Here is a 288,358-nt window from a genome sequence, read left to right as displayed (position 1 = left end):
AGAAGAAGGTAAAAAGAACTCTTGAGAACTGTATCTCTGTTGTGGATATACAGAAAGTCCGCAAGGATAATTTGATTTTACTGATAGAATATAAAAAAGGGAAGTAGTAAAGGGAAGGGGATAGTATCAGAAAGAGGGGAAGGAGTGATAAAAAGAGGGAAACTACATCCCAGGAAGAGGCATAGAAAATCTATCACATCTGAGGGAATTTAGAGAGGGGGAGAATCATTGTGTGAATATTACTCTCATCAGAGTAGGCTCAAAGAGTAAATAACTGACAAATTTGTTTTTTCAGAGAATTCTCTCTCACCTCATTAAAAGGGGGGAGAAGAAAAGGGAAAAGAAAAAGGGCAATAAGGATACAAGAACGGGGAGGGGACTTAAAAGGAGGGGAGAGAGATACTAAAAAGGGAGGGCTGTGCTTCACAAGTGGGGTCTATACATTAAATATTGGGAAGAGGTTCAGGGGGCTCAAGGGAAATGAAAGCATAATCTGGGGATAATATGATGGCAGGAAATACAGAATTAGTAATTTTAACTGTAAATGTGAATGGGATGAAATCTCCCATCAAATGGAGACAGATAGTAGACTGGATCAAAGGACAGAACCTACTATATGTTGTTTACAGGAAACACACTTAAAGCAGGGAAATACATACAGTGTAAAGGTAAAAGGTTGGAGCAGAATTTATTATGCTTCAGGTGAAGCCAAAAAAATAGGGGTAGCCATCCTTATCTCAGATCAAGCAAAAGCAGAAATTGATCTAATTAAAAGAGATAATGAAGGAAACTATATTCTGCTAAAAGGTAGCATAAACAATGAAGCCATAACACTACTAAACATATATGCACCAAGTGGTATATCATCTAACTTTCTAAAAGAAAAGTTGAGAGTTGCAAGAAGAAATAGACAATAAAACTATAATAGTGAGAGATCTCAACCTTGCACTCTCAGATTTAGACAAATCAAACTACAAAACAAATAAGAAAGAAATTTAAAAGGTAAATAAAACATTAGAAAAACTAGGTATGATAGACCTTTGGAGAAAACTGAATGGTGATAGAAGTTCATGGAAGCTATACAAAAATTGACCACATATTAGGTCTCAAAATTAAATGCAGGAAGGCAGACATAATAAATGCCTTCTTCTCAGATCACAATACAATAAAAGCTACATTCAATAAGAAGTTAGGGGTAAATAGACCAAAAAGTAATTGGAATCTGAATAATATCATCTTAAAGAATGACTGGGTGAAACAGCAAATTATAGAAACAATTCATAATTTCACCCAAGATAATGCCAACGATGAGACATCATACCAAAATCTGTGGGATGCAACTAAACCGGCAATAAGGAGAAATTTTATATCTTTAGAGGCTTATTTGAACAAAATAGTGAAAGAGAAGATTAATGAATTGGGTCTGCAACTAAAAAAAGCTAGAAAAAGACCAAATTAAACCCCCCAACCAAAAACCAAACTTTAAATACTAAAATTAAAAGGAGAAATCAATAATACTGAAAGTAAAATAAAAAAAAAAAAACTATTGAATTAATAAATAAAACCAAGAGTTGGTTTTATTAAAAAGCCAATAAAATAGATAAACCTTTGGTAAATCTGATCAGAAAAAGCAAAGAGGAAAAGCAAATCATTAGTTTTACAAATGAAAAGGAGGATCTTTCCACCAATGAAGAGGAAATTAGAGAAATAATAAGGAGTTACTTTGCTTAACTTTATGCCAATAAATTTGATAGCTTAAGTGAAATGGATCACTACCTCCAAAAATATAGGCTTCCTAGATTAACAGAGGAGGACATAAATTGCTTAAATAGTCCCATTTCAGAAAAAGAAATAGGACAAACTATTAATCAACTCCCCAGGAAAAAATCCCCAGGACCAGATGGATTTACATGTGAATTCTACCAAACATTTAAAGAACAATTAACCCCAATGTTATACAAACTATTTGAAAAAATAGGGGATGAAGGAATCTTACCAAACTCCTTTTATGACACAGACATGGTACTAATACCTAAACCAGGTAGATCAAAAACTGAGAAAGAAAACTATAGAAAAATTTCCTTTATGAATGTTGATGCTAAAATCTTAAATAAGATATTAGCAAAAAGACTTCAGAAAATCATCCCCAGGATAATACACTATGATCAAATAGGATTTATTCCAGGAATTCAGGGCTGGTTTAATATTAGAAAAACTATTAGTATAATTGACCACATTAACAATCAAATTAATAAAAAAAATATGATTATCTCAATAGTTGCAGAAAAAGCATTTGATAAAATCCAACATCCATTCCTACTAAAAACGCTTGAGAGTATAGGAATAAATGGACTATTCCTTAAAATAATCAGGAGTATATATTTACAACCATCAGTAAGCATAATATGCAATGGAGATAAACTGGAACCTTTCCCAGTAAGATCAGGAGTGAAACAAGGTTGCCTACTATCACCATTACTATTCAATATAGTAAAAGAAACGCTAGCCTCGGCAATAAGAGCCAAGAGATTCAAGGAATTAGAGTAGGAAATGAGGAAATTAAACTATCACTCTTTGCAGATGACATGACTTAGAGAACCCCAAAGACTCTGCTAAAAAGCTATTAGAAATAATTCAGAATTTTAGCAAAGTTGCAGGATACAAAATAAATTCACATAAATCCTCAGCATTCTTATATATCACCAACAAAATGCAACAGCAAGAGATACAAAGAGAAATTCCATTCCAAACAAATGTTGAGAGTATAAAATATTTGGGAATCCATCTACCAAAGAAAAGTCAGGAATTATATGAACAAAATTATGAAACACTTGCCACAAAAATAAAGTCAGATTTAAATAATTGGAAAGACATTCAGTGCTCTTGGATAGCCCGAGCGAATATAACAAAGATGACAATACTCCCCAAACTAATCTATTTATTTAGTGCTATACCAATCAGACTCCCAAGAAAGTATTTTAATGACCTAGAAAAAATAACAACAAAATTCATATGGAAGAATAAAAAGGTCGAGAATTTCAAGGGAATTAATGAAAAAAAAAAAAAGTCAGAAGAAGGTGATCTAGGTGTACCTTATCTAAAGCTATATTATATAGCAGCAATCACCAAAACCATTTGGTATTGGCTAAGAAATAAACCAGTCGATCAGTGGAACAGATTAGGCACAAATGACAAAAAAAGGGTACATCTATAGCAATCTAGTGTTTGACAAATCCAAAGATACTAACATTTGGGATAAAAATTCATTATTTGAAAAAAAACTGTTGAGAAAACTAGAAATTAGTATGGCAGAAATTAGATATGGATCTACACTTAACACCATATACCAAGATAAGATCAAAATGGATCCATGATTTACGCATAAAGAATGAGATCATAAATAGATTAGAGGAACAGAGGATAGTCTACCTCTCAGACCTGTGGAGGGAAGTAATTTATGACCAGAGGAGAACTAAAGATCATTATTGACCACAAAATCGAAGATTTTGATTACATCAAACTAAAAAGTTCAGTACAAACAATACTAATGCAAACAAGATTAGAAGGGAAATAACAAATTGGCTATATATTTTTACAGTTAAAGGTTCTGATAAAGGTCTCATTTCCAAAATATATAGAGAACTGACCCTAATTTATAAGAAATTAAACTATTCTCCAATTGATAAATGGTCAAAGGATATGAACAGACAATTCTCAGATGATGAAATTGAAACTATATCCACTCATATGAAAGTGTTCCAAATCCAAAAAAAAAAGAAAAAAAAGTCTCCTCACTGTTTCTTCTTTTCTGTGGTTGCCCTGCGAAATGAATTATCTTCTACCTTCCATTGCTTTAGCTTTATTCATGTATGAAGAGAAGTGAGTGATTTTAGCTGTGATAACTATTTTTTAAATTTTTTATTGTTTCAGGCAACATTACATTTTAAAAAATTTACTAGCAAAAACACAATTAAAGTTAGTAGTTGTTCTGAGATAATGTTAATTATAACAACAATAGTAAATAATGAAGATTGTAGAGTTTTCAGGAAAACCTTAGAAAGTAGTCTTATCTGTTGAATAAATATATCTGAGCATTTTCTTTAGTATAAAAGTAAAAATAAAATTTCTAATTGAAATAGCATTTTTCTTCCAAGGAATTCAAAATGACTTACACACATTATGATATTTTGTTTCTACAACACCTTTGTGACCTAGCACAATTTTTTTTTTGTTCTTTTTTAACTGCATTTTTTGAACATATAGAAGTATACAAACCAAAATTGGGTATCAGATAGGTCTTGCTATTTTCTATTTTAAAAATCTCCAGAGTTTTTGTAGAAAGTATAAAATTCAGTTTTCTCAGGTTGACTTTTTTATACTATTACTGTAGTCTGCCATTCTAGTCGTATTTCATAGTACTCCCTCATATATACTCCTTTGTTCCTTTCAAACTAGACTACCATATGTTAATTCAAGTTTACATGTCCCATTTCATGGACTTTATTCTGACACTTTCCCTTTCCTGGAATATATTCTTTTCTCATCCCTGCCTCTTAGAATCCTTAGCATCCTTCTAAACCTGTGATTAAATGTCATCTCATGTGGGAAATCTTTTGAAATTATCCCAAGTCTCAGGGTTCTCTATCTTTCTAATCAATTTTCCTTTTTCACTTGTGAGTAAAAATTTTAAGGATGTTTTATCACAATCTTGAGCATTTCAAAATAGAAAGAAGGAAAAAAAATATATGATTTGGCTCTGTACTGATATTACAGCTTTTAAAGCCTCTGTTAAATTTAAAATAATAGTAATAACAATTTCAATATTTCTATCTATTTAAAGTCTGCTCTCTTCTATGTATTTAAAAATGTTTCTTAGAGATTATTCATTTACTTTTGTTGCTGTTGCTATCAAGTTTCAAACTTTGTCCAACACATTGGAAGATTATGTACAAATTGATTGTTACTAATGTAGTTAGTGGAATGGAAATACCCAGGATTCATCACAAGTGGATAAAGTTGGATGACCAAAAAGAAATGTATGGCATCAGGAATGAATTGAATTTTAGTAAAGAACTGAGACAGTTTTATTTTATAGCCACATTTATGTTTTTTGTTTTCATTGTACATTCATAAATTGTGTTTTAACATCACAAATAAATTATATATGTACAGTTATATTCATTTGTGACATCCATATCTGTCATTGTAATTTTAAGCCCTTTTAATTTCATTGACTTCTACAATGTTCTTCTCTATGTTTGACGTAGGTGTGATTACCTATGTGGTATTGCCAATTTATATTTCCTAATATGTAGCTTGATCATTAATTATATTTCATACATTAGGATTATTTTCTATCGGCACATTTTATCATTATCAAGTATATGTTAATTTAAAAAATCATGGAAGGAACATTGTGGAGCTAAAAATACCTGTAAATCTGTACACTTTTTTAAAAAAAAGGATGTGAAAATATCTGTTATTTTCTCCATTATATATGTATGCATGTGTATACACACACATAAATACACTATACACAGGCACCCCCCCCCTCAAATATATATAGACATCGATTGGATTTTTTAAACAGGGAGATGGAACTGTGGCTTGTTCCTATGTAGAGATCTATAATTCTTCCTCCCACTCCAGTCCATCTCTTTACAAATAACCTAATTTTGAGATCTCATCTAAACAAAGCAACTTCTCTCAAATCACTCAAGAAACATTGATTGACCAGCCGGCCATGGTCTGGGCTAAATGCTGGTGATTAAATGAGGGGCAAAACATAGTTGCTGCTCTTGAGGATTTTGATGAAAACTTGCCTGAGATGCTTTCAGCCTTTTCTGTCATTATCTGTGCTTATTGGAAATCTGGTAGGTCATCCAGCCAAAGACTACATGTGAAATGGGTTATTGAAAAGGAGCTGGCGTAGCTTGTTTCTAATGTGTTTTACTTGCCCAGGAATATTTCATCATCAATAAGTAATTGTGTCTGTGACATATGGTTCCCATGAAGGCAATTTGGCTCATTTCCTGCTATGTGGATTTCTCTTTTGGAGGCCCTCAAAGAAGGGAAATTTGAAGTGTGTAAGGAAGGGAAAAGAGCTATGCAATGCTGAGCAAAATGGTAGGTAAGGGATTCTAGGTGGCAGGAAAGTGTTTTGCCCAAGAAAAAAGCTAAAAACTGATAAAGGGCACTAGGCAATGATCTGGTTCAGTAAATGAACTAGATTAGAAATTGTTTTGTGTGGTGAAGGAAGTAGTTGAAGGCAGTTGAGGCTTAGTCAGAGGTTTTATAGGATGTGAATGGAAAGGGGTATTCAAGAAAGGTAGGGAGAGTAGGAGGGATGTTGTTCATCTCTTCTCATTTTTCCAGGGAAGACCAAGTAGAGTGTCTGTTCCTACAATTTTAACATGCCCATGTCCATATGAGGATAACTCAACAAATGACTTTATGAAACTGAAAGGTGGAACAGGAGAGCCTGCTCCATTGACTCTGTGCATTGACTCAGCATTGTAGCTACATTTAGAGTTTGTGAGCTGGGGATGTATTTTCAAATAGAATATAAACTTCTTGATTTTTTCCCCTTTTTTGCTGAATTTACCTCAACACACAAACAATAATTTCCATATTTTAGTTGCTTAATAAAATGCATTTTATTTATATTTTACACACTCTAAGCCAAATTAGTCCTACAATAGAGGATAAGAGTATCCATTTGTATATGTATACCTTCATCCATCTTGTACTTATATGTTGACATTTGCTCTTTCTTTCCCCCTGTAATACTTCTCTGTACATCTCTATTATGCCCAGGATTCTCTTTATCCTGTATGAACATTTCAAGCTTGGAAATAACACCTTATCAGTCCCTGGAACTCCATCCCTCTCATTAAAGAGAACAGAAAGCACTTCTGAACTTCTCATTTGAGGGAACTTTGCTTTAAGGTTTCCATTTAATAATTTCCTTTTAAGGAACAAGATTAGGTCAGCTACCTCTTCATCTCCCAGCTCTAATCCTTTGTCCTTCTCCCTCATGCTCTTCTGATCCACTTTTCAGCTTCCTTTGCAATCTTCAGCAACCACATTAAGAAAAGGAACTGCTTTTTGCCTTACTTTGTAACTTCAGTCTTTAGCACAGTGCCTGGTAATTAGCTTGAAAATATTTATTGACAAAAAAACCCAATATTTAACTCTAATACTCCCTCAGTCATGTTATGTGACTATAAATAATAAAATACCAATTATCTTGGTAAACTAAAACAATCAGGCTTTATCCCTCCCAATGCAATAGTAGGTTTGCTGAAAAGAAAAGCAAAACTGAGGAGTATAGGACTTCTCTTTATTCTACATGTGCTGCTCTACCATGTGTCCTTTTTTATAAATCCCCTCCAAAGTGAAAAACTGGCACAAATAAGGCTACTTTAGTATAACCCTTAAACCCTTACCCCTCAAATACAATAATTATCCATTGCCAGATCATTTAAGAGAATAGATAAGATAGTGAAAACAAAATAAGGTATGGGAAAGAGTATGGGGCTTTTACTTTGGTGTAGTTGTGTTCAAATGCTACACCTGATATTTAAATCCTATATATAAATTCAGAGACATTTATTAACCATTCTGGTTTACTTTTGCATAAAATGAGGAGATTGCATTAGATGATCTCTTAAGTTGGTTGTATCCAAGATTGTAGGAGCTTATTCAGTACAAATTAGGGACTGGTTTGTGTCACTGCACCAAGAATCCTGAACAATGCTCCTTTGCTCTCCAGTAGAAATGAAATCATCAGAGTCCTTCCAAAATGCTTTCCAATGCCAGTGATTTTTGGCTGTAGAATGCAGGAACTGATCTCATAATGAGTAAGTCTATGATTGAAATACAAAGTGAAACTGGACTTACTGCTGTACAATGTTTTGTAGATACTGCTACTTATTTGGGCTAATACAGGGCTGAATTTTTTGAACTGGTTAGGGCTGGTAAACCGAGCCCAGCCTTTCCCAAGGACTGAATTTGGAAATCGCCTTGCCAAAAACTTAATGGCATTTATGGAGGCAGTAATTGTCACTTATTGTAGAACTGTATGAAAAAATGATAACTCATCTTTCTGTAACTTCTAAATGCTAGGAAAATAGGGGCTCCTAATACTACAAAACCTTTCCCTAGCCTCTATGCATCCTTCACCATTTAGAAGAAGATTCTCAAGGTTGGCTGCTCTTGAAGACTATCTTTGGGAACTTCTTTAACCCAGACGCTGACATTTATGATCATATTATGGACTCTTTATGCTTTAAGCATCTTGAAAGCCAGAAATGATTCTACATTTATATCACATAGGCTTAGCATGGTGCTGGGTACACAGTAGTTGCTTTATAAATGATTTTTAACTAAATGACCAACTTTCCAACTGTCAAGGACCCACTCAGGACTTCAGAACCAAACTCCCATCCTAAACTTCCTCTGGGAATACTCTGACAACTTGGCAAAAAGCAAATAAACAGGGCTGAGTATGAGTTCAGTCAAAAAGTACTGTGTCATAGTGGAATGAGTGCTAACCTCAATTTCAAATAGAACTGGATTTAAATCTTGGCTCTGAAACTTTTTGTTTGTAAGACACTTGCCAATTTGAATAACCTTTCAGTGCTTTCAACAGTTAGTGGGAGGCAACCAAAATCTTGTATAGCAAAATTTAAAAAGAACTGGAGGAGGATCAGCAAAACTAACCAATATATCAAAAATCGGATATTTTTATTCAGTGTTTCATACCCATAGTTCAATACTTATGTGAATAAAGGTGAGAGATGCCCTGTCCTATTTCTTCTTTGGGCCCAAGCTTGGTCATTATTATTTCACAACATGTAGTTCTCATTTCCTTGCTTCCATATAAATCATGATTACTATTGTGCATATTGTTTTCTTGTTTATTTTTCTTCACTTTTTATCAACTCATATATCTGATAATGAATATTTGCATTACAATACAGAAATCCTGTATTACATTTGTGGCTTATTTAGCTATTCATTACTCCGTGGGTAGCTATTTAATGTCATATTCTTTACTAGTATATGAATATTCCTTTTTATTTAACTATAGAAAGGCTGAGTGAAAAGTATAAATCATTTACTAATTCTCTTAACATTTTAATTGTTTACAAGAAATGACAGGCTAATTTACAGATTCATTAACAATGTTTTAGTTTGTTTTTCTTTCAAACCTTCCATAGCATTGGCTATTCTTATTTGTTTTTACCAAATTGCTAAATATGAGGTAAAAGATAAGTTGATTTGTTATGTTTATCATTATTACATATTTTTACTAACTTGGAGCATTGTTTCATAAGATTCAACTTTTCTATTCTTTTGAGAATGATTTGTCATTATTCTTTGACCACATTTATAGTAGAGATATAGTTTTTTCTTAGTTTTCCATCGGCTTGGATATCAGACCATAATAATTAATTTTAACACAATATATTATGTTATATAACATAAAATATGTAACCATATATATATTCTTAGATGACTACATATTTTCTTATCCTAGTTGTATTCATATTCAAACATTTTCATTTTCATGTACTCAAAGTTATCCTTTGCAATTATCTCTATACTGTGATTGTTTAAAAATTAACTCCCTAAACATAATAATAAAAGTTAACTGGTCTATTTCTTTTTTGAAATAGTATGAATTTTAGTAGTCTGACCACTTCCATTTTATTGTTATGTACAGTGTAAGCCACTTGTCTAATTCTAATTTCTTTGTTTTCTCAGAAATTTTTGGACATTTAGAAAGTTTTTTCCTACATAATTTATGTTTGAAGTGTTTTGATTTTTCCTTGCCTAGTCTGTTTCATAGACTTTCCTATTTTAAGCATTACTAAGTGGCTTTGGTGATTAATACTTTTAAACTGTTAATTGTATTATCCATTTGCAGCTTAATTTCTTTAAGCTTTATCAATCTTTTAAAATATTGGCCAATGATAAGTGTGAAAGATTGCCATAGAGCTAGCCAAAGAATATCCTGGACAACATAAACACCTTTTTTAAAGCAATGTTCAGAGTAGGAATCATAAGATACTTAAATAGAATTTTACAAATTTGCCAAACACTTGACATACATTACTTCAGTTAATCTTCTGAAGGATTATATGGTGTATGTAATAGAAATATTGTGATCTCCTATCTTCAGCTTCTTCATCTGCAAGATTCAAGGACTGTAGCAGATATACTTGAAGTTTCTTTCAAGTTTAAATCCCTTCACCCTGTGATGCTATAAGGGAAACCATCCAGATCTGTATTCCCCATAATTTCCCTCAAACCATGGCTCAAAAAAAGCCAGTCTATCATTTATCTTTGAATAAATTATGAAAAGAAGGTTGGGAGGGTAGTAGAATAAGCAAGTAGATAAAAACTAAACATTTAATAGGTGACAATTTAGTCTAGTTTTAAGAACAGGCACTTTGGAAGTATACATTCATAATGCATTGATCTCCAAATTATAAAATATTCTTATCTCCTCAAGAAAGCAGCTTATGATGGACTTCAACTTCGCAACAGTTTGCTAATGACCAAATGTACTTGGAAGTAATCAAACCTCATTTATTAAAAAATTATTCAGTAATTCATATTTTTATTAATTCAAGTTAAATTTTCCCCAATTGGTATTCAAGATTTGGTATTTTATAGTACTGGGGAATTATCTGGTGGAATATTTTTTGTTGTTGTTGAAAATCTTCACAATAATAGCCCATTTGCCTAGTAAGGCTTATTTGTCAGTCTTGGCTGATTATGATCTTTTTTGTTTCCTTCCAAAGCCAGCCTTAGACAATGCTGTCTGCGATTATGAAGGTACAAGTTGACATAGAAAAAATGTGCTTTCAACAAAGAATTCAATGAATAAAATGAAACAGGCAGTACATTGAGATAGATAAAGGAGCAGAGAACCTATGAACGCTAATTTCCTTTAATATGTTCAATCATGAAAGAGGTTATTTTTGTACTAGAGGATTCATGTTAAGTAGAGAGACAGTGGAAAGATCACTATTAATTATATTTAAACATATTTTGTTTCAGGATTTTAGATTACTAATTAATGCAATCAAATTCTACTCATATCAGATATATATATATATATATATATATATATATATATATATATATATATATATATATATATATATATATCATAGTGTTTTGTGATTAACAATTTAGACCACCAATATGACAGTAGAAGGATATAATTAAATATGGAAGCTAAGGATTTGTTTGTATGATGGAAAGTTTGAAACACACTGTATTTTATTTTTTTGTGCTAAATTATGCCTTTTATTTTATTTGTGTGAATTAGTTTTCACTAGAAAGAAAACTGTTATGTGGGAATAACTTTCCATTACTCTCCTCCAAAATGCTTAACATAAGAGAAAATTTCATTCTATTTTTTCTCCCACTTTAGGACAATGACATTTGCCACTCCATTCATCTTGGTCCATCCATCTCTCTTGCCTCTGTGACAAAATCCTAATTTTTATTTTCATTTTAAATGTTGCTAAGGCACAATACATTGATCAAGCTATTGATATATTTCTTCTTTTTTTCTTCAATACCATAATCATTCGTTAATATCATAGCATCATTAAAACATTATTTTGCTTACTGATTATCCAATGTGATGCCTTCATTTTTTCAGACAATGAACATGAGTTCAAAGAGATAAAATAATTTGCCAAGGTCAAATTGCAAATTAATGGCAGAATTGAGATCAGAAGTCATGTGTTCTGATTCCTATTCTGGTACTCTTTTCAGAATGCTAAAGTCATTGGTAATTTATACCTACATTCTTGGATTATTATCAGTTACCAAGTGATCTGATTTCTTCTCTCTATTGCACACTTCTTTTTTAATTAAAAAAACAACAACAAAACTTTCTTAACATAAGCACAAAAGAATATATCCTTACACATAGGGATTTTTTTTAAATATTATAATGTATATTCCAAACAGGTGTCTTATTTGAAAAGTGTATAAGTAATTCTACATATTACTTTCAAAACTGTCTTCATGATTCCAGACCTGGTGCCCTTTCTAGTGTACCACCTAGTTTTCCTGAAATAGTGTTAAGAATACTGCAATTAGAGTCAAAAAGACTTAGGCTATTCTCTCAAATATTGGCTATTGAGACCCTGAGCAACTTAATTTTTCTCAGCCTCAGTGTTTTCTGATCATAAAATGGACATAATGCTGGATAGAACACTGGATATGAAATCAGGACCACTCATCTTCATGAGTTCAAATTTGTCCTTGACAATAGTTAGGTAACCCTCAGCCAAAATGAAGCCATTGACTCAGTGTTCTTAATAGTAAAATGAACTGGAGTCCAAAATGGTAAACCACGTTAGTATCTTTGCCAAGAAAAACCCAATGGGTTTACAAAGACACACACGACTGAAATAACTGAAAAATAATGAGTTATTGGTAAGACAATAAGAAAACATATTTTAAACACTTTTCAAACTTAAAAGTGCTGTCTTCTACCATGGGGTTATGTTTCAGGCTGTTTTATGACCATCATTATCGAAACCCCCCCATGCCATAGGATCTTTCTTACCTTCTTCTGTGCCTCTGAATCATGCTTCTCTTTTCCAATTGAGTTTGATAAAGGGAAGAGGAGTTTCTCCTACTCACTGTCTACCCAAGTGTCTTACTTAATCCAAGATATTCAGTATCTACAGTATCCTCCTAATTTGCTCTGTCCTAATAGACCTGTCCAAAATAGAATCATTTGCCTTGATCTGTTTTTATTGAATCCATTCTGGCTACTAGTGACATGACTTCTCTTGAAGAAGAAGATGATGATAAATATATGACTTTAATAAAAATGTACCCTGGTATTTTCCCTCCAGGAATTGCCACAAAGTTCACAATCAAGTTTTCCAATTGCTTCATCTTTTGAAATTCAAAATATTTACTTCTTGTCTCATGTATTCTTCTCTTCCTCTTGATTCCTCAATGGTAATTGATGACGATTTTGTGATCATATAGCCTCTAGAGAGGCTGACCAATAAATTTGAATTTATTTAGAACATTTCAACTATTTCTTAACTTCTCACATTACTTTTTGAATATATCTTAAACTTTTTGGTTTTAAGATCATTGTTTTTAGTAAAAGAAAACAGAATCAAAATAGTGATTAAGTGATTCTTCACTCTCTTTCTTATCTGTTATCCTTCTTTCCTTATTTCATATGTGAATGACTCGTCTCCCAAAATTGTATGTCATTGACAATATACTTCTTTATTCCCCATAACATTTAAAATAGTTCTGTTTAAAGTTAGCACTTATAGAGTACTTTTTAGAGTTGCAAAACATTAAATATATTAACTTATTTCAACAGTATCACAATACTATGAGATAGGTACTATTAATCATCTCAATTCTACAAAGCGGAAACCTGAGACTGAGAAATTTTATGAGTTTCCTAGGGTTACATAGCTAGTGTATAAACTCAGCCCTTCCTGAAGTTACCTTGGGTAGGTAGGAGAGGGCAACTATTAAAGACATATTGCTCCTCAGGTGGCTTATGGTTTGCTTCCCTTTAAGACCAGTCTCACTTTCCCCTCTTAATTAGCATTTTTAATTTGTTTTTGTCATCAAGCAAAGGTCAGGTGAGCCTTTTGTGTGAAGTTTATAATGGTGCAATTGGGCTGAAAATAGGAGTAGAAGCAGCCTGTTTGTCAAGAATAATTCATGCTATTCTCAGTTAGAAATTAACCAAACTGTTCAGGGAAAAAGAAACATATTTTACCCAGTTCTTGGCCCAAATGAGTGGGTTTTATTCACACAGGAAGGAACTTATGATAACACCTAGTTTCTACTTCCTAAAAGGGTTGCAGTGACACTTCATTGACCAGCTATATTGAGCCAAAATTGTGATACATTTTTCTAATGTAGATGTGACCTGGTCCATTGCCAAGCTGAATAATGTGATTCCCAGAAGCAATATGGCAAGAACTATATAATTATCATTATTGTTACTAATAAGGATAGACTTTAAGCAAAGGCAGAGTATAACATTTGATTTGATGGGTTGCAGCAGAGTTCCACTGTCCCCAAGTAATTCAATCCTCTGATGCTACCATTAGGGATTCATTTCTTTAAAACCCAAATATTCCTGTATAGATAATACAGTGCATTAGTTTACCTTGAGGTGCTATTGAAGTTTAAGATCTGAATTATTTTTCTCCTGATAAAATGGATTGGAGAGATGATATAAGAGCATGGGGAATGGTGGAGGTGGGGTGATAATGAGAGGGGCAATGAGTTTAGAAAAGAAAAGAGAAGACAGCCTAAATTAGGATTTAGACCACTCCTACAGCACAATAAAATCTTTGCTCCTTGATTTTGAGGATGTCTAAGCTCACAGATTCTTTTGAGATGACTCAAGACACCATTCTATAACCCCATTATACTTTTGAGGAATTATCCTGTACCCCATCATTTTGGTGGATAATCTCAACATTTTCATGGTCTAATATGGGCAAAATCTGACTGCACCCAGTTCCCTCAGCAATTGCGTTATCTAACTCACAGGTATGGCTATGTGTGTGTTTGTGTGTGTGTGTGTGTGTGTGTGTGTGTGTGTGTGTGTGTGTGTGTGCATGTGCAAAGCACTTTGAAAATCAGAAAGCAGCAAATAAATATAATATATTGACTTGGATTTCAAATGATGCATTTCCTCTGCCTCTTTTCCCAGTGGTAGAAAAAACTGTTCCATTTAAGTTCTATTATAATATTTTATTGTAGCATAGAAGTTGCCCTCACATTTCAAAGTATAAATCAGAATAAGTTCTCAACTGTCTGTCTAATCAGAAAAGGCTTGCATTATGGGTCTGGCATTAATGTGTCTGTCTCTCAATATGAGACCATCTCAATTACTTTCAACAAAGCACCCAACCAAGGAGCAGCCTACCAGGCGATGATCTCTTTTGGATCCTAGTCATATAGGCATATGGAGTTGCAATCTGATTGGCAATGAAAACATCCATACATGAATGAAATCACAGATACTTTGAAGGCTTCAAACACAGAAAAATCTAAAATGAAGAGGGATTTAATGAAATGCCCAAAGTTGAACAGAATAGCAAAGAATATTGCAGACTTAGAAACATTCTTGACTTCTAATTAAGATTTCTAGCTTAACAAAGACAAAGTATGTATTAAGAATACCTAAAATTAGCTGACAGCTTTATGCAATAACAATATAAATACAACTCATTTTGACATAATTAATTCATTAAAACTGTAACAATAGGGTAAAGTTAAATAAATGGCTTCATCTAAATTTCATTGTCAGTGTTATCGTAATAGCAATATTAGAAGAGGCAGTGTTGCACAATGAATTGAGAAGCAGCCTCAGGATCAACAAGCCTTGGTTTCAAGTTCTCCCTTTCATCTATATTGATTATGTGGACATAGCAAGCATCTAATTGTAGAAGAGATGCTAAATTATAATGCTAAAGAGACTTTGTTTGCCTTAACTTCTGCATACCAAGGAAATCACTGATCAAATAGAAATTAGCAGCAACAATAGCAGCTGCATAATAGCTAGATTTATAAAAGCACCATGATATAGTGGGGCTGGAGGAGGGAAAGTAGAAAGCAATGTTAAAGAATCAAAATACTAGAATTCAGGCCCTGATTCAGTCCCCAAATAACCATGTTAATAAGGGAAAGTTATTACAACTTTCTAAACCTCAGTATCCTCATTTGTGTATCAGCTATAAAAATACCCACATATCCTAATAACAGCACCAGCCATTTGTATAGCACTCAAAAGATTACAAATCGCTGTGTATGAGTGATCGAAGCAGTCTATGAGCTATTACAACCATCAGGATCCCCTATATTGTTGATGAATCCAAAGTTCAAAAAGGTTGTGATGTTCTTAGGTACACAAAGTTATTATATATCTCCAAATCAAGTATCCATGAATCCATGCTTTCCTGACCCCAGACCAGCCCTCTCCTCAATATAATTAGGATTCTGTTGTGTGTATCAGTAAGATAAAAATAATGAAATTCCTTTAACTTCCACCACAAGTCTATGCACAGTTCTTTGTTCATTAGATTGTTAAGTCCCTTACCAGGAGCCTCTGATCCATATTTTTGGCTAGACTTGAGCCTGGCAGACTTGTCCCTGCTTGTTCTGAAACACACTGCTCTGGGATGAATCATCCTAATCAATCAACCAAGAAACCGATATTCAATGAGTGAATTGTATGCTCAGCTTTTTGCTGGTTGCATGCCTGGATATAGAAAATATAGGACATGATTTTTGCTATCAAGTAGCTTATAGGATAGTTAGGAGATGGGGTAAAATGAATGTTCAACTGCAGAACAGTATCTTACCTTGCTAGATCAAATATCATTTGGTGCTAAAATGTGTGCAATGGGCAATGATTTTGTGAAAACTAAGAGAAGATCTTGGAATTCTGGAGTATAAGAAAAAAAAAGATTTCTCAGATTTAAATAGGATGTTATCTGGGATTGAAAATGAATGAGAATTATAGAGATAGAGGGAAATAATTTATTCTGGATAAAGAAAGTAATATAAAGAGTAGTATAGAGAATGACCAGGACATATTTGGAGGGAGGGTAAGGTAATTGACTTGTTCAAAATGATTAAAAATTGTGAATCTGTTATTATAATCCAAGAACTTGGCTATAGGCTGGGAACTAACAAAAATACAAGACAATTCTTGCTTTCAAGGAGCTTCTCTTCTAATTAAGGGAAATATCATAGAAGGGCAATACATTGTGGGAAGTGACAAGTAATTATGCTGGCTATTTATTTTGGACTTAAGCTATGGAAGGATTTTAAAATCAGGCAAGACAGGCTCCCATTCTAATGGTAAATGCTTGCCTTTGATTATATCATTGGAAGGAGCAGAGGATTGAAATGATAACAATGGTTTTCCAGGTAGATTAAACCAGCATTCAATTATGGCTACCACCACCATCACTAACCAAGACAGTTCTTGGATCAGAGTCCACAAAATTGGATGGAAAAGTACATACAGATTTTCACTAACTTTGCATTTCCTTTATAATCCTACGTAGTTTATATTATGCATTTAGAAATACTATTTTGGGAAAGGGACATCTGACTTCCCCAAAAGTCCAAAACATTAAGAAGATTAAGAAACCCTATTCTAAAGGGAAAGGGAAAAGTCCCTCCTACCTAGACAAAGAATACAACTTAAAAGTAATAAGTTTTTGATGGTAGGAAAATTAATCCTTACCTTGCTCCAGGGGGAAATTATATGTTGCTTGCTATAGGGATACAATATAAATGTAGTATGTAAGTGCCTTGAGGGCAGGAATTACTTCATTTTTGACTTTGTATCCTCAGTGCCTGGCACATTGTAAAGTCTTAAAGAAACCTTGTTATATTGAATAACATTGAATTTGTGTAGAAACAGTTGCCCTGAGTTTAGATTAAAGATACAGTATAAAGGAATATCTCCCAAGAATAGCTTGGGGAACCAAGGAAGGACTTTAGAAATCCTTATATAACTATGTACTACATTAGTCATTTTCCACTACCTTCAGATTCTAGTACAGGAAGGTTTGGCATCTCTTGATTTATTACGAAGCATCCCATTCTTTTAAAAACAAAAGAAGAAAAGTCAAAACCCATCATTTGATTCCCTTTTCTGTGATCAGGCAAATCCTTCCCAAAGGCAAGACAATAGACAAAGACATGCAATTCTTCCAGGCTTCTCTCCAGATTCCTCTCTTTTCCCTATACACAAAGAGCACCCACTAGGTTTTTGTTAAAATATCCTCACAAAGGAGTAACTGAAGCTGTCTTCATACCGACTTAGTCAACTTAGAGTTGATCTCCTTCTGCTCCTAAGAACCAGCTTCCTAATGAGGTATTGAGACACACAGCTGGCCTTTTCATCATCCCCATCCAACATTTAGGGCATTACAATTAGCTTTAAAATTCAACATTAGTGAGGCTGGAAAGGCATAAATTATTCCCTGTCCTGATGAGTCACACATTTTAATAAAGCTCAACATGTTATCCTTTGCTCTAGTATCATAAAAGCTTTTTGCAATATTATTCTAATTCTTGCTTTAACTATTAGACATAATATAGGATATAATTAGAAAATAACATTTCTACTTTTACTCTTTCCTAAAATTGATGTATCTTTTTAAACAGGATGTTGTTATTTACTTCAGTCAATACTATAAAATCAACAAGAGATATAGGGAATGTAGTCAAAACAGAATAAATTTTTATTAGGTTCAAATGTTGTGAAAACATGGCTCATAGTTGCTCAGAGTTTCTTTCCGTATCATCTAGTAAACTTTCAAATCTGTTAGGTCCAGCAACTCATGTACTTCAGATTTGGGAAGATGGCCAGAAAAGATTCTTTTAACCTGTTTAGTTAAGAAAGAGATGATTTTTACGAAAGGAGCAAAAAAAAAAAAAATCCAATAAGGATTTACATAAATGAAGTGAATTAGCTCTTTCACTAAGGGTTAGCTGTATAGTTATCAAAAAAGGGTAAATTTATTGTTATTGTTATTACTTTCACACATATTTATACATGTTTGTATTTATATACATAGACATACTCATATTTATATAGTCATCTGTAATCGTAAACATATATACATTAATATACATCTACTAAGACCATATTACACTTGTTTATACTCAGTTTCTCTTAAGGTAGATAATATCATCTTTTTTAGGATCGATTCTTTTCCTATTTTTTCTAATTCTATCAATTCATCATTTCCTATGCCACAGCAATATCCAAACTTATACTGGCTAGTTATTTTAAATAGTCTAAAAATATTGATGAATATGGCTGATATGTAGTGAACCTTTTCCTGCTTTTCTCTTTTGAAAACTATTTTAGCTTTAACTTTGTCTGAGATCAATGATTACTACCAATGCTTTTTTAAAACTAATATATTCTACTTTTTTAATAATTATATTTGTGTTTCTTATTTTCTATCCCTTCTGATTCCACTGCTTTCTTTCTACCTACTACCTTGCTTCCTATTACTTAACTTATCCTTCCGCTAACGATCCCTTCCTCATCTTCTGTCCCATCCTTTGTTCCTGTATCACATTGGCATTAATCTACATACTCTTCTATATCTATATCCCCCTTTTCCTATTCTCTCCCACTTTTATTTCTTTACAAATTTATAAATTGTTCCCTTTTTAACCTATGCATGTAATGTGCATAGAGTTCCCTCTCCAGTCAATAATGATTTACTGAATTTTTTCATATAACTATGGATGGCTTTAATTTTGTCATCTAAAATTGTCTATTCATATCCTTTGACCATTTATCAATTGGGGAATGACTTGTATTCTTATAAATTGGACACAGTTCTTTATATGTTTTAGAAAAGAGATTTTAATCAGAAATGCTCTCTGTAAGGATTTTTTCCAGCTTTGTACTTTCCTTTTAATCTTGTTTTTGTTATCTTTGTTTATGGAATTTTTTTTAATTTAATGTAATCAAATTTGTCCATTTTTGTCTTTCATAATGTTCTATTGTTCTTCATTGGTCATAAATTCCTTCCTTTTTCAAAGGTCTGATAGGCAATTATCCCTTGCTGTCCTAATTTGTTTATGGTATTATAGTTTATGCCCAAATCATGTAGCCATTTTGACCTTATCATGAAATGTAGGTCTATGCCAACTTTCAGACATATTATTTTCCAGTTTTCCCAGCAAACATATATATACATATAAAATTATCCCTTTTGGTTTTTATAGGTTTTTCTTGAGTTCTATGTTTATAGATTAAGTTTTTTTTTTTTTAATAGAAATGATGGAAAATCTCTTACTTCATTGAAGCTCCATCACCCCCCAAAAGAAGATGCTGAGTTTAACTAAATAGTTAATTCTTGATTGCAATCCTAGGTCCTTTGCCTTCTGGGATATGATATTCCAGGCCCTCTGATCCTTCATCATAGAAGCTGTCAGATCCTGGATAATCCTGATTTTTGCTTCTTGATATTTGAATTGCTTTTTGTTTGGCAGCTTGCAATTTTTTTTTTTCCTCAAATAGTAGTTCAGAGTTTCACAACAGTGTTCCTTTTGTGTTTTCCTTGTGGTATCTCTTTATGAAGGTAAATGATGCATTCTTTCAATGCATATTTCCTCTTTTATTTCTAGAATATTGGGACAGTTTTCTTTATCTCTTGAATATTCGGGCTGTTTTATTTAATTATCTCTTAAAGAATGTTACCTAAGGTCTTTTTTTTTTTTTTTTTTTTTTTTTTTTTTTTTTTTTTTTGCCTTCAGGTAGCCCAATAATTTTTTAAATTGTCTCTTCTGGATCTCTTTTCCAAGGTAGCTGTTTTTCCAATGAGATAGTTCACATTTTCTTCCATTTTTTCATTCTTTTTAGTTGTTTGACTGATTCTTGTTGTCTCACAGAGTCATTAGCTTCCATTTTCCCTGTTCTAGTTTTTAATGTATAATTTTCTTCATTAGCTTTTGCATCTCCTTTTCTAATTAGTTAGTTCTACTTTTTTAAGGTATTGTTTTCTTCAGACAAGTTTTTCCTTTCTTTTCCAAGTTAATGACTCTCTTATGAATAAATCTCATTTCTTTTTTCATTATTTTCTTCTCCTTCTCTTATTTGCCTTTTAAAGTCTTTTATGAGCACTTCTAAAAACCCTCTTTGGGCTTGAGACCAATTCATATCATTCTTTGAGGTTTCTTCTGAGGGCATTCTGTCCTCATCTGAGTTTTTGTTTTGGTCTACCCTATCACTATAGCAACTTTGTGTCATCAAGTTTTGTTTCATTTTTTGCTCATTTTTTCCCCTTTTCTTTTGAAATTTCCTCTTCTTTTTTTAACTTTTAAGATAAAGCTCTGCTCCTTGGGTATAGGGAATGCTGTCCCAAGCTTCCTGTGCATTTCTGAATCTTGGTTTTGAGCATAAGAGCCCCTTGTGTTTGCAGTGCTAGCTTTGCCTGCTCTGTTCAAGAGATAGCCTACTTTCCCCAAATTTGCCATCTGACCTGAAACTGGAAAGTACCCCACTGATTTGCTCCTCCACTGAGGCAGGACTGAGGGTCTTAGTTGCTGATTTGTTGTGATAAAGACCCTCTCACTGGATTTCCCATATTCTATCTGAACTGGGCTGAACATCTTTTTCATCCTACTGAGACTGTCCTTTCTTGAAGTTTTTTGATTGACACTGTGTGATCCACACTTTTTTTCTTTCTTTTTTCTTTTTTTTTAATTTAATTTTTTTCTTTCTTTTTTTTTTTTTTTTTTTTTGAGGCTGGGGTTATGTGACTTGCCCAGGGTCACACAGCTAGGAAGTGTTAAGTGTCTGAGATCATATTTGAACTTAGATCCTCCTGAATTCAAGGCTGGTGCTCTATCCACTGCACTATCTAGCTGCCCCTCATACTTTTTTTCTTAGTGTTCTCAGGTATGATAATATAATTTACAGAAGAGTCAGATATAAAATTGGAAAAGGGAATTTCCTAATTAGGAATCTCTATTTCTAAATGAAAAAAAAAATGTATTTTTTGCACTTTAAAAAAAAATATTAGTCATTTACAGTGTTTTCCTTTCACACACAAACCTGCATAACTTTTTTTGTCATACGCTGCCCTTCTTAATTAATCAACACACATTTGTTATATCATCTCAATACGTTGGGTACTGTGTTCAGTGCTGGATGTACAAAAAGAATAAATGAAATAATTCCTACTCTTATGAAACTTCCTGCTTAAATGGGAAACCTCCACATCCATATCTATATATTTCTCTTTATGTTTATGCACACACACACACACACACACACACACACACACACACACACATATATATATATATACTCATATTTTATATACATATGCATATGTATGTACAAAAGAAATATCATAAAGAAAAAGATATTTCATTATAAGATAATTAAGGAGTGAGAGCATTGGAAGCTGGGGAATAGATCCTGAAGTTTAAATAGAAGATAATGATACAGTACTTTTTGAAGGAAAATAATTATTATAAGAGACAGAGATGAGGAGGAAATACTTTCTAGGTATAGGGGATGGCCAATGAAAAGGCCCAGTAATGGAAGAGTAGAATATCGTGTGTAAAGAACAAAGACTAAGTCAATTTGTCTGCATTATAAAAAGTGGGAAATGATGAAGTTTTTGTTTTTTCATGTATAGCAACATATATGTCTTATTTTCTACCAAGGGTCTATGATATCTGTCAAAAGGTGGAATATAGGTTTCAATTTCTGTCCTCTAAAGTGCGTTGGTCAATGTTCTGAATTTTTAAATGATGTTTTCCTTGATAGACAATGTGACACAATGAAAAAGACTTTGAAAGTTCTTATATTTATGACCTTGGAAAAATGATTTAATCTCCCTTAACCTCAGTTTCCTTGTGTTTAATGTGAGGACTTTGGAGTAGATGTTTAATGACATTTCATCAGCTTTAAATTTCTAATTCTCTGATCTGTTATATCATCATTATCTCTGAGTAAATTGTAAATCACATAAATTCAACAGGATGAAGTCAATAAGGGAGGCAATGATATTACTCCCAAGTATTGCTATCACAGATGACACTAGCAAAATTTCCCTTTATAATGATACAGTGGCTAAAAGTTGAGCACTTATCTCTACCCTAAAATGCCTGTAAATGTTTAATATTATTATCCTTGACTTTAAATTTTTCTACTCCTTTAATCTTTATAATTCTGAAAGAAGTTACTGTCCATTTTAGAGTATTTTGAATAATTTTGCTCCTGTCATTTTTGGCTTGTTTGTTTCAACAGGAAAAGTCAGGAGAAGGATCAGGTAATCTCTGACAATCCTATTTTACAACTGTCAAAGTAGACTTGCTGCTGGAGTACAATTTTATATGAAGTAAATTCATTCTAACTATATAATGTATATTAGTACTACTAGTCATGTATGTCCTTTGTGTGACTGATAGGTTGCTTCTTAATTTTTAAACACTAGAATGAAAACAACATGTAAAACTCCAAAATATTGATGTAATAAATTACATTAGAAATGATATCTTAGATCCTATCTCACCTTTCTCCAGATATTATTTTTCAAACATAATTAAACTTCCACATTAAATTGAAGATGAAAGCATTAGTTTCAATTTAGAATTAAGTGGGTAGCCACCACTATGAAGTTTTTACAACTCTATCTAGATATACAGTAATAAAAGTTGGCAGTATCAATTGACCTATAAATATCCAATGTTTCTTCTAGTTAGCATTTGTGAAAATTAAGGTTATTTTACTACTTCAATTTTATCATTCTAAAGTTTGCGGAAATTGATAGATTTTTAATTTACATCAATTTAAACTGATGACAGATGTGATTCATCATTTTATAGATTTTTTAAAATTACACGACCAAAATATTTCTTCTTCTGTTATTCAAAATTGCTATTTATGAACTTTTGTCAAAGGGGATTCAAGGGATCCTAATCCTAGAGTGATTAGGATTTACAGCAATAGAAGAGTGAATTGCTTCACCAAGGAACTGTATTTGGATAGATTTTTAAAATTCAATTTAATTTCCTATTTCAAAGATTTTATTATCTTATTTTGATTGTTGAATACATGATGAAACTGTCTTTTGTATTATTCATGAGGAGCAAGTTGATTTCCCAAAGAGTTGTACCAATCTACAATTTCATCAATGCTTATATATGTATGTTTTATCACAACTTTTGCAAAATTTACCATTTTCTATTCTTGTCATTATACAAGACAAACTGCAGTTATAAAAGAAATTCATACCTGCACAATAGGAAATACAATATAGAGGAGATAGTAATGAATGATTTAAAGCGGTAGTAATATTGTTAAAGTAATGGAAAAGGAGGGGTAATTTGGGAGTACAAAAGGTAGATTGAGAAGGAAATGAATTATATAGCCACAGTTTATCCATGGCCACAGTATTGATCAGAGTAGGGTAGTATTTAACCAAAATAATATTTTCCAAGAGTGATATTTTAAGGTGTTAATTGGAAGGGTTTTAGGATCTGATATTTTGAAGGAGAGCTAGAAATAGGTGATGGGTAGGAATAGAAATAAAAAAAGTGGAGAGAGATTCTAGGTATAAAAATTTAAGAGAAATAACATAGAATTGGTAATTAACATGTGGAAAGCCAGTTGTTCCACTTAAATAATGTTCAGCTAAGTAGCAATTATTAATTTCTAAAACAAGGAAAAATCTGAAATATCATGTAACAATCTCCTTGTTTTCTAACACACATCATTAAATATATGTGGCATTATAAATTGAGTTAGTAAAATGATAATTTGTGTTATAGGTGGAGTTCCTCCCTACAAGATACTTAACTCCACAGTGATTAGGTGAAATAATTTGCCACAAAGTATACAATTTTTCTGTCATATAAATTCCCTCTCTATCTCTTTGTCTCTGTGTTTGTCTCTTTGTCTCTGTCTTTCTCTCTAAAGAAAAGGGGATGGGGAGAGAGATCAGAGTTTGGGAAACAAGTTTAAGCTTTTTTTCCATTTTAGAAGAAATTTTGTCTAAAGATTCATTGAGGTTAGCTTTTTGTACATCACAGCAGCATCTAAGAATACTCAAGATGAAAATTGGATTTAACTCAAATAAACATTAAGAACAAAAGTAACCTGGAGAATAAGTGTTTAAGATGATAAAAAGCTCAGCATCTTGGTAACCTTATGTTCTGGGACAGTTAAATAAATATGTACATATATACAGATCTCTATATATATATACTCCAAAAATAGAATAGAACTTCTGACAAGTCTGGTATGAGAGTACAGAAGAGTTCTCTAGAGTCATCAGATGGATGGTAAAGATGATATAGAGAAGCATGAAGGAGCATTGTAAATGGAATGGAGTTTCAGTGTAGTCAACCTATAAGTGCTGCAATATAAGTAGAATCATGGAAATAATTTAATTATTTTTATGTTTTTAGAGTGAGAGGATCTGAGCAAATTTAGCCCTAGTAATATATCCCTATAGAATGAGAAGGAATTCCTTTAGTTTTTTACCTCCCAATAAATTGTCAAATGCATCTGCCAAGTGTAGAGGTGCAAGAAAACAACATTGTTCAGCACAGATATTAGTAATTATCCCTAACATTTTTATGTAGCCTTTTAGTTTTCAAAACGTATTTCACATGTATTATTTTACTTGATCTTGTCAGAGATTTTGGCATTAATTATTATTATGAGGTGTCTGGTGCTACTGCCACTGATGAAAGGGAATTACATATCATACATATTTATAATTCCACTAATAACAAACAAAATAAGCCACATTCACAATGATGTTTATAAGGAATACAATTCCTTATAAACTCAACTCAAATGAATTGTGTTCCTTTTATTTCTTTTTCTCTTCTTAGATTGACTCCTTTGGATACTTTTACATTTTAGTATTCTCAGTCTTTAATCTATAGTTTATTTATACAAGAGATTGTCATTCTTTCTTTTTCCACTTGATGAAACTAAAGAAAGAGTTATCTTAATTATTACCTGAAGCTTCTCTCTCTCTTTTCCCTCCCCCACCCCTTTCATTAGTTTTGTCTCTCTGTCTCCCTCTACCCTCTTTGTCTCTCTGTGTATCTTTCTTTCTTTATTTATTTTGTTTCTTTTTCTCTCTCTTTCGTCCTTCTTTCCTATCTACATTTCTTTCTCTCTTTCTTTCTTTCTTGCTTGCTTTCTTTTTTTCTTTCTCTCCTTCCTTCCCTCCTTTCTTCCCTCCTTTCCTCCCTCCCTCCCTTCCTTCCTTCCTTCCCTTCCCTTCCCTTCCCCTTCCTTCCTTCCTTCCTTCCTTCCTTCCTTCCTTCCTTCCTTCCTTCCTTCCTTCCTTCCTTCCTTCCTTCCTTCCTTCCTTCCTTCCTTCCTTCCTTCCTTCCTTCCTTCCTTTCTTCCAATTATTTTTTACTTCTGCCTTCCTAAATATAAATATAGCAAAAATAAATTACACGATAATTTTCTATTGATTAAACCTATTCTTTTAAGTGGCAGTTACAACGTGTTGCTTTCTGATTCTGCCTTTAACTGTTGTTCAAAAGGTCATAAGAAAATTTGCCAGAGGAAGAACAACAGATCAAGTGAAAATATTTACAACTGATTAATTAGTTCTGTCTTTTTGTCTATTGATTACTTCCATATAATTGCATGATTGGTATCTTCTTTGCTTCCTTTATTTCCCCTTTACTTTTATATTTTCTTCCTTGGCAAATGAAATGTAAACATTTTTACCAACCCAGAAAACATGAGGTATTAGAAAATAAAAGTAACCAGTAAATATGAATTATGAAATATATCTCTGGTAAGAGTGGTGATGAATTTAAAATCCAGGCTTAAAAATACTTCCTTTTTCATAAGCAATACAGAAATTTGTTTTGCTGGACTATGTAGGTTTGTTTTGGGAAATTTGTTCTTTTTTATTAAAAAATGTAAAATTTAGAGATGGGAATGTTTATGAGACATTAAGATAATACAATCATAATAAATGAAGGAAGGAAGGAAGGAAGGATTAATGAAGGAATGAAGGCAGGTAGGAAATAAAAAAAAGAAAGGAAAAAGATAGGGAGAGGGAGGAAAGGAGGAAGGGAGGGAGGAAGAAAGAAAAGGAGAAAAAAGGAAGAAGGAAAGAAAGAAAGAACTTTTTTTTTGAAAATCCAAAATTCTAGTATATATATATATGCATGTATGTCATGGTAAATTCTATCACATATTCTTGTCTTATTTTCTTCTATTGTAAATTTGGGATTAGGGGTTATGATAAAATGACCTTTCATATTACATTAAGTTCTAGACTACCTATCCACAATAGGCTACTCTAATTTTACATCTTCTTCCTCATATATGTATCTTTGTCTCTCATTATCATTTCTTTGCGCTATGTTTTGCTGATTTCCACTTTAGCTTTCCTTTATGTTCTTTATGTATTAAATATTTTATTTATTTCATTTATTGTTGACCATATGCAGAAGCTAAATCTAGACTCAGTATTTTATATTTCACTTTTCTTATATTTGATATTGTTTGCCTTAAGAGAGCATTTATAGATCATAAAGAGTGCAAAGTAAGGAATGGGAATTCTTCTTTCTCTATCCGACTTGTGCTAGATTATGTCTTTATATTTCACTATCATTCTTATCACAAAGTGTTGCCTCCTGCATATTGTAGTCTTCTCTTGATGCATTGCATGTTGCATTTTTCTAGTTTAGATTATTTTCCAATATTCTCAAAATGCTCAAGGACATTTGAGAAGCTTTTGTAATTCCTTGAGAATTATTATTTGAATCATGCAATATTTGTATGAGTGAATTTGGAGAACTTTGTCAATCATATGAGTTCCTTTGTGTGTGTGTGTGTGTGTGTATTCTACAGAAGTCATTTTCCACGGCTATAATTTGGAATGTAAAGCTTCTTGAACATTTATTTAAACACATTTCTTTGTATCAATTCTTGTGGTATTCTTGACCTTTTGTTCTTCCAGATGAATTTTGTTATTACTTTTCTATCTCCGTTAAATAATTTTTGGTGGTTTAATTGATATGGTACTAAATAAATAGATCAACTTATATAAAATTGTCATTTTTATTATATTTGGCTTGGTTTTCTATGAACAATTAATATTTCCTCCTCAAAAGTTCATTTTTCTTCCGCCTACTGCCTTCTTTTATTTGCCCTTTCACTTATCATCCTTTTTTTTTTTTTTTTTTTAATTCCCCTTTCCTTCTTTCCTATTGGGTAAGATAGATTTCTATTATTAATTGATTATATATGTGTCCATGTATATGTTGATGTGTGTCTCTCTATGTTTTTCACTTTTGGAATTTAGATGTTAATGAGGTTCATGCATTATCCTTCACCATTCCCCTCTCTTCTTTTTGTGGGCATCTTTTATGTGAAATAATTTACCGTCTTTATTCTCCTTTTCCCCTTTCTTAGGGCATCACTCTTTCTTACCTCCATTTTTTATGCCATCCCCACATAATAAACTTGCACCCACACTCTCTTTCTATGTAAAAATCATTTTAGTTGATAAAGTTTTTAGAATATATGTGTTTCATCTTCCCATACACAGAAGTGACCAGTTGCACCTTATTCAGTCTTTTTGACTTTTCTTCCATATTTACCTTTTTATATTTGAATCATATTTCAAAGTCAATTTATCTTTTTAGTTCTAGTATTTCCATCAGGATTTCATGAAAACACTGTATTTGATTAGATAATAAATTTTTGTTTTGTTTTGTTTTTTCTTGTTTCAGAGGATAGATTATTCTGGGTCACAATCCCAAGTCTTTTACTCTACAAACTAATGCATTCTAAACTCTTTACTTTTTTGGATCTTTTTCAGGTGGCAGTCATTGGAGTCTTTCAATTTCTATTTTTCTATTTCTATTTTCTATTTCTATTTTATTTTTTATTAAATTAATAATTTAATTTAATATTTAATATTTTAATTTAAAATTTAATGTTTTAATTAATAATTAAATTATTTTATTTTTATATTAATTTCTATTTCTATTTTATCTTTTAGTTCTAGGATAACATGGCAGTTTTCCATGTTGATTTTGTGAAATATGTCTAGGCTCTTCTTTGGTTATCACTTTCAGATGGTTCAATAATTCAGTAATTTTCTCTTTGATCTGTTTTTCATATCAAGTTGATTTTCTAATTAAATATTTCCATTTTTTTTCTATTTTGCTCATTTTTTTTACTGTTTTAGGGCTTCTTGCTGTCTCATGGACTCTAACTTCTACTTGCTCAATTCTAATTTAAGGAATTATTTTCTTCAGCAAACCTTTTGCATTTGACCTGTTCTGGTTTTTAAGGTAATTTACATCAATATTTGTTTTGACCAAAGAGTCAACTAACTTTTCATAATTATTTTCCTTTGCTTTTATTTCTTTATCTAATTTCTCTGTTGCCACTTTTATTTGACTTTGAAAATGATATTTTAGCTCTTCCATGACATCTTGTTTGGTTTTTATCCAATTCACATTTTTCTTTGATAGTTTACTTTTTGCTCTTTTGACTTCATAATATTCCTCTGAGTTGTGTCTTGATCTTCCTAGTAATGATAATTGATTTTTATTGACAGGTTCTTTACTCTTTTTCCTGATCTACTTTTTGATATACAACTTAATAGTAATGTTGTAATCTCTTCCTGGTGTGAGACAACAGGATTCTGTCTCATGTCAGGGTTTTTCACACTTCTGTTTTCAGATCTGATTCTGGGGGCTTTGAATTGTTCAGTTCTTCCAAGGTGGAATGATATGAGAAGTTATTTTTCACTCTAGTCCTTATTGAGGAAGAGTCTTTAATCCCTTGGGATTACAACTGATACTGATACTAATCATTACAGTCCCCCTCCCTGGAGATCAGAAATTGAGGAGCAGAAGTGCTCCTCAGAGTCCTTGATAGTTGGGGAAAGAAGTGATTTTTTTTTTCCTCAGTGTTTCCACTTCTTAACTGAAAGTGCTCCTTTCTATCTTTTAATTGTGGCATGTCTGGTGTGTAGTCAATGAAGCTTCCAAATATTGTCTGATCCTGAATCCAGTGCTAACACAAAATTGTAATCTCTCTGTGCCAGTTTCCAGATTTCCTTACCATCTATGGCTTGAGAACTCCTGAAGCTGCCATAAACCATAATTTAGTCCCACCACTATTGTTTTATCCATATGGGTTTTGGGCCATTTTCCTAGCCAGTGTTGCATTTCTCTTTCTGATCCCATATGTTGTCTTTGACTGAAGAATATTCCATTCTGACCTTTTGTTGGCTCTGCCACACCAGAATTTGATTTGAAGCATTACTTCAAAATTCTTTGAAGGAGAATGTTGAGAGAACTTGGCTGAGTTCTCTACTTTGTCCTCTTGTTTCCCCCACTTTTAAAATAACAACAATAATACTTGTATTTCCTATTTACTTAACAAAGTTGTGAGGATGATAATTTCAGAACGATTAATATTGAAATGGCACCAATAGCTTGACATCTGGTTGTGATAAATTGACTATGTATCACAACAATGATTACATAAAAATTTGCATAAAGAGTTTCATCCATGGAGAGTCAAATATTAGGATAAGAGATGAAAGTCTTGTGTGTGCCATGTAACCATAATGTGAAAAGAATAAAAATCAGAAAACTATTAACGCTTTCTATGATTTTTATGAATTATTTCTTCAATTAAATCATATTTTTTCCTTAAAGAAAAAAAAAAAAGTACTTGCTTTAAGAAAAGGCATAGGCATGAATTAAATAGTTATGGGAAGGCCTAGAGTGGTTTCTGTCTCTACTACTGATAGGAGAATAACTTCATTAATAAGAGGATATTTTGAAGTTAATAGTCCATAAATGTTTATTGTGATTAACTAATTCCAGGTAATGTGCTAAGTGCTGGGTATAAGAATGTTAAAAAAAAAAAAAAAAGAAAGACAGTCCCTCTTGTCAAAGTAGTTTCAATCTCATTGAGGAAAACAAAATAAAACATGAAATTAAAAATAATATGTAAAGGAGAGGAGATAATATTCTACACATTGCAGGGTGGAAAAATACATCAGAGAAGTTCCAAAGTAGTGCACCCAGATGAGAGATAAGATATCTTGTTTGATCTCTCTTCTTAAATGAAGGCTTAGAATTCAGGATCCCACCCTCCAAGTGAGAGAGGCAGAAGGTAGGGCTAAAAAGTATCAAAATTCCAGTAGTATTAAATCTTCACATAAATTACAAATACATATTTTAAGCAATTGTGAACCTTTTTTCTACATCATTTCTTTATTGTACTTCGTGATTTATCAGAATTATACAATTAGTAGGATATCTTCTTTATTTGTAACAAACCATTGAAACTTGTTTATTATAGCATGTTTTTACAAAAATTTGAAGCATAATTTCTACCAAAAAAATCACATTAATTTTAGTAGTGTTGTTTTGTAATCTTGCTCTTCCTAGTCATTTTTCTCTTCCTAGAAATATGGCATACATATGTAAAAGATATTTCATTTTGCCTATAATTAAGATTTAATATGCCTTTATTTTATTATGTGGTATGTGGCTTATCTAGTGGAGGTTCTAAGTTCAACTCAACTATTTTGATCATTTCATGCACTTATATCATATCCTACCTATCAATATATAAAGATGAACTTACCTTTTCATGTTCTGATGTACCATATTTCTTCAGTTAAATAGCTTTTTTTCCCTTTCTGTATAATTGCCTGTTAGTCAATATAGATGATATACTTTAAGAATGAAGATTTTTCAAATTACTAGATTTATCTCAAAGACATGTCAAAAAAAAAACCAGGGGGTTTCTCTGAGATAAATTTTGGTAAGCATGGAATACTCAGAAAATTAACATGTTATTTTAATCTTGTGTATTTGTTATGCTTACCATTAAAAATTCCTACATGTTCAACGATATATATATATATATATATATATATATATATATATATATATATATATATATATATATATATATATATATATATATATATATATATATCCAAACATTAGTAATGCCTAGTTGATGGAAGTCTTCCTCCTTAAAATAAAAAAAAAAAAATAAGTATTTTGTGTTTTACTTCTTTATGTATTACTTCTTAATTCACTGTATTTCATGTATACCACATGTCTTTTAAAACAGCAGCAAAAACACATTAAGAAAATGCTTTAAAATTCACTAGAACTCTGTGGAGAGGCTGACAGTTGAAAAAGAACTGAATCATGATGCTTACTTTGTGAGTTGTAATGTCTATGCTAGTAAATCACTTGCTTATTAGACCATCAGCACAAACCAGCTCCCTTCTCTCTCAAAATTTTTTTTGAACAAAAAATTACTGTCTTGAATTTATTTTTGATTGTTTCATAATCTTCCTTATTATTATTATTATTATTTACTTTTAGTCCTTTAAGTATACTACTTCTCATAAAAATCTCATAGAAGACATTATCTTCTCATCTTCTAGAATGCTAAAAATATCAGTAAGAATTGACTTTATTCCTACTTGTCCTTTTTATTTTCTTGTTATTCTGAAACTTTTCTGAATTGCTCTTTCATTTTTGTTCTTTCTCTTTCAGTTTTTAAATGCTTATATTCCCACCCACATATGTCACCTATACTCTCAGCAAAGTGTTTTGGAAGCTTAGAATTATCTACTTTGTTCTTTAAAGCTGTTGGATTTATTCCTTCTCATGCGAACTTGCTTTATATCATTTCAAAATATGTCCCATCACTTTCTGACATCTTGAAAGGAGTGCAGGGATTCCTTTTCTTCAGTCAATTCCCCTAGAATGCTTTTAAATTTCTTCCTAGTCTGTGGGTATTTATTCACTCTTCAGGTACTTCTGCCAAACTTTTCAGCTTTTGAGAAATTTCAACTATAACTATAGCATGATAACAAATACTATTATCTTTCCTTTGAATTCCTCCCTCTCCCTTATCTCCCTTATTCAGTAATTTTTCCAAGTCTTAATGATCTCTGCTTTCAATTTGTCTCTGACTCTTTCCCTGTCTCTGTCTCCTGTCTCTGTTGTCTATGCTAGCCTGTGTTCTACTTATGTCCTTCCTGTCCTGTTGACTTTCTAAGTTGCCTTAAGCTGAAAAATTGTTTCACTCCATCTTTTTGCCACACTAGAATTTGTTTAGAGTCATTATCTAAAAGTATTTGGAAAAGTTTGGAGCAGTGTTCACCATCTTGGTCCACCATCTTTTCTCCATCATTAATTTTCTTAGTTTTTTTTTTTTTTCCTAATTTCCTAACATAACTAAATCATTATAGTATCAGGACATCAGAATATTTTTTGTTTCCTTGTTTTAACCTATCTTTATACTTTTAATTTATTTATATTGTCTTATGGCTAGAGTTAGTATTTCCAGAACAAAGGCTATAAAACTGGCAAGAGGGAGCATTCTTTCTTTACTCTTGTCTTTATATTGGGACATCTTGTGCTTTTCCATTGGATATGAATATGGATACTTCTGATGATATTAAATAAGGTCCCTTTGTGCCAATGTTTTTTTCCATATCTTTTCAAATAATTGTGGAGTTAGTAATGTTTATACACACACACACTGTTAATACTTTTTTTTTTTAATATAAATTCTTTGTGGTAATGAGAAATTCATTTATTCTTTTCTAGTCCCACTTGGAGATGTCATAAATATTTTAGCTGTATTTTCTCTAGCAATTTGTTCTATTTCAAATTTTGTTATCTTTTAAATAGACTTATCCAAACCTGAGGAAGGGACAATGTAATTTCCTGCCACTGTTATATTAGTCTTTATTTTTCTTGTGCTATATTTTATCTTTCCTGTATAAACTTAGATGTTTGATGTTAATAAAAGTTTGCTCTCCAGGGTTCCTTTTTTGAAAACCACCCCTTAAAAGTTAGAATCAGGCAAGATAACTCTATGAGACATCAAGAATCATTCAAAAAATTAAAAGTGTAAAATATATATGATTGTAATATAATATCATATTCTATAAGAAATGATGTGCATCCTGATTTTAGAAATCATACAGATTACACGAACTGATGCTAAGTGAAATGAGCAGGACTAAAAAACATTTTACATAGTAATGACAAATTTATGTGATAATCAACTGTGATGATTATAACTTGACCCTTTTCTATGATGAAGTGATGCATGACAGTTCCAGTAGACTTATCATGGAAAGTGCCATCCATATTTTCTGAGAGAGAAGTATGAAGGCTGAATGTAGATCAAAGCATAGTGTTTTCACATTTTTGTTGTTGTTGTTTGTTTGCTTGTGTTTTTCCTTTTTTCTCATATATATATATACATATTTTTTTCTTTTTTGTTTTTTTTGTGTACAGCACAGTGGATATGGAAATATGTTTAGAATAATTTTACACACCTAACCTATATCAGATCGCTTGCTGTTTTGGGGAGGGGGAAGGAAGGAGAAGGAGAGAAAAAAATTGGAATACAAGGTTTTGGGAAAGTTAATGTTGAAAATCATCTTTCTGTGTTTTTTGAAAGACAAAATATTGTTTAAATATTATAAATAACTTTTTATTAGAAAAATGCAATGAGAATTATTGTGATATACCACTCCACACATATAAGATTGGCTAAAATGACAAAAAAGGAAAATTATAGATGTTGAAGATGTTGTGGGAAAATTGGAACAGTAATATATTGTTGATAGAGGTGTGAACTGATCTAAATATTCTGGAGAGCAATTTGAAGTATGCCCAAAGATCAATCAAACTGTGTCCTTTGATCCAACAATACCACTACTAGGGCTGTATCACCAAGAGATCACTATATATATATAATATTTATCGCACCTCTTTTCCGTGGTGACAAAGAATTGTAAATTGAGGGAATGCCTATCAGTTGGAAACTAGCTAAAAATCTGTGATATGTAAATGTGATATAATACTCTTGTGCAATAAGAAATGGTGAAAAGACAGATTTCATAAAAAAACCTAGAAAGAATTATATAAACTGATGAAAAGTGAAATGAGTAGAGCCAGAGAAAACATTGTACACAGTTTTAGCAACATTGTTTGACAGTCAACTGTGAATGACTCATCTCTTCTCAGCAACACAATGATCTAAGACAAGTATGATGGACTCAAGAAGGAAAATGCTATCCACATCCAAATAAAGAACTGATATCGTTTGAATGGTGATTAAAGCATATTTGTACCACTTACTTTGCTCTTCTTCATGCTTTTTTTCCCTTTTAATCTGTTCCTTTTTTCACAACTGTGACTAATATGCAAATATGTTTTACATATGTATAATCTATATCAGATTGCTTACCATTTTCAAAATAAGGAATGGATTGAGGGAGAAAAATCTGAAACTAAAAATCTTGTAAAAATGAATGCTAAAAATATTGTGACATAATTGGGGAAAAACAAATTATTATTGAAATAAAAATAACTAAGAAAACAAGAGAGTATTGCACTATGGAAATACATTCTTAATTGTGCAGTTCATTTTTAATTGTTTTACTCTTCTTCATCATTCCCCCCTCCAATTGCCATGAAATTTTATGCTTTCTTTTTATTCAGTGTTACTTGCCTATATGAGCACTTATTCTTTTCATGAAATAGAAAAAGTAATTTCTGCAAGTACCAAGAGACTTGAGAGGTTGTGAAAATTAGGAAAAAATGTCTAACTCTGCATAGATTTGTTGGTTACAATACTTGAATCTGTGTCTTCTCAATTGTTAAATTCAAGAGTCTTTTTCATATTTTCATTTTTCTTGATCTCTGTAGCTATTGATATTGTTGACTATTCTGACCTCCTAAATAAACTTCTTCTAACCTTTTCTCTGACATTACTTTATCCTGTTCCATATCCTACTTAAATAATAATCTTCCTTTGACTCCTTTGCTGTATTCTCATCCATATTCTACTCTTTTTGTATTAATATATTTCAGCACTCTCCTGGATCTTTCTTTTCAGATGTTGAATGATATTCTCTATGCTTATAACTCTTAACCCAATGTATCTGATCTTTTTTTCACTACTTTACTGTTCAATAACATCAGCTGTCTGATGGACTTCTCCACCTATAAACTTCTACTAGAGTCTCAAATTCCTTAATTCTGAAGTATTACTCATTGTCTTTATCCCTAACATCATCTCTCCTCTTGAATTCTCAATTGCCTGTTAAGATCCTCCTGTCTTTCCAGTTCCTCATAAGAAATCAGTTTCTCATTGAGAATTGATTCAACCTTTTAGAATTATGGCCAAAGGACTAAAAACTGGTATCCAATAATAACACTCCCATATCTGTATCCACAGAGATCATAAAAAAAGAGAAAAGGACCCACAGAACACATTTATAGTAGCTCTGTGACGGTGAAGAATTGGAAAATGAGGGCATGCCTATCAAATGGGGAATGATTGAAGAAGTTGCAGTATATGAATGTAATTAAATACTTTTGCACTATAAGAAATAATGAGCACATGAATTTCAGAAAAACCTGGAAAGACTTATATGAATTGATGTTGGATGAAGTGAACAGAACCAGAAAAACAGCAACATTGTGCAATCATCAACTATGATGGACTTACTCTTCTCAGCAATAAAATATTCCAAGACATTTCCAAAAGACTTGAGATAGGAAAGTGCAATCCATATCTATGTAGTCTAAACAGATTGAAGCATACCATTTTCACTTTTTCTCCTTTTTAATGATAATTTCTTTGTTTTGATTTTTCTTTCATAACATGAGTAATGTAGAAATATGTTTAGCATGATTATACATATTTAACCCATATAAAATTGATTTCTAACCTGGAGAGGAGAGAGGAAGGAAGGAGAGAGAAAAATATTTTAACTTAAAACTGTACAAAAATTAATTTTGAAAAATTTCTCTACATGTAATTAGGGTAAAAAAATAATATTAAGTGAAAAAAGAACCAGTTTCTTACTAAATGTATATAAATGTTCTAAATGTATATAAACATTTCTACCATTTGCCCTTTTTTCTCCACTTAGCATAGACCCACCTGTAACCCAGATCTTCACCATCTTCTAGTCTTTGGCAATAACCTCCAAATTAGTCTTCTACTGTGATATGTAATTCTAAGGGATTTTTTTGTTACCAAAATATAATTATTTTGCAAATGGCATAGAATTTTGCATAATATAACTCTTTAATGATTAAATTTCTTATACATTGTTATTTTAATTCATTGTTTCTTTATATGTGTGCTCTTTTATATATGTGTGCTTCATTGTTTCCTTTGAATTTTCCCCCTTTGCATCCCTTATTATATGGCTCCTCCTTAAATAAGGTTGTATTCTACTTTTCCTCTTCTCTATTCCACAAAATGTATCCTTTCTCCTTTTGAGATTCTACTGGGAGCATGTTTTTCTCATAGTTTTGGGTCATTTCTTTCATTAATTTCTCTTTCTGCTTTCCTCCCACTTACTTTTCTTTTCTGTTCAGCTTACTTAGACAAAGCTGTGATTACTGAAGGAAGTGCTCTTTATCTTCCTTACTCTGCAAGAGCTATCCTCTCCCTACTGTTTTCTTGTTGCATCTCTTCTTCAACCCTAGCATCTCCATCTGTTTTCTTTATACTTTATTTCCCCATAACAACCCCATATTCAGCTTTATCTTTCCTTATTTCTCTATGTCTTCTTCCATAGCATCCCCAAAAACCTTTCTTACATTCATGTAGACAGATTCTTTCATCATTTTAATTTTTTATTTCTTCATCCTAACCTCCTTCAATGTGTTCAAGTGTCTCTCCTTCACTTTTATTATGACATCATCTTGAAAAGATAGAAAAGAAATGTTATATACAATTATGCCCTTATAGGTAACCCTGTGTGATTCTTATTCTCTAAACTTTTCCTGAATAGATGTTTATAATAATATAGGAACTCAGGGCATTTCTATAGCAAAACTAATTAGTTTCCTTGACACAAAATGAAGAAAACCAGGTACAGTTTTTTTTATCTGACTATATTTTATTTGATTTACTGGAAAGTATTTTTATTAAAACCTTCAATAACTTTTTTTATCTTTAAACTAAATCCTGATATATCCTACATTCATTGTTTTATTTTTAATAAGCTTTTTGCCTTGTCCTACTCAGTGAAATAATTTCAGAGCTTTCCAAGAAATTATTATTTTTTTCTTCATACATTTTTAAAATTCTAGTTTTTCTGTTGAGTTAAAATTATCATCAAAGTGCTTTTTCTTAGGAACTTGAATTATAGCAAGTATATTTCTTGTTTCTATGCTGTTTGAATGGAAAACCAGGATCTTTGTCTTCTTCCCAAGAAGATATTCACTGAATTTTCCATTGAAATGATTCAAGGGAAATAGCTAGCAAGATGATGACCTAATCATTTTCTCCTGACCCTTTATCAGTAACTCTTAAAATATTAAACAAAAGATATTAAAATTGAATCAATGAGGAAAGAAGGGGGAAGCCTAAGATTATGAGCAAGTTACTTAGTTTCTTTCTCTCTTCCTTTCACTATAAAATGGGAATAATAACTACATTACAGAATTGCTGAAAAGAGGATCAAATGAGACAATATTTGCAAAAATAAAAAAAAAAACATTTAGTACAGTGTATGACACATAGTATGTATTACATAAATACTTATTCCATCCCTTTTTCTCTCCTTGTCTTGCTTCTTCCCTCCCTAAACACTCCTCCAACAATATTTCTGTGCCCACAGAAGAGATGTTAACTAACTCACAAGTTTATGTCTGGAATTTTAAGAAACAAAGATGTATATAGGAGTCTTTTATAGTATTTTAGGTCCTTATGATCAAAACTTATGCAAATTAATCCATGGTCTGTTCTTTTCATCCCTGCTATGAAGACATCATGATCTGAGGTTATGTGTGCTGGGACCAGGCCTATTTATTTGAATAATTATTCCATGTTATCCCTCCTAACAACTATTGTTTTTATAGTCTGCATCTTTAGTTTCTCCAGGTTCATTTAAACCATTTAAACTTTGACTCTGAAAGAGACTAAGTATCACTTGACTCCTGGACATGGGCTGTACATGGTGGCGATTGCATTGGAACCCATGCTCTTGTGGTGACAAATAGTGTTCTATCTGGGACTCCTTGTTCAAATTCTCTCTTATTTACTACCAGATCCATGAGATGTAAAGCTATTGAACCAGCTGTGCTTCTGGATATAGAATTCACATTTCCCTAAGGTGCGTATTACTTAACAATGTCTTTCCAAAGTTATTCTTATCTTCCTGCTGAAGATTTAGCTGCTCAACAATGGGTTAGAACTTTTGACTTCAATCTTTATTCATGTAGTGGTATTTAACTCATAGTGTATTGAAAACTTTTCCTATTTTCTAGTTGTTAGTTAAGTTGAATATAAGATCTTGGACTTCTATAATTCTCTACCTTTAAATTTTAGTCCCTCCACATTTTAAATTTATAATTAATATTCCTAGCCTGCTTTAACTATAACGGAAATAATGCAAATGTAACACAAATTATCATAGGAGACAAATGAGAATTTGAGAGAGGAAATGGCCCAAGTCAAGTCAGAGAGCATTAGTGATCGATTAGTCCTGAATATATCATCTGTGGGCCTATCTTAATGTTCTGTGTAATATGCTTTGCATAAAGAAACTAGTCACATAAAGTACTACTTGGGGTCTACAAAGAAAAATAGATATTACACACCTGGGTCTTTTGGGTTAATGCAAGAATATCTAACTTCTAAATGTATCTAACATCCTCTAAGAAATAAAACATGACTTGATTTATATTTTAGAGTAAGAAGGAAAAGACCATGGCTTCATTTTGATTATTATATCATAATTATAGCATGATTATATCTAATGATACTAGTAGGTTGATCTAACTGGGGAGACTATAAGGTTAATAAGGACTTTGGCTGCTGTCTTGGTAATTTAGATTTGTTTATTCTAAAGCCACAGATTTTTTTCTCCTAGAAGTGGTAAAAATGAATGTTGTTACAAATAAAATGGTCTGATGAGGGATGGTAGAGAGATTCTCCTTCTCCCTTTTCTAGAAACCACCTAGTAATGATGGTTCAGTATCATCTACGTAAGGAAGGAGGGACAACTCATTATATCTAATAGTGGCCTGTATCATACATTAAGATAATACATTGTGTTTTGATCATTGTACACAAATGAGGATTCTACTTACTGATCATGCAGGAGCCCAGTAGAGTTCCAGTTTATTTGCAAAATTTTTTCACCTAAGATTGAAGTTTGATTTCCAAGAAAGCTTGAGTTACTATTTCTATTACTGAATTTTCTTTTATTTGGGATTCTGTAACTACATGTCTAATACTTTTTCACCAGATTAAACTTCCATCAAAAAAGAAATAAATCTTTAGATGATTGAAATTACAGTTGCCTGACTGCTCACTTCATCATTCCACAAGAAGAGCTTTAAGTTTAGCTACCACTTGTGAATTTATGGGAAAGAATGACATTTTCCTTAGAATAGTGAATTAGTTTCCCTTTTCCTTCTTCCTTATCATAGATTTTCCTTTGTTGTAAAGCCTGCTAAAAAGTAAAAAAAATGAATAAAATTGATTTTGATTTCTTTCCATGATCTTTTCTCCATGAACTATAATAGCTCCCATTTTACATTTGTGAATCCCTTCATGTAATTGATGCTTGCATATTACCTATCTTGTTTCTGTCTCAGTGAATATTCCTCTTTTATTTTCTTTATCATTCATTATTACAAGCTCTATCCTCTGTCCATTGAATTCCAATTCATAGTGTATTATTCCACAGATTACCCATTAAAATTAAATGAATATATGATTCATTCCAAAACAATTTATAGGATTTCTCCATTTTCTTCAAAGTCTATTCAAAATCTAATCAAACAGCTAAATTCAACTGTCATTCTGCCCACCAGCCCCCCATTTGGCCTGTATTACTTACACATGAGAAAATATTTAAATATTTCCCCTCCTTTTTTCATGAATGTCAGGAGAAACAAATAAGAAATAAATGCATGTTACACAGGTATAGAATGATTTTCTAACTCTCCTTTCTTAGTGGTCCTTCCGCCACAGTTGCCTTTCCTGGGCATATTCAGTAAGTCACAAATTCTTGATAAATCTTCCTCCTAGAAATGCAGTTTCTGAAGTATAGTATAAATATATTTCTACAATATATCTGGTAAGTCTCAATATATACTTTATTGCATTATCTAGATTTTAAAAAAATAGAATATGCCCCCCTAAAGTGACCCTTTATACTTTGATAGCTTTAATCATTTGGAATTTTTTTTAATGTCGATCCCAAATCACCTTTAAACAAGACCATTGTTTTTATCTCTACCCTATAGGGTCAACTAGAATAAATATTAGCACTTCAGTACTGGAATACATTGATGGATCTATGAACTCATCAGAATGAGTAGTCAATTCATCCCATCTTTTTGATTCTTTCCCATGTTTTCCTTTATGTTTTTCAAAAAATATTGATTCAATATGTTATAATATTCCTATAGATTTGTTGACATTATGTAGATATTTCTGCAGCAAATTGGATATTAAATATTGTTCCATCTTGCCACTTGACTAGGCCAAATTCTTTGCCATTTATGTGTCTTATCCTTAAATTACTTTTGTGCATTTCTTCATAGATGATATCACCACCATGACCTTCTCCATTGTTATTGGGAGATGGAGGGGAAAAATAATTTCAATTCTTCATAATCTGTGCTATTTTTATATATAAAAATATACTAAAGATAAAATAATATTTTCTTCTTGTTTAGTGAATATGGATATTATAAAATGGGTCTATATGAATATTTTTAATGCTTATAGATCTAACTGATGAATTTCTTTAGTATTTCAATGGTTAACTAGCACATCATTAAAAAGCCAATAGAACAGACATTTGTGATATCTATACAATGCAAGGTCATTTTCAAATGAAATTACATAAAATTTATTTTTATACAACCCGGGTCTATCAATCAATTCCAGTAAAAAAAAAAAAAGGCAATGTTGTAGACTGTGTAAAATATCATTGCTGCTTACAAACATTTAGGACATATTGACTATACAGAAAGGCACACTAAAGTGAAAATCAAATCATATTAAAGACAAAGATGTTTTCACAAATACTCTATCTTCATCATCATCACCATAATGCTGCAAAATGATCATAATCTTCTTATCTATGTAAAATGGAGAACCTTAAAAATCCAGAAATCTAATTGAAGGATAAATTACCTATCATCCCCATTATCATCTATTACTGGAGTCATTCCCAAAGAGATCTTAACTTAAACAAGATGAGCTTTCATGCCATGATTTTATTCATTTACGAAAAGCAGTCATTCTGTCCATTTGTCAACAAATAAAATATTATTAGTAAGATTTTAACTTGTCCTAATATTTTTCCTTTTTGTACTCCATTAACTAAGTGGAATAATGAAATAATGATATCATTGTTGCTTTCATGTACCACTTTAAAGTTTGCAAAAAAAAAATTGAGCACCATAATAGTTATGTGAAGTTTATATTAATGATATTAAATTTTTATATGTTAAAACAGACCTGGAAAAGTTAAGTACCTATCCTGTGGTCACAATAATACATATTAAAAGTGGGATTTGAATCAAGCATATCACTTGTCATATAATATATTGTATTTTATTGTGTTATAATGTTATATTGTGATTGACTAAATGTTTGCGACTAGGAATTTATTCCTCTTTTCTCTTTTTTCAGTAGGTTGAGGGATGAAAGGAAGAGAAAATGTATTTCTGCTATTTAAAAATTGAAAAAATAGCAAGTTAGAGATTTATACTTATATGTTGCTCACATTTTAGTTGAAATTATCATATTGTTGATTTTGCTTTTTTTCCAGTTGTATGTAATATTACATAATTTTTTTCTCTATAATTTACATAATTTCACGTCTATCAATCAATATTATGATTCTTGGTAAAATCAATTTTCATAATGATATCCCACAAAGTCCTCAAATTTCTTACAGCTTATATAGTTAAATTCATTTTTTTCTTCATATCTTCATATTTTCAATTCCTGCCATAGTAGGTTCATTCTAGGCACTTCAGATATATTTTAAAATAGATTAATTAGAATTTTCCATTATATGAAACTGTTTTCCACCCAAATCCAGAATTTTGTAAACTTCCTTTTTGAGGTCCAACTCTTAATCTTTAAAATATCCTGCTTTCTATTTCCTCCTGTCCATTCTAGTACCTCAATCAGTCTTTGTTCATTACCTTTTTCTGATGTTATTTTTCTTATTTCATAGTTGTCAATCAATAATCATTTGTTACCCACTATGTTCAAATCATTGTGCTAAGCTCTAGGAATACAAAGAAGGGAAAAAAGACAATCCCTCCTTTCAAGAAACTCAATGTGTTGGAGAAATAAAGATTTTTTCATTGAATTTAATATAATATTTATTATGTGTCTACTTTATTCCAGATACTGTACTAAACCCCAATGCACAAATCCTGCCCTCAAATAAATTACAATCTAGTAGGAAAAGACAACATACAAAAGAAAACTGAAGAACAAGGTTGAAAGTGAGATACCTGTTATGTGAACATAGTGATAGAGTTGATATAAGAAGCATAGCTGGTGGGAAATATCTGAGAATTATCTTTAAATGAAACCTCTGGGAGATATTTTACCCCATTTTCTAGCCTTCCAATCAGACTGCCACTTGCTTCTGATAGTAAAGATGAAGATTAAATATAAAATTGATACTATTTCTGAATGGTGAGTTTTATCCATACAGAATGGATCTGCAGAATGGAGACTGAGAGGCAGTTGCTACTCTCTGACTTCTCTGACTGAGAGGCCATTAAGTTATCTGACCTCTATCCTCTTCCCTCTGCCTCCAATTTATCTCATTCACAGTCCACAACATCTGTGTCTGCAAAGGCTGCCCTGCAGCTCCTTCAGACACTATGATCTACAGCTGTGGAGGCTCTCAGAACATTGACCTGCCCCACAATTATCTGGGATAAGACCAGACAAGAGATACACTTTCTATACTAATGCACAAATTAATATATGCTGCAAAACCATCCCAGAGTGGCAAATTTTATTGGCTACAGCTCCAGATTTTACACATGGGTCTCTATTAAAGATAACCCGGCTATTACATAATTGGCAATGGATTTTTGAAGAAAAAGTTTCTAAGGTTTCTCTTAAAGGAGAAAAGAAGTCAGATAACTCAATAGCCTCTCAGTCAAGTCAGAGAACAGCAACTGCCTCTCAGTCTCCTTGTATCATCCTCTCACATAAGGAGATCCATTCTGCAAGTCTGGGTTGGATATCCAGCAGCCACTGTCAGGTGTCTCCAGTGTATTCCATATTAGGAGGCATTTGAATGATGTGAAAAGAGGAGGGGGAAGGAAAGAGAGAACTCTTAACAAATTGCTTCCACTTTTTTTTTTTTTTTTTTTTTTTTTTTTGAGGCTGGGGTTAAGTGACTGGCCCAGGGTCACACAGCTAGGGAGTGTTAAGTGTCTGAGATCAGATTTGAACTCTGGTCCTCCTGAATTCAGAGCTTGTGCTCTATCCACTGCGCCACCTAGCTGTCCCCACTTCCATTTTTTTCAGTGAAATATAAGGTAAGGTTCTCACAAAGAGGTTGATAGAAGAGGGGTTATGAAAAAGGTGAGAAGGTATAAAAACATTTGGAAAAATCTGTTGTAAATGAGATAGTGAATTGATTAAAGACATGTAAAATGACTGCCTTGCTAGAGTGGAGGCCAGTAAAGATTATGTAAAAGACATCTGCACTGAACCCAATAAGCATGATTTTATAATTTTATTTAACTTTATTCAGCAGCAGGTAAGTAGGTACAGCGATAGTGGGAGTAATCCAAATTTATGATTTTGTAGTGAAAAATTTGAGAGGCTTTAAACAGGCAGAGAGTTGAAGAGAACAGGAGTTTATAGAGCTGAAATGATTTACCTTCAAGATAAGGAAGGGAAGAGTGTAAAAGGGTGATGTCTTGAGAAAGAACTTTAGAATGGAAGGATTAATCTTCTTAACAAGAATGAAGAAATGACTTTGGAGTTGCAAGGCAGAAAGAGTAGTGGAAAAATAACATAATATAATCAGAGAAATCAAATTCAAACCACATGATATAGAATATTTCTGGCAGTCTGGGTTATGACCTACCTCTGTACCTGGATGGATTTTGAAAAAGTATGTCATGGCAAATAAACAAGACATAGTGAAGGAGAAGATTTTAGGTCTTCACCAGATATTTGAAACTGGAAGTAATGGATACTATTATTGACAACAAAATTAATCTAGAGAAGTAACAAATAAATTAAAGTTATCGAATAATTTGAGTAGTTTGACTGAAATATTGAGCCAAGAAAAGTTTTAGTCAGGCTTAGTTAATCACTCAGCTAAGCAGTAGAAGCATCTGTTCAATATAAAAACTGTAGTCACTACAAAACTTTTATGGAAAGTTCCTGACATAACAATAGGACAATACATTTTATTGTTCAAGAGTGGTGAATTAGCCCAGGCACATGGGTTTTGCTCTCTCACGTATTTCTCTTTCATTTTTCTTTAAGTATAGGTCCATTCTTTCTTATAGATGATGAATACATAGATAGAAGACCGTGACCTAGGTTTAAGTGTGGATTGGGATGTACTTACCATTTCTATTTTCAACATATGAATACTTGTGATTATATTATTTTTAAGTATTACAAAATAATTGGATATGTTTAAGATCTAAGCTAGAATTGTGGATGAATTGTTTTTATAAATGGAATTATATTTGTTGGGGCTAAGAAGCTAAACATCTATATTATAAAGGTGTATTCCCTTAAAAGACTCAAGGAAAGAGAAAAAGAAACAGCATACAGGGGGCTGGAGGGGGGGAGGAAAGAGTGAGGGAGGGAGGGAGAGAGGGAGAGAGAAAGGGGGAGAGAGAGAGGGAGAGGGGGAGAGAGAGAGGGAGAGAGGGAGAGGGAGAGAGGGAGAGGGAAAGGGAGGGAGAGAGAGGGAAAGGGAGAGGGGGAGAGGGAGAGAGAATGAATGAATGAATGAATGAATGAATAGATAATGGTAGGGTCCTCATGTGGCAACACCGATCAAGTTTGAAGGGAAGTTTTGGCAAGTTTTATGATGTGAACAGTTTAGCCCATAGATAAGTAGGTGTATGAGAGAGGTATGGAATATTACATTGGATGAAAATATTCCATGCACCTATTTTATCTGTTGTATACTGCTGGAACTCTATCTTTCCAGAAATCAGCAAGAGTCAGGATCACTAAATGTCTTTATTCTAGATCTTTACCATCGCCTCCAACGCCAGGTCACGAGTGCAAGTGAGCGTGAGTTCCACCACCCAAGTTTCTCTTGCTCCTCCCACACAAGTCACTTCCCTCTCTTTGTCTCACCAATCAAGTCAGCACAGAACAGCTGGGGAGGGTCAACCTTAAACAAGTTAATAGGGAACCGTCCAATTGGCAATTAGTCTCACGTGCTTCATCATCCAAGTGCATTGCTCAGTTCTAGCCCTTTACATCTCCCGCTTTCTTTTGTTTTAGACCACAGGAGGTCGCGCCATCCCTGACCTTTCAGGGAGATGAGAACCCCAAAAAGGACGTGATCACGCCCCCCCTGACTTCTCAGGAGGGGAGATGAAAGCACTAAAAAGGAGATAATCACGCCCTCCCTGACATCTCAGGAAGGGAGATGAGAAGCACCAAAGAGAAGTGGGGATTTGCTAGCGGGTTTCTGGATTGAAGGGCCTTATTAGAGACAAGTATGCACAAACCCATCAGCATGGGAGTTATTACACAAGCACATAGCAATAACGCAGAGGCTATTAGTGGTGACTCTCCCCACAATCAGTGCAGACTCGATGTGGTGTAACAAACAGGAATTGTACATGCAAATAGTGATATAACAAACAATATAAATCAACATGGTATTGTAAGAGATTTCCAGAAGTCCTAGAAGGAGGGTATGTAGACACCAGACACACATACCCCTTCTTCAGCAACCAAGAAATAGTCCAAAACCAATCTATTGTCCATTGCTTCACTGTTAGGGAATCCAATGATCCCCACAAGTTTTTGAAGTCCAGCAACAGTCTTATGATGCCTCAGAGAATCCAATGATTCCTGAGGACTTTCAGTCCTACAATAGTCTTATGATGCCTCAGAGAATCCAATGATTCCTGAGGACTTTCAGTCCTACAATAGTCTTATGATGTCTCAGAGAATCCAATGATTCCTGAGGATTTCAGTCCTACAATAGTCTTATGATGTCTCAGAGAATCCAATGATTCCTGAGACTTTCAAGTCCTACAATAGTCTTATGATGTCTCAGAGAATCCAATGATTCCTGAGGACTTTCAAGTCCTACAATAGTCTTATGATGTCTCAGAGAATCCAATGATTTCTGAGGATTTTCAAGTCCAACAGTTTTTGATGTCCATGGGTCAAACGCCATAACTGCCAGGTTCTTTCAGTGGTGGGCACAGTCAGCAACGGAACCACCCGATGTTTCTTGGGCCTTCTCCTTCGTTTCAAGGGTCTGCTCTGTCTCTCTCCGATGGACAAGGCGAATACGGCTCGTTGGCACCCATCTGATTCCTTCTCCATCTGTAGAGATACAAGCAAACCCTCTCCCCCAAGCAGTTAACCTATCTGGTCCCTTCCATTCACCACTTTCTGGGTCTCTCCACATCACTTGGCGATTATCTAAAGACAGTGGAGCTGCTCGCACTGGACACTGCCCTTCCGGTGAGTTATAAAACCTGTCTGCTGGAGCCAGTGCATCTTTGTCAAAAATTAAAAAATTAATGGTATATAGAACTAAATTTAGAAGTTCTCTAGGGTTACCCGTGGCTCCCCCTTTCTTTTGTTTTTGGAGGAGTGTCTTAATATCTCTGTTTCTTCTCTCTACTATTGCCTGCCCTTGAGGATTAAAGGGTATGCCCGTGGTGTGTAAAATCTTATACTGTGCACAAAAGTGTGTAAAATGTTTAGATGTATATGCAGGTCCATTGTCTGTTTTTATTGCTTGTGGCACGCCCATAATTGCAAATGCTTGTATAAGGAATTCAGTGACCACTCGGGCTGTCTCTTTTGCTGCTGGTATTGCAAATGTGAATCCTGAAAAGGTGTCTACCACGACATGGATAAAAGATAGACGACCAAAAGATTTATAATGGGTCACATCCATTTGCCAAATTTCATTAGGTCTCAAACCACGAGGGTTCTTCCCTGGAAGGAGTGTAGGAGCATGGAAAGGAAGGCAAGCTGTACAGGCTTTTACTATGCTCCTAGCTTCTTCTCTTGTTATTCCAAACTGCAAACGTAAAGCTCGGGCAGCCTGATGATATTTAGAATGAGACTCTTGTGCTTCTTGAAATAAAGGAGTACTGGCCAACATGGTTAGAAGGCTATCTGCCTTTGAATTACCATCAAAAATAGGACCTGGAAGTCCACTGTGGGAGTGGACATGCAAAATATAAATCTTACCTGGATGCTTTCTCACTTGCTCTTGAAGCTCTTTAAAGAGCTGATATATATTGGAGGCTACAAATTTTATTTGGGCTGTGGCAATTCTTTGTACCACACCTACTGAATAGGCTGAATCAGATATTATATTTATGTCTCCCGGATAATAAGCAAGAGCTAGAATGATTGCATACAATTCATTCTGCTGAGTGGACTGAAAAGGAGTTCTGATTACTCTCTTTATAGTTAAGTCACGAGAATACACAGCGCAAATATTATGTTTGGATGCATCTGTAAAGATAGTTGGTCCTTTAAGAGGAACTTTAGAAACCTTTTCTTCAAGAATCCATTGCCAATTATGTAGCAGTCTGGTTATCTTTAATGGAGACCCGTGTGCAAAATTTGGAGCCATGGCTAATAAAATTTGCCACTCTAGGATGGTTTCGCAGCACACATTAACTTGTGCATTAGTATAAAAGGTATATATCTTGTCAGGTCTTGTCCCAGATAATTGTACTGCTCGTTTAATGGCCTTTAATAAAATTCTAGCCACAAGCACTGGGTAAGGAATAAGGCTTTGTTCTGGTTGTGCTGGGAGGTTCACCCACTCTATCACACTGTCTCCTTGATGAAGGACTGCTGTGGGGGCCTCTTGTGTAGCAAAAACTGATATTTCCAAGGGTTTTTGAGTGACTCTTTCAACCACATTGGATAAAGCCAGTTCAACTTGTCTCAAAGCCTCTTGAGCTTCTTTTGTAAGCTGGCGTGGTGAATTTAAAGCACTGTCTCCCCTTAAAATGTCATATAATGGTTGCAATTGACAGGTAGTCAAGCCTACCACGGGACGCATCCATTGGATATCTCCTATCAATTTCTGGAAGTCATTTAAGGTGTTTAGCTTCTCTGTTCTTAAGGAGAGTTTTTGTACTGTAAGCACCTTAGGATATACTTCATATCCTAAATATTGAAAAGGAGCATGTCTTTGAATCTTTTCTGGAGCTATGTGCAATTTATAATTCCTTAGTGTTTCTATGGTTTTTTGTAGACATGCTTCTAACATTTGTTCCTCAGGTGCACATCCCAATATATCATCCATGTAATGTAATAACATTACTTTTGGAAATGCTTTTCTTACTGGACTAAGAGCAGCAGCAACATACATTTGACACATAGTAGGGCTGTTTTTCATTCCCTGTGGCAAAACTGTCCATTCATATCTTTTATAAGGCTCAGCTAAGTTAACGCTGGGCACTGAAAAGGCAAATCTTTTCATATCCTCCTTATCTAGAGGGATAGAATAGAAACAATCCTTAATGTCTATAACCCACAGAGGCCATTCTCTAGGCAACTGAGTAGGAGATGGAAGTCCAGGTTGAAGAGTTCCCATAGTTTCCATCTGTTCATTTACCTTTCTTAAATCAGTCAACATCCTCCATTTTCCAGATTTCTTTTTTACAACAAATACTGGGGAATTCCAAGGACTTAGAGAAGGTTGTAAGTGTCCTTGATCAAGTTGTTCCTGTACTATATCTAGTAAGGCCTGAATTTTATTGTTATCTAAGGGCCACTGTTCTATCCACACTGGTGTATCAGTTTTCCACTGGATAGGAACAGGTGAAAGTGTTGGCAGGCCTTCAACAGCAGCCCTGCCTAAAAAACCGAAGTACTCATTTTTAACCCTAATTGTTGTAAAATGTCTCTTCCCCACAGATTGATGGGGATTTTTTCAACTATAAAAGGAGTAAAAACTCCTGTTTCACCTTCAAATACCCATCTTAAAGGGGTAGCACTAACTTCAGCTGCTATTGATCCTCCTACCCCAGACATGTAGGTGTCTGCCTTAGTCTTTGGCCAGTGACTGGGCCAGTTGGCACCTCTAATGACTGTGCGATCTGCACCTGTGTCCACCAGTCCTTCTAATGCTATGCCATTTATATAGATGGTGAGCATAGGTCGGTCAGCTGTCACAGCTGCTGTCCAGTATATTCCTGGGTTTTTCTGCTTGGAGTCCGAACATGGGTGACTGTCACCAGGTTGCTTATTAGGAGTCTGTATCAATAAACCCGATGCTACTACTTCCCCTGGTTGATAAGTCACACATTGTCTCCCTGTGTTAGTGACTGGGATATTATCTACACATTCCCCAGTTTCCCACATCAGTGTATGAATGAACACTGTCTTGTAAGTACTCTCAGGAGGTGAAATGGTCAAGCCTACTGTGCCTGGAGGCAAGGGATCCATAGGTTGGAGAGGAACAGATTTCACCTCTCCAGGGGGTATCTCAATTGTCCCAGCTGCATACAACTCTATCCTCCCTAATTGTAGTCCCTTTCTCCCATCATGTTGCTTCCTGGCTGACTGATTGTGTAATCCCTTTCTCCCCTCAGATGGCTTCCTTGCTGATTGGTCATGTCTGGGTATTGGACTTGGAGGCACTCTCTGGGTGTGGCATCGGCTGCCATCATGCCCCAAGTGTTTTTTGCTTGGGGCCCTGGAGCTGGGCCCCTCATCCCGTTTCCCTGAATCAGTCTACACTCTGAGGCCCAATGGAGTCCTCTGTTGCATTTTGGACATGGGGTTTTGGGTCTTGTTCTCCCAGCCTGTCTTCTCACTCTGTCTCTGTGCCAACATTGAGCTTTCAAATGGCCTACTTTACCGCATTGAAAGCATTGACGAGTCTCTCGGGAAACCCCTTGCCAAAAGGGATCCTGTCTCCCCATGTTGGGATCTTGGGAAGTCTGCACCATAGCCTGGCTATAAAAGGTATTTGTGCCCATTGCGGCACAGCGTCTTATGATCTCCTCTAAAGGAGCATCCTTACGTAGTCCTAGTATAATCCTTCTACAAACCTCATTGGCATTGTCTCTAGCAAGTTGCCTCACCAAAGTGTCTGTTACTTCATTTTCACCATTTGCCTGTATGACAGCTGTCTGCAAACGTGCCACAAAATCAGCAAAAGGTTCATTTGGTCCCTGTACAATTTTTGTGTAGGTCTCACCCTTGTAGTTTTTACTGGGGAGAGAAGCCCATGCTTTGATAGCAGCAGCAGAAATTTGCTCAAATGCTGTTATGGAGTAATTAATCTGTACCAAAGCGTCTGCATAAGAACCTATACCCATTAGTAGGTCATAGGTGATGGAAGTATTAGCTGCATTTTGACTATTTTGTTGGGCTTGAATTCTACAGAGCTCAGTAAATTCAGAAAGCCACAACACATTTTGTCCAGGTTCTAAGCACACTTTTGCAATGACTTTCCAGTCACTAGGGGTTAAGGTTTCATAAGCCAAATTGTGTATTAACATTTTAACATAATCTGATGTAGCCCCAAAGACAGTGCAAGATTTTTTCAGGTTTTTAAGGACATCCATATTAAAAGGAGCATATCTTCTACTCTCTTGACCTGCAGAATTACGCTGTTGAATCACGGGAAAAATTTGAAGTTTGAAATCATTATCTACTTCTTTTCCATTTTCAATTGCTTCAATAAGCCCTCTTTCTAATCTAGTTACAGGAGTGGGCAGTTGTTGGGAGGGGGGGCTCTGTGTGGGAGGAGGGGGGGGCGCTGATGAGGTCACCGCCCCTCCCACTACTCCTCCTCCCTCCGTCCCTGAAGGTGGAGTGGATGTGGGCTGATCAATAATCTGCTCTCTAGGTGGGGTTGAAATTTCTTCAGGACAATCAGAGTCTACACCCTCAGATTCCTCATTCAAATCCCCTTGCCCTCTGGCAATGTCCTGAGTTTGCCTATCTTCTATCTTTTGTTCCTCACGCTTCCTTCTCTGAGCCTTTTTAGAACTCTTCCTTCTTCTAAACTCTTCTTGATAGCTTAAGTCTAATAGAATCAAGTTGTATAGGTAAAATACCTCTGGGAAAATTTGACAATTCCCATTTTTTGAGTAAAATTCTTTCATTTCAAGTCCCACTAGCTTCCATTTATCTATACGTAGTTTTTCTTCATTTAAGAACCAAGGGGACGTGCGAATCAATGAGTGTAAGAGATTATTCATTTGTGGGATGGGAACAAGTAAACTTTTCTCATCAATTATCTTAATTATATCCTCTATAGCATTGCTAGATGAGGCAGGGGCTGGGGTTGGAGCAGGGTCAGCTGAGGCCCAGGATTTACCTAACATCTGCCCCATCTCAGTTACTAGAGATTGCTGATTTAGTCCTTAACAAGGTAAGTTCCTTATTTCTATTAGAATACTCACCTAATCTCCTGGTCACAGGAGGACTTCGGTGGAAGTAGGGTGCCAGCCACACGTTGGACGCCAAATGCTGGAACTCTATCTTTCCAGAAATCAGCAAGAGTCAGGATCACTAAACGTCTTTATTCTAGATCTTTACCATCGCCTCCAACGCCAGGTCACGAGTGCAAGTGAGCGTGAGTTCCACCACCCAAGTTTCTCTTGCTCCTCCCACACAAGTCACTTCCCTCTCTTTGTCTCACCAATCAAGTCAGCACAGAACAGCTGGGGAGGGTCAACCTTAAACAAGTTAATAGGGAACCGTCCAATTGGCAATTAGTCTCACGTGCTTCATCATCCAAGTGCATTGCTCAGTTCTAGCCCTTTACAGTATACCTTTTTGTCTCCAATAGAAACTCTTCTATATCTACTAAAATGCTCTCTAGACAGAAAAAAGACCATCAGCATTGTATAAGAAATACATTTGATTAACAACAGAGGTTTTTTTCTTAAATCAAGGAGCAATTTATCCCTTTGTAACTTCCTTTATGGTCCATATTCTGTCCTTTGGTTCCACGCAGAACAAATACAATACCTTTTCTATTACCTCCCTTCAAATACTCAACAATAGCAATTATATCCTAATTTATTATCATTTTCTCTCTATCTAAACATCCTAATTTGTTCAATATATTCTCATATGAATTACACAGAGGGCCATTCAAAATTCTGTTGTCCTCTTTTGAACAAAGAATTGCTTGCCTGCATCCTTCCCAAAAATGAGGTGCCTCAAATTGAATAAAACATGTCATATGTGGCAGGTATATATGCCTCATAATTTGGGGATGCCATACTTTTGTTAGTTGCCACATCACATTTGACTCATGCACATGTTATATAGTTCCCTAAAATCATAATTTTTTTTTCACATTCTCCTCAGTAACTGCCCTAATTTGTCTGTTCTCTTCATCAGCTCCTAAATATATTTTTATTATACCAACTCTTAGCAAATTATCTTGAATATTTTTTGAGCATCAATTCTCAGCTGAAGCAATATTTAAAGATCACCAAGCCATAGGTGATTTTAATGGGCAAATGAAGAGTACAGACCCATCCATCTAAAGAGCCTCTTGAAGTAAGAAAGATGCAAGTGCAGAGTGACTCGGGGAGTGTGATTTCACTTTTAAGAAAAGAGTATTTTTTTTCTGGTCTACCTCTTCATAAACTTGTACAGTGATCAAATTTCCTCCCAGTTATTTATACCCTCAGTGTTCTTTATCCAAAAAAAGTAACCAATAGTGTAGGACTATTGCTTGGTCTCAATTTCTAAGATACTTTTTTTTTTGGGTCTGAACATTTTAGTAACAACCTTCCCCCCAATTATCTAGTAGTGACTATTTAATTTAAATTATTATTATATTGTAATTATCATATTATATTAAATATTATTATATCATATTATTAATAATATATTGTTTTATTAATTATTATATTTTATTATATAGAAGTATATTATGTTATATACATATATTTGTATATGTATATATGTATATACATATATACATATACAAATATATGTATATAACATAATATACTTCTATATAATAAAATATAATAATTTATATTATAAAATATATATGTATATGTATATATGTATATAAAATATAATATGTATATGCACATACAAGTATGAATATATATGCATGCACAATATACATATGCATCAGTGAGCTAATATGTTTATGGGGAAATAGTATATAAAATATATTCCTCATAAATATAAAGTTAATATATTCATGTGCAATAAATATATAAAATATAAATATATTAAGCATAAATATAAAGTTAGCAATACAAATATATACATAAAAAATGAAACACAAGAGAATTTGGGAATGAGGGCACTAGGAGCATAGGGGATCAGGAAAAGCTTTTTATAGAAAACAGTCTATGAACTAGATCCTAAAGGAAGAAAAGAAATCATTGAAATGACTAGAGATAAGGAGGCAGTACTTTTCAACCATGTTGGACAGCAGACAGTATAAAGACATGGAAATATGGAATGGACATGGAGTATAAAGACATGGAGAAGTGGAATGTAACATCTGAGGAAAGAAAGGAAAGTCTGAATTATTGTAAAATCAGTAGGAGATACAGAGACATGGGAAATGAAGTCATGAAGCAGGAAGAATAGTTTGGATTCAACATGCTTAAACACACACAAAGGTACACACAAACACACATGGCATTTTCTTCTCTCTCTCACTCTCTTTTTCCATACACACATACACACACATACACACACACACACATACACAGTGTACATATGCACATATATGGGAGTGTATATGCATTCATTTGTTTATATGCATATTTCTATACACATATGTGTATACATATATATTTTTTTCTTCTTTTTTTTTTCCCTAAAAGCACATAGTCAATTCTGCACTTAAGGAAATTCACTTTGGCAGCATTATGTAGGATAGATTAGAGAAATGAAAAAGATCTAAGGCAGAGAGACTAATTGGGAAGTTGTAATAATTATGGGGAGAGAGCATGAGAGCATGAAATAAAAATAAAATTGTAAATATAGAGAAGAGTTCAAATATAGGAAACATTGTGAATGGGGAAACTGCATTATTTGGCAATTGATCAAATATGTTGAATCAAGAAGTGAGCAATTGATGAATGATTTAAAGGTTACAAAATTGGAAGAGTAGAAAGACGGTGTTGTCTTTGAGAGAAATGTTGAAAATTTGAAAAGGGGACAGCAGAACCAATGAGTTCAGTTTGAGATATAATAAATTTAAAAAGCCACAAGAAATCCAGTTTTAAATATTTAATAAGTGATTGATAATATGGGGCTGAAGATAAAGGGTGTTCCTGGGCCTGGGTATAATAGATAATAATAATAGAGCATATATAAATAATTTGTCATTTAAACAAATAAAAGTATGTGTTATTCCATGGATACATACATTTTTCTCATACTTAAAAAGAAAGGATCAGTCAAGATAATCTAAAAAGTTCCTTTACTTTTTAAATCCTGTGATTCTAAGAATATTAACTTTGAGAAAGTATTTTCAAAGAATTTTCTGTAAAAACAAACAAACAAACAAAAACATGTGTCTATGTTCTGTATTTATATCTAACAAAATGTATGGTACCTAATTTCAGATATATAACAGTTCACGTGCTGAATTATAAGAAATATATTATCTTTCTTTTTTGTTTTAATTTTGAGAAATGAGTCATTCAGTCACATGGCTCTAGTCTGTCTGGGAATAAATTTATAGCAAGTAAGCAAAAGATTCTTTTAAAGGGTACAGTGCTTAAATAGTTGAATAGTTTATTTTCATGAGTTAAATATTTCCAACTGAACTTATTATTCATATATTCATAATCAGGTCTACTCTTGTTTCTCACCAGGTGGGGACAGATCTAATTAACAGTGGTACATGCTATTTCCATCATTTTCTTTCATTATTATTGTTCCTATTGTTTTCCAAATAGGTGAACAACCCACTCATCTCATTGAGATTCCTGCTCCCCACCCCTTTTACTGGCTGTTTGGTATGATGAAATTCAATCTGCAATTTAGGTGGTCCTCTATAATCATAACTAGATCCCCTCAGCTTTTTTTTTTCCTTCTGATAAAGACATTTGTTTCTCCACTTTCTTGAGAGCTTCTTGTGAGTGACCATATATTTCCACTTATAAAAATTTATTTAGTTCAATTGATTTTGCTGTACATTACATCCAGTTCAGTGAAGTATTTATTGCATACCAACAATTTGTTCCTGAGTTCATCAGGGACTAGCAAGAATACAAAATAGTTTCCATATTTAATTAAACACACACTCTGTCCTCAAAGGGTATGAAACATCATTGTAAAGGTGAGACATAAGATTGTCTTTTCATAATCTAGGATTAAATGTCAAAATGTGTGACTCAAACAATTAATGGTTTATATACACTCATAATTAGGAAAAAAAACGAAGAACTGTGTAGATGGAAATGATCAGGAATGGAAGGAGCTTTTAAATGGCCCATAGAAATTGAATTGTGTTTGGAAACAAGATAAGAGGAAACTGGCCTTTATGGAGTTGAGGTAAAGGGGAGTAGAGGCTATGAGGAAGGGCGAAATATAGAGAAGTAACCATAAGCACAGTATGTGGGCACCAGTCTGTACTGATGAAAATGAAGGTTATGCATATGAAGTGACAGTGAAAAATAGGACTAAAGGGATTATTTTCTTAAAAGAGAGTAATAAACTGTTCAAAAACATTTATTTCATACCTACTATGTCCTGGATCCTAAATGTGTACATATATATATGTACACACACATATATACATATATATGTATACACACACACATATATATATATATACATACATACATATATACATACATATAATTTAATGACAGACTTTTCTAATTGAGCATATTATACATATATATATATAAACACAAAATAGCACATTATATATATATATATATGTATATATATATATATCTTTTAAGGAGGTAACATTCCTAGAAAATGGAACAAAAGTAAAAAATTGCAAATATTGATATATTACACTTATGGGAAAACAGGAGATTAGATTCATGTGCCATCAAAAACTATAATATTTCACTAGAGATTGCTAAAAAATACAATTTTCTTCATTCAATTCCTTATAATAAAACATTAGTTCTGATAATATGTACTTTTCCTAACATACTACCCATTAATTAATCCCCATAATGCAGAACACAAAATAAAATTGATAACATGAAAAACATATTTCACTAGTAACTTCCTAGAATTCTTGACATTTTGTGCTAATATTTCGAAAAGATTTGAGAAAACATTCACTTTTCATGACATATGATAGCTACAATACCAGGAAAACTATGTAGCAAATAAAATATTTTAAAAGTAAAACATTTTCAACCCAAATCTTACCTTCCATTTTGTCAGATGACAGTGCAAGTGCATTATACTTTAAACAATATTATAAACACCTCTAATTTAGCTGCCTTCTGATAACCAAGAAAGACATTTCTAGGAATTTAGTTGCTGTTTGGGGAAGATTCTGAGAATGATGAGATCTCCACATCATTTCTGAAACTGTCTTTCACAGCTAGTTGAAGACATTGGATATTGTGAAGGATGTATTACCTTTAAATAATCTATCAGCTACTCTCTACTTCTTGCACTCTTTGTGATCTTTCTGAGTCTTGGGGTATATGAACATAGCAGAAATAAGTTGATGATTGACCTTGAGGCTGCAATTGGTGATGGGATTGGTAGCTTCCACATATCTATCTGGTTTATTATTTTATTATTATTCAAAGTATCCCCAAAATTCTTTTGTTTGCATAATATATGCAATACATATTATACACATGTATGTACATATAAATATATGCACATATGACTGTGTGTCCAATTAATGTTATCACATGTATATTCTATTAGGTGCTTCATTGGTCACGTTGACTTTACCATTTTAAAGTAAAGAGCTCCCCATGTACTTGTTGTATGTTTTCTTCATTTATCTATAAAACTCAAGCTTGGAGTTGGAACCATGCTGAGAACTTCATCATCTTTGTTGGTCAAAGTCTACTGTGACCTTGAGACATAACATTTAATTCCTTATTCTTTGACTCCTAAGGTTGTTTCTAAAAGAGGTCAGAGAAATCTTCCTTTCCCCTAACCTCAAACTCTTCACCTCTGATTGCAGTAACTAGACACATCATTGCTTCAATACTCTGTTTCGCTGTGGTATCAATATCTTTGAAACCTTCAAAATCCTGAATTCAAGTGGGCCACACTTTTTTTTTTTCAGCAACTGTTCAAGACAGCTTGCAAAACATTTCCCCAGGTTACATAAATGTAGTCAATGACTTAAAATACAGTGACAGATTTCCAGAAATTCTCTATGATGATTTTCAGATTTCCTTTCAAGTAGTTGCATAAATAGGGGTAGACTTCTCTGATATAGTGGGACTTGAAGGATTTTATGATTCCTTAGTCCATAGACTGGCTCAAAGTTACACCATATCTTTGGTGCAAAATGATTTCTGCATTTTCATGGGCATTTTCTAGCTATACTTGAAAATAAGCCGACACATTGTCTAGTTATGAAACAAACTTGAATACAAGGTTTTTTTCCCCTACAGATGTCATTCTTCCTCCATAATGAAACAGTTGTTGTACCAGCTCCAGATCCCTACAGTCATCCATGCACTGATTTTGTAGCCTTGTTTTTTTTTTTCTTTTAAAACTTTGGGATTTGGAGCTTTGTTGATCTTCATTATTGATGTTATTGTTTGTCATTTGAATTGTATCATTATTGTTTTTCCTTCATTCTCAAAGAGGACCATCATATCAGGGAGGTGAAGCCATAATATGAAAGTGCATTGAAGTGAGGGAAGTCTGTGCAAGATCACCTGCCTTACTTTCTCCTCCAGAGATATCTGAGTTCTGTTCCCAGTATAGATCCTCATTAGCTTACACTTAAAGACACTGCTGGCATTGGTGCAGGGTCTTTGACAATGGTTTTTGTAATATATGTGCACTTTCAACTTGTTTCAAAAATGTTTCATTAACTTTAAACACTTTTTCTTGTGGATAACAATTTCAATGTGTTCAACCTGTTCTGAACTCAGCAGCAGCTGTAGCAGCAGCAGAACCAATTTCACCAGAAGGTTTCATTCTTTTAAGCCATATCACAACTTCCATCAGTAAACTCACCCACAGCTAGCTACAAAAGCTTCATTTTTTGGGCCTTTCATTACATACTTAGAAATTTGTTGGGCCTTCAAGGAGATGGTTGCCATATCAACTACACTTTTTCATTCTACCATCCTTGCATTTACACAAAACTTTGCCACTTTTCACTTTTTTTAATTCTCTCATCACACCCTTGAGAGGTTATGTTAACACTTTCTGTGGAGGATTCATGAACATTTATATGAATACGTACTCCTTTTTTACAGTTAGACCAATCATCTATTCATTAACACCAAACTCACAGCTGACGATGGCTGCAGACATTCTAGCATAAAGTTTATCTAACACCTTTATTTTCTCCCTAAGCCCCATCATCGACTGCACACTTGTTTTTAAGACCATTCAACTTATACAGTGTTTTGGGGCATAATTATAACACAAAGCTTGAGTTTTTTAGATAAATGAAGAAAACATACAACAAGTACATAGGGAGCTCTTTACTTTAAAATGGTAGAGTCAACGTGACCAATGAAGCATCTAATAGAATATACATGTGATAACATTAATTGGACACACAGTCATATGTGCATATATGTGCATACATGTGTATAATATGTATTGCATATATTATGCAAACAAAATAATTTTGGGGATACTTTGAATTAGTGTGACTAGAAAAAACCTACCAGAAGAGGTAGCATTTAATTAATGTGAGCTTGAAAGGGAAATAGATATTCTAAGAAGCAAATAGCTCATTTGATTAGGCTATATTTTATGTGGTAGGAGATTAAAGGCTAATAAATATGAAAATGTAAAATAGGGCTAAATCATAATGATATTTCTTGCTAACCAGTGGGATTTCCATTTCATCCAAAGAGAAATGAACTATTTGGGTTTTTAGAGGTGGATAGTGACTTCAGATATATGCTTGAGGAACCACTTAGCTATCTATATGGAGAATAGATTTGAGATGGGAGAAGCACTCACACATAAGAATACACACCTTCAGGAATACTTAAGTTATCTTTATGCTTCATTGCTAATAGAATTTAGTAAGGGCAAAGATATAGACCATATTGCTTCTCCCATCTCAAATCAATTCTCCATATAGATAGCTAAGTGGTTTCTTTTTTTTTTTTCTTTTTTTTTTGTTTGTTTGTATTAGAGTCACATGTATACATTTTGTAATGGGAATATAAAAATGAAAATAATGAGGCATAAGGAATTGAGGGGGAGATCTTGAGCTACAAAGAGTGCCATATTTGTGTGTACAGATACAGTAGTCAGCTAAGTGAATTGACTATTCATGGAATGATGAATTCAGAATGATCTGAATCCTATTTCAATACCTGAGTAAATCAGCATCACAATTTCCTTATTTGATTATTGAGGCTCATAATAGCACCTACTTCATGGGGTAATTGTGAAAATCAAATGAGGCCATATACATACATATACATACATATATATATGTGTACATATATATATATATATATATATATATATATATATATATATATATATATATATATATATGGTGATTTATAAACTTTAAATCTATTCATAATAGTGATTGTTGTCAGTGTTGCTGTTATACAAGGAAACAATCAAATTTTTATTCTTCTATTCAACTATTTATGATATATGATTTTAATGAAATTTATTTTCCATAGATACAAAGAAAATTCTTTTGGAGAACCTTCTTATTTGTGTCTTCTCATTAAATTGGCTCATCTGATTCATTTACAATATTCTAATCTTCTATATAAAATGAATGATGCTAGAAAGTTTTTTTACTCATTTTTCCAAGCTTTGAGTCTATCTAGCTTTGCTGCATCAAGAGCAGGTACAAGACTGGGGTAAGAAAGTCAATATTTTGGAGAAAGATGTCTTCTCACCTTCCCAGTATCCTTACTGTCTCTTATCTTCTTATATGATGGTAACTCTTAGAAACATTATACCTTCTTGTAATTATGTTCCCATTATTACCTTAATTCCTTGGTCTTGAACCCTTTGAATGGGAAAAAAAAAAGCAAAACAAACAAAATAAACTTCAATAACAGTACCTTTTGGGTTTTTATCAAGATCTTACCCCTTTTGTTGTCAGAAATAATGAGATTTTCAGAAATATTCTAATTTGAAGATTTGCAAATACACAAATTACTTGAATAGATTTGAGCAAATCATTGATAACCTCTTTTCTTGTAAAGAGATTGATGGGTGATGTGGGAACTATTCACATCATCATCATCATTATTATTATTGCTGTGCTTTTAGAGAGACACAACTATATTTTACCTGAAGACCATGCCTTAAATAATAAATAAAAATATAATGAGTTCTTCCTGGTATGAAAGTAGATAAGATAATTTTGTTTTCAAAGGAAGAACATGGCTCATAAATATTTGACTTTTGCAATCTCTTTAGAGAAGTTTGGTCCTATGTTTTAGAGTTACTTTTAAATATATATATATATATATATATATATATATATATATATATATATATATATGTATATATATATATATATACATATATATATATATATATATATATATATATATATATATATATATATATTTGTTTAAAAAATTAAAAATAATTCAAGCTTTAGCTGAATAAGATCAACCACTTGTTTATACATTTTCCTGGATTTTTGGCATATGTTTTAAAAGTAAATCTATATATGTAATAAAATTTTGAAGAAATTGCACATGTTCACATAAATCAATAGAGGGAAATTTATAAATTCTAATGCATGCTTAGAAAAATTTCTGATTTTATTATTGGAATCAATAGTGAGTTGTTGTGAATCAGTGATAGACATAAGATGCCTGTTAACTTACGCTGGCAAATGTAGTCAGGTGGGAGGAAGGTAGGAACTCTGCTTTGGGAGGAGGAATTTAAGGAGAAGAAATACCAGGGAATTTGAATTCCCTGTTTAGTTGAAATGTGCTCTTCTAATAATTATTTAAATGCTCTTTAATCCTATATATATGTATAGGTGTGTATACATATGCATATAGGACATGTGTATGCATAGACACAAATATATGTATACACATTATTCCCATTTTTACTTTAAAAAGGAATATATACATGTATACATATGTACATACAGAGACAGACACATTCTAAAAATCAATTGCTAAAGGGATTAGGACAGATGCTAGATATATATGCTGTTATATCTGATTTGACCCTTTGACCAAACTACCAGTCATGAACTGCTGAAAAATCAATTGCAGTGTATCAATCTCTGGAAAAGACCATGGAGATATAAAAGCATAGAACACTACCTTTGCCATCAAGAAGTCTATAATTTAGTTGGGAAGAAAATATTTATGTGAGCAAAATAATTGAAAAGCCAGGTTGCTGCCATATGTGGTACAGATGAATACTTATTAGGCAAGATTTGAAAGGGGAAAGGTCAGTAGGTATAAAAAACTCATGAAAAAGACTTAGGGTTGTCATTTGATTACTGAGCCACAGTGTGACATAGTTATCAAATAACTAATGAACTCTTGTGATGGATGAACCAAAATACGGAGTATAAAAAACGGGATATGAGAGAACAAATATGCTCTACTACCATTCATGATGGCAATAATAATAATAATAATAATAATAATAATAATAATAATAATAATAATAATAATAATAATAATAATAATAATAGTAAATATTATGTTTAGTTCTGTGACTTATAATTTAGGCAAAACATTACAATTTTGTGACATAGGTCTCTGGTAGTCTTCCAGAATCTATGGATTATTATTTCTCATAATAATATTTTAATACATAAAATAAAATAGAATTACAAAGGAAAACAGTTATATTGAATATAGCATCTACAAAAGGGCCTAATTATTAGTATGCTAACTCCTGAGCCATAAAACATTTTGAGATATCTATAATAGCTGCAATATGCTTTGAAAATATCTGAGTTCTATTGTTAACAGTTAGAGTTTATGCATGTTACTATGTTTTCCCTTTGTATTCATAATTAAAAGAGTGCTAAATTACAGTTAAATTTAGGGAAAATAACAATGTGATTTTTACAAGTCTGCTGACAACCTCCACCAGATCCTTTAGGGATTCCCAAGATAAGAAACCTTGATCTTATAGGGACATAGCTAAACTGGAGACCATTCAGAAGAAGGCATCTGAAATGTTGAGATGATTCAAAGCTATTATGTGAGGAACAGTAGAGGGGACTAAGGATGTTTAGACTGAAGAAAAGATTTATAACTATCTTTAAATATTTGAAAAGCTGTCATGAAGACAGATTAGACATGTTCTGTATAACTGGAGAGTGACACTGGGCCCAATGGATAGAAGTTATAGGAAAATAAGTTACAATGCAATATGAGGAAGAATTATTTTAACACTAAGAACAGTCCAAAAATGGAATGAGATGGTTTTGGAGTATTAGATTTCCTGTTTTTATAGAGTAGTCAGATGACCATTTGGCAGGGATTTTTTAAAGCAGTCCTTGAAAGTGAAACATCCCAATAAATGACTTCTCAGGTGCCTTTTATTTAGGACTTTGTGGGAACAAAGTAGGATAGAATTGTTAGTTTCAAACTCTACTCTGATATTCAGATATTGCAACATTTTTTATGGAGCCAAAAAAGCCAGGAAACCTGAAAGTACTCAATAAAAAAGGAATGTTTGTATTCTTTTTTGCCTCTTTCAAACTAGGTTCAGCCAAAAGAAATGGGCAGTAGCATAGCAAACAAAGGACTTTTGGTTCCCAAATGCCATTCTCATAATCGATATAGACAGCTAAGGCTGCAGCAAACTGCATTGATCATTCAGCCCAGCACAAGTGACGTGTCCAGACTGTTTGCCAAGCCATTGTCATCATTTTTCCCTTACAAGTAGATGTGACTGCCTCAACTTTAATTTTCTCATCTATAAAATGAGAGGCATGGCCTAGTTGATCCACAAAGTTCTTTTTAATTCTAAAGTTTTATGGATTCACGAAATTGATTCAGCTGTTTTGATTGGGTTGACAGGTCACTAACCTTAGTTTGATGTTTAGAAAAAGAATTAAAAATCCAATTTCTCTTGAGAAATGTTGTACTTTTGATAAAAATTAGCTCATTTGGAACTTTTATAGCATCAAGCTTCCTACACTCCTTCTGTACTTAACCTTATTTGGGGTACACTTTTCTGTGGAGAAAAAAATAATTTAAGCTGTGCCTATAAACACTAAATAAAGTGAAAAAGAAATTGGATAACCAAAATAAAGAAAATGTTAGACATTTGTTCATATTGTGGATCTTTAGACTTATTTTCAAAAAAACAATTTAGCAGAAGTAATTAAATGCCTGCTAGTAAGTTCCTGCTATGAGTCAGGCTCTGTCCTAGGTGCTGGGGACACAAATACTAACATGATAGTTTCTACCATCAACAAGTTTTTTATGCCTGTTGCTTGCTTATATACCACTATAAGGGCCACATGTTTTACAGATAAATAATTGCAGAATATATGCAAAGTAATTAGGATATTTACAAATATTGAATCTCTCTTCAATTTTTTTTTAATTTATATGTTCATCATCAGGTAAACATAGACCTACTACAATTTCTGTTAACCATATTTTTAATGTTACTGAAGGCCTCAGAAATGTTTAATTCCATTTTAGTTTCCATCATTAAGACCTTAACCTAATTTTACAGATAACAACAGCAAAGGGACATGGGCATTCAAATTATCTTATCTGAATAATATTTGTCTCACAAACAATATATCTAGAAATATAGTCTAAGAGGTAAAAACCTTGAATTGTCTATTAAAACGTCTAAGTTTTCTCCTTTAGCTTACTAAACTGGACGTGGCCTATTTTCATTAAGATGTATACAGAGTGTGTCTTGACGTAACAGCCATCACCTTGTGTTTGAATTTCTCTTTGTTCTTTAGCTTTTGACATGCTTTTAATGCTTTTCTAGTTCAGCATGTTATTAATTGTGATTTCCATTAATCTAAAGTTACTCAGGAAGAATGGAAGGTGCCAAACATGTTTCTTTTCTTTGAAAACTACATTGTGCAGTAATATTCAGAGCAACACCCACTCTCCAGCAATTTTGAGTTGTGTGGAATGAGTCATACAGACATATGCATGTGTATTTTTATCTGAGTAGAAAATGTCATGCACGTCTAATTCTCAGCCTTCCAAATACATGCACTTCTGGGCTTTGTTCCTGTTTCTCACATGCATGGAATGCATAACTTTGAGTTTAATCCAATAATTCAGGTGTTCTAAAACTAAAAAACAAAGTCTGTACATTCACTTATTTTCAAATTTTAATTCATTACTTTTGATAAGTGTCAATTTCACCAATACAGTTTGAAATTTTCCCTATTTCCCCTTCCCCAAAGAAGTAAATTATTTAATCAATTATCTATCATAAAAATAAATATTTAGTGACAAATATCCCTTTCCTCAAGTAGGCAGGCCCTCAAACTATAGTTTTTTTTGTTTTTGTTTTTTTTGCCAGGTATACACATTAAAGACTTTTTTTTTTTTTTGAGAAGGCTTACCAAGTCAGAGCCTGTATACAATTGGAATTGAAGTATTAACCTTCAAGCTTCTCTGACCTACTCTGCTACCTAGATTCCTGAATGATTATAATCCTGGTTCCAAGACTGTCATGGTTCAAACTCTTGATCTGGAGTGTAACCCTGCTGGCACCTAAAAACTGTAAAGAGAATTAATATCCAGGCCTATTTCTTGGAACCAGAGTAAAAATGAGGGAGAAAAGAGGACGGAAGTCCATTCCCATCATTTCAGTTCATGACACCCTTGTTTTGTGTAAACTATGATCTTCATGCTCTAAGGGAAAAAAAAAAAAAAAAAAAAAAAGCAAGAAAAAGTGCAGAAAAAAGGGACTATTTTAGCCTTGATCAATCAAATCTGAGAGTCTATAGTCTGTGCTTCATATTCTACACCCACTTCTGAAAACAAGGGGAGGTAAATTTCTCATCTTTCTTACTGTCATTGCTACTGGAATGTGCATATTGATCTAATACCCTGTAGTTCTGATCACAATTTCTGAAATATTCCAAACCAAAATATCTTTTTTTGGCAACCACTCACTTCTATAGAGTAGAATTTATGGTCCTTGAGGATAGACTTTTTTTTCTCTCTTGTGTCTTTGTGTTTTATTACAATTCATGACACATTATAGTTACTTTTAAGTCATATTTTACCCTTTATGACTCTATTCAGGGTTTTCTTGACAAAGATACTGGAGTGTTTTGCCATTTCTTTTTCCAGCTCACTTTGCAGATCAGGAACCTGAGGCAGAAAAGATTAAGTGACTTGACCAGGGTCACACACTAATGTTTGGAGGCTAGATTTGAACTCAGGTCTTCCTGATTACAGGTCTCCAGCTTTATCCACTCCACTACTTAGATGGATAGATGTTATTATGATAGCTAGGACAACTATCCATCCATCTATCTATTTATCTATCTATCTACTTATCTACAAATACACACACATACACACACACACACACATATATATATGTGTGTGTGTATAAATTTATATATTTAATTCATCTATACAAATTTCAGTCAATTTTGATTAAACAGATGTTACTTTCCTTTTGTTGTTATTCTTATCATTTACATTATATTGTTTCCTGGAATATATTTTCATTAAATGTAAACTTTGGTGAAGGTCCTTTTTGAAAGTGAATAAAAAGTATATAATGTTTAATGAGAGATATTATGACCTCCCACCTTTCGGATTGGCTAAGATGACAGGAAAAGATAATGATAAATGTTGGAAGGAATGTGAGAAAACTGGGACACATGCATTGTTGATGGAATTTTGAACTGATCCAACCATTCTGGAGAGCAATATGAAACTGTGCCCAAAGGGCTATCAGATTGTGCATATCCTTTTATACAGTAATGATACTACTGAGTCTGTATCCCAAAGAAATCATAAAAGATGGAAAAGGACTCACATGTATAAAAATTTTGTGGTATCTCTTTTTGGCAAAGGATCAGATGATAGATGCCCATCAATTGGGGAAGGGCTGAATAAAATATGGAATATGGAAGTAATAGAATATTGTTTTTTTTATAAAAATGGTAAAGAGGTTGATTTGAGAAAGGTCTGAAAAGATTTCTGTGAACTGATGCTGAGTGAAATAAGCAGAACAAGGAAAACATTGTATAAATCAATAGCAAGATTGTGTGGTAATCAACTATGCCAGATTTAATTCTTCTCAGTGATTCAGTGATCCAAGGCAATCCCAATAAACTTTACATGAAAAATGCCATCAGCATCCAGAGAGAGTATACTATGAACACTGCATACAAATCAACACATTCTATATAATCACTTTTGCTCCCTTTTTTCTTGTTTTTTTTTTCTCTTATGGTTTTACTCTTTTGTTCTGATTTTTCTCTTCTAACATAATTCATCAAGAAATATGCAAAAAATTGAATACACATATATAACCCCTCAAAAGTTGTTTTTACATGTAACTGGGGAAAATAAAAATTAAAATAAGGAAGATATTAAGATGGTCTATAGTATAAAGTATTAAAGATTTAAATTCACCCAGTCAAGAGTTCATAACATATGTATTTATAGACTCCTTTTATTTTATATTCCTTGACCTTTGATTTCAGTAATGTGGAAACTCGTCCCATTTATCCAAATCACCAAACTATCTGACAGCTAACTTAGAGAGTGTCTTGGGACCTTGATAATTTAAGTATTTCCTCTATGTCAAATGATGTATCTGAAGAAGAAGTTGAATCCAAGTAAGACAACTCTGATTTGTTAAATACCTAGAATGTGCCAGGCACTTTATTAAATGCTAGAGATATAAAGAAAGGAACATACACATATGAACACCTAAAAACAAACAGCCACAAAGGTCTTTCTTTTCAAGACTTACTGATTCCCATCAAGCCACAATGTCTTTCCTCATATATTTGAATACTTCCAGGAAGGATCATTTTTCTCATATATGTATTCCCTGAATTGATAAATTATAAACCTTACATACTAGATATTTTTGAAGAGTTACTATGATGGGAAAATGCATCACCATGTATTGAATTTGATAAATATCTTTAACCTTTGCTAAGATAGTCCTTAGAAAATGGGCATCACATGTCCAAGATAATGTCTAAACATGAAATCTTGTAAAGCTTGCAAGATATTGCAGTAATTTATGTACATAATTTATCTCCCTTCATAAATATTTGGCTCCTAAAAATAGAAGTCAAATTTTATTGTATTTATATAGCCCAAAGCACTTAGTTTTGCCCTTGGATATTATAGCTATTCAATAACTGCTTGTTGAAGGAGCAAGTGAACTGAATTTAGAGGAAGAAGGGATGACATTTCGCACATCTTTTTGCATAAATTTGAAAACCATTTTGTTTCAAACTTTGTACAAGGTAGCTGAGTAAGGGGATATATATGTGGGCATGGACATAAGATCCAAGAATTTAGAAGTATGCTAAGTTATATTAATACAAGAAATATAAATTCTATCAACATAGTGCTAATAGCTTCTCCCTTTCTTCTTTCTGAGGTAGAAGAGAATAAATATTACAATGAAATTTGATAGAAATTAAAATAAACACTTAACAATCGTAGCTGTTAATGTGAATGGCACAAATTCAGTCACTAACATTGTTAATAAGACTGATGTAAGACTTTAAAACCAGCAGGAATCATTGGATTCCCAAACACATGAATTATGGACAACAGATTGATTTTGGACTATTTCTAGGACTTATGGACATGTACAATTCCTCATGTTGATGCATGTTGTTTGTTACATCCCTACTATCCTGTATTATATTACTATGTGCTTGTGTAATACTTCCCATACTGATGGATTTAGGTATACCTGTTTCAAGTAAGACCCTTCAATTCAGAGGAAACCTGCTAACAATATCTGGTTTGGTGTTTCCACCTCCCTGACAAGTCAGGGAGAGCTTGACCACCTGTTTTCTAAAACAAAAGAAAGCAGGAGATGTAGAAGGCCAACTGGACTTGAAACAAGTAATCTTACAACAAGGTGTTAACTCAGTGAAATTAAGATAATGATTCTATAGTTTACATGTACTTAGTACTTAGTATAGTTCTACAAGTTGACACCTATTCAACAAGATTGACATTTATGATGATGTACTTATAATAGAGTTTATAAGAACTAAAAGATCTGGGAAGGAATACAGAATAAGAGATAGAGAAGACAAAGGCTGGAAGCAGGAGGCTGGAAGCTGGAGGACAGAGGATAGACTCGAAGATAAATACCCTTGTGATGGCTGTCCTGTCTCCACTTCTGCACTAAGACCAAGGCCCATCTGAGGGTCCTCCAGAAAGCTAGCCCTGCCCCAGGCAAAGGAGACAGACTGTGAAGGAGATAATAAAGACTTTGGACTTTATTCCTGACTATTTTTGTGATGATTATTCTGCTGAAACCAAGAGTGATTCCAAGACCTCCAGAAAGCTAGTCAGAGCATTAGTCAGTAAAGTTAAAGAATAACTGGTGCACAACATGCAAATTCAAAAGGTATAGAGAAAACCTCATTAAAGTGTATTTGAAGGATTTAGGAGACAGATGAGAGCCAACATGATGAAATGACAGAGATGGTTGTACTGTGCATTAGGAAGAATACCTACATTTATGAGATCACAGATCTTCCAAAATATCAGAGACAATGATAAACCTTATTTAGTAATGAGATGGTATGATAATCTCACATGGGATTATTTTTAATAGTACTAGGAGATGAACATGATAAAAACCATTTAGTCATCCTTTTTGTAGTCTAATATATTCCATACATTGCTGATCAAGTGATCTTTCTAAATCATTTATTTCATAATGTCACTTCCTTTAATGCCATTCTATAAACCGATATTTAAAGTATATATATATATATATATATATATATATATATATATATATATATATATATACTAACATTCAAATTCAAGCCCTTCCCTCATCTAGTTTAGACTTAGCTCCTCAGTCTTTTTATATAGTACTTCCTCACCTCTAAACTCTACCCATGTCAGTCTGCTTTGTGCTTGAACATCTATATCCATCCTCTTCTTCTCTTTTTGCATAAAATATATCAATCTTTCAAGATAATCTCAATGAAAATTGTATTATAGATAGTGTGGGCTGGGCTTGGAGTAAGAAAGATGTGGATTTAATACTTGTTCTGATATTGGTGACATAAAAAGTCATAGATAAGTCTCTTAAATTCTCTGAAATCATTACCTCACCTATAAAATGCAAGTGATAATTCCTAGACTTGCATTACCTATCTTCCTTTGAAAGAGATTTAAATGAGATAATGTTCATAAAGAGTATTGAAAACTCAAAAGTACTAAAAGAATTTTAGCTAGAATTACCCCTTCATAAACCCTTTTTTTGGAAAATAATTCTTTTTTATTGTGAACTTGATGATCATTAACACAAGCATGTATATAGATAGACATGGTCACATGTAATTTAACTAGGGAAATATGAAACTGCCATATTTATTTGTATTCCTTTTATATTTTTTATTCTTCTGTTCATTTAAATTTTTTTCCTTGATTTCTTTTGTAATGTCTGTCAATGCCCACTAAGCTATTGTCAATTCCTTAATAGAAGTCTCCTTTGTAATAACCTATATTAATATATCTCCTTTCTTGGAACTCATAAAATTGGATATATCATTTATTTGAAATGTTATCATGTTCCAGCTAGTGACACATATTGTTATCTTTGTGTTGGCATTTAAATTTTCATGGGGTTATTTTTAATTTCCTCCTGGGCAGGAAACTGCTTTATGCTTCTGCTATGTCTCCCAGAGCACCTAGTCCAGTGCTGAGCATGTACATAGTAAGTGCTCAATATTTATTTGTTGAACAGATGAAATTGTGGTCCTAGATGGAATGGCAGATGAGTTTTAACCAGAGCAGTACATCCTTGCAGGCAGAAAACTGCCAGACTGACTCATTCAGCAGCTGCAATGTGTTTTCTTATCTATGTGTCAGAATTTGAAATAGGCAGACAGTAAAATGGAAAAGTGTAGGTCTATCCTAGACCTGGGCTTTTTGTGGTTTAATTACTTATCTTTTTGAACTATCAGGCATGTTTTCCCTCTTAGAATCCGGGAAAGTCTTAGTTCTATTTTCAGAACTGGAGAGAATTTCTTATACTTGTTTAGATGTCAGGGGAATGAATAAGTCTTAAATTCACTTGCCCTTTGGATCTCCTGTTCAGATGTATCCATCTGATCAATTGATCTTTCTAAATCATTTCTTTCTAAATCTTTGGAAATCATTCATTTCATAATGTCACTTCCTTTAATGCTTTTCTATAAACCGATATTTAAATTACATATATATATATGTAATGTAATCTATATGTATATATGAATATATGAATGTTTTATATATATATATATATATATATATATATATAAAACATTCAAGCCCTTTCCTCATCTGGTTTAGATTTAGCTTATCCTAATAGATTGGGATAACAAACAAAATATTTATTTCATACTAATGATGATCACAATTTAAATGTACATGTTCCATTGTGAAGTTAGAATTCTACTGAAATCAAAGCAGTTTATTTATTTATTAAATAAATCGACATTTACTAAGTGCATACTTTGTGCCAGATACTGTGCTAAGCATTGAGCATACAAAGAGAGGAGAATGGCAGTCTCCATTTTGAAAGAGTTCACAATCTTATAAGGGAGACCAAAGCTATATATAGGATAAATTGGGGGAAAAATTAAGAGAGGAGACATTAAAATTATGAGGGGTTGGGAAATGCTTCCTGTACAAAGTAGGATTCTCATGGAAAATTAAAGGATGCCAGGGAAACCAATAGGCAAAGATAAAAAGATGAAGTATTTTTGGTTTGGGAGGAGGGCAGCCAAAGAAAATGATTGGAGGTAAGAGATATACTCTCTTCTTCAAAGAACATCAAGGAAGCCCATGTCACTGGACAGAAGTTTATGTAGCAGGGAGTGAGGCTTAAGAAAATTGGAAAAGTATGAGAAGCCTAGGTTATGAAGGACTCTAGTATCAAATACAAAATCTTGTGTTTGATAGTCAGAGGCAATAGGGAGCCATTGGAGTTTATTGAGTAACAATGTGATACGGTTGGATCTGGGCTTTAGGAAAATCACTTTGGTAGCTAATTGGATGATGGATTGGAATAAGGGGAGGTACTTCCATCAGCATCTCTTGTAATAGTCCATGCTTGAGGTTATGCGGTCCTGAACCAAAATGGCGGCAGTGTTAGGGAAAAGAAGAATATATATTCAAGGAATTTACAAAGATAAAATAGACAGATATTGGCAACAGATTATTTGTGGAGCGAGAGACAGTGAGGTTAACATCTAGGTTGTGAGCCTGAGAAACTGGGATGACAACTATGACCTCTATAATGATAGGGAAGATAAGAAGATGGGAAAGGGCAAATCTTGTACACACATATCCACAAACACAATTACATAAAACATACATTGATTTAATGTAAAAATTTTTCAGAAGTTTGGGAAATTTTTTTTCATTTTTACAAACTCATAATATTAATGAAGGACAGGGTCAGTCACTTTAGAGCAGCTATAGAAAGATTTATATTTTGTCAATAAGAATGGGAAGATATTAAGTAGAATTTCCTTTTCTTTCTGTATATCTATTTAACCAGCCAAAATCTTAAAGAAAAAACAATTTGGGTGAGAATTTTGTTGAGTAATAATAAAGGGTGATAATTACACACCAATGGATTTGTCAGATATATACAAACAACAGAGTGTTTGAAACATCTCATGGCCAAGAATGGAATCAAAAGGCCCTTCATGGGCAACATGCACAAAACCTGAACTAACAAGATATTAATAAGTAGATAGCTAATACATTCTTTAAGCACTTATTATTTGTATGTAACTATATTTAGTGCTGAAGATATAAATGAAAATATGCAATATAAACATAGACTAGGAAGAGATTAAATTCTAGGAGAAGAAAAAACAAAAGGGAATTGGTGAGGAGCAGGAATATGCATGGAGTTGCACTTTCTGAAAATAGCTGCAAGTTATCTGAGAATTGATTTGCAGAAAGATAACACCCAAGCTTTCCTATTAGAGTTTGGCTTTTCAGGGTTGGAACTCCAGTATATTAGGGAAAATTGTAGTGTGGTGGGAGATGACAGCTAAAATGTAGGGCCATAGTGTCAAGAAAAATAGATCTATTTGGGTCCCATATTGACTTAGAAAACCACAAATTAACATTATCTATGATGTGTGGTGATTTTATTTGTTGCACTAAAGATATCCCAATTCGGTTCTGATCTGATTAGAACTGCAATTCATGGCTTTGAGCAGGATGACTAGAAAACCACTTGTTAATGGAGAAGCATTGAACAAATTGCTGAGTCATGAAGATTTATTTATATAAATGGAATGATTTATGGTGGTAATTTAATGCTAGGTCAGTGCCCTCAAAATTACAAAAGTATTTTCTTTAAGGAGCTGCAATTCAGTGATAAATTTAGATCAAAAAAGAAATGAAAGAAACTACAAAATACATCAACATGTCACTATAGTGTATAATGATCTAGTTCCTATCAAATACAAATGAAGACATGACCTGTTGGCTAGAATTAGAATCAGAAGTTTGATATCTTTCATGAACATACCGATAATGAATCTGAAAGCCAAAAATATAGATGTCAAAACATTTCAGAAGACTCAACCAATAAACTGTGTTGGGACTGAGTCATTACCACAGACTAAACTGTTACCCACATTTGCCCAGGCAAAACATTTTTGCCTAGAAACTGAAGAACAGTTTTTCATAAATGTTACCATACTGAATATTCATAATCTCTAAGTTACACAGGAAAAAAAAGCCTTCAAAATAAAAGGAGCTAGAAGAGAAAATGAGTATTATGTGGGAATAACATGAGGTCTCAATCCTTCATCTTGTCCTATTTACTGGTAGATTTTTATTCAGGATGTTTCAGTGGACCTGTAAAGTGGGAATTTACATCTTAATTTTTCTGATAAAAATCATCTTTATATACTTCTGCAATATTCAAGATATTAAACAACTTTGACTAATTCCAAGATGGTTTTCTCAGGGACAGTCTTTCATCTGAATATATGTAGGAAACATGATTTCTGATTGTATGAGAACACTGAATTGCAGGTGTGACTTCATAAATGCGAGAGAACACATTCAATGAGGAGTAAATGAATGAATAAAATGTTTATTAAACACTTACTGTGTAACAAACCACATGTTAAGCATTAGGGATACTAATATGTTCATATCTATTTTTGGCATTGAATTATTTGACAATCAAAGATTTTGGTGTCAAGAAGTTTTTGGGGGACAAGAACTTCCTTTTTTTCTTAGCATCTTTGGTTTCATGAATTTCTGTGTCATCCTTGTACAGGGCCCATGATAATCTTCTCTGTATCATTCCAATTTTTGTATATGTGCTGACAAAGTGAGGACTTTTTCAAGAGGTTATTAGAGAACTTTGGGAGAAATGATAATGAAAGATTAAGTGCACACTTTTCAATAGCAGCTCTGTGTTCTTAGAGTTGTAGACACATGAAAAAAACAGCCTCTAGGATATCCCTTGACTTCCAAAAGTTGGATTCTTATAAACTGCCAGAGATTGATTCTCTTTAATGAAATTGCCCTTTTTTTGGACTGAATCAAATGATTATCTGACTTCCAGCTTAAGAATGTATACATTTGTGTAACTTTTAGTTTGTCTCTAATATCCACTTGCTAATTACTTTAATTTTCAGGCATATTAGCTATTCTTGATGATATTTTGTTTAACCAATATTTGCTGTGAGGGAAATAAGCTAACAGGTCTGGAGGAAGTGCTACAACTACTCTTGAGAGTGATTAGGAAAAAAAAATTAAAAGAGTATTGATATTAACTCCTTTCTCCACTCTGAAAACAAACAAAAAGGATTGAACTCTGAATATTCAATATTTAAGGCAGGTAATACAAATATTAATATTAAAAATTTACATATAAAGGAACTGAAAATCAGAGAAGTTGCCTGACTTACCTATGATGGCATTAGAAATCAAATATGAGACTTCCCCATCAACAAATCAAGAATCATTTCTTTATTGCACTTCTTGATAGACAACTCAAGAATAGTTGAATGTGTCCATTCAATAGACATTTCATAAGCTGGACAATGTGATGTTCAGTATGTCTGACTTTGGCAAAAATAAACAAACAAAAATTCCTACAAGGAAATTTTATTCCACTTAGAGGAAGGACAGTAGATATCCAGGTTAAAAAAATGCATATATAACATAAATGCAAAGTGACTTATGGAATAAAAAAGCCTTAACAGAGGGATATAATTTAGAAAACTTGGATAGAACATATCATTTGAGGAGAGACCAGAAATAAAATAGACAACTCAATGCAAACATATCAGGATGCAATTTGGCTAGTTTAAATCAAATATGGAAAAGTATTTCTTATTATGGAATAACTTGTGTAGACCCAATTCAGGAAATTCCAAGCATTAGAGAAGCATAAGAGTCAACTGTATTTTGCTAAAAGACAGCTTTGGGGACTTCAGCAGTGGAGCTAGCTTAGTGAAGCCAGGAAGCTGTTCCAGGACTCCCAGTTTCCCTCAACAACCAAGCCTCTGAATAGGGTCTAATGGAATGAAAGCACTCTCTAACTCAAGATAGATTGGAAGTACTTTAAGAAAGCTCAGTCTCACTGGGAGGAGAGATTCAGCCCAGCTCACAGAGTTTGAGAAAGTCAGTGAGAATGTATTAAACATAGCAGATCAACAGCTAAGTCTCTCAGACCTCACTCACTGGGGTAACCTCAAATCCAGCTCAGAAGGAAAATTCTGGCAAACCAAGCTGTTTCCTGGAAAGAGTAGATAAAGCAACCTCCTTTGAGCAAAACACCAAACCAAAGAGACTTTTGTGTTCAAATTCAAGGCACAAAGCTCCACAGCAAGCACAGCAATGCCTTTTCCCCAGGAGCAGACTTCAACCACAAAAGTCACAAAAGAAGAAATACAAAAAGGAAAGGAAAGAAAATGAGCAAGAAACAGAAAAGATTCAACCATAGAAAGCTACTACGGTGACAGGGAAGAATTAAACACAACAAAGATAAAATGTCCACAGAGGAAATCTCAAAGAGTAATATAAATTGGTCTCAAGCCCAAAAGGATTTTTTTGAAGTGATCATAAAAGATTTTAAAGGACAATAAGAGAGGCAGAAGAAAAAAATGAGAAAATAAATGAGAGGTATGTAAGAGAGAATCAACAGCTTGGAAAAGGAAGGCAATTCCTTAAAAAATACAATTGTCCAAATGAAAAATAAAATAACTGAAGAAATCAACAACTTGAAAAGTAGAATTAATCAAATGGAAAAAAGAGATACAAAAGCTAAATTAAGAAAATCACATTTTAAATCCTAGAATGAGGCAAATGAAAGTTAATGACGCTATAAGATATCAAGAATCAGTCAAACAAACTAAAAAGAATGAAAAAATGAGAGCAAATATAAAATACCTCAATGGAAAAACATCCGACCTAGAAAATAGATCCAGAAGAGACAATTTTAAAATTATGGGTCTACATGAAGGCCTTAACTGAAAAAAAAAAAAAAAAAAAAAAGGCCTGGATAGCATTCTTCAAGAAATCATCTAGGAAAACTGCCTACTATACTAGAATCAGAGAAGAAAATAGTCATTGAAAGAATCCATAGATCACCTCCAGAAAGAGATCCCACAAGAAAAAACCCAAGACACATTGTTGTAAAACTACAGAATATAATCTAAAGGAAAAAAAAATACTGCAAGCTGCCAGATAGAAACAATTCAAGTATTAATGAATTCCATTCATGACTTTCCAGGATCTGGCAGCATTTAAAATAAAGGATTGGAAAGTCTAGAATAGCATATTCCTAAAGAGAAATTATTCAAGAATATGGTATTAGAGATCCTCTAATCCTTTATTGGTGGTGGCGAACTGTAGTTATGATCAAGAATTAATCACCCAGTGAGACTGACCATCATATTTCGGGAGAAGAGATGAATCTCAAAGATGTAAGAGACATCCAATCATTTTTATTGAAAAAAAAAAACAGAACTAAACAAAAAAATTGATTTTCCAATATAGGTTTCGAGAGAAGGATAGAAAGATAAAGAGGGGGAATATATATATATATATATATATATATATATATATATATATATAAAACACTTAAACATTTAAAGGTTTAACTGATTGCAACCCTGGATGGAAATATGATATCTGTAACTCTTGAAATATATATATATATATATATATATATATATATATATATATATATATATATATATATATATATATATATAATTGGGTCAGATAGGCATCCCCTGGATTGAGGGTGGTGGTGAATGATCTCTGATGAAATGGTGTTAAAGGAAAATAAATGAAAGGGTAGAAAAATACTGTACAGGGAGAAGAGCAAAAGAAAAGGTATAATGACACAAATTAGATTATCTAAACAGGAACAAAAGATCTGTTATAATAGAAGGAAAGAAGAGAAGAGAATGAACATTGTCTGAAGCTTAATCTCATCACTTTTGGCATAAAGAAAGAATGAGTTAATTATTCAATTGGTTATATAATTTTATCTTATTCTATAAAAAAGCAGGAGGAGAAAGTGTAAAGAAAAGAGAGGGGCTAAATAGCAAAGAGGACAAAAATACTAGAAAAAAGGGGTAAGAGAAGGGGAAAGGTATGATAGAAGGTCGGTCAGGTAAAGATTGGGATGGGTTAAAATTAAAAATCGACTAATGAGGGACAAGATGGAGAGAGAACAAAAGTGTATACAAGGGAGAAAAAGAGAAAAACATAGTGGTAATCATAACTCTGAATGTGAAGGGGGAAAACTCACATAAAACAAATAACAGTAGATTTAAAAACAGAATCCTACAATATGTTGTTTATAAGAAATGTATTGAAACAGAGAGATGCATATAGAATAAGAATAACAGGCTGGTATAGAATTTATTATGCTTCAGCTGAAGCAAAAAAAAAAGCAAGGGTAGTAATTCTGATCTTAGATAAGCAAAAGTAAAAATAGATCTAATTAAAAAAAAGAAAAAGAAAGAAAAGTACTTCTTGATAAAGGTATCATCAACAATGAAGTAATAAAAATAGTTAATGTATATGCACCAAGTGGTAGAGTATCAAAATTCTTAGAGAAGATATGAAGCCATTTTAGGAAAAAATAAACAGCAAAACTATATTAATGGAGAGCCTCAGCCTTCCCCTGTCAGAATCAGAAAAATCTAACCATTAATTAAACAGGAAAGAAACTAGAGAGCTTAATAGAATCCTAGAAAACTTAGATATGAAAGATATCTGGAGAAAATTTAATAGGGACAGGAAGGAATACCCCCTTTCCTCAGTAGTTCATGGAATCTACATGAAAACTGATCATGTATTAGGACCTAAAAGTCTTATAATCAGATGCAGAAAGGCAGAAATAGTAAATACTTCCTTTTCAGACTACAGAACAATAAAAATTATATTCAATAAAGGGCCAGGGAAAGACATACCAAAATCAAATAAAAATTAAAAAATATTCTAAGTAAAGAGTAGGTCAAAAAATCACAGAAAGAAAGCATAATTTCATACAAGTAAATGACAATAATAAGACAACATATTGAAACTTATGGGATATAGCCAAAGCAGTTCTTAGGGAAAATTTTTATATCTCTAAATAGTTATATGAATAAAATAGAGTTAGAGGAAATCAGTGAATTGGTTATGCAACCTAAAATTGCTAAAAAAAGAACAAATTAAAAACACCCAATTTAATACCAAATTAGAAACAAACCATTTGGTTTTGGCTAAAAAATAGAGTAATGGAGCAGTGGAATACGTTAGATATGCATGACATAATAATCATTGATTATAGTAATCTAGTATTTGATATATCCCCAAACTCCAGCTTCTGGCAGTAGAAGTCACTATTTCAGAAAAATTTTGGGGAAATTGGCAAATTATATGTCCGAAACTTGGCATAGACCTACTTCTCAGACCCTATACCAAAACAAGATCAAAATGCATATATGATTTTGGCCTAAAGGGTGATACTATAAGCAAATAAGGAGATTGTTGGAGAAGGGTAGGATTTACGACCAAAGAAGAATGAGAGGACATTATGAAATGCAAAATGGGTTGATTATATTAAAGTAAAAACTTTTTTGCACAAACAAAAATAATACAAACAATATTAAAAAGGAAGTACAAAGCTTGGGAAAAATTATGTCCAGTCTTCTGATAAAAGCCTCATTTCTAATTTATAGATAAAGAACAATGTCAAATTAATAAGAATATGTCATTCCCCAATTGATAAATGGTCAAAGGATATGGAGAGGTGTGTACTTTGCACTAATTATGTCAAGAAGATCTGTGTATAAGTCCTGTTTCTGATACATATGAATTTTTTGTCATGATCAAGTCAAACTCTTTAAATTTTTAGTGTTCCAAGAAATACGGAGAAAAAACTTTTACCTCTGAAAGGTTTCTATCACAGATTGCATTCTTTCCCAGGATTTACAGTAACTTCATCCATGGACTTATAAATTCCAAATTCATCGCATTCCTTTTTGAATCCTGCTAAAGAATACATTTTTAAAATTATGTTTTCACCTGATGTATTTTGATTAATTGAGTATAATGCAGAAGTCACTATCCAGAAAACTAGTGAAATTCTCTGAATGGTCCAATTAATTTTTTGCTAATTTTCTTCCCATTTTTACTCCATTTGTGGCAGGTTTCTAGTCTATCTGTCATCTGCTTCACTGACTTTGTTACTTATTCATTTTATTCATTTTCATTGGCTAAGAAAATTATTTGCTTCCAATCTGTTCAGGAAAATGAATGTTAATTAAAACAAGGGCCTCAATTGAATCAATTAAGATTGCATCCTTAACTCTATTCTCCAGAAAGGGGTAAAGATGGGTAGAGTAAAACTAGCAAAAAAGAAAACATTTTTTAGGAAATGACTGGCTTGATACCTCACAGTTATAGATAATGAGTTTGATACTATTTGCCCCAGAAGGTTAACAACAGTAAATTCTCTGAGGGCTGTAGAGAGAACAATCCTTCCTTGGCTTCTCACTATATTCATGCTCATCCATTTCACATCTCAGGTTTATCTACTTTTTATGCTTTTTCCTCTTAAGTATAGAAACTCGAGCCCATGGTTTATAATGCATATCCACATTTAATTCTAACTGGGGCAGGGACATTAATGTTAGACATCAGGAAGGTGAAGGAAGAGAGAGGTAGATTTCCCCTAAGGGGACATTATCTCTGTTTCTAAGAACATGGTTATCCTAGCAATACCCAGTACCTCAGTCATAGCCTTCAGAATAGCAGTAATTCCCCTGTATAAGGACAGAGATTCTCCCTGAGCATCCTGTTGTGCACTCAGTTCAATCAGGGCTGAATTCCAAGCTAAGTCTTAGTCTATGTGTTTGTAGCTAATTTTGCACTAAGAATTTCCTAGGAGAACTCAGCCAGCAAGAGTGTTCAAGCTAGAGGGCAGCTTTTTTTTTTTTTTAAGGTCCTACACTTGGTGCCTCTGGTTATTCTACCCCCAATTCCCACTCTCCCCCCCCACACACACACACTCACATTTTCTCTCTTTGCAGAGACTTTCTTTAACGCTGAGCAGCCTCAGAAATTCTGGAAAATGCTTACTTTACATTCAATGAACTTTTTATTGCTTTAATTCACCTTATTCTTGTTCCCTCCTGCAGAAAGGAAATGAGTCCTATGGGAGGCTTGTGGCTCTTTCAGCTCAAGATTAAGCTTTTATAATCATCCTATCCATGGTGTCATTCTATGCTGTGATTGAATATTATCTCACACTACAAGCAATTAGATTCTACCTATATTTCAGTCACTAAAAAACAACTGACCTGTAGCTATCATAAGGATTCTAGAATAGAGGAATAAATTGCATGGTTTTTTTTTTCCCTTGGTCTAGTCTTGTGATTTTGTTGGTGTGATGAATACTTAGTTCTGAAAATCCTTTTAACAATGTAGATTAGTAGGTTTCTAACAAAGTATAGCCTATGAGATTTGTTCTGTGTTATCAAAAAGTTAAGTGACCTGTATATATCAAATATGTGAAAGGCAGAACTGGATCTTCTGCATTTGGACACTGGGCATCCACTTCCTAAGCCACGTTGCCACTCATTCATGGTTCTGTAAATAATAGTGCTTATCTGGTAGCTGGTTTGAAAGCAACCAACAGTTCTCCCCTGAACTTACCAAGCACTCCCACATCCTTATCTCCTCTCTCTTACCCACAAATCACTTCTGTTATATATATTTCTTCAGCTTTAAATGTGCCTCCAATCCTATTTTATTCCTCCTTTTAACTGGTTTTAACTAATTATATAGATTTCCTAACACATTTATTTTATTTAGGGCTCTGAACTATACTAACAATTCACTCCACTAACATTTTTAGGACAGCTAGAATATTGTGAATTAGTGAAACAAGGTAGTCAAACTACCTTGGCTGCTTTTGAACACAGCCTCTGATAAACATTTTATTCTGGATTTCCATACTGGTTGTTCTAGGGTTCCAAAGTTACCATGACATGTATTTGCTTCTGTGTCAAAAAGAATTACTTATATTGTAAGGTGATTTCAACTTAAATCAGTCAATGTAGCTAGAATCAGGCAAAGTCCTTGGGTATTTTGGAATAGTTTTTCCTGATGAGAAGATTCAAAAATGAATCACATATATTTTGAAATCTTTATTTGAATAATTTACTTTTGTTCCAGATATCTTAGAGGAAAAATAATAGGAGCTTAGAAGGACAAACAGGCATATAGGGAAACTGGAGAAAAAAAAAAAAACTGGATAGCAATTGACTTTCTCTTCAACATTTATCATCCTTAATTAAAATTAATTTAAGTATATAATGCTTATTCTAAAATTGTTTTAGTTGTATTAAATGGATAAATAACCATTTTCACAGTTTTATATGTGTTATCTTAGGAACATGTAGCAAAAATGACTCAAATTAAAATAACTTATGAGGTGTTGTATAATTTATTTGAAAATATTTAAAACATAGTTACTAAAAAATAGAGCATCTTAGAATAAAAATTATTCTCACACTTCTCTAGGCCATAAGGATATCTCTGGTCAGAGTGTGAATGGTGCTATTTTCTATTGGAGAAATGTGCAGGTCCCTGATATTGAGGTCAGCTCTAATACCCTTAAATCATAAATCTATTTTAGCTGGGAGATATACAGTATAATAGAAATAAGTTGACAAGAAATTAGGAAACCAGGCCTATTTCTCCTATCTCCTGTATCATAATAATAGGCTAATTTATTCCCTGTCTTCACTTCTTTCAAAAAAGAAAATATCTACCATAATTATTTCAGAAAATTAATATAAGAATGAAATCAAATATTGATTACAAAAATGTATTTTGAAAAGAAGCATTCATGGGAACTATTGGCCTGGAGTTCAACTTTCTATTCTGTTCTTTAGTGACTATTTCACCTTGGAAAGTCACTTAACCTCTTGCATTTTAATTTTCTGCTCTACAAAACAGAGATAATTATATCTATGCCATAGAATGATTGGGAGGATAAAATGAGATATAATGGTGTAACTTCAGAAAATCCCTGATTGATTTGTTGGGATCTCCTATTAGATTTGTTAGATTGGAATATTTCCCATGGAGCTATTCATTTATCTTTGGTCTCCTGCCACGGAATCTATATACCACCTTGGGAAGGCAAAAAAAAAAAAAAAAAAAAAAAAAATAAGCTATTCAGAATGTTCTATAGATTTAAAATATCACACACATGTAAATGCATTCATACAATTACTATTCTGAAACATGCACCCTTCAAGTCGAGTTAGGAAACTTGCATCTGAGCTTCGTCCCCCAACAAGAAGATACACTAGAGATTTCATGCTCATAGGCATTTTTGTGCTACTCTTTCTCCAGCCATGCCAGTTAATGATGCCCTCTACCATATTTAGAACAACCACTATACTCCTGGAAGTAATACACAGAAAGCTTATACAGAAAATTTACTCAGAACTAATTTTGCCATGTAGGTCAACAAAACAGATTTATTGATGATGATGATGATTTTTTACTTGACTTTATACAGAATAAGCTAATGATTGCAAGTCTATGTAACTTTCAGATCTGATTTGAAGTATAATCAGTAATTGGACATTATAGACATTTGCAAAAATGTTCCTATATTCTCTATGCTCTGTTCATCTTTGTGATTCGGGTAATGTTTCCAATAAATCAGACTAATAAAACAGAGGCAACAGAAACACATACTAAAGATAGTTATTGGGCAAAGACCTTATTTGTGAAAAAAATATTTGAGCAAATACTTGCTATTTTTTAAAGTAATGCCTCAAGGATGAGAGAAAGATATCATCACTCAGTAATATCCTGGATTTATTTGGGGAATATTACTCTAATGAAAGAGAAGAGAAGCTTACGATTCTGCATTCAGATTTAAAAACCAAGTTTCTTAAGGTCCTCACTGCACTAGTTGCTATGGGATTAATTGCAGCAATAAGAATTTCAAGGATTAGAAGAGAAAAGTGGCTATCAAATGGATAGCCTTTTCTGCTTTCTAGAGTTAACTTCTAAATATTTTTTAATGGAGAAGTGAAAATGAGGTCCTCGTGACTTTTAGCACTGATAAATGGAACATTAATAACATGTATATTATAGAGAGGGCCCCAGATACTTCCAACAGGAAAAGAAATATCCTTCAGGAAATCCACTAACTGAGGGAATTTATGCAATCATTTTTCATACACAGGATGTTAGTTTTCGAGACCTCAGGGAAGAGGTCGGGAAAGATGGAAGAGAAACAAAGGAAATTAATGGAGGAAAACAAAAAAAGGAAACAAATAGATGTTTTCAAGTACTCAGCCTGGGGTCCTTGATTTCAAGTGATAGCAGATGGTATTTCTGCCTATTTGCAGCAGATGAGCTAGCTCTTTACAAAAGTTAACTGAAAAATTTCTCATGAAGATGGTCAAAATAGAAACAAATCCAAAGCCAGAAGAACAACAAAAAACTCACTCAAGTGACTTAAATTCAAATTACAAAATAGTGTTTGTGATACACATACACACATGATTTACATATATGTGCATATATAAATAGATTAAGAGATGGATATAAGAATAAATGAATGAATGAGCTTGAATTTGGTAGTGATGTTCATATCATGAGACCAGGTGCCTTTTCTTAATCTACCAGAAATTTTCATTGTATAACCTTTGGTATATCAATTCATCTTGATCTCTCCTTTCTCTGCCCCTTTCAGTAATCTAACTACATTGGACTACAAACTCCTTTTGGTCACTTCTAGTTTAGATATTTAAACTCCCTAGCATAGGAAAGACTGAATTGCTAAGGAAAAAATAGAGAGAAGGAGAGCAAGAAGACACATAGATACAGTAATTAAAGTAACAATGTTGACATGATTTTCTTAAGGACTGAACTTGGGCAGAGTTTTTGTAATAGTTCAGAATTCTGTATTTTGTCATGCCATCTTATTTAGAAAGTATGATAATTACATGATTCTGTCCATATTTTTAAATGTGGCTTATTTCTCTTCACTTATCTTAAAAGCGATAAAGATAAAAGTACATCTTTAAAGTGCTTTGTAGATTGATAGCTTTATGGAACTGTTTTATGGTTATGAAATACTTTCTCATTTGTTACTGTCAGGGACAGTATCAAGTAATTATTCCAAGAATCAATAACTGTATTTTCTAGATGAAGAAACAGGTTTAGCTGTGACCTGACTTGCCCAAAATTCTCTACAAAGAAGCAGCAGAGAGAATTGAAAAACAGATTTTTAGACTAAAATTCTGGTGGGTCCGATTGAGTCCAGGTCTTCAAGAATCAAACAGTTTCAAATATTTTGCCTCACTTTTTCATATCTCAATATTCATTATATTGATGATTTTAGATCATTTGTTAAAAATAAGGCAAAGTATGAATTTGACTCAAACTTTCCTTGCTTGAAAATCAGTTAATTTCTGAAACTCATTTCCAAAAACAGAATAAAAATCAATCAAGTTAAATAATTTTTAATGAAAGAAGAAATATCAATTGGGCAATTAAGATTCCCCAAGTCTCATCATTCTTATCCTCTTTTTGAATTTCCCAATGTGTATATATGTATATGTATACATACACACACACATATATATATACACACACAGATACAGACAGACACACACACACACAGAGAGAGAGAGAGAGAGAGAGAGAAAGAGAGAGAGAGAGAGAGAGAGCAGCATCATAAAAACATGACTTAAAGATCAGAAAGGAAAATGATATCCCCTTTAAATAGTCTAACGTTGGAACTCAGAAATGAGAAAATGAGAGTGTAGGCCTAGTTTTTCCAATAATTACTAGGGCACCCATTTGATACCCGGTGTCATCACTTGTAAAATTAGTTTAAAACCTTTATGGTTTGAAAGTTCCTTTTACCTCTAGTGCTCAATGACTTAGAAGATTATAAAAATGTAAGGTGTTATAATTGTGTAACAGATGCTTGATTTTCCTTTGGAAGAATATTATGCAAATTTCCCAATGAAGAAACTGCCATTGACCATGTAGAATTGTACCTGCTTTGTAATTTATAATCCCAGGAAATTCACATAGCCCTGGGAAGTTGTGATTGCTCAGAGCCACATAGGCAGAAGATACATGCAGAATAGAACATGAACTCATCATTCCAACTCACAGGTCAGCACTTAAGTTATCTCAAAACCAAAATGAATAATCAAAACACAAACTAGAAATTACACCTTGTAACTGGATTATATAATGGGGGGAGTGTTAGCCTTCTTTAGATTTAAATCTTGCCTCTGCCATTCATTATGACTATGGTCAAGTCACTTAACTTATCTAAACTTCAGTTTCTTCTTCTAAAAGAAACCCTCTAATAGCTAACTTCTGAAGCTGTAATGAATATCAAATAAGCTAATATGTGTGAAATGATTAGCAAAACATGTAGACATGTATAAAAAGATATACGCAGATATGATCATTCATATACAAGCATTATTATTTTTCAGGGACAATGTGTATGACATAGTGGTTCCTATTATAGAAGATTATTCTGGAAGTGGGCTAGATCATTTTAGTAGAAATGACTATAGAGCTGAAATATATATGATCTAGAGAAAGAGAAAGAAAATTAAATTATCCTAGAATTTCTTTTAAAATCCATCAAGTTATGGAAATTATTTTGTTGAGGTAGAATACCCTATATTAATCAATGTTATCTGTACTTCAGGGAGATAGTAAAAATTGAGAAATATGCACTTAGGAACATTATGTATTAATAATATCTAGCCTATCTTAGCTGAGAGATGAATTAATGTACCCTGTCCTTGAATTGTTTTTATAAATGTGAAACTACACCATTAACACAAGTTAATGTATTTTTTGTTTAATTTGAATATCCACCATTCAGCAATTTTACAAATGTCTTCATAGTATTTTGTTAACAGCTATATCTTTTCACTGTTTTTCCAAGTAGTTGATATCCGGATGCTAGTAAGCACAATAATGTGTTGGTATAAACTAATTATCTGCCATATGAAACTATTTATACCTTCTCACTACATTAGTAAGACATGAAAGCATTTTACAATTCCCTTTAAATAGCCAGATGCACCTGCATGTTGAGTTGGAAATCTATATCTATATCTATATAAACTTTAAAAAGACAAAGTTGAATGGCAATACTATGTGGAAACCAGAGAAACAAAGACACCATTTGATGTCTATATAAAGCCACTTTTGTATTTGAACCTCTCAATATGAATGTGGAAAAAAGAACTGAGATATTCAGAAGATGGGAGTAAAGGAATGAGTCAACCAATCTGTAGAAGATCTAGATTGGAATGTCTAAGAACCTGGAGTACTATTAAAATACACACAAATGTAATATGATATAACAAATATTTGTAAAAAGCCTACTGTGTACAGAACATTGTCAGATTCTAAGGAAAACACAGGTAATATTTTATAAGTTACTGACTTAATAGTGTTTATAATGCAGTAAGGAGATGTCACTATAAGCAATTGTCACACACAATCTTATGTGAGACAGTGATGTAACAAACATAAGTCAGTGCTTTGTGAAGTTTATGCAGGAGGGTCTATAGTGACTTTTTGAATTAAGTCAAGCTCCATGGAGAGAATTCCCTTTGGAGTGGAGCTTTTAAAGGGTTGGTAGAATTTAATGAGGCAAATGTTTAAGTGGGAGGGCATGTTAGATAAGGAAAACTTTTGATAAGACTAAGATGTCTAAAAGTGCATTCATGTTTGGTAGGAAAGAAATGGCAGTTTGGAAATAGAATGTGTGCTAGGAAATGTGAAAACTTTATTAGAAAACCAATAGGGACACTGAAAATTTTTGAGTTGAAAAGTAACATGATTATATTTATTCATAAGATCATTGTCTGCATTTTGTTAACAAAAAAACCCATAAACATAAAGACTTTAAGCAGAAAGAATTATTAGGAAATGTCTGCAATGCTTAAAATAAATGTTAAAGATATGTCTGAACCATGTTGGCAGTGGTAGAAAAAGAAAGAAGAGGAAAATTGGAGAAATATTGCAAAGGTAGAAATATTAACACATAGTAATATGTGTTATACATATAGATAGATAGATAGATAGATAGATAGATAGATAGATAGATAGATAGATAGATAAATAGATAGATAGATATAACTGAAAAAATTCCCTCCAATAGATCTAAATTTGGGATTATTATTCACTTGGCCTCCTGTGTTCTAACTATGACATAGAAATAGAAACAGTATAAATACTATTTGAATTCAATTATTTGGAAGTCCTTCTATGACCATTTCAATTGTTGGCAAATTTTCTTTTTAATCATTCAAAATCTTCTAATTATACTCTCATTTGAACTTCTTTCTGATCCTCACCTATTCATTGAGTTTTGTTTGTTTGTTTGTTTGTTTTTTTGTTCTCCTTCTTCCTATTTCTCCATTTAAAAATTTTCTTCTACTTTTTTTTCCTTTTCACAGTATCATATCATGTAACCAAATCTCTTATTTTATATGTCATCTAGAAATTAGACATTTTCTGTATCAAAATATAAGAGAAAGACTGAATTGATAAATTCTACCTGAAACATCTAGCTTTGGTTTAAAGAACATGGATTATCATATGATAACAGCTCCCAATACATAATTTAATTACAAATATACATTAAAATACAAAAAAGTAGATACAAATATACATGACAATGATGAATTGATTAGTTTCCAAGTCTGTATAATAAAGAAGTTGTTCAAAATTAACTCAGAATAACTATGGTTTGCATTCTTAGCCATAAGTTCTCTATTTTGATATCTACACCCAATTGCCAAAGAACAGTAGGAAAGCTAAAAGCTAGCTGAGCCAAGTTCCTCTGTAATGGAATCAGTAAATTAGAATTTAATTTCGTAGGAAAATCCCCCTACTGAGTTTATTTATTTTTGAGTATGTATTTTAGCAGAGAAAAGATCAAATTGCATGAAGGATTCAACTGTGAATTCTCAGGAGGAGCTCAAGCTAACCTCCTACGTGATATATGACACACCAAGATATCTTGTTTTTAGTGGTCATTTTGTTCTTTAGAGTGGAACATCTAAAAAAAAAAAAAATATATATATATATATATATATATATATATATATATGTAGGAAAACTTGGTCATTTATCTTCGAAGTTGATATTTCCACATTTTGTAGAAAAAAATGGAGTAATCTCTTCGTTTGGAATGTGATTAAACATTTGTTGATCACAGATACATAAAGATTCCTTAAAGTTAAAAGGGGCAATAGAAATAATGTTTGCCGATGATTTTATTTTTTAACAATTGTTTTCTTCTATTAAGCTGTTCTTCCTACTACTATAGTAGAAAAATAGTCCCCATCTCTATACATATATGTGTGTAATGTGTGTATAAGTGTATGAGTGTGTGTGTGTATGTATGTATGTATGTATGTATCTATCTATCTATATGTATATATGCATTTCAACAAAATAAATCCCCAGATAAATTCTCTCTGTGTTTCCCAAGTACACAAGTCATAAGGACTGTGAAGCTATTCTTAAACCAGTTTATATGAACAATTGAATAATGGCAGGTCAGATACTACAGATTATCATTAACTCTTTGAAAGATGACAAGTGTTTTATCTGGAACAAGAAGCACCTCTTTTGTCACTCATTTCTTCAAGTTCTTCTATTATAGCTGCATCATTGGACGGAACCTATTTCTCCTTGGGTAGCAGACTACTTCTTATTCTCAGGGGACATTTTTTATCTTGCCTTATGACTGTCTTGCATAAGAATTTATATTGTTTCCTTTATATCCTATTAGATCCAGTCCCATTCCTCAGGCTTAGAGAATTCAGTGTTACACACAATGATAAAACAAATCAGAACAAAACAACAAAACAAAAACAAAAAACAAAAAACAAAAAACAAAAAAAACCCAAAACAAACAAACAAAAAACCTTATTAATCCCCAGTACAAGTCTTAGAGTTTATAAAAAGCTAGAATGTAAATTCTTGAGAGTAAGGGTTACTTTTGCTTTTGCCTTTTTATCTAGAATATCTAACACAGCACTCTATATATAGTAGGTGCTTAATAAGTATAAAGCTAGGACTGCAGTGAATAAGTAATTGTTCTTATTATCTACCCTTTATTTTTGCAGAGAACCATGACATCCGGGAGGTGACATGCAAGTAAATTGGATTTAAGTGGGGGAATGTTGTTCAAGGTCAACTGCCTCAGTTCCTCTCCAGAGCCATTTGGGTCCAATGGCAAATTATAGATCAGGAGGTCTAGAGATGGCTTTGGATGCAATGGGAGACCTTGGCCTTTTTAAACCAAGGTCATTAACTCCACTGAGGTTGCACCCATTCAGTGATTAAGGTGATAAAGTGATAAAGTGATTAGGTGGCAATTGAGGTAAAGAATCTCCTCTTTCACTTAATCAAAAAAAAAATAATAATAATAAATAAATCTAAATAAATTGGGAGGGAAAGACCCTCAGGGTTTTTGGCCAGAATAGAAATAATTCCTATTAACATTTAATCTGAGTTTATGAGGACCTAAATTATGACCAAATGGGGCTTGGTCTGGTATCTATTGATAGCTAATTAATGGGAATCAGAGTGGTTTGCGTTTAAGGTAGGGTTTGTAAGAAAGAAATCTAGACACTATACCCCAGGATATCTTGAGAGGGTTCGGAGATCCAAAAAAGATTTGAATCTTCCTGGGTCAGGAAGACTAATTCTAAATTTGCCTCATGCACTTACTGGCCCTATGAACCTAGATGGTGATGAGGAGTAAGTTGGAGGCTCTAAGCCAAGATGGATCTCCTCATGGGTCTGATTATATCTCTCTCTTTCCCAAAGTATCCAAGGACAGGTCTGACAGTGAATGAATTCACTACTCCATGCTGTTTCAAAATAAAGTCTTTATTGATTGTATTTGGCCTCCGAGGCAAGGGGACACCAATTGGCAGGTACAAGGCAAGTGTAGACTAAGTGCGAGTCATAAAACAAAGTTTGCACAGAGATATTATCCAAGAAGTTCTGGAGATATTTGTAAATAAGACAGGAATTTCTCTTAATCATTTGTATCTCAAATTATCTCCTTTTAATCTCTCCCAAGACAGGAATTTTCCTGTTAATTATTTTTATCTTGGACTATCTCTTTCTTTGACCTTATCAGAGGGCATGTGTCTATCCTGAGCTCCCTCATTTATAAACTGAGATAATGCTAGCAACCCCCCTTTCAGGATTGTTGTGAGGATCATGTTATATATAAAGGATTTTGCAAACCTTGAAGAAGAATATAGATGTTTGCTCTTATTATTAACAACAATACTAACAATACCATGTATGTTTAATTAAACTGAAAGGAGCTCTGTATAGAGCATTTTTGTTATCTCCTTGCCATTTTATTCTGGTTCCTCTCTTGTAAGTGCCTCCTCTGTTTTCTTGTCCACATCCCACACTTCCAAGAACCAGTTCAAATAGGACTTCTAACATGAAGTATTTTTAGGAGTGCTTCAGACCACATTGACATTTCTCTTTTCACTGCAGTCATGGTATTTATTATCCACACCATATAATTTAATCCTATATTATGCATTTATTGTTGTTCAGTCCTTTCAGTTATATTTGACTCTTTGTGACCCTACTTGGAGTTTTTCTTGGCAAAGAAATGAGTGGTTTGCTGTTTCCTTCTTCAGCTTAGTTTGATGAGATCTATGATGTAGGATTGTCCCCAAATGGCAGCAGGCACCAAAAGTTGGGGTTTAACATGTGAAGAATTCACAATGGCCATTCTCTTTGGCAAAAGATAAATTTATTTAGGGGTGTCGGTTATAGGCAAAATGAAGGGAATGGTAAATATGAAATAGAGTGGGAGAGCATATGAAAGACAAGTTCTCAGTGGAACTCACAATCACCCAGTAGAAAGGGAGCACCCCATGAGGATGGGGCATTTCCTTAGCTGATAGGCTAAATCCTGAAAGGGACTTAGCACCCTAAAATAGTTAGGTATAATAAGGAAAAATGGGGACAGGAAGCATAGAAGAGTTAAAGATGATACCAAGTGATGGAGGAAAGGTAAGGAGAAAGATACCAAGAGACAGAGTACCTTGGTGAAGTGACTAAAAGGAGGAAGCAGCCATGAGGTGGCCCATAAGTAGATTTTATAAGGAAAATTTAACTTCAGGAACATAACTTGCATTTCTACAGAGTAAGGGAGTCTCAGGAGCTTGATAACTTGGATTTTAGAGTGTACCACCTCCCTCAAGGGTGAGATCATGGAGCTTAACTGATCTCTATCTGAGTCTTCTGCCTGCTTGCCCCAGGGATGAATTCTTTAGTTTCTCTGTCTCCAAAACACAACTCAGGACCTCATCATTCCCCACTTTCATCTTATTAAAGAAATCTTTTGAAAAGTGGGTTGTGATAAGAATACAAGTCATTCCCCAACTGATACATGGTCAAAAGATATGAACAGATAATTTTCTGATGAAGAAATTAAAGCCATTTATGGTCATATTAAAAAGAAAATGCTCTAAATCACTATTGATTAGAGAAATACAAATTTAAAAACTCTGAAGTACCATCTCACACTTCTCTGATGGACTAAGATGAAAATAATGATAAATGTTGGAGGGGATGTGGGAAAACAGGAACATTAATGCATGGAGTTGTGAAATGATCCAACCATACTGTAGAGCAATTTGGAACTATGCCCAAAGGGCTATAGAACTGTGAATACTCTTTGACCATTGTGCCATTTCTGGGTCTGTATCCCAAGGAAATCATAAAAGAGGGAAAAGAACCTACTTGTTCAAAAATGTTTTGTAGCATATCTTGTTGTGTTAACAAAGAATTGGAAAATGAGTAGATGCCCATCAATTGGGGAGTGATTGAATAAGTCGTGCTATATGAAGGTAATGACATATTGTTTATTAAAAAATGATGAACAATCTGATTTTTCAAAAGGCCTGGAAAAATTTACATGAACTAATGCTAAGAGAAACAAGCAGAACCAGGTACACATTGTCCACAATAATAGCAAAAATGGGCAATGATCAACTATGAAAGACTTGGTCCATCTCAATGTTTCAGTGATCCAAAGCAAATAGATTTTGGACAGAAAATGACATCCGCATCCAAAAAAGAACAAAGGATATAAGTATGTAAATTAATAATATAAGCTAAGAATATAAATCAACAAGCTATGTATTCACTTCTTTTTTGTTTTTGTAATTTCTCTCATGGTTTTTCCTTTTTGTTCTGATTTTTCTTTCCCAACATAATTCATAAGGCAATGTGTAGTAAAAATAAATAAACTTACTAGAAAAAACAAAAACAAAGTTAGTTGAGGATCTTTAAACAGAAGACAGTCTATCAGACCAACAGTGAAATTTTAGGGGCCAAATTCTGGGTCACTTGTTAAGTAGTATACAGAAACTGGGAGTGAAATACCATGGTCTTTGGTGTTGGAGTGTTAGAGAGGAACTGAAGCCAAAGTTTGGAGACATCAGAGGGTATGAAGTTAGTTACCAGGGCACATTAGCAAAAATTTGTGCAAAGTCAGTTTGCATCTTACTGGGGGTGTACTCAAACACTGAGTAGCATTTTTCTGGGATCCCTTAACTCCAACAATCAGTTTTCCCCCAAAATGGTGCCCAAAGTTCTTTGGGATCTAGGACAATGATCTCATCTTCTGAAACTACTTCCTGCTGGGAATGGAGGTAGAGCTCATTTGGAAGGATGGGCCAGGAGATGATTAAAGTGAATTATCCCGTGAATTCTGAGTCAGATCTCTGAAGCTGGTCAATGCAGCTGTCTAGTGTTGGTCATTTGAAGGTGAATTAGTCAAAGCCTAGAGGAAAACAAACCTGATAGGCAAAACTTAGGGACATTAGCTCTGCAAACAGCCAAGGGGTCACTTGGGTAGCCAAGGACATGTGTGTCAAAGTATACAAAAGGACACAGGCATTGGGTAGTGAAGATAACAGATTGAGATCAGGCTTTGTCCTTCTGACCAAAAGTTCTCCTTCCGGATTGGCAAGAACCCCCAAGATGGGGTGGGGAATAGCTTGAGAGAGAGAGTGCCTTAGCCATGTCATGAATGACATGAACATTAGTCACTCTGTAAAGAGCTAGGCAGGTCAAAACCAAGTATGATTTTTTTTTAGTAGAGAAGTTGCTGTTCTTGTGCTGACCTGGATGTTTCTCCTAAGGAACTTTCTCTGCATCAGGAATAAAAACAGGCTTGTGCCACAGACACACAGGACAACCAGATGTTATTTCCTATTAATTTAAATAGAATTGACTTTTTTGCATGGATGAAACAAAAACTCTAAATTACACTTTTTAAAAATTGTCTGTCACACTGCATGAAAACAGCAGCAGGATTTCACACAGGGTTTTTATCAATAGCTAAATGCCCTTACATTTTCCATGGTTTAGAGACTTTATACGAACATGTTTCTAACAAGTAACAGATGACTACGCCAAATATTCATCTACTCAATGATGGAAAACAGTCATTTCCCTAATGACTACAAACTTTCAGAGAGAAAACAGGACAATTTTATACTTGGATTTTGCTCATGGCTTTTAATAGTCATGGCCAGCTTATAGCTTAAAGTTCTCTGAATATAGAGATGTGCTATAAGAGAAAAAGCAGTAATAGGATAAAGCTGTTTGATTTCAGGTATGAAAACCATGGATGAATTCCACCCTGTTACCAGACTCAGGAACAGGTGAGGATAATTCTTATAGAAAGATACATAATTTTGGAAATCCAGTTAGAAAAGTCTGACCTCAAGTAGAGAGAGCTCAAAGTGGCATCCTTCAAACTCCTTTTATCCAAATGAACAAAACTCCAGTTTCTGAAGTTCTTTGGCATTTCTATGAAATGGTAGATTTTCTGATTAATTGGTCCTCATCCATGATGAAGAGTAAACTGAGGTCTAAACAGAGATGGGTCAGTTCCTTTTCTCTCTCTCCTTCCTTCCCCAAAGTAACCAATGGCGGGTTCGGCAGCAAAGGAATTTGCTACTTAATGCTGTATGGAAACATAGTCTTTATTGATTAGAATGAAAACATCGGAGAGCCGGTGGGCAAGATGGCTGCATGGTACAAGGCCATTTTTGCAAAGAGCAGATCCCCGAGTTCTCTCTTTTATACCAGAGCACAATCATTCAGCCTGAGAGTGATTTAATAAGATAAGGATTCTCTTGTTATCTTTTGAGTAGAGACAGAAGTCTCTTCCCCTGCTGTGACATTTGGTCTGTTTGAGCAGATTAGAATGGGGGCTATAAAACCCTGGCCATCTCAGATAGCCCAAACTAGTTTGACCACATCAAAGTCCAAGTCCCAAAGGAAGTTGGAGATCAAACAAGGAATATCAAGGGGCTACCGCCCTCAACAATCCATACTAGGATTCAAATTTGAGAAATAATATTAGTTATAGTTCCCTCAAATTTGTCTCTCAAATAGTCCAATCCCATATCAGAGGCTTTAGATCTTATGAAAAAAAGAAACTTACAAACCATTGTTTCTAAAACTATCTAAGGGTTGATATGGTGGAAGATAGTAGATCGTGATACTTCAATATTTGCACCTGGGTTTCTAAAATCTTCTTCCAGAATAAATAAGTCCACAATTTTAGCACTCATTACTTAATAGCAAGAGTAATTATTTCATACAATTTCAGAATTAGAATTCCAATTTAAATTCTAGTAGAAGATTTTAGGAACCAGACATGGGAGGGGAACATGCAGAGTTCCCATTTCCACAGCAAGGGCTGTAAGAAGAGCTTTGGACCCAGGTGTCTGGATGGGAATTTTAGTGATCAACTTTCCTTCCCTGCCAGAAATACTGAAGAGTTGTAACAAAGATGCAACTAGCATAAAGTCCAGAAGAATCCAGGAGCCAAGACAGATTCTACAAGCCTGTGTAAGGGAAAGAAGCATAGAAAGTCCCATAGAAATGGGACTTTTTCTTTTTCTGTCTGCAGCTTTTTCTGCAGGCCTTTGAGGACCACAAAAAGCTTTTAGCTACAGTAAGCCAAATTTCAGTTCTATAATTCCAAAAATAACCATTACTTATCAATTGGCATTTACTAAGTTTCATAGCAAATACATTTCCCTTTTGAGTCAATTAAGAAGAAACAAGTCAATTAGGGCCAAACAACTTAATGATTAGTCTCAAAACCATAGAATCTGCTAAAGTGTTTTAGCAGTTTCATAACTTTAATTAATTATTTTTTTAGACCCACAGTAGCAGGGTTTAGGTTTACAGAAATATGTCAGGTTTTTCTTGATGACCTGATAGTAAAAATCCTTCCCTGTTTCAGAACTAGTCCTTTAGGCCTAGAGGCCTTCAGGGATGAGGGAGTGGCTCAAAAAAAGTTTACTCCCAGTCCTTTCTCTCTTTGAGTTGAAAGAGCTAGCTAAAAGCTATTTGTCTAAGTCCCAATATAATTTCAAAAAGAATCCAAGTCCATAAGGGACTTCCAGGGTAAGACTTTTTCTATTAGCTTAAACTTTCTCAGGCAGGATGAGGTGTTCTTCCAGCCAAAAGTACCTTTGAGGTTCCCGGTCTCAGTTCTCATAGCTGACTCCCACAGTCCCAGTGCCTCAGAAAAAATGGGGTCCTCACCAGAAATGGCACATCAAAAGTGGTAAAATTACTTGATTCATGGGTAGATTCATGGATATCCCCTGAATAAGTCTGATCATTAGGCCCCAGTTTCACCAAGTGATCAGTGAGCCTTGGAGAAAAAACAAAAACAAAAAAACCCCAAAACATTGGGTCTCCCCTCCAAAGCTCTGCTATACTGGGACTCAAAATTGTGTGTGGGGGGGCTTCTTATTTTAGGCTCCAGAGAAGACCAGAGGATTTTAGGCTAGACTCTAAGGATCTAACAAATTAGCAATTCTCTTAATTAGCAATTGTAATAGCCATACAAAGTGGTAAAAGAGAGTCAAGGAAGATAAGTTAGAATAACTGGTTTTCTTGGAGACAAATAAAGAACAAAAAGTTTTACTTGCTCCACAATTCTTGGCTAGACAGCAGACCTTGGCCTGTGACCCATCATTTCCTCCTTTTCTATCTTCTTTTGGGGAGCAGGAATTCTGGGGATGAAGCCTGGAGGTCTCTGTCTTCTGTTGGAGCCATGGTTACTTCAAGCTGGAAAGGGTTGTAGCTCATCTGGTGGATAAAATTTACATTTTTACAACTAAAAGGCAACTTACATAAAAGAGAGAGCTGACTTTTAGGTCCCATGGCTAGGACTCATCCTGGAAATTTAGAAGTTAGTAACATCTTTTTTTCATTATCATTATTAATTCAGCTACTAAAATCCCATCAACAATGAATGGTCACTGTGATTTCTTAGGGATGAATTAGTAATGGTAATTTTAGAAAGTCAATATTAAAGCATAAGAAATGGCAACTTTCTAGGGAGAACTCAGCTATAATAAAACCTGGAATTTCAATTGCATCACCATTCTGAATTTGCTATTTTAGTAGAATCCCTAATTTAAATTGTATGACTTTCTATTAAATGTCAGCAAGAGCATATGAGACTATCTAAGCAGGATCTCAGAGTTCCAACACTTGACCAATGTCAGGGCTCTGCTGCTTTATTTATGGGATTATACCCTGAAAATCCTTATGGAAAAAGATCTCAATTTTCAACTGAAAGGGGAGAAATGCCCATTCAAAGATAAAATGATGAATTGATGAATTAGCTAAATTTGCATTTAGGATCCCAAATCCACAACTTAATTAGGGTTATTTCTAAATGAATTTAAATAGAATGAGTGTAAATCAATTTAATATAATTAATCTAACTGAGAATTAGATCTTTTTTCAGAATTAATCTGAAAGGCTAAAATATTTGGGTTTTTTTGACAGACGTATGTCTATCAGTGGCAAAATATTTAAAAATACAAGAGGTGCAGAAGTTTATGCAAGAACAACCAGTTTTTCAGTAAAGGACAAATTATTTGTTGAATACAAGTTTGTCCCATTTTTATCAAGTAACTTAAGGAATCTCATATTCCATTGTCTATTCATTTTGAGGGAAAGTAAAAAGATCTTAAAGTATAAAAGATTTTCCCAAGCCATCCGGATGTAGTCATTTGATATGAATTTGGAGGAGTAAGGAAGATTTTTTTTTTTTTTTTTTACTCTTTAATATCTTCCTCACTGACATTTGAAATTATAATATAAGTGATATATTCCTTGCAGTTCTTTGTTGCCATTGGATAGTGATGACCTTGTGCAAATCTGCCTCACTTAAATCCAATTTACACATGGATCAAAAGACACCACCCATTCTATTCTACTATTAAGGATTCTAACACTGAGATGTTATTTTGGTCTTCTTCAGGAACAAAGGACAACAACTCACCAACTCCTAGTTACCTATGCATTTTGAATGCATTATCTTCAGACAGATAATAAATGAAGACCCTATAATTTAAGTGTGGATGAATTTTACACCTTTCTCATGACATTTATAGGAGAAACTAAGTTAGGATAATAGTTGTTTCTGAACTGAGGGAGTTAAAAATCAGTCCTACTTTAAGTAAATTGTCCAGGGATACAGTCAGTATATTTCAGAGGTAGGGCTTGAACCTAAGAATTCCTGATTCTGAGATCACCTCTCCAGTTATGTAGCACAGTGCCTTACATGTCAATTATATCTCTATGTTCAATTACACACACACACACACACACACACACACACACATTTTTGTATATGTACTCATATGAGTATTATATATACTTACTTGCATGTGTGTATAAAATATGCATATATATAGTTGCCTGAATTCACATTTGCATATACACTTTAAACCATACATGCACACATAAATAAAGGCATGCAAAAATGATAATAGTAAGAAAAAAGGAGAAAAAGGGGAACAAAGAAGTGACAAAAAAGTAAAAAGGGAAATACAGAACACAGAATAAAAAGAAGGCCAGGCCATATGAAAAGGAGGACAGTAAAATAAATAGTAGGGATGGAAAATAGTGAATGAAAAACAAAGTCGGTGAGTAGGGAAAATAAGGACACATGGAGAAGTGTGGATAAAAATGTGTAGGCTGAGAAAAGGTTGATTAGTAGAAAGACAGTTATAACCAATAAGTCATGAAATGTGAAAAAACAATAGAGAAAAAATAGAAGTTTGATATAAAGGAGAGGTCATAACAGAAGGAGAGAATAATAAAAGGAATAAGGGGAGAAATTAATAGATCATAAAATGTAGAAGTCTATGGGACCTTAGAAATCAACTAGCCCAATTCCATAGTTTATAGATGGTAAAACTGAAGTTCAAAGTGATTCAGTGACTTATCCCAACTGAGGCAATGTTAATGGTAATTTTTTTAGATCTCATTTGCCAAAATCCCTAACGCTTTAGCTCTTTCATTTTCTATTACCCCCACATTGAAGAGGCGATTTTTAAGTGATATAGAACAAAACATGTGCGTAATGACCACGAATCTCTTTAACTTTAGGAAAACATTCTGATGATAAAGTATTCCTTTTTATTTCTGTTTAAATATAATAGAAATATGTTGTTGGTCCTGGTGTCATTATTTTGTGGGGAGCACTATTTTAGAGAATTATCAATATCCTTTCCTATGTGACATTTGACTTGATTGAGCATTTGTATTATATGATTCTTTTGTTTATCACTTTCTTTTTCTTAATAGTTAAGTATTTCAATAGATCTATTGTCTAATTACTATCTCATGGTACTCTCTTTTGTAGTTCAGATTGAAACCTATTCATGTTTTTGCATTCTGTGTGTTTTTACAGCTTCCTAGAGATTTCCCGTATTTCTTCATTTGTGGGCAAAATGGAATCTTTTTGTCAACCAACAGTGAACCTTACTAGGGACATCCCTACATTAGGGATGCAAAAGCATATAAAACTTTGCATTTACTTCATAAGGACTTATATTATGATTTTAGGCGAATTTTCAGAGCTGAAAGGAATTGCAGATGTCATTTAGTTCAAATACCTTTATTTTAGAAATGATGAAACTGAAGGTAGAGCAATTAAAGGATGTGTCCTAAGTCATAGGACAAATTAAGTTTCTGATTTTAATATCACACCATGCTAGTTTTCACTATTGTAGCATCTTGTAATTCCATGTTATAAATTAGTCTTAATTTATTATGACATGATTTCTGTTATTTGTTAATAGGGCAAAAATATTCTATTCTCTCTTTCATATCTGGACTATTGTTTATGCAGAGAGAGAGACAGGGAGACAGAGAAAAAGAAAGAGAGAGCGAACGAGAGAGAGAGAGAGAGAGAGAGAGAGAGAGAGAGAGAGAGAGAGAGAGAGAGAGAGAGAGAGAGAAACAGAAACAGAAACAGAGACAGAAAAGGGGGAGAGGGAGGAGAAAGATGAAGGGAGAGAGGGAGAGAAAAGAGGGAGAGAGGCAGAGGTAGAGACAAAGATACATAGAGAGAACTATGCTACAAACTGCTGCAATTTTCAATCCTGTTGAGGGTTAGGAAAAGATTTTTTCAAGAATATTTATTTTACGTAGATTTTTGCTAATGGCAGAGATTAGAACAACTATGATGTGGACATTTCTGCTTCTAGGGCTTTACACTCCCCTCATCTGGTTTACCTTTTTTCTGTACCTAAGTCAATCCTAATCACATTAATTGCTCAAGGTCCTATTTAACTTTCCTCTTTTGGGAAATTTACCTTTGCCTTACTCCTTTCTCTTTTGCTCCCATTTTAATCCTTATTTGTAATGTTGTTACACAAAAGTTAAGTGGTGCAAAGATAGCAAGACTTGCTTTTTAAAAATTATTTTTAATACACATTGCTTTATGAATCATATTGGGAGAGAAAAATCAGAAGAAAAGAGAAAAACCAGGAGAGAAGGGGAAAACACACACACACACACACACACACACACACACACACACACAGAAAAAAGAAGTGAATATGGCATGTGTTGAATTACATTCAATCTCCATAGTTCTCTTTCTGGATGCAGATAGCATTTTCTGTCCAAAGTCTATTGGGATTACTTTGGATCAGTGAATCATGGAGAAGAACCAAGTCTTTCATAGCTGATCACCACACATTCTTGCTGTTATTATGTATGAGATATTACTGGTTCTGCTTGGTTCACTTAGCATCAGTTCATTAAATCTTCCCAGGTTTTCTGAAAATCAGCTTATTCATTATTTTTGTAGACCAATAACATTCCATTACTTTTATATACCCTAACTTATTCAGCAAGTCCCCAATTGATGGGCAACCACTCATTTTCCAATGCTTTGCTACCACAAAAAGAGATGCTACAAACATTTTTGCACATGTGGGTCCTTTTCCCTTCTTTATAATTTGCTTGGGATACTAGTGGGACCACTGGGTCAAAGGATATACACAGTTTTATACCCTTTGTGCATAATTCCATATTGCTTTCCAGAATGATTGGATCATTTCACAACTCTATCAACAATTCATTAATATCTTGGTTTTCCCACAACCCCTCCACTATTTGCCATTATCTTTTCCTATCATCTTAGACTATCTGAGAGGTGTGAGGTGGTACTTCCAAGTTGTTTTAATTTGAATTTCTCTAATCAGTAGTGATTTAGAGCACTTTTATGTGACTATAGACGGCTTTAATTTCATCATCTGAAAATTGTTCATATCCTTTAATTTCATCATCTGAAAATTGCTCATATCCTTTGACCATGTATCAACAGGAAAGATAGCAAGACTTGTAAGATCAAGTTGTTGATTATTATTTCTGAACACTCAACTGATAGAAAGGGAGGAATAGAATAGAGACTAATTGTTCTTTGAATAAACAAATCTAATTTTTTTTCCTTAACAGTGGTAACAGAAGGAACACTGACTTCCACAAATCCAGGCAAACATACCTGACTTTCACTGACTGCTATGAATGTACAGTCTTAGTCACTCAATTTCTCTGTCTCTCTCTCCATTTCTCTTTCCCTCTGTCTTTGTCTGTCTTCCTGTTATCTCTTTCTGTCACTTTCCTGTCTTTTTAGTTTTCTCTTTCTGTCTCAATCATAATTTTTCTGTTTCTCTGTTTCTGTCTCTCCACCTGTCTTTAGCTCTGTTGTTTCTTCTTCTCTTCTCTTTCCTTGATTCTTTTCTCCCTTTCTCTGTCCAACTATCCATCTCTCCCCACTCTTTTTCTTTCACACACACACACACACACGCACACACGAATATAAGATATTCAATGCTTAAAATGGTCTTGAATATCTCATATTTCTCTAATTATTGTGCATTTATCTTTTTTGTGCAATTTTACTTACAAAAAAATTCACCAAATAAGCAACTTTTATTAAGTTCTGCTCAACTTAAATCTTGAAATGTTTTCCTGATTATTATTCTTTCCTCATTAATTATTGCATTTAAAACTACCTTATTTCAAAATTTTTGTTAGGAAATTGACAATTTGACATAGATTTATTTTTATTACAAAGGGTAACATAACCATACTCCAAGTATATTTTTAAATACTTGTATTCATTCATCAAAACATACTTAAATCATGAACATTCTTCATGGGTTGCATTTAAATTTGCTTGTTGTTTTCAATATATAGAAAATAATCATTTTTAAACTTATCTACAAAATGAAAAACAATCTGGTACAGTATCTTCGTAGCTGCATGCTTTTCACTATTAAGGGTAATTTTGCTTTATATCTATTCCAGGGACATCTAGCAAGCATAGAATATTTTATGAAGGACATATCCATATATGTATGTATCCTTAATATATATATTAAGGATATTTAGCTTCTTATAAAGTGTAAAGTATACACACACATGACAATCTATCATAAATATTCTTAGTACTATTTAGGGTCCCAACAGATATAATCAAACTATAATACATTATAATTTTTAGTCAGCTATACTATACATTATAATACAGTATTGTCTTTCTTTTTGTTCTGGTTTAAGTTTGCCTTTCATATATGATATTAAGAAATTGCTACATTTGATGAGCAGTATTGTAAATTTTTATGTTACATTTTTTATTTTATGTATAAATAAGCAAAATAGACTACACATTGAAATAAAAAATGCCACTGGTTTTTGTATCTGTTAATCCAAGAACAATTAAATCAAAGTTTCCCACAAAGTTGCATATATTTACATGATATCTCTGAATATTTGGTTGAACATGTTGATTTGAATGTTGGATTAAAAATGTGTAAATTGGTTTGTAAACAGAAAACCTCAGCACTTTGTTTGAAGAAGGAAATATGCATAGTTGATTCCAACCAGTGTACATGAAATATTTAGTCCTTATGAAATGTGACCTAGATACACTAATTTTACAGAGTAGTGTGTGAATTATTAGTGTGTAAGACTAATGACTTCCACATTTAAACTGTGCCCTCTTTCAGAATCTTGGGGCAAAGAGGACTTATTACTACAATCTATCTAAATCCACCTCACAGAAATGGCAGAACTGAAACATCTTAGATTGTAGCTTACTGCTATACCTCCAAGTAGTTGTTTTGTTCTATTTTTGAAATTAATTATGTATATGTAAGAAAATTATTTTGTCAAAACAGCTTTAATTAGGAATAATTCTAGGTTAACATAGAATATTGTTTAAGTTTTCAAAACATGGTAGGTCTCTTATTTGTTCTAAAGTACTTTTTATCATTTCATGTGGACAGATAAGATGGGAATGCATTTGTCATATATATTAATAAGATAAAATTTATCACATTAAAAATCATGAATACAATCACCAATGATGTATTGTTTTTTTTTTGTCCAATTCTGCTGTGATTTTGATCTTACTCTTCAAAAAAATCTAGAAATAATTTAAAAGGAAAAAGGAAAATATTTTGAGCTTTTTCATAAAAAATTCCCATTAGATATACAATTCTATAATTTAAACATTTTACTTGGGATTATTAATGGAGAAATCAATATTGGCTTACATGCCCTTCTACATTGCCTAATATCATCAAAATATTATTTATCCTATATAGTTTAAAAATTTAGCAAGACCTCTGGTCATGTAAACCTGTTTTCTAGAGCAGTAATGTGAAACTCTGGGGATTGCTGGATCTTGAGAAAAAAATAGTAAAATTTTCCTTTATGAAAATGCTTGTTCTGAAATATAGTGAGGAATCAATCATGTTGGAATTTAAAATAATAAGAAGGGAAATACCAGAAATTTTCATATAGACAAGGGAATTTACCAGTTCTTTAGCTAGTCTTTTTGCCCCCACCTCCTTAGCACTCACCTTCGAAATGCTGATAGAGGAGAGGAGGCAAAAAAAAAAAAAAAAAAAAAAAAAAAAAAAAAAGCATCACATAAAACCAATCAAGAGGAAAGGAACTCAAATAAGGTTCTTCATATATCTTAGCCTGGGATAGTATAGATTTGTTGGCAACCAATTAGCTCTTCATCAGGATTGGCTGCCCTAGGACTCTCTAGGAGCAGAAAGGAAGAGCAGAGAATTACTTGCAGCCCACACAAGCTGGCCTTGAGCCAGGCATCATCATTCCAGGCTGTTAACCTGCATTCTATCCCAGAAAGAGAATCAGGTTGAATCTGTCAGGCCTATGGGAGAGTGATTAACTTGTATCAATACCATAAAAAAAAAAAATTGGCTGGGAGGGTAAGAATAAAATGAGATTTCTTTTTTTGATGTATACTCATAGAGACCCTATGCACACCACATTTTAATTGGCAGCTTCTTTTATTTCCTTTTTACTTAAACCTATTCTTACCTATCATTATCTAACTTGAAAAGGCATTGTTAAATATTTTGAGAAAAACAAAAAACCAATCGTACATTGAATACAAAATGGTTTTTAACGTGCATGATGAGTTTATTTTTAATACTGTGTATATATTGAAACCTATAGGAAATTTTACCATAATTATATTTAGACATTTAGAAAATGTTCAATGGTTCATAATAAAACATCGACTCATGTAAAGGAGGCTCTCCTGTTGTGGGTTGTTATGGGCTGGGCAACATAAGCAAAAATGAAAGAACTAACAGAAACAAGGAAAAAAATTACTTCAAGATGGACATATTGGTAGAGAATACAAATAAAATGAAGATATGGAACCAAAATTAGAATCCAAAAATGTACTCTATATGATGATTTAAGTAAATATATATATATATATATATATATATAAAATAGTAATATTTATGAAATAAAATGAGTATAGTTGAATAAGTAAGTGTGTATTAAATTGTACTATATAATATTAACTACTAAAAAAAAACTAAAAAAAATATTTTAGAGTAGAAACTGTGAATTGGGGCACTTTTTGACAGTAACAATGGATCTCAGGAATAAAGAACCACAACAAATAGGAGAATAGCCAAGCAGAAAGGTGAGTTTGATTTCCCTGCTTCTATGGCTTAAATGGCATACATATTAGCCTTGTGAATTTCAATTAGGCTACCATGGGCAAACAGAGAAGAGAATAATATCAGATAAACTGATTGAGAAAAAGTAATAGTTTTTTCACAGAGCAGACTAAAAATACAATAAAATCTTTGTTTAGGTTGTAGCATTTTGAACATTCTTAGGAAGTGGTGATAAATAGGTTAAAAAGATCTACTTGAAAATATTTGCAGTATAAAATTCTCCCTCTTTTTCATCCCATAATCTTCTCACAAAACCAAAGCAAAAATGGATTGTAGAAGTCCAAAACAACATTATTTTAATATAATATCACAAAAGAATTTGTATTTGAATGCATATCTCTCTTTCCTTCCCTTTCTCCCTCCCTCCCTTCTTCATTCCCTCTCCACTTTCTCCCTCTATTCCTCCCTTCCCTCCTCCCCTCTATTTCTCTCTCTCTCTCTCATCCAAAGAAGAAAGGGAACAATTAAATATGAAAATGCTTCCTCTTTCATTTAAAAATATCATCAGTCTGCTTCTTCTAAGTATATCTAATCTTTCATCATATTTTATGTATTATCTAAGAGAAAGGCTTGTTTATGTATGTGTGTATTTTGTATTTTATTTTATGTGTATTTTATCACCACAGCAGAAAGGAGTAAGATCAAATATACACAACAGCCTGATGTAGGATTGGAATTTTAACACATCCTTTTTTAAAAAAATGTGCATTTGGATAAAGGAGAGCGTGAAAAATCAAATACTGCTCCAATATTATCCAATGGATGTTTGAATCAAATGGCAACAGTAGTAACCCACCATGTCTTCTATAACTCAGTTAATATAAACTTTTTGGAACTGTTGATTCAATGATTCAATTCAACTCCAGTAAAGTAGTAGGAAGGGGAAATAGCCCGAGGGAAGAAATTCGGGAAAAGGGTTCCAGTGATTTTCCCAGGTCCATAGAATAGAAATAGATATAGATCATTGATGATTTTAGTCTGAAAGGACAGGAGTCTGTAATGGGGCTTTAACGAGCTCCCCTGTCCTCTGCAGAGTCTAATGGAAGAATTGGCCGAATACTTAGTCATCAAGAGGACTCAGAGGAGAAAAATGAACTTCCTCATCTTTGGCTTCAAGTAAGGTGCTTTGAACTTTATTTTGCTTGGGTAAGGTGATGGCACAGAAAAGGTAGCCTTTGCTATCCGCCAAAATTCTTAACTCTTTCTAGCCTTCAGCCTCAGCCTTGCTCCCCTGCGAAGGAGCCGGCTGGGTATGTGTGCAATCCCGGGGATCTAGGACCCTGCAGACTGATCTTTCTTCCAATACATCAACTTCCCATACCCACCCACATCCCTCTCCTAGAAGCCTTGTGGCCCCTTTGAAGCTACAGCTGCTGCAACTGGCACACAGCAGTAGGGCCAGGAGTACTGGCTCCTGCTTCTCTCCGGCCAATAAGGGAGCAGGAGGGAGCTGTCCAGCGTACTCATGAGCGCACTAGGATACAGGGCTACAGCCATCCAGCAGGCAGTGGTCCAGAGGAGGGGTCCTTTTCCCGCTAGTGTCACGGGGGGCGGGGGGGAGGGGAAAGGACGGGTTTTTTCGGGTGTACTTAATTAGCCCTCCGCCCAAGGCTCTAGCTCCTCCTCCTACTCCCCCCAGAGCCCGGGCTCGTGTCTGCCACTGCTAGTGCGCACAGCGCCTTCCCCCTCCTCTGGCTGCTATCTCCTCCTCCTCCTCCTCCTTCTCCTCCTATTCCACCTCCTCCTCCTTCTCCCACCGCCACCACTACCACCACCACTGCCACCTCCCGCTGCCGCCGCCGCCGTCGCCGCCTCTGCCGCCGCCACTGTGGCTGCTGCTCCTCTGTCCTCCTTCTTCTACCAACCCACTCTGAATCAGCTCCCTTTGCACGGCTGCTCCTGCTGCAGTCTCTGCCTCTCTCTCTTTCTCTCTCTCTCTCTCTCTCTCCTTAGCGCTCCAAGTTTCCCATCTCCAGCCTCCTTCTTTCAGGATCAGGGCAGAGGGAGGAAACACCAGGTCCTGTTGGCTGCTTCAGGTAGGGTCACAAGCGGTAGTTCCACCAAAGACCATTCCCCTTCGCCTCATGTGCATGTTGGCTCCTGTTCCACTTCATCCCAACCCCACCCTACCTTTCTCTCCTCCACGGGCAAATGGGGGGCTCTAGCTTCGTTTCCCTTCCCAATAGCCATCCCGCTAATTCCCAGAAAACAACAATCACATTCACAACCACCACTCCCCAGCGACACATTGACGGGCTTTCTTTATATTCTGGAACTTTGCACACCGGGATCGCTGCTGCCTCTTTAGCCTTTGAGCCGCTACCCTTTCTCAGATCGTAATCCTCAGTTACTGAACAGCTGTCAAACACGTTCGGCGTTTCGCAGCAGCAGTCAGTCCAGCCGGCTGCCTGGGGAGACCTCGTCTCCAAACAGCGCGAATAGATTATGGAGTTGGGGATGGGGGTGTTACAACTGCAGTGCACTCCGAGGAGGAGACCGGGAATGCCGGAACCCAGCTTGGGGTGGTCTGCTGCCCCTCCGCTTCCTCGTTAGGTTGCGGTGATTGCCTGGGTTGAGGTGGTTGTAGCACGAAACACGCTCTCTCTCCTCCTTTTCCTTCCCTCCTCCCCTTGCCTTCTGCAGCTCACATGTCACTTTGGGTTCCCTGGAATTTACATGTTTCTACAAAACAAGGTGTTCGCAAAAGATCAGAAGAGGCGAAGTTCCTAGTGGAGTAAAGTCAGGTTACTTGTTCATGGTGTTCCAATATGCACCCCCCCCCCCCCAGCACTCCCTAGCCTCTCTTCATTAATTTTGTCACCATCCTCCTTCCACTCGATATTCCACCAAAATCCCAGTCTTGTAGACCAAACGCTCCGTGGAAAGCGAATGTAGTTCTGAGAGGGTTTTGTTGTTTGTTTTCTTTTTCTTTTTCTTTCTTTCTTTCTTTTTTTTTTTTTCATGGCTTTTTAAAGAACAGTTATGAAGAGAAAACTATCAGACTTCACTATGCAGTTGGTCCTTCTTGTTTTCTTGATGTGGGCACCAGCAAGGTGAGAATTTTTTTTTCATCTGATTTTATTATTTGAATTAAGAGGAAAGCTTGCCTTGAATATCAACAATTTAGGGGGTCAAACTATTGAGAAATAGGATTATAGCAATGCAGTTTGAAATTTTCCGATGTAGTGGAAAAAAGTCTATCCTTGTAGAAAATCTACAGTTTTAGAGATCATATAAAGTTGTTAGTTATTCATCTTCAACAGTAAGATACGATACAGAGAGAAACTAGAATTAAGGGGGGAAATGCACTGATAGAAAAAAAAATGCCTGGGGAAGTGTTTCTCTCCCCCCCACCCCATTATATTAGATTGAAAGGTACTGCAATAAGTGTGTTGTATTTGCCACAATTCTGAAATTGTTACTATTGAAGTCAACTAGAAAGCCAGCATTTAAAATAAATTTTAATGGATTTGTATCTTTTGGTTAATATAGCAGCAACAAAAATGATATTTGTTCTTAAACCTCTAGGTGGAGATAGCAGACAACTTCACATTCTTAAACAATAAAACAATAGCTTGATTTATTAATCAAGTTTTTCATCTTGGAAATTTAGCAACCATTTTCAAAATGACAACTTAATAGAAAATACTTATTTTTAAAATGGCTTAAATTTCCCATTGCCTCCATTACTCCAAAATAGGATGATTTATGACTGCTATTTGTAACTTCATTTTAGATTTTATTTAAATAATTTGAAATAAATAACAGAATGGCATATTGAGTTGAATGTGTTTAGATTTTTGTTTTCAAAATAATACAAACTATGTTTCTAGTTTGATGATAATATTCTTATATGCACTTTGAGTATAACCATTCTATTTATTAATTAAAAACAACCAAGATGTCCAATTTGTATTTACAAGAACCTTTGATACTTTAAGTAGATAACTTTATTAAAATATAGTAGGGTAAGTTCAAGATAAAGAAGATATTTCCAATTAAATTTTTAAAAATATATTGAAAGGAGCCTGATCTTTGAATTGAAAAATATCTACTACTTTATTTTAAATATTGGCTATAAAGAAAAAATATTAATTTTAAAATTATGATTTTGGTGTAAATATTTATGTGAAACTTCAATATTATTCTACTTACATATTTTTAAATAAGTTAATGAACTAATGTAGAAACTTTCTAGATTCCCAGAACCTGAAATAATTCACACACACAGTTTTTGGAATGTTTATGAAGTATATATAGTTAAATGTTTTCTTTGTTCCTATAACAGTGTGAGTCTGTTTGTGTGTCTCTGTGTATATGTGTGTGTGTTAGCTAACAATTTTCTGGGTGTTTTTTAGTCTTTAAGGTGGCTGTGAACATTAGTGTGAGTGTGTTTCTCTGGGTAACATTCATGCAATTTATATATGGATAATGTCATTGTTAGTAATTTTTGACATAGTTTAACTTTCTCAAATACAATTAAACTCATCTGTTTCCTTTGAAAATAATAAGTAAATTGTAATCATGATAGAAAAATTTGCTATTCCATCATAGATTTCTTTACTGTTCTTAACTTTATATTTACATAGTAACAACAAAAACTAGATTCCTCCGCCCCCTCTAATTCTTTGGTTAGTATGTAAATCTTAAAATCATGCTTAGGAATAAATAATGTTGGTGAAGCAAATGTTCTTTTTTCATATCTATCTGAGGTTCTCCATTAAAAAGCTGAGCTTTACAGTCATGTCCCTTTGGATCTGTGAACACTCTTGATAGAGATATTGATGGTTAAAATCAAAGACTACCATTTTTGTGAAGAGAATGTAAGCCTATTGCAATTTTATTTATATTATCTATTCAGGAAAAGGCTGGATAATTTAATCTCTGAAAAGGGAGTTATTCCTGTTGTGGTAGACTGATTTAAAGCTATTGCACCTTTAAGACTGTCTGCAGCTCTTTGGAAATGTGTTCAGTGCTAATCTGTTGTAGAGCCCACCCCCACAGTACTGACATCAGAGGACTCCCTGAGCATGATCAGTGGAGTTTCCCTCATATCTATATTGTATTTTCTGTGGCCATTGGGTGGAGGCATATATAAAGGAAGTGATATATGTAATTTGGGGATTCAAATATGTCAGGAATAAAGGAAATATCTTAAACAATAAGATATAGCATTCCTTCTCCTTAGTAGACTGAATTCTATGTCTCAATTCAATATTCAAATTATTGAGTAATTTTTTCTAACACATATGTTTATTATCACTTTCAAACCATGGGGCTATTTTTCACTACCTAATCAAATTATTGTGGACAATTGTCATATTTAAAATATATTTTGAATATTATGTCAAATCTGAACATATGACACTTTGGAAAATGGGAAGTTTATAAAATATGAAACAGCAAAAATGGGAAAACTTTTTGATTTCAAGCTTTTGCAAAACACACTGTCATATCTATTTTCAAACACGATATGCTTCTTCACCATACTGTTGTGCTAAATTACATTTGTATTTATAGTAGTGATAACAAAAAAGGTGGCACTAGCTAGCTTAGGTGGTAGAGCTTAGTAAAACATCAAAAGACAGAGTAAGAACAGAGTGTTCACATTCTATAAAAACAGACATCTATCAGCTTGTGAATTGTAAATGTCTTTATAGGTTGGTGCTGGCTGACCCTCAAGAAGATGAAGCTAAGAATAACATTACCATCTTTACAAGAATTCTAGACAGACTTCTTGATGGTTATGATAATCGACTTAGACCAGGATTGGGAGGTAAAATAGTTTTGTATTTTCTCAATTATGTTTAGTGCCCACAGGAGTTAAATGAGAATATTAATTGATTTTTATATAAGCTCTTATTTTGATAGCTTTATGCCTATTTAAGCACTATAGGTAAAATTAAACAAATGTTTATTTAAAGATAGATATATGTACACACACACACACATATATGATATTTGGAATTTTTGTGTGCTCACATGAATAGGTCAATTAACCAACAGTTATTGTCTGTTATGTGCTAGGTACTGTTCTGTGCACTACTAATACAAATGCAATAAAAGCAATACATATGTAAGGTTAGATTACATTTGAAATATCTGTTATAGATAGTAGGGATATAGATAGAGACACCTAAGATCAATGAATCCATAAAACTTCCTTTGATTTATGAAATGTGACCAATTAAATCAATTTCTTATGTTTGACAGAAATGAGTTTTTGAGAGTATATTGACATTGTGAATTAATTAATATCCATATGTATCTACACAATTCTATAGTTTTATAGCCTTCTCAAGATAACTTTTCCCTTGATGAAGCCCTAGAAAGTAGAATAGAAAATATAAGAAAATTATAATAAAATCATTTTAACATCTTGTGATGATATTGTCTTAAATATGATTTTGTTTTATAATGAATGTCAATATGAATTTCTATACTTTCTAAGCTTTTAAAGCCAGTTAAAAACATAGTAGCTGATGCCTGTGTCAATTTGGCAAAGACAGAGGGTGATTTCAATTTTAAAAAACCCTAATTTTCAACAAAGAAAAATAATCAACTTTAGTCATAAATTTAAAGGAAATTAGTCTTAGTTAATGTGTTTACTTTAATCTTCTCTCTGAGAGTAGCTAGATAATAGTGAGCAGTATGAGGAAAATTGTGGGCTGGTGCAAGTTTCTAAATAGAGATTTGAGTTGAAAAATTATGGCTCTCTATTATGTTCCTTATTTTCTTCCTAGGCATGAAAATGTATTCCAAATCACTTGCATCTATGAAGGCACAGACAGACACACACAGACAGAGACAGATATACAGACACATACACAAACACACACACACACATATATACACTCTCCCTCTCACACATACAGATTGGGGGATTTAAGGTGGGTGACATTCCTATGCATTGAATTATTTAGCTTTCTTAAGAATGGTAATATGAAAACTTTAATTATTTAATAATTATATATATATACATATTACATATATGTAACATATAATTATATATCATATATAACAGTTATACATAATATATTAAATTATATATATGCATATATATGTGTGTATATATATATGTATATATATATGTGTGTGTGTGTATGTATATATATATATATATATATATATATATATATATATATATATATAAAAAGTCTGTTTGGATTACCTGCCAAGTTGTTTACAGAAATTATTACCAATAAAAATTTAGGTTGCTTCAATAAGAACTAGTAAGAGATCCTCTTTTATATAGGAACTTGACACTTAACTAACAAGTTATCTATCTTTTGAATAGGGTTGAGGGGGTGGAAGTCAGCTTTTTTTTTTTTTTTTTTTTTAAGAACACTTGTATGGCTAGCAAGTGATACCTACAAGAAATACAATTTTTTTTTATTGCTCAGTTAGAATTGAATCTCTGGAAGCCAGATTTTTTTTTAATTCATTAAAATCATATCTTTAGTATTAATGCAAATAAGAAATTAACTTTCGTGCTGACATATTGGCAATCCACCACTGTCAAGCACTTGTGAAATGAGACTGTGCCAGGCATAAAAGCCATGTAGGATTCATAATGTATTTTTGGAAGTGGGGTGTTTTCAAGAAGATATTTTCCTCTAATGTTACAGGATCATAGCAGTTTATGAAATTTATTATTTATTTATAATTTTAATAGTAGTATATACAGATTAAATTTACATACACACACATAACAGTGTGGTCCCCAGAAAAGATCATGAGATTCCCTTACCATTAAAAAGGAAGTTCACTATTAGCCTGTCTATTCAAATACAAGTCTTTCTTCCTTTCATTCTACTACCATTTTAGTTCAAGCACTTAACATCTTGTGTTTGGACGACCTCCCAGGATTATTTCTGTGTCTTTCAATGTGTCCTCATATGCAATAAGTAAATTACTTTTTTTCTTAATTTTACTTGGAACATGTTACTTCTTTACTCTTAAAAAAAGTGACTTCAAAATTCATTCAAAATGAACTCTAAAGTTATCCAAAGCTTTTTGTCATTTAAGACCATACAGAATCCAACTACAATCTTACTTCCCATTGCTCTTCTCAACCAAATTGCTCATTCTTCCCTAGAAATATTATGGACATTTCTGCTTCTGAAGCTTTGTTTATGCTATTCTTCCTCTGAAATTACTGTTTTATTGCCTCCTCTTTTTTCTTATCTAAATCTTCATTTGCTTTTCTAAAGTAAAGCATGGTGGTTTCATCTCAATAGCTACAATTCACAAAGCATTATTTATTAATCGTCTAGAAATAGTGATTAACATTTATATAGTACTTGAAGGTGTGTCAAACAGTTTATAAATGTTGTAAACTCATTTAATCTTTATAGCTACACTGAGAAGTAGGTAGTATTATAGTATCCATTTTACAAATCAGGAAATTGAAATAAGAATTTGTCTAGAGACAGAAAGGTAAAGAGTTTCTAAGGCCTAATTTAAAATTGAGTATCCCCAAATAAAGCCAATGGCACTACATCCATTATGCCATGAACTTACATATCAGGCACATTGCCAGATCCTGAGGCTATACAGAAGCAGGACATATTTCATAATCTCAAGGAGTTTATATTCTTAAAGTTTGAGGAGAGGGGACATGGACAGCATGAATGAAGATAAGTAAATGTTCACATATAAACAAAGAAAATATAAAATTATTTACAGAAGGGGGAACACTAACAAGTGAATTCGCATGTAGGAGGTAGCTTTTGATCTGAGCTCTGAAGGCAGTTTGGAATTAGAACAAAAGATGAGGAAGGAAAGATTTCTATAGTTGAGAGACAGCTTTCTGAAGGTTGAAGTGCTGTGTATTAGAGGAAAAAACAATAGAGAGATCAATTTTTAGTTGAATTATGGAGTTCTTGAAGGAAGAATCAGTGAGACTTTTTGTAAAACCTTCCCCAACGGTTTTATCAAAATTCTGTTTCTTTTCTTAGAATACTTTGGTGCTTTTGAGCCTCTCATTTATTAATTATATGTTGTTAATATTGCTATTTAGGTCTTATCCTTTATGATCTTTATGTATAAACATGTATGTAGAAATAGAATATGTCTCTCTATATTTGAATATATGTATATATATTTTTTTTTCAAAAAAAATGTAAATTCCTTATTAGGAAAGAACTAATTTGTATATCCTGTTAGTTGTATATTTTTTTTGTACAGATGTTTATAGTCTTATTTTCTAAGTTTCTTCACCTACAAAATAATGATTCTTTCTTTTTAGAATTATTATAATAATAAATGCAGCCTAACATAGGTTATAATATTTTCAAATCAAAAGCAAAGTGTACTTTTTTGTCCTATAGGAGTCCATAGCCTAAAATAATGCAGATCAAATAAGACTGAAATTATTTCAGCAATTGTTTATATGGTCTAAATTCCAGAAGCTAATATTAAAAGAAATGTAAGACTTTTGACATATTGATTAGCCCAACTATGTTGGTTCAACTATAAAATCAAAGCATTTTAGAGTAAGATAGAACTTTGAAAACTTTTATTCCAACCTTTATGTGTTATAAATCAGAGAACCTCAACTTGGAAATGTAAAATTTTCCTTCATTCATAGAGTCCTAAATTCTATAGTCTACTGAACTCATGTTTCCAGTTATAGAAAGCTGGATATTTAAAGACTAGTAAACATAACAGTATGAAACTACTATGTCAGCATTGTTTCCCTTCTTGTCCACGTGTGTGGACTACTGTGCTTTCTTTCAGATTCATTCACTTGGATCTGGGTCAGATCTATGTGTTTTCAAGGATGTCAGTTACCTCTAACAGGAGATTTGTATGTCTGGACCAATCTGTGAATAAACTGAATTGGGCAGTTGGCTTTAATTGATCAGATTATAAAGGAAATCCACCACTGATAAATTGTTTGCCTCAAAGGAGGCTAATATTCTCTGAGAATAGAGATGAATACAAGACATCCTCTTTCTACTGTTCTATCAATGCTATATTCTCCAGTCCCAAAGAAGTTTTCCCATGAAGATTTATGCATTCTTATATTTCTTTATTTGTTTTTGAATTTGTATAGTGATTATTAGCAAGGATATAATAGTACTAGTTTAAATTTTGACTTGATATATTTTTATCATAATAGCATATAGAAAAATGGGCAGAATTGTGGGGAGAAGAGGAATCTTGTCCCCAACAAAAAGAAAAGAAGTAAATCTGCTACCCTAGATGAGAACTATTATTTTATTATTATTCAATTACTTATATCACAATTTAATATACTAAAATATCTAGTTGCTTCCCCCAAACAAACAAACAAACAACTAGTATGAATATGTTGAATCCTGAAATCCCCTTTTTACTTTTAGGTTGTGAGAATTACCAATTGTCTCAGTCTTTTAGTTAAAAAAGACAAATATTAGTATAGTCAAAATAGTACTGCTTTTTTGGTATAATGGAAAACAGAACAAATTAAGGATTGTTATAACAAGGTAGTTCAACTGGAAATGACAAGTCATATAACAAATTACTGTAATGCAATATATAAATGATAGATCTTAGAGTTAGAGAAGACCTAACTTCATATTCCACATTTGCCACTCATCAACTGTGAATTTATTTATCTTTTCTGGGTCACTTTACAAGTTTTAAAGTGTTATCTCTTTTTTAATTTTCTTTTTTCAAAAAAATTTAGGAAAATATGATTCAATCTTACTTATATAACCCTTGCAGATATTCTGACAATCAAATAAAAAAAATGGAAAACACTTTCCTATGCCTGTAGTTGTATGAAATTGTTAGATTATTAGTTGAGCAAAGGGCTTAAGAAAACTCTTGGAAGTATAAGCTTAGTAACCAAAAAGCTTCTTGGAAACTGCCAAGTCAGGAGATTGTTGGTAGGCTTTTTGTGTTCAAATAGACTGTTTCATTGTGATCTTCTCAAGTCATAGCTACATTTGCCTTGAGTATCTTATCTACCAAGACCAGTAGGTTCAGATTAGCTAAAACTGAGAACCTCAATCAATTTGCTTCCGTTTGCCTTCATCTTGATCTTTTTAGCTAACACTTCTCTGTTCTACCTAGGGATTTTACATTATATGTGAGACTTCCCAGTGATTGTATCCAATAGTTTAAACATTGAAAGAAAATGATTTCTTTGTTTGCTTTCTTTCAGGAGTAATTGGGCATGAATGGAATGATTCCAGGAGAATTAAAGTATATTTTCATAAAGTTTATGTTCAACATTCAAATTGATTCATGTTTTTTGTAAATATTAAATTTTATAAATATTAAAATTTTGGATTAGTTTTAGAATATCCATTCTAAGCAGTTTCACCTGCAAGAATGGAAAAAACTAACATAGTGGGAAAGATCTCATGTTGTTGCTCCCACTCTCACCATGGCTTTCTCCCTACCCCAAATCCATTAAAAATTACATCATGTTAACCGTGAAAGCCAGTATAAAAGGATTAATGAGGAGTAGGAAATGATAAACATGGTTCTGCAAGTCTTCTGATTAGTATAGAGATTTACACAAACCTATATTTTTTTGTTTTTCAATTTATATAGAGGATATTAGCAAGACCATAATTGTAGGAGTTTAAATGTTGACCTGATATACTTTTATCATAATAACATATAGAAGAAATGGACAGATTTGTGGGGAGGAGAGGAATCTTGTACCCACCATAAAGGAAAGAAGTAAATCAATATTTACCTGATTAAATACTACTTCATTAGTTTTTACATATGATAACAATCATTAGAAAATTAACATTATTCATAAGCAGAAAGCTCTAGAGTCTACAATTGTCAGTGTCCAAGAATAAGAGTAATCTCTAAATGATGAGTCTCACTAAGAATGGGTCATGTGAGCAGTCTTATTGCTTTACTGTAGAATTAGCTTGGACATGTAAAACATTTGAATTTAAGTCAAATAAACTGACATTAAAGTTAAATTGAAATATTTTTACATCATCCGTTATCTCAAGTGAGGGACAATATAATTAAACATAGGCATTTTACATAAATGATTTAATGTTATTTTTCTTAGCATATCAAACCAATTTTTAGTATTTCCCCCCAATTTTACTTTTTTAATCCTTGTGCTTATGGACCATCATAATTGGTGTGATGCTGTTCCCTTGTGTCTCTCTCACATTCACTCTGTAAAACTCACACTGATAACAAACACAGGAGTTCTATATTTGATGTCCCATAGGAAGGATGCAGATTGTACTAAATTTGGAGTCAAATAGCATGTGTTCAAATCCTGTTTTTCTAATGTATTTTCTGTGTAGCTATTGGCTACTCAGCATCTATGGACCTTTGTTTCCTCATAACTAAAATGAGGTGGCAGACTACATAATCATCTAAGGCCTCTTCTATTCTATGATTCAGTGATCCTTTGTCACAGTCAACAGAGTTAAACTCTACTCTTTGCTTAATCATGAATTAAGAGATAATCCTATCTCAGCAATCTTTTTTTTTTTTTTAACTCAGCATGGAAAGTTTTCTTAATTGTTTGCTAAATTCATGCTTTAGTGATCTCGTAATAATAATTTAAATGTCGAAAACAAAATCCATAGCATTACAAAAGAAATAAAGACTTCATTTGTTCCCATCCAAGTTTATGGACTTTATGAAATCTAATTATAATGCATGATATTCCTGACCAAACATCTACCTGGCAGCTATCGCTTTGCTTTGGATCCCCAATTCCATATGTCCTGGCTCTTATTAAGTGGTAGGCTATAGAACTATCTAAAGCTTTCCTGGGATAGGGAGTGATATCAATATAGTGATTAACATTGTGACATTGGATTGTGGAATGAGGAAAACCACACCAAAGGCAGTGTCATAAGTTTGAAATCCTAATGGGGATAAAATTAAGTTTGAATGACAAAATTTGCAAATAGAGATGGAGGAATTTTAGAAGCAATTTAATACAACTGCTTCATTTTCTAAACAAAACAAGCAGATAAAAAAGAAATGAATCCAATGAGTTTAAGTAACTTGTCAATGTCACAGCATTTAATTCAGTATTTAAATCCGGTTTCTTTGACTTTAGAGACGTTTTTATTGAACCACGGATGTCTTGCTTCCTATCTTCTAGGAGTCTTGGGACAGAAGAATAAAAGTAGAGGAGAAATGTTTAGGAAAAGCGAAGGAGAAAGAGTTGTGAGTCAAGTAGACCTGTGATTAGGAAAGGTAATTCTAGATTTTGAAGTTGTAGCTTATGAAATCAAGACATGTTCCTCTATACTCAGGAACTACTCAAAAGAGACAATGCATTTAGAGTTTATTTGTTTGCTTTTCTAGGAAATTAGAAGTGAGTCTGCAGAATTATTAGAGAGAATTATTGACACCCATTTTCAGCCACTGAGCATGCCTTTTCTCTTTACCATTTAGAAAGGCCAAATAGATGATATGTTTCATAAAATAAAAGTATAACTAAATTCCTTAATAATTTTGGGTTAAATATAGAAATATATCAATATTAATAATTAAAAGTATTAAGGCTCAACCAATAATCCCAAAGAAGAGAACATTCTCCAAAATATTTGCTGTTGCCAGAAATTCCTTGAACAAATTACTAAAATTTGCAAAGCACAATCAAAGGCTTGAGATGTAAATAGGATCTGGAGAGTAATGTATTAATATAAATGAATTGTTCTCAAATTATAAATGATGTGTTTCTGTTTTGTGTATTTCTCCTTTTGTGTTTAGAAGAAGGTACTCAAAACCAAGGGGAGAAAAGGATATCATTAATGACAATAAGATCAAGAAAACAGTCTTTTTTTTGTTGTTGTTCCAATTACCTGTAAAACCAATTTTTAACATTAAAAAAATTGGGTACTAATTTTTCTTTGTCCCTCTACTCCCTTTCATGGAGAAGGCAAACAATTTGATATAGGTTAGATGTGGGAAGACATGGAAAACACAATCCCATATTAACCATGTTGTGAAGGAAAACATAGACCAAAATATATATATATAAATAAATAAAATAATACAAGAAAAATAAAGAGAGTTTTAAAAACTCCTGTTTCATTCTGAATTCTCGTTCTCTAGTTTCTTCTCTAGGATGGATAGTTTTTCTTCATAAGTCCTTCAAAACTGTCTTAGATCATTGTATTGCTGAGCATAGCTAAATCATTTACAATTGATCAATATTATTGATACTGTGTATATAGTTCTCCTGGTTCTACTAATTTCACTTTGCATCAGTTCAGGTTTTTCTGAGAGTATACTCTTTTTCATTTTTTATAGTGCAAGGGTTTCCCCATTGCAATTGCACATCATAATTAGTCAGCCATTCCCCATTTGATGGCCATCCCCTTAATTTCCAATTATTTACCAATCAGAAAAGATCTGCTCTAAGTATTTTTGTGTATATAGATCTTTTTTTATTTTTTATGCCTTTGGTCTATAAACCTAGTAGTAGCATGATAAATCAAAGGATATGCACGGTTTTGTAGCCCTTTGGACATAATTCTAATTTGCTCTCCCAAATGGCTAGATTAATTCACAAATCTATGAGCAGTATATTAGTGAACCAATTTTCCCAGATCCCCTTCAACATTTATAATTTTCCTCTTCTGTCATATTAACGAATCCTATGAGTATGAGGTGGGATTTCATAATTGTTTTCATTTGCATTTCTCTAATCAATAATGATTTAGAACATTTTCCCCAAATAGCTATGCATAGCTGTTCTTACTTCATTGGAAAACTGCCTCTTCATATCCTTTGATCATTTATCAATTGGAAAAATGTTCTTATTTTGATTTAGTTCTCTATGTATTTGAGAAGTGATGTCTTTATTAGAGATCCTTGCAGTATTTTTTCACAATTATGAATCCTATTCACAATTATGAATACTCCAACATGTTTTTCCTGCTTATTCTACTTTTTCCTTTCACTCTATTTTCAAATGTGTTATGCTTCTGACAGGTTTCCTCTAGTCTTCCTTCTCTTTTGCATTCTTTCCTTTCTTTTATTTTTTTCCCTCCTACTTTTCCAAAGATTAGGCTGATTTCTATACCCAACTGATTGTTTACGCCTTTCCCTCTTTGAGGCAATTCTGTTGAGAGTAAAGTTCAAGAATTTCCCTTGAGGAAAAGGAACTTTTGAGACATGAAAAGCAGAATTCTCCTGATTAACAGTTTTCCTTAGCCCCTCTCCACTTTCCTGAGGTCAGAACAATGTAAATACTGGCTTTGGCACTTAATATTTATGTAACTTTAAATTATTTATTTCCAGGTTTTGGGTCCCAGTTTTGTCACCTGTAAAAGTGGTTGAAAGAGATAATATATAAGGGAACTTCTAAGTCTAATATTTTATGATTCCTCTAAAAAATCATCTGTATTTATATGATGCTTTTAAGGTTTGACAAGTGATTTGATTTCCCCATCTTGTTCCTTCCTCTCCTGATCAAAAAACAAGAGAAGATAATTGCAACTGAGAACTAACATAGATTTCAAATTATGAATATAAAATAAATTTAAATTATTTTCTTCATAGAAAATAGTTCATCATGATAGATTAATCCTTTTGATTACTTAGGTCAATAAATCATGTTGTAGTAAGGGGACCAGGAAAATCACTTAATTTCAGTAATCAAAGATGAATCCAATGATGTCTTGATATCAAGTTCTGACTTGCTAGTGTGTTTCCTGTAAAAAACCCTGTTTTCAACTAAATTGATACTGATAGTTTTCTCTTTATGTAGATGGTTGAAAATTAAAAAAAAATAAAATGAATGTTTAATTCTTGAAATTTTTCCTTTGATGGATACCAATTTTAAAGATGATAGCTACAATGAATTCTATAATCCTATAATTTAATTCAGTTAAATATGAAAAAGAGCCATTTACTAAATGACTTCTATGTACAAGTCATTGAACTGGACATTGAGTAAGCATATAAAATTATGAAATCTATATCATATATCATTTCAAGTTTGTTTATAATCAGTAATTTTTAAGTGATAATCACATCTCTTTCAGCACTGATTTACTTTATTATCCTTCTCCATTTCAAATTATAAAAATAATATTAAGAAACAAAAGAGAAATTATTTTCTATTTTGAAAAATAAACAGTTTTGTTTTGGTAAACATTATGATTCAAGCATACATCTAAGGGAAACCAGATAAACCATCCTTTTTCATCCTTATATGCCATATGTTCTCTATTGTTTTACATTACAATATTGAAACTTTTTCATATATACATACAAAATGAAAGGAGATCTGGCATATTAGGTAGGGAATAAACTTCAGACTTAGATCTGTGCTCAAGTTTTGCCTCTGAAATATATTGTTAATGTGTCCCTGCTTAAATTACATCATCATCGCTGCCTTAGTAAACTTTGAAAGCAATAACTTAGAGATCTGTTGCTGATCTACTCTACTGAAGAGATTTTACTCACATGAACTTTCCTAATCAATGAAATTATAAGACTTGATCAAAAAAAGAAGAAAATAATTGATAGTAAATCAGTTAATAAATATTTATTAAGTTTTTGCTAGGTACCAAACATTTCATTAAACTCTGGAAATACAAAGAAAGGCAAAGGACAATCTCTTTCCTCAAGGAACTCATATTTTCATGAGTAAGACAACATGCAAACAGATATTTGACAACATATATACAAGATAAATTGGTAGCTAATTGATAGAGAGAATGCACTAGAATTACAGAAAATTGGGAAAAAAAAAACTTCAAGCAAATGTGATCTTTTAGTTAGAAATTAAAATAAGCCAAGGAAAGACATGAGATAAAGGTGAAGATGAGTTTATACTTTTGTCGTGTTGATACAGTTCTTGGGTTTGTCTTGGCAGGTAGATAGCCAAATATTTTTATCTTTTCTATTGTTATTTTAAATGGAATTCATTTTTCTATGTCTTGCTGATGGGCTTTGTCAGTAATAGACAGGACTTTACATGGTTTTCTTTTGTATCTTGAAACTTTGTTAAAGGTGTTAATTTTTTCCAGTAGTTTTTTGGATGATTTTATAGGATTCTCTTAAGTATATCATCTGCAAAAAATGATAGTTGCATTTCCTCATTGCCTATTTTAATTCCTTTAATTTCTCTTTCTTTTCTTATCACTAAAGCCAACATTTCTAGTATAGTGTTGAAGAATAGCGGTGATAATGGACATCTTTGTTTCACTACTGTTCTTATTGGAAATCTGTCCAGCTTCTCTTCATTCCAAACGATGTTTGCAATTGGTTTTAAATCCATACCGCTTATTATTTTAAAGAAATTGTTTTTAATAAGACTTGGTTTATACGGTGTCAAAAGCTGCTTTTTTTGCATAAATTTAGATTATCATGATTTATGTTGGTTTTGTTACTGATATGGCTAATTATGGTAATCATTTTCCTGATATTGAACCATCGCTGCTTTCCTCGTATAAATCACACTTGGTCATAATATATTTTACTACTGATAAGTTGTTGTAATCTCTTTCCTAATATTCTATTTGAAAAATTTGCTTCAATATTCATTAGGGAATTGGTCTGTAATTTTTTTTTTTTTTGATTTGTGCTTGTTTATTCTATTCTTTTTTTTTTTTATTTAGAATTTTTCCACAGTATATATGCATGAATATTTTTTTAATAATATTATCCCTTGTATTCATTTTTCCAAATTATCCCCCGTCCCTTCATTCCCTCCCCCCCCCATGACAGGCAATCCCATACATTTTACATATGTTACAATATAATCCAGATACAATATATGTGTGTAAATACCATTTTCTTATTGCACATTAAGTATTAGATTCCAAAGGTATAAGTAACCTGGGTAGATAGACAGTAGTGCTAACAATTTACATTCACTTCCCAGTGTTCCTTCTCTGGGTGTAGTTATTTCTGTCCCTCATTGATCAACTGGAAGTGAGTTGGATCTTCTTTATGTTGAAGATATCCACTTCCATCAGAATACATCTTCATACAACATTGAAGTGTACAGTGATCTTCTGGTTCTATTTATTTCACTCAGCATGTAAGTCTCTCCAGGCCTCTCTGTATTCCTCCTGCTGGTCATTTCTTACAGAGCAATAATATTCCATAACCTTCATATACCATAATTTACCCAACCATTCTCCAATTGATGGACATCTATTCATCTTCCAGTTTCTAGCTACTACCAAAAGAGCTGCCACAAACATTTTGGCACATACAGGTCCCTTTCCGCTCTTTAGTATTTCTTTGGGATATAATCCCAATAACAGCAATGCTGGGTCAAAGGGTATGCACAGTTGGATAACTTTTTGGGCATAGTTCCAAATTGCTTTCCAGAATGGCTGGATTCTTTCACAACTCCACCAACAATGTATCAGTGTCCCAGCTTTCCCACATCCCACATTTGTTCCTGTCATCTTAGCCAATCTGACAGGTGTGTAGTGGTATCTCAGAGTTGTCTTAATTTGCATTTCTCTGATCAGTAGTGATTTGGAACACTCTTTCATATGAGTGGATATAGTTTCAATTTCATCATCTGAGAATTGTCTGTTCACATCCTTTGTTGGTCTGTAATTTTCTTTCTCTGTCTTGGCCCTTCCTGGTTTAGGTATGTGTGTCATATTTATGTAATAGATAGGTAGGACTCCTTGTTTACCTGTTTTTTTTTCCAATTAGTTTGCATAATATTGGAATTGATTGTTCTTTAAATGTTTGGTAGAATTCACTTATGAATTCATCTGGACCTGGAGGTTTTTTCTTAGGAAGTTCATTAATAACTTGTTCAATTTCTTTTTCTAAAATGGGAATTCTTGTTATCCTGACCATTTAGATATATTTTAATTATTCATATATATATTGTGATAGATTCTTGTATTTTTTTGCCACACAGTGGGGCAAAATAGCTCCTAATTATTGCTGTATTCTTCAGGGGACTTTTTATTTATTTATTTATTTATTTTGCATTTAGCCAATTGTATTTTTTAAGAAATTTTAAGAAATTGCCTTTCTTTTTTCCAAACTGTTGACATTCTCTTGCATATATCTCATTTCTTTCCTTATTTTTTATTTCTACTTCTCTTATTTGCCTTTTAAAGTCTTTTATTAGCCTTTCCAAGAAGCTTCTTTGGATTCAAGACTAATTTATATCACTCTATGAGATTTCCTCTGTTAATATTTTGTACTCATCTAAGTGGGTGTTTTGGTCTTCCCTATTGCCTTAGTAGCTTTCTATCATCAATATTATTTTCTGTTTCTTTCTCATTTTTTTCTTTTTCTTTTGGTATTCCCTCTTTTTTTACTTTTATGGTTGAGCTCTGCCTGAAATAAAGAGAGTGCTGTCTCAAGCTTCCTGTGCATCTCTGAGTCCCCTTGTACTTGAAGGAGCAGCTTTGCCTGCTCTTTTCAGGAATGGTCTGGTTTCCCAGAGTTTGCCTTCTACACTGGGATTGGAATCTGTCACACTGATCTGTTCCTTTCCTGAGCCAGCACCAATGGTCATGTTCCACTCCCTTCCATCAGTCTGTATTCAGTGGCTTGGTTTTATGTGTTTTTTGAGGGAAACTTGGAAAGCTCAGGCTGCTTCCTGGCTTTACTTCCCCTTCTTGTTTCCACCTCTTAGAACCAGACGATTTTATATTTGAGGTGACGGGGGATGACATTGTCAGACGAACAGTTTAGGATGACCACTTTGGCAGCTGAGTGGAGGATGGGTGGAGGAAAGTGAATTTTTGACAGGGAGATCAATACATGTGATGGCATTAATCCAGATGTGAAGAGATGAGGACTTACATAAGGATGGTAAATGTCATAGGAGAGAAAGAAAACATATATGTTCCAAAAGTGAAATCATCAGACCTCAGCAATAGTTTGCAAATGGGTAGTAACAGAAAATGAAGTCTAGGGTGGCAGCTAAGTAGTGAGCCCACATTATGGGAAGAGCACTGACATCAGTAACCGTAATTGGGAAGTTAGAGAGATGGGAGAGATGTGGAGGGGTTATGGGAGAGAGTGAGGAAATAATGAGTTCAACTCTGAATATGTTGAATTCAAAATATACGTATTACATTCAGTTTAAGATGTCCAACATATAGTTGGAAGTTGGCCTGGAGAGATTAGAGGTCAGCAGAAAGGTTGGGGCTGGCAAAGTAGCTTTGAGAATTTGGCAGAGAGAGAACTGAATGCAAGGGAGCTGATGAGATCACCAATGGAAATACCATAAGGAAGAAGAAAAGAGGACCCATTATCTAGTCCTATGGGACCCTCACAGGCAGTGGGCATGACTCGAATTAATATTTGGTAATGGGCACTAAAAAGCAGAAGTCATATAGGTTGGAAGTGAACCAGTAGGGAGCAGTAACACAAAAATCTAGAAGTTCTATTAAAAAGAGAATGATAGTGTCAAAAGCTACAGTCCTCAAGAATGAGGCTTGAGAAAAGGCAATAAAGATTTAAAAATCCTTAGTAATATCTGAGAGAAGTTTTACTTGAATGATAATGTAGGAAGTCAGACAATGAGGAAGTAGGAGTATCTCTTGTAGATGACTTTCTCAATGAGTTTATCACCCAAAGTGAAGAAAGATATGGGGCAATAGCTATGAGGGATTAGATAGCCCAAGAAAGAAAAATTTGAGTATGGGGAAGATATAAATTTGTAGTTGGTATAGAAGCAGCCAATAGAAAAGGAAACATAAGAGATAATTGAAAGCTTGGTGTTGAGAAAGGGGTTAATATGCTGGGAAGATAAGATAGAATGATACAACTTCTTCACAAAGAAAAATGTGACTCCACATGGGGAAGATGCCATGTTATATGTGGCAGGGGTGAACAGGCAGACAGTTTCAGAATCCTTTTGGGATATTTGAGTTGAAGAAGAGAAGAAGGAAGAGAAGAGGAAGGTCTTATTGAATGGCATCATTTTTACATGTTTGTGGAAAAAGTATGTGTTAAAAGCTTTCTAAGACACAGAAGAATGGACTATAACATATTTTTAGTGGAAAGAGGGGTAAAGGGGAATTATAAGAGGTTTGAGGCATGATGGGGAGGTAAATAAAAATCATGTGGCAAGTGTGTCAATTTTGAAGTTGTAACAAGATCTTCCTCACTGCAGTGAATCCCAGTGGAAATCAAATAATGCAAATTTATAGTAGATTTTATCAGAAGAGTTTTTGGACTTCCCCGATAGTTTTCTGTGATCAGAGAAAGGGATTTCAAAGTTCATAAACATGATAGCTGAATGTTTGAAGGTAATGACATTATAAAGAATATGACCATTTCTGTGTATAGTTGTCATGGAGTAGAGTACTAGGTAATACAAAATAAGCAAATTGAGGAATTGGAAGGCAAGGGTGTTTTAGAGTGTCAATAAGTATATTGAAGTTCCCTAGTATGAAGGAAGAAACTGAACTGAAAAAAAAAAAAAAACAAAGAAAAAAAGAAGTTTGAGTCATCTCATTAAAGAAAGAAGTAGAGTTCCTAGAGGTCTGTAGATAAGAGCTATCATATTTTTGATTGGATATATGATGTGGTTTTAGTGAACTTTAAAGAAGAGATTGGGGGCAGCTAGGTGGCACAGTGGATAGAGTACCAGCCCTGAATTCAGGAGGACCCGAGTTCAAATGTGATCTCAGACACTTAACACTTCCTAGCTGTGTGACCCTGGACAAGTCACTTAACCCCAGTCTCAGAAAAAGAAAAAAAAAAGATTTATAATGCATAGAGGGAAAAGCATATAGTATATATATATGTATATGTATATATATATATATATATATATATATATGTATATATATATATATATGTATATATATATATATATAGAGAGAGAGAGAGAGCTATGTATATATATATATATATATATATACATATATATATGTGTGTATATATATATATATATATATATATGTATATATATACTCCTTGTTCATGGAGAACAAGGAGTATTTCAACATTCCCTAAAACAAATTCCAAATAGTTAAGAAACATATAGGAAATCACTATTTCACAGTGAGTTGTTTATGGTATGAGCATATTTATTACAGTTCATTGGATCATTTTTTTGAAAAATGGAAATTAATTTAAAAGTAAGTCAATATTTGTTTTTGTGTATGAATGCCATAATTCTCTATTGTAAGACAGGAGGAGGAACAGAGGAAAATACTAATATTTCCTTTTTTGTACCACATTTGAAAAAAAAAAAAAGAAAAATAAGCAAGGACAAAAAGAAGTGTTATTCCCAAATAGAGACAAAAAATAGATAGGAGATCACATACTCAGATTGACTTTATAAATGTTGAGGAATTAATACTATAATGAATTTTTTTTCTGATAATGTTTGCTAGTTTATAGAGTGAAAAGGAGGATAAGACAAAAAGTTAAAAAAAATACTCCTAATAGCATTTTGAAGCTAATTAGTTAGGTTACTTTTGGTAGTAGAACCTAATGCATTTTAGTGGGGATTGAGAAGACATTTAATTTCTATTAGGAATGTAAAAGGGTTAGATGTTTGTAGAAAAGTATGTGTTAAAAGCTTTCCAAGACACACAAGAAGTCCAGATTAAAATTGGATGGCTATCTTAGAGTAGGAAGGTGAATGTCATGGGAGTTTTTGAAATAAGATAAGAGCCTTTCCTCTACACTTACTGAATTTCTCTTGAGAAGATTTTAGATTCCAAAGATATTTATTTGGTTTTCACATGGTCAGGTCAGAGTGGGAAGAAAATCCTTAATTATATGATTTTAGAAAAATACTTTTTTTTTTCCAGCCTCTTCAATAGAATTAAATATGCCAACTATTCTCTGTTGTGAGACTAAGGGCAAATGGAATAAATTCAGACTAGTTAATGATGAGCATATAGAGGAAGGCTTCAATTTCTCAGCAAAAAGGTGTAGATTGAAATGCACCCAGGGTTTTCAAGCAAGATTAAAAACTGGAGAACAGGAAAGAAGAAGTCTTAATTAAAAGAAAGTGGAATTGCAAGCCTGGTGTTCAGGTCAGATAGAGGGGAATATGGGAGGAGAGATCTAATTAGCTATCTAGGGCATGTAAGAGGGTAATCATTGAAGTGAAACAATGTGAGAGACTGATTATGATATTAGGAAGGATAGACTTATTTAAACCAATATTAAAGAAAGAATCTCACAATCACAGGAAATCAATGGATTATGGGTGATAGATTATATGTGGTGGTGAATATATAGAAACATTATGAAAGATTTTAATGTGGATGAACCTGATTGAATTCACATATTCAGTAGAAGGGAAAACATTGTGCTTAGAAAGTGACATTTCAAAAATATTTGATATTATCCTTATAAAAACAAAACATTTTCTATCTATAAGTCATTACACATTTGAGTCATAAATTATGATTATGTAATTGCTGAGTAGAAGGCACTAAACCTGCAGATGATGACATTATTGATGTTGCTGTTGTATGATCTCATAATAATGGAGTCATATCCTAAATTGGTAGATGAAAATATCTAAGTTAAAATTGGATTACTTTTAAAAATTGAATTTCAATAAAAAGAAATAGATTTGTGGACACAATTTTGTGATACCAGAATTGTTTTAATTTTGATTGCATGTAATATTGCAAAAACTATCAACAACTATAGGATTTTTTATTTTTTGTTTTTGTTTTGGCTGTGAGAGAAAGGAGGGAGGAAGAGGAAGAAGAGAGAGAGAGAGAGAGAGAGAGAGAGAGAGAGAGAGAGAGAGAGAGAGAGACAGAGACAGAGACAGAGAGAGACAGAGAGACAGAGAGAGAGCACACACCCAAGCACTGGTCTCATAGAGGCACAACAATATTGTGCCTTACATATCTGTGGCAATATAATGTGACATGAAGGTTGGGTTATTGATATAAAGGCACTGTTATTTGAGTGGACAAGTTACACTATAACATGCCTATTCATTATGACACTTTGTCTCAAACAGCAGGTATCCTACACGGTGAAAATTGAACTGATCTATCTCTTCTTGATGGATAGGTTGCACCAATAAACCTAGATGGGCAGTCACCATGTCTGTAAGCAACAATTTCTATTTCTGCTACCTCTACTATCTACTAACTTGAAGACTTGGGGTATAAGGCATTAAAATATTACTGTTTTTTTAGGAACAAAATAGTTTTGATGTGACTATGAGTTATAATTTAAAGCTGAGTACTTTAGAAAGTAAACAAGAGTTTCAATGAACCATATCAACCCTTCAAATTTCATGTACTCACAACTTTGCCCCGTGACCTGTCTTGGTATTTTCTCAGTTTGCTTTTTAGGAGGCAACTTCAGCTTTAGACTTCACCATTGTAATATCTGAACAGGATAGCAATCTTCATAAGGGAATTTTAAAGATAAAATTTCGTTACCTTTGTTAATGAATGATTTTTTCTCTAACATTGTGGTAAAATTTTCAAATGCAGGAACTAGGAAGATAGCTTTGTTTTATAATCCTCTGGAAAGCTGAACCCTGCCAATTCAAGAATCTCTGAATCTCAGAATTGGAAGAATCCAATTCAATTAAAAAACCTTTTAAGTCCCTCATATAGTGATTCAAATTCTTTCTTATGGGTCCCAGCAGAACTGTTTTTCAGGTGACATTTTTTTCAAATACAAGAAGACAAATATCATGGTATTGGCTTCATTTTCCTTTCCAAGGCAAATGAACCTTGTATCCAACATATGTAGCTGCAAACCTATTTTTTAATTTGGACATATTTTCCAAAATGTGACCATCAACCTCCCATACTTTATTCTCTTTCATTGAAATAAATAGCATTTCATAATTAATACCTGAGTGATTTAGGTTATAGTAAAATTAACAAAAATAGAGGTAAATCAGTGTGGCTATAGGGTGGCTTTAGGAAGGTTAAAACTATTTGAAGAGTCTGGATAGGAAACATTCATTTCTTCATTCAAAAACATTTTTAAATACCCTTTATATTGAGATCATAGAATTATGTGCTAAAGATCAGTAATAGGCAGTAAAATCAATTATATAAAAATTATATTTATATCAGATATATATTTATATGTATAATTTTGAAAGACCAACCACATAGGAAAAACAAATTAAGCAAATAGCTATTGTCCAGATTATAATGTGCATTTTGGTTGAGTAGTTTATTTAATTAGTCTATAAATATTTATATCTCTGTCAGACATTAAAGATGAACAATGAGCTATCCCAACTAAGAAAAAAATAGGTCTAAATTATTTTTGGAATATAGCTCAATGCCGTATGAGAACCTAAAATTGCCAAAGGCTAAAGGGAAAAATGTTATGCTACACTAAAAAGATAGAAATGAAAAAAGGAAATCATATAGTGTATGGAATACAGGCCATATAACATGTTACTAGATATCATGGATAAGTGATAAATGGTATAAACTATTATCAATAACACATATCTCTATAAGAAAGGAAAATCAATTATATAATGAGATACAACAGAAGAAAATACAGATCATATACCGATTTTCAAAAGATACTAGAAAAATGACAGTAAGACTTCCAGTATATTTGGTAGTTCTTTTGAAGAGGACATTTACAAACAAGTGGACAAGAATAATGTTGCATGGGAAGATGTAAAGGATTTATAATGTACATTAGTAGAGGCATCACTCATAGAAACAAAATCATAAATTCACCAAATGATCATGTTAAATTCTGAAAGAGAAATTGTTTGGACGAGAAGTTTTCACATTATTACCCTAGATTTCCTTCCCAATAGTCATATTGAATTACTCTATTCTTTTAAAAGAATTTTTTAGGCTTTCAATTTTGTTTGGCATTTGGACAGAGACTGTTTAAATGAATAAGAGAAGTCCTGCTAGAGAAGCCATCTGGGGCAACTTTACTAGTGCTTTTGGAATTTTCTGGATAGCAAGAGTTTTTCTGACCATATGCTCAGTTGTAGCTTTCTGAGAAGGAACTGAGAAGACTGTGTCCTAGAAAGATGATTCCAGCATGAAATACAGTAAATCCTATAAATATTGTTGACTGGATAACCAAAATGTCTAACATTCTCTCTCTTATGTGGAGGCAGAATAAGATTATCATTAAGGTCACTTCTGGCTCTGATATTCTGTATTTCTGTTTGTTTATTTGTTTGGTTTTGCTTCTGTCATGATAATCGAATATTGTGTGGGAAAGGAAGATGCTTGGAAAAAGGAATAAAATAAATCAATTATGGAATTCAATAGTATTTTTTTTTTCATTTGGAACTAATTAGAAATCAATAGGCATTTCTGGTATGGATAGTTCATCCTTTTTGGCTCATCTGGGACTTACAACAATCCTGCTGATGTGAGAAGAAGAGGAATGTCATTATATAGAGCCAGTGCTAGCCTACAAGAGGGATAAGGTGAGCATTATTGGAACTACATGTAGATAACAGGGATTATTTTGCAGTGGAGATATCAATGATTTTTTAAATAAGCCATTGACCCCAGCACTCCCTGTTTTGATTTTTCCCCTTCTGTGATACTCTTACAAACAAGCCTAGTAGTGGAATTTTGATTGATTCCAGTAAGCTGGAAATCATTCCTGCTTACTCTTTGTGAATTAGCAAGGAATAACTGGCTTGGGAAAATAATATTGGGAAAATGAGAAAGCAGAGAGAAATGGGTAAATCATTTGTAGGGAAAGTAAGAGCGGAAAAAACAAGGCATGGGGTAGCTTTCATTGGATTTATGACATTTTAACTTACTTTTAAAACTTTTTTTCAGGTAGTCATTTTTTTTGCTCATGCATTTGGGGTTAAGTTACTTGCCCAGAGTCACACAGCTAGTAAGTAGTAAGTATCTGAGGTCACATTTGAACTCAGGTCCTCCTGACTTGAGTGCCAGGGCTCTACCCACTGTGCCATCCAGTTGTCTCAGAGGCTATTTTCCAAATCATTCTGGAAGTAAAGAACTATATAAAAGATATAGGACCACCTTCTTCTACCAAGAGAAAGGAGAAAACAGATGTTCAAGCCTGCAATTGCTCTGATTTCTCTCCCAATATCAAGGACTTTTTGAACTGAAATCTGCAGAACAAATGGCTACCAGGGAGTTGTTTTGCTGATTAGTTATTTCGGTCATGTGTCTGCCTCATTATCCACTCATCTTGATTTTCCTTAGCCGAAATCCTGGAGTTGTTTGCCCTTTTCTTCTTCGGTTCATTTTATAGATGAGAAACTGAGTTAAACAGGTTTAAGTGAGTTGCCCAGGTTAATACAGCTAGTAAGTATCTGAGACAGGATTTCAGGGCTGGTGCTTTATCCATTGTGCCACCTAGTTGATATCCAAAATAAATAAGGGGATAGTGAGGGATTATATATCTGTGCTTGGTGAATATAAGTCACCTGGCTTAAGAAACTGAAAGAACAGGAAAGTATGATGATTCAGTCACTATTCATCATCTGTGAAAGATTGTTGAGAACTCAAAAGGAAAAAAAAAAGCACTGCAGAGGAGAAAATATGATAGCAAAAATTTCAAAATGGAATGAAAACTACAAAATAGAACAGCAAGCAGTGCGATGATGGGCCTTAAATACAAGTATGAGGCTTGATAGAAAGAAATGGAGATATTTAGCCTGTAGAGAAGACTGAGATGGGGGAAGTGGGACACCTAGGGGATGTGAGCTATTTTCAAGTATTTAAAGATTTTATAGGGATGACAGAGCAAGAAAACAAAACAAAAAACAAATGAAAAAACCCTCTGACATCTTTGAATATAATGCTACTTTGAGTGGAACTCTACAGTAGAGGGTTTAAGCAAAGGCTATACTGTCACTGATTATTTATAAAGTAGAAGGGATTATTTTCCAGGTATATTTTGAAATAGAGAATCTCTGGGTCTCTGAGGTTCATTCCTAATCTAAGATTTTGTACAGCTTTATCTCAGAGTGATATTTTAATGGAGGAAGATTGCACATGATTGCAATACTTTCAAAGTCTGTGGCTAAGTTTTAAAATCTACTTCATACATAAATGATGCCCTATATTCTAAATAATTTCTACTAATAATACATAATGGACTCTAATCTATCCTGACTCATTTTTATCTTGGTTCGAATATACTATGGCCATCTCATATCTCTCCCAAACATAATACCTTCATATAGAAAAAAAAAAAGATTAATTAGATTTGATTAATCTCTTAAGTGGGGAACTGCTTCAGAATTTCCTTGCAATGAAGAAATTATCAAATTACTAGTTGCATATAGATCTTCCACATTATGATGTGGAAATAAAAATTTAATTATTTATCCTTTTAAATGAAATATTGGATATCTCTGGCAAATTCCCTTTGTCAAACTTGGTTTATTGTCACTATTAATATGGATAAAGGGTCTTATAAAAAGACAAATTACTTCTTTAAAATATTCTATTCTTACTACACTTGTAGAATTTCATTGTACTTTACTTCCTTGCCAATTGTGATACAAAACTACTTTAAAATAATGTTCAAGGTGTGTTAAAAGTCTCCTACTTCTTGCTGTAATCTCAAATTACTTAATAGTTAATATTTAAAATTACAAAAAAAAAGAGATTCAGAAAGGAAAGTTTGTGAATCTGAAATAATTCTTTGAATTACTGTCATTTCATTGTATATTCAAAAGCAATGCTAGGAAAGTTCATTAAATCTTAAGTAGTCTTCCTTAACTTCTATACCACTATCAGATTTGAATTCTATTTCTGCTCATTGTTCAGTTATTTCAGTCATATCCTACTTTTTGCAACTCTATTTGGAGTTTTCTTGGCAAAGATATTGGAGTGATCTGTACTGAAATAATGTGCCATTTTCCTCTCCTGCTAATTTTACAACTGAAAAAACTGGGTTTAGCAGGGTTAAGTGACTTGCCCAGGGTTACACAGCTAGTAAGTTTCTGAGTCAGAATTTGAACCCGGGTTTTCCTACCTCCAGGCTTGGTGCTCTAATTACTATACCACCTAGCTTCTATGATTTTAATTTCTTCCTTTTTTTCTCTCTTTCACTGACTTATCTCCTACCATTTATCCTTTAAATGTAGTAATTTCTGAAATTTTGCCTTAGTTTTCTTTTCTCTTCATTTACAATCTATCAGAAAACTTACCAACTCTTATGACACATACTTCTTCACATACTCCCACACCCCTGCCTCTGGCTTCTATCTTGAGTTTCTTTCCAAATACATGCTGTGTATCTCAGCTTAGATGTCCCACTGGTATGTCAAAATCAACATATGTAAAATTTACCATTTCAGTCTACTTTTCATGAATCCTCAAATTCTGTTAATGGCATCACCATTCTACTCACCCACACTTAAAACATTAGCTTCAGATTTTGATGCTCTTCGCCTTGCTGTTTCATGGGAATTGGTAGCCAGCCCTATTGCTTCTTTTTTCAAAATACCACCACTTTTAAACCCTTCCTTGCATGTCTGTTAACAAATATTTTATTTAGTTTGTACTAACTCAACTTATCTATTTTTATGATGTTACCACTTCTAATATCTCCCCTCTTAATTAATTTTACATATTCTTGGCAGATTAATCTTCTCAAAACAGAAATCTGATGATTTCAATTCAATTCAATATTTAAAACCTTTTCATAAGCAATGTGAAAAGTAGTCTCTGTATATAATTTTTAATTATTATCATTTTTCAATAATGGTATTAAAGGTACTCCACAGTTTTAGTACAATATACTTTTTGATTTCAGTGTTACTCCATCTTTATTTTAGTTCATGCTCGTCCTTCTCAAGTCCTCTAAAGATCAGTTAAATGGAAATATTTGCTATTTCCTAAAGTGTTTACAAAATTATAAACTTATGAAATATATATATATATTAATAAAAAGAATAATATAATACTGAATCATTGCATTTTAGGGCTAATTTTATAAATGAAGAAACTTGGGTCTCAAAAGTTTAAATAATTAGTATATCACACTACTAAAATGAGAGAATGGTCACTGACTTCTAGTCTAGTGATCTTTTCATTGCTCCATAAAATGTAAAGAACAATGAATGGTTTAATTTTATGCAATCAAAAGGATTTGAGTAAAAGAATAGTTGTAGCTTTTCAGCAACATAGTTATAGTTTGAAAGAACCTACAGTTAATCGATCTAAGGTATTTAATTTTAAAGAATTTAGGAATTGATTAAGAAATAATCAGACACAGAAGCTCTTTATTCTTGTGGTCCAAGTTCTTTTTCTTGGTGGTCACACTATTCTCTTAAGTAGTCACAAATGATTTTCTTAATATTGTTGAATACCAACAATTTAAATTAACATGTTTTGGGAGGTGGTTTAGAGGGAATTCTACTAAGTCATACATGATGAATGACATGCTACTGCTCTTAATCTACTTAAAACACACATCTCCAATAAGTTTCCATGAAACATGAACCTCTTCTGCTTCTCTTATACTGACATCATCAATGATTAATGTAATATAGATGCAGCAAGTAACATAAAATTGAAAACAGACAAACAGTGAACAAATAACTACAGAACTTAGTGATTTTATACCTATTGAATCAAAGTATGGATGCTACCTTTACTGAGATATGCTTCATATTCTATATAGAATATAACATAATGTTTTTACCAAATTCTAGGTAAGTGGTAATATTTGATACTAAACTTGGATGTTGATGAAAATAGAGGTTAGCTATTTAGTAGTCCTTAATATTAGCTAAAACATAATAGACTTGGCTCCAGTCTTTTACCTTTTCTCTAAATATATTGCTCTGATTTAAGTGAGTTTCTTGTCAATAACAAATTGTAAGATTCTGGCTTTTAATCCAGTCTGCTATCTGCTTCTGTTTTATGGGAGAGTTCATCCCATTCATATTCATAAATAAACTTACTAATTTTTTATTTCCTACCATCTTGTTTACCTTAGTTATATTTTTCTCTTCCCTTTCTCCCTTTCCCTTTCCCCCAGTATTTTGTCATTGATCACCCCCTTCCTCAAACTTCCTTCTTTTGTAGTCCTCCACTTTCTTTCTTTTTATAGAAGTCTCTTCTTCTACTTCTATTCTCCCTTCTATTAGCCTGCCTTCTTCCTTTCCTCCTTCTCCTCTTACTTCCCTATAGGGTAAATCAAGTTTTTAACTTTTAAAAGAAAGTAATTTTTTTCTTTCTTTTTTTTTCTCCTTTGGATGTTTCTCTTTAATTCTGTATTTGAAGATCACTTTTTCTATTCAGCTCTGGTATTTTCATCAGAAATAGATGAAATTAACCTGCCCATCTTTTCCTTGAAAGATAATGCTCAGTTTTGCTGGATAGTTGATTCTTGGCTGAAATCCAAGTTCCTTTGCCTTCCAGAATATCATGTTCCATGCCTTTTGTTCATTTAAAAAGGAGCTGCTAGATACTGGAAAATCCTGATTGTGACTCCTTGATATTTGAATTGTTTCCTTCTTGCTGCTTGCAATATTTTCTCCTTGATTTGATAATTGTGAAATTTAGCTATGATGTTCCTCAGAGATTTCATTTTGGGGTCTCTTTCAGGAGGTGATTGGTGAATTCTTTCAATGGCTCTTTTACCCTCTGATTCTAGAACTTCTGGGAAGTTTTCCTTGATTTCTTGAAAGATTATACCTAGATTCTTTTTGTGAACAAGTTTTCAATAAGTCCAATAATTCTCCTAGGTCTTTTTTTCCAGGTCACTTGTTTTTCCAGTGAGGCATTTTATGTCGTCTTTGTCTTCTTCGTCTTCTTCTTCTTCTTCTTCTTCTTCTTCTTCTTCTTCTTCTTCTTCTTCTTCTTCTTCTTCTTCTTCTTCTTCTTCTTCTTCTTCTTCTTCTTCTTCTTCTTCTTCTTCTTCTTCTCTTCTTCTTCTTCTTTTTCTTCTTCTTCTTTCTTCTTCTTCTTCTTCTTCTTCTCTTCTTCTTCTTTTTTTCTTCTTCTTTCTTCTTTTTCTTCTTCTTTCTTCTTCTTCTTCTTCTCTTCTTTTTTTTCTTCTTCTTTCTTCTTCTTCTTTCTTCTTCTTCTCTTCTTCTTCTTCTTCTTCTTCTTATCTTCTTCTTCTTCTTCTTCTTTCATCTCTTTTAGTTTTGTTTGACTCATTCTTGGTCTCATCGAATCATTCATTTCCATTTGTTCAACTCTAATTTTTAGTAAATTATTTTCTTCAGTTAGCTTTTTTTAAATCTCCTTTTGCATTTGACCAACCTAGATGTTTTCTTTGCCTGCCCAATTGAAACAGACCTTTTTTGAAGTTCTTCCAAATCATATTCTTCTGGAAATTGGTTGTACTCCAAATATTTTGGGGTTCTTTTACTCCAAAAACTAGTTCAGAGGTTTAATCTGCTGCTAATCTGAGGGAACCTTGGAGGACATCATATTGATATGTGTCTGCTCTCCACCATCTTGGCTCCTTCTGGTCCTCAATCTTAGTTAACAAAAAACTTCATCCATGCATTTTCAAGGAATGCATACTACTGATCAGAACATTCTGGGAGAAATTTGAATATGAAGAATCTTAAGTTACCAAGTAATCTATAGTTACGCATTCATTCTTTTCATGTGAGGAACCTTGAAAACAAAAATAGCATAAACATATTATAGCTCAAAATCTATTACTTACTGATAAAAGTTGGTTCTGTATTTTTGTCCTACTAATGAATTAAAACCAGAGGTACCATCAAATAATTTATATTATATAAGCAGCCTATTTATTTTTTTAATGTTAAAGAGCAGATTCAAGAATGACACAGTTCCATACAATTTTGTTGATGAAATTAGCTATGTCTCACTATATTAGGGCACTGAAATAATACTAACTGCAATTTTTGGAAAAAAAATTGTGATGATAAATGTAAATACTAGCTAAAGACAGAATTCACATTGCTGCCCAGAGAGAAATTATAGTTTTCAGTTAATGAAAAACACTAATTTTATGTAGAATTGCATCATTTTTGAACAAGGTAAGCACTATTTCCATGATATTCAGTATGGCCTCCTGCTCTAATATTGCCTTAGTGTACCACTTGCTCCTTTGTGAAATGTAGTTGACTTGAATAGTTAGTGGGGATGATTATATTGTCTTGTAAAGAGATTTTCTATAGTTTTGCTAATTTTAAATGCACATTCCAGTATCTAAGAACATTAAGATCCTCAAAGCCATATTTTCTCTTTTGTATGTACCCAGTTTCCCAGTGTATTGTTATATACCCTGCAATTATAAATATATACACATATGTTTTATTGCTAATGCATTGGGAAAGAGATAAAATAGACTAAAATGTATAATCAGGAAATTAAAAAGATTGCTGCCTGATAAGAGTCCATTTCACTCATGCAGAATAGCCATCATTTGTAAGCAGGAGAATGGTAAAAGATATGATAGAGAAAATCCTTGAGTGAGAGCTTGGTAAAAAAAAAAAAAATGGATAGCAACTAGTTTGACATAGACAGGATATACTTGGTGGTGTAGGAAATCAAGAGATATAGCCAAAGTTTTCTCAATAAGGCAAATGTTCTTTGATGAAACCAGGTATAAAAGAGAATTTGAAAAAAAATAGTGTGGCCAATTTTGATTACATAAAATTGAATACTTTTATGTGAATAAAATCAAGGCAATTAAAATTATAAAGGAAATAATTGACTAGGAATATTTTGTAGAAAATTTCTCAGAATAAGTTTTGAAATGCTATCCAAATGTGTCTATCTGCACATGCACTTAATTCTGTCTCTGTCTCTGTCTCTCTCTGTCTCTCTGTCTCTGTTTCTCTCTATGTCTCTGTCTATCTTTGTTTTTCTTTCACACATACACACACACACACACACACACACATCCCTACTACACACTGCTTCTATCCAGGAATAGCAGTCCTTGTTGAGGGGGGAAAGGGAACCTATGTACCTAGTTTTAACCCACATAAACAATTATCACTGTTGAGTAGAAAAATACAAAAACAGTGACCCACAAACCATGAGCTTTTATTCTATTCCATATAATCAATTTCACATAATTATTATTATTGTTGTTAACAATAATAATAATTATTATTATTATTACTATTGTGTGAATCACATCAGAAACATCTCAACATTCTCCACAAATGAATGACTATCCATTCCTGTGCAGAGGGATGTGTGTATTGTGTGTGTGTGTGTGTGTGTGTGTTGATGTGTGGTCTCAATCATATTGTGGGGATAGGTCAGCCATAGAATCACCCTTATAATAACTTGAAAGAAAGAACTATAAAAGATAACAGAAACAATTCTGCTTAGAAAACATGAATTTCGAGTTTTGTTGTGAAAGTGAAGGAGAAAAGATAGATGTATAAGCTGATATTTTTGAATGAATGAAAAGGTGTTCTAACAAAATAAATAAGGCCTGTGTTTCTACATTTAATTTATAAGCCACACAGAATTAAAAAAAAATACTTTTTGTATGTATGTTAAATGGTACTGAAGCAATTTTTTAAAATCCTCATTCACAAGAAATGATTAATATTTTTGTGAAATTGGGGGAAATATAACCAAATAGGAAATGATTCCAAAAATTAAAGATTTCTGTTATCCTTCTTGCTATCATCTTCTTAGCCAATTGTACTATAAGAATATATGATTGATAAGGAGAAGACAAATAAACAAACCAACAAAACAAGAATACAGAGGCGTTATATTATTGAGCTGTACACTACCTTTCTACTTATTGCGAAGTGTTAAAAATGAGGTTCTATTTCTTTTTTTTCTTGAACCAAAATATGACAATGGACACTGTTCCCAAATTGTTGCCCAATTAAGTTTAAAGGAATTATAGAATTTTCTTTAAAAAAAATTGTTGTGCTAATTGTTTGGTGTCATTTATTCTGAACACCTCACACAGTCCCCACTAGTGTCAATAAAGAGTCCTTTGAAATAATCACAAGTATTTAACAGTGTACTATTCAAAGTTACAGTTAGGCAAATATGGTAAATGCTGCTAGCCCAAAGAAAATAATGCAGAGGGTATTCAAATGATATTGTACTTAATAAAAATTGTATTCACATTTTAAAAAAAGATTGTTATAATTAGCAGGATGTACTTCCAGTTGATCAATGATGGACAGAAATAACTACACCCAGAGAAGGAACACTGGGAAGTGAATGTAAATTGTTAGCACTACTGTCTATCTACCCAGGTTACTCACACCTTCGGAATCTAATACTTAATGTGCAACAAGAAAATGGTATTTATACACATATATTGTATCTAGGTTATATTGTAACACATGTAAAATGTATGGGATTACCTGTCATCGGGGGGAGGGAGTGGAGGGAGGGGGGGATAATTTGGAAAAATGAATACAAGGGATAATATTATAAAAAATTACTCATGCATATATACTGTGGAAAAAATTCTAAATAAAAAATGATAATTAGCAGGATGTTATCTTTGCAAACAGTTCTTTTTGTATTTTATTTACCCCCCATATATATATCTCAGTCTTCAACTCATGACCTCAAATATCACTGCAATGTGAACTAAGTAAGAAAGAAAATGAGGAAAATGCAACTATCTTTAAAACACTTGAAGGAAATATTTTGATAAGAATAAAATGAAGAGAATATGATATGAAATTCAAAAGATAAGGAGTGAAAAACAAGAAAAAAACCCTTTTTCTCTAGACTTGGCAGTACATAAAAATAAGAGGCAATATTTTATTTTTTAAATGCTGATTTAGTATTTTATTTGATCTCAATTACATGTAAAATTTTTGATTTTCAAATTCTTTCCCCCTGTCCCTCCCCCATTATAGATTAAATAAGTAATTAATACAGCTTATATATATATATATATATATATATATATATATATATATATATGTATATATATATAGGGAATCAAACAAACATATATTTCCAAATTAGTCATGTTGTAAAAGAAAACACAAAAATAAATAAGAAAAAAAATTTTTTAAAAAGAATGCTTTTAATATCCATTAAAACTCTATTAGTTCTTTCTCTGGAAATAGAGGACTTTTTTGTCATTTTGTCATGAATTCCTTCAGAATTTTATTGGATCTTTATTTTGTTTAGAATAATTAAGTTGTTCAGAGTTGATCATCATACAAAATTGGTATTATTGTGTACAATGTCTTGATTCTACTTGTTTCATTTTGCATTAGTTTATGCAAGTATTTCCAGATTTTTCTGAAAGCTCCTGCTTGTTATCTCTCATAAAATAATACTATTCCATCACAATAATTTATTGCGAGTTGATCAATCACTTCCTAATTGATGGACGTCCCCTTATCCTGCAGTTCTTTGCCACCACTGAAAGAGATGCTATGAATATTCTGGTACATATAGATTTTATTTCCCTTTTAAAAATATCTTTGGAATACAGACTTAATAGTGGGATTGCTGAGCCAAACAGTATGCATGGTTATATGGTCTTCCAGGCATAATTCCAAATTGCTCTATAGGATTAAATCAGTTCACAGCTCCACCAACAGAGCTTAATTAATATATCTTTTTTTCCACATCCCTTTTAGCACTTGTTATTTTCTTTTTCTATCATAATAGTCAATTTGATAAATGTGAGATGGTGTTTCAAAGTTATGTTAAATTAAATTTCCCTAAGCTATAATGATTTAAGAATGTTTTTCTAATAATTATTGATGCTTTGATTACTTCATCTGAAAACTACTTGTTCATATTATTTGAGCATTTATCAATTAGGTAATGACTCCTATTTTGGTAAATTTGACGCAGCTCTCTATATATTTGAGAAATGCGGACTTTATAAGAAATGTAATTATTTTTAATAACCATGATAACTAATTTTGGATTTTCCTCCATCTAATTTCACTATTAATCTATCTTCTTTCAACCTCTTTATTCTCAAAAGTTTTTTAATTCCAACTATTCCCCTCCTTAACCTGCCCTCCCTTTTATCAGCATCCTTGGTCTTCTCTTCTTCTCTTCCTATCTTCATTTGATTCTGATAAAAGGAAAGTCCTCATGTCCTTTCAATTCTTCCATATGCCTCTTGGTGTTAAAGTACTTTCACACATTTTTATATGAGATAATTTACCCCCATTATACTTGTACTTTTGTTTTTCTATCAGCACATTTTTCTTTCTCAAGCATTAAATTTTATTTTTAAAATGATTATTCCATCATATTCAACTCACATCAATGTATATGTTGTATACTACTAACTGCTCTAACACTGAGAAAATTCTTGAAATTTACAAGTATCTCTTCCCTTGCAGAAATGTAAACAGTTTAACCTTATTGAATCTGTTATGATTTTTTGACCTGTTTTATCATTCTTTGAAGCTCTTGAATCTTGTATTTGAATGTCAAAATTCCTATTTGACTCTGTTCTTTTCATCACGAAGTTTTGAAATTTCTCTAGTTTAGTAAATTCTTATTCTCCACCCAAACCCACCCCAAGGATGAATATACTAAGCTTTTACTGGACAGTGATTTTTGTTGTAATCCTAAATCCTTTGCCTTCCAGAATATCATATTCCACACTCTGTGATCCTTTAAAGTAGAAGCCAATTAATCTTTTGTGATCCTGATTTTGGCTGCACCATATATGAATCCTTTCTTCCTGACTATTTGAAATATTTCTCCTTAACTTAGGAGCTCTGTAATTTGACTGCTATTTCTGGGAATTTTTATTTTGTTATCTAATTCAGGAGGTGATTGGTAGATTTTAAAAATTCATATTTTATCCTCAGATCCCAGAACATCAGGGCAGTTTTCCTTAATAATTTCCTGAAAGATAGTATATAGGTAGTCTGATAATTCTTAAAATATATACCCTGGCTCTATTTTCCAGGTAAATTGTTTAATGAGTTACTTTGAATTTCCTTTTATTTTTTTTTCCATTTTAAAATTTTGTTTTATTTTCTCTTAATGTTTCATGGAGTCATTAACTTTCACCTTCCCAATTTCCCAATTCTTCAGTGAGGTCTTGTATATTCTTTCCCTTTTGGCCAATACTACTTTTTAAGAAGCTTTTTTTTCTATATTGAAATTTTTTGCATCTTTTCCTCTTTGGCCTCTTTGCTTTTTAATTATTTTTGTTTCCTCAGCAAATTTTGTTTATTTATTTTTTTTCTGTTTGGCCAATCCTGTTTTAAGGTTTATTTTTTCTTCAATAATTTTGTACTCTTCTTTACCAAACCATTGAGTCTTACAATTTCCTTGGATTATTTTCATTTCTTTCCCCAATTATTTCTTCTCTCTCTCATTTGCTTTTTACAATTCTTTCTAAGCTTTTCTATGAGTTCTTATTTGACCTGAGATCAAATGATATTTTTCTTTGAAGTGTTAGATGTGGCAATTTTTATTTTGTCATCTTCTAGATTTGTGTTTTGAGCTTGTCACTTCAGTTGATTCTCTGTGGTCAGGATCTATTTCTGTTATTTGTTCACTTTCCGGTTTATTTCTTGACTTTAATTTTATGTTGAAATTGGGTTCTAGTGCTGAGTTACAGGGGCACTGTCCTCTTTCATGTTTTTTGTGCAGCAGTTTTCAGAGGTAGTTCAGGGGTGTCTATACGTTTTTCAGTTTCTTCAAGATGTTTTGATTTAAGAAGAAGTGTGTATATACTACTTTCCTGACCTAACCCTAAATTTGCACTTTCATTTATAAGCAATCACAAGCAACCTTTGCTTCTTTTGCAACTATGACCAGGGTGCTCCCTTCCCTGTTGCTACAAGTTTTGTTGTGCTAGTGTTCCCCTTCAGCATAAAACTGTGACACATGCCTGCAACTCAGAACCCAGTATAGACAGTGCAAAAAAAAATTCAGTCAAGTGATCCATTTAATTTTCTTCTGACTAGTTATCCAACCTCCTTAAGGTCTATGGAAAAGAGCTTCAGTAGCCACTGTTGTTGCTATTGATTCAATTGCCTCTAAAGCCTGCTATTATTTTACTGAGGCCCTACTCTCACATACATGACAGAACTTTTGGGTAGAACTTTTAGATTGTCTTAGGCTGGAAAAAATGTTTCACCCCATTTTTGTGGGTTCAGTTACCACACACTTTTTTTGAAATCATTATTTAAAGTTTTTTTGGTCGGGATTTAGGGAGATCTTGGGTGAATTCTTAAATTCGGCTTGGCTCTGTCAAAGGGTATTTATTTTGAATGGAACAGGTTACCAGTGTTAGGAATTGCTTCAGATAATCATAGCTCATGTATATTAATCATTTACCAAATTTACCATTCACTATTTATGAAATACTTACCTCACAAATCAATAAAAATATTATTATGCCCATTTTAATGTTTGAAAACCTGAGGATCAGAGAAGTTTAATGTACTTATGTTACACTAATCAAAATACAATATTCAAATAAAGGACACAAAGCTCAGTGATCAACATAACATTTCATTGCATTGAATATGATTATTCACAGTTCAAAATTCTTGATGTTTAAAAAAGTTCTCTATCATTTCTTTTTTTAAGCAGTGCAATAAACAGTAATGGTTCCTTTCTTAGTAAACTGTAGCGAGTGATAATATATCCTTGGGGTTCGGTTTCTGATCCCTTTTCTCTTCCCAATAGGCCATTTTCTGGCAAATAATTTTTCTTAAATGGATTTTGAAATTCTTTTTTAACTTAAAGTTATTATTAAATTATAGGAAATTATGGAAAAGGTTATTACTTATATGAGGCATTCATTTTCTAGCATTCACTGCAGGATTCCTCATTTAAAATGTACTAATCTTGATTTGCCCAGTACCTAAGGAACTCCCTGAGAATTACTTCAGCTGATCCAGTAAAACCCAAATGATCAGATTACAAGACTCAAGAAAAGATAAATTTTAAAACACAGGGTTACTGGGAATAAAAGTAAAAGTTCTATTTTTTTCTACTGTGAATTTTTTCATGTGATATTTAATTTAATGTTATATAATATTAAAATATTACTATGTTCCCTTCTTGAACTGAACATAGTGCTTCAGAGCTCTCACTGCAGTCTCAGATTCTATATTATGTTATCTTAATTATTCATATTTTTATCTTCCTTACTACAAGGAAGATTCATGAGGACAGGAATCAAATAATATGGGCAGAATGCTGAAGCTGAAAAGAATATTAGTTTACAGAATTTAGAGTTGAAAGATATTTAAGCACTCATTCTTTCCAACTTTTTTATTTATACATAAGAAAATGTGTACCCAGGAGATCAGATGATACGCCTAATAGGAAACTGCTATTATCATTGTTCCTAATTGAAACAGAATAAGTACTAGATTTTGGAATATAGTATTAGATTTTGGATTTTGAATATGAAACCTCTGAATCTACAGCATGTGCTTGCTCTATAATAATCTTATATTTTAGAGCTTTTTATGGCAAGCCTCTATTGTTTTATTCTTTTTTTGGGGGGAAACTTATTTTTTAATAAGAGCACAGAAGTCTTGAGTTACACAGACCCTTTCTATTTTACATTATAAATTATTTCTTTAAAAATAATCAGAAGATATTGAGCATACTAAGTCCTGAATAAAAAGGAGATTGATTATATTTTAATAGACAAAAACTTATTATTAATAGGAAACACAATTCTGAATTAATTCTATATGTTTAGTCAGATCAGTCCTTTTAGAACAAGCATAAAATTAATATAAAGTAAGACAAAGAATTAAATTAAAGGGAAAAGCATGCTAAGTGTAATAAAATAACTCCAACCTTAGGCATTTTAATGCTATTATTAATTTTGAAAATGAAAAATACATGGAGTGAAAAACATGAACTTTGATTATATGCAGAATTTTAAATAATCTCAATTAAGTATTGAGTACACCAAATGATGATAAAAATCACCTCAATAAGCAACTATTTGACTTACTTGTTAAGAAGAGATATGTAACAACCAAGTAACACCAGTTCATTTATTTTTATTTTTATTTTTTATTTTTTTTATTCATTTTTCCAAATTTTCCCCTTCCTCCCTCCACTCCCTCCCCCCGATGACAGGTAATCCCATACATTTTACATGTGTTACAATATAACCTAAATACAATATATGTGTGTAAATCCCATTTTCTTGTTGCATATTAAGTATTAGCTTCCGAAGGTATAAGTAACCTGGGTAGAGAGATAGTAGTGCTAACAATTTACATTCCCCTCCCAGTGTTCCTTCTCTGGGTATAGTTATTTCTGTCCATCATTGATTAACTGGAAGTGAGTTGGATCTTCTTTATGTTGAAGATTTCCACTTCCATCAGAATACATCCTCATACAGTATAGTTGTTGAAGTGTATAGTGATCTTCTGGTTCTGCTCATTTCACTCAGCAACAGTTGATGTAAGTCTCTCCAAGCCTCTCTGTATTCCTCCTGCTGGTCGTTTCTTACAGAGCAATAATATTCCATAACCTTCATATACCACAATTTACCCAACCATTCTCCAATTGATGGACATCCATTCATCTTCCAGTTTCTAGCTACAACAAAAAGAGCTGCCACAAACATTTTGGCACATACAGGTCCCTTTCCGCTCTTTAGTATTTCTTTGGGATATAATCCCAATAACAGTAATGCTGGGTCAAAGGGTATGCACAGTTTGATAACTTTTTGGGCATAGTTCCAAATTGCTCTCCAGAATGGCTGGATTCTTTCACAACTCCACCAACAATGTATCAGTGTCCCAGTTTTCCCACATCCCCTCCAACATTCATCATTATTTGTTCCTGTCATCTTAGCCAATCTGACAGGTGTGTAGTGGTATCTCAGAGTTGTCTTAATTTGCATTTCTATGATCAGTAGTGATTTGGAACACTTTCATATGAGTGGAAATAGTTTCAATTTCATCATCTGAGAATTGTCCAAGTAACACCAGTTCAATAAGTAAAATCATTTAAAAAATTCTATAGAGGAGTGGTAGAAAATTGTATATAGTATAACCAATAAAAAAGAAAAATAATGGAAAGACAATTTACAGAAAGCTTTGTTGGAGCCTTGACTAAAAAACATCCTGAAGAAGGTGTTATATAATGAAAGGAAGAGAAGGACTACAAATAGACACAAGATAGAAAAGATAAAACAAGAGTTTCATAGAACTAACTATTTCATCATCAATGAGAGTAGAAGTGTCATATTTTGATTCTTTTTTCTTCTTTTTTATTGTAATAAATATATTTATTTTAATGCACATTTATGAAATATGTTGAGAGAGAAAAATCAGAGTAAAAGGGAAAAATGCATGGGAAATAGAAAAAAAAAAGAAAAAATAAGTGAACATAGCTTGTGTTGATTTATATTCAGTTTCCTAGGTTCTTTTTCTGAATGCAGATGGCATTTTGTATCTAAAGTCCATTGGAATTACTTTGGATCACTGAACCACTGAGAAGAATCAAGGCTTTCATAAATGATCATCACACATTCTTGCTGTTATTTTATACAAGGTATTCCTGGTTCTGCTTGTTTCACTCAGCATCAGTGCATGTAAATCTCTGGGCCTTTCTATAATCAGCTTGTGCATCATTTTTATAAAATAATAATATTCCATTACCTTAGTATATCACAATTGGTTCAGCTGGTCTTCAACTGATGAACATCCATTCCTTTCCAATTCTTTGCTACCACAAAACAGGGCTGCTACAAACATTTTTTGCATATTTGGTCCTTTCCTCTCCTTTATGATTTCATATTCTAATTCCTTAAATTTCTTTTTCTTTTCTTATTGCTAAAGCCAACACTTCTAGTATGTCTGTAGCTATCTATCTGTATGTATGTTTGTGTGTATGTATATATGTATGTATGTTGTAGATTGACTCATCTAAGTCATGCCATCAGTTATCTTTCCCTTATGGTGCTTTGCTGTTTCAGATAATTTTAAACATTACAAAAAAAAAGATTATATATGAAACCAGAAACCAAAAACCAAATGGATAATCATAATATTATGATTGCAAAAACTATTTTCATTTATGAATGTAAATGTTATATTGTTTCACTTTAAAAATTATTGATCAAGAAGAACCTAAAAAGGACTGTATGACTGAATAGAAAAGAATAGAATCACAAAAATTTGTTATATTATGATTAAAATAAGAGGAAAAAAACATTGAAAGATTTCTGAACCTTAATTTAAATTTTCATCTACAGTGGCTATTTCATATTTTACTTTTCTCTGTTTTTCTTTCTGCACCTGTATCTTTCCTTCTCTTATTTTTCTCCAAATCTCTGATATCCTGCCTTTGTCTCCCTCTCCATCTTTGTCTCTTTCTCTATCTTTTTTCTTTCCCAAATGCATGCAAGGATCCTGCAGACACTCACAAAGAAGTATGGACTTCTTGTTAACTTTATTTTGTACTCTGGAATCATTTGTCATTTAATTGCTTTTTCTATTGTAGATGGGTCACATAATCTCTTTTAAGTCAACTATAATTTTCATAGTGAAGGGACTGCAGTTGCCTGGGTTAAGAACATTTAGAACAATATCATTTGTAAATAAAAATGTGGGGAGAAATTTTGCATTGGTTGAAATTTATTTTTTAATCGAATTCTATACTGACAAACTACTAACCACTGGTAAAAAGAAAAAAAATAAGGGAAATATGTTTTATGATTTCATGGATAAAAATTTATAGCATTTTGGAGAACAAAATTCTTTAAAACTGAAAAAAAATATTTTTGCAAAAAAGATATATTGAAAAATTTAAATCCACTATGTGAGGGAGTTTATCATTTAATACCAGAAACAAAAGAAAAATAACTGCCTAGAATAGGGCAAATGGAAGGTTAAAAACTTTCTGAGACAGCAAGAAATAATCAAACTATAAAGAATGGAAAAAATGTGAAAAAATGTGAAATGCCTCATTCAAAAAACAACCAACCTGCAAAACATCCAGAAGAGACAATTTAAAAATTATTGACTTTCCTGAAGGCCAATGACCAAAAAAAGAGCATGGTTAGTATTCTGCAAGAAATCCTTAAGGACATTTCCCCCAATACTGATTGAAACAATTCATCAATCACTTCTGGAAAGAGATCCCATAAGGAAAACCCCAAGGGATATTTTTGTGAAACTCCCCAACTACAATCTCAAGGAAAACAAAAAAATTACAATCTGCCAGACAAAAACAGTTTACATATCAAAGCGCAACAGTAGGATTACACAGGATCTGGCGATTTTATGCTACAATAAAGGATTGGAGGGCCTGGAATACCATTTTCTGGAAGGCAAAAGACCTAGGATTACAATAACAAATTTGCTAACTTGAGATAATCACCTTCATTTTTCAGAGAGAAGAAGGTGATGGAGCTTCAGTGAAGTAAGAGACTTTCAATCTTTCTATTGAAAAAAACAGAACTAAATAGAAAATTTAATCTATAACTCTAGGCCTCAAGATAAATATAGAAAGGCAAACAGGGGAAATATATATATATATATATATATATATATATATATATTATTTAATGGTCAAATTGTTAATGTCCCTAGATGAGGAAACTATATCTTTAACTCTTAAGAACTGTATCTATCACTAGGGCAGACAGGGGGGGGGGGAATCACATGGATTGAGGGTATGATTATGAATAAATTCTGATGTGATGATATCAAATAAAAAGACATTAAGGGGTGGAAAAAGATCTGTACTGGAAAAAGAGGAAAGGAGATAAATAATGGGAAAATTAGTTCACATGAAGAGGTACAAAAGACCTATTACAATCAAGGTAAAGAAGAGATTAAGAAAGCTTGGGAGGGAATGAGATTTGCAAAATTATATCAGATTATATTGAAAGTGGACAAGACATCAATTTTTGGAAAGACTTGTCTAGTGTCAAAAGTGAGAATGAATAAAAAGTTTATGTAAAATAATTTAAGGTATTAAGAATATAATAGATGTTAAATTGGAGTTATTGAAATCAATTTAGAAAGCTTCTATTATTATTATTAATTATTAATCTAATAATCTTACTTCAAATATTCTATTGAATAATTTTCCCAAATAAAGGATATTATTAAATAGTAAGTTTAAATATTTGTCCTCTCTGCTTCTCTCTCCATCTGTCTCTCTGTCTTTCTCTCTCTTTCTGTGTCTTCCTAATTATCCTTTATTTTATAATATATAGGTCAATATGTTTATTAGTTTTACCACAGTAGTATATATCTTGAGTCATCATAAAAGTTTAAGCAGCTTAAAATGATAAGTTAGACTTAATATTTTAGTATAGTAAAAGTCTGTTTCCTTATAAACTTTATCATAATTATGATTTTCAATAATTAGTATTCAGGGAATAATTTATAATTATGTGAAGCAATCCCAATAGAGGCAAAGAGTTCTGAGTAAGAGAGTTATACTTTATTTAAACTAAGAATTATTGACCCTTATTTGAATCCTTTTGACAATTTGATGAATCCTATGGATTCTACTTGGAATGATTACTTTTTTATTTGATTTATGATTGAAGGAACCACTAAATTTCTAGTTATGGTATATACTACTATATCATCAGCAGAGAATGATATTTTTATCCACTTTCTGTTTTTATTCCCTCAATTTTTTCCCTTATTATAGCTAGGTTTTCTAATACAATACTGAATAATACGTGTGATAATGAAGTTCTTTCTTCATTTTTTATCTTATTGGAAAGGTTTTAAATATATCTACATTACAGATAAGGTTTGTTTTTGATTTCAGATACAACTTTGTTAATTTTGAGAAAGACTTTGTTGCTTATTATACTTTCTAATATTTTTAATAGAAATGGGTGTTGAATTTTGTCAAAAAGCTTTTTATCGAATATAATGAGACAGTAATATGATTTTCATTATTTTATTGGCATGGTCAATTATGGTGATAGTCTTCTTAACAGTGAATTAGCCTTGAATTCCTCATATAAATCATAACTTCTCAGGGTATTGTTTTGCCCTATATTGCTGTAATCTCCTTGCCAGTATATGATTTTTTTTGCATCAGTATTCATTAGAAATTGAGCTAAATTTTTATTGTTGTTTTTTGCTTTTCTTGGTTTTTTGAATCAAAACTTTATTTGCATCACAAAAAGAATTTCATAGGACTCCTTCTTTACCATTTCTTCCAAATATTTTCTGTAGTAGGAAGATTGTTTTTTAAATGTTTAGAAGAAGTTACTTGTGAATCCATCTGGTCTTATATATTTGTTTTCACTTAGGGAGTTCATTGAACGCTTAATCAATTTCTTTTTCTGAGACAGTTATTTCACCATTCTATTTCCTGATATTATATATCAGTTTTTACACCTTTGTAAACAATCATCTACACTACTTAGATTGCAGATTTTACTCATATATAATTGGGTAAGATTTCTACTAATAATTGCTTTAATATCATCCTCATTTATGATGAATTCACCATTTTCACTTTAGACATTGGTAATAAAAACCTTTTTAAAATCCAACTAATCAGGTTTACCTATTTTATTGTTTTTCCTGTAAAATGATCATCTTATTTTTGTTTATTAGTTCAATAGTTTTTTTTTATATATTTGAGGCTTTTAAATTGCATTTTTCCAATTTTAGATACATTCCTAATTTTATTGATCTGCTCTTTCTCTTTTTTATTAAAATACACATTTAAAAATATAAAATTTCCCCTAATTTATTCTTGGGTTACACCATTCACATTTTGGAATGTTATGCCATTGTTGCTTTTCTCTTCAATGGAATTATTGATAGTCTTATGATTGATTCTTTGACCCATCCATTCTTTTCCTTACATAATTTAATTTAAAAAATTTAATCTATGTTTCTATAGGGCTTTATTAGAAGTAACTTTTATCGTGTTATGGTCTCAAAAGGGTGCACTTAATATTTCTGTTTTTTTTTTTTTTTTGATTGTAAAGGTTTTATGTTCTTATCCTTAGCCAATTCTTGTGAAGGTGCTATATAAGCTTTATATTTCCATTCAGGTTTTTTTCCCCAGAGATATAACATATCTATTTTTGTGATATTTTAGTCATCTCTGCCATCTTTCTTTTTTATTTTATGATTAAAGTTATCTAACTCTGAGAGGTCAAAGTTAATGTTCTTTACAAATATAGTTTTACTGTTTGTTTCTGAATTTAAATCATTTAACATTTCCTTTAAGAATTTGGATGCATATATAATACATATGTGTGTGTATCCCATTTGGTGCATATGCATTTAGTATTGGTATTATTTCATTGTCTATGCTTTCTTTTAGTCAGATAGTTTCCCTACTTATTCTTTTTTTAAGTAGATCTATTTTTGCTTTTGTTTTAGGATCATGATTGCTATTCTTTGCCTTTTTTTTACCTCTGGAAAATAGATTTTGTGCCTATTTTAATTCTATGTGTGTATCTTCTGTTTCAGGGAGGCTTCTTGTAAATAATATATTCTAGTTTCTAATCAATTCTTCCATATACTTCCATATCCTACTTACATTCACAGTTATGATTCTTAACTGTGCAATTCCTCAATCCCTTCCTCTTTTTCTTTTTCTTTCCCTTTTCAAATCTGTTTTGATTCTGACCTCTGCCTTCTTTTATCTTTCTTCCCTTTCATCATACCTTACTCTTTTTTTATCCCCTTCTCCTCCATGTTTCATGTTAGGTAAAATAAATTTATATTACCAATTGAGTACATGTACTTGCATATACTATATATGTACATATGTATGTAATTATGTATATTTTTGTGTGTGTGTATTCCCTTACTGAAACAATTTGGATGTAAGGGAAATTCATGTATTACTCCCTCTCCCTATCATTTTACTTTTACTGGAAAAGTTCTTCTTTGAATAATTTTTTACATGAGAGAATTTTTTTTTCCATTCTTTGAATCCTTTTTCCCCTTTTCCAAGGCCAAGTCTCTTACTCACCTATGAATTTTTCATATTATTTCAACATATTTGAATGACTCTTTCACCCACTTTCTAGGTAGAATCATCCCAAACCTCCTTAAAACGAAAACTGATATCCTTAGGGGATACATGCCATTTTTTCCTTATGGAAAGGAACACAGTTTAACCTTATTGAGTCCCATATGATTTCTTTTTTCAGAATTTTGTTTTACACTTTTTTTTGAGTCTTTTAATTGAAAGTCATGTTTTCTAGTCAGCTATAGTCTTTTTATGAGGAATGTTTGAAAGTCCACTATTTCAATATATGTATAAATTTCCCTTGAAGGATTATTTATTTTGATGGATAGCTTATTTTTTGGTTATAATTTCAGTTTTTCTTGCCTTCTAGAATATTATATTAGAAACCCTTTGTCCCTTTAATATGTTAGACACTAAATTTTGGATGACCCTGTCTGTGGTTCTATGATATTTGAATGCTTTCTTTCTTTCTGCTTCAAATGTTTTCTCTTTGACCTGGGTGATCTTGAAGTTGGTTATAGGATTCCTTGGAGCATTTCTTTCAGGATCTCTTTCAGATGGAGAAGGGCAAATTCTTTCGATTTCTCTTTTACCTTCTAAGTTTAGAAGTACATTTTCTTTATACTTTCTTGAAATATGATGTCTAGACTCTTTTCAAATATCAGACTTTTAGATACTCCTATTTGTTGCTTTTAGATATGTTTTCTGAATCAGTTGTTTTTTCACAATAATATATATTTACCCTCACACTTTTTTTATTATTTTGACTTTGTTTTTTATTGTTTCTTGGTACTTCATAGAGTCATTAGCTTCCAGTTCTAATTTTCAAGATATTACTTTCTATAGGATGCTTTTGCGTCTCTTTTTCCATTAGGCCAATCCTGTCTTTTAAGATGTTATTTTCTTCAATATGTCTTGTTCCTCTTTTACTAAGCTGTTAATTTTCTTTACAATACTTTCTTTTTTAAACTATTTTTCTTCTATTACTCTAATACGATTCTGGAATTTTTCCTGGGCTTATGTCCAATTATTTTTTTTCTTGGAGGCTTTGCTTATAGTTGTTTTGACTTCCTTGTTTAGTTTGAGTTTGTGTCTTGATCTTCTTTCTTACCACAGTACTTTTTTATAGTTAATGTTTTTGTTGTTTTTCCTTTCTTTTTTTTTAACATTCTGTTTCTTGAATGTTTCTGGCATGAGAGTTATAGGGTTCTGTCTCAAGGTTCAGGATTTTTGCACTTACATTACTAGAGCTCTGGGGTTTTGCCAGTTTTTGGTACTGCCAAGGTGGTAAGTATATGGTATGTGGTCATAGCTGTCTTGATCCCCACTCTCATCCTTTCCCAGGAATGGCCACTGATCACTTGGTACTGAAATGAATATTTCTCCCCAGAGCTATTACTTCCTTAGTACTAGAAATAACACTGTTCCTCAGTTTGGGTCAGAAATGTTACTGCTCCTTGGATTATCCCTTCCTGTTAGGTTCTAAATCAAAAGAAAGGGGGAGATGTTAGGTTCTTATTAAGTGCTAATGAGATAATGAGATATTAGGTTCTTACTAAGTGCTAAGTCGGTACTTGACAATTCTCTAGTTCCGGCCTTTACTGGAAGTTTTTACTTGTGAATTCCTGGGGAAGAGCTTGCATGCTTACGAGGAGCAAGTTCATTGGTTGAAGTAATTTTTCCCAGAAGCCCTTGCATTATCCCACACCCATTCTCTGGGAGGATAAAAGAGGGAAGTCACTACTCTGGACCAGAGTTAAAGCCAACTGTCAGGAGACAACGGTGCTCTACAGGAAGAAGAATATGTCTGAGAGATTTGAGTTGACACAGCAGATCTCCTCCCAGAGAGCAATTGGAAGCTTCTGGAGGCAACAGAATGTTATACCTTCCTCTTGACCAAAACTGCTGTACTCTGCCCTTGAACCATTATCCAGAAGTGGTTATAAGTAATGAAGGTGCTACATAGTTCCTAATTCTACCAAAGTATTTTATAGCCATTGGATTCCAGGCCAGCCCTTCCCAGTGTTACAGAATTCCTCTGTTTTTGGATTAGAAAGATGTTTCAATCTGACTGTTGACTCTGACCCTTCGGAATATGATGCTATATCATTTTAAAGTAGTTCACAGGAGAATGTTGGGAGAGCTAGATTGAGTGCTTCTCTACTCTGCCATTTTTTCACATTGTTTCTACTTTATTTTCTACATTACAGATGTTGGAGTAGTATTAGAAATATCAACCAACTTGAAAGAGATATTTCTAAAAATATCATTAGCAGAACATAAATATAAAACATGCAATATTATTATTATTTTTATTTTATGAATAAATTTTCTCTGAATATATTCAGTGATCTGAAATTTGGACATTTTAAATATATATATATATATACATATATATATATATATATATATATATATACAGATATCTGTGTATATATATATATATATATATACACAGATATATATACACAGATAGATAGATATATATATACACATATATTCAGTTCCCTAATTTTCAATATTTTTTTCAAAGTATTATTGACTATTTACAAAACACCCTTCATAAGAGAAAAATTCTTGTTTATATTGTCTTCTAATTATGTTAGGTTTATATCACTCTAATTTCAAATAGTTTAGGTTTAGTTTTGAAAATATTAATAATGCTTTTAGTTCATTAAGATTGTTTCCTTTTTAAAATTAATGCTTTTTATTTTCAAAAAATATATACATAAATGATTTTCAACATTCATTCTTACAAAACCTTGTATTCTAATTTTTTCCTCCCTTCCTCTCAACCCCTCCTCTAGTAGGCAAGTAATCCAATATATGTTAAACATGTGCAATTCTTCTATAAATATTTCCACATTTATCATGCTGCACAAGAAAAATCAGATGAAAAAGGGAAAACAATGAGAAAATACAGACAAACAACAAAAATTGTGAAAATTGCATACTTGGTTCCCACAGTCTTCTCTCTGCGTATAAAAGACTCTTTTCATCACAAACTCATTGGAACTGGCCTCAGTCATCTCATTGTTGAAGAAAGCTATGTCCATCAGAATTGATCATTATGTAATCTTGCTGTGGCCATGTATAATGATCTCTTACTTTTGTTCATTTTATTTAGCATCACTTCATGTAAGTCTCTCCCCGTCTCTATGAAATCATCCTACTGATCATTTCTTATAGAACATTACGATTCCATAACATTCATATACAATAACTTATTTAGCCATTCTCCAACTGATGGACATCTACTCAATTGCCAGTTTCTTGCCACTACAAAAAGTGCTGCAACAAACATTTTTGCATTTCTTTTTTATGGTCACTGTGGGATACAGACCCAGTAGAAACACTGCTGAATCAAAGTATATGCACAGTTTGATAGCTCTTTGGGCATAGTTAGAAATTGTTCTCCAGAATGGTTGAATCAATTCACAACTCCATTAATAATATATTCCCTAATAATTCCTAGTTTCTTCCATACTAGTTTCCAATTTTCCCAGCAGTTTTTGTCAAATAGTGAGTTCTTATCCCAAAAGTTGTGGTCGTTGGGTTTGTCAAATATAGATTACTATTGCTATTGACTATTGTGTCCTGTGAACCTATTCTATACCACTGAAAACTTCCTATGATCTCTTTGCTAATATTTAATTTAAGATTTTTGCATCGATATTCATTAAGGGAATTGGTCTATAATTTTCTTTCTCTCTTTTGACTCTATCCGGTTTAGGTATCACCATCATATCTATGTCATAAAAGTAATTTGGAAGTATTCCTTCTTTCTCTATTTTCCCAAATAGTTTGTTTAATATTGGAATTAATTGTTCTTTAAATGTTTGGTAGAATTCACATGTAAATCCATCTGGCCCTGGAGATTTTTTGTTTCATAGGGAGTTGATTAATAGCATGTTTAATTCTTTTTTTCCCCCTAAAATGGGATTGTTTAAGTAATTTGTTTCATCTTCTGTTAAACTAGACAATCTATATGTTCATTGGTGGAAAGTTCTCCCTTTTCATTTTTAATACTAACAAATACTAACAAAATATCTATTTTGTTATTTTTTTTCATAATACCAACTCTAATTTTTGTTATTAATTCAATAGTTTTCCTACTTTCGATTGTATTAATCTTCCCTTTTATTTTCAGAAATTCAAATTTGGTATTTGAGGGTTTTTAAGTTTTCTTTTTCTAGTTTTGCTTGTAGTTGCTTGTCCAATTAATTAATTTTTCTCATTTTCTATTTTATGCAAGTAAATAAGCATCTAGACATATAAAACTTTTTCTAAGAAGTATTTGGGCTGCATCCCGTTAATTTTGGTATATTGTATCATTATTGTCATTTTCTTGGATGAAATTATCAATTGTATCTATGATTTTTTATTTTACCCACTCATTTTGTAGGAATAGATTGTTTATTTTCCAATTGTTTTCGTCTATTTTCACCTGACCTTTTATTGCAGATAATTTTTATTGCATCATTATTTGAAAAAATGCATTTACGATTTCTGCTTTTCTGCATTTGATTTTGAGGATTTTACACCTATTACATGGTCAATTTTTGTATAGGTTCCATGTACTGTGGTGAAAAAGTATACCACTCCACATTCATCCAGTTTTCTCCAAAGGTTTATTGTACCTAACTTTTCTAGAATTTTATTTATCTCCTTAACTTCTTTCTTATTTATTTTGTGGTTTTATTTATCCATTTCCAAGAGAGCAAGGCTGAAATCCCACAGTAATAAAGTTTTGCTATCTAATCATTCTTTTAGTTCTCTTAACTGCTCTAGGAATTTAGATGCTATACCACTTAGTGCATAAATGTTTAGTATTGATATTACTTCACAATCTATACTACCCTTTAGCCAGAAGTAGTTTCCGTCTTTATCTCTTTTAATTAGATCTATTTTTTTGCTTTTGCTTGATCTGAGATCAGGATCACTATCCTATTTTTACTTCAGCTGAAGCATAATAGATTCCACTCCAACTTTTTACCTCCACTTTGTATATATCATTCTGCTTTGAATGTGTTTCTTATTAAAAAAAAACATATTGTAAAATTCTGGCTTTTAATCTAGTCTGCTTTCCACTTTTCTTTTATGAAGAGTTTAGCCCATTCACATTCACAGTTAAAATTACTAACTGTATTTTCTGCCATCTTGTTTTCCCCAAGTTATGCTTTTTCTTTTTCCTTTCTCCTTTTTCCTCCTCCCCAGTATTTTGCTACTATTAACTACCTCCCTCAAACAGTCCTCCTCCTTTTCTTCTCCCTTTTTTTTTTTTTTTTTTGTAATTTTCTCCTTTTGCTTCTGTTCTCTTTCTATAAGCCTCCCTCTTTCCTTTCCCTTTCTCCTCATACTTCCTATAGGGTAAGATAAGTTTATTTGCGAAGCTAAATTTGTCTTATATTCTTTTTTTGAGTCAAATACGATGAGAGTAAGATTCACATAATGATCATCACTCTCCTTTTTTTCTCAATTGTAATAAGTATTTTTTTTGCCTCTGCATGAGGTATAATTTACCCCATTTTAACTCCATTTCCCTTCTCTCCCAGTAGAATTTCCTTTCTTTCTCTATTTTCTTTTTTATATCATCACAATAAAATCAAATTATACATGCACCTTTTAAAATTATAGTCATAACAGAGATACAGATCTTAAGAGTTAAACATATAATCTTTTCAGAGTATAGGATTTTTAACTTTTAAAAGAAAATTATTTTTTTTCCTTTTTACCTTCTTATCTTTCTCTTCTTTTCTGTATTTGAAGATCAAATTTTCAGTTCAGCTCCAAGTCTTTTCATCAAAAGTGAATTTCATTCTGTTCACACTGTTTCATTGAGTGTCCATCTTTGCACATGGAAATCTGATTGTCTAATTACATAAACAGTAAATACTTTAGTGCCACAAAATTTGTAAATGAAAAAGTGTCAGTAAACTTTAACTGTTTTTCCTAGTTGCTTTCAGAATGAATACTGATTTCAGTTTGTTAAAAGGATAAGTCAGTACCATTAAGATTTGGTACCCTGTTAATCACAAAGTCACCAAATCTATGACAAAATTTTTTATAAAGTCATAACATTGAAAATATCAAAACCTCTGTATTTGAGATCATGCTTTTTATTTCATATTTTTAAATAAGCTATTAATGAGCATTAAAAATGCACAGTTATTTCCCTTGCTTAGTATTGTTGTCTAACAGTTATTAAGTCAGGTATTGCCAGCACTAAAATTAGTTTCTTTGAGCACTTCAGTAAAGTACATAGACATGGTATAGTTGTAAACTGACTACTGGAAATGATCTATTTAGTACAGAATGTTTAGCCACGCTGAAGTACAAAAGCATCAGATTAAAAAATGAAGTTTCAGATAACACATTTACCAGTTACTATGTATGAAACCACAAATAATCACTTCCCCTTTCAAAGATGGTTTCTTTTTTAAAACCATCTTTTTTATTCATCTAAATTTTAGCATCCTTCCCACTCATTCCTTTATCCATTCACTCATTTATTCCTTCATGAATTCACTGATTCAACAAACATTATTAAATATCCATTGTATATGAAGCATTGTACCATGTGGTAGAAGAAACTTGTTTATATTCATTCAAAATAGCATTCATTCAAAAGTATGCACATATAGATATAAATACATATTTTTTTGAAATATGATAATATATAATACAGTCCTGATTGAAAGATAGCTATAATGTACCACATTACATAATAACTAAAAGCAAAGAAATATGGTATGTTAGGAAAAGTTTTGAATTTAAAATTAGAGATCTTGGTTTAAAGTCTCAATTCTACAAGAGATTGGGTTGAGGATGACAAAGTTGGCACTCAAGTTCATACCTATTAATCCATATTTGATAATCTTTTTACTTTTGTGATTAATAGTAAAGCCAGAGAAGTGGCTGCAAACATAACTGAAATCTTTGATTAAGCCATACAGCACAAATTGTACTCTTTCATTCTGATAATTGCCTCTTGTCTATATTCAGATAGCCAAATGATCTGGTAAAACAAATGCACATTTAGAATAGGTTTTAATAGGAATGCCTCAAGAGATTGTTAACTTCTCCTTTACATTTTTTACAACAAAATCAATATCAATTAACATAGTTTACCTTACTAAACTCACCACAGGAAATTTAATAGGGATAGGATCCTGAGCATAGAGTCAATAAGATCTTGCTTCTGCCACTTACTAGTCTTGTGATTCGGGGCAAATAACTTACTTTCATGTACCTCAGGGAATTCCCTAAGATATATCTCCTAGGTCAAATATAGTTTCAATATAACAATAAAATAAAAAATTTATTCACGTATTTCAAAGAAATTAGCATATGGTATTACCTTCAGATTTCTTCTAATTCATTGAAAAAAATTAACTAAGGTTCTATTATGTAATGAGCACCATCCTAGGACCTGAGAAAAAAATATAAGATAATACAAAAGTAGTTGCTTTGCTAGGACTTACAGCCTTTTAATGAAATAAGTTTCAAATATACATCACTATAGTATATAGTATTATATAAATAGGACATGTGAGAGAGAGAGAGAGAGAGAGAGAGAGAGAGAGAGAGAGAGAGAGAGAGAGAGAGAGAGAGAGAGAGAGAGAGAGAGAGAGAGAGAGAAGAGAAGAGAAGAGGAAGAGGAGAGGAGAGGAGAGGAGAGGAGAGGAGAGGAGAGGAGAGGAGAGGAGAGGAGAGGAGAGGAGAGGAGAGGAGAGGAGAGGAGAGGAGAGGAGAGGAGAGGAGAGGAGAGGAGAGGAGAGGAGAGGAGAGGAGAGGAGAGGAGAGGAGAGGAGAGGAGAGGGGAGGAGAGGAGAGGGGAGAGAGAGAGAGAGAGAGAGAGAGAGAGAGAGAAAGAGAGAGAGAGAGAGAGAGAGAGAGAGAGAGAGAGAGAATTAACTTACAATCTACAAATTGCATGACATTGAACCAGTCAATCTCTGGGCCCCAGTTTCTTCAAACCATCTTGAACTCTGGAGTTGACTGAAGTATTTATGACTATGGTAATCAAAAGTGGCTTACATGATCCTAGAGTTCTGCTTTTTCAGGCTTGAGTCCATTTGAAGATACAGGACGATTACGTTTTCCTGAGACACTGTAAATTTCTATCATTACTTTTCACTTTCTAGAAGTGTTTTCTGGAGCTGGTCTCCAGAACATTGTCCAGCCATATTTGACAAGAGAGAAAAGGAAACAGCTTTTCATATTACCTTGCAAGATATTGGCACTTTTTTGCCACATAATTACTGCAACTCCTAAGCTTTACCTCCGTCTATTCTTACAAAACTTACTGGCTCCTTTTTGTTGCCTGGATATTCCTTAGACTTATTGGTATTTATTACTCAGGAATCAAAGACCTAGTCATTTAACTTTTCTTTTTTACTTTGCTCTTAACTTTCACTTTGAATTTTTTCAACTAGCTAATTCAGCCTCTATCATTACTTCACATATGAGAACCGTTGCAGTGATTCACCACCTCAAACATTTATGAGATGTCTAATATATTTAGAGAACTGCCCTAAACGGCAGACATAAAGGTAAATAATCTCTTCTGGAAATTATAATGGAATATGGATACCAAAGTTTTACTGGATTTTAATCAAACATCTGGTTATTCATTAGATAAAGGAATACTTGTAAAAGTAACAAAAAATTTTTGTAGTCACAGAATAATATATTATATATTATATATAACATATTATATTTTATTGGTGTTATTATTAATATATTATCTGCAGCTAAAAATAGCTCTGGCCTCTAAAGCCATTTTCTATCAATAGACATTTTTCTCAGCTCAGCACAACTTCCTCTGAAAGTTCTCTCTAATCATACTTCCCAGAACTTTCATGCACTTTCACATATCTCCTAGCCCTTTGTATCACTTTTACCTACTTAACAAATTTTATGAGTAAATATATTAAAATCAGGAGGATCTGGAGTCAAATACTGTCTGTGTTACATGACAGCATGACCCTGGGAAGATCACTGTCAATACCTAAGTAGTGCTTAAAGACTCTGGGTTATAGAGCCAGTGTTGAGCTACAGTGAATGAGGGACTTTCCTCAGAGTTCTTTATACCAGTGAAATTTTAGGCCATGCTAAAGACAAATAAAAGCAAGTTTTACTATATTATTTCCCTTTTATTCTCTATGCTTCCAACTAATTCATTTAATCTTTGATGACAAGATAATCTCTACTTAATAACTAATCAATTTATCATTCATTGCTTAATGACATAATGGAAAAAGGCAATTGACAGGGATCCAAATATCAAATCTGACATTTATTGGTTATGCAATGTTAAAATAGATACCTAAACTTTCTGAAACTCAGTTTTCTCTTCTACAAAATGGAGATAGCAATTTTGGTTATTATTTTTAAAGGACCATTAAGGAGATTAAACGGTATAATCACACAGAAGGACATTGTCACCAGCATTGAAATAATTTCACTGGCATGAGTCATTCCTCTTTTAAAAAGTTCTGTTATTGTAGATATGCAACTATCCAGAAAATCTAGATGTTGTTGGGAACAGTATAAAGTTAAGTAACTTCTCAAGGTCATATTATTAGCATGTCAGAGGAACAAGTTAAATCCAGGTCTTTGCAAAGTCAAGAATGGCCCTATAATATATGTGTGTGTATATATATATATGTAATAAACATACACATCTATAGCCTGATTAAGAAATTATATATATATATATATATGTGTGTGTGTGTATTTACACACACACACACACACACACACACACACACACACACACACATATATATATATATATATATATATATATATATATATATAGAGAGAGAGAGAGAGAGAGAGAGAGAGAGAGAGAGAGAGAGTATATTGTACTAGATGCCCAGCAAGATAGAAAGATAATTAATACAAGGGTTCTTTCATCTAAAATTTTGCAATCTTATAAAACTAAAGGCATATAAAAATAAACAAAACACAAATTAGAAAATTATAAATACATATTATAATATCATCAAAATGCACCTGCACCTGCTGAATTAAATGGATTTAAAGAAGAGCACAGTAGGACATTCTTTTTTGGTTTTTATGCTAACAGACTACAACAATGTGCATCATAGACAAAAGTACCAAATATCTATCAACATAAAGATGAACAATAAAATCCATAAAAATAAGCAATGTCCATATGTTCTTTTTAAAAGTATGCTGTATCAACATCTATTTTTTACATCATCATAGTAATTTCAAATATCCCTCTCTCTGTCAAAGTGGCATCCAACATAAAAAATTATACTTTTTAGAGAAGAAAAAAAATGAGCTGATTTGCTCAATCCATTAAAAAATATGTAACATATGTATAATGTGTAGCACCTGAGGACATACCACTGCCACAAAGGGATGAAGTGAAGAAGCTCTGTCACTTTTGTTCATTTGAGTACTTCTAGATATTTATAATTTTGTTATGCCTGCATTTACTTCTGCTACTATACTTACTACTATTACAATTATTACTACTATACTACTACTACTACTACTACTACTACTACTACTACTACTACTACTACTACTACTACTACTACTACTACTACTATTACTATTACTGCCACTACTTCTTTTTTTCTTCTCCCTCTTTTCCTCCTCCTTTTGCTCATTATTTCTCTTTTTTCCGTATATAACTGCCCATTCCATTTATCTTGGTTAATTACCATGTGTTTTGATTTTTTAAACTCTGCTTACTTCATTTTCCATCAGTTCATATAGACCTTTCAGGGCTTCTCTACATTGGTGAAACATCATTTAAAAAACAGGTCAAGATTTCTTTACATTAATATGCCACAATTGTCTGTCATTTATTCCCCAATTGATGTGCATCTACTTCATTTCCAAATCTTAGTTATCACAAAAAAGTGCTGCTATAAATATTTTAGAGTATATGTCACCTTTCTTCTTTTTAATGACTTATTTGGGTCATAAGTTGGTAATGGGATTTCTGGTTCAATAGTCATTTTATATTGAAGAATTCAAAATAGCTTCTCAGAATTATAATGCAACTTCTCAGCTCCACCCACAGTGTATTAGTGTGCCAAGTCTTCTGCATTCTTTCCAATATTGACCATGACTATCTGTTGATCATTTTTGCCAATGTGTAGCATTTTAGATGAAACTTCAGGATTCTTTGCATTTGCTTTTCTCACTATTAGTGATTTAGAATGTTTTTATTTTGGTTGTAAATGCATTGCAAATCTTTTGAAAACTGTTTTTATGTCATTTGGCCAGACATTTATTCATGCATGGCTGTTAGTTTTATATATGCCCATAACACCCATCCACCCATCCACACACACACTTACTAGACATACATACACACACACACACACACACATAGATACACACATATATGTGTGTGTGTATATATATTATATATATATATGTATATATAAACAGCACACACATACATGTATCCAAATAGAAAAGTGTGTTTATATATCTTGAATACTACATTCATATCAGAAAAAAAATTGATACAATATTTTTTTCCCTTTGAACCACTTCCCTTCTTTTTCTAAATACATCAATTTCTTGTCTGTGCAGAAGCTTTTCAGTTTTAAATAATCAAATTCTTCTACTTTATGTTTCATAATTGCTTCTATCTCTTGTTTGGCTAAGAATACATCTCCTATTCCTTTGAGAAGCATATGGTTTTTCTTCTAATAGTTTTATAATATAACCTTTAATATTAAGGTCCCATCCACTGAAAATATATTGTAGAAGTGGCTTAAAGTGTTGAATTAAAACCCAGTTTTTGTCAAAGTGCTTTTCAGTTTTCCCCAAAAGTCTTATCAAGTTATTTAAAATTTCTACTTTATGAAACACTAGGTTATTGTTTGTTATTCTCCCTTGTCTATCTAGATTTTATATAATAATCATTAGAGCTTTACTTTTGCTATCACTATTACAGATTCTTCTGTGATTTAATAACATTACAAATGCATGTATCACAGTCTTTGGAGGCAAATATGGAATACTGCTAAATGTGACAGGATCACAGCCTCATTTGTAAAGTTAGTCATAGAAAATACATTTTATATAACAATTGCACCTTCAATTCTTGCTATTATTAGCATAAATAAATACACCTTTTAAATTTCTATAAACAGGTAGACTTTAAGTTGATATTTATCAATTGATCTATGATGCCATTCCACAACTGATAAAATGAATCATTTCCAAAATCACTTTGCTTGAGACCTGAGATCATAGTAGAATCTTGAAGAATGTTACCAATTCACAACAGTCTGAAGATGGTGCTTTTAAAGTAACACAGGTTAAAAAGAGAATATACTTTCCAACTTTCTGTTACTACATTATTAATTAGAACTGTGATAGCCCAATATGATAGTTTAGGCAATGTTCCTTTTAAAAAAATATGATGACATCTATTTTAAGAACTACAAAGTCTCATTTTATTCTAATATTATATTCTTTGAAAATATCAGCTGATTGTATTTGGTGGGCATCAACCCTGAAGTTAGGAGGACCTGAGTTCAAATATTGCCTCAGAAACTTAACACTTCCTAGCTGGGTGAACCTGGGCAAGTCACTTAACCCTTAATGCCTCAGCAATTTATACATATATATGCATAAAATACACACACACATATCAGTTAATCAATTAATTTTTCTAGTCTAACAAGAAGTAATATGAAATGTTCTATCAATGTTTTGTTTGTCTGCTGATAGTTTCAGAATCTGAGCAACATTAGGGCTGGAATTTCAATCAAGTATTCCAGAGTACAATGGCTCTGTAAAAGGGCACAAAGTCCTTCTGTATCTATTTTATTTTTCTCCTCTTTCAAAAAAAAACTAAGCTGTTTCATTCCAACTGTTTTGTAGCAACCTTCCATATTGTTGTTTACATAGACATGTAATTATGTCTTTACTTTTAATGATTTAATTCAATCACTATCATGGTTCATAGACTTTAAAATGCAGAAAACTAATTTTATGCTAAAAGTTGTCATAACTATCATGAAAAAAAGAATATAATATTTGTATAATTATGATTTACACTTACATTATGATTACATTTGCATTTGTAATGAATTGTCACATCATTAATAGAAATATTTATCTTTATTTATATGTGTGTCTAATATATTTTAACTATACACAGACACAGATAAACATATCTATATATTTGTGAATTATTTTACACTAATAGAATTATTTGGCATTACTCTTTTTTTAGTAAGGGAAAATTCTTTACCAAATATTTCCATTGTTCTTCCATTTTAGAGCCAATCTAAGCTGACAAATTCTCATCTAAGCTCTTTTGATGTCTACTGAGATCCCAAAGGATTGCTTCTTTGTTTATGCCTTTGAATTATCATTATTGTTTCAGTGTGCTATTTTAGTTTGAATTTATCTTAATCTGGGCACTTTTATATAATTTCATATATAATGAATGAGTATGGGGAAACAAATAATCATATAATCAAAATTTCAGGAGATCTCAAGCAATCATTTGGTATAACTCCTCAATTCAAAAAAGTCCAGAATACCTGAATTATATAAAACAGATGGTTACTTATCTCATTTGTTTATCCTAAAAATCTTCTGGAATGGAAATAATTCAGTCTATTGTCATAGCTTTTTCCATTGCTTAAACACCTGCAAGATCATAATTCTTATGAACTCTGAATTTTGTAATGCCTCTATCTCTTTTTCAGTTCTCTATATAGAAGGACAATTTGTCACTGTCTTCCTCACAATTTTTCCATCGCAACTTAAAAACAGTCATTTGCTAGAAAATAATATTGCTAGGAGCTGATGATCATTAAATTAGGGAAAGCTTCCAAGTGCAGAGTAGCCTTTTACCACTTTCTAGTTTATGATATTTCATGTTAGGTTCTGTATCTTTAGCACATATCAGGATCTTAAATATCTTTTGATCAATTAATTTTATAAAATAATAGTTTTTTTTTTATTTTCAAAATATATGCAAAGATAGTTTTCAGCATTTACCCATGCAGCAAAATCTTGTGTTCTAATTTTTTTTGGCCTCCCTTCCCTTCTTCCCTCCCCTAGACAGCAAGTAATCCAATATATGTTAAACATGTGCAATTCTTCTATTAATATTTCTACATTACCATGCAGGACAAGAAATATCATATAAAAAGGGGGAAAATGAAAAACAAACCAAAAAAAGCAAAAATAACAACAAAAAGGTGAAAATACTATGTTGTGTTCCACATTAAGTCCCCATAGTCCCCTTCCGGGATGTAGATGGCTCTCTCCATCACAGTCCCATTGGAACTAGCCTGAATCACCACATTGTTGAAAAAGCAGTGTCCATTTTCATTGCTTTAATAATTGACCAGTGCTCATCTACTGAAGTGTCTGTCCATGACTCCAGTACTCAAGGACAGGACCGGGAGAAACAATGCAATAGTAATCCTGACATAACACTGCAGTAAATTATCAACTTAATCAAAATTTAACTTTTCCTTTTCTACAAGGAACAATCTTTGCTTTCCTAATATCCTTATAACATATTAAACACAAAACCATCTCATTTTACCTTTCCTATTCTGAACAGGTTTCTCATTATACCATGTTATTCTCTTATTTTCATATTTTAATCATCTCTACCTAGAGACTTCATGAGGAAAAGAACTCTCTTTTTAAATTTTTGGTTATAATATCTCTGCTCCATTTGGTTATTCTGGGTCTATTATGTAATCTGTTTGTATTGAGGAGATGAGAGAAACAAACTTGGAACAATTTTTTTTTCCTATCTACTTCCCCATGTTCATCTAAAGGAAGGGAAATATATAACTATTATAGGGAGTAAAAAATGAAAAGGACCCAACACCTATTAAGTGCTCTGTTGTTGTTGTTGAGTTATATGTAACTCTCTGTGATCCCATTTGGAATTTTCTTGGTAAAAAAAGAACTGGAGTACTTTATCATTTCCTTCTATAGCTCATTTTATAGATAAGGAAACTGATAAAGATAAGGGTTAAATCATTTTCTGAATACAACTCATGCTGCATTGTTTGCTTAGAACTTTTTAATTCCATGACTACTGCTCTGTAACTCCTCCACCTACCTGCTCCTGTACCACCTAGCTGCTCTACTTAGCTGCTACCAAACAGAAACTCCATGACCCTAGGAAAAAATTAAAGGAGATACTTTCTGCATGCTTAGTTGAAAAGAGAATAGATTTGACCTGACAAGACTGACCAGATGAATGAATTACAATATCAGACTAGGACTTTCCTAGAGTAAAAAATATCAATAAAAAACCCTAGCTGTTCTTCCAAAAAGGAAATAACACTTAAGTGTTAAGTTAAGTTAAGTTAAATGTTGAGAATATTGGTAGAGATTGACTCAATAAGAGTGAAATTTTGTCTTTTATACATTTGTAACTAATTTATTCTTTTTCATTGTTACTGAATTTCTATATTATCATTCCATTAGAAATTAATACTAAAATGTCTTCATTTCTGAAATGTAAGAGAACAGGAAAGAAAAAAAAAGGGAGAAATGGTGGAAATTAGGTATTGGAAATAAACACCAACATGCTGTGACGACTGCTGAAGTGGGATTGAAGACCAAAGAATTAAGTAAGGCAGATCACTGAATTTAGGGCATCAAACTAGCTCAGGGAACAAGAAGACCTAGGGATAAAATGATTAAGTTGGAATTTAGTGATTAGACTGATACAGTATAGCATTAAAAGTTAAAGTCTAGAACCAAAAGATTCTGGAATGGCTCCCAATGGAAGAGATATTGACCTAAAAAAATGTCTGAGCTCATAGAAGCTTAAGACTCAGGCCTAAAATAATAAGTCCATAGTTAAACTTAGTTCAACAATCCTACCAAATTCTTGAGAACCTATTAAATGTCAAATAGATATTTTGATAATATGTAGAAAAAAATATAGTCACTTTGGGTCTTCAAAGGGCTTATTTTCTATTGCTTTTTGATTAAAATCATTTTTTTGTGATTCAGATATTTACTATTTTAATTCAAATTATGAAATATTTATAGATTTTCTATTTTATATATGCTATTTTCTCTGATGCTTCTATCTTTCAAAACTTAGATCTTCTTTGAGTAAAAGCAATTTGTGAGCAGCTAGAAATTGGGAAAATTATCATCAATTTAAGGTGACTCAACAAAACATTTATTGAATCATTATATGCAAAGCAGCTCAAAAACATCTAAGCATTATATAAAGATTCCTTTACTATTATTGTATGTATGTTTCTGTGAGAGAATGTGCATGTTTTGGTTAAGTTTTTTCACTCCTCTCATAATATTTCCACTCTTCACTATTTTCTTTGCCTCTATGACTCAAGATTTTACAAAAGATGTATTTATCCTAAAATAAGGGTGGAGGGGAACTGTTATCAACTTTGTCAGTATTTTCTAGTGATGGTGTAATAGTAGGAAATCAAACTAACTTCAGAGTTACTTTTTTCAACCTTATTTCTCTTAATGATAGCCTGCTAAAACATTTTAAAAATAATACCTATAGTTATGTTTAAATTTAAGAATGAATTATATTTGAAAATTTTAATGTCAACTGAAATTTGAATTTTTTTAATCTCATTAACACAACATTAGTTGATCAGATTATCAAGCAAGATTACTTATCTATTATTCTACTTGCCTATTTTTGCTGTCCAGCTCTTTGACTTCATCAGGTCAGCTTCCTCTTTTAAGCAGTTTAACAAGTATTTGCAGCTAAAGAATAGGTTGCCCTGAGATGTTAAATTGCACAGGGTCACATAGCCTGTATACCCCAGAAATGAGCCTCGAACCCAGGTTCTCCTGACTCGTAACCCAGTGCTCTATTTACTCTTTTGAAGCTTCCATTCAAAGCATATAATTTACTATTCTAGATCTTAAATGGAATTTCTTTGGGAAAATAAATTCTATATTCCTATTCTGAGATTCCAGGAATACCTTTTTTTTCCCTTCTCTTTATTTAATATTTTATTTTTTCCAATTACATTTTTTGACATTTGATCTTCAAAACTTTGAGTTCCAGATTCTTTTCTTTCCTCCCTTCCCACCAGACCTTGTTATACATGTGTAGCTTTGAAAAAAATTTTATTTTTTCTGTTTACCTAAGTAACATGGAATTAGAGGCATGAGAAGGTGGTACTTCATCATAGCAGAGGGTGGAGGATGAGAGGCTGAAGGATAATGGATTATATTGGGGTTGCAATAGGTGTGTCAGAGTTAAGGATTTGGTTGGCAGACAGTGATCAGGAGGACTTTTAGAAATAGTGGGTAGTGTAGGTGAGGTGAGTTTTACAGTTCAGGTTACATGTAACTCATTTTAGATAGTTGCACCAATGAAATCTTGTGGTATTGTACAAAGGTTTGCCCTCTGAAATATCCCTCATCTGATTTTTCTTTCCATCTACCTATGTACCCATATATATGTGTATATACATGCACATACATGCATATACATATACACATATGTGCATCTTTATGTATATACGCAAAAATGTATGTATGGGTTGAAAGAATCATATTTGGGAAAGTTGTGGATGGAAAATGACAACTCTTAGTGTCTTAGATGCAGGCCTTCAAAAACAAATAACAGCTATTTAATCATTAAAGTAATTCAGATTTACATAACACTTGCCTTTAACCCTCCCTGGTCATCATTCCTAATATGTGTTGTTTCCCCCATTACAATATAATCTTTATTAGAACAGGGAGTCTCCTTTTTCCCCATTTGTTTTGCTTTTTTATTTTTTATTTTTTGTATTTTTAAAACCTTTAGCACTGGATGACAAAGAGTAATTATTTAATAACGATTGTCTTTAATTCATTAGTTCCTGCATATCTTATATTTAAAATGTAGTAGGAAGAGAAATGAATTTAGAATCAGCAACCTAGGTTCTAATCTAAGTATTGCCACTACTGATTGATTTTAGTGTTTCTTCATTTGTGAAAATCACATAAAGTTATTGTCACATAAAAAACTTATGATTCTGGTTGTAATGACCAAGACGATGCTCACTGTATGTCCACCCTTTATAATCTCCATGAATTTGGTAATCGCCTATAGCAGTTTTAATGCTACATTGAATCATACAAATAACTTTTTAAAATCCTACCTTATATGCAAACTGTCATTATCATTTTAATCATTTGCTAAACTTTTCTGAAACTTCAGACAAATGACAAGAGCATAACATGTTCTTGGTATTAATGTATCAAGTTGTTTTATTTTATCTTGTGAAGAATGAAATATTTTTAAATTTATTTCCAGTACTCATGCGGACTTGCAATTTGCTCTTACTATCTGATTATCCTATGATGATGTTTAATATTTTGTTAGCCCCACCCTTCTTTGGCTATTAGTTTTACTGGATTGTGTCCATACTGAGATTTAAAACTGATTCACTCATTTAACACATATTTATTGAGCATAAGACTGTAAAAAGTGCTGTTGGAGATTTGAAGGTATATAAGACCAAAGTTCTGGCCTTAAATTCCCTTTCTGGAATCTCAAAAAACATTAAGTTTTCAAGCAAAAAAGGTGTTTTAAATTAAATGGGATTACATCTCATTTTCATCAGAAAAAAGCATTAGCATTTTAAACCAAAATAATTTTAACTTAAATGCTTTTAGAAGTGATTGTTACAAGCATTGAAATCATATAGCTGATTAAAAACCTTTCTATTTGCATTATCTACTTCCTTCAGTGAAATAAATTAACCTTCACTGCAGACAAATTCAGAATGGATTTATTAAGGTCATTTTTCTGAAAGCTGTATAGTCTCAAAAATATAGGAAGCATGTGAAAATTGGAATAAGTATAGGCAAAATCTAGGAATCCTAAAGACTCATTCTTCTAAAAAACAACCCACATCTTTTTTTTTAAGCCTCTGAAAATTCAGTTCCAAATAGGATCTTAATTTGCCATCATTTATTTTACTCCTAAGAGTGAACACCTTTTCAAAGGCATCTCAGCTATCAGTTAGCCACTTTAAGGATTCAATTTTCAAAATACATTCTTGTTCAAAGGACAATTTATCGTAGAAGAATGTTCTACATTTAGTATAAATTGTTTGCTTTTATGTGTGGCACATAATTAAATAACAAATCTCTTCCTAGTAGAATGAATCATATTTGTTTATTATGATTAATAGTCCATTTTTAAACATCAAGGAGGAAAAATACTTATTTCTAACTTACAAGGCTAGATCCTTATCCTGAAGAAATATTATAATTTGAAATTGTTTTTTTAATCTAAAAATCCAAAAACTACACTTTTGAACAGTAAGTATGCTTTATTTTTAGCATTGTTGGTGATTTTATTATAAGCCTGTTTTCTTAGGGTGGTTTCTGAAGAAGCTATTTATTATGGAGAAACAGACTTGAAACAGACTGAACTTAATAGCTATGATCTGCAAGAGAGTGTAATAGAGCTGCTATAAAAACATTTTATATTTAGAATTGAGATAGCCTCCTATTAAAACACCAACCAGAATAGTTATTTTTATGGATTTGTTGCTTGTGAAAGTAAAGAAGCAATTTGTTAAATGTATATATATATGTATATATATATATATGTATATATACATATATATATATACAAGTGTGTGTGAAAATTTAAATATGACTCTCATGACACAACTTTCTAAACAAATCATATTTAAATGTACCTTTATATTCTGCCTTTGTCATTTTTATTATTTATATTAAACTATCCTTTTTTAATTAGACAGCATTACTGAAGTCTTCACTAATATCTATGTGACCAGTTTTGGCCCTGTCTCCGACACAGATATGGTAAGTTCTTTATTAAAATAATATTTTGATTGAACTATTGTTTATAACTGTCTCAGTATCATTCATTAATTTTAAACCCTTTACTTTTTCAAGAGTTTTGTTTAGATAATAGTATAAGGATCTATTTTATTTTCAGATCAAATGAAAAATGTCATTCAGCACACTGATATTATTTGCTAATTTGGCTTTCTGTAAACACTGTTTACACTATCCCTTTTACCTTTAGCTCAACTTTATTTCTAAATATTTGTTGCAGTTGATTCTAGGAATATTCTCTGATTTTCTTCTTAGCCATCTATTGAGTAATTACTTGTTAGTTTTATAAGTTTTGCCAATCCATTTTAGCTATCTATAGATTTGATTCCTACCTTTTTTTTTTTTTTTACCTTTATCAACTTATTCTTCTTTAAGAAAAATGAATTGGACAAAACAATATTACAACCTGGGCAAACTGTAGATCCAAATTTTAAATTGCTTGTGTAATGGTGAAGATTTTGTCTACCAAGTTTCACATGAAAGATTGACAGGTTCCTTAGTTATTTGTTGTCCTAATTTAAACCCACCCCTTTCTCTTGCAATTTATTGTACTTTGAAAGCTGTTTTGTTGAAGGCTGTTTTCAGAAAGATATCTTATTTATTCAGAATTTACTTCCCAGTCTTATCTGGACTAATTTCCTATTGAAATATCTGCTTATCACTATGTATACATGAACATGATGCTAAATCTTAGTTTAAAAAATGTAGCCTTAGTTCAAACCAACAAAAATTTTCAACAACTGTATTTGTCCTTCTCGTGACTTTTTACTACAGTAATAGCCATGTCTATTTTAATTAATATACATGTCTACAAGTTTCTCAAGGATAGAACTGTGCCTGTGATATTTTTAAATAAAATTTATTTTTTATTAATTTTTATAATTATAACTTTTTTGACAGTATATATGCATAGGTAATTTTTTTTACAACATTATCCCTTGTACTCCCTTCTGTTCCGAATTTTTCCCTTCCTTCCCTCTACCATCTCCCCTAGATGGCAGGCATTCCCATACGTATTAAATATCTTATATCCTAGGTACAATATATATGTGCAGTATCGAATTTTGTTGTTGTTGTTGTTGCAAACGAAGAATTGTATTCGGAAGGTAAAAATAATCTGGGAAGAAAAACAAAAAGAAAAATGCTCACAGTTTATACTCATTTCCCAGTATTCCTTTTCTGGATGTAGCTGATTCTGTCCATCATTGATCAATTGGAACTGGATTAGCTCTTCTCTATGTTGAAGATACCCACTTCCATCAGAATACATCCTCATACAGTATCATTGTTGAAGTGTATAATGATCTCCTAGTTCTGCTCGTTTCACTCAGCATCAGTTCATATAAATCTCTCCAAGCCTCTCTGTATTCCTCCTGTTGGTCATTTCTTACAGAACAATAATATTCGATAACATTCATATACCATAATTTACCCAACCATTCTCCAATTAATGGACATCCATTTACTTTCCAGTTTCTAGTCACTACAAAAAGGGCTGCCACAAACATTTTGGCACATACAGGTCCCTTTCCCTTCTTTAGTATTTCCTTGGGATATAAGCCCAATTGTAGCACTGCTGGGTCAAAGGGTATTCACATTTTGATAACTTTTTGGGCATAATTCCAGATTGCTCTCCAAAATGGTTGGATTCTTTCACAACTCCACCAACAATGCATCAGTGTCCCCGTTTTCCCACAGCCCCTCCAACATTCATCGTTATTTGTTCCTGTCATCTTAGCCAATCTGACAGGTGTGTAATGATACCTCAGAGTTGTCTTAATTTGCATTTCTCTGATCACTAGTGATTTGGAACACTCTTTCATATGAGTAGAAATAGTTTTAATTTCATCATCTAAAAATTGTCTGTTAATATCCTTTGACCATTTATCAATTGGAGAATGGCTTGATTTCTTATAAACTAAAGTCAATTATCTGTATATTTTGGAGATGAGGCCTTTATCAGAACCTTTAACTGTAAAAATGTTTTCCCAATTTGTTACTTCCCTTCTAATCTTGTTTGCATTAGTTTTGTTTGTGCAGTAACTTTTTAATTTGGTGTAATCAAAATGTTCTATTTTGTGATCAATAATGGTCTCTAGTTCTCCCTTGGACACAAACTCCTTCCTCCTCCACAAGTCTCAGAGGTAAACTATCCTCTGTTTCTCTAATTTATTTATGATCTCATTCTTTATGCCTAAATCTTGGACCCATTTTGATCTTATCTTAGTATGTGGTGTTAAATGTGGGTCCATGCCTAGTTTCTGCCATTGTGCCTGTAATATTAACAAGTTGTGTGAAATCAAGGACTGAGAGGTAAGGTTGAGACTTTGGGAGGGGGTGTATTCCACTTTGCTTCTGCTGCTCTGCCAAATTTCAACTCTTAAGGACCAAGATGCTTCCAAATCAGATATCCTTTGAAGGTCCCATCTCCTGCTTTCTGACTCCTTTTGTATGTTGTCTTTATTTTATTTATTTGTTTTCTATTTTTTTTCTTTTTTTCAATTATATTTTTTCTTTTTTTTTCCCCTGAGGCTGGGGTTAAGTGACCTGCCCAGGGTCACACAGCTAAGAAGTGTTAAGTGTCTGAGACCAGATTTGAACTTGGGTCCTCCTGAATCCAAGGCTGGTGCTCTATCCAATGCACCACCTAGCTGCCCCCTCATTTTTCTTTTTTCATTTATTATATTCCCCAGCATATAAGAAAGACAGTGGCTGACACATGATAGATATCTAAATTCTTGTGGAATTGGGTTAGGACAAAGAATATTAAACCTGCTTCCTGAGATACACACAAACACCAAAGCTGAGGGTCTTGAGTGTTTCCAGTGATGTCAGCTATCAAATTTTACAGTTTTTTGATAAGAACTTAAACAGTAATAGAAGATATGATGTTAAATTATTATGTTTTGACACATTTTTTTTTTTTTAAATCTGAATTTAAGATTTCATTAGTCAACAGAATACTCATTATGTAAACTCACTCCAGAGATGTAAAGTGGAAATCTTTTATCAGTTTTAGTATCAAAGAATTATTTATGGTCTTTAAATTATAAATAACTTATCCATAATCATATAGATAGTATAATTTAAGGACAAAACTAAAAAACAGCTCTTATTAAGTCTAAGTTAGCGTTTCACTATGTCATATTTTCTTTTGTTATGCACAGATCTAATCTAACATACTTAGATTAATGTTCATTTAAAGAAATATTGTCAAGTAATCTGAAATATTAAAACAAGTAAATTCAATAAGAATTTATTAAATAAGCTGTTACAGGAACTATCCTAAGAAATAACAAACAAAAAACAAAACAAAACAAAACAAAACAAAACAAAAAAACAAAAAAAAACAAAAAACAAACAAACAAACAAACAAAAAACAGCACCTGCTTTCTTGGAGGTTACATTCTAACTGGAGAAAGCAGTTGTAAGCAACTATTCAACATATATACAGGTTAAAATGAGATTTATCTCAGAGGGAAGGCAAAATAGCATTGTGTTGAAGAGATAGTAAAGCCTTCTTTTAGAAAGCTGGGTTGGAGCTAGGCCTTAAGGAAGTTAGGGAGTCCTGGAGGAGAGGATGAGAAAGGATTGACTCCTAGACATAGGAACAGCTTATGAAAAGGTATCAAGAGAGCAAGAAAAGCAAGAAAATCAGTATAATTGAATTATAGAATTCATGATGTGGAGTAAAGTTTCAGAAGGTTTGAAAGGTAGAAAAGAGATAAGTGGTAAAAGGGTTTAAATGATAAACAATCTATTTTGGACAAAATAGGAACTAAGAAAACTAAGAAAAAGGTCATTTTGTCATCTCAGTGAAGGAAGGACAGGAGTAAGGAAATACTTGAGATAGAGAGAACAACTGAAAAGGGTGAGGTATGCCACAGGAAGTTTTAGGAAGTATAAAAAGGTTTGGAAAAGCCTCTATAGTCAGTGGGATGAATAGACTACAGAACTGTAAAAGCATTGCTTTGGCACAATGACTCAGGTAAGTTTATGTAGCATATTTACCTTCCAAATCCAATTCTTCCTTTGCAACAACAACAACAACAACAAAATTCAGTTCTGCACATATATATTGTACCTAGGATATACTATAACATATTTAATATGCATGGGAATGCCTGCCATCTAGGGGAGGGGGTGGAGGGAAGGAGGGGAAAAATTCAGAACGAAAAGGAATACAAGGGATAATGTTGTAAAAAATTACCTATGCATATGTACTGTCAAAAGTGTTATAATTATAAAATTAATAAAAAATAAATAAATAAAAGAAAAAATGTTTATGTAACATAAATCTATCCTGGTCAACATTGCTTCATGAATTTTCTCCAATAGTTCAGCATCATATGAATAAGAGCAAAGGCAACAAATAGTGGTAATAATTCAAGTTTGAGTTTTGGTAAGGTATAATTGGTGATAGGATAAGATAAGAAGGCAAGAAACTAGCATAGACAACAGAGGATAGAGTTAGGAAAAAAAACTCTAAGAATTGGTTTTGGAGTTATTACAGTATCCTCTACTTGGTAAACAAGATGGAGAGAGAGAGAGAGAGAGAGAGAGAGAGAGAGAGAGAGAGAGAGAGAGAGAGAGAGAGAGAGAGAGAGAGAGAGAGAGAGAGAGAGAGGAGAGAGAGAAAGAAAGAGAGAGAGAGAGAGTACTTATAACTTGGGAAAATTTTGCACAAACAAATAAAAGTTACCTAATTTTTTTTTCCATTATAGAGAGATGAGATGAATTATTTCTGTGCTAAGGAAGTAAACAAATATACTTCTTAGCAGGATTATTTTAGTGCGTTCAGTACTGAAGATACAAGAGACAATAATTCAATAAGATTAGAGAGTCTATTTGAAGGTGTTAGATGGTATTAAAAAAGAAGTGGACTAAATGATAAGCCTAAGGGTTCAATACCCACCACAAATCCCTAGGTGCTATCTCTTCTCATTCCAAAATAGACAATAAAATTAGAACCAGAAAGGAATATAGAAATTTAAATTTAATAATCTAATTTAATATGTATCCCATGTTAGATTTTGCACATTGTTAGGACAGTAAGGGATTGCTAAAATCATCTCAACTATTGATTTAAGGAAAGAGTTTGAGCAAATGGTCTTGGATGAAAAATCCAAGCTTCAAATAACTTCGGTAATATTAGATTATGTGTTCAGTGTAGCTTACCCTTTGGACCAAGGAATTTATTTACCTCTTTCCTCAGGCTACTGAATAGTTCATTCAGTGAACTAGGGACATCTTCCAGACTGCAGAGCAAATGGAGATACATTTAGCTATTGTGTAACAGGGTATTTGAAACATTTCAGGATGTGCACGAACTATCAGAATGTTCTTGGAAGTAGGGGAATTCCTTAATACTCCTTCCATATTATTTCACTGATACCCACTTTTATCTAGTTCTCTCCAGAGGATTCTGGACAAACTTTCAAGTTCTGAACTTGCTTTCTATCATTCAGGAGAAGTAGAATACTCACCATTTTCACTTTCTGATTGTTCTTTTTTTCACCATCACTTTTATTCCTTTAAGACTAACTAAAACCATTTTAAATACCTACTTTAAATTCTTAATGTAAGGGTTAACTCACCTCCAGGTCATTATTGTGTCTTGTTTAAAGAGTTCAGTATCTATGTTATGGTCTTCCTCTCCACTCTAATACTTTCCTTTTCACTAAGCAATATTGAAATACATCATTGTCTCCATAAATGACCTGGTCTAGTAATTATACAACAAACTCAACAGTTGTGAATTGCATGTTCATTTACCCACAAGTTCATTATGCAGGTAAGAGCCTATCATGATCTTAACACAATCAAGTAAGACCAATGCTTAAGTACCCTCGAATTCCTCCTTCTCACCATAACAGTCTAGTGTTCATGTTATATGAAACTTCTCTCCTCCTTTCATAGTCAAACTCCTTTGAAGGAGTTAATTTGTTGTCTTCAACTTCCATCCATTCTCATCTTAATCACTTTCAACTAGTAGCCTGTTTGACACTGTTTTGTTTTTTCAAGCTCACCAGTGATCCCAAATTGTAAATATCCTGGTATTTACTCAGCAATCATTTTTTTTTCACTTCATTTTTACATCCACTATTATATCTTTTTGAGTGCTCTTTCATCACTTTCCTCCCTCAGTTCTGGTGACTCTTTTCTATTTTAGTTATCCTCAGTATTCTTTATTGTATGATAATTAATTTCTTTCCCACTGTCACTCGCTTAGGCTTTGCCCTTGGCTTTCTTCTCAAGGCTCAATTATATTTTATTCCTTGGTGAGCTCACCAACTTCCATGGTTGTGATTATCATCTCTCTGTAGCTTATTCCCAAGCCTATTTATCTACTTCTAATACTCCTCCCTGCTCTCACACACACTGAGTGTCAATCTTGTAATGGCAATTGTGTGTGCTTGATATGTAACTCTGAATAGCCTCCCTAGCATTATTAACATTTCTTCTCACCACTTTCTAATAAATTATTTGCTTCAGTTAGCTTTGTTAAATCTCCTTTTGCATTTGCCCAATTGAGGTGTTTTATCATTGCATTTTTTCCCCCATTTCATAAATCCTGTTTTTCAGTGAATTGATTTCTTTTTCATAGCTATTTTGAAAGGAGTTATATGCTTTTTCCATTTTATCAAATCTATTTTTGTAGGGAGTTATTTGATTTTTGCATTTCATCAAATCTATTTTAAGGAGTTTTATTCAGATACTTTGTGTTTTTTCTTTTCTATACCTTCTTGCAAAGATCTCGTTTCTTTTCCTCATTTTTCTTCTATCTTTTATGATCCTTTTTTAAATTCTTCCAAGAGAGACTTGTGAAATAGTAACCAACTCATATCACTCTTTGGTGCTTCATCTGGTGCTGATTTGCCTTTAGGAAGCTCAGGCTGTGAGGTCTGTTTTTCTCTTTCTCCACTAAAGCTGTCTCTGGTCAGAGTACTTTTTTTTTTTTTACTCATTTTTAAAGGTTGAATTCTGCTCTTAAGGAAAAGGGGTGACAGCCACTTTATTTTGTCCTGTGGCTAATGTTGCTGACTGACTTCTGGTGCTAAGTAAGCTTGACAGGTCCAGAATTCTGAGGTTCAGAGATTCATAAGTTGCCTTTTGTATTTGTTTTGGGTGTCTCACAACAATCTGCTGATCCACTGGTTTGTAACCAGGACAGAGTAGCCTAAGAGTCACACAGCAGATTCCCTAGTGTGTGAATGCTATCAGCCCTGGCACCCCACCCTGGCTACTCACCCCAGCTTCCCATACTAGGATTCATGCTTGGTAGCCTCTCCCCCTGCCTAATTGAAATAGATTTTATTTGAAGTTCCTCCAAAGTATCTTCTTTTGGAAGTTTGTTATACTCCAAATATTTGTGGGTTTTGTTACTCCAGAAAAAACTCTGAGGCTTAATCTCCTGTTGATTGGAGGGCAGCTCAGAGGAGATCAGATAGAGATTTGTCTATTGCTTGACATCTTGGCTCAGCCACCCCATCACTTTCTTAAGTCTTAAGTAGAAAAATCAAGTCCTGATTTTAAAGCATTGTATGTACAAATACAAGTAAGCATGTTGTATATATGATCATTATCTTCCAACATAAATCATTTCACAATCGGACTCGACTACTACGGTAATTTTAATTCAAATTATTCACCTCCACATATTTTCTGTTTAATCCAAAGTGGCCTACTAGCTGTTCCTAATGGAGAAAATTCTATCTCTTGCCTATGTGACCTTACAAAAAGGCAAGCAACAAAAATGTTGAGTTCTACGATAACAATAAAACTAGCATTTATATGGTAATTAAAGGTTTGTAAAATATTTCATATGTATTATATTATTTGAACTTCACAACAATCTCTTTAGGTGGTTACTGCCATCCTCCTTTGTAACCTGAGGATAGTGACATTGAAAGGCTAACTGACTTGCCCATCATCAAATAGCTACTAAGTGTCTGAAACTAGACTAGAATTTGGATCTTTTTAGTAAGACAAGGAGGAGGCTGACTTGCCTATCACTACATAGCTAATAATCAGAAGCAAGATTAGAACTCAGAATCTTTTTTAGTATCTGTACAATTACTTCATCTGTATTATAGATTCTCAGGATTCCTGGAAAATACCAATTATTTGCCCCCTCTGATGCCAGGATTTGCTTGACATTCATAGTTATTTATTAACATATTGTCCCTCTTGAAATGATTTTACATATGCATTCTTTTTACTTACATACATATATATTATATCCCTCAATTATAATATAAATACTTTGAGATTAGAGACTAATTTATTATTTTATTTTGCATGTCTACTGCCTGGAAGTGTCTTGATTATAATTGGTATGTAATATATATTTATTAAATTGAATGATATTAAAAAGTATAATATTTAAGGTTGACTATATAAAAGTCATGACATAGACTTAATAAAAACCATCAAAGTTGAGCTGTTTTACAAACCCAAGGAAACAGTCATTGGATAATTTAATAAAATATTATAAGGATTTCCCTTATTCAGGGAGCTTAATCAAATAATGGGACAAAATGGAAAAAAATCATATTTAAATAACTGCCTCTGAGAATGTCAAGAAACTTATGAAATATTGAAAGTGGTTTAGTTTTTCAAGCTATTTTGAGGCTTTCTAGGTATTCAAATCTGAGATTAACTGATGCCAAAATGAGTGTGGTTTGTGACAAGACCATAGACAAGATAAAACATTTTGTCCCTTGTAGCCCTAGAAACCCTAGAAAATTAATGGTAAGAAAAACTGAATTTTTATCAAATGAAGAAGAGATATCTGATACTGTCTTAGACTTTGAATAAACATAAGTCATTTCAAGTTTGGATGGAAATTTACTTTATAAACTGTTTATTAACAACCAATATGAATACAAACTGTGGATCTTCAATAGCAAGTTACACAGACAGTTGTATTGAAAGAAAAGTTTTGAAACTTATAAAAGAATTTGCATCTTGTTGTGAGTTGAATATTTATTGACAAAACAATTTTTCTATAAGGGAAGGTTGAATATGAATTACCTTATTGCCCTACCCAAATTAAATAGGGACTGCAGCCTGAATTTCTGTTGATAGAGAAATCCACTCCAAGAAATTAAGGGGAGGTATGAGGAAAATCCATTGGATGACTGGATTCTGTTTTGTTATATTCAGGTATCCTTAGAATATTAAGAAGCAGGGCAGGTTTGACTTCTTAATGGCAACAATAGGTAATAGAATACAGACAATATCACAAATCTGTACTCTAATCAAAATGGAACATGGGAGGGTACAAAGCCATTTTTTAGAAACCAAGGATGTATTGGTGTGTATTAATTATTATCATATGTTATTTTTTTTCAGAAGAAGGAAAATTATTCTTTCATTTTCATTTTCAACTTGCTACTTCACATTCAAAGAAATATGCAGATTCTTATTTCCTATAGTATGACTTTTCACTCAATCATCATATTTTTCCGGTTCTGTATTGGAGATCAGTGATGTACATGTGAAAAATAGTTGCCCAAAGTAAAGTGTGTATTTATTAACTATAAAACTGAATGAAGACAGGCAGTTTACATGGGAATGGAAATCACAACTCTGCTTAACAGTATTTTTTGTTAATTTAATGTGTTGATCCATAATTTGTCTTTGCTTTATGTCATTTCTTCCTTTTCATCCTATCCTTATGACTTTTGATATAATACATTTTGTCTGTCAAAATGTTTAGGGACAATGAGTCTGTCTGGAATCCATAAGTTTTCTTCCATAATTTTTTGAGGAGGGATCTCAGTAAACGGTGGAAAGTTGTCTAAAAGTTGATAAGATATAGGCAATTATTGAGGGGAAGAGAAGATATAGCAAGTTCTGAAGGGAGCAAAATGTCATAATGATCATAACATTAATATGGAGCGATGGATATTAGGGGAAAAGATACTTCAGGACTTTTAGGAAGATATAAATATGGTCAAAATAACAGTCCAAGTGAATGATTGTGCATCTTGAACATACAGACAATTAATAATAAAATGAAAATAGGAAAATAAGAAAAATGTTAAAGATTTTCCAAAATGACTACAAAGAAAAATTAAAATTGGTTTTTGGTATATAAACAAAAGGCGATTTTTTTGAAGTGTGAGAATATTTAAGGGGTATTAGTTGAAATCTATCAACTTTTAGAGACTCAAAGGATCGTAGAGATTATCTCCTTCCACTCCCTACTTGACAAGTGAAAAGACAGCTCAAAAGATGTGAAAGAACTTGGCCAAGACAAAACAGCTGACATATGGCACAGCCAAGATTGAGCTCATGTCCTCAAAGTCCAGGCCACAGTTATTTCCAACACATTGTGCTGAGTTTTCAAAAGGAAAATGTTTCCTTATCAGTAAAATACAGAGGTTAGATAGATACTCTCTATAGTCCTTTCTAGCTCTGGGTCAATGACTATATGAGATGCTGTACTAATGTCACTAAAATGCAATTTTGCAGAACAGAGAATTATCATTAAAATAAAGTGCAGAACAAAGCAAATTCTCCTTATATCAGATTCACCCTTGTACTCTCATTTTATGCAGAATATACAGTTAGAATCATGACCTATACTACCAAATGTTCCTGTGCAGGTTAGTGATGAACATTTATAATGACATTAATCTAAGAGAAAAAAAGTAGCACAGCAAAGACAATTAGGAACAATGAAACACACACACACACACACACACACACACACACACACACACACACACACACACACTTACATTGTTATCTCAAAATCATTAGCCACTCTAATTGTCCAAGGAAAGTTGCAGGACTAAATTATAATTAAAGATTCTAATTACAATGTCTGCAATTAACTTAAAATCTTTATTTCAACATTTAAAAATTCATGAGTAAGAAGGTAATTAAACTTTGGAATGTACTTTGCTGACAAGATGACGAAGTTTGTAGTGGGTATGTGCATTTAAACAATTTAAAATGCTTTCTTCTTTTTTTCTATATTTGGAACGTCTATTCCTAAAGTAAGAAACAATTTATTTGCTTTGGTTACATTTATACATGACATGTACACACAATACACATTATATGTGTGTGCATATATATCACTATTCATGCATATCCATATGTATGTGTTTACATTTTTCACTTAAATTAAGCATAACTCTCAGTCATCATACTTAGGATGCTACAGAGCAGCACCCCTAATCTAAAGGCAGGCAGAATATTGGATTATTTATTTGACTTCCAGTAATGAAATACAGGAAGAAATCTGTAATTCCCAATGTGGAACATTTTAACCTGAATTCTGGAAGTTGCTTTCATACTTGTTTAAGTAGCCAAGTAACATTGGAACTAGCATTCATTGTCCCCTCCATCAGTAAGCATTTATTAATCACTGACTTTATTCTAGGCACTGTGGAGTGAAAGAATCAGAGTATATGTGTTGCCTTAATTTAGTTGGTTAAAGTTTTGTCCCTATATTTGCTTTCATGTGCATGTAAGAAAATTCCTCCACTCACGGAATATCATCAATTCATATGCAGTTTAAAATTCTGAATTGCCTATAACCTTGAGAGACTACTTGAATGTGCATATATGTATCTATGGTTATTATAGGAGATGACTTGAATGTGCATATATGTATCTATGGTTATTGTAGTGTAGATACATTGGAATATTCATATACTCTATGCTACAGTGTATATTCATCTGCATCTATCTATCTTCTTTAATGGACATGTGATTTAATTGGTATGGCTTCCCATTCATAAATAAATTGCCTCCTTTTCCCAGCAAGTTCTCATCTTGTACCATTCTTGCCCAAGTTTTCTGATAAAATATTGATGGCTTACCTAATAGGCTATCTGCTTTCACTCCTTTCTATTTTCCACTCTATACTCAGTCATCTCTTTTTCTATTGATATGTATTCTTGCTGTATTCTTTTAAGCCATAAAGATTCCCTTCAAGTGCATCTCCATCAGACAGTAGGGCTAGTAGCGCCAACTACAATGATATCAGGATATTGTTGAACTTTTTGCATGTATATGAATTTATATAAATACCAGAGCTCCCATCATGTCTCCCATAATTTAGCTATTTATTTAAATACTTCCAGGACAGCGATATAATTGATATAGGGCAACTTAACAAGATCCCATTTATTTTACTACAGTTGATATGATTCATCATTATTATCAAAGACCAGCAATCTGCTCTCATGCCCCTTCTCTGTTTATGAGCTCCTTTAAATTTGATTTTCTTGGTCCTGTTACAGATATAAGTTTTGTCTTGTGGCTTATGCTAGAATCCTTTTGAGACACTTATAGAGACTGTATTTGGTTGGCATATATCTGTTGAGAATCAAGATTACTTCTGTACCAAATCAACACAATGGAATAGGATTTTTCTAGAAGAACAAATCCTTGCTCTATAAAAAGGTCTGTTAGGATGAATTTATAGGGAAGTTGTGAGACTTATCCCTCTACATTTGTGTAATAGAATAGTTACACCCTATTTTCATACTACTACTTAATTACTACTAAAATTTTGGTAAGAGAAGTTTAGAAATATGCACTTAAACTAAAATAAAATTAAGGGAAATAAACTATATTTTTCTTTCTTAGCACATGGCCCATAGCTGTCTTTTCACCAGGATGGCAGGACACAATTAACTGTGCTTTACAAAATAACATCCAGTTTTCTTGTCTTTCAGTTTTTAGCTTTTGTGAAACAATCACTACTTACATATTTGCTACTGAAAAAATTGACAAACAAGTTACCTACAAAAGTTGTTTCAAGGAAATTAATTTTAAGGCATATTTTCAGCTTTGTAAAAAACCTCAGAGACCAGAACAATACTGGTGACCTTCAGTGTTCCACTAAAGTAGAAGTGATCTGAAGGCATAGCCTGGTGAGCCCAATACCATTGAAGACATGTAATTCCTTTAGGTTTTTTCTTCTTCTAAATATTAAGATGTTTTCCTTTATATCAAGTCAAATCATTGTATCTAAATGTTTCATCTTTTGGGGTCAAGATGAACAGGTCTAACTCTTCTTTCATTACAAAGTTTTTCAAAAAGTTGAATATAGCTATCATATATGACCTCTCTCCATCTTATATTTTCTTTTCTCTAGGGTAAATTTCCTTATTTTTTTTCAATAATTTCTTATGTTGTATAAGCTTGAAACCTTTTATCATTTTAGATTACACTTGGATTTTCACTTTCTAGTTTTTGAATGAATAGATGAATAAATTAAGAATTATTTATTAAATCCTTACTGTGGGTCAAACACTGTTGAGTGTAGAGACAAAAATAGAAAAGCATAAACTTTGTTATTAAGCAGCTTTTGTTCTGATGGAGTAAGATGAAGTATTTGGGTGGAGTTATGGCAAGAGAAGGTTTTCAACCAGGAAGCAGATTGGCAGGTCCTTTGAAGGAACAGTAACAGAATTAGTTTGCTTATGGATCTGGAAATGGATAAAGGGTGAGATAGGATTGCTGTCTCTCTTTCATAGCACACAAAAGTATTCTGGTGAAAAGATGCCTTGGAAGTAAAAAGAAGTATGGAGAAAACCAAGCCTTGATATAATTGGTATTTACCAGGACAGTAAGGGCCAAGAGCAAGTGTCAAGGGGGTAAATGTGGTAATCAGAAGTGAATAAGATATCCAACTTTTGCTTTGACCAGGCTTATATATATATATATATATATATATATATATATATATATATATATATATATATATATATATATATATATATATGTAGCCCTATTACCAATTCCTTCATCTTATATACTATACCCCCTTTAATTAAACCTAATATTTTATTAGCTTTTTTGGCTTTGATAACATAATTGAATTATATTGAGCTTGTGGTCCACTAAAACCCTCAGGATGATGAATAATTCCTGACTATATAGCATCATTAAAATAATACTCACGTTAAAAATTATGTAAAAAGTCAGGTTTTGTTTTTAGGAAAAATTTTACATCTTTTGAGGCTTATTTCCCTCAGCAAGTTTCCAACCTGCTGGAATTGTCAACACATTAACTAGTTCTTCTTGTTTGCAGTTGAAAATATATTCAATCGAAGTGAATCACTACATAAAATATTTAGAACTTTAACTTATGTCTAAAATAAGCTGGATTTACGTTACATGTATTTCTGAAGTGTATTAGGAAATATTAAAAGAAGGATAATATAGAAAGATGTACCATTTTCTTCAAGCAATTATCACTATGATTACAAAAGCATGGTTTATCTTTTGTTTCTCATACTAAGGAAGAAAAACAACTATGAATAAAGTCTTGTTTACAGAGTACAAAAATATGTATTTAAATAGTTCTCAAAAGCACTGTAACTATATACAATAGAAGAATGAAGTAGATAAAAGATATAGTGTCATATCATAATATAAATATAGAACAGATCTGGAATAGGAACTAGAATGGAAGCATACTATTTTCACATTTTTTGTTTTGCTTTTCTTTTACAACATGACAAATATGGAAATATGTTTAAATGATTATACATGTGTAACCTATTTCAGATTGCTGTCTTGTTGAGCATGGAGGAAAGGGGGAGGGAAACATTAAAACTCAAAATCTTACAAAAATAAATATTAAAAACTACCTTTACATGTAATTTTTAAAAAAACTAAAATACTATTGAGAAAAAAAATAGGGACATAAGTGATTTTTCTTTTTGGGGGGCACTTATAGGTAGGAAAGAATATGATAAGGTTATCATCTAAACTTGTGAAAAATATTTTAATGCTTTGTACTCTAATCATATTATTATTGAATTAATTCACTTACTTGTCTGTAAGGTTCCCTTATAATGCCTTTTGATGTCTGGCTATTAAAAAGTTAACATTAGAGAAAAGAGCCATTGTCAATTGAATATGATCAACTTTTCTGCATCTATAGTGTTAGGGATTTATTTGAGGCATTAAGAGGTTAAGGAATTTGCCCGAGCACATGGAGCCAGATGTGTCAGGAACAAAGCAGCTCATGAAGGTTTTGGTTAGGAGGCAATCACAAGAAGAAGGAGCTTCTGTACAGACTCCAAGATAGCTAACTGCATATATATTGCCTTGAACCATGTACGTTGTTTATTGTCATAATTCAATTAGCATCAATGAGTACTTATTAATATCTGTTAGTAATAGGTACATATAACTATATATATTAAACCTATATTAAGGAATAAATTGAGTAGTATAAAGAGAACTTAAAAATAGAGCCAGCAAGACCTAGGTTCATTAAAACATACTACTTACTTGGTATGACTCTTTTTTTAAAGTCATCTTAGTTCCTTCAAACAGATCTGTAGGCCTCTATCTTTGAAAGCAGATATTGATCTTCATCACCATTGACAGATTCCTCTTCTGGAAGTTCCCTATAAAAATGAAATGTCAATTCTGACTTTCCTACTAAACAGAAATAATAACAGTTTTATATTCTCCTAAGGATTTGAACATTTAAAAAAATTCTCTGTCTCTCTCTCTCTCTCTCTCTCTCTCTCTCTCTCTCTCTCTCTCTCTCTCTCTCTCTCTTTTGCTAAGTAGTGCCCTATTTTGATGTTTGACAATTACTAAGGTGTTAAATAAACAAAAATGCAACTTGGGCCATTTTTGCTGCAAGTGCTATTTCTAAATGATTAAACTCAGGTGTGTATCTTAATATTTTTCAGAACGCATGTTGCAGTACATTATCAAAGGCAATGAAATAGATCAGCTTTATTCACAATTTCAAGTTGGGCATCCTATATTCATCCATCAGAAACTGATTTCTTTCCTTATAGAAAGCTACTTTAAGGGCTTTTCCTTATCAGAGCCTGCAGATATGTTGATTCTAATTGAAATTTCATTCCTTTTATTGCAAAAATTCTTGAAAAGAATCACAGAACAAACATAAACTGATCCTTCCTGAGTGGTGATGACTTTATCTCTTCTTTATGGATATCTTTCAAAAGATTCAATTCCCCAAGATGACCAATTCAATTTTCCCACTTAGGGATAAAATTCTCATTGGTTTCTATATATAGATGGCATACCATTAAATATGGGTTTAAATATGGTTTAGATATGGCATAGGAATGTGATTTCAGAGATACTGACAATCAGTAGAGACCAATATTTTAAATTGTATTTTTAAATGATAAAGTCTTAGTTGTCTGTGTCTCACTGTTATGTAGCTCCCTGTCTTCCAAACAAAACAACTTGCATGAATTCAAAAGTATCTCCTCCAATCAAGATAATGTTACCATATTTAGTCAAAATTCTTCTTTAAAGAAAAAAAAAAAAGAGAATACAAATAAATAGTCTGCCCTGAGTGACATACACACCAGGAAGTAGGTGATGATTCATGGGTACCTAACTGTGTCCTCATTAGTTAGAGCTTTTTGTCTTTTGCTTCTGGGTAAACTGCTACCCACTCTTTATTAGGATTAGCTCAGGGAGAAGAAGAAAGAAAGAAAAAAAGAAGTCAGCCAGTTCTCTTTTCATTCCTGTGCTTCTTTAGACAAGCTCTCCAGGCTCTTCTGTTCCAGAGACTATGGTGAATTTTTATTTATCATAATTTCTGTGAACCCAAGTGAAAGAACCCAGTAATAAATCCATAATTTTTATTCTTCTTGTGAACCCATAGATATAAATATATAAGTATCCAATTCTCCTTTGAAAATGGAGATTTTTTGTGAGAAATGTAAAAGAATAGCCTAGTCTTACATCAACCAAGTTCTTAGAAAATCATCATGATATTCATTCTCCAAAAAATCACCTTATTAGATGATATAATAGGAGAAATTATTTCCATTACAGTCAGATTACTTAAAATACATCACTATGATGAACAGAAATGGTATGTTTATGCCTTAATTATCAAAGGAAGTTAGACCTTGAATTTCTGTCAGTCAGGCATTGATTTTCATGCAAATGTGCCTTATTTTCTTCTCTAGCATCTATTTTCATTGGTTTTATTTATTTATACAGTTCTTCTAATCTTGAAGAGGGGTGAGGAGGGGAAATCTATTTTCCTTCAAAATTATTTTTCCTCTTTACAGGAATACACAATAGACGTTTTCTTCCGTCAAAAATGGAAAGATGAAAGGTTGAAATTTAAAGGTCCCATGAATATCCTCCGACTGAATAACCTAATGGCCAGCAAAATCTGGACTCCAGACACTTTCTTTCACAATGGAAAGAAGTCTGTGGCTCATAATATGACGATGCCAAACAAGCTTCTTCGTATCCAAGATGATGGCACTTTGCTGTACACAATGAGGTAGATTTTCCCTTCTGTTTATCTCGCGTATATTTGTTGAGAAATACACATGATAAATTATCAATCAATATAATCTGTCAGTTTTTTTTAAATAAGATCTCTTTAATTTTATTCATATTGCATAATTAGAATGATCAAGATATTCTGTTCAGTAGAACAAAGTTAGAATATGTGGTATGAAGGATAAGTAAGGCTAAAAAAAATGGAACTCATGATAGAAATGAAGGAAAGAAGCATAAGGTAAGTTAATAGTAATTAAAATAATGGTTATAATATTAATATTGCTATGATATTCTACACTATTTGTTATTAATAACAATTCTAATATCAAAGTCCTTTATGCATGCTATTGAATGTTTTCACATCTCAAATCTTATTAACTTTTGGATTAAATTTTTAATCAATGTAATACAATATTTTATTTTATTAAAATAGAGTTCTGAATTAAAGCATTTGCAATATACTTTTTACTCACTTTCTCATTAAGTAGAAATATTATGATTTTATACTTATAGATATATTCATCTTTCCTTAAAATTACATTGTTTTTTAAATTTTAATTTTGGTAGTGGGGAGGGAGAATAATAAGGAAGTAATTTCATTAGTATAGACAAATTACCTTGAGAGAACTCTATTGTATTACATATAATGAACAATTGTAGATTTCTATGTTTTACCTCTCATATCAATAGATGCTAGTTGATTAGGATCTCAAAACCAGTGTGTAGATCATCTTTTTTATGACTAAATAAGAGGAAAATCACATTCACATAATTCAGTGGGAATTATATAAAATATAATTTAAGAATGAATTGGTTATCAAAATTTTCAAATATAATGAAATCAATAGCAGGCCTGAACACTTTAAACCTGCCCCCCCCCAAATATCTATTCTATTTCTCATAGATTTTATTTTTTGGTGCTCAAGTAACAGGTATTACTTTTAGCTAACTTGGAGAAAATCAAAGCCAACACGAGAAAACTAATGTTTAAGCAAAGAAAAAAGTTTCTGGGAATTTCATTTGTTTTTGGAAACATTGATAGCTATGAGAAAAATATTTTTAAAGACATAGGTAGTACAGCATGTTAAGCGTTGAACATACGATTTTGCAGAGGTAAATATAAATGTTAATATACATCAGATTGTATGCAAAAAGGTTTTAGTTGTGGAAAACTGAATCTCAGAAGCACAAATATATTCCTTTCTTGACTTCTGTGTGTGATGACTAAATCCTTTAGGATTAACTATGCCCAGTTACTATTGTATAATAGTGAGAAGCTGGTTATTCACTATCGATGTCTCATCTTGCTTCCTGTTTCTAGGACCTGATCCAAGGGTAAGAGCTCTCATTGATGCTTCACTTCGATCAGAGTTAGTTCAAGATTAAAACAAGAGCCTTAAATTTAGTGTTTAAGTTAAATGGAGGAAAATAAGATTTCAGAATGTTGGAAACATCATATTTTTGGAGTATGTTAATTAAAATATTGAAGTTAAATATAATCTTAATTCCAAAGTTGAGAGAAACTTCATGGTGGAACTGAAAATTACACTGGATTTTGAATGCACATAACTACATTTTTATATAAGTCCTGTCAATAACTAATTGTGGGATTTTACTTTTTTAAATCTCTGTGTGTTTTTTTAATTAATAGAATGAGGAGATTGGGTTTCATGACTTCTAATGAATTTCCTGAATCTGGGAGATAGATATTCCACTGCCATTTTCATTTAGGATAAATGACTCCTGAGTAGAGTGTCAAATGAAAGCTTGGATAATTTTCTAATTAAGAAAAGTGTCATAATGCTTTGTTGTATTAGAAATTTCTCAGCTCAATAATTGATATTATACCATATATTAAAATACAAAAATCTAATTAAAATGTATTCTCTACTTAAGGTTTCTGTTTATTTTTAGATTTAATTCCCATAGTTTTCATTGTATATTTTAGGGGAATCTGGCCAAGTGTTTCCTTTTTCTTTTTGTTTTTTTTTTTTTTTATAAACATTAGTAACAAAGAAAAATGAAGAGATTTGTATTTTTAATTTTTTAAATCATTCAGAATTATATGAGAAAGCAATACTTGACAAAATTAACATTTCTTTGTTCTTTGAAAAAGATGAATTGTGACATTACTATAGGTAATCCTCAATACACACAGCCATGTCACACACACACACACACACACACACAACACACACACACAACACTATTTTGAGCAACTTGAAATTGTATTATCTTTTTGTCAATTTATATGTATTTTTCCAGCCTGCCTGGCTTTGAGTCAACAAGCTTTTAATGAGTGAAAAGATAAGATTTCATAAACATCATTGAAAAGGAAAGTATCAAGAAAACATTTACCCGTTAATTAGCTTAATACAATATTATAATTTCATCTTCTGTATGGATGAGAAATTTATTAACTGAAGTGGAATTGCTTCATCTTGCTTTTCTGATTAACCAAAGATTGGCTTTTGATTTTTAGGCTTACAGTGCAAGCTGAATGTCCAATGCATTTGGAAGATTTTCCAATGGATGCTCATTCATGTCCTCTGAAATTTGGCAGCTGTAAGTAAATGAGCAAAGGTACAGCTTTTGCTTCATTAGGACTGTGTATAACTCAATAGCATTCATTTCTTTGCAGAGTTATCTACAAGTTATCCAACTCTATCCTTAGTTGTGTTTCTATTATCAGTCCATCAACACAAATATTTATTGAACACTTTATGGATTTATTGCAATTTGCTGATTCATTGTTTTCTAGTGGATCCAATCTAACAAACATTTAAGTGCATGCTCTGTACAGACAAGTCAAAATTAAAGCAAACCTCTCCTCCCAAGTTGCTTATATTCTACCAAAGTGATAAAAGGTGTAAATACACACAGGTTCGATAAATATGGGAAGAGCCTTAACAATTAAGCTCACAAGGAAAAGTTTCCAATAGAAGCCTCTAGCAGTATATTACCTCTCATGGGAGATAGCATTAGAAGTAATTAAAGGAAAAAACAAACTATTATGTAATTATGTAGTGCAAAGAAATTTAGCAAAGTGTCATGGAAGAAAGCTAATGCAAAGAGTATTCTAAAAGGAATTGGGAAACATAATTTTGTGCAAGTTTTTAACACTTTGGTTTTTATTTTTCCTATCTTTCAATAGAAGAGTTGTGCTAGGTCACATATAAATATTTTTTTCAGGTTCAGATACTATAATCTTAGATTTAATCAATATAACAAGTACATATTAAGCATTCTCAATGTTCTAATTACCTTGATAGAAAGAAAAAAAAATGGAAATAGTACCTAGCTTCAGGGGGCTTATAATCTACTTATAGACATCATTTGTCACCTGGCCATTTTCATAAATTTCATGATCTCTAGAACTAATCATTCTTTAAGGTGAACTTAACTCTGAAACTCTCATTTTCAGAAGTTATTTTTCTCCCTCACTGTAAGATTTCATTATCCTCTCACTTCCATCCCACCAAATAATCTCCTCTCTTCTTCAGTTTATTTCTATGTTTTTCCCCATTAGATTGTGATCTCTTTGAGAGTAGGGATTGCCATGTTTTTCTTTGCATCCCCAAAGTTTAATACAGTTCAAGGCACAGTGATTAATAAAAACCCTATTTTCTTAATGAATAAATACACTAAAATACTATCCAAACTTAGACATGTTATGATTTTATTTCAATATTTGATTTATTTCCACCATGGAAATATTTACATAATTCCCTTTGTAGAGGCCCTTCTTTGATATAAAATTATCTTATATTGCAAATTGTACACACATTAGGGAATGATTTTACTAATTCTGAGTATTACGCTATCTGTGCACTAAAAATGATACTAATAGTGCTTTAAAATAGTTTATGGTACTACCTTTGTTACTGTCTTATATGATGAAGTGTAAGAAATTTGGTATTTTGTCATTAATTGAAAGTAAATTATTTAGCTTGTTTTACAGATATAACCACTCCTGAATACACAGTGCATACATATGTCAAGACTCCAGGTCTCTGACCAATTAGCAGTTGTTGGAATACTCTGAGTCAGATCACAGCATGATCCTATCTGAATCACAGGGGAAATGTTAAGTACCTTCTCCCTGATTTAAAGGATTGTCTGGAAGAGTTCCAGATTCACACTTCAGAGGAGACTTCTTTTCTGGATGCTATGTTCTTTTGGGCACCGATGATGTTCCTCTTGCCTCTGTAGCACAAAATTGGGGTCACTATGTGAACTAATACCTTTTCATCCAAAAGAGGCAGTATTTGATCTGGACCCGGGGTTTCCTCATGGAAAGAATCCTACAAGTTGAAATGATGAAATTTGGCAACTATTCTACACTTTAGCATCATAAAAGTTTGCCTGTCAGTACCTTAATATCCTTAGAAAGTTTATGTTTGCCACATTGAGATTTCTTTGACAAGATATCTCTTGAATATCCATTTGTGTGTGTATGTAGTTTTATAGAATAAGAAATTGATCATCATTAAGCTTACATTTTATTCAAAGGGGACCTGACTCCCCACCCCTGTCTTTATCTCTTGCTCTTTCAATCTGTCTCTGTTTGCTATTCCTGACTGATTTTGTCTATCTCTCTCTTTGCCTGTCTGTCTCCCTTTCTCTCCTGCTCTCTCTCCCTCCTCCTCCTCCTCCTCCTCCTCTTCTTCCTCCTCCTCCTTCTTTTCTCTCTCTCTCTCTTTCTATGTCTCTCTCTCTTTCTGTCTGTCTCTGTCTCTCTCTGTCTCTGTCTGTCTCTGTCTCTCTCTCTGTCTCTCTCTGTCTCTCTCTCTGTCTCTCTGTCTCTGTCTCTGTCTCTGTCTCTCTGTCTCTGTCTGTCTCTGTCTCTCTCTCTGTCTCTCTCTGTCTCTCTCTCTGTCTCTCTGTCTCTGTCTCTGTCTCTGTCTCTCTGTCTCTGTCTCTCTCTCTCTCTCTCTCTCTCTCTCTCTCTCTCTTTCTCTCTCTCTCTCTCTCTGTCTCTGCCTTTCTCTCTGTCTCTTACACATGTACACACACACATAATTGTTGTTCAGTTGTTTCAGTTATGTATGCCTCTTTATAACCCTATTTAGAACATGAGTCTTTCAGGTTTTAGGCCCAGCATTCTATTAACTGATCCATCTAACTGTCCCTTCCCCACAATCTCTGTCTGTGTCTATCTCTGTCTGTGTGTCTGTCTCTTTGTTTCTCTGTCTCTGTCTCATACACACACATTCACAGACATTTTTGATTAACTAAAAGGTTCTTTTTATTTAAAAGTTTTCTTTAGATCTGTAATCTCTATTGAATACCTAATAACTATGTTGAGAAAAAGATGATATGTTGACATCAGAAGAGTAAAAAGTAAAGTGTATACAAAATAGAAAGCAGTCATTTGAATTACATAAAGTTGCATTGCAGAGAGAAATTAAAATTTAAAATCAAATAAGAAATTTAAAGTAAATGAGTAATTCAGGACAAAAATACAGCCATTGGGGAATTTTAAAAATTGAACATTTTAAAAATACAAATTATTCAGAACACAAGAATAAAAACAAAAGAGAGCTTATTCAAGTGCTTTAAATGAAACTAATAAAAGATTCATTTAAAATAAATCAGTAACAATGTAGTAGACTATTCATAATGTGGTGATTTGAAACACCTGGGTATGTTTGTCCAATGAGCTATACCAGTAGATCTTAGTAAACTAGAGGACATTTGCCTGTTTTGGGTTAGCATGTTATTATTTATTTACTTTGATCTGCCAATTTCTAGCCTGGGATAGACAGTTACTAGTTCTATAACCCAGGTGAGTCACTTCTCATTTGCTCAATTTCCTCAATGTAAAATCAGGATAATAATAGCACATATCTCACAAGATTGCTCTGAGGATCACGTGGATATAGAATATATAAAGTGTTTAGCATAGTATCTTAGATATAATAGGTGCTATATTAATTCTTATTCCCACCTTCCTCTTCTATATTACCAGGAGATAACTTGCTTTTTCCTATAGCTTTGTTCATTTTTATAGTCATTGTTCTCCTTCCTATTTAAGAGCAATATCGATACTAGAATTAGTTTGGCTTCTACATCACCTTGTAATAGAACAGGTAAGATTTATTACTACATCTCTAACTTTCTAGATCTATATAACTTTATAATTTTATTTTCCATGTCTTGGTTTTCCTTTCGAAAGTTTAGCCTAATTGTTCAGTTTGTTTCAAAATTGACAAAATTAAAATCTGAACTTTTGAATAAATGTATACAGATCATTTTGGTTCATAACTGAACATTCTGCATACAATTTTTAAAAAAGTATGAATTAAATCTTTGATGTAAGGAAAATATTAATTAAATCTGTGTTAGGAGTTTTAAAAAGACAAAGAATACAAAAATCTCTAGGTTTATACTTTCTGAAGTTTTATGCTAGTTAGAAGACAAAATCATTTAACAAAATACTGTAACCTTAATATTTTGATAGCAAGTTTCTTTGATAAAATCCTGAGTTCTCAAATACATAGGGAACTGAGTCAGTTATAAAAATAAGATTCTATTAGAAATGATAAGCTGGATGATCTCAGGAAAAAAATATAAACAACCACCTGGAAAGTTCTCCATGAACTCAAGCAAAGTAAAATGTATTGTGCACAAAGTAATAGCAATCTTCTGAGATAACCAGCTATAAATTACTTTGCTATTCTCAGTAGTACAATCCTTCATGACTATTCTGAAGGATTTAATTTGAAAAGCCCTATCCATATTTAAGAAAATAAACTGATTGTGTCTGAATACAATTCAAAGCATTCTTTCTCTCTCTATCTCTTTCTTTTTAACTTAATTTTTGAGGGGTTTTCATTTTCATTAGAGTGAGAGAATTCTTTTCTTTCACAGCTTGACTTTTTTGAAAATGTTTTACATAACTTGACAGGTGGTTTATTAATGGTGAGTGATGAAAAGGGAAAGAACCTAGAACTCAAAAGTTTTAAAAACTAATATAAAAATTGTTTTAAATGTAATTGTGGGAAATATTAAATAAAATAAAAATAAGAGTTATTCCCCAATTGATAAATGAACAAGTGGTATGAACAAGTAGTTTTCAGAGGAAGAAATCAAAAGTTATTTATAGTTATATGAAATCACTATTAATTACAAAAATACAAATTCAAACAAATCAGATGTACAACCTCATACTTATCAGAAATGACAAATTCTAGGGATATATGTGAAGAAAAATTGGTATGTTAATGAATTGCTGGTGGAGTAGTGAATTTATCCAACAATTCTAGAGAATATTTTAGAGTTATGCCCAAAAATTTATAAAACTGTGCATACCCTTTGATCCAACAATATCACTCCTAACTCTATATAGCAAATAAATCAAGAAGAAGGGGAAAGGACCTATATGTACAAATATATTTATAGCATTTTTTTTTGTTATGGCAAAGTACTGGAAATTGAGGGCATGCTCATTAATTGAAGACTGGATGAACAAGTTGTGGCATTTGATTGTTTAGAGTACCATTGTGCTAAAAACTAATGATTAGAAAAGCCTTTTCAGAAAAAAAATCCATCAACACATGACAATACCTATATGAACTAATGCGATGATGTAAAAAGAACTGGTAAAATATTGTATGCAATAATAGCAATATTGTAAGAATTATCAACTGTGAAAGCTTGGCTATTCTGATCAATTATCTAATGCAGTTACAAAGGACTCAGAATGAAAAAAAATGTGATTTATTTGTAGAAAATGAATTCTGATTATAAATTAGAATGTATTTTTCTCACTTTCTTTTGCTTTCCCCTACCAAATACAGCTAATATGGAAATGTCTTGCATAATTTTACATGTATAAGTGGGTATCTTATTGTTTACCTTAATGGTTGGGAGAAGAGTTGGAGAGAAGACTAGATTCTTGAACTCAAAATTTTAAAATGACATTAAAATAAATAATAAATACTAAGTAAATATCAGCTATCATCATTAGCATTCTCTGTCTCCTTTTGGAGACTTTGCTCCTCACAGTCAGTAAGAATTTCTGTAATGTCTCCAATATAGGGTGTTTTTATGAATGCAATGACTTCAGGAGCATACCCCTTTCATTTTTGAGGTTAGGATGTACTCCATTCAGTCCAATTTAAAAAGGTGTAAAATTGCATGCTGAGTTTTGTCAATTCTTTCTAATGCTGTTATTTATATAATCCAGCATAGCTATCTTTTGAAAATAGATGGCAGTGAGAACCATGAAATTTTCTTCTAGGAAAACTTACATTAGATCAGATTCTAAGAAAAGTAGACATTATTTGGCCTTCATGAAATGAAGTACAAGGAATAAGTGTGCATGTCACAAAACTACTTTTGATATTTCCCCATAGAAGAATCATTAGATTGGTTAATTGAAAACAATTGCTTACTACACCACAGAGTGACTATTATAAAACTGACTATTTTATAACTTAATCAATATGATCCTAAGTGTCGTAGATACATTAAAAATCTTTATTTATAAATAGCTTCTTAAGATACACCATTCCATGGCTATATAAAATGCATTTAAAATCAACTGTTTCATCATCATTCAAAAGTGGAATTTCAAAAAGTAGTGCCCTTAAAACATTAGGAATATGTAGGCCAAGTTAATGAATGAAGAATGAAAAATAGTATTTCTACAATTCTTACTTTGTGCAAAGTAGTAAGCTAAGCATTGAGGGATGCAACTAAATAAGCATAGCAGAACAGTCCCTGCCTTCAAGAAGTTCATAGTCTAATAGAAGGAGACAATGCAAAAATAAGATTTCAGCTGTAACTCAAATGGCCCCATTTTCCTTATGGTATAGTAGTCTAGCAGATGGCAATACATCATCTGCATGTCATTTCCATTAGTAAGATCACATCAGTTTTTGGTGTTGCCATTTGAAAGTGCCCAAGGCTTTGTTGATGAAAAATATTTTGGGGCCACTGTGTAACTTCAGAGGCAAGTTGTTTTTTGACAATAGTTGCTTCCCTATATGATGGCTGCAGCAGCTAACCTGGAAGAAGAGTAGATAGTCTATGGTTCACAGAACAATCTCACTGGCTACACTCATCTTAAAGTGGAATTCTTCAAAATAGTGGGTAATACAACAATTTCAAATTGTTTCTAGCTAAAATTATGCAACAGAAAATGGAAGAAAAATAAAAGAAAATACTATGTACCTACTTACTCTATTCTCATTGATTTAGTCATCCAATGAGCTCTAGAAGCATTAAACCACCAATTATAGAAATGCCATTTGTGACATCGGTGTCATTCTAATTGTGTATTGCAATAAATTCCTCTCCATTCCACTAGTTACAAGAAATATGTCTCTCCTGCCAAATAATTATTCCTAACCAGCTTACGTTTAGTTCAACAAACCAGAATACTTTGGACATAATGATAGTTCTAATGCTGGCTTTGAAAAAGCCACATGTTCTATCTATTTGATATTAGGGACATTTTTCTTGTAAGGTTATTTTTTATAAGTCCTCCAAATTTTATCTACATGTTGAACAGTAAGATAAACTTACTATGTATAAGTATATGGGGATTGTGAAAAGAAAGAAAAAGTACAATCATGTTTGAGTTTTTAATTTCTTTCATACAACCCCTACTGCAGTTGTTTTAATTGTAGTAATACCGTTTTCCTATAAAACAGCAAAAATGATAAATATATTTATTTACTATTCTATCAATGATCCTTGAAATTGCATGCTCAGGATATTCTCTAAAAGCTCACAATCTATATTCTTCTATTTTATTTTTTCTTTTACAGATGCATATACAACCTCAGAAGTCACCTATATTTGGACTTATAATGCGTCTGATTCAGTACAGGTTGCTCCAGATGGATCCAGATTAAATCAGTATGATCTTCTAGGCCAAACAATTGGAAAAGAAACAATTAAATCTAGTACAGGCAAGTTAGACAAATCTGAGTACAAAAATCAATCTACTAAGAATCACAGTAAGCTATCAGAAGGATGACTTATTGACTGAATTATATAGTTTGTTGAAATAGCAATAATTTCTTTTCCCAAAAGTTCATTTTATTCTTTGCCCAAAATTTTAGCTACTTTCCCCTCTCATTTCATTTCTCTATTTTCCTCTGTTTCTGGATAATTTTTGCACGTACAGTTTCTGATTTCTAGATAATTACCACTGGCCTTTTATTGTAGTGTGGAAAAGCTGCTGCTCTGGCTAAGAGGCACAATAATCTATGAGAAGACAGCTGTGAGGGTTAATTAGCTTACATCTGGCAATAATTAAAACCTAGGGAATAGAGAAGCCTGACATAAGGATCCCAACAGGACCAAATAAACTGAATTAGTTCTGACAGAACATTGGGAATCCCACAGTTGATATTTGGGTTAAAGGTAAAAGAATTATGTCAAAAAATCAGCTGTATAATACCATTCTGTGACTGGAGGTCAGTGCTTAAAGTTGTAGATTCAGAAACTAGAATTAGAACCAATATTATAGTTCTCAGAGTTCGGCGCTTGTGGATAAGAGGAATCTGAGGAGCTAAATGAACCTCAGCATCAGAGAGAGGCTTTTGACACAAGGAAAACAGTGCAGATGATAGTGAATGTTTGTATGTCTTCTCAGAAATTCTTCATAAATTTTAAATTTATCTCATTTAAAAAAACTATTGGGATAAAAAGTGATATATTCACATTTAAAATGTGCTAGAGTTAAGGTTTGTTTTTTACATTGCAATTTTCTTATACCTTCAGATCTTCAGATCTCTTTAACCTGTTTAGACAATATTATTCTTTTCAATGACTTTTTTTCTTTTTCTAATGAAATTTTCTTTTTTTTTATTTTCATATAGGCGAATACACAGTTATGACAGCCCATTTCCATTTGAAAAGAAAAATTGGCTATTTTGTCATTCAAACCTATCTCCCTTGCATCATGACAGTCATTCTCTCCCAAGTATCTTTCTGGCTGAATCGAGAATCAGTGCCTGCAAGAACTGTCTTTGGTGAGTTATCTCAGGGACATATTGAATTGTAGATGCATGTTAGTATTTGTGTATATTTTAGTACAATGTTATATCAATAGACTCATTGCAAGGTGGACTGCAAGAGAGCAAGTGTTTCTGTCCATAACAACTTTCAAAGACCATCTCTTAATGCATCTGTGTTGAAGTGCAACAATCTACATCCACATGGAGTATCCATTTGAAGACATGACCTTGGCATAGAAAACAGTCTAATGGCACTACGAATTATAGGAATGACAGTATTGGTATTTGTGTTTAGGACAGAGAAAGAAAATTCTACATTTATAATCTTAGAACCTCAGAGGCAAAAAGGATTTGAAATATTATATAATATCATCCTTTCCAGAAGAGCAAATTCCCCCTGTAATATCACTGAGACGTGTCAATTCTGGTAGAAGTCAATATCTTGGTAACCTTCTTACAGTCTTATTGAAGCTTTTCAATGCTTCATTAAAAATGTCATACCCAAAAAAAAAAAAAAAAAAAATGTCATACCCAGAACAGAATATCATGTTCCAGATATAATCTGACAAGTTAAGGTGGGTGGGAAACATAAGTATTACCTGTCATCATTTAGACATAATACTCCTACTGTTGTCACTTAATATGACATTAGTTTTTGAGATTGCCATTTTATCTTTTATATATGTTGAAATTATACAAAAACCCAGTTCTCTGCCACATATAATTCCCATCCTCTTTATTGATGCATTTGAACATGAGGATTACCGTTTACATTTATTAAAGTTTATCATATTTGTTTGAGAACAACACTCTAGTTTCTCAAAAAAAAATTTTGGATGCTAATTCTATCAGCTAAATTAAATTTTAACAATCCTTCCTTGTTTCATGTCATCCTCAAATTTCGTAAGTATGATGTCTCAAACTTCCTTTATTAATTGAAAAGTATCCCACAGCCCTAGAGAAAATGACGATGGATTGCTTACATCCTTCACAACACCCAAAACAATTATAAACTGCCAATGAACATTTGTTGGATTGACTATTGTAATCTTCACTGGCCTGGTGTGCTTCCCTGGAAGATAGAATCAGACTCATAATCTACTTCACTTTTGTTGAAGTTACAGGACCCCTACTGCATTTAAAGATAATTAAACTTCAGCTACCATGATGGCCATGTAGAATGAGGATGTGAAGAGATGAGTGGAGATTTAGTAACTGTAAATGGTATCAAAAACTTGGAGTGTAAATTAATGTAGGATTTTAGAGTTCAAAGGAATCCAAGTAAAATGTTTTAAAAGGGGAAAGAAAAATTTAGATGTTTTAAGTATACAGCACTTATTTTAGCTCATATCTATACAATATATTCTGATGTACACATTACTTAAAATTAGCCTTCATTGATTGTGTATGTATGTGTATATATATATATAAATATACATATATGTATTTTCAAAGGCAAAAGTAGCTATCCCCATGGGTATTTAGTTAAGTCTATAGGCACTTATTAAAATAATTTTACAATTCTTTGGGAAGCAGATTATACTTCAAAATGACTGGATTATTTTACAATTCCACCAATGGTATATAAATGTCCCATTTTTCACTTCAGTATTTGTATTTCCTCCTCTATCTCATTAGCCAATCTGAAAGGTGTAGGATGATATCTCAAAAATATTTTGATTTCATTTATCTAATTAATAAAGATTTACCAATTTTTTTCATATACCTATGTATAGTTTTGATTAAATCAATTAGCATGACTCATATTCTGCTAAATTTAGCAAAGTTTTCTATATGTTTAAGATATGAGACCTTTATCTAAGAAACTGTCAATATATCCAGCCCCCCCATGTTCTTCTTTCCTTCAAATCTTGGCCACATTGTTTTTATTTGAATAACCTTTTATAATTTAATGTCATAAAATTATCCATTTTTTATTTCACAATGTTCTCTAATCTGTTATTTATTCAGAAATTCTTCTATCCATAAGTTTGATAGGTAATATGTTCTATATTCTTCTAACTTACTTATATCTTTCTTTAAAACAAAGGAATGTATCTATTTTTATTTTATCTTGATAAAAGGTATAAGATTTTGGTCTATACCCAATATTGCTTTCCAGTTTTCTCAATAATTTTTTTATCAAATAATGAATTCTTTTCCCCAAAAGTTAAATCTTTACAGTTGTCATGCACATAATCACATAATTACTATAATCACTTATTATTGTATATTAAATATCTACCCTGTTCCAATGATCGAACTTATTACTCAGACAGTACCAGATAGTTGATAATTAAATCAACTTTATATTAAAGTTTAAGAGTTGGTACTGATGTTCTCATCAAGAGTCTGACCCAGTTGATCTTTGATGTTCTTCCAATTCCAAACATTCTATTTTCGAAGACCCAATAGTTGATATTCCTTTTTTTTTCTTTTATTCCTAAGCCATCTGTTAATTTTTACAAATAGGAAATAGAGTAGAATGGAGTTTTAGATTAGTTCTAAAATTTTATTTTTATTTATCATTTTATAGTCACATAAATTACAACTACAACACATAAATTAACACTGTTGCTGATATCATTTGCTTGTAGATATTCTAAAGTATGGAAAGAAGGGCATATTTTTTCTGAGATTTTGAATAAGTGTTATTTCCAATTTTGGGAAGACACAGAGAAGTCATTTACTAAATTGACTCAGTGATTGACCTGAAATTAGACTGCTCTGAAATCCTAGTTTTGTTCTCACAATTGTGTCAACCTTATCACCTCTTGATTACAGGGACTGCAAAAGATTCCATTAGTCTAAGATAATATCAGAGATCTGGATGGCCAATCAGAAAAGCAAAGTATATGATAAATATCTAATTTTGTAGAAAACATGATAAGGGATAATAATGATATTTGTCCTTAATAGTAGATGGAATTGTAAGTAAAATATGTAATTACTTTTAAGTGCTATATAAATATAAAATATTGTTTAGTTCAAAAGGAATAAGGAGAGAAAGGTTTCATAAAGAGTTATCCTTAGAATTTGAAAAAAACAACATAAATTTAGAGTTAAATGAAAAGTGTAGAACTTTGATTTATTTAGTTTCAAAATAAGGTACTTTCAATCAATACTATAAAAGAGAGAGACAGAGACATAGAGTGAAGAGCAGGAAAAAAAAGAGAGAGAGAGCCTGCTTTTTTCCTAGGCTATGGAATCCACTGTGGTAGGGAAAAAGATACATTTTAGAATGCATCTAATTCTAGGTCCCAATATTTGTGTGCTCTATGGTAAAAAAAATATAACTGCATTTCCCTAAGTCATTTTAATTTCTGCTTTTTTTATAATATTTTGTTGCAAACTCAGTTGAGTTCATCATAAGATCTGGAACACAGAGGTAACATATGCTTAGATTGTTCAATGGACTCATATAGATATATAGAAATTAAGAGCAGGAAATATTATCCATATGTAAATCAATCAGTTAATTAGACAAATCAATAAACTAAGAACTTAAATTTGAATTACTTAATCATAGTTAAAACTGATGGAAGTATAATTTATTTAGGAAAAAAATCAATGTTTTCATTAAATAAATACTGCCTACTTGCAAAATGTTGTTTTAAGTTCTTAGGAACAAATTTCAGCATTTTTCCCTTGTTCAAGAATTGTCAGTTAATCCTTCTTGCCCCTAGAATAAAATATAAATATGTCAGCTTGGTATTGATAACTCCTTATATTCTGATTTCATCCTACCTTTTCAGACATTTAAAATCACTGTCCTTTGTTCACTTTACTTTGGAACCAAATAGACATAGTCCTACTTTCTATTTTCTGAATTTGATATTTCATCTCTCCTCTCACTCCCTTCACCACAACCTTCCTTTTAGTCTGTCAGTCTTCCCTGTCTTAGATGCACTTGCTTTTTACCGCTGCCTATTAGAATCTTTGATTTCTTTCAAAACTCAACTAAGACTCACACATTTCTTGACACTTCTAGTAGTTAGGGTTTTCTCCCAGCTCAATTTATCTTATATTTTCTCTTTTGTGTGAATGTTACAGTAGAATATAACTTTCCAGTAGAATATAACCCCCTTGACAGCTAGTAGTGTTTTAAATTTGATTTGGTCTCCCCACTACTAAATACTTTGCATAATAAACACTTCTAAATATAAATAGTAATTATTTACTATATACTTCTAGAACTGAGTTGTCAATATTTTAAGGATTTATGATTATAAAGTACTTTCCCTCCTCTAACACAAATCATCATCTCTTTATGCCTAAGAACATTAGATATGTAAATTTTCACAACTTAAAGAAAGTTATCACTTTTCTTTTTTGTTTTATTATATATAATATAATATAAATATATTTATTATTGTTTATTTACAAAACATATGCATGTGTAATTTTTCAACCCTTTCAAACTTTGTTTGAAATTTTCCCCTTCTTCCTTCTATCCCCTCCCCTAGATGGTAGGTAGTCCAATACATGTTAAATATGCTAAATTATATGTTAAATCCAATATGTGTATACATATGTATGCTTCACAAGAAAAATTGGATCAAAAACGAAAAAAAAACTGAGAAAAAAATGCAAGCAAATAACAACAGAAAGAGTGTGGAAAAGCTCTTTTGTGATCCACATTCAGTTCCCACAGGGCTCTCTCTGGGTAGACATAACTATCTTCATCACTGGTTTAAATTATCTCACTGTTGAAGAGAAATACATTCATTAGAATTGATCATCATATAGTCTTCTTGTTCCTGGTATATAATGATCTACTTGTTCTGCACATTTCACTTAGCATCAATTCATGTAAGTCCAGGCCTCTCTGAAATCATCCTGCTGGTCATTTCTTACAGAATAATAATACTCCATTACACTCATATACCATAATTTATTCAGCCATTCTTCAACTGATGGGCATCCATTCAGTTTCCAATTTCTTGCCACTAGAAAAATGGCTGCCACAAACATTTTTGGACATGTGGTTCCCTTTCCCTCTTTTAAGATCTCTTTGGGATATAATCTCAGTAGTAACACTGCTTGATCAAAGGGTTTGCACAGTTTAATATAAGTCATCACATTTCAAGTAACCTGTTGATTAATATTTCTGATCTGGGGCTCTCATTTGTTAACTCATTTGTTCAATATCAATCTACCTCATTTATAGAGGTAGAATTAGAACAGATTGTATAAGCACTTTTGAGTTATCTCTTTCCATCTATTGGGTATGAGATACTTAGAAGAAGTATTAGTGTATTTTCATTAATAAACATGTATTGGATACAAGATGCTGGTCTAAATAGGAGCAAACATAATTTCTAAAAATAAATACTCTAATGTCATGTTCCTCTTCAATAATTTTCAGTGAATCCCTCTTGCTTCATGGATGAAATGTAAGTCCTCAGGCAAGTTCTCTCACAGCAGGTCTAGAATTTTTCATTAGGCCATTTTCGCTTATAAGGATTTGTCAGATCTTTGATTCCTCTGTCAAATCTTTTAAGACTTCAGGGTCACCTTCATGCTAGAATTAGACATCTGAGTGGGACATGCATGATGTAAATTCAAAGATCAATGAAATACTACTTCTAGAAGATTAATTCAAAGGTAGGGATATCAGTTGTTTTAAAATTGTTTTGACTAAGTGCTAATCAATAAGGATGATTTTTATTATTTAGGATGCAATTGAAAAACTTATTATTTTAATAAAAATATGACCATTTAAAATTAACTAAAGTTAATCATTGTGGGTCATTCCCTAAACATAAATCCATCTGTTTTTTAAATATTAAATCTTGAGGCTGTATGTATATAGCTGGTGCTTAAATCTTGAAATTTGGCTTTAAGCTACTTTAAGATTCAAATTTATAGTGATAGGATAGAACAAATGCTGAATATACTGATTTAAGACTTCTTGGTCAAGAGGCAACAAATAGTTTCTAACTGATCCCTGTATCATTAAGCATGTTAGACCTTTCCTCATTTGGAATTAATCTATGCAAGTTAAGAAATCAAGAAGAAAATATTCAACTAATTTTTTAATCAGCTAGTGATGATTGATCAGTGAGATTAAAATTATGTTTAACTTTCTAAATAACAAGGAAGTGGATGTTAACTGTTCGGAGATTTTTTTTTTTTGCCTCACTATATACTTTGCTAAAGATTACATATTAAAATTTAGTACTTAGGAAAAATATGAAAACATGTTTATTCTTATTAATATTTCTGTATCTTAGCAAAGAATAAAGGCTTCTCTAATCTTTTCAAGTATAATTTATTTCAGTGTTCCCTTTTTTGTGATTTTTCACAATAATAATTAATAATGCATTATCTGTAGAATACTATATTCCATCTTTTCCCTAATATATCTTGATAAAACACAGAACAGTCAGAATAAAGAGATATTTGTATTTATATACAGTTTTAATTTTTGCTTTTGTTACATTTTTGTTGTGTTATGTAAGAATTGCAACATTGCTAAAGACTCAACTCATATGAAAATTGCTTTTAATGAATTGACAGAATGGGTTGTAATTGACATATTAATTATCTCTTTGGAAATGGCTTTTAAAGTACATTAAAATATTTGACATTAGCTCTTTCTTCATAGTTCATATGAAAGAAAAAAAAATCCAGTGCTTAACTAATTATCATAGATTGTGGATTAATGGATGTAAATTGAGTATTTTGTAACCTCTATAATGCAATCCAAATGTTCCTTTAGTATTCATAGATTTGTTTTTGCACTCTTGCAAAATTAAGCTATAATATGTCATAGAAAATTAATAGGAAAAGCAGTGTGATATTTTTGTGACTGCAGTATTTTTTTGATTTTTGCTTGTAGCAGTAGCCAGTAGGTGGTATCATTGCAATGTTCTCTTCAGTATTTTGTTATATTCTCTGACCTGTCTAGTTTTCTTTGTCCCTCCACATATCCTTCCAATACAGTGATGAGAAAAAAAGATAGAAGACTATATTGACATGTGCCATTATTATTAATGTTAATATATTTTCATCTAAGAAACATAAAAATTTAGGTTTTGATGTGCAGGGGAAACTTCAAGATCATCTAGACCAATGTTGTCAAATATAAATGGAGATGAAGGCAGTAAATTATACCTAAGGCTCTGGAGGATACATATTTAGAAAACCATATTTTAACATTATCTATATTTTATTTTATTTTATGTTTATTTATTTTGTTAAATATTTCCTAATTACATGTTAATCTCTTTCAGCTACAAAAAGAAATCTTATGGAATATATGCTGCCAATAGTCATGCTTTTTTGCATCCTTAATTGAGACTACTTGTCCTTAGTTTACATATTAGGAAACTGAAAGGCAGAAAGAGTTAGTAATGTACTTTAGATTCTTTTTAAGCACCACAATAATTAGTCATTTTTTTTAATTAATTGCCTATTATGGATCATGGTGCTTAGTGCTTGAAATTCAAAGAAAAGTAAAAACTAATCCCTGCTCATAAGGAGTTCATTTTATAAATTAAAATATAAACTAGCTCACTTGTTTAACATTTGTATCCTAAAATAAGATGCATAAGTATAACAAAGAAACAATTCAGAGGTAAAAATAAAAGATATTTAACTACTTTCTTTTTCTTTACTTTTAATTTCTTTCTTTCTTCCTTTCCTCCTTCCATTGCTCCCTCTCTCTTCTCTCTTCTTCCTTCTCTCTTCTTCCTTCTCTCTCCCTCCCTTCCTTCCTTCCTTCTTCCCTTCCTTCCTTCCTTCCTTCCTTCCTTCCTTCCTTCCTTCCTTCCTTCCTTCCTTCCTTCCTTCCTTCCTTCCTTCCTTCCTTCCTTCCTTCCTTCCTTCCTTCCTTCCTTCCTTCCTTCTACTTCAACTGTTAAGATGGTTATTGTCATTATTATTCCATTTGATGGTTTCCCCCCATGAATTTATACTTTACCCAAAGAGCATAATTTTGCTAAATAGCTAAAGCAAAAGCAATCCAGATCAAAAGCAAATTCAATTATTAGTTAAGATTTTCTTGATCTTTTCTCTGCAGAGAATAAATTAAAAACTACTTCAGTCCTATGTGATCTTCTTTCATTTAAATGTATTGTATATGATTTAGTTCCTCAAAATTTATCCCAATTTCAAATTATTTCAAGGGCAGAGGTGCTCAGTTGCTCCAATTGCATTTTAGTTAGTGGAAATATATCATGGAAAAAGACCTTTCAATGTTAGAAAAAATGAGAAATTGCTGTATAAGGAAATGGATTCCTTAAGATTATTAAGGAATTTCCCAATAATCCCTCCAATACTCTTCCCATTCTGTTTTTTTTTCTTCCTCTTTTCTCTTTGACATTTTTCCATTCTTTGAATACCTATATATTTTGGGGAAATGTGAAGGACCTTTCATCCATGAGAATAGGTGATACAATATGCAGAATTTTGTTTATTTGTTTTTCCTTTCTCAAATTTTGATCAGTTCTAGGAATTTGGATGAATATGTGAAGTCCTGTTGGCAACTAGTTAGCACAATGGTTAGTGTGTATGGTCTATTTGAATTTGAATTTGAATTGAAATCCAGTCTCAGACACTTAATGGCTTTGTGTGACTGTGTGTGACTCTGGGCTATATGACTTTACTCAATTTTCCCCAATTTCCTCATCTCTAAAATGAATTGGAAAAGGAGATATAATTTTTATATCTTTGCCAACAAATTTCTGAAAATGGTCAGACACTACAGAAAAATAAACTGAACACCAACGACAAAAATGTATAGAACTTCTGAACTGTATTTATGTATTAAACCAATTTGGCCATCACCCCATTCTCAGGGGGGAAAAAAGTTTGAACCTACAGCTATATGGATTAGGATTTGGAGATTCTGATCTAGGAATGAGTGTGTGTCTGTCTGTGTGTGTGTGTGTGTGTGTGTGTGTGTGTGTGTGTGTGTGTGTGTTAACATTCACATTTACTATTTATTTTAGCATTCTTTATTTTAAAATTTTAATTTATAAATTATCTTTCTTCCTCAGTGCCATATCATATCCACTGAGAAGATAAGAAATGTGATAACTATCCATGTAAAATCATGAAAACATTTCTATATTAGTAGTATTTCAAAAAAAGCAAGAAAAATAAAGTGAGAAAATTATACTTCCATTTGTACTAAGAGACATAAGTTCTCTCTCTAGATGTGATAGTATTTTTTAAAAGTCTTTTTGGAATCATATTGGATCATTGTGTTAATCAGAGTAGTCACATCTTTCACAATTTATCATCACTGCACCAATGCTTTTACTGTGAACACTGATATGATTCTTCACACTTTACTTTGCTCCAATGCATATAGTTCTTGCCATGTTTTTTTTTTTTTTCTCCTGAAGCCACACCTTTTTGTCATTTCTTATAGTACAACAGTACTTCCTTATAATCATATGCCACAATTTGTTCAATCCTTTTTCCCAACTGGAGAAATCAACTTGATTCTGATTTTTGTCACCACACACACACACACACACACACACATACAAATCTGATATAAATATTTTTGCACATATAGGATCTTTTCTTTTTTTTCTTTGATTTCTTTTAGATATAGACCTAGTAATTATATTGCTGGATAAAAAAAAAAAAATATGTAGAGTTGTATAGTGCCCTGGCTAGAGTTCCAAATTGTTCTCCAGAATAGTTGGAACTACTCTACCAACAATTCATTTGTTTGCCCTTATCCCCTCCAATATTTGCTAATTTTGATAGGTGTGAGATGACACTTCAAAGTTTTCTTATTTTCCCTTTCTCTATTTAGTATATTATTTTTTCATATACTTCAGATAGCTTTGATCTATTTTTAAGATGCTTGTTTGTGACCTTTGACAATTTATTAACTGGGGAATGGCTTTTATTTTTTTGTAAATTTAACTAAGTTCTATGCAGTATACAATTGAGAAATAAGACCTTTATCAGAGAAACATGTTATAATTTTTTTTGTATTACTTCATTATTTATGGGACTTTGTAGCCTAATGTGGCTTTCCCAATTAAACCTTATAATTAGCTTTATTTTGGCTTGAATTTTATATAAAATCATGCTTGCTACCCCTTTTTTACTTCAGCTAAAGTATAGTAGATTTTCATCCAGCTATTTATTTTAATGATGTGTTTTCTGTTTCATATGTGTTTCTTGTAAACAGAATAATGCATTTTGGTTTCTAATCTGTTCTTCTATCTGTTCTTGTTTTATGAGTGAGCTCATTCCATCCATAATCACTGTTGTAATTTCTGACTCCATATATTTTTTTCTTTCTCACCTCTCTCCCTCTCTCTATTTCTCTCTGTGTCTGTCTCTCTCTCTCTCTCTGGATGTGTATATGTATTTATACATACACACAAATATATGCACATGTTTATTATATATATTATACTATCTATCTATCTATATCTATATCTATATATCTCTCTATATATATAGAAATATGTATATATATATATAGATATATAAAACATATTCTCCCAAGGTTGTGTGATCCTGAGAGAGGTACTGTCACTGCTCTCCTGCCTGTGCTCTGTGCTGATGATCTTAGGCTACTTATTAAAGTGTACATTTATTGATCATTACATTTATTTTTATATTTCCTACAGTGCCTAGAAAACTATTTTGTATATATTAGATAGTAATTATTAAAAAGAAGGAATAGTCGGTTCTAAATTATATATGACACTCTAGGAAGAAACAAAAAAAGTTGATTTTCTACTGTGGTATTTCGCCATAATGATATACCATCTTGAAGCCTGCCCTGCTCACCACTCCTCCTAGCTACCTGAGACTAATTTTTACCTCTTCAAATTTTTTATTCCAATTTTCATTGAAATATATCTTTCTAAGGCAATTATTTTTCTCATGTTCATAGGTATATGTTTGTGTGTATGTCTATATTTTCTCCCTTTTCCTCCAAGCCCAACGATTATAAACTCTTTAAATGTGACCTATCTTTTCACTTTGCAAAGTAACCTCCTTTTACATAGAAAGTGCTTCAGAGGATAGGGCAAAGATAGCAGGAAAAAGGAGGGATTTATCTGAGTTCTTTTCAAAACTTCAAAAACTTTAAAAAGTTATGCTAGACAAATTTTGTAGCAGCAGGACCCATAAAGAACATGTGAGAAAAATTTCTAGATCAAGACAACTTAAAAGCAGGCTGGGGCTCATATCAGAAGGATGAAAAATATTGGATTGGAAAAATGTTAGTGGGATTGAGCCATAGAAAATCTCAGCAACTGATGTCTGAAGTATCTTGGTTTGGGTTTATTTGGCTCCTAGGAATACAGATATTATGTTTGGAAGTCTGTGCACAAAGGGCAAATGACAAAACATACTTGTGTTTTAAAGACACTGCAAAACAGAAACAAAAGCATCTCATTTTAGAAATGAGCAGTACTATACCTGACCCACCATCATGTCCCTTTAATACAAAAGTAGGTGATACCAAGTAAGGGCTACAAATTGAAGGAACCTTTCTAAGTTTGGGAAAGCTCTAACATTATGTCATATTGTGGTGTGACCTTAATATGGCTACAGAACACTTGGGTAGGAAAATAATATTTTCAAGTTGATATTTCTGACATCAGTATTCTTTCAACAATCACATTAGTTATTAAAATGATTGTAAAATTTGTAATTTAGAATGTACAAAATGTGTTTGAGCTGTCACTGTGTGGTTGAAAAGGTTAACAAAAAAGAAGTAGGCTAGAAAAATGAGCAAATGGCAGCTCAAGATCCTGATTACATAAAAATGTTATGGTGACAAAGATCAAAATATAAACTCAAATGAAGATAAAGTCAAAACTGCCACATCCAAAGACTCAGAGAACAACATAAATTAGTCCCAGGTCTTGACAGAGTTCAGAAAAGTATTTTGAAATTCAAGTAATAGAGGTAGAGGAAAATTTAATAAGAGAAATGAAAGTGATGTTAGAAAATTATGAAAAAGAGGCAAGAGCTTAGTAAAAGAGACCCCAAACTAATGAAGTAAATGATCCCTTAAAAATAGAATAAGTCAAATGGTAAAAAAAACACACACACACACAAAAAAAAAAAATCCAAAGAGAAAAATGCATTAAAAAAGTAGAAATGCTACCTGCTATCTGGGGGAGAGAGTGGGAGAAAGGAGGGGAAAATTGGAACAAAAGGTTTTGCAATTGTCAATGCTAAAAAATTGCGCATGCATTTATCTTGTAAATAAAAAGATATAATTAAAAAAGTAGATATGGCCAAATGGATAATGTCACTGAAGAAAAGTATTCCTTTAAATTAGAATTGAGCACATGAAAATGAGTGATGTTATGCGACATCAAGAGGCAATAAAATAATATCAGAAGAATAAAGAAATAGAAGAAAATGTGAAATATTTCATCAGAAAAATATCAGACCTGAAAAATACATCAAAGAAATATAATTTGAGAATTATTGAACTACCTGAAAACCATGATCAAAAAAAAAAGCCTAGACATCCCCTTTCAAGAAAATATCAAGGGAAATTTCCCTAATATTTTATTACCTGAGGGTAAAACAAGAGTTGAAATAATTCACCAATCATCTCATGAAGAGATACCAAAATGAAATCTCTTAAAAGTATTATAGCCAAATATTAATGACTGTCAAAAAGTAACAATTAAAATATCATGGAGGCACAGTCATGATAACATAAGATTTAGCAGTTTCTACATTAAAGAATGAGAGGACTTGAGCTATATATTTTGGAGAGAATATGAACAAGCATTGCAACAATACTCACCCTGAAAGATTGATGATAATCTTTTTTTGGGGGAAAGGATATTAAGTGAAATAAAATACTTTGTTTAATTGCTGATGAAAAAACAGAGTTGAATAGAAATTTTGATTTTCAAATACAAGATCGAAAGAATCATCAAAAAAGATAAAGAGGAAAGTGAAATCACAAGGAATTTAATAAGGCTAAATTGTTTATATTCCTACATAAGATGATACTTGTAACTTCCAAAAACTTTCTCATTATTAAAGCAGTCAGAAGAAGTATACATAGATGGTTGCTAATCATGTAAGCTGAATATCATGGGATAATTAGTTTAAAATAATATTAAGGATTAGAAAAATGAATGTAGCAGAAAAAAGGTAGATATAGGGGTGGAGGAAGAATGGGGTATATAATTTGACATAAAAGAGACATAAAAAAGCTTTTATAGTAAAGAGCAAGATGGAGTTGTGGGGAGAAGTGCATGAGCCTTTTTTCGCTGGAATTGACTGAAAGAGAGAATAACATACACACTTACTTCATTATAGAAAACTATCTTAACCCTACAAAGAAGTAGGAGAGGAAGATGATAGGAGGAGAGGCACTGATAGAAAGGAGAGGGGATGGAGGTGAGAAAGTCAGAAAAAAGTCAGATGCAAAACACTTTTTAGAATGGACAAAGTGAAAGGAAAAACAAATTAAAAGAGGAAAATACAGTACAGGGAAATTCATAGTAATCATAAGTGTAAAAAAAAATTATGGCAATTTTCTCTGTTAAAGACCTATAGCTCCAAAAATAATTTCTAAAAGAAAAATGATCTAAATTTGCCAAAGCATTTTAGCAACTCTTTTAGTGGTAGAAAAGAATTGGAAATGGAAGGGAAGTCCATCAATTGGGGAATGATTAAACAAGTTGTTATATATGATTGTGTTGGAATATTATTTTGCTATAAGAAATTACAAGCAAGATGGTCCCAGAAAATCCTGGAAAGACTTATGTGGACTAATGCAAAGTGAAATAAGCAGAATCAGGAAAACATTGCATATAGTATCAATAATACTGCATGCTGATCAACTGTGAATGACTTAACTCAGCAATACAATGATCCCAGAAAATTCTGAAGGACTCATGATGAAAAAATGCTATTCAGTCTCAGAGAAAGAAGTGATAAGAGTGTAAATTCAGATCAAGAATTCCATTTTTTTACTTTATTTTTCTAGAGTGTTTTTTAATCTGTTTTCTTTCACAACATGACTCACATGAAAATATTATGCATGACTGCACATTTATGATCTATATGAAAATGCATATCTTTTCAATGGTACAGGAGTAAAGAAGAGATGGAGAATATTAGGAATTCAATTTTTAAAGCACATTAAAGTCATTTTTACATTTAATTTGGCAAACAAATAAAATTTAATTACTTTTTTAAAGTATTAAATAAATGTGAATTCCAGAATTTAAAATTTATTATAAACTAAAGCTTAGGATTTGTTTTGTTTTTGTTAACTGCACATCTAGTCCATGACAACCCATATAAAGAAGTATTATTCTACTACCATGTTACTTCATGTATAAGACCAATAGGAAAAACAAACAAACCAAAAAAAACAAAACAAAACAAAACAAAAACAAAAACAAAAACAAAAAACTTCTCCCAAAGGAAGCATGATTTTAAAAACGAGCAAGATTATTAAATTATATTTTATTGCAATCTGGGAATTTATTTTTTTCTGAATAGGCTTTGTTTTCTTCTTCCTCTTTTAAGAACCACTATTTTTTAAATTTTTCTTATTTTTCTAATTTATTCTATTTATACTTCCAAAAATGCAACCCAGAAATCCTTTTCTATGATTTCTAGCTGTGCCATGTGCTCAAATTTGCTTCATATATTAATAGCATTTCTATAATGACCAATATTGTGGAGACTTGGATTTTCTCATTTCTTGGCATAATTGGGGTCTTTGATTAATAAGTCAGTGGAAAGTATCTCACGGTATTCTTCATTAAAAATAATGTCAAAGGTCAATTGAAATGCTTGGTCTTCAGGCACGAAAATCAAATCCATTCTCACATTTGGTTACATTTGTAGCTAGACTACACTCAGAAAAGAAGTAGATCTATATATGATGGACATGATATATCCTATTTTCATTCATTTTTTTCTTTCTTTATATTTGCAAATCTTAGCACCTTACTTCTGATTGCTAGGATAATTAGTAAATGCCAGATGATGATGATTTCCAGTGTTTTATAACAGATGTGTATTTAATATGCATACTTAATGTCCATGATAACTAAGGACAAGCCCTTTATAAAGTGCCCAAATATTAAAGGGAACAAAAAAGATTCATTTTAAAATAGGATAAAAAATCTAAGGAAATCTGATGCTAATATTTTGATTTCTCCCCATTTTCTTCCTTAGGAGTGACAACTGTCCTGACCATGACAACACTGAGCATAAGTGCTCGAAACTCTCTCCCCAAAGTAGCTTATGCAACAGCTATGGACTGGTTCATCGCTGTTTGCTATGCATTTGTTTTTTCGGCTTTGATTGAATTTGCTACCGTCAATTACTTCACAAAAAGAGGTTGGGCATGGGATGGAAAGAGTGTAGTCAATGACAAGGTAAGTGACAGTTACCTTTAAATTAACAATTTGCCATAGCAACCCCAAATTTGCCCAAATAAAGCCAGCTATAAATTTAGGAAAGGCATGTTTCATAAGAGAGGTCTAGCTTGATAGCCAAAAGCAACTGAGGAAAGTTTTTCCCTTGACACACTAGATATGGGTCCCTGGACAATGCACTCACATTACAGTTCCACAGAGTCTCCTCTGAAATGGTAAATCAGAGGAGCTGCTGATCCTCAAAGATTGAGAGAATTTTTATATAGGAATACACTTGAACTAATGTGAAATCATAGGTTTGTGGAAATATGCATTTGTATTCACAAAAACTGTTATATCTATGCATATGTGTGTACGTGTATACACACATATCTGTAAATGTATGTGTATATATACATGCATATGTGTATATGTAATGTATAAATTATATGCATACAAGGATATAGCAAATCACAAAATAATTATTTATTTTTGTTTCATTTAAAGCATTTTTTCTAAGCCCTAAAGAGAGAGAGAATATAAGAGTAAGAGAGAAAAGAGAGAGATTTTAAATGAATCAGAAAATAAAATGATATTATTGTAGTTTAGAGTCTTAGAGTATTAGGCCCTAAGTTAGGATTTAGCAAAAAGAAGTATCAGAAAAAAATATTCTGAAGCTCTAAAGAAGACTTACAGCTATTTTTGAAGTTTTCCTCTTACAAAAGTCCTTTGAGAGAATAGACATGCAAGTTCTTTACTTCAATAAAATTACAAGTTTAGTCACTATCCCTATTTTTAAAATAAATGTTAATTGTTTATAATGTTTACAAAATTTTGAGTAGTGTTTGGTACATGGACAGCACTACATAAATGTTAGTTATTACTGTTAATGAAAAAAACTTTAAATGTTAATTTCTTTAGTTCAATGAACTGAAGAAAGACTACTCTTGGTGACTGAATAGTCAATGAATATTTACTTTTTATTTTTGTTTTAAATAATAAAATTACCTAGGTACACAGGATAATGAAGTATGATCACATCTGTATTTGAGAATAAATGCTAGTGTTCTAAATGAAATATAATTTGGTGGTTATGTGAGGATGAGGAGGATCAGAAGGAAATCATTTTTATTATGTGATAGAATACCAAGAAGGATAAGTTTTGTCCATTCTCTTGCATCTGTGTTTAGTCACTTCACTCATGTCTGACTCTTTGTGATCCTATTTGAGGTTTTCTTGACAAAGACACCACAACTTTTTGCCATTTCCTTCTCCAGCTCATTCTGCAGATGAGGAAACTGAGACAAACAGGGTTAAGTGACTTGTCCAGAGGCACACAACTAGTACATATCCCAGTACAGATTGGAACTCAAATCATTCTGACTTTAGGCCTGACCCTCTTTTTATTGAGCCATTATCCCTGTCTTACCAATTATTCCCTTAACCCACACTGTACTCTGTCAGAAGAATTCCCTCTGTGACTTTTTTTTGTTTGCTTTTCTAAGTTGAAAAAGTCTACAAGCATATTATTTGATCTTTGATGTCTTTGTAGAATAGATGAAGACAAACAGAATCTTGAACTAGTTAAATATATTATGTTATAATGATGTTTTTATAATCATATGAAAATTTTATAAATAGTAGTCAAAATCAAATTTTTATGTCCAGGAGACACAGTAGGCGAGATGAGGTTTATGTAACCAAAGGTGCAAAAATGTTATTATTCTTTGGTCTAAGGCAATTGCAACAATCAGTGCTCCTAAAATTTCATCTCTAGGAGAACAAATGTTAGTGAACTATCCCAAGAGTTAATAACAAAATTGCTAGAAAAAAAGCTTGGAAATAGACTTAAAATTTTAAAATAAGTACATAAATTGTTTTGAAATCTTCCTGTGCTACTCTCCTAGGGACTTTTATGTCATATTCCACTCAACTCCTCCTCCTTATTATGGTATAAAACAGATTTCTCTGGAGCTTTTATTATTTTAAACAGTTCATCCATTTAAGAAAAACTAATTAATATTAAGAACCTGAATAACTCCAGGTCTTTTAAAAATAAAAAATAATAACAAAATATATTCTGTATATTCCATTTGAAAATTAATCATTATATATGTGTTTGTATATATACATACACTTATATGCAAACATACTAATATACATATATACATCACACATACATAGTATGTATATACACACATACACACACTCAACTTTATTGTCTTCTCAGTGGATGGTGAAAGGAATGGAGTGTGGGTGGGAATTTGGAATAGAAATTTAAAATGTGACAGGAAAAAAAAAGGTGTTTGTTATAAAGCATGTGTATTGCAATGCAAACATTTTGTTACAAAATATGGTGTATCAGAAATAATTTACTGCATTATTATAAAAATCCATAATCTTGAAGGGAAAAGAAAAACTGTCTCATTAGAAGGTTCTCTTTCTTATTATGTGTGGGCATATGGCTGCATGCTCATGTATATGTGCATGCATGTGTGTTTCTAGGCCTTCTCAAAATGGAATTTTTTTCTCTTATATTGCACTGTTCTTTACAGTCTGAGTAATAAGGAGTTATTAGATATCTTGGAAATATTCTACTTCTTAACTAGATTATTAACAAAAAGGGAAAATAAATTCATTTCCCATTAAAATGACTGTAATTCTTGGAGAAGCTTAGGACTATTATTAGAGTTAGAGTCAGGAGGCGCGAAGCAACTATACCAAAATACCTTGATGGAATTTATTTCATTGATGTTTATTAGATTTGCTCTCTTTGGTCAATGACCTTTTCAAGTAATTATTCAAGAACTCTTGTAAATAGAATTGCATATTGATATACTTTAATCAGCCCACAATTGATCCTATGAATGGAATAAATGTCATTGTAATTATAATTTTTCTTAATATTGTGTTCCCAAAGGTTATGCATGTATGCATGCATGTGTGTGTATTCATATATTTGCTGTGTTCTAAACCTAGTTTTTATGCCTATAGGAAAAGTTCTCCATAGAAACCTATCAATATCTCATCTATAGTTTTAGTGTCAGATAATTGATTGTAGCAATAAAATATCAAGTGGCTTGCCTTAGGTCATACATCTTGGTTTTCACAGGTAGTTGTTCTTGACTATTTTTATTTCTTGGACATTTTTATGAAGCCAGTGAAGCCAATGGAACCCTTCTGAAAGTATTTTAAATCAATCTAAAAAAATCAACTGCCGTATTCCAAAACAAATTAATTATGTCAAAAATTAATTATCACATATTAAAGGGAACAAGAGAAATATTTTTAGGAACAAATTTACAGACCACAGGTTAAGAAGCCCTATCAATGAATCATTAAAAATTTGTATTTATACCACTTTATATGTATGTTCCAAATACCTAGCAAATAATTTTTTTCACAGTTGATAGAGTGCTGGTCCTAGAATCAGGAAGACCTGAGTTCAAATCTAGTCTCAGACACTTAACACTTTCTAGCTGTGTGACCCTGGCCAAGTCACTTAACCCCAATTACCTCAAAAATGAAAAAAAATGTACCTTCTCCTTATGTAAAAATAATTTACCACTTCCACTTGAATTTTTCTGTGAATTCTTTATTGAAACAGTAATAATTCCATCCCATTTCCATTGCTTCTAAAAGCTTTAAAAGAAGAAATTATTTTTGCTGCATTTTATTTCATTCAAACAAAGGCATTTGGCTTGATTTGAATGCCTGGAGCCCTGAGAAGGAGGAGGAGGAGGAAAGAAGAAACAAGATTATATTGGTATCACTGACAAAAATATAAAAATAAAAAAAATAAGAAAAAATCTCCAGAGTTTACTATAGATCCATGACAGACAACAGATCATTTTTAGGGCTTTGAATGAGTGATCTTTTGAACAGGAAGCACTCAGAAAGATGTGACATTTCTCACATAGTGCCAGACTCATGTCAGGTTCTCAACATCCCTTCGATTTCATTGTGAATATACTTGGATTGTCACACATTATAGCGCTATTCCCTATTGGGAGAGCAACCACATCTGATTGGATTTACATTTTTTTTAAATATCACATGCTAGGAATCACCAATTAAATAAGCTCAAAATTTTAATTTTCTGTGATAGAATGTCCCATATACAGGGCAAGGTGTGATATATGTTCAAAAAGGGGAGGAGGATGGGAAGGGAACAGAGTAAGAATGTCAGTCACAAAGGTGCAAATTTGGAGAAAAAAAGCTTGTCATGAGAAAGAATAATTTAAAAATATCTGAGCATTTTGAACTAAAAGGGATAAATATCAAAATATTGAATAAAACCTGAAAATTGTGTTATGCTGCTGAAATTATTCCAGCTCTCTAGAATTTTGCTATAGGACAGGATTATCAAATAAACATTTGAAAAAATACGTTCAATTTGATGTACTTGTCTTCTCAACCTTTTCCATTGTATTTTATTTATTGTTTTCATTTCCCAATATATTATTATTTATGTCAACATTTCCATTCCATTTTAAGTATCTTGATATATATACGCCTTCTTCCAGAATTGATATATGCATTTGGAGGGCAATTGTCAGTTTTTGTCAGGTGTATTAGTCACATGCATATGTGATATGTGTCCAAGTCATAATAATGTTCTTTTTTAAATAGTGATGCTGATAGTTCAGATTTCTAAATAACTTTATAATTACAAAGCATTTTCTTACCCATCCTTTGAGGCAGAGTTAAAGTATAGTGGTAATCATTTTACAGATATGGAAACTAGAGTTATTAAGATGATAAAAGGTATTAAGAGACTTATGCATGGTTATGCATCCAGTGAAGTAGCAAAAACAGGATTGAAATCCAGATCATCTAATTCCAAATCTAGTAGAGTATCCAAATCCCATAGAAGGAATTTATTATGCTTTGCCTGATTTCCCCCCAGTGGTATATCATTCTTAAATTTCAGTTGTGATTTAGAGTATCAGATAATGTCCTTTTACAGCACTTGTCCTCAGAAAGCTGAGGATCTGTCGTTGAAGGCATTACATTCTTGATTGCAATTATCTAATATGGGTGAATAATAAATTTAAGTATATCTGTTTCTAAAATCATGAACAGCCAAAGCAACTCTTACAGAATCATTGAAACCTTTTCATAATTGCATAGGGAAACAACTGAGCTTTTTCATCTTTTTTTAGTTTTCAAATTAAAATGAATCTTCTTTCTGGATATTAATTTAGCAACTTGATACTTAAAATGAATTTCTTTTCAAGCATCTCTTTGGAGAGAAAAAGGGAGGGAGACAGAGAGTTGAAGAGAGGGAGGGAGACTGACAGAGACAGAGAGAGCGAGCTTTTCAATATGTTTATAGTTAAATCTAGAGTCAATTTGTCCAGAGTTTCTGCTTTATGATTCCCAATTGTATGGTCCTTTCATTTATGGCCAAAACTTGCTAAGAAGGCAATAAAAATCAGCTTGTCTTTACCCCATTATACAAGCATAGATAAAATCACTAAAAAGATTCAAAGGTAAGTCCTGATGAGAAAGAGAAAGGGAAAGAAGAAGAGGAAGGATAAATTGATTTGGTGACAATGAGGTGGCAAATTCTGTCTATGCAGTTATTGGTGAGCCAGACAATGCTCCCAAAGCTTATGATTATTTTTAATTCAGGCTAGGGATATCCTTCCCCTGAAATCAGTAGACTATGTATATGAATCAGCACACCTAAGGGCCAATATTGTTTTTATTTTACTTACTGGATTTAAAAGTTCTTTGGCTTCCCTAGTTATGTCTTAATTCCCTCTCCTAGGATTTTTCAGTTTCTCCAAGTTAATTAAAGATTTAGTTTCAATTACTTCCCTTGTTGATGGGCACTACATTTGAAGAGAGTGCCTGATGTATAAGGTGGCCTGAATTGTTTTATTAGTCATTGATTTAGTTATATATCTGAGATAACACATGGAGAGTATAAAAAAATCCATAAAAATAGGAATGCTTTTATAGAAGCTAAAGAAAATCATACAGTATAGTCATCAGGAATTCATGGTTTTCACCTAAAAGAAATGTCCATGTATCTGTTCTTTATTTAATGTTAAATTATATTTTACTTTCCATCTAAATCAGATTCTAATATAATACTAAAGTGTTTCCTATTGGCATTCCTATTGGTTGTGATAAAGGGAGTGAATATGACCCATGAGCTCTTAGTATAAATACATATGGGTTGGATCAGATTTTTTTTTTGTAGGTTTGAAGAACAAAACTTGTTTTACAAGACTCTAGTCAACTAATATCCCAGTCATATGCCTTATGAACTTTTTTGGAAAACCACCATTTTTTAAAATCTTTTCTTATAAAACCCTTTGATACACCTAAACATGCTTTTTTTTTTAATGACTATCAAGACATTGATATAGCTGGGACCTTTCAAGGTTCCTATTTGACCCTATTGACTATACTCTTCTGAAAAAAATGAGCTCTCTCTCTCTCTCTCTCTCTCTCTCTCTCTCTCTCTCTCTCTCTCTCTCTCTCTCTCTCTCTCTCTTTCTCTCTCTCTCTCTTCCTCCTTCCCTCCCTCTCTCTTCACTTCTCTCCCTCTTCCCCTCTCTCCTCTTGTTCCTGGGAGATTCAATGTCCTTCAAGCCACTTTGGTTTTCTGTTTAATTTTATACTATATTCCTCCCCTCCCTATTTTTTTAGAGTCTTCTTCATTCTTCCTTTTCTTTTAGGAAAATTGTTTCTAAGGAATTTGTTTTTTTCCCTCATTTTTCACTCTCTTCTTCAATACATGCTCTAATTACTTTAACACTACATGATAAGACGATTTGGTAGTCTATCTATTTGGACCTTATATTTCTCTGGAAATTTTGATGTGGATTTTTACTTTCCCTAATGAATGTCCTTACTTGAATTCATTGAAAGTATTTTAAAATCAGTATATTCCAAAGGAAGTATTTTTTTTTAATTCAAAGCTTTAATCCCTTCAGTTTTCAGTTTTTCATTTATTATCCAATTTTACAATTATTTTACTTGTTACTTTTTCTACTCAGTAACTTTCTATGCATAGTTAGTGACAAAATGCCATAGCATAAATCACAGATTTGGAGTTAGAAAATTCCTTAAAGATCATCTATTCCAACCTCCAATTGGCAAGTTAAGGACTGAAGTCTAGCTAGGTAAAGTGATTTGTCAAAAATCACATGGATGGCAAATGGCAGACCTAGCAGAACCCAATTTCACTGATTCCAACTACAGTTTTCTTGAGTGGACCCTATCCCTCAAACATGACCCCCTTTTTCCATTACCACAATTGCCGCAGTGATTGTATCTTCATCACCACCTACATGGACAATTAGCTAATTTTGACACTTTAAACTTACAAAGTGTTTTCCTCACAAAAATCTTATGTGTGTATGAAAGTATTATTATCCCCACTTTACATGTGGATAAATGGAAGTGCTGAAAAGTGGTAGTTTTGCCCAAAGTCACACCTCCTGACTCTAAGTCTAGTATTCAATGTACTCTTCCACTCTGTCCACCTTCTTAATTATTTTCCCCTGACCCCCTATGTCTCCAAACTCCAATAAAATTTTTATATAGATAGGTGACACAATGGACAGATTATTGAACCTGGAGTAAAAAAAAAAAATGAATTCACATTCAGGCTTAAACACTCCCTACCTGTGTAACTCTGAACAATTCATTAGTCTCTTCACCTCAATTCTCTTTACTGTAAAGTGAATATAATAATAAACCATCTCACAGTGTTATTTTAAGGGGCAAAGGAGAGGCTTAGTAGAAATAATGGCACATATTAAGGCTATTAATTATTAGCTATTATTATCTTATTATTAGTTGCATTTATTACATTCAACTATTTTTAATTCCAGTTTTGAACATTTTAAATTTCTTACTAAATAAAAACACAAACTCTTTAAGGTAGCCACTTATTTACAACCTGAACACTCCCAATCTGCTGGTATATATAGTACAATATTCTATTATATGTGGGATACTCTCTAGGCAGGCAATACTACTTTTGTATACAACCTATTTGACTCGGAGGGAATCAGCATCTCTCAGTTTCATTGTGCTAATTTGCAAAATTAGAGTTAAAATAAATTATCCTTAGTGACCAATCCTTTACATACACACACACACACACACACACACACACACACACACATACACACACACACACACACACACACACACACACACACACATATATATATATGTATACACACACACATATATATATATATATATGTATATATATATATATATATATATATAACACATACACACACATATATGTAATAGTTGGAGACAGGGCTATATAATGCCCACAATCCTGGACTTGATATTAAAGGCTTCTGGGTTCAGTCAACAATCATTTTATTACATACTTACTAGGCACCAGTCATTGTATTAAGCTCTGGAGATGCAAGAAACATTTTAAAAAGTGTCGCTACCCTCAAGGGACTCATAATCTAATATAGGAAATCATAAGCAAGCAAATATTTAAAAAGAAGCTATCTATCTATCTTGCGTGTGCAATAGAAAGGAATATTTAGCACAGAGAATGTACTGGAATTAAGAAGGATTTGAAAAAGCTATTTGTAGAAGGCAAAATTTAGCTAAGACTTGAAGGAAACCAGGAGGCAGAGATGAGGAAGAAGAGCATTCTAGAAATGGAAGAAAACCAGGGAAAATGCTAGCTTAAATCCTACTCTGAAAATTACTAGTTGTGTGTCCTTTGGTAAGGAACTTCAAATGGTTTCCATTTATTTATTTGCAAATTTTTATCATTTGCACTCAATGATCTCTATGGTCATCTGTGATAATAAAATTTGACTCTAAGATCATTGTATAAGAAAAATATATATTTAGATTCCCTTAGTAACCTTGAATGGAATAGTGCAGAAACTTGTTCATTATCTCCTTGATGAATATCTTTTTATTTTTATCACCCATCTTATGAAATTCATACATTATTATGTTTTTTAGGAAAGGATTATCTTTTTCTTCATATAGAATGCATTTCTTTCTTCCCCTGAAAAAAGACTAGAAATATCTTGGTATTAATAATTTCAGCAGTATTCTACTATCAACTTGATTACTAACTTGTTAAAAATCTCATAGCCCATTAATTTCCCATATTTTTAAGTTAATCCATTAATTGGAATGCATTAGATGATTATTAGGATTCCTTCTAACTCTAAAATTTGGTAAGTTATTTTGGGCATTGCTCACAATTTTCAGCCAGTTGAATTCTAACGCTGAAATATATTCTTTTTCTTGTCATTGTATTATTTGTACTTCCTGGTTTCAAAAGCATACTTTGTTTTGTCACCAGGATACAGGTTAAGGTTATGATGGTAATCAGGCCTTTTCTTAGCTTGGATTAAGTCCCTTGCTTCTTTAGTCAGATTAGTGATTGGCACTTTTGAACATATACCCAGAGGCCTTGATACAGCAATAAACAAACTCTCAATATATTCTGAATCCTGCAAGACATCATTTTAAAAATATAAAATAAAATTTAATTATGGGGGGTTGTACCATCTTTTCATTCTGCTTCAGTGGAGACATCAACAAACTCTATGGCAAGAATATTTCTTTTTAAAATTTTCACCTCTTAAGTGTCTGTGAAGGTTATCCTGTAATTTCAGAAAGACTTTCAAAAACTGAATGGGCAATGTAGTTGAACAAACAACAAAGGAATTCCTCCATTCTTTCTGTTTTTGTATGTTAGAATAAGTAGAATGAATATTGGTATTTACATTTATAGCCTTTAACAGAGCTGTAATTAAATTAACCCCCAAGGATCTTGTTAGTGTGAATTGAATGTACAAATATATGTAGCTGTAATTCTGGGTTAATTTGATTCTAGCAGGCTTGTTTTTAATTTCAAAATATTATTATTATCTATTTTAAGAGAACTAACCAATACCTTCTAAAACCCTAAGGAATATAAACTATTTAATGTTTGTGTGTTTGATCGTGATACATGAAGAATGGCTTTTCTTCTGTTCTATTATTTTAAAAATATGTCTTTTTTTGTTCTCTTTTTATGAATTTTTGAAAAGTTAAAAGCAAAAGCCAATATTGATTCTATATTTTAGAGGGACTTTTTCCTTCTTTTTTTCTCCTCCTCCTTATATTTTGGGGGACATAGATCCATTCGAAATCTCCAAGACCTTAAGCAAGATTTTTTTGTGAATACTCTGTCTTTTTTTTTTTTTTTTTAGAGGACTCTGTGGAGTAATTCTAATGAAAAAGTGAAAAAAATGGAATATTCTGCCATTTAGTAGAGATTTCAAGGGTGTTACAATGGATAGTTTGGCTATGGATTTATATAAAAATATTTCAGATAATCTTTTGTAAGATCTGAAGACATATGGGCATATGGAGGAACAGTGTCAACTCACAGAAGAAATGGAGATTGAACAAGTATTACTAGTGCTCATCATAAACAGTTATACCTATGATTCACACAACTAAAAATGCTATGAGAATTTTTAAAAAGTGTTTTCTTTGTCTTTTGAAGTGAATATATATATACATATATGTAACACATATGTAGATATATAACATATATGTATGTGTGTATAAACTTTTATCAGTTCAATAATGGTCAGATTATCAATAGTCTCTCCCGCTTAATGCTTTCTACTTCCATAAAAGAATGGGGTTGACTAGAATTGGATTTGGTAGGAAGGAACTACAGTTTATTTCCCAATTTAGAACATTTACCTAAGAGTTAGTCTTTTTATTATTTTTTAAAATATGGAATACTGATGAAATTAAAAAGCAACAAAGATAATAAGGATATCTAAGTAGACAATAGAACATAATAAAGATTACAGAAGAAATGATGAATCTCGCTTATACCATGCAGCTTACTTTATTCATAATATATATTAAAATGTATCCACATTAATATTCAAAACTGCTTTCTTGCCTGCCTTTTCTTCCTTCTGAATCTCTCTTCTCTTCTGCATATTAAAAAAGGCTTAATTACTCTATATGATTTCTTTTTTGCTGATGGAGAGTTAAAGCAACACAGTGATTTTGCTACATTCCTATAGCATATTCAGACACATGTTCAAACATGAATTCATTTTAAAAAAAAAGGTTGATGTAGAGCATCTAGGAATAGAAAATTGTTATAAATACATTGCATGACATTAATATGTGGTGTTTTATTTGTAAATATATACATGGTGACGTAGATATTTTATATCAAGAAATAGCCTAAATATAGAAGTTTGAGAGATAGTTATTCATATTAACAATACAAAAACATTCTTTTGGGCAAAATGCTATACATATATTAGGATTAAATGTCTAGGAATTTATATAATATCAATTTTAATTTGGGGATTTATTTTTCTTTCCTTCCTGTAGTTTTTGTTGCTATTACTCAAAGGAATTTGTGAAAGAATGTTCCTTCTGAGGTACATCCTATCTATAGTCTGTACCTATCTAGTCAATTTATTTGCAAGCCTTTCTATAAATTAATTGTAGCAAATTGTAACATCTTAGAAGTCTTCCTAGATTTCCTCTGACATCATAAGGGAACTCATAAGCCAAAAAAGTTCAGAAATCTTTTGCTCTCACCATGATCAGAGAATCTCAATTTCCTATTGATATTATCCTCTTGAGATTTTTCATTTATGTTTTGATCTTCCCTTTCACCATAGTAGGTTTCTATGGTCAAAGATCATGTTTGTTTCTTGCTCATTTTCTTTTTGTTTCTTTTCTCTTTTTTGGCCTATTTCATGGCTTTTAAAGCTGAGCTCTGCTCTTTGAGCACAAGGAATGCTTTCCCAAGCTTTTTGTGTGCCTCGGAGATTTGAAGTGATTTGAATTCTACCTTTGAGCACAGGAGCCTCAGGTGTTTGGTGAAATAATTCTGGTTCTTATTGCCTCTTTACAATACATTATATACCTTTCCATTAGCACTTATGTGGCATTCATACATACATACATATATATATATATATATGTATATGTATATATATATATGCTCATTACATATTGTTCAGTTTTTTTCTTACCTTGTCATCCACATCCCTACTGTGTTTTTCTTACTAAAAAAAGGAAAGGTTTTTTTGAATATTTGTCTTCTTAAGGAAAAATCCACATTGCAATATTATCTAAATTCAATGAGAGTATTTACTTTGGAATTACACATTTTCAGGGCATATTTTCCTATATTCTTTGCCCTTTGTATGTTACTTAGTGATACACTATAATGCCATGAAGCATTGGGGAATTTTTTATAACCAAATGACCCTTTTATTAGATTTAAACCACATTTACATCACAAGAGGGATTACTGATATATCCCAATAAGAAATCTCTATTCATGAAAGCTTTATATCTTTACAATCCAACTTAAATGAAATTAACTTCCCCACTGTCCATATCCCTGATTTATGCTACTTCCTTTAAAAAGCTATCAAAATAGCAATATGATGGCAAAATATAATAGAAGAATGACATGAACAATGATTCTTGTGAGCAAATCTACTTTATGGCTCCGATTGACCAAGTCTCCATTAAAGTAATTGTCCATTTCTCCCTGCAGTCTTTTAATTTCTCTGTCTTTTAATAGAAAAAAGAGAAGGCATCTGTCATGAAGAAGAACAATGCTTATGCTGTGGCTGTGGCCAATTATGCTCCAAATATTACCAAGGACCCTGTTCTTTCTACTATCTCCAAGAGTGCTACTACGGCAGAAACCAACAAGAAACCAGAAGGAAAACCAGCGGAAGCAAAGAAAACATTCAACAGTGTTAGCAAGATCGACAGAATGTCTAGAATAGTTTTCCCAGTCTTATTTGGTACTTTTAATTTAGTGTACTGGGCAACATATTTAAATAGGGAGCCTGTGCTTTTAGGGTTTGCTCCATCAACCTAAATGTAAAACTCCCATTTGGTATCGTTCCTGGAAAATGAAAATCTGCTAGGTTGTTTTGCTATGTACAGTCCGACTAATAACTGCTAATTTGTGAACCAATATGTACAGATTGTATATAGAATCTCTCTTATCAGTAAGTCTCCAAAGGAGGCCCACATTTGCTAATTCATGGGATCTGTAAGCAGATAGCACCCATGCCAACTGAGCCATTGCTTTTACAAAGGTGTACCGAGGGAAGTTGGTTTGAAGTCAATTTCAGGTATGCTGAATATGACCTCTATTTATTGTAGAAATGAAAATGGGAGTCCTATACAACACTTCTGGAACACTTTTGTTTTAGTTAGATGTTAGGATGTTTCTCTACTCATGTCTAATTTGACAACAATGGATTATAAAATATTTTTTTTTTAATAGCAGAGTTTGTTCTCTGCAAACTTAACACTTTCCCTGAGTGCTCAGAATCCCTGCTGATGTATTTGGGAGTTTGGTGCACATAGGAAGAATGCTAGGAAGCAAGATTCAGCCTCTAATTATTCTGTACAGTTTGTTTATCCATGTACATATTGCAGTATGATGACCTCAAACTTTAGATGATTCACAATCTGACAGGATGTTAATTATCCTTAGCATTAAATAATTGTTGGAATGCCAGAGTCATTATTTTCTTACCTTTTAAACCTTATTGGAAAGTTATCAATGAAGCAGTCATCGAAACCCTGCAAATTATTTTTGTCAGCCCCAGGCAATTTGAAACCTTAGTGTCTCCATTTTACAAAAGAAAGTGTCTTACTATTTCAAGTGCGTATTGTTTTGAGATTGATCATCCAAATTAACTTGGTTTGGAGACAGGACAAATTTATTTCAAACTGAAGGCTGACATTCCCACTCCTCAGAAATTGATCAGAGCGTTTGTGTCATGGAGAATATATATATATATATATATATATATATATATATATATATACATACATATGGATATATATAAACTGTAAGATACTCTTTGTTCCTGTTTACTAATAAAGATAATTCTGCCTTAAGGCTTCTCTCGTCACCATTTTGGGGAAGCAACTAATTCAAATGGAAGAGGCAGTTAAAGTGGCACTTTTTCTCTGTCCTAAAAGCAGCTCTCTCAGATAAGATTTAATGTAAATCTGCTTTTGTAAATTGCAACTTTACATTTTGCCGACATAACTTTACAATGGCTTTATATACCAGTCAAGGTTTTGGTAAGAGTTGAACATTTTTTTACTTAAACTTTAAAGCATTACTGGCAATTATTGACTACTTCACACACAGAGACACACACACACACACACATACACACAACACACAAGTAGCAAGATTAGAAGCCGTTTTCAATTTTATATCAATGTTGAATAAGAATGATAAATTTCTGTTTTGTTTTTTCCTTTGAATGTTTTGAAACTCCTTTACGCCCTGAGACAGCTTTTAAAGAAAAATAATGATTGTGTATGACCCCCTTGCTTCCAGACTTCTGGATGATCTAAAAGTCCTTCTGATTCACACATATATTAGCAGTTATTAGTTGACCTTTACCAAGAGATCACCTTTATGATGATGTCTTTGTAGAAACACGTGTAGTCGTACAGTGTCATTTCTTGCAGTTTTGTATAGTATTTGAGTCTAGTGCATAAAATAGGTGTGTTCAAAATTCAATAAAAGAATTATCTTCTGATGTGGAAAAAAAAAGCAAAAAAGAACTAAACAATGTTGCTTTCATTTGCCTTTTTTTTTTACTTTGTTTCTTCTAGTATTTTCTTTTTTTAAAATGTTATTCTCTTCTGTACTCTGTATGACTATATTGAAATCAAGGTCATAAATTCATTTTAATAGTAGAATTCATGGTGAAGCAGACTTAATAGTCAATAGTCCCACTGGTCACAATATAATCGATATGACATTAAAGAAACCAAAGGATCATATATGATTAATCCCCTTCTAATGATGCCTTCTTTATCAAAAAAAGAACTTTTAAACATGCACTTTACTCAAACATTTAAATAAAAAGGAACATTTTCATACATATATGTGTATACATTGCAGATCTCCCATGTAAATCAGATATGTTTTTCAATGATATGTTAAAGTATGTAAGGTTTGAAGGCAAACAATAAAAGGGGTGTTTTTTTTCATTATATATATATATATGTATATACATATATGTATATACATATATATATATACATATATATATATTATACGTTTAAAATGTTTTTGTTTGTAAATTCTTATGTCCTTAACGTCAAACTACCCAGGTATAAATTATAAATTTATAAATATGTATTTATGTAAAAAAGCTTGTAAATAATTGATTCTTTAAATCAACCAACACCACACACAATCTCTCTCTGCTTTTGGCAAAGGGCTGTCCTTGCATGGTTTATTGCTGGCATCAGTCCTATATGTAAGTTGGAGCAGATTCTTTAGAATCATTATTTTCTGTGGTCTCAATGGTTAAGGATCTTCTTTCCTAATTATATGTTCACATAATTTATTTCAGAATGCTCTGTTACTGCTCTAACTTTGGTGCATGTGTTTCTGTGCATATCCCTAAATAGAATCCTTTAGGAGTCTGAATAGATGTGGAGGAATGATGCAATTTTGTTGAATAGAAGTAGAAAACTCCATGGAGAACAAGGATCACAAATTATAAAGGCATGAACCTGAACATTTTATTCAACCAATAGAAAAATAACTCAAAATAAATGCTAATGAAATCAAAGATTTACTCCAAGGCAAAAATAAAAACAAAACAAAATCTGTAGGAAATTAAGTTAAAGACCCTAAGCATCTCGCTTGACATATAAATAAATACCAGTTTCATGTATGTGTATAGATGATAATTGAAGTTATGAACACAAAAGATGAAGATAGGTATATTATATTATCTGGCATGCCCTGAAATTAACTCATGAAATTTCCATTAAAGTTAGTAGAAATTAATATGAATCTCATCCCTTTAGATAGGATGCTAAAATAAAATGATCAATGAAATATGCAAAACTAGCTTAATACTGGAGACAGTTTTATGTTTCTGCTCTCTAGTTTATATTGATTTAAACATAAAATGACAAGGAACATAAATTCATTCATAAATACATTAAAATCAGTATTTTTGAATTGTCAGTCTTAATAATTTTTTCAAGGGACTTAAGATCATACTCCTCTTCAGTTTCTCTGTATTTCTAGCATGTCTCAGGATCACACTAAGAAACATCTTGAATTACCTCTTCAGTTTTATAAAAATATCAAGATTCCCATAAAAATCCATTGCTCATATAGCTAAAGATCATTTGATTTCATATTTATTATGTATAATTTGGAAAGCTTCAAAAGCCATGAAATAATTCACAATCTACATTTGAATTCAATGTGTTATGGAGAGGGGGTAAAGACTAGGTATTTTATTCTATGAATTACTGGCATATATGATACAAGATAGTAATAATTGGCTCCTTTGGCATGAGTTTACTGTTTTCAAAGAAGGGGAGGAGGAGGAGAGAGAATGAAAATAAATATGCTAGCTTTCTGCATATTATCAATTTCCTTAAGGATGTTCATCCACTTACTCATTCATTCAGCCCACATTTATGAGGTAGCCAATATAAGAAAGGAATCATATAAGAAAAGAGCCACCAGGAAGCTCTATTGTCTTTGTACTCAATGACTTTTTTTCCCCAAATGGAAAAGCACTTTGACAATGTCAGTTACACGTGACTGAATTACCATAGCTAATTTGGAATAGTCAACTTTTTAAACATCGTATTAACAACTATTTACAATGACCATTAGGGTTACTAAAAATATATATATATATATATATATATATATATATATATATATATATATATATATATATATATATATATATATATATACATAGGTATTTTATTTTGTTTCCAGTAATCTAACTAACATTTAATATACCACGAATCCATGTTTGTGACTCTTCTGCATGATTTGTCTGGGTAGAAAGGTGAATAATTTTAGGGAATAGTCAACTAGCCTAATACTATCCAATTCTGATCTTGATTTTCTATTAAGGGAGCTCCTTTCATTTAGGACCTATTTTGAACTAATGTGTTAAAGCCAAAGGCACAGAATTCAGACCCTTTAAGGCACATTTTTGGCTTAGAATTTGTAGTGACAGTACATATATTCCAAGACATACTATTTCATGCATAGCTTTGAATTATGATGTAAAATTTATTCATCTTGTCTGTTTTGGGTTTAATACTTTGTTAAAAAATGAAAAACCTTCTCAGAGAATTTTATTTTTTTAGAAGGAATTCCTATTTTGTGTAAAATAGAAATACATTTATTTAAATATAGACCATATAATAATAAATGACCTAATGTCAATACATAATCAAATTTGGAAAGAAAAAAACATTATTTCATATGCTTTTCCTTATAATACTTCTCTTCTTAAGGAATTATTAGGTAATATCCTAAAGTTTGAATCTATTCATTAACACATGAGGATCGTAGAAAATAAGTGGGTAACATGAGTCTTTAGAAATTCATATGAAATTATGAAACCAAAATTTTCCCTTTAAACAAGGATCTAATTCACGTGATGGTTTTATGTCAAAAAAGAATTAGCTTTGGAAATGGCATAATTTTAGAAAGCGAAACAATGAATGAAAATATTCATTGTTATTATCTTCAACAGACTAGAAAGCCTTAGGGAGTTAGTCATAATATCCAAATCCATCATATCCAACTGGAATATATTTTTCCTCATACATTTAAATTTCTAATTAAATAAGTCAACAGGATAACATAATTGCCTCCTAAAGAATGCCAGAGGTCATTTTGAAGAATATTCCCTTATGAAATTCTTAAAAGTGTGTAGAACCTGAGTATCCAACTCATTGTCAAGTGCTCATGGAAAGGCCAATATATAATTGGTTGGTTTGAGATCCAATGGGATTTTTCTCCTCATGGAGTAGTATTTACGGTTGTCAATCAGGAATTTCTATTTAATGCATGCCTAAAGCCACCTAGAATCTAGTTTATGCAAACTGAGGAAATTGCTGACTCTCATATTAATATATTTTCAATATTTCAACTTAATATTAACATAACTATCTGCAATCTCAGAGTATCTAAAAAAAACAAGATTGTCCTCCTGTGGGGGAAAAAAAAGTTTACTTCTTGGAATAGAGAATTGAAAAAAGAATCCCATTTAAGTGGAAGTTTTGGCATAGGTTATGGTTTTGTTTCTCATTCTTTGTTGCTATTTAATTTTTTCATTTCTGAATTGGTAATAACATTCAGGAAGTCATTTTTAATATAAATTTTATTAACTATTTCACATTTAAGTTGTTTTTCATTCAGGCACAAATTTGTTAGAAATTTACTTGTTACATTTCCCCCATGTATACTTATGTTCAAATGATAATCATGAACTGAATCTGAGCCCCCAGATGAATTCCAATACTGGACTTTTACATTTATAAGAGATTTAAGTAAGGAAAACAAAAGAATTGTGCTGCCATTATTGGTGTGAAGAACCCCCACTCCCACTCTCTTTGGTTCATTTCTTGATTTCAACTTGATATTTCACCTCTTTACTCTCTCATAAAACGGATTTTTGTGAAATCTGAGTTTAGCTGCACTATGACATACTGGGCAGAGGGGTAATGAAGACCAGTGTTCAGATCCTACCTCTAACAAATACTACTATCACTTTGGTCACCAGATTCTTAGCAACTACCATTTATATTTGTGATCCTAAGATACATAGTAGATGAATTACTAATCTGCATTGGTGAGGGGAATTTCTACACATGAAGTTCCTCAGACAGATGACATGACAAATTCTTACTAACTTCTCACTGCTCCAATTAAAGTGATGTATCAATAATACTTCTGCTCATATCTCACTAGAAAGAAGGTTTGCAGAAACATCTTGTTCTTTTTCAAAAAGAAATAAATAACTCGTTAGAGTTTGTGAAATAGATCTCCTCAGGGTTTAGGACTGTATTATTTTGATTTTTGTCTGTAGCATCTAGCATAAAGACTGGGGTATAATAGGTGCTTATTATCTTTGATTGGTTTGGGCCAATAGTTTGTGAGGAGTAACTAAGTTTCAAAGTCCTCAATGAAACTGCCCATTTGTCACAGATTGAAGCCCAAAGCTTTGTAATAGCATGAGCTTGAAATCTTGTAGCCAAATGCTTGATCCCTGGGAATTATGGGTGCTTATGTCTCAACTTACATTGAGATTTAATAGACTTTATTAAGACAGGAAAATTGCTTAGACCCTCCCTTTGTGAATGTTGGGAATAAACACAATTTAGTTTGAGAAGAATCTCAGGGAAGCAACCCTAGTCTCCTTTCGAATGTGACAACCTTATTGTCCATTGGGGATGACAACAAACATCTTTAGAAAATGCTTTGATTAGTCACCTAATTAACAGGGGAAGGGAAGAAAAGAGAAAGCAGAGAGACTTATATTTCTTCTCACCAATTAACAGCAAAGGCCACATGAAGAGTCATTGCATGAAATGTGCACATACACTGACCTTTGAATAGTGACATTGCTCAGAAATTTCCCGGTGCTTCTCTGGTAAGTTTCATAGCTCTTAGGATATAACTAAGGGGTTAGAGTATTCTTTCATTTGTGACCTTGTTTTAATTGGAAAATGTATAACCTTTTTTTTAAGTGTAAGAGAATTAAGTTAAACTTTGTTTGAATGTGTCGCTTTTTGCTTGCTGTTGACAAATAATTATTGGTTACCTGCACATATCACTTAACATTACCTTTTTGTACTTCTTATTAAAAATAATTTCAATATATTGGATTTCAGAAGTATTTCTTAACAATTTAATGTTAAATATTTAGTCAATAAGAATGACAATTTGGTGTCAATACAAGTTTAGTTATGGCATGTGCCCCAAATACTTTATAATAAGTTTTAGTTCTTATTCTCTTTAAACTGTATTTAATTGGGCAGTTATGGTTGGGAGAGAATAAGTGGTGAAAAAGTTGATTTTTGTAAAAAATGTTCATAATGAAAAACTGCCTCATTACTTTTATTCTTTATTTTAAAAAATGATACCATAGATCAGAAAATTAGTTACCTTTCAGGAATTTTCATCCCCAAAAGTATCAGATTTATATGACAGAATTACAATAAAGTGACTAAGCATGCCTATTTTTCCAATAGCAATCTCAAGCTTTTATTGCTTTTGAACATTTCTTTCCATTTTTGAACATTTCTTTCCATTAGGTTTGTCATCTTATTTTAATGGAATTCTATTTAAATGTAAGTTTATTTGTATTATTTTAAGTCTTCCTATTTAAACTAATGATGTATCAAAACATAATTATCCTAAAATAATTCCCCCAACACATAAAATTCTATTAATAAGATTCTGTTAATAGACCTTGTCATCATAACTCTAATTATCTTTGGAGATACATCTGTTTGTTACATCAATCTATTTATCTTTAAACATTATTATAAACATGAAACAGTCCTAAATCACATGACATTTAACATTGTTGATTTTAAAAAAATAGCAGTACTGTAATATATCCTTTTTCACACAGTATTAATATTAAAACTGGTGCTCTTGTATTCAACCTTATACTAAGGAGAATTTTTGTGTTTGCTTTTATTTGATACCTTATATTAAGAAAGTTAAGTTAAATTGAAGCACTGCATTGTGAATTTTCTCTATTGTTTTTAATGGTAAGTCCTACTCTTTCATCTAAGGCACTTAGTGGTCAAGTTGTTTATTCTGGCTTGTAAAGCTAATTATGCTAGATAAGGGATATAAACTCGAAAAGTCTACTGCCATCAATTCTCCCAAGCTGCCTTTGCTTATGCTGTTGAAGAGAAGTCACAATCTCTCTGGGAGTTCCATATATATACATATATATATATATATATATATATATATATATGATATTCTGGAGTCAGAATCTTTGACTTGAGTTTTGAATCTTGCCTGAAATATTTATTATGTTTATACTCCTGGACAAATTATTAGTTTCTTGGGCATTGATTTCTTTATCTGTCAAATAGAGCTAAAAATGCTTATTATGCTTTTCTCATAAGATGATTTCAAGGTATCAAATGAGAAATTATAGATAGTTCAATTTCCTCAGGAAAAATCAATCATCCAGCTCATTTTCATGATGTAGATTTAATTTAACACCATAATCTTTGTACATACTATTGTGTTGTAGGTAGGTGATCTCATTTTCTGAGAATATAAGAGAAGATACTAGAGGAATTAAGACTCTGAACTTACCCACTAAGTCTTACAACAAAGGGTCCTTTGTGTATTTGTTTCAGTCTCTTTTTAATTTTCTTTTGTTAGAGGAGATATAGCATAGAAGAGAAAGCATTTGCTCCTGAGTCAAAAAAGCTGGCTATAATCTCAATTGTGGCTCATCCCAATCACATTACCATAAGCAAATTACTATCTTTGGAACTCACTTTTTTTTCACCTGTTTAATAGGACTTAATAATAATCAATCCACCATCATTGTATTATAAAGCAAGATCACAGTTTTGGTTTCAGAAGCTTTGATTCAGAAGAATCCTGTTCTACTTGCTACTCGTGTGACTAGGCAAATTACTTAACCTCTATGGCCCCCCATTTCTACATTTGTGAAATGAGGAAAGGTCAGACTAGACCTTTAACGTTCCTTTCAATTTACTTTCAGATCAGAGATCTAAATTGTAGATTTGTAACTGCTTTCTAAATCTTAAAACATTATATAATGTGAATTGTTTGATCACTAAATAGAACTTTGCTCAAACTAATCCTAATTAAATCACCCATAGGAAGATTCTACTATTTGAATTCAAAGGATAGGATCTCAAAGACAGATGTAAGAAAATGAAACAAAATCTCTCACTAATATTCTTGCATTACCATGAGGGGCAGCTAAGTGGTCTAATGGATAGAGCCCGGCTTACCATCAGGCAGACTCATCTTCATGAATTCCAATATGGCCTCACTTACTAACTATATGATTCTGAACAAGTCAGTTAATTCTATTTGTCTCAGTTTCTTCATCTGAAAAAATGAGATGGAGAAGGAAATGGCAAACCACTCCAGTGTCTCTGCCAAGAAAACCCCAAAGGAGATCAGGAAGCATTAGACGTGACAAAATGAGGTCTTCACAAAAGAAACAAATTACCCTGTAAAGCTACTATGGGAAGATTAAACTGAATATTATTGTTCCTAAAATTCAAAGTCATTGAGGATTCTCATGTAAAAGAACACTCTCTTAAGCTTGTTGGAAATTATCCATCATCATTATGTATGAAATACACGAGGATGCATTTAATTTTAAATCAATATATTGTAAATTTTACTCTCCAGGGAGCAAGATAATGTGGATATCTGCTTAACATATCATAGGAACATTTGGAAATTAAGCACACTTTGAATCCTGAGTTAGACATTTCTTAGGTTCAGAATACGATTATCATTTTGCCCCTCCATATAAAAGAGATTGTAAGACATTATTGGTGGCAGCTCAGGAATTCAACAGAAACCTTTAGCTCCTGAAGCATTTTTCATATGTCTAAAGATTCCTTTCCTTTGTTTCAGATTTTTGTAATGTCTACAATATTATAAAATATACCAGGATACTTGCTATATTTTATTTATGCATCACTGTTATTTCTCTTCTTGTCCCTGGTTTAAATCTCTTTATCCCTGTCTCAAGAGAATCAGACCCACCTTTATAACATGAATATTAGCCTCAATAACCTCTGACTTCCTATGAGCACATATTCCAGTGTTCAATATTGAGAACAAGTATGAAGACTAGTTTATTATAATTCTAACAATGGATGAGCTTCCTTTGAGTAGACTAAGAGAGAAAGATTTAGCCTGATCAATCACAGAGAATGGATTTCCTTGATTTGGGGACATTAATACCTTCTCTAATCATTTAGGAGTTAATTATGAGTAAAATAGCTAAAGCCCTACTATAGAATTCAGAGACATAGATAGGGAAGCCATTGTTCAACCACATGGGTATTATATGGAAGTGAGAAAATAAATTCATTAAAAGATTAATTATTCTACCAAATCTTAGAGAAATTTCTATTTATTTCTAACTCAGGATCTAATGTATCTTATTTATCCTCAAAATCTAAATGTATAATTTTAAAGAACATATATGTTGTATGGATAAATAAGTGTATATACATAAATATGCATGCAAACATATATTTGAGAGTGTTAGGTATATAATCGCCAATCCATATTTACTATTATTATTTAATTCATTGTTTATATTCATAGAGACATATGTAATCTGTAACCAGTGGTTCTCCCAGGCTCTGGGATCACACAAAAAGCTTCTAGCCACAATTTTATTTTATTAGTTCTTTGTTCTCATCTGAAGTTAATCCAGAAAAACTACAAAATAAAGTTCTAGTCTAGATGTCTCCAAATTTGGGTTCTAAAGAAACATGCATGGCCATACAATTAATTTCTTTTATTAAGTTTTACCCCACAAAAATGATGATAAAAGTTAATACAGATAGGGTTCCTTAAATAGAAATCGAAATGTAAAACTCGCAAAGAAAGCATCAGGATCTTTCAGGAGTAAACCTTTGCTAATTCAGCTGGATGTTTAGTCCAATCAATGCACCCTGTTCATTCTACAAATTCCTCCCAGATCCTCAGCATCCCATTGTGGATCTCCCTAGAAAACAAACCAAAAATACTTGGGCATTAGGGAATAAGCATTCTATTTTTCAAAAGTACAACATTCCCTGATAACGTTTTTGCTTTGTTCTTCAAGGAATAAAAAAGTCTTCTTTCTACAAGCAGCTTTATGCATTATGAAAAGCCTTTGTTTCTCTACATCCAGCCCTCAAACTTTTGAACATGTTTTGCCAAAAAAAACCAGTGCTGATCTCTACTTGAACTCTGCTATTTGGTCAAATAGACTCCCAAGTGCTTTTAGAAAAAAAAAATTCCTGGTGCCCAATAAGGAGCCGTCTTTTGAAGCAAGATGTAAATTCAAGTTTTCTCTACTCAGAATCAATGCAAATACATGCTACTCACTGGTGCCTTTGCCCCAATGCATCTGTTTCAATTTCCTCTAAGGAGAGTCATGTTAGTGGTAAAAAATGTATGTGACTTCTAGCCCCCAAGCCTCAAAAAATTCAGACTTAAAAGTACTGAATGTTGATTATTTTTCCTTGACAGGCTAAGGTGAATATGAAATTCAAGAAGGAAACTGGTCTTTCAGCTTTCTCCTATATATTATAGAAAATGAAATGTCTTTTTAAAATTTTTTTCTTTTTTCTTGTTTTTTTTTAATAAAATGTATTTTTTAATTAATTTTTATAATTATAACATTTTTTGACAGTACACATGCATAGGTAATTTTTTTACAACATTATCCCTTGTACTCCCTTCTGTTCCAAATTTTTTCCCTCCCCCCTCCCCTAGATGGCAGGCATTTCCATACATATTAAATATGTTATAGTATATCCTAGGTATTATATATATATATATACATATATATATATATATATATATGCATATATATATGTGTGTGTGTGTGTGTGTGTGTGTGCAGAACCAAATTTTGTTGTTGTTGTTGCAAAGGAAGAATTGTATTTGTAAGGTAAAAATAATCTGGGAAGAAAAATTTTAAAAAATGCTCGAAGTTTACACTCAGTTCCCAGTATTCCTTTTCTGGATGTAGCTGATTCTGTCCATCATTGATCAATTGGAATTGGATTAGCTCTTCTCTATGTTGAAGATATCCACTTCCATCAGAATACATCCTCAAACAGTATCATTGTTAAAGTGTTTAATTATCTCCTAGTTCTGCTCGTTTCACTCAGCATCAGTTGATGTAAGTCTTTCCAAGCCTCTCTGTATTCCTCCTGTTGGTCATTTTTTACAGAACAATAATATTCCAAAGCATTCATATACCATAATTTACCCAACCATTCTCCAATTGATGGACATCCATTCATTTTCCAGTTTCTAGCACTACAAAAAGGGCTGCCACAAACATTTTGGCACATACAGGTCCCTTTCCCTTCTTTAGTATTTCCTTGGGATATAAGCCCAGTAGTAGCACTGCTGGGTTAAAGAGTATGCACATTTTGATAACTTTTTGGGCATAATTCCAAATTGCTCTCCAGAATGGTTGGATTCTTTCACAACTCCACCAACAATGCATCAGTGTCCCAGTTTTCCCACAGCCCCTCCAACATTCATCGTTATTTGTTCCTGTCATCTTAGCCAATCTGACAGGTGTGTAGTGGTATCTCAGAGTTGTCTTAATTTGCATTTCTCTGATCAATAGTGATTTGGAACACTCTTTCATATGAGTGGAAATAGTTTTATTTTCATCATCTGAAAATTATCTGTTCATATCCTTTGACCATTTATCAATTGGAGAATAGCTTGATTTCTTATAAATTAAAGTCAATTCTCTGTATATTTTGGAGATGAGGCCTTTATCAGAACCTTTAACTGTAAAAATGTTTTCCCAATTTGTTACTTCCCTTCTAATCTTGTTTGCATTAGTTTTGTTTGTGCAGAAACTTTTTAATTTGATGTAATCAAAATTTTCTATTTTGTGATCAATAATGATTTCTAGTTCTCATTTGGACACAAATTCCTTCCTCCTCCACAAGTCTGAGAGGTAAACTATCCTATGTTCCTCTAATTTATTTATGATTTCGCTCTTTATGCCTAAATCTTGGACCCATTTTGATCTTATCTTAGTATGTGGTGTTAAATATGGGTCCATGCCTAGTTTCTGCCATACTAATTTCCCGTTTTCCTAGCAGTTTTTGTCAAATAATGAATTCTTATCCCAAAAGTTGGGCTTTTTAGGTTTGTCAAACACTAGATTGCTATTTTTATTCACTATCTTGCCCTGTGAACCTAACCTATTCCACTGATCAGCTAGTCTATTTCTTAGCCAATAGCAAATGGTTTTGGTGACTGTTCCTTTATAATATAGTTCTAGATCAGGTACAGCTAGACCACCTTCATTTAATTTTTTTGAAAATGAAATACCTTCTGAGAGAAGTTTCCTCTGAAGCCTTATTTAGCCAGTCTTCAGAATATTCCCATGTCTTCAGATAAAGACTCTAATGGACATGACTAACCTTCAATGAGAGAAGCTTCCCCATTAAACCAAACAAAGGCTAATGTCCTATAATATAAACAAATCATTGGGAGAAATCCCCAAGTTGACTATGGATTTAATATCACCCACCACTTTCCTGCAATTTTTAAAACTGTATTTTATATTAACAATTATTTGTTTCCCAACACATTTTCACCAACAGTCTTATAAAAATACACAGAAAAAATGCCCACATTGGTTATATCTAAAAAAAGGAATGTCTCATTCTGCATCTTGAGTCAATTGCTTCTCTGTCAGGAGGTACATAGCAGGTTTCATCACGGATCCTGTGGTATTAGTTCTTTGTTATTGCATTAATCAGAGTTTGTAATGCTTTCAAAGTTTTATGTCTTTACAGTATTAGTTAGTATATTATTGTTGTATAAATTAATGTTCTGGTTCTGCTCATTTCATTCTACATTATTTCAAACAAGTCTTTCAGGCTTTTTTGAAATAATCCCTCTTAAGACAAGTAAAATTAATCTGAGTGACAGAATTAGATTCATTATTCTTGGTCTCAGGGGTCAGATCTAGTTGCAATGCATGGAAATTCCAAAGAAACAAATTTGGGCTTGATTTAAGGAAACATTTCCAAATAATTAGAACTGTACAAATTTGGAGGGAGCTGCTTTGGAAGTTATTATACTTCCCATCACTGAAAGTTTTCAAGAAAAGAATATATAACTTGTTGTGGATATTTTAATGGAATTATTCTTAATCTTTTTAATGTGTGTATCATAAACTCCTTTCATAAGTAGGTAAAATATATGGACTCCACAAAACAATGTACTCAAATACATGAGAATTACAATGAAATATGATTATGCATTTAAAAGGAAGTTTATGGACCTCAACCTAAGATCCCCTTGAAAAGATGATCTCTGAAATTTATTGCTACTTGAGATTTCTATCAACTGTGCAACAGAATTGAGGGAATATAGATAGAATTGGAGGGAAGGAAGGCAAAAAGGAAATAAATATTAATTTAGCACCTACCAGGTAACAGGTACTGTACTAAACATTTTTTAAAATATTGTCTCATTTTATCCTTACAAAAACCCCCATTAAAATTATTATTATTATTTTCTCTATATTTACAAGTAAGAAAATTGAGGCAAAGAAAATTTAAGTAAGTTGCTCAGGATGAAACATCTAGTAAGTATCTTATGGGTTACTTTAACTCATTTTCGCAACTTCAAACCCAGCATTCTCTCCATTGTTCTATGCTAATCATGTAGAGAAATGAGAAGATTCTAGGATTGTGACCATGTACTTTGGGTTTGAGATATATAGCATCCAGAAGACAAAGTTAAGGAGAGGCAGAGCCAAGTTATTGTAGTAGGGAAGCATTCATGGCAGCCTTCTCAAATTCTCCTCCAAACAACTCTGAAATAATGCCTCAAGTTGAATTTTACAGCAGTAGAATAAACAAAAGTTGAGATGAAATAATTAGGAGGTCAGCAGGATATGTCTGACTCTTTGGAGTACAATATAGGTCATGCCTTCAAGTGACTTTATTAGTGACAACATCAATATTAGGAGTTCTCACTACATGGAAAGTAGTCAGAAGATTAAAGATGACCAATTGATGGTATTGGGTTCAGAATGATGTTACAATGTTTAAACACAATTTGAGGTTCAGTCTCAGATCCAAAAGGAGCAATAGCATTTGTGGCCAAAATGAGACAAAGTTCCTGATACTGCTTCTAGTGTAGAAAAGAGTGCGTGTGGTCACTCAAAGTGGAGAAGAGATCCTGATCTCAGTTCTCAGACACCAGGAAGCACTAGCAATTTCACATGCAGGAAAAAAAAAAAAAAAAAAGGAAAGGCTTCAATCCCAAAGACCAAAAAGAGTACAGTACTCATACCTACAAGAGAACTAGGTCTCTTTCTGGGTAAAGTCAGAGTTGAACTAGAAAAGATATGTTCAAATCTCTCCCTCCATTATACTGTCTTGGAGCATTGAAAACTAACAGTACACCCAAGCTACGTCTGAAATTAGCAGCAAAACCCGAAACTAGAAACACTGCCTCCTCCACCCCAGAAGCACAATTCAACTTTAACATCAAATGATAAAATAAGAAGAAAAATCCACCAAAGAAAACTCATTCAAAGCAGAATAGAGCAAACTGAAAAAAGAAAATGTTCAAAAATACATTGAACTAATTATAATTATAATTGAATAAATGGATAAAAATGTACAGAAATAAACATCATAAAAGAACTCCTTAAAATAGAATTGTCCATTTTAAATGAAAAAGGAGCTACAAAAAGGCTTGCTGAAGAAAATAATTCCTTAGAAATTAGAATTGGGCAAGTATAAGCTAATGATTCAATGAGACATAAGGAAATAATAAAACAAAATCAAAGGAATGAAAAAATAGAAGAAAATGTGAAATATTTTCTTGTAAAAACAACTGATAGGAAAATAGGTTATGAAGAGATAATTTAAAAATCTTCCTAAAAGGTAATATAGACAATGAGGTAATATCAGTGTTAAATATCTAAGTACCAAGTGGCAAAACATCTAAATTCTTAAAGTATAAAAATGAGTTACAGGAGGATATGACATATAGTTTTACTAGAGTCAGAGCACAACTTTATCCTCTCATAATCAAATAAGTGGAACCATAAAATAAATAAGAAAGAAGCTATAGGTGTGATTTTAATTTTGAAAATGCTAGATATGATAGACTTCTGGAGAAAACTAAATATGATTATACATGAGAACAGCTTTGTTCATGGTGTACATGGCATCTTTCCAAAAACTTGATCATGATTTACAGCATAAAATTTCAGTCAAATGCAGAAATATTAAATGCATCCTTTTCAGCTCATAATTCAATAAAAAGCATATTCAATAAAAGATCATAGGGATATAGATTTAAATTAATTGGAAGCTAAATAATCTAATCCTAAAGAATGAGTGAATCAAAAACATAAATCATAGGAAATAATTTCTTTAAATAGAATGACAATAATGACATAACAAAAGAAAATTTATGGGATGCAGCTAAAGCAGCAGGGAACTAATATCTCTAAAAGTTTACATCAATAAAATAGAAAAAAAAGAACATCACAATTGTTGAAAATATAAAAAAAACTACTAAAAGAATAAATTGTGAGTCATTATTCAAACACCAAATTGTAATTCCTAAATATCAAAGGAGAGATTAATCACTTTTAAAGAAAACTAATTGAAATAATAAATATGAAAATCATCCAAAAACTTACTGGAAACAATGAACAGTTTTAGCAAAGTTTCAGGCTTTGAAGTTTCTATATATTATTGACAAAGCCCAGAGGCATGAGATAGAAAGAGAAATTACATTTACAATAACTGTAGATAAAATTAAATTTTCAGGTGTCTATCTGCCAAAACAAATCCAGGAACGATATAAACACAATTACAAAACATTTCACATGCATGTATGCATGCATAAAGTCAAATCCAAACAATTGGGAAAATGTCAATTGCTAAGGATAGGCAGAGTTAATATAATAAAAATGACAATCCTGCCTAAATTGATCTACTTGTTCAGTGTCATAGCAATAAAAATGCCAAACATTATTTTATAGAATTAGAAAAATAATAACAATATATAAGCAAAATTACAAAACACTTTCCACACAAAAAGTCAGATCTAAGCAATTGTAAAAATACCAAGTACTCTTGGATAGATCAAGTGATTATATAATAAAGATGACCATACTACCTAAACTAATTTATTTATTTAGTGCTACACCAATCAGACTCCCAAGAAGCCATTTTAATTGACCTAGGAAAAATAACAACCAAATTTATCTGGAAGAACAAAAGGTCAAGAATTTCAAAGGAATTAATAAAGAGAAAAGCAAACGAAGGTAGCCTCGATCTAACACTATATTATGAAGCATCAGTCATCAAATCCATTTGGTATTGGCTAAAAAATAGAGAAGTTGATGAGTGGAATAGGTTAGGTTCACAGAACACAATAGTCAATGACTATAGCAATCTTGTATTTGACAAACCCAAAGACCCCAGCTTTTGGGATTAGAACTCACTATTTGACAAAATGCTGGGAAAATTGGAAACTAGGATGGCAGAAACTAGGCATAAACCCACACCTAACATCATATTCCAAGATGTCAAAATGGATTCATGATCGAGACATAAAGAATGATACTATGAACAAATTAGAAGAACATAGGATAGTTTACCTCCCAGAAAGAGAGGAAGACATTTGTGACCAAAGAAGAACTAGAGATAATTATTGATCATAAAATAGATAATTTTGATCATATTAAGTTAAAAAGTTTTTGTAAAAACAAAACTAATGCATACCAGATTAGAAGGGAAGCAATAACCTGGGAAAACATTTTTGACATCCAAAGATTCTAATAAAGGCCTAAATTCTAAATTATATAGAGAATTGACTCAAATTTATAATAGTTCAAGCCATTCTCCAATTATAAATGGCCAAAAGATATGAACATAAAATTTTCTGATGAAGAACTTGAAACTATTTGTAATCACATTAAAAGGTGCACCAAATCACTAATGAAATTAAGACAATTCTGAGATACCACTACACACTTGTCAGATTGGCCAAGATGACAGGAAATGATAATGACCAATGTTGGAGGGGATATGCAAAAACTATTCTGGGGAGCTATTTGAAAATATGCTCAAAAAGTTCTCAAACTGTGCATACCCTTTGATTCAGCAGTGCTACTACTGGGCTTATGTCCCAAAGAGATATTAAGGAAGGAAAAATGACCAGTTTGTGTAAAACTGTTTGTGGCAGCTCTCTTTGTAGGGCAAGAAACTGGAACCTGAGTGGATGCCCATCAATTGGAGAATGGCTGAATAAATTGTGGTATATGAATGTTATGGAATATTATTGTTCTATAAGAAACAACCAGCGGGATTTCAGAGAGACATAGAAAGACTTATATGCACTGATCCTGAGTAAAATCAGCAGAACCAAGAGATAATTATATACTTCAACAATGCTACATGGTGAGCAATTCTGATGGACGTGGCTCTCTTCAACAATGAGCTGATTCAAAATAGTTACATTTGTTCAGTGATGAAGAGAGCCATCTACACACAGAGAGAGAACCATGGGAACAGAGTGTGGAACACAACATAGCATTCTCACTCTCTCTGTTTTTATTTGCTTGCATTTTGTTTTCTTTCTCAGTTTTTTTTTCCTTTTTTTCCCTTCTTGATCTAATTTTTCTTGTGCAGCAAGATAACTGTATAAATATGTAAAAAATATTTGATTTACTATGTATTTTAACATATTTAACATGTATTGAACTATCTGTCAGCAAGAGGAGAAGGTGGGGGGAAGAAAGGGAAAATTTGGAACAAAAGATTTTGCAAGGATCAATGTTGAAAAAATTACCCACATATTCTCATGGAAGTGGATATCTTCAACATAAAGAAGATCCAACTCACTTCCAGTTGATCAATGATGAACAAAAACAACTACACCCAGAGAAGGAACACTGGGAAATGAATGTAAATTGTTAGCACTACTGTCTATGTACACAGGTTACTTATACCTTCGGAAGCTAATACTTAATGTGCAACAAGAAAATGGTATTTACACACATATATTGTATCTAGGTTATATTGTAACACATGTAAAATGTATGGGATTACCTGTCATCGGGGGGAGGGAGTGGAGGGAGGGAGGGGATAATTTGGAAAAATGAATACAAGGGATAATATTATAAAATAAATAAATAAATACATAAATACATAAATAAATAAATAAGCAAATAAATAAATAAATAAATAAATAAATGAAAATCCTAAAAAAAAAGAAAGAAAAAATTACCCACAAATATGTTTTGTAAATAAAAAGTTTTAATAAAAAAATAATAACAAAATTCATCTGGAAGAACAAAAGGTCAATAATATCAAGGAAATTAATTAAAAAATACAAAGGATAGTGGATTTTCAGTACCAGACAAAAAACTATCAGCAGTCATCAAATTCATTTGGTACTGCTTAAGAAAATGAGTGATAAATCAGTGGAAAGATTAGATACACATGACATAATAATCAGAAATTAGTAATCTAGTATTTGATAAATTCTCAAACTCCACCTTCAGGAATAAGAATTCACTATTTGACAAAAATTGCTGGTAAACATAATGCGAGCAACTTGTCATAGACCAACATTTCACATCCCATACAAAATCAGGCCAAAAAGGGTATTTGATTTGGGCATAAAGGGTGATATAATAAGAAAATTAGGAGAGCAAGGGATAATTTACTTCTGTGATCTTTGGAAAAAGGAGAAAGCAGTAGAGAACACTCTGAAAGGCAAAATGGACAATTTTGACTACATTAAGTTAAAAAGTTTTTTGCACAAACAAAACCAACAGAAATAGGATTAAAAGAGAAGTGCAAAGCTGGGGGAAAATGTTTATAGCCATTGTTTCCGATAAACATCTCATTTCTAAATTATATAAAGAAGTGTTTAAAATTTATAAGCAGTCATTCCCCAATTGATAAATGGGTGAAGGACATGAACAGACAATTTTCAGATGGCTAAATTAAAAAGTTATATGAAAAAATACTCTAAATAAATTGCTGTTGATTAAGGAAATGTAAATGGAATCAACTTTAAGTTACTACCTCTTTCCTCTCAGATTGGCTAAGAGGATGAGAAAAGATAATGATAAATATTGGAGGCAATGTGGGAAAACTGGGACCCTAATGCATTGTTAATGAGTTGTAGAATGATTGAACCATTCTAGAGACCATTTTAGAAATAAGCCCGATGGATTTTGAAACTGCATACCCTTTGGGACAGTAGTGTCATTATTGAGTCCATATCTCCATGAAATTATAAAGGAAGGAAAAGGTCCCACATGTACAAAAATGTTTGTAGCAGCTCTTTTTTGTGGTAGCAAATAATTGAAAAGAAGTGAATACCAATCAAGTGTGGAAGGGCTGAACAAGCTGTGGTACATGAAGGTAATGGAATATTATTGTTCTTTAAAAAATGACAAGCAAGCTGATTGTAGAAAGGCCTGGAAAAGATTTACTCAAAGTCATGTTAAATGAAAGAAGCAGCAACAGAAATACTTTGTACACAATAACAGCAAGAATGTATGATAACCAACTATGAAAGACTTGGTTTTTCTCAGTGGTTCAGTGATCAAAAGCAATCCCAAAAGTCAGGATAGAAAATGCTATCTGCATCTAGAAAAAAAGAACTATGAAGATTAAATGCAAATCAACTCATGCTATGCTCACCTTTTTTTTTTCTCTCTCCCATAGTTTTTATCCTTTTTTCTGATTTTTCTCTTGCAACATGATCCATGAAACAATGTGCCTTAAAATAAATAAATTAAAATATTTTTTAATTTGAAAATATAAGGATAAAAAAGGAAAATAAATAAATAAAACTACATTCTGGATTTGTGAAAAATAAATAATAAAATAGGTAGCTCTTTGTTTAAATTATTTTTTTAAAAAGAAGGAAATGAAATTACCAGTATTAAAAATGAAAAGGGTGACTTCACTACCAATAAAATTAAAGTAAAACAATTATGAGGAGCTATTTTATCCAATTATATACCAATTAATGTAACAGTATATGTGAAATGATTGGATATGGATGGATTTACAGAAATATTTATGTATACACACATATGTGTGTATCTCTATTAAGAAAAAGAAATTGAGTAATCCATCAATAGGTTCCTAAAAAGACATCTTGAGTACTATATAGATTCACAATTGACACTACTAAACATTTAAGAAAGAAAAAAAAAAACATTTCCAGTTCTACATTAACAATTTGGAATAATAGGAAAAGAATGAGAGCCATAGAATTATTTTTATAACAGAAATATGATATGAATCCTAAACCAGGAAAAGAAAAATATAGAAAGAAAACTCTAAAACAATTTATTTAATGAATTCCCATATAAAAAATTAAATAATATTCTAACAAAAATATTACTGGAATATATCACAGAAACGTACACTATGACCAGCTAGCATTTAGACTAAGAATGTAGGGCTTGTGAATAGTAGGAAACCTATCAGAATAATTTACCATATCACTATGAAAATCCCCCCAAATAATATGATCATCTGAATAGATAGAAATTTTTAAAATAATAGTTTTTTTATTTTCAAAATATTTGCAAAAATAGTTTTCAACATTTGTCCCTCCCTGCAAAACTTTGGGTTTCAAACTATTCGACATGTTTCCACAATTATCATACTGCACAAGAAAGATCAGATCAAAAATGAAAAAAAATGCAAGCAAACAACAACAGAAATATATGATCCACACTCAATTTCCACAATCTTCTCTCTGGATGCAGATGGCTCTCTTCATAAGAAAATTATTGGAACTGGCCTGAATCATCTCATTATTGAAAAGAACCACGTCCATCAGAATTGATCATCTTATAATCTTCATGTTGCTATGTACAATGATCTCCTGGTTAGACTCACTTCACTTAATATCAGTTCATGTAAGTCTCTACAGGCCTCTCTAAAATCAACATTCTGATCATTTTTATAGAACAATAATATTCCATAGCATTCATATACAATAACTTATTCAGACATTCTCCAGTTGATGGGCATTCACTTAGTTTCCAGTTTCTTGCCACTACAAAAAGGGCTGCCACAAACGTTTTTACACATGTGGGTCCCTTTTCCTCCTTTAAGATCTCTTTGGGATACAGACCCAATAGTCACTGCTGGATTAAAGGGTAAGCACAATTTGAAAATTCTTTGGGCACAGTTCTAAATTGCTCATCAGAATGGTTGAATCAGTTCACAGTTCCTCCAACAATCTAGTAGAGTCTCAGTTTTCCCACATCCTTTCCAACATTCTTCATTATCTTTTCCTGCCATCTTAGCCAATCAGAGGTGTATAGTGGTATCTCAGAGTTGTTTTAATTTGCATTACTCTGATTAATTGTGATTTAGAGCACCTTTTCATATTACTAGAAATGGTTTCAATTTCTTCATCTGAAAATTGTTCATATCTTTTGACCATTTATCAATTGAAGAATGGCTTGGATTCTTATAAATGTGAGTCAATTCTCTATATATTTTAGAAATGAGGCCTTTATCAAAACCGTTAAATATAAAATTTCCCCCCAATTTATTGCTTCCCTTCAGATCTTGTCTGCATTGGCATTGTTTGCACGAAACCTTTTTAACTTAATGTAATCCAAGGTATCCATTTTGCATTCCATAATGCAGTTCTTTTGGCCAAAAAAATCCTTCCTTCTCCACAGTTTTGAGGGATAGACTACCTTTTGTTCTTCTTCTTATGAAGAGAGCCATCTGCATCCAGAGAGAAGATTGTGGAAATTGAGTGTGGATCATATATTTCTGTTGTTGTTTGCTTGCATTTTTTCATTTTTTTTCCTTTTTGATCTGATCTTTCTTGTGCAGTATGATAATTGTGGAAACATGTCGAAGATTTGCACATTTAGCATACTGGATACATGGATTATTTGACATTGGCAGGGTTGGGAGTTAGGGAAGGAAAAAAAACTGAAACACAAAGTTTTTCTAGGTAGAATGTTGAAAATTATCTATGTATATGTTTTCAAAATAAATAAAAAGCTTTAATAAAAAAAGAAGTTAGGGTTCAAATATACAAATTTTGGAAGCAAAGTGAATGCCACACTGGGCAAATAATTAGTATTAAGAATGCTGGGTGGATAGTTTTCTGTTGAAAACAAGGTTTCAAAAGCCCAACAGGTGTGAAAAATACTGATCTATCTCCAAAAGGCAAATGCTTTAGTATAGCTGAATGAACACTAGAACTCAGTTCAAAATAATAAAAAAATATTCTAATTATTCCAAAAAAGTATATTTGTTTGAATAAGTCAATATGTGTTCTATGGTAGAGAAAAAAGTCAGTCAATAGTCAGCTAGCAAGGGTTTCTTTTATATTATCTGTCAGTCATTGTATGAAGCATGGAACTCCATCATAAATAAATAAATAAAACCAACTTTTTACATACAAAATATATGCAAGGTAAATTGGAGGTAATCTCAGAGGAAAGTATTAATATTATGGGATAACATGAACTTTTTCTTGTAGAAGCAGGAAAGAAGAATTGGGAAAGAGCAGTTCAGGAGAATTTGGTTCTCAGCTCACTTTTGCATTAAAAGTACCTACATAGTATTAAGCATGACATTCCCATGTCTTGGTTTCTGTTTCTTCATTTTTGCAACCCTTGGTGGATCAGATGACTTCTAAAATCTCATGCAACTATTACATTCTATTACTCTATTCTGTCTTGCTATAGGACTAGCTAGTTGGTGCAGTAAATAAAGCTCTAGGCTGACTTATAGGAACGGATGCTGAGGAAAATGAGTAGAATCAGGAGATCATTTACATGGTAACAACAAGATTATAAGATGATTAATTCTGATGGTCATGACTCTCTTCAATAATGAGATGATTCAAACTAGTTTCAATTGATCAGTTATGAAGAGAGCTATCTACACCCAGAGAGAGCACTGTGGGAACCAACTATATTGTGTTTCACAACATAGGATTTTCACTCTTTTTGTTGTTGTTTGCTTACATTTTATTTTGCTTCTCTTTTTTTAACTGATTTGATTGGGTTTTTCTTGTGCACCATGATAATTGTATAAAAATGTATGCATATATTGAATTTAACACATATTTCTGCCATGTTTAACATATATTGGACTACTTGCCATCTAAGAAAGGGCATGGGGGAAGGGGACGAAAAATTGGAACACAAGATTTTGCAAGGGCTAATGTTGAAGAATTGTCTATGCATGTGTTTTGAAAAATAATAATTAAAAAAAAAACTTTAATTACAAAAAGGAACCAAAAAAATTAGGCTTGTAGCCTGGAAAAATTGAGGTCAAATCCGGCTTCAAACACTTATTAGCTGCTGGACTCTGAGCAGTAAATAAGCTCTATTTACCTCTTTCCTTATTTGTAAACTGGGGATAATAATAGCATTTATATCATGGAGTTATTGTGATGATAACATTGCATATTTTTAAAGCACTTAACTCTGTGATTGATACATAGTAAGTGTTATGTAAATACGTATGTGCTCCCTACCCAATATATGATGTAATAGGAAATAATGATTATTAAATCTTTTACACAAAAGTTTTGTTGCCCCAAATGAAATATCATGGAAATAGAGAATATTAGTGCAAGTGGTACTGTAAGAATACATATTTTAAAAATTCTGTATTCACTATCTATATATATTTGATCAAATACAATAGGCATGTAAGTATCTACTATGTGAAATATTTCTTAAACTGCATTGAGACTTTTGAGACACAAATTACTTAATTTAAGAATATAAAGACAAAAATGAAAAAAAATTATACTTTACCATCCTGGAGCTTCCAATATCATGTTGGGTACAATATAGACCCACAGATAAAATATTTATTAAGCAGCCAATATGTGTTAAACATAGGAAAGACATAGTATGTCAGGAACTGAGCTACATGATTCAAAGAAAACTAAAATCATAAATTGTATCTTTAAGAAGCTCAGATTTCAATGGAGAGAGACAATATGCAAACATATATATGTATATATATATATATATACATATATATATATATATATATCTTACAAAATAGATAAATTGTAAATGAAGGAAGGGTTATTCTTAAGGCACAATAAATCAGAGAAAATTTAACTATAATTTAAACATACTAAAACCTAATATATAAAATATTCTTCTTTTAAAATCCTCTAGGATTATTCTGATTGTGTGTATATTTTTATATGTGAGTAAGGAATTGTGATACCTGTTTATAAGTTAGGAAAGCAATCTTTCTTTATAAATTTCCTGAGAAATCAGTCACATATGGTACCATGAACTAAAATAACTTAATTTCATTAAAATCAATTCCATCTTTCTATTTTTACATATATATTGCCCCTATACATTTTTAATATCCTAGAAATGATATATTTTAATTTCATCATAACAAATATTGTGTGAATAAAAGCTTGATGCAAATGGCATTGGGGTCAATTTAGCAATGAAATATCAAAATAATGGCATTTGTTGAAGAATTTCAACTCTGTCTTGCTAGAGAATATTGTTTATTGGACTGATCTGGTGGAAGTGTATGAATATCCTGAGTTTTCTTCAAATTGATTACATGAGCACCAGAGAGACCATAATTTTCATAGCAATTAGGCTTTTTGTTTTTCTAGCTGAATGGACTTTCATTCAAATTAAATGGTTTTAGCCACTTTTTGTAGTGGCTGATAATCTCCATTCAACATCCCATTCAAAAGTCTGTAAGCCAGTTGAAAGTGATGGCTTTCTCATAATAAAAGTTAACATTAAAATGTACAGCTGAGAAGAAATTTTGTTGCTAAGGTTGCCAGATAATTCTGCATCTGAGGTTTCATTCATTTCAACTTTTTGGACAGAAACTTAATCAAGCTCAATTGTTTGTTTTAATCAGGAATTGTCATTGAACTAAGTACTATCTGCATGTTCTTAAATGATATTCCTATCTCATTAATATGGAGATGAGAAGTAGTCCATCAAATCGGTTTAAGGCTATCAACAAACCTGAATAATGAACACATGATTTTGATCATGTTTCTTGAATTTTTAGAAATCTCAAGTAATTGAAGAGAAGATATTGGTATAGATTATCTATAGATAGTCCTTTCAGTTTTTAATACCATCATTCATTCTATGTTTCAGCATTATTTTTCCTGGGTAAAACAGAGAGAAGGTTTAAATATTGAGCATCGCACAAGCATTCCTGCTGAAATGAGAATTATGACATAGGGAATTTAATATATAATAATTAATGTAATTTAATAATATATAATTAATAAAATATATAAAATTAATGTATTGTGAAATGCATTCATTCTTTAAAACTACTCATTGAATTTTTTTTTAATTCACTTTAATTTTCTAATAACCCCTATCAACATCTTCAAGATGGAACTCTTCCCTCCATTCTATCATTAAGAAACATTATCACTACTACAAGCTAAGCCTTGGACTAATCATGGGAGAGACAAAGACAAAATAAAAATAAGATCTTTTCCTCAAGAAAAGTATATTCTTGTTGGGGAGGGAATTTTACACATTACATAATAAGTTGAATCAATTTTTATTCTTTAATCAAAACATCATTTTGTGATTTGTAAAAAGAAAGGCATGATCACACTAAGTATATGTGAAAGTGTCTGCTGCTGATGACCTTTAGGGATCAGTTCTAAAAATTAAAAAACAACAACAAATATATTGGATTTTAAAATGATGGTGCTTACAGTAGAAAGTTGTAATAATTAAAAGGGATGAATAATATTTTTTCAAATGCTAGCCTACTTACTCTTTTACTCCTTTATAATTCTTGATCAAATATATTAGCTATTTGATATGTTTGCACAAGATACAATAATGATAAAATTTCATGTGGCACTCAACTAATTGCAATTATCACATGGGTAACATTAGTTCTTTAAGCACAGAGTTTTTCCTCTGTGACTTTCTAAGCTGCTCTCTTTTGTCATGTCTCACTGAATAGTTCCGATGATTTTCTATTATTTTATGGATTCAGCCAAGATTAAACCCTATTCAGTATGTATAGAATAACCTTTCATTTCAACTTTATGTTGGATATCTTCCATAAAACTGGAAAGCAGGTTGGTGAGCATATGTTCCAGTATTATGCTTCATTTGATATTGATAAAGGATCCTTTAACAGAATAATCCCTTTCCTTGTTTCTCTAAAGTATTCCTAACTGATCCCAGAATATTAATGGGATTTGGTTGAAGGGAAACTTCTGTTGTATGATCTTCTAAATTCCATACCCCAAAACTTTTGTCCTTTGTTTAAAAAATAGTTATTTAAAAAAATACAAAATAGAAAAAAAAAAAAGGAAAAGGAAGTAGGAAAAGAAAAAAAAAATCATTACCATGTATAAAGTAGAATATGAGATGATTCAAAATATGAAACAAGAAATTTTCATTTCAAGAAAGTTTCTGTAATAAACAACATATTTTCTTCAGAGCTGTCCATCTTTTTTTTTTTTTGCTTTCTCCTATTTTCTTTGTTCTTCATTGTGTGCTTTTTACTTTATTCTTTTTCCCTCTTTCTCCCCACTTTTTCCCAAAGGGGCTACAATTAAGTATGAATATATACGATTTCCCCTAGGCCCCTTCTCATTTTCAAGAAGACATTTTCTTCCTTAAGGTTTTGAATCTCCTTAAGTTTGCATTAAATTTCTTGAGAAGCCAAGAAATAATTGGCTTCATCCATCCTCTGGGATGACAGTGGTAGGGATTTTGCTCTTGATATTATTTGCTAGGCCTTAGAGTTTAGACACATTTGAATGTAGTTTCATTTCAGTCATGTACCTCCTCTCTTGTGGTAAGGTGCCAGATTTTAGTCTTGGTCCCTAAGAGAAAATTCCAGGATGTTATAAAGGTTAAATACATCTTATTAAATCTCTCATTTGGAAAGAAAAATGCAAACACAGGCTGAAAACAATAGACAGAAAACCTTTTCAGTTTTTTAAACTAAGTTTAAAATAATTGGGTTTTTATTTTTCCTCTACTTTTTTTTCTTTTGATGTTGATAATCCTTTTAGGGCCCCACAAAACAGTTGCTTATAGCTGTGTATTAAGACACATCATCAAGCCTCATAGGCTCCAATCAAGTTAGTCAGTGCAAATGGTTTGGCCCTTATGACCCCAACATTAGCTATAAGCTACCCTAAGACAGAAGAAGATGTAGGGAGGTAATTACAACATTAGCAGAAGTATATTTTTCCCAAGGAAAAATGTTTAAACAGTCATTTAGCTATCAGTTCTGGTCATTGATTTTGAATGCTTTTGTATTTTTTCTATTTTGAAGGTTTTTCCCTTATTTTAAATCATCATCTCACCCATCCCTTTCCTATTCTACCCATCTTGCCCACCATAGCTAATTTTCATGTTTTAATAGCTATGCTTAGTGATAGCCTCACAAAATGAATTAGAATGCTTGCTCCCTGCCTATTAACACAAAAAGAATCATCACCACCAGGAAACGACACTATAGATAGGAGTAGCATTTTTGTCATTCCCAGTCATTCAGCTTCTCCAGAAAAATCTAATTTCTTGACAAAATTGTTCAGATGTTCTTTTAAATTAATAACAAAACCATATTTTTCATTTCTTGGCTTCAGTATTTGACAGGTGAATAAAGGAATGGATAACTTTGGGCCTTGCTTATTGGATGGAGAGCTTTAGAGAAGCATGCATGTATGTCTCCCTTAGCTTTTCCAGTACCCAACTTTGTTGGTGGTTTTGTGAGATTATAAGCACAACAGAACTCCAACCACTAAAGATGTGAGGGTTGTTATTATGTCGTAGTTATTGGCTTAATATTTTGATTTAAATATCTGTTTGTGATCAGTGGGTAAAATAACAAGATGTGATACAAAATCATAATTGAGAACAAGAAACTGTACAACACTGAATGTGTTACTTTAAACTGTTTTATTTCTTTTTAAGTACAAAGAAGGGAGTATATTTTCACACCAATTGGTAAACTCCTGAATAATGTATGGGAATTATCAAAATAACAATTCTAATAAGCATAAGTTCTTTGTAAATTACATGTACAAAGTATCAGCACATTTAAAATAGATATTTACACTTCTTGATCTTAATATAATATGAATAATCTTTTTGGCTAAATAGCAGCAAAAACATTTCTCTCCTGCTTCTCATAAACCTTAAAAAATTATTCTTGCTTTAAATCTATTTGATAAAATGCTACCTGCTTATTGAATTGTTCCCTTGGAACAGCTGTGCTTCCCAAATGAGGCATTCTCAAAATAAAGTCAAAAATGCAAAAGATAGTTGAAAAATGCAATTTACCTTTATTCCAACAGCATTGCTAAAAGGGGATGATTGTCCTAATCAAACAGGGATTCTGCCTGCCACTTGGTGTAATGGTGACTTTAAAGTCAATGCACAGGGGGGCAGGTAGGTGGAGCAGTGGATAGAGCATCAGCCCTGAAGTCATGAGGACATGGGCTCAAATCTGGAAATTAATACTTTTAATTAACACAATTAATACTTTTAAGTAACACAATTAATACTTCCTAGCTGTGTGATCATGGGCAAGTCACTTAACCCCAATTTCCTCAGCAAAAAAAACAAAAGAAATCACTGCACAGTACTTAAATTTATCCTTCAACAACTCTTTAAAAACCAGTAGTTTGCAGTCTCACAATAAGTAAATTTTATACCATAGGAAAACCCAAAGCATTCTTTTTTTTTTTTTTGGACAGGTTGATTTTTTTTCTTGAATTGTTCTTATTTTTCTTTTTACTTTTTTCCTAAATATCTCTTATTTATTTTAAAAGTCTTTGGGGGGTAGCTAGGTAGTGCAGTTGATGAAGCACCAGCCATGAAGTCAGGAGGACCTGAGTTCAAATGTGGTCTCAGACCCTTAACATTTCCTGGCTGTATGACCCTGGGCAAGTCACTTAACCCCAATTTCCTCAGGGGAAAAAAGGTCTTTTTAGTTGTTCTATTAATTTCAGGGAGAGGCAAATGATTATTAGTATTACTTTAATATTACTCTTGATGGTACCAGGGATTTATTTTTATTTCAAGATTCTCCTCTGAAGATGAACTTAGGGTTTCCCTATTCCCATATTAACTTTTTTTTTTGTTTCTTTCTTTTTGGCTTGCTCATTTTCCCCCTAATTTTGGTAGATTGTTGGTGTAATCTACCAAACACCAACAATTTGGCATTTAGTACCAATTGGTACTAAATTAGGAATACTCCCAATTACTATCCACTATCACTTATTGGAGTTTTTGGTTTCAGATTCCTGACCAGAAGGAAAAACTAAAGGAGAACTTGAAGCCAGAGATACCATCTCTCAAATTATTACAATTCCCCACACTGTCTATGAGGTGAAAATTCCTGTTGCTAGGAACTAGGCTACCTTCCAACCCACTTAGCCCCAGACTTGCTGAGGCATTATCCTGGAGTGTTCATACCTTGCAGGAGACCAAACCTCTGTCCCAGTATCTTTCTTTTGATCTCCAATTGTTCCAGGATGTCCATTGTTCTGTCCCAGCTCTTATTGTTTTTTAAACTCTTTATGATTACTCTGAGGTAAAAATTTTGTCTTGTTTGGGAGGGAAATCTGGAAAGCTTGGACTGTTTTGTTTGTTTTTTTTTTGTTTGTTTGTTTTGTTTTGTTTTTTTACATTCACCATATTTTCAGAATCCTCTCTAATAATTTTGTAAAAATAATGGTAAGTTTGCTAAGATTGAATTCAATTTAACAAGTATTTATTAAGTGTAAATTATATGCAGGGCACACCATTTGTAAACATGTATACAACACTGACAAAATTAAAAACAGTTCCTTCCTTGAAGAAATCTTATTTTATTTTTCCTCTTTGCTATGGAAATTATTTAAAACCCCTTATGCTTATCTTAGAAATGGTAAAAAATAATAGTTAACATCTTGGCTTTTAAATCATCAATTGAATTCAGTTCAACAAGTAGGAATTTAATTTTATTTTCAAAGCACACGATATGAGCAAGGCGCTGAGCTATAAAGACAAAAAAAAGAAAAAAAAAAGAAAAAAAAAAAAAGAAACTGTCCATACAACTGAATAGTTTACATTTAATGTTTAATGGTGGGGTGGAATGTAGATAGATAGATAGATAGATAGATAGATAGATAGATAGATAGATAGATTTAGGATTACAAATATTTTTTCCAAGTGGAACAATTGATAAGTTTTGAGGAAGCCAGGAAAAAACCTGTAGTTTTTGGTGTAGCTTGTGATATTTGAATTGAACCTTAGAAGGAAGTGGATTGTATAGAGAGAACATTTCCTTTAGAAGTCAGCTTATGCGGAAACGTGGAAGTAGTAGGTGAAATGCTGTGCATTGGAAATAACAAGAAAGCATATTATGCTCTTACATAGAGTATATGAGTAGGAATTATAAATCTGTTTGACAAGATAATGTAAGTGGAATCAGATTTTCAAGGATATTAAATGATAGATGAGTTTGTTTTTATTTTAGAGGCAATAAGAAGTTATTAATGTTTCTTTATTTTTTAATTCAAATGTCATCTCTTAAACCAAGTCTTTCCTGAGATTTTAAATTCTAGAGTTTGCTCTGATGCCAGCAATGTTAGCTAGCAATATTGTTTGTATTCTCCTATTCCATGTAATTCTCCTCCACCTCTTTCTTCTTTCTTTCTTTTTCTTTTGTTCATCTCTCTCTTCCTCATTGATCTCTTCCTCTTTCTTTCTTTTCTTCTTCTTTTATGTCCTTCATCTCATCTCTCTCTCTCCCTAATTGCTCCTTTGATATTATGTCAAGAATGCCTAAGATTCCTTTCAATTACATTTTTTTCACTAGACCCTACAATAATCTCAGGCTAATATTCTATAACTACCCCTTGAAAAAATTGTCTATATTTACTGAGTATTCTCTTATTTCTTAGCCCTTGGCAATCTGCCATCTGATATCAACCTTTAACTAACCTTACTTTCTCCAAATTTTACCAGCTATCTCCCAATTGACACATCTAATGGCCTTTTCCAGTATTCATCCTTCTTGACCAATATTCTACATTTAAAACTGTTGATTTAAGCCTGATATGCTCACCCTCTTTACTGACACCTCTTTCACATTCTTTTTCCTCTTAACTGCAACTCAAGCAACATCTTAAGTCAGCCTTTCCTATTCCCTATACCTGGCATTTCACTTCATAAAAACAACATTGTGCTAAAATGCTTTCATTTTACTTTATATTATTATGCATATACTTATATAAATCATGAGTATCTTTCCTTTTAGAATGTAAGTTCCTTTGGAGTAGAGAGTGTTTCCTTCTTTTTGTTTGTATTCTCATCACCAAGCATAGTGCCTCACACATAGAAGGCACTTCACAAATGCTTATTGATTGATTAACTAACTAGCCTTCTTAAACTGTATTTTACTGATAAAATACTCCAAAGAAGGTATGATCAAAGCACTGTGTACCTCCTTATTTACAAAAGCTATGTCCCTTTTTGTGAAGTTCAAGATTAAATTGATTTTTTTTGGATGTCACAAGAATCATGAATTCATAGTCCTCCAGTCTTTTTCAGAATACATATTGTTTGTCTAGTTCTCCCTCATTTTTATTTATAAACTGGATCTTTTTTGCAAGCAAATGTAAAACTTACATTCAATCTTAGTATATTTCATTATATTATGTTCAGTGCAATGATTTTCTACTATGTCAACTTCTTTTTGGTTATTAACTCTGAAATTTGTGTTATCTGAAAATTTGATGAGCATCCCACTATATCTTTCTCTAAGTCATTAATAGAATAATTGAAAATACTGAACCCAGCATATATCCTTGGCTTACTCCATCAAAATATTCATGCTATTTTAATATGAAACTAATAACAACTTTTTTTTTGAGGCTGGTCACCCAAACATTATTGAATCTATCTGAATGTGTATGTTTATATATATGTATACACACACACACACACACACATATATATATACATATATATGTGTGTGTGTGTGTATTTGGAGTGTGTATATGTATTTATTATGTATATACACATATGATTATCTATGGATATATGTACATACATATAAATATATATATATGAGATTAGTATGAATCTAGCCAATGAGCTTAATGCTCCACCCCCTAGAAAGCTTACTCCAAGGTTCTTAATATTGTCTACTTATGTTTAAATATTTACATTGTCTCCTAAACTGGTAAGACTGCCATTTATTAGCTGTTACCAACTCTCATTGTTAATTTGTATGCATTATGATCACAATACCTTGAGAGGAAGTTCCATAAGGAATAGCCTAGGAGAGGAAAAAGATAGATTTTATGGCAAGTATTTTGCTGAAGTATAATTCCTTACTTTGGGCTCAGAGATATGAAGAATTGTTAATTAAACTTTTAGAATTTCACATGACAGGGAAAATAGCTTTATCAGTGTCTTCTATATATTTAAGTTTATCAAATGTGACTTTTTACATTATTTTTTTTCCCTATGTTTTCAAATCCAAGTTACTCTCTAGAAGAGTGGGTTGAGAGAGTGGCTAGAAAAAAAAATTCAAAGTGGAGGGAATTAAGTTTCACTTGCAATCCTGGAGACCTAGCTCCAAATCAGCATAGAATAAAATTTTAACACATAATTCAAAATTATGTCGTTAGACGTAGATTATTATGGCCCACTATTTTTTCACTTGGTTTCCAATATGTGCGTTATAAGTAAGTTTTTCTCCAGACAAACAACAGATTGATTTTTGCTAAAACCTGGGTAGAATAAGTCTTTTAATGGGAGACTTCTAGAGTCAAAATATAATAACTAAAGATATTCTAAAGCCAGTAAGTATATATTTTAAATTGTTAATCTGCTTGAATCCACTCTAATCTAATATTCTTGGATGCTTACTCTGTTGGTTTATAGCTATCAAAAGGTAATCTGAACCAGAAATACAGTTCCCAGAGTGTATCTTTAGAATTTCTAGGACTTAGGACAGGGGTATTCAAAGTGCTCAATAAATGTTGACTGGCCAGCTGACTGAATAAAAATATAAGAAAGAAATCTAAGCTAAATTACAGCTATAACCCCTGAGAGACACTACTACATTTCTAATATGCTGAATCATTCAATCTTTATTCATTTTCTGTGATCATTATACCTTCTATTATCTAATTGAATAGCAAAGCATAGTCATCAAATTAAAGTAATGATGGCTTGGCAAATTCTTACAGATTTCGTACCTCATGATGCAGCTGGAATCATATGCAACATGCAGTATAAATAATTCCCAATTGCCCTTGAAGGAACAGTGAAAAATCTCTATAATTAGACATTGAAAACCAAGTGTCCATTTCTTGGACATAGAACTATTCAAACATGCAGTACTTGATGACAGTCATTGTTTTTTATAGATGCTTTTTAAATGAGTCAATTTGGTGTAGGAAGGAATTAAAGAGCATAGGATTTACTCAGATAATTTTGACAAAAATTATCTTAAGATATGTGGCGTATTTCATTAGAAAATTGATGTATACCTTTTATACATGAGTCATTGGCCAACTACATCCCAATAATTCACAAAAAATAATTAGAAATAACTATGAAATAAGTTTAGGATCACTCAAAAAGCAATTGACAGGTGCATGGGTAGGCTGGAACTATTTTCAAGAAAGAAATACAGAGGAATTGCAGTATAAAACTGTATCAGTGAAATGTGTGATGGGGGATAGATGAGTTACTCCTATATAATGAGAGTAAGAAACTGCATCCATTGATATCCATGCAACATCAAGAGATCCAAATTGGGTGAATATTCCATGGAGGTCTTAGGGAAGGATATGAGGATAAGAATTATAGAAAGATGTGAGTAGATGACTATATTCATCATCAGGCTCATCACGAATTATATCACAGATCCATCATTATATTGAAGTATAAATATATCAAAGTAGTCTCAGACTGCCTCATTCATTAACCATTAATTCATTAATCAAAATTCTAAGTTGGATATGAAATCATCTCTAGCATTTACCTTGTGGTTCTTCTGTCCCTTAATTTTTATGGTTGAGTGATATATAATAAGAAGTTGGACTAGTTTAAAAAATAAAGAGCTCAGTCTATTACATTACTTATATAATAATTCTCTGCACATAAGGTATTATCATGTAAAGAGCAAATTGTATATTTTATTTCATTACTCTCTATAAAAACATACTATTGTAATAATTTTCTTTTTTAATTCAATTATTATTCTAACTTTCTTAGTCAGGAAGCCTTGCTTCAGTGACTCTTATTCAAAGTCTTATGCTTTTTTTTGGGGGGGGGACAATTTATAATCTAATTACTTTGATGGCATATATTTATATTAATATATATAGAGAGAAAACATTTTTTCATGAACTCTTAAGAGAAAAATAACAAGCATTTAAAGTCATTTAATATAAATTCTTTTATAGGAGCTAAATTTTTATTTTTTCTTAGTAACAGGAGAGAGGAGCAGAAAATATAGTAAATAAGAAATTATGCATTTAGTGAGGATTTGCAAGTTTTGAATTCTGGTTCTGATGCTTGTAACTTCTTTGATCCTGCACAAGTCATTTGATGTCTCCAAAATTCAGTTTCCTTATATATAAAAATGAAATAACACTATACCTTAAACCTCACAAATTTGGTGTAAACAAAATCCTTTGACAGATTTAAAGTGTTATATAAACAGGGTTTTGTAAAACACATTTTAGGAGAAACTGAGTATCAGTATAATGTTAGGTTAATAGAATAAACAATAAATATTTAACAACTATCTGCTATTATGCAAGGCCCAGTGCTAAAAGTAAGGTGCTAGGTACTGGAACAGAAGACAAAAAGGAGAGAAAAAAAAAACAGTTCTTAATCAAAAATTAACCTTCTAATGAGGGGATATTATATGTAAATATGTAAGTATTTAGAGTATAATTTTAGAAGAAGGATGTGAAAACTAACAACCAAGAAGATACAAAAAAGTCTCCTATGGAACATAAACTGAACTTTTGAAGGAGGTTAGGAATTCTAAGATGCAAAAGGAGGAATTATATTATAGTCAGAAAAGTCTTGTGCAAAGGCACAGTTATGGGTGAAAATTCTAGAAAATATTTCAAAGGAAGATTAATTAGAGACAGGCTTTGAAGGAAATGACTATAGATGGAAAATACATTGTAAAGGAGCAGAATCATCTGCAAAGTCCTAGAGGAAATTATAAAAAAAAATCAGTTGCAATACTAGTCTTCTGCCAAAGAGTAAAAATATGGATTACAAGAAAGTACAATTTGATATATTCAGAACTAGTTGAGTGGCCTCAAAAATTATAATGTTAAATTATATATAGTGTTCATGAGGTATCCAAATAAGTAACTTTGTAGATCTATTAGAGACATGGGTTGTTAATATTTTATTCAAGGGTATAAGTGGCACAGTGGATAGAGCACTAGCCTTGAATTCAGGAGGACCCAAGTTCAAATCTGATCTCAGACACTTAACACTTCCTAGCTGTATGACCCTGGGCAAGTCACTTATCCCCAGCCTAAAAAAAAAAAAAAAAAAGAAAAGAAAAAAAAAAAAGAAAAAAAATATTTTTATTCAATGACTTTGATAAAGGAATAAAATATATGCTCATGATATTTGAAAATGACAATAAACTGAAAGCAATTACTAAAGAATCTAAGATATGAAAGGGAGAAACATAAATTCATGTAATTAGTATCAAAATCATCTTCATAAATAAAATAGGGGGTCAGCATAGACAGAATATAATCTGGAAAAGTCTATGTATTCCAATGGACTGAAAGCTCGATATGAGTCAGCAGTGAGATTTGGAAACATAAGAATATATTATGATTTATTATATTGCTATGACTTAAAGATTCCCAGTAATAAGGAGATAAAAGATACTCTCTCAGATATCATTTGAAGCAGTTTTCAAAAATAATCTCCACAATTTGATAAGAACCTTAATATGTGATATCTAATAAAGTAATCAGGATGGTTGTATCCATATGATTTGAGGACTGATTGTAGGAACTAGTTATATTTAGTTAAGATTATGGAAGATTTGAGAAATAAAGTTGCTATCTTCAAGCATTTTAATGCATTTTATGTAAAACAGATTTGATTTTCATTGAGCAGATTTTGTCATGAGTCAACCTTGGCTTCTTGCTATGGTTGCTCATCTTGTGATGTGGTTAAACACTGATAAACTAGAGAGTGCTGATCATGTTTACAATATAGAATATACAGTGGAAATACCTGTGTATTTATCTACAGAGAAGACTCGGAAATGGAATATGACAGTTGTCTGTCGAAAATATTCATATGGATATTCATATGGAAGAGGTATTAAATCTGTTATGTTATTAACCTAGATGACAGAATGAAAAGAGATGATAAAGGATGGAGAGTGGAATTTGCACTTGTTATTGTGGGAAAACAAAATAAAAAATCATCCCCAAATTAGAACTGTCAAAAAAATGGAGTGTTTGGCCATGGAGATATTAAAGCAAAGGCTAAAAACATTTGTGTGGGAAGGGCAGGTTTCCTTTGGGAGTATGGCTTAAATCTAATATTACTGAAGTCCTATCTATATCTCAAAGTTCACTATTCTGTTATTTTATGATTTGGAGAATAAAGCAGAAGCACATGAAGGAAAGTCCAAATTAGGGAATGTTAAGAAGTGAAATGGGGATTCAAAAGGGCAGAGTAGAGAATACACTCAGCTAAACTCTTCCAATATTCCCTTCCAAATGCTATTAAAACGTTGTCTTAAATAAATTCTTGGGTAGTAGTGGTAACAAAAGTCAGAAATCCAAGATTTCTTGGGAGATCAGAAAAAGAAATCTATGACTTGAAAGTAAAGGGTGGCCTGCAGCACATATGTTTGAAACACCAGGGGTGGACCTAGATGATGGTGATAAAAATAACCCCAATTTTTGGAGTCCTCAATCGAGAAAAGGTTAGGGGAACTCATAAGTGATCAGAAAGTGATAAGAGGGGTCCTTTATGTTAATAATGAGTGCCGGACCAGGTGACAATTGGCAACTTTATTGCTTATCTCCATTATGGGGTCATAATTCACATGTGGAGAAAAGTTATTTTAGTCAAGAAAGAGGTGGAGCCTTGAGGAACAATATCACAATATCACCACAGAAATAGGGGTCATGAGGAGCAGTACCACTTTGAGTCTTAAGGGATCAGGAGCTTTGAGATAGAATATTGACTGCAATCACAAAAGTTTAGGGATCTTTTCTGGGGAAAGACTGGAGAAAAAACCCAAAAGAGCAATGATCACACCTCTCCCCAGATCACATCATCTTGCAACCACCAAAAATGTCCAATTCCCAGAGATAGTTTTGAAAATGGCAGTGTGAAAAAAATAATAAAAAAAAGAAAAAAGAAAAAAAGAAAATGGCAGTGTGAAAAGCCTGAAGCTTCACTTTCTCACCCTCCACAAGAGGAAAAGAATTCAATTTTAACATAAACTTTGAAATAAAAAAAAGGATGGGAAAAAGAGAAAACAACAACAGCAGCAACAACAGAAGAATCAGATCATAAAAAGTTACTATGACAATAGGGAAGATTACAGAAGATTATGGAATACACTCAAAGTGGTTTAGTATTAGTTCTGTCTACTCATGAACAATTTTTTTTTCATTGTTGAATCTGACTTTATTTATGTGAAAAGGGTTTTGTAATTGTGTTCATATAATTCCTAAATTTGAAAGATAGACACCCAAATATTGTCTAAAGTTTTTAAATGGGATTTCTTTTCTAACCTCTTCTTGCTGGGCTTGCTTAATAATATATAGAAATGCAGATAATTACTATGGGTTTATTTTATATCCTGGATCTTTGCTCAAGTTAATTATTTTAGGAACTTTTAAAATTGGTTCTCTAGGATTTTCTAAATATAGCTTCATATTATGTGCTAAAAGTAATCATTTTGTTTCCTCATTTTCTCCTCTAATGCCTTAAGTTTCTTTTTCTTCTTTTATTACTAACACTAAAATTCCTAGTACAATATTGAATAATTGTGATGATAACTGGCATCCTAATCTAATTGAAAATGCTTCTAGTTTATTTATATTACATATAATGCTAGCTGGGACTTTTAGATAGATGCTGCTATTTTAAGAAAAAACTTCATTAATGCCTATGCTCTTTAGTGTTTTTAATGGGAATGGGTGTTGTATTTTGTCAAAAGCTTTTTCCTGTATCTGCATCGAGAAAATTGCATGATTTCTGTTTGTTTGGCTATTAGTAGCGGCAATTATGTCAATAGTTTCCCTGACATTGAAACCACCCTACATTCCTGTTACAGATCCTGGTTGTCAAATAATATTATTCTTATGAAATATTTTTGCTAATATTTTATTTTAAATGTTTATATCAACATTTATTAGAGAAATCACTTTCTAGTTTTTTTCTTCCTGATTTAGGTATCATCATATTTGTCTCATAAAATAAATTTGGTAGGATTCCTTCTTTTCCTATTTTTCCAAATAAGTTAGATAGCACTGGAATTAATTGTTGTTTAAATGTTTGGTATTATTAAATTGTAAATCCATTTTGCCTAAGATAGTTTTTCTTAAGGAATTCATTGATGATTTGTTCAATGTCTTTTTTCTAAAATAGGATTATAAATCTAGTTTTAAAAAAAAAGATAAAGAAAAGAAAGACTAGAAGATCAATCCTGGTGATACTTATTCAGGTATCCATATATATATATATTCAAAATATTTCTTAGTTATTGTTTTAATTTCTTCTTGTTTGGTGATGAATTAATCCTTTTGGATTTTTGATACTGGCAATTTGTTTTTTTTCTTTTCTCTTCCTAATCAAATTAGCCAAAAGTTTATCTATCTTACTGTGATTTTTTAAAAAATGAAACCAATTCTTGGTTTTGTTTTTTAATTCAGTGGTTTTCTAACATCGGATTTTATTATTCTCTTCTTTGATTTTCAGAATTTCTAATTTGCTTTATTGCTTTTTTAGTTTATTCTTTTTCTAGATTTTTAGCTGCCTTAACCTTTCTTTGATATCCTCTTTCTCTATCTTATTCATTTAAGCATTTAGAAATAAAGAATTTCCCCTAAGATCTGCTTTGCCTGCATTCCATAAGTTTGGTGTGTTGTCATTTTGATGTCATTCTCTTGGGGGAAATTACTGATTGTTTCTATGATTTGTTGTTTGACTCATCCATTTTTATGATTACATGTTTAGTTTTCAATTGCTTTTTAGTCTATCTTTCCATGAAACTTTAGTGCATAAATTTTTATTGCATCATGATCTGAAAAGGATGAAAAAAGAAATAAGATGAGGGAAGTTGGGCTATTCTGTTTTATGGCTTAAAGTTCTGCCTGTGGAAAATATTTGATAGTCATTTGACCTTAAATGACTTTATGAAAATGGCACTGTCAGTATTAGATAGATAGATACCTATATCTATATCTATCTATAACCTATATGTTAGGAAATAGATTTCTGTATTAGTGGAAATATTTCTTCATTCAGAGTCCTTTATGTAAATGAGATTATAAATCTAGTTTAAAAAAAGATAAAGAAAAAAGACTAGAAAATTAATCCTGGTGATACCTATTCAGTTGCTCTCTCCATTTTGATCAAATGTCAAGCCATAAGAATGGATCAAAATTCTGAGACCATGAAGATCAAGATAGATCTAAGATCGGGAATGTATTATTTGTATAAGATGAGTATCAGAAAATATGATTTGAAGCATATTACAAGATATATATATGTATATATATATGTGTATATATATATATATATATATATATATATGTATGAATATATGATGGTCAATGATGCCTCCAAGAAAGACAATACAACCTTTTGCTGTCGTGATGTTTTATAACTCATATTTGATGATTCGTGAGTAAGGAAAAGATGGATTTGGGGACATAGTATACTGTTTCTTACAAATTGCCCTTTGAGAATGGAGTGCTTATCTGGAACTTCAACAGGAAAAAGAAAGACACAAAACTGTGGGCAGGGGTAGTATGGCAGTATTGATGACACAGTTTGCTTCTTGAAGAAAAGATATGGGTGAAAATTCCTAATGAGCTAGTTTTGTTTTAATTTACAACATTAAGAGAAAAAAATGAGGCTATTCATTGAGATCAGAGGTTTTCCCTAACTGAAGCAATCAATCTTTTTTGCAAAAATTCCAGAAAGCAACAAAGGAAAAGGTTTTAAGCAAATAATTTTCAGGCCCATTGAAAAGATAATGGACTGTGTAGTTAGTTGTCTCTTGGCACAGATGACAGCTCATTCTGTCCAGAAAATTATAGGGCAGCTATACAGAACACTGAGGCTTCGTTAAGAGAAACATCATCCTGTGATTTGAGAAACCAGTAGTTATATGAATAAAAAATGTCATATCAAATCTCTTTTGGCCTCCCTCTAAAACTCTATCTTAAAATATCTATTTTTTAAAAATATATTTTAGATGAATGGGAATATGCAAAGGATAAGTCAGCATATCAGTATTGGAAGATATCTCTACTAATGCCAATTTTGAATTATCCAGCCAGTGGCTTAATTAGCTTAGATCTCAATTGACTAGTTAGGATAAAACTACTATCAAAATCCAGAGATAAGATTTAAACCCTACTTTCAGACTTCAAGTTGAGCGCTAACTGTATTTTAAACATGTCACTTGGAACAAAAGCTCTAAAATTTAAAGAAATGGAAATGATCATGTTGGGGAAAAACATTTGCTTTTTCATGAAAGTTATTTCTAATGTTGAAAATAGGATATTATTTAGGGTTTAAAACCAGAGAAAGTGTCATGCAACATAGAATCTGATTCTTGGCTCAACTATTGATTCAGGAGGCCATTAAGATCTGTGAACTCAGTTTTCTCTTGTTCAAAATTAGGACAATTACCTTTCTTCAGACATTCTGAGAATTAATTAGTGTAATAATATATGGCACATTAAACACTTCATTTGATTCAGAATTATTGAATAACTATATACTCCTTACTTAAGTGGGTTTAGGACAAAAGAAGACTTCGCTGATTAATCCCATTTTGTCAGACTAAACTTTAATTCTCATATGCTTTCTTTAATTTGTACTATATTATCATATATTCAATTTATTTTTATTTTGTGTCATGTGCATACATCTGATCCTCTCAATTAGATACCAAGTTCCATAAGTTAAGACGTCATGGTTGTTACTTCTCTTTTATCTGACATAATGATCATTCCCTCCAACTTGCTTAGAATTTTTGTCAAGATCTTGATATCTACATATTAAGTAGTATGATTCAGGAAGAAATTGATATTGTACAGCTCTATCAGTGGCACATGAACAGGCCATATATCCGTATTCCAAGGATCAAACCCTGAAAAGATTGAAGAGGCCCATCACTAGACAAGCAACTGCGATGCATTTCTTAGTCACAATATTTTATTGGAGTTATATTATTTTTCAATTAATAAAAATCTATTTTTTTCTGCTTCCTACCCACCTCAACCCCTGCCAATTGGAAGAAAAAAAAAGTAGAAATCCAATCCATATAGCAAATATGCATAATGAAAAATAAACAATAATTGACTATCTCCCCAAATAATATTTCAATCTATACCATAAGTCTCTAAAACTGGTCTTTTCAGCATTTATTAATATACTAGTATTCCATTATATTATATTACAATTCATATGGCCATTCCCCAATTGCTAATCACCCTTTTGGCTTGCAATTTTTGCCAACTAAAAAAGAGCTTCTATAAATAGTTTTTCATGTGTGTGAACTTTTCCTTTTTCTTTGTTCTTCAGATATAGATTTAATACTTCCTTAAGTTAATTAAATGTAGTAACTTTGGGAACAATAGTTCCAACTGATGTTCTACATTAGCTGCATTTATTCACAGATCTATTAAATATTCATTATTATGATTGTTTGCTAACAGTCCTTATGTTTGCCATTTTCTTTTCTTCCTCCTCTTCCCTCCTTCCCTCCTTCCCTTCTTCCTTCTTTCCTTCCTTCCTCCCTTCCATCCTTGCGCATTTGTGTGACAATTAAGTAAAACTTAAATCTATTGTGCTTCTATTTTATGGATGCCATTCGGTTCACATTATTCATTGTAATTAATTGCTTATTTCCCTCCATTAAATTTTTGCTCACTATCCTTCTCACCCTATTTAGCTCTCTCCTCACTTCTTTGGTTTACTTCTACTCTTTACCTTAACCTCCCATTCTATAATTTAACCACTCTTCCAAGAACTCACTTCCTTAACCTCTGCCCCCACCCTATTCCCTTGTTTTCTTATTTCTTTCTGAATTTAGAATATACACATCCTTGTAGATGTGTATATTCTTCCATCTTTAACCCATTCCTGAGAAGAGAAAATTTTAAGCACTGCCTGCCCTCCTGCCTACTAAGTTCTTCTGTATCATTTATTCTTTTTTTGGTCCCATTTGTTTGGGATGATTGTTTCTTTTTATGTCTACCTACACACTTTTTTTTAGAATTACTCCATAATATTTAGCTCAGCCTAAGTCTTTCACTCAAACTCATATTTGGGTAAAACCCACCATAGGGGGCAATCTAGTTTCACCTACAAGGTGACTTTTTAAGTAATCATTTTGGTTTGGGGACCATTTGGAATTTCTCACCTGTTACAGGAGCAACCTGCTAGTGTCTGCTGGGTATTAGGGGAGCCACCTGCTAGTGGCTGCTAGGGATCTAATTCTGACCACAAGAATAGATCCTTTCATGTGAGAGGATGATGATGATACAAGGACATTGAGAGGCCGTTGCATTCTCTGACCTCCCTCTTGCCTCCAATTTATTTCATTCCCAATCCACAAGCAACATCTGCTTCAGTAAAGGCTGATTTGCAAGTCCTTCAAGTGTGTTATGACTCATAGCTGTGGGGGGCTTCCAGAGAACCAACCCACCCCTTCACACTTAGGCATGGTTCTCAACACTCACTGAAAAAGAAGTAGCTTTCCTTAGCTGCACTGTCTTCCTATGAATATAAACCTTGATTTTTTTTCTATCTGTATAATAGCTATCTATGGTTGATTTCTTTCTCTTTTGCTTTTTTCATTTTTATTTATTCATTTTTTGTATTTATTTTATTTTAGCAACTATTAGTGTGATCACGTTCTAACCCTGAATTATGGGGAATAATGTTTTACTATTATTTTCTGAAGTCTGTTCTGGGCTCAGCCTTTGTACCTCTCTATTACTAAGCCATGGCAAAAGCCCTGGGTCATCCTGCCCTACCTGTTATCTTATTCTCTGCAAATAGATGCAAAGCTGTGCTCTCTGTGGAACTGAAAGCAGGGAATCTGCTCTCCTGCTGTTGCCCAAAGCCAGCAAGGGCCTGCTCTTCTATTACTGCACTCACTAGGTATGTGATAGTTCCTTCTCCCCCACAGTGGCAATCCAACCCAGGACATGTTTGGTTGGTAAAGCTGCTTATAATCTCTGGAAAGTGGACTGTCCTTCAGTTTACTACTCATCTATGAGACCCTATACTGTCTATGAGAAGAAAGTTTCTAAAGCTTTAGCTGACTCCCAACCGTAGCTGTCCCAGGGCTTGCTGGGTATTGATTCTGAGAGTTGATCTGAAGATACATGCACTTCACAGAGGCAAATCTCTGCTCCGGAGGTCAATTCTTTCCTGCAGCTTTCCTGGGTTGTCTTAGGAGAATAACGGTTTTACTCTGGTTTTTCTTTATTTCTGTTATACTATATTCCTTCTGAAGCAACATTCTGTGATTTTAGTGGAAGAAATTTGGAGAACAGAAGGTTTTCTGACCTATTCTGGCATCTTTCCAGAATCCTTTCTCCACGTTCACTTTTAATAGATGGGGTGATTTTGGCCATTTATTTTGATTTCTAGTAGTCTTAAAAAGGGAGGATGTAGACATGCAGTGTGGCTAGTTTCTCAAGTACAACAGATTTCCCTTGTATTCAACTCACAAGGGGGGAGGAAAAAAACACAGACAAGAAAAAAGGAGTGAATCTGAGAAAAACTGTCAACATTGCCAGTATGGTAGACATCACTGGTATGATCATTATTGTGACTATCACAAGACTTGTTGCTGTTTTCATGTTTGTCATTGATCTCAATCAAAATCATCACTATCACTAACATCGCTGCTATTATTTTCATTTTCATCAACCTGGTAGGTGGTTGGGAAATTGGAACAAAAAAAGGAAATCTTCCAAATCTTTCCAAAATGCAGACGGACAAACTGGTGAATGAAGCACAATAACTATTTCATCAAAGCTCATTTCACTGGGGCAGCTAGATCATGTAGTGGATAGAGCATCATAATACCTGAAGTCAGGAGGACCTGAGTTCAAAGTCAGCTTAACACTTCCTAGCGGTGTGACCCTAGACAAGTCACTTAATCTCAATTGATTGCTTCAACAAACAAAACAAACAAACAAAAAAATCATTTCATTGCCACTGCTCTCTGGCTCACTTGAAACCAAATGAAACCTGAATGAAGTGATGCATTATCTTTATGTTGACTGCTTGAATCACTCTCTTTTTCCCCTTTTCTCTCTGAGTTCCAAAACATTTTCACTTTTCTCCATAGCTTTTCTGTGGGTAAGCTTGTGAAAGTGAAAGGAATCTGTGTACATTTCTTGTCCCACAAGTTTAGCATGGCTGTCAACATCACCAGTGCTTTAGAAATTATTGGCAAGTTTGTCATGGCTGTCTTGCTTTAGTCACTTCTGCTGTCATTCTTGTTATTGATGTCACCAAGATTGCCATGACCACTGTCATCAATGCTGTTCTTTACTTCTATCAATCTACTCAGTAAGTGAGAAGCTTGGACATACAAGAGCAGCTTCCAAATCTTCAAATAGTCCTTGGAAAAACCGATGTGGCAAACGAAACACAATAAATCTTTCCATAGAATTTTCTTCACTTGTCCTATTCTCTGGGTCACCCAAAGCTGACATTGTGGCACCTTTGGTCACATTGGAGCCTGAATGAAGTGCTTTGTTATTTTTGTTGTTGTCTACTAGATTAATTCTCTTTCTCTAATTCTTCTTCTTTTTCAGTTCCACAGCATTTTCACTTCTCTAAACAATTTGTCTATGAGTGAGCTAAAATATAGCTGCTATGTTGTTAAAGTAGAGATACAGTCTTCATTTCTTTTTCTTTTCTTCTTTCTTTTTCGAGGGAGTTTCTTCAGGAACAATCAAGTGAATCTCTGCTGTGAACAAGAATCTCTCTCAAGGAACTGGTTCTGAATACATATAGATTTCCCAGGAATTTCCTCCCTTCTAGCTGTAGCTGTAATGGTTTTTGTGTGTTTATGTGAGTGCAAAAACATTTAAAAATATTTATATAATCAATCCAATTTTGCCCCTTCTTTTTGGATACCCAGAACCAATAGTAAGTTCTTAACTTTTGTTTCTTTCTTTTTAAATACTTCTTTATGGCCCATATGCCACGGTTAAAGTTCAAAGTTTGTTTTATTTATGACCAATTCCTTCCTAGAAGGTGGATACCTTCCTTCTTATAACCTTTCTTCTCTTTCCTTCCTATTTTTTGTTAAGCAAAATGTGCTTCTGCATTAAACTTTGTGTATTCTCCCTTCCTTTAATTAATTTAAATGAAAGTCAGGTTGAACTGTCAACCATTTCCCCAACCCTTCCTCCTGGTTTGTATCATCTTCTACTTGTACAGCCTAATTATATGAGATGATTTCCCTAAACTATCCACACTCCCTCTTTCATTAGTGCATTATTTTTCTTTTCTTTCCCTTCCTTTATATTTTTCTCTATTACTACCTTGTGACTTTTGGGTCTTTAATCACTCGGATCATTAATTATAAAAACATGTTGGAACAATGGGCCTCTCAATTCTCTTCCAGTTCTAAATCTGTGATTTTATCATATAATAACAGCATAATGATAAAACAAATGGGGTAGTTTGAATGCAGAGACATTATCAAGCTCTTTTGGTTTTCTTTAGAACTAAGAACTTCTTAGTAAATAACTTTTTAAAAATGACTTTATATAAGCTGATAGAGGTCAGAGAAACATGTGAACAAATGTGAAAATGATAATAAAATATTTAACTGCATAGTTATTAATAAAATCTGACATTTTAGGGACAGAAAAGTTCTCTATTATAATATCAGCATCATCGTGACAATTTTAGTACTATAATGACTTGAAAAGAAATGACCATAAAGTAAGGTTTTTGGATTCAAAGCAGGCTGTATGTGGTTATTTAAAAACTCATTCATAGATTGAGAGTAGACAAATATATTCTTGTGAAATAGGCTGCACCCTGACATTCTACAGATTTCAGAAATTTCTATGGTGCTTATGATTCTCTATGTGATTGATTCAGTCCTAGAATTTGTAAATGAAGATAGCTAAATAGGTATGATTAAGGATAATGTGAGGGCTTTAGCTGGACTGCCAACATTGGGGCAAATTCAATTAATGGAATAGCAGATGGAGAAAACAACAGAGATCCTGGGCAGTCTGAGATTTTTGTATGCTGCCATCTTCATTGTTCCTACAGTGGATCCCGGATGAGCTCTCCATCATGGTGTGGGTAATCAGTCCCAGTGGCAGAAAAGAAGTCTACTTCAGTTGTTAACAGTATGAATTTTGAATTTTAGTAATTATTTTGGGCAAATAAATATATTTATAACAATATTTATGTGCTTCTTTGAGGTTTGCAAAGTCTTTTAGAAATAATGTTTCAATTTTTACTTAAAATAATCCTAGGAGGGGGCGGAGCCAAGATGGCAGAGAAGATACACAGGATTTTGTGAGCTCCCTTCTTCCCTCATTACCAATTAGTTAAATCATCCTCAAAAATAATGCTGGACTTTTAGAAAACACAAGGACTGGAAGCACGACTTAACAGCTGAAGGGAATCTGGAGTTTCAACAGAAAAGGTCGGTTCCCAGGGGAGGAAAAAAAAAAAAAAGGCCAGCACAGACAGGCTGAGGTACTAGCACACTGCTCCAATCAAGCTAGAGAGAGCTCTGGGATCAGAGAAGCCACTGGGATAGAGAAAGCTGGCAAAGCTATTAGTTCTTCTCTGCTTATAAAACAGCAGCTCAGAAGAGAAATCAAGCTACTTTAAAATATAAAGCCAGATACTAGAACCACCCCAATTTAGAAGTGACTTAACAGATCTCGGCAAGGTTGTGAAGCCACCTTCTGCTGTCCAGGGCTTCACCTTGGGGTAGTTAAGACCTTGAAAAGCAGGGGCATGGCCCAAGGCAACATATAATTCACATAGTGCCTGGCTTGGCTGGAGGCTGTGGAACTCAGCCACAAAAGTCCCAGAGAAGCGGAAACCTTTGAAATAGGGACCACGGTTTCTGGACAGACACTTCCAGTTTGAGTGCAGGGGCTTTTTGCATCAGCTGCTGACATCCACGCCCCACGGGACCCATTGGCTGGGCTTTGTGTTGCCTTTACTGTTCAGTCTTAAACCTCAGGGAAGTCTCTAGGACACACAGTGGGGTCCTTCACTGGGCAACCCTCATAGTGCAGCCACAGCCGTACTAATCACCTCTGAGACACTTCCAGGGAGGTGGAGGGGAACTCTCTCCCAGAGCTCTCTCTTAGCTCAGGCACAGGAGCCGCTGCATCCATCTGGTCTGGGAGGAAGCTGGCAAATAAATAAATAAATAATTTCTTACCCCAAGAACTGACCCCAAAATATTTTTTAAATATGAATAAAAAGCTAAAGAGAACCATTGATTCCTTCTACACAGGTATCCAACCCCCAGGAAGTTAATAGCAGAGAGTCAGCTGATTATAGCCTAAAGCAGAATGATACCTGCCCCCCATCACATAACTCTCTCCTAGAAGAAACTATTAAAAGTTAAGAGAGTTTGAAGAAAAATGGAGAAAGGAAAGAGAAGCTATGATAGAGAATAACAACATACTGAAATTTGAGTTGGAAAAAATAAAGAATTCACAGGAGATTCAGGGAAACAAAATTTGTGAATTAGAAAAGGTTAAAAAATCACAGGAAAGTAGGATTTCTGAATTGGAAAAGATAAAAAAAAGTCTCAAGAAAGTAGGATTTTTGAATTGGAAAAAGAAAATAATTCTCTAAAAAAATTTAGGGAAATGGAAAAAAAATTCAATAGAGCAAAATAATTCCTTTAAAAACTCAATTGGGCATATACAAAAAGAACTAAAAAATATGAATGAAGAAAATAACTCATTAAAAATCAGGATGGAACAAATAGAAATGAATGATTCATTGAGAACCCAAGAATCAGTCAAACAAACCAAAAAAAAAAAAAAAATGAAAAGCTGGAGAATAACGTCCAATACTTACTGGGAAAATCTATAGACCTGGAAAATAGATCTAGGAGAGATAATCTGAGGATCATTGGACTTCCTGAAAACTATGAACAAAAAAAAGAACCTAGATTTTATTTTACAGGAAATTATCAAAGAGAACTGTCCAGAGATCATAGAAACATAAGGGAAAAAGAATTAATCGAAACACCTTCTGAAAAAGACCTTAAAAAAAGAACTCCATGGAATATTGTGGCTAAGCTGCAGAATTGCCACACAAAGGAAAGAATATTGCAAGCACCTAGAAAAAAGCAATTCAAATATCAAGGTGCCACAATAAGGGTCACACAAGATCTGGCTGCCTCCACATTAAAGGATGGAAGGGCCTGGAACCTGATATTCTGAAAGGCAAAAGAACAAGAATTGCAACCAAGAATAAACTACCCAGCTAAATTTAGCATTTTCTTCCATGGAAGAAGATTGTCATTTAATGAAACAGAGGAATTCCATGTGTTTCTAAGAAAACAAAAAACAAAACAAAACAAAACAAAAAAAAAAAACAGACTTAAACAAAAAATTTGATCTACATCCACAAGACTGAAGAGAAACAGAAAAAGGTAAACAGAACTCTTGAGAACTGTATCTCTGTTGTGGATATACAGAAAGTCCGCATGGATAATTTGATTTTACTGATATAAAAAGGGGAGAGTAGTAAAGGGAAGGGGGTAGTATCAGAAAAAGGGGAAGGAGTGATAAAAAAGAGGGAAACTACATCCCAGGAACGGGCATAGAAAATATGCCATATCTGAGGGAATTTAGAGAGGGGGAGAAACATTGTGTGAATCTTACTCTCATCAGAAGAGGCTCAAAGAATAAATAATTGACATATTTGTTTTTCAGAGAATTCTCTCTCACCTCATTAAAAGGGGAAGAGGAAAAGGGAAAAGGAAAAGGGGAATAAGGGAAGGGACTTGGAAGGAGGGGGGAGGGATTCTAAAAAAAAAGGGAGGGCTATGTGTCACAAGTGGGATCTAAAAATTAAATATTGGGGAAGGGGTTCAGGGGGGTCAAGGGAAAAAGCATAATCTTGGGATAATATATGCTGGCAGGAAATACAGAATTAGTAATTTTAACTGTAAATGTGAATGGGATGAACTCTCCCATCAAACGGAGATGGATAGCAGACTGGATCAAAAGTCAGAACCTGCAATATGTTGTTTATAGGAAACACACATAAAGCAGGGAGATACATATAGAGTAAAGGTAAAAGGTTGGAGCAGAATCTATTATGCTTCAGGTAAAGCCAAAAAAAAAGCAGGGGTAGCCATCCTTATCTCAGATCAAGCAAAAGCAGAAGTTGATCAAATTAAAAGATATAAGGAAGGAAACTATATCCTACTAAAAGGTAGCATAAACAATGAAGCCATATCAATACTAAACATATATGCACCAAGTGGTATAGCATCTAACTTTCTAAAGGAAAAGTTAAGAGAGTTGCAAGAAGAAATAGACAGTAAAACTATAATAGTGGGAGATCTCAACCTTGCACTCTCAGATTTAGACAAATCAAACCACAAAACAAATAAGAAAGAAATTTTAAAAAGTAAATTGAACATTAGAAAAACTAGGTATGATAGACCTTTGGAGAAAACTGAATGGCGATAGAAAGGAATATACTTTCTTCTCAGCAGTTCATGGATCCTATAGAAAAATTGACCATATATCAGGACATAAAGATCTCAAAATTAAATGTAGGAAGGCTGAAATAATAAATGCCTTCTTCTCAGATCACAATGCAATAAAAGCTATATTCAGTAAGAAGTTAGGGGTAAATAGACCAAAAAGTAATTGGAAACCGAATAATCTCATCTTAAAGAATGACTGGGTGAAACAGCAAATTATAGAAAAAATTAATAATTTCACCCAAGATAATGACAATGATGAGACATCATAACAAAATCTGTGGGATGCAGCTAAAGTGGTAATAAGGGGAAATTTTTATATCTTTAGATGCTTATTTGAACAAAATAGAGAAAGAGAAGATTAACGAATTGGGCCTACAATTTAAAAAGCTAGAAAAAGATCAAATTAAAACCCCCCAACCAAAAATCAAACTTGAAATACAGAAATTAAAAGGAGAAATCAATAATATTGAAAGTAAAAAAAAACTATTGAATTAATAAATAAAAACAAGAGTTGGTTTTATGAAAAAGCCAATAAAATTGATAAACCTTTGATAAATCTGATCAGAAAAAGGAAAGAGGAAAATAAAATTGTTTGTCTTACAAATGAAAAGGGGGATCTTTCCATCAATGAAGAGGAAATTAGAAAAATAATAAGGAGTTACTTTGCCCAACTTTATGCCAATAAATTTAATAACAAGTGAAATGGATGACTTCCTCCAAAAATATAGGCTTCCTAGATTAACAGAGGAGGAGATAAATTACTTAAATAGTCCCATTTCAGAAAAAGAAATAGAACAAGCTATTAATCAACTCCCCAGGAAAAAATCCCCAGGACCAGATGGATTTACATGTGAATTCTACCAAACATTTAAAGAATAATTAGCCCCAATGTTATACAAACTATTTGAAAAAATAGGGGATACAGGAGTCCTACCAAACTCCTTTTATGACACAGACATGGTACTGATACCTAAACCAGGTAGATCGAAAACTGAGAAAGAAAATTATACACCAATTTCCTTAATGAATATTGATGCTAAAATTTTAAATAAGATATTAGCAAAAAGACTTCAGAAAATCATCCCCAGGATAATAAATAATGATCCAGTACGATTTATACCAGGAATGCAGGGCTGGTTTAATATTAGGAAAACTATTAGTATAATTGACCATATTAATAATCAAATTAATAAAAACCATATGATCATCTCAATAGATGCAGAAAAAGCATTTAATAAAATCCAACATCCATTCCTACTAAAAATGCTTTAGAGTATAGGAATAAATGGACTATTCCTTAGAATAATCAGGAGCATATATTTACATCCGTCAGTAAGCATAATATGCAATAGAAATAAACTGGAACCTTTTCCAGTAAGATCAGGAGTAAAACAAGTTTGCCCACTATCACCATTACTATTCAATATAGTACTAGAAATGCTAGCCTCAGCAATAAGAGCCGAGAAAGAGATTCAAGGAATTAGAGTAGGAAATGAGGAAATCAAACTATCACTCTTTGCAGATGACATGATGGTATACTTAGAGAACCCCAAAGACTCTACTAAAAAGCTATTAGAAATAATTCAGAATTTTGGCAAAGTTGCAGGATACAAAATAAATCCACATAAATCCTCAGCATTTTTATATACCACCAACAAAATGCAACAGCAAAAAATACAAAGAGAAATTCCATTCCAAACAAATGTAGAGAGTATAAAATATTTGGGAATCCATCTACCAAAGAATAGTCAGGAATTATATGGGAAAAATTACGAAAAACTTGCCACAAAAATAGTCAGATTTAAATAATTGGAAAGACATTCAGTGCTCTTGGATAGGCTGAGCGAATATAATAAAGATGACAATACTCCCCAAACTAATCTATTTATTTAGTGCTATACCAATCAACTCCCACGAAACTATTTTAATGACCTAGAAAAAATAACAACAGAATTCATATGGAAGAACAAAAGGTCGAGAATCTCAAGGGAAGTAATGAAAAAAAAATTTAATTGAAGGTGGTCTAGGTGTACCTGATCTAAAGCTATATTATATAGCAGCTGTCACCAAACCATTTGGTATTGGCTAAGAAATAGACCAGTCAATCAGTGGAACAGATTAGATACAAAGGACAAAAAAGGGTACATCTATAGCAATCTAGTCTTCGACAAACCCAAAGATACCAATATTATGGATAAAAATTCATTATTTGGAAAAAAAACTGTTGGGAAAACTGGAAATTAGTATGGCAGAAATTAGATATGGATCCACACTTCACACCATATACCAAGATAAGATCAAAATGGGTACATGATTTAGGCATAAAGAATGAGATAATAAATAGATTAGAGGAACAGAGAATAGTCTACCTCTCAGACCTGTGGAGGAGGAAGGAATTTATGACCAGAGGAGAACTAGAGATCATTATTGATCACAAAAAATATTTTGATTACATCAAACTAAAAAGTTTCTGTACAAACAATACTAATGCAAACAAAATTAGAAGGGAAGTAACAAATTGGGAAAATATTTTTAAAGTTAAAGGTTCTGATAAAGGTCTCACTTCCAAAATATATAGAGAACTGACCCTAATTTATAAGAAATCAAACCATTCTCCAATTGATAAATGGTCAAAGGATATGAACAGACAATTCTCAGATGATGAAATTGAAACTATATCCACTCATATGAAAGAGTGTTCCAAATCACTACTGGTCAGAGAAATGCAAATTAAGACAACTCTGAGATACCACTACACACCTGTCAGATTGGCTAAGATGACAGGAACAAATAATGATGAATGTTGGAGGGGATGTGGGAAAACAGGGACACTAATACATTGTTGGTGGAGTTGTGAAAGAATCCAACCATTCTGGAGAGCAATTTGGAACTATGCCCAAAAAGTTATCAAACTGTGCATACCCTTTGATCTAGCAGTGCTACTACTGGGCTTATATCCCAAAGAAATACTGAGGAGGGGAAAGGGACCTGTATGTGCCAAAATGTTTCTGGCAGCTCTTTTCGTATTGGCTAGAAACTGGAAGATGAATGGATGTCCGTGAATTGGAGAATGGTTGGGTAAATTATGGTATATGAAGGTTATGGAATATTATTGCTCTGTAAGAAATGACCAGTAGGAGGAATACAGAAAGGCTTGGAGAGACTTGCATGAACTGATGCTGAGTGAAATGAGCAGAACCAGAGGATTGCTGTACACTTCAACAACAATACTGTATGAAGATATATTCTGATGGAAGTGGATATCTTCAACATAAAGAAGATCCAACTCACTTCCAGTTGATCAATGATGGTCAGAAACAACTACACCCAGAGAAGGAACACTGGGAACTGAATGTAAACTGTTAGCACTACTGTCTATCTACCCAGATTATTTATACCTTCGTAATCTCATACTTATTGTGCAACCAAAAAAATGGTATTTACACACATAAATTGTATCTAGGTTATATTGTAACACATGTAAAATGTATGGGATTGCCTGTCATCAAGGGGAGAGAGTAAAGGGAGGGAGGGGATAATGTGGAAAATGAATACAAGGGATAATGTTATAAAAAAATTACTAATTAAAAAAAAGAAAATAAAAAAAAACTGTTATTAAAAAAATAAAAACCAAGAAGAGATAAAAAAGTAATAATAATCCTAGGAGGTATGTCTTATTATTTTCCCACTTTTACAGATGAGAAAACTATATGAAGGAAGGATGAGTTCCAATTTCTTCTCCCAAGATAATAGCATCCTAAAGGAGCATGCTTCCTCTCCAAGATAATTCTCCACATCCCATGGTTACTGTTGTGGCTGTGATACCTTGTCTGATGTTGCCATTCTGGAAAGACTCCCCTCATTTATTGCTGACAGAGTCCTAGGAATGAAAGTTTCCCCTCCTGTATGTTGACACCTTGGTGGAAAATGCACCATTAGTTACTTCTTAGGAAGTCATGTCCACACACTGAGTGTTTCTCACTCTGAGATGCTGATAGGACAAACACAGTTGGAATCTACTTCTTGATTATGAAGACTTTCACTAAAGAAGCTCTAGGGAGAAAAAGCCAAAAGTAGAAATATTATTATGAAATTCCCTTCCCACTACCACCAGAAGAAACCCTCAAGGATATATCATGTGGTCTACAAGGAATTTTCCATTTCAAAATGAAAACAACATATTAAAAATCATTGTCAAGAACAATCCAAGTAATTTCATTGTAGGAAGAAAGTTATTAAAAGCTATAAACTCTACAACTTGGACACTGGGACTTGGATAATTCCCTCTTCCTTTTAAAAGTAGCTTCAAACTAGAACTTTATTCTTTCCCTTGGAAACAAAAAAGTCAAAAGTAATTTTAGCATCTGGGGAATCACAAAACAAACAAACAAAAATAAGAATTACTAATTTGTTTCTATTTTTAAAAAAAGCAAAACAAACAAACAAACAAAAAAAAAAAAAACAACAACAAAAAAACTTTGGAGCCTTGTTATATCTAACTAATTCTTCCTATTTGATTTACTAAACTTCTCAGAATTTAATTGATTATATTATTTCTTTTAATTCCGAGTCCTAAAGGGCTTAAGTATATGTATTTTTATATACATGCATTTCTCTATATATACATATGTGCATATATAGAAATATTAATTATATACACTGCATGCCTTTACAATGTCTTTCCAAGATCATACTCTTAAGCCTTTTTTTTCATGATATCATGAAGATAAAAATGTATGACAACCACACATTTTACTACAATACAAACACTATAATTTAGAATGTAGAATCTAATTAAGCATATGGAGTTAATAAGAAATCTCATTGCATTTATGGTTTCACATTGGGAACTGCTCAACTTGTTATGTAGGTAAAAGGAAAAACTAGTTAAATTGGGAGAAATTCAAATTAAATGAACTATCTTTTATCTATAAATATTAAGTAAACTTCCTTGTCATTAAAAAAAAAAATGTGTTTAAATACATTCATAAGGTTCCCAAGGATGTGGTTCCCAATTCAGGCTCTCCTGACACTTTCTCTACTCCTAGTATCAATTCTTCATTCATTGGATAATTTATGAAGAGATCTCATTATGTATATGTTTGTATTATTTCACTGTGTATAATATTTAATATGAATCAATTCGGAGTGTGACTGTCAAAAACCAAATGAAACCTTGAAAATTTATTGATAGTACTATAGTGTAAAAACCAGTGGAGTATTTTCTTTAATTTTACACATTTTAGCAAGGATACAGGGAGACAAAGATAAAAGAGAGGGCTGAAAAAACTCATAGAGATACATAGGGCATACATTGACAGATTTTTTTAAAAAGATGCCTATAGAAGATGGAAGTAAGGGTAAATAATCAAATTTAAAAACAGGAAATATCATAGCCCTGTAACAACTATATCAAAAATGAAAAATTCTTGAATAAGTTGATGTTAAGGAGACAGATGTTTTAAATTTAATTTCATTTTGTTAAATATCATTTGTTTTCTCTCTGTGTCCCCAACAGGAAATCTTCCTCATCTTCCTTCCCCAATAGGAAAAAAAAAACCACAACTTTTTGTAAAAAATATTCATAATCAAACAAAACAAATATTCAGAGTGACCATATCCTATTTGATATCTTAGACCCAACACTGTTTTAAGACATATATATCTTTGGTTTCCTGGGATTGTGGCTATTTATCACATTGAGCAGAGTTTGTAAATCTTTCAAAATGTGTACCATTTGTGTTGTGCTGTTGTTAATTATGTAAATTGTTCTCTTGATTCTTCTCACTTCTCTACTTCATTTGATAACAAGTCTTCTCAGATGGCTACAAAACTATCCTTTAAAAGTTAAATCTAACTATTTTAAAAGATTTTTTTTAATCTCTCCCTCTCCTGAATTTTGTTATTTTGTTTTTAAAGCAAGTTTGGAAAAATGAGAAATCATAACATGAATAGGAACACTTCTCTGGAAGGTGGGGGAAGAGAGTTCAATGTAATATAATAATCAGCAATAAAGCAGAAAGTCAAAATGCTTAACCCCTTTTCCAGTTCTATTTAATGTTCAAAGGACAATGATCTTTGGACTGGGAAGAATGAAAAAAAATGTTAATCCAGAGGCTCGGGTAAGAGAGATAATTTAATATAAATTAAGAGATGGTAAGAGCATCTTGTTGTTGTTTATGAATTTAAATCAAGAGATCCAAATAAATTGATTCATAGAATATTAAAAGTTTCAATAGATACAGTTGTTGAGACCCCAGGAGAGACCCTTAAAAAATAGCTTAGTATCAGAGAGTTGTCAGAAATTTAAGGTGATAAGGGTGGGGAACAGCCTGTAAAATATAGACCAATGAATATGATGTCTGTTAATTTTCAAATTCTAGAACACAGTTTAAGTGGATGTCTTTGTTTAGATTATATTACTAGTAAATATCTAAAGAATGAATTATTAAGATCTCATTTTCATTCTGCTCATGACCCATATTTGATGTTCCTGTCCATGAACATATGAAGACACAGATTTTATTCCTGGATTTTTATCAGTAAAGATCAATGCAATTTCCTGTCCTCTGCTATGCTTTATGTTCTGTTTTACCCTTCACTTTCTATAGTACAATACTTATCAAGGACTCTGTGGATTGTTATTATTTTCTTCCATCTCTCTACCTTTTAAATTTAAAGCTCTCTTGATTTGGGTCAGTCAGTCAAGAAACATTTATCAAGCACCTATTAAGTACCACTGCACTGGGCCTGAAAGCAGGAAGACCTAAGTGCAAATCAGACCTCAGGCTCTGGGCAGGTCACTTAACCCCTCTTTATGCTAATCCACTGGAGAAAGAAATGACAAGCAACTCCAGTATCTTGTCGAGGAAAAAGCCGGGACCAATATATTCCATGGGTTATGAAAGATCTGTCATAAATGAATGACAGAATAAAGTACCAGACACTGTGCTAATTGTTGGGGATAAAAATAAAACAAATAATTTGGTGTTCTCAAGATTAGAGCCTTGTTGGGGAAATAGCATGAAAGCAACTATGTCCAAACCAGATATATAAATGATAATTTGGAGATAATCAATAAAGGAAAGGCACATAATGGCAACATTAACTAGTGATTAGTATTACAATGACAACATGCCTAACTACATATAGAACATAACACATTTCTTTCTTTCTTTCTTTCTTTCTTTTTTCTTTCTTCCTTTCTTTCCTTCTTTCCTTCTTTCTTTCTTTCTTTCTTTTTTCTTTCTTTTTCCTTTCTTCCTTTCTTTCCTTCTTCCTTTCTTTCTTTCTTTCTTTCTTTCTTTCTTTCTTTCTTTCTTTCTTTCTTTCTTTCTTTCTTTCTTTCTTTCTTTCTTTCTTTCTTTCTTTCTTTCTTTCTTTCTTTCTTTCTTTCCTTCTTCCTTTCTTTCTTTCTTTCTTTCTTTTCATTCATTTGTTTATCTAACTATTTGGTTGTATATTTATTTATTTGTTAGAGCTTTTTATTTTCAAAACATATGCACTGATAATTTTTCAACATTGACTCTTATAAAACTGTGTTCCAAATTTCCCCCCATTTCCCTTCATCCTCTCCTGTAGATGACAAATAATACAATATATGTTAAATATGTTAAATATATATATATATATGTGTGTGTGTGTATATATATATATATATATATATATATATATATTCATATATTAAATCCAATATAACACCTTTCTATTTCAAAAGTATAAGTGCTTCCATCATACAGAGCAACCCATCATAACCTTAATCCTTTCTTAAATACCTAATTGGTCTTAATGATTCAAATCCTTTCCTCAGATACTATCTTCTTAGCTTGTTATTCATTTCCCAGTTCTTCATTTCTCTTGGATGCTCTGTATAACACTCTGTTTGAGTCAGCAGATTAACTTAATAGGCTCCTTCCGCCTACCTGGATTCCAAGTTCAAGTCTTTCCTGCCTACTCTTGCCCTGTTGACCTCAGGGCTCTTGCATGACATGTCAACAGTCTGGCAAAGTAGTCTTCATGCTGTGAAATCATTATTCAATTATGATTTTTAGCAGCATGTAGTTGTCACAGCTGACAAAAAGGGACTAATCCACAGAAGTTCAGTTAAAACATACTCAGCATGGAAACAAATAACACAGTTGGCTGCCACAACAGAAACAGAGTGAAAGCAAAAGAATGTGACAGAGAGAACATCCATGTAATCTACCCTACCTGGGGCCATGTTGTTATCACTTGCTACTTACATAGCAGAGTTAAACTGCATCTATATTAAAATCCAGAATTCCTCTTACATTTGATAGCTTCTAAACTTCATCTTTCTCCTTGCAGATACAAAGCAGAAACTCCCCCCCCTCCCTACAGTT

General features: G+C 32.4%; 1 protein-coding gene and 1 non-coding gene across 4 annotated transcripts; one reads left to right on the top strand and one right to left on the bottom strand.

Moving 5' to 3' along the window:
• Positions 1–74,398: 74,398 nt before the first annotated feature.
• On the bottom strand, positions 74,399–74,505 carry LOC141548137 (U6 spliceosomal RNA). The gene has a single exon (XR_012483825.1). It is a non-coding gene; the product is annotated as a U6 spliceosomal RNA (small nuclear RNA).
• Positions 74,506–106,853: 32,348 nt separating this feature from the next.
• On the top strand, positions 106,854–233,035 carry GABRA2 (gamma-aminobutyric acid type A receptor subunit alpha2). 3 transcript variants are annotated; one of them, XM_074276846.1, is made up of 10 exons: positions 106,854–107,167; positions 108,112–108,184; positions 110,792–110,907; positions 172,629–172,696; positions 189,793–190,013; positions 192,498–192,580; positions 199,795–199,938; positions 200,854–201,006; positions 216,154–216,356; positions 228,928–233,035. In XM_074276846.1, exons 2-10 carry the CDS (start codon positions 108,114–108,116, stop codon positions 229,231–229,233), a joined length of 1,365 nt encoding a protein of 454 aa, XP_074132947.1. In that variant the 5' UTR covers positions 106,854–107,167; positions 108,112–108,113; the 3' UTR covers positions 229,234–233,035. The 3 variants fall into 3 exon arrangements, with proteins under 3 accessions (XP_074132947.1, XP_074132946.1, XP_074132948.1); XM_074276845.1 differs by having other exon boundaries at positions 108,107–108,184; XM_074276847.1 differs by lacking the exons at positions 106,854–107,167; positions 108,112–108,184; positions 110,792–110,907 and adding an exon at positions 147,876–149,314.
• Positions 233,036–288,358: the final 55,323 nt, after the last annotated feature.

The sequence above is a fragment of the Sminthopsis crassicaudata genome, chromosome 6, assembly GCF_048593235.1.
Source record: "Sminthopsis crassicaudata isolate SCR6 chromosome 6, ASM4859323v1, whole genome shotgun sequence".
Lineage (NCBI taxonomy): Eukaryota > Metazoa > Chordata > Mammalia > Dasyuromorphia > Dasyuridae > Sminthopsis > Sminthopsis crassicaudata.
The sequence above is the reverse complement of the archived record's forward strand: the minus strand, read 5'-3'. Positions and strand labels throughout refer to the sequence as shown.

Coding starts and splice junctions, on each gene's coding strand:
- GABRA2 (XM_074276846.1), top strand. CDS start 108,114: ATGAAGAGAAAACTATCAGACTTCACTATGCAGTTGGTCCTTCTTGTT. Junction 110,908..172,628: donor ACTTAGACCAGGATTGGGAG/GTAAAATAGTTT, acceptor TTTTTTAATTAG/ACAGCATTACTGAAGTCTTC. Junction 216,357..228,927: donor AGAGTGTAGTCAATGACAAG/GTAAGTGACAGT, acceptor GTCTTTTAATAG/AAAAAAGAGAAGGCATCTGT.